General features: G+C 36.9%; 3 protein-coding genes across 9 annotated transcripts; all 3 read right to left on the bottom strand.

Annotated features, from left to right (window-relative positions):
* Nucleotides 1-1,491: 1,491 nt before the first annotated feature.
* On the bottom strand, nucleotides 1,492-122,793 carry LOC106069601 (cytosolic phospholipase A2-like). 6 transcript variants are annotated; one of them, XM_056042281.1, is made up of 19 exons: nucleotides 122,775-122,793; nucleotides 66,833-66,882; nucleotides 55,267-55,291; nucleotides 55,033-55,114; nucleotides 44,890-45,036; nucleotides 41,226-41,341; nucleotides 40,721-40,758; nucleotides 37,538-37,670; nucleotides 36,610-36,746; nucleotides 30,179-30,398; nucleotides 29,587-29,701; nucleotides 29,321-29,458; nucleotides 16,721-16,822; nucleotides 15,416-15,520; nucleotides 13,415-13,512; nucleotides 13,100-13,217; nucleotides 4,398-4,579; nucleotides 4,076-4,262; nucleotides 1,493-2,814 (listed from the first exon to the last, which is right to left on the bottom strand). In XM_056042281.1, exons 2-19 carry the CDS (start codon nucleotides 66,847-66,849, stop codon nucleotides 1,835-1,837), a joined length of 2,940 nt encoding a protein of 979 aa, XP_055898256.1. In that variant the 5' UTR covers nucleotides 66,850-66,882; nucleotides 122,775-122,793; the 3' UTR covers nucleotides 1,493-1,834. The 6 variants fall into 6 exon arrangements, with proteins under 6 accessions (XP_055898253.1, XP_055898256.1, XP_055898254.1 ...); XM_056042279.1 differs by lacking the exon at nucleotides 122,775-122,793 and adding an exon at nucleotides 78,165-78,535; XM_056042280.1 differs by lacking the exon at nucleotides 122,775-122,793 and adding an exon at nucleotides 78,047-78,117.
* Nucleotides 122,794-125,342: 2,549 nt separating this feature from the next.
* Nucleotides 125,343-196,255, bottom strand: LOC106060782 (uncharacterized). Of its 2 annotated transcripts, XM_056041585.1 has the most exons (13): nucleotides 196,170-196,255; nucleotides 194,526-194,793; nucleotides 183,436-183,525; nucleotides 174,298-174,488; nucleotides 174,010-174,133; nucleotides 169,690-169,813; nucleotides 160,876-160,955; nucleotides 158,048-158,200; nucleotides 136,517-136,546; nucleotides 136,103-136,339; nucleotides 131,388-131,519; nucleotides 130,934-130,978; nucleotides 125,343-125,681 (listed from the first exon to the last, which is right to left on the bottom strand). In XM_056041585.1, exons 2-13 carry the CDS (start codon nucleotides 194,581-194,583, stop codon nucleotides 125,533-125,535), a joined length of 1,413 nt encoding a protein of 470 aa, XP_055897560.1. In that variant the 5' UTR covers nucleotides 194,584-194,793; nucleotides 196,170-196,255; the 3' UTR covers nucleotides 125,343-125,532. The 2 variants fall into 2 exon arrangements, with proteins under 2 accessions (XP_055897560.1, XP_055897561.1); XM_056041586.1 differs by lacking the exon at nucleotides 136,517-136,546.
* Nucleotides 196,256-206,107: 9,852 nt separating this feature from the next.
* LOC106072301 (nuclear receptor subfamily 2 group E member 1-like) lies at nucleotides 206,108-262,109 on the bottom strand. Its single transcript, XM_056041584.1, has 10 exons — nucleotides 261,777-262,109; nucleotides 257,040-257,273; nucleotides 234,221-234,320; nucleotides 233,772-233,866; nucleotides 232,642-232,920; nucleotides 225,612-225,820; nucleotides 224,461-224,665; nucleotides 218,342-218,518; nucleotides 217,674-217,809; nucleotides 206,108-206,826 (listed from the first exon to the last, which is right to left on the bottom strand). Exons 1-10 carry the CDS (start codon nucleotides 261,805-261,807, stop codon nucleotides 206,730-206,732), a joined length of 1,563 nt encoding a protein of 520 aa, XP_055897559.1. The 5' UTR covers nucleotides 261,808-262,109; the 3' UTR covers nucleotides 206,108-206,729.
* Between the last annotated feature and the right edge of the window lie 1,788 nt (nucleotides 262,110-263,897).

Here is a 263,897-nt window from a genome sequence, read left to right as displayed (position 1 = left end):
AAATTATGTCTAACGTCTTTTAAAAATACTAATCAGATAACGATGTTTAATAAAAATTACTATACCGAGTTGTTATTTCATTTGAAGAATTTATTCCATATGACGTCAAAGGAAAAATTTCACTACGTCACACGGCCTAGTTAAACTAAAAAATGCCACCAATACGAACAGCTTGTCGAGGGTTCATAGACATTGGTGCACCGAGTGAGTTCTTTTAGCATTTCATTTAAAGAATTAACTCCGTATGACGTCAAAGGAAAAAAATCACTACGTCACACTGCCTAGTGTGACTAAAAATGTCTTTATCAATACGAGCATGCTCTCGAGGGTTCATAGACATTGGTGCACCGAGTTATTTTAGCATTTCATTGTGTGTGTATGTGTCCCAGAACTCTTGGACTTTACTAGTAAATAAAGACATTGACCTTCAAAACTTCGGAGATAAGGCATTTCGTGTGAGATGTAAGCCCATGTGGATTGTATGGCTTAAAATGTATGCGGACTTTCATGCGACTAGGGCAGGAAAAAGGTTAAGCCAGGCTCACATCTAACTTTACATTCACATTCACCTATCCTTTGATCTGCTGGATCGTTGGGGCACTACACAAGATCTGTCAACCTTCTTTCTCCATTCTTCTCTGTCATTTGTCTTTGATAGAATTTCATTCTGATGTTCTTTCCGAAAATATTGAAACCTGACTTTTTACCTGCCTGGGTGGACCACTTCGGGGGCCGATTTTGAGTTTGTGCTTCCACACAAACTTTCTTTGTAACCTTGTTTTTCTACCAGCTTTTGTTCAATTAACGAAATTGCCAAATGAGTTTGTCGTAAATATGTTATCAGTCGATCGAAAGTAATTCTTGATCAACTGAAGTGGTACAATTTGTACACATACGTTATTTCTCCCACACCCAATCTAATTAATGATTTTTGTTGGTATCTCGAAAAAGGGAAAGAGCTGGTGGTAGGCCTTATAAGTTGAATTAGTCCCTTGTATACTTAGTAGAGAGAAAAGTTTGAAACTTACAATAGAGAACAAGAAAACCTTCTATTTTCATAAGCACTTCCCTGGCACAGTGGTTAGTGTATTTGCTTGAGGAGTTTTTAGCCGACTTTAGACCTTGAGTTTGAATGCAGGTCGTTCAATTTATATCTATGCATTTAAAAAGCTGGTAACTCAGATACCCCCCCCCCCTCTTTCTTTCTCCCCGAACACCTTTCCCAACTGGTCCAGACACGTGATAGGATCATAGCGAATGGAGAAAGCTGAAAGCATGAAAGGGCGCTAAACAAAACAAATTTAAAAATATTCGCACAGATTAATTATTGTTAGTCTAGATCTATTACAAATTTAATTACATAACAGATCCAACTACTTAAAATAAGTTTTGCTTTTTTTTTTTTAAAGTATTTTACATTTTTTTCTTTTTTTTTTTAAATATAATTCAGAACAGTGTAAAAGTCATTTTATAAGAAATCAACAAAGATGTTATTTGTTGTGCTTACATAATAAATTTAATCAATTCATTTTCAGTTGTGTGTTATAAGCAAAATATTTGATACCAATACAGATTAAATAAATCGTGCTAAAAACTTTACTCTATCTTAAATATATATATGTGTGTGTGATGTGTGTATATACATATATTTTGTGAAAATTCATTTAAAAAACAACAAATGAGACTTCAAATGACAAACAAGTTCACACACTTTTTTTAACATTAACTCTCTCAAAGAAAATAATTGTTAAATATTTTGTACAAATCTTAAAATTTAGATTAATTCTATAAAAAGCTTGCTAAAAAGTTTTCTGTAAGTTAATAAATAAATAAACTACAAGTGGGTGACGCGTTCTGCTAAGTCTATCCAGTCAACTAATGGCTGATTTGTTATATTAGCAGCTGAATTACATATCTCTGTTTGATTCGATTTGTTAGGGTCGTTATCACATTCATTTTTTAATTCCTCTTTTTCAGTACAGGCTGAGTCTGCATTCTCTAAAGTTTTCATGTTACTAACACTTGAAGTAGTATTGTAGCTAACTGTCTTTCTCAATGATTTTGGTGATAATTTTTGTGGTAATACTGATTCTGATAACAAAACCTCATTATCACCCAGCTGAGTGTTGTCATTTGATTGTATTATACTTTTGACATTTTGTTTGAATGTTTTTGGCTTCATTGGGCTTTTGACAGCTTTTGACCTTGTTAAAGTAACTCTGCCAAGACCAGAGCCAGTTGTGTAATCCTTAGTAGGAGAACTATCGGGGTCATCATTTTCCTCGTCCACTCTGGTCATATCTGATGTTAGTCGCATTCTTCTACTTGGTTCTTTGTTCCCATTACTAGTCACATCTTCGGGTAATATTAATGGTAAGCTAAAGGGACGTTGTTTGTATTCATTTGAGTCTCTTATTTCTGTTATAAAGTCTGCATCGTTTTTATCTAAATTTTCATCTTTTTTAATGACTTTGTCTAAGTCATCATTTTCACTAAGACCCGAGACTTGCTCAACCATGGCAATGTACTCAGCAAGTTTGTCAGCTTTTATTTTGCTGTTTAAACTTAATCTGGCTATATCTTTTTTTTTGCATGGTCGCCTAATACTGAATCTGCGTCTTCTTTTGATACAGGTAGCTATGTTGTCGAGTATAAGATCCTGACATAACAATGTGTTGTACTCCATCAACTGAGACAAACGATCAAACTCCAAGTGAGTGTATGTAAATTTAAATGTAGAATAAGGTCTAGCTGGGTCGTCAAATATACTAAAGTTTGCAAAGTCCAACTCTTCCTGTGTTGTTCTTTCAATCCCTGGAATAAAAATCACAAGAACTGTATTCGGTGTAAGTCATCATAACAATGAGATGTTCAAACAAAAAGACGGGGAAGTAAGTAGTCCGTTTGAGTCAAGAAACATTGTGAATATCTCTTAAGTGATCTGATTTTAGATCCAGCTTTTCATTCCCAAGCATTCGAATTACACAATGAACTTTACACAATAGCTCAATTAACTGACGTCAAAACCAACAAATACATCTAACAGAATGTTTAGAATGCTGATTACTTGCTTGTCACAGAGGAATAGGGCATACTTAGAACAAATGGACATAATTATAAAACAAACAATGAAGGAAAGAAAGTCATCACACACTAGAATGTAAGCGGATGAAAGAAATGTCAATTTTCTAGATTGCTCTAATACAAATCGTGTTATGTCACACCCTGACCTGGAGTTCATTACTATTTAAGATGTCTTGAACTCTTGGAACTTTATAGTTCATTTGTTTCGATAAGAAATCATTTAACTACTAGTACTTGAATGATGTTAAAAACACGATTTTATAATTTCTTCATTGTGATATATGTCAAATCCCCTTATCGAATGTAACAATAGAAGTGATTTCAATTTTATTCCTGGATTTGTTTGTGTTTTATTTATTTTGAAATTAAGCTATTATACAAGGATATGGAACAGCAGAATTTCAATCAAAACAAATAATCAAATGTGACCAATTGACATAGTTAATTACCAAAGTACATGCTACACCCATTTGGCATCTATCTGATACCTGCAGTCCAAATTGCATGCTACAACCCATCTATCTGATAGCTGCAGTACAAAGTATATGCTACACCCATCTATCTGATAGCAGCAGTCCAAAGTATATGCTACACCCATCTATCTGATAGCTGCAGTACAAAGTATATGCTACACCCATCTATCTGATAGATGCAGTACAAAGTATATGCTACACCCATCTATCTGATAGCAGCAGTCCAAAGTACACGCTACACCCATCTATCTGATAGCTGCAGTCCAAAGTACATGCTACACCGATCTATCTAATAGCTGCAGTCCAAAGTAGAATAAACTAGTGAGGAACTGCTCCTTTCTTTTTCCATATCCATTTTCTTGTGGATTTTTTCACATATAGGTATTAATGACAGTTGCTTTTAGACAAAGGCAAAGGAAGAAGATAATGAAGATTTCTGCAGAGGCAGACATTATTTAACAGTCAATGATCTCAAAATCTAATTAAGTTGCGAAATAACAGGTGATGAAAATAAATACCTGGTCTTAGTTCTCTTTTGAAATTGATGTTAACCAAACAAAAATGAAGAACTATTGGGCAGTTTGGATCCCAAGGATGTTTAAAAACATAGCACTCTTTTAATCCTTCTTTCTCCAGAACACTGGTATCAATAGGAGGAAATGGGACTTTATTCAACTCTGCCCATTTAGCAGCTAAAAGAAGTTCCTTTTGGATATAAGATTAAAGAAAGGAAAAAGGTTAATGACCTAAAAAAAATACAACATTCATATAATTATTATCTTGGTTTAGAACTAGATAGAACAATACCAATAATACACACAATCAAAAACAGAACATTACTTTAAATGGAGGTGTGTCATCACTAGCTCTAGCACTGAAATCAAAAGACAGAATGATATCTACTTCTCTTTGTGGGCGTAGTAGCACAGGATAAGGTGAGTTGAAAGTTAAGCCACTGTCAACAACATACAGTTTTTTAACATGTGTAGGATGTAGGTCAAAGATTCCTCCAAAAGTATCACCTGTTAGCATAAAATACAAAACCATATTACTACACTATAACGATAGGTAAGATGGGGACAGAGACAGGCAATTATGTGTTAAAAGAAGAAGAAGACGACTAGAAAAGGAAAAGATTAGATGATCTTAGGTAGTAGGAAATTAGATAAGGTGGTCTTATGTAATAAAGAAGTTTTTGAATTATTTTTTTTGGGTACATCGGCAGACTTTAAGCCATGTCGTGCCCGTAATCCCTAAAAGGTTACTCTCCCTTTATACCACAAGAGTTAAATTTTATTTAGTTAAGTTATTTAAAAACATGGTCTATTCACAGTTAAAATAGTAAAGGTAGTAAAAATTTACTAATTTAGTAAAAATCTTTTGTAAATATTATATGTTCACAATTTCACATATCAAATCTTCGTAGACAACCCCACCTCCCGGACAAAGCCCAGTACCTTCCCAGGGTCGACATTATCGAACCATGTTTTTAAATTGTGCGCTCTAAAAATTTTCCCCTGGTATTTGAGGCAATCAATGAGGATATGTTCCATCGGAGGCGAGAATCACAGTACTCACAAAGCGGGTCTTCTTCTCTTCAGCACAAAGGAGTGCGTGATGTAGGTGTGCTTCCACGCCTTGTCAGACCTTTAGATGTAAGCCGCCACCTGACATCCGCCACAATCTGTCTGAGTTTGTTGTGGGTCTCAGCCTCCCACCGATCCTGCCACTCTCAATAGGTGGCAGAGGCAATACTTTGTCTCAGGTCCGAGCAGGGAATTTGAGTTCCTGACACCGCTTGATTTAGGGCTCCCTTTGCTTCTCTGTCTGCCGTTTTGTTTCCCTCTATGCCCACATGGGAGGGGAACCAGATGAAGGGGACATCCCTATAGCCGGCTGTTATTTGGTCCAAAAGCTTTAGGCTCTTATGTAACAATGGAATTTCAGTCTTAATCCGCCCCAAAGCTTGCAATGCAGATTTGGAGTCGAAGCATGTGATACATTTTCTTCTTTCTGATGCTTTGACGGCTATAAGTGCAAGCAATATTGCATGTAATTCGGCCGTAAAGATAGAGCATCCATCGGGGAGTCTACGGGAGATTGTTTTGAAAAGCTCAAAGACAAAGTAAAGCTTGCTTATTCAGCAAAGTCACTCAAGTCTTACACTAATCCCTTCATTAAGACTTTAGGAGCAGTGGTGCTACCTTTGAAGAATAATACTCAAGAAGTGAAAGCAAGGTTTGAGGTTGTAGACATTAACCAAGAGAACATTTTGAGAGGTGACACAACAGAATGCTTAGGACTACTACAATGAACTGATACGCAGACATGTGAATTTACAGATGATTCAGTGCATATGATATCTGTAAGTGATTCGAAATACAGTGAAATTCAAGACTGTACAAGCAAGGAACTTTCAATGCTTCTGGAAGTAATTACGACTGGTTAGCCAGACACAAGAAGCGAGACTCCAATTGAAGTCAGGCCATATTGGGATTGAAGTGACCAGTTATCAACTTCGGATGGAATTATATACAAAGGTCTGAGAATAGTCATGCCACCAAGCTTACGTACATATATGCTAAATCTGATACATAAGTCTCACTTAGGAATAGTGAAGTGTAAGCAAAGAGCCAGAGAAGTCATGTTTTGGCCAGGCATGAATGCAGATATTGAAGTGACAGTTAGGGATTGTAGCAGGTGTGCTGAACATCGGAATCAAAATGTGCCAGAATCGCTAATGCCTACCAAGACACAAGACCTTCCCATGGTTGGGTGTGATCTGTTTAACTTTGAGGGAAAAAAGTATGTGCTTGTAGTTGACTACTTCACAAAGTTTATTGATGTGAAAGTACTGTCACAGGAAACTACATCAGGTATAGTCAAAGCTATGAAGAGTATATTTGCATGCCATGGAAAACCTAGAAGATTGAGGTCAGATAGTGGGCCTCAATTCGCTTCAAGAGAATTCCTGAATTTCTGTAAATCATACGGAATAGAGCATGAAATCTAGCAGTTTTACAGAAGCCATAGGAAATCCCACTTCAAGACATCATTGTTACGTTTCTCTCTCTCTCTCCTAATCAGGCGTTCTGTAACCAACTGCTAAACACACAACACATCGATCATCTGACAACAAGAACAATAATCTGGTACTTTAATAATGGTCAAATAGATAACAGCCAATACTAGACAAGTGGCAACACAATCAACTACTAAAAATGCTACATTGTACATCAATGTACTAAACTCTACTGTCTCGTACGTTTTACTAGAGGACTCCGCCAGGACCGACTTCATGGCCGACTAACAGTTCCGGTCTCCTCTCTGTCCTGTCTTGAACTGCCTTTTTCTTACAACTGTCTCTAGTCCGTGAAGGATTTCGATCACATGACCATAACACGTGTCATATTTGTGTGTACTAGCAGTACTGTCCCATGTCCATTGACAGCCGTTGACCTGAGTGATTTGCCTAAGTTCACGTGTGTCAGCTGAACCTACAGTGAACCCGATCGCGTCGCCAATAGGGTTATAACAATATCTAGAGATTTCAAACTACATACTTCTTCTTCTAAAACCTCTAGACCACATGAACCTTACGTAACACGCTCAGGCAGAATAGTTAACAAACCCAAAAGACTTGATTTGTGATTAACTGAATTGACTTTTAGTTGGCTAGTTTGTTAGTTATTCTGATAAATAGATTTTTGAATTAAATAAGAGAGATGTAACCATAGACTTATATATTATATCTAGACTGGACACAGGAAAGAAATTCTTATCCGCGATTGATCGATACACAGACCTATACATATATAGATTTTTATGTACGTAAACTCTTTTTCTTCAGGCTTTAAGGGAAGTCGCCCCAATCAATCTTTTCTGTCTTAGAAAAGTAATGATCTTTAGTTTTCAAAGTTTAGAAATAATGCAAAATCATTTCTCGGATATTCACGCAAATATATGAAACAAAGCCATTTCCTGTTTGTTTCCATTGAGATAATGTTTAAAAAATCCTAGATGGAAATAATTCATGTTGATTTAAATCATCTTATGTACATTTAAATAGATTGATTACCTAGATCTTTCTAGATTATGTATCTAGAAATTGCAAAATAATAATTATGAGATGAGAGTACTCTTATTTTTGATGTTCAATTACTAGATCTAGATATAAAATTAACTCTTTGACTGCTGTGTTTTGTTTTCAAAAAAATGCTACTTTTTTAAAAAAAATAAGAAAATGTTCCAAACATGGCTAAAACAAAAATTTATTGTTTAAGTACCAATGATGCTATAGTAACAAATTTGGTATCAAAGTAAAGGTAAATGAATGGAGAATGTGAAAATGTAAACATCTTTCTATTTAAATATAAGATACAAATTATAATCTAAATAATATGACACTCAGAAAAAAAAATGGATGCCAACTTTAGAACTTTTGAGACCTAAATTTAGATTTTGTTCTTTGTATTACTGTTGAAACAGCATATTTAGACTATTTACAGCATTTTCAAAAAGAAATGTGATAAAACAGTCAATAAAAGATGATGAATCATTGATTATATTATTATTTTTACCTTGTTTTTTAGTCAGAAAAAAAGTGAAAATTATTGCGCTTTTCATTTCTACCAATAACAATAGATACCAGTACTAAATCTATCAACCAAATGCACTCAAATATTATGTACATTTGAATCAATGGGATATAGATCTAGATTTGTCTTCTTTTTATTTGCATAGAACATCTTTCATTCTAATACTAGACCAGTGCAAGACATAGGCTAGCGAGAGATCAAAGCCTAAATCTCTAACTAGATGAAGGACAATAAAAATCCTAATTCATTTTACCTAAGATTTAGACATCAAATAGATCATTATTACTGTTCCTTTGTGATATTTTCAAAAAGAAATGTGATAAAATAGTCAATAAAAGATGATGAATCATTGATTATATTATTATTTTTACCTGGTTTTTTAGTCAGAAAAAAAAGTGAAAATTATTGCGCTTTTCATTACTACCAATAACAATAGATACCAGCACTAAATCTATCAACCAAATGCACTCAAATATTATGTACATTTGAATCAATGGGATATAGATCTAGATTTGTCTTCTTTTTATTTGCATAGAACATCTTTCATTCTAATACTAGACCAGTGCAAGACATAGGCTAGCGAGAGATCAAAGCCTAAATCTCTAACTAGATGAAGGACAATAAAAATCCTAATTCATTTTACCTAAGATTTAGACATCGAATAGATCATTATTACTGTTCCTTTGTGATAAATTATGGATTTAGAATAGTTTAATATTTTACTTTTATTTAGTAGTAAACCTTTTGGAGTGCAACTTGAACCAGTATAGTGATGGTGATGATTTTTACCAAAAAACAATACTAAAAAAAATTGCTAGAAAATATACCAAGAAAAGGCCCAGCATGGTGGATGAATATTGGATTTAGATCTGCCATTTCTGTTGTTTTCATTTATCTAAGGGTTAGATCTATAGGAATCTACAAAGGTGTAAAGATAAAAGCATAGATCTAGTCAACCTTGATCTACATTCAAGACCTAGCCCTAGTCTAAGGCTAAGGCCTAAGCCTAAGCATATAAGGCAATACTAGATCTAGATCTAAATCTAAATGCTAATAATGTCCAAGTCTGCTTCATCCTATGCTAAATCTTGATCAAGATCTTCATTATTACAATTCATAGAAGTATAAATAAAACAATAATAAAGCTTCTTCAGTAGTAAACATTGTGGGTGTGTCTTGGACAAGCATAGCCATGATGTTGTAGATTTTTACAGATAAACAATACTAAAAAAAAAAAAGAAAATGGGGAAAAAATGCCCACAGTACAGTGGATGATTATTTGATGTAGATCTACCATTTCCTTTCTTTTTATTTACCAGAAGCTTAGATCTAAAGATATATCTAGATCTAGAGTCCAAGTCTAGAGATAAAAGCTTAGATCTAGTCAATCTCGATCTACAGACTACACCTAGCCTACTGACAATAATAGATTTAGATCTAAATACTAATAATATAGATATAATCATATAAATACGCTAAATTTAGACCTACCTGAATCTAATCTAGATCAAATTCTTCATTATTACTATTTATTTGTGATAATTTTTAGAATAATTATAAAGTTTCTTCAGTAGTCAACATTGTGGGTGTGTCTTGGACTAGCGTAGTCATGGCGACGTTTTTTTACATTGTAAAAAAAGTAATAAATAAATGTCTAAATAAAGCCAAAAGCTTCTAATTTCTATGTAAACAAAGGATGAAGAACTCTTTTATAAATTAAAAATAGTTCCACTGTTGTTAGTTAAAATTTTTAATTTAAAAATGCAACGAAACAAAGGTAGGGTAAGAACGTCTATGGGATAGACGTTCCGTGCGTTTAGGGCAGACAGACCGTCTATGGGATAGACGCTCCGCACTCATTGAGTTAAATTATAGGTATATGTTACATAGGTTAGGGTTGAAAAAAAACCTTTACTTCTTTTAACTACTTTACAAAACAACGCCTTGATCCAACTTTCTAAAAAAATTTCACGACATTTTTTGTAGTGCTAAAAAATCTCCATGTCCAGTCTAGAGTAGTATATATAAGTCTATGGATGTAACATATTGGTATTATATGTACATTTGCACACTAGCGCGTCAGTGCAACACCGCTTGTGTTTATGTAATAAATGGAGTTCCTAATATGTCTTCCTTCTTAAACACTAGTTTGTTATTTGTGTATCACGAATATTCTACAAATATATATTTTATACATTTTTAAGATAAGATAATTTTATTGTTCCAAACAAATATACATGAAATATATAGAGGCCTATTAGATTATATCCATGCTAATGTATGTTTGACATAGTTGCTATATGTGTATATTGCCCACAACGAGCCACATTACAACGACTCCTCCTCCTTAGCCTTTATAGTTCTAACAAATGGTTTTAGCTCCCAAATTCTGTTTCTCTTTTTGATTCTTTCAGTCTTCAATCAAACGGCCTAAAACCCCCTATTACGTATCCCCGCCCATTATATTTGTAAATGAAATGCCCCTCCCACAACAACAAACTTTTTGGCTCTTGTATCTTTCAACGGAACGGCTGCCTATTAATGCACTTAACCCCACTATCAGATACTTGTTATAATCTAGGGTTGAAATAATTAGTATATGTGTATATTGCCCGGAACACTTTGAAATCCATCAGTAATACTGCACGCATTACAACTAAACTCCACCCCTAACACAATTTTCTAGCCCTATAATTTTATAGTCTCCTATTTTTTGTCTCTTTCATCCTTCAATCGAACGGCCCCCAAGCCCAATTATAGAGTATGCACAGAAACGTGTCAAGTCCATCAGTTGCACCCTTCTCGTCTGCCAGCATTATAACGCCCCACCCTCCTCACTTTTTTAATGAAACGTCTTCCCCAACATTTGTATTCCCATGAAACGTCTTCCCCAACATTTGTATTCCCATGAAACGTCTTCCGTCAACATTTGTATTCCCATAAAATGTCTTCCCCAACATTTGTATTCCCATGAAACGTCTTCCCCCAACATTTGTATTCCCATAAAATGTCTTCCCCAACATTTGTATTCCCATGAAACGTCTTCCCCCAACATTTGTATTCCCATGAAACGTCTTCCCCCAACATTTGTATTCCCATGAAACGTCTTCCCTGGAATTCCAAACACGCAGAACAAAAACACGTTTCTGGTTAGATGGACCTAAATCTAGATTAAAAAATATTTTTATTATTCAGTGCAACAGCCAGCATTACAATGACAACGTATATTTTTGGTACCCTCCAATAGATTGTTCATCTTTAACCATGAACTTTGGGGGCGCTCACAATTTATTATTTTTTTTTTTTCATTCCGAGATTTGCCATTTAGTTTACTCTTTATAGATCGCAAGGTCGGGAACTTTACTTTGACTAAATGTAAAAAAAAATATGAATTTGGTTTTATTAATTGCAATGGTTTGATGTCTTGTGAATGTCCAAAAATAAGAGTGAAACAAAGAATATATCATTCCCTGTTCTCTCTGTTAGTTTTATTTACAGCGCGTCTAAAAGGAATCTGAAATGAACAAACATTTTTTTTAAAAGTTGACTTCTTTAAAAATACAGAAAGTCCTATAAAAATACTACTTCAATTTTTAATTTAAGTATAGAATGTGGCCTGAAATACCGAAGAAATACAAAGATTTGAATCTTGCAGGGAAGTGTCGTAACTCCAAGTGGTAAACAAAAACCTGTGTATGAAATGTCATGCGACTACCTTAGTAATTTAGTTTAGGATATGCTGATACTAGGGTTAGTCAGTCTCTGGTATTTTACACATTTGATAGACATTTCTACTAATTGAATTTCACAAAAAATCCCATTAATTTCTTAAAACAAAAACAACTAATGAATCCATGAAAGCTGAAGCACGAAGTGACGAGAGATCTTGTAATCTGTTATTCTGTAATAAAGTACATTCGCAACAGCTTAGTTTCAGATCATTTTTTTTTTGTTTTGTACATGCTAGAGTTTCACTACTATCGTCTTATTCTGTGACTTACATTTGTACATGCTAGAGTTTCACTACTATCGTCTTATTCTGTGACTTACATTTGTACATGCTAGAGTTTCACTATTATCGTCTTATTCTGTGACTTACATTTGTACATGCTAGAGTTTCACTACTATCGTCTTATTCTGTGACTTACATTTGTTTTTGTACATGCTAGAATTTCACTACTATCGTCTTATTCTGTGACTTACATTTGTACATGCTAGAGTTTCACTACTATCGTCTTATTCTGTGACTTACATTTGAACATGCTAGAGTTTCACTACTATCGTCTTATTCTGTGACTTACATTTGTACATGCTAGAGTTTCACTACTATCGTCTTATTCTGTGACTTACATTTGTACATGCTAGAGTTTCACTACTATCGTCTTATTCTGTGACTTACATTTGTACATGCTAGAGTTTCACTACTATTGTCTTAGTCTGTGACTTACATTTGTACATGCTAGAGTTTCACTACTATTGTCTTAGTCTGTGACTTACATTTGTACATGCTAGAGTTTCACTACTATTGTCTTAGTCTGTGACTTACATTTGTACATGCTAGAGTTTCACTACTATTGTCTTAGTCTGTGACTTACATTTGTACATGCTAAAGTTTCACTACTATTGTCTTAGTCTGTGACTTACATTTGTACATGCTAAAGTTTCACTACTATTGTCTTAGTCTGTGACTTACATTTGTACATGCTAAAGTTTCACTACTATTGTCTTAGTCTGTGACTTACATTTGTACATGCTAAAGTTTCACTACTATTGTCTTAGTCTGTGACTTACATTTGTACATGCTAAAGTTTCACTACTATTGTCTTAGTCTGTGACTTACATTTGTACATGCTAAAGTTTCACTATTGTAGTAGTCTGTGACTTACATTTGTACATGCTAAAGTTTCACTACTATTGTCTTAGTCTGTGCTCATGTAGACTTACATTTGTTATTCTCATTTTCTTCTTCTTGAGTCTTTGTGAAAGGTGAAAACGGGAAAACGTTATTTAATGAAAGACCACGCATGAAATTGAAAATTTGAGCTGCTCTAAGTTCTATGCTCTGAAATTATAGACATTTGAATTATTAATACAATCATTAAACTATAATACAATCATTAAAATATTATAATATGATTAAATATGGCTACAATAATTACAGCTAAACACTGTTTTTGTTTAGTACACATATTCTTTTTTTTTTACTTATGATTATGACCTTTTCAAGTCTATGTCTAGTGCCCTAAGCTAGTTAAAGACCTGAAACCATCGAGTCTCCATCATTCTAGACAGCATTGAATCCCAAAAAGTTTTCTGTTTCAGTTTGGTACTTTTGGATCGTTTTCTCTGAAGTCCACCTGTAGGCAGAACAACAAAAAAAAAAAGAACTTTTTGTTCATAGTTTGTGCTGTAAAGAATTATTTACATTATACCATATGATAACCTCTTTTGTAGTGTACACACTTTTTTACAATGTAAACATTGATTTTGTATTTTAAAACATGTTAGTTTATAGATCTATATACAGTTGATTGTCGATTATCCGGATTAATTGGGAATGGGGTCTTTCTGGATAATCGATCATCTGGATAACCAAATGAGGAATATTATCAACGGTCCATTTCGCCACCAACACAAAAGAAAATGAATTGCAAACGTAAACCTACAGTTCAAGTGCTCGATACAAGGGAACAAAGAGTTCTACAGAGACGCCTTCCATTCTTGTCAGAAATAATCACGGCACATCAACAACACCATTTAGATACCGTACTGTAAAGCAAAATCAGGTAGTCAGGATATTTGACGTTCCGTAAAACTGACGTCCGGATAAACGATGTTCTACTGTAATTAATTAAATTATTTGTAACTGTTCTTTGACAAAAAAAACAATTTACATACTTAATGAGAATAACTTTAGTTTTTTATGGTAGTCATTTCCAGAGGACTACTGTGAAGCAAATATAAGCAAACTGCCTGGCAGAGGAGATACCAGCAAACTGCCTGGCAGAGGAGATGCCAGCAAACTGCCTGGCAGAGGAGATGCCAGCAAACTGCCTGGCAGAGGAGATACCAGCAAACTGTCTGGCAGAGGAGATACCAGCAAACTCCCTGCCAGAGGAGATACCATCAAACTTCCTGGCAGAGGAGATACCAGCAAACTGCCTGGCAGAGGAGATACCAGCAAACTGCCTAACAGAGGAGATACCAGCAAACTGCCTGGCAGAGGAGATACCAGCAAACTGCCTGGCAGAGGAGATACCAGCAAACTGCCTGGCAGAGGAGATGCCAGCCAACTGCCTGGCGGAGGAGATACCAGCAAACTGCCTGACAGAGGAGATACCAGCAAACTGCCTAACAGAGGAAATACCAGCAAACTGCGTGACAGAGGAGATACCAGCAAACTGCCTGACAGAGGAGATACCAGCAAACTGCCTGACAGAGAAGATACCAGCAAACTGCCTGACAGAGGAGATACCAGCAAACTGCGTAACAGAGGAGATACCAGCAAACTGCCTGACAGAGGAGATACCAGCAAACTGCCTGACAGAGGAGATACCAGCAAACTGCCTGACAGAGGAGATACCAGCAAATTGCGTAACAGAGGAGATACCAGCAAACTGCCTGACAGAGGAGATACCAGCAAACTGCCTGACAGAGGAGATACCAGTAAACTGCCTGACAGAGGAGATACCAGCAAACTGCATGACAGAGGAGATACCAGCAAACTGCCTGACAGAGGAGATACCAGCAAACTGCCTGACAGAGGAGATACCAGCAAACTGCCTGACTGAGGAGATACCAGCAAACTGCATGACAGAGGAGATACCAGCAAACTGCATGACAGAGGAGATACCAGCAAACTGCCTGACAGAGAAGATACCAGCAAACTGCCTGACAGAGGAGATACCAGCAAACTGCCTGACAGAGGAGATACCAGCAAACTGCCTGACAGAGGAGATGCCAGCAAACTGCGTGTCTGGCTTCCTGTGGGACTACAGATACTTCTCAAGAAGTCCATTGAAAAGATCTTCTGACACGGCGTCTTGGAACAACGGCCCTGAGACTACAACAGTGATTACCACCATGACTTCTATATGTGTCAGGTGACTGGCGAGCCTGGCGTCAGCCTCAACAGTCATGAAGTCATCTTTGACTCCAACTAATCAACCTCCACCTGAACTTGCAAACCTCTAATGTCTCGTTGTAAACTTTCTTTTCCGGACAAAAAGCGCTAAGGAGGGGCAATAACTCTGCTCCTACCTGTAGTTTTTTCTCCATGTGTTCCTTTCTCATAAACATTTTCATCTTCACTTGACTCACTTTCCTGAATGTCACAACTTTCCAAATCTTTTTTCAATTCTTCCACTGTGAAAAAATCATTGAAGCAAAAATAAATATAAGCAACTTAACACCTTACAAACATTTGTTATATGTCATACAAGATGATTCTACAAGAATTCACCAAAATTATCACACATTTATTCGTTTTGAAAGCATTGTAATGGACTGAATGGCCATCTGATACAGGGGTTATCCTTGTTGAACTAGGTGTCAATTGATACAGGGGTTATCCTTGTTGAACTAGGTGTCAATCGATACAGGGGTTATCCTTGTTGAACTAGGTGTCAATTAATACAGGGTTTATTCTTGTTGAACTAGGTGTCAATTGATACAGGGGTTATCCTTGTTGAACTAGGTATCAATTGATACAGGGTTTATTCTTGTTGAACTAGGTGTCAATTGATACAGGGGTTATCCTTGTTGAACTAGGTGTCAATTGATACAGGGGTTATCCTTGTTGAACTAGGTGTCAATCGATACAGGGGTTATCTTTGTTGAACTAGGTGTCAATTGATACAGGGGTTATCCTTGTTGAACTAGGTGTCAATTGATACAGGGGTTATCCTTGTTGAACTAGGTGTCAATCGATACAGGGGTTATCCTTGTTGAACTAGGTGTCAATTGATACAGGGGTTATCCTTGTTGAACTAGGTGTCAATTGATGCAGGGGTTATTCTTGTTGAACTAGGTGTCAATTGATACAGGGGTTATCCTTGTTGAACTAGTTGTCAATCGATACAGGGGTTATCCTTGTTGAACTAGGTGTCAATTGATACAGGGGTTATCCTTGTTGAACTAGGTTCCAATTGATACAGGGTTTATCCTTGTTGAACTAGGTGTCAATTGATACAGGGGTTATCCTTGTTGAACTAGGTTCCAATTGATACAGGGGTTATCCTTGTTGAACTAGGTGTCAATTTCAACTCGTCCATTTTTATTTGTCTTTGTAACAAATTCACTTGTTTATTTACCCTCAAAATGGCGACTCTTCAGCAGAAGGTGTTTGTGTGCTTGAGTTTGCAAGAACAAATGCCATTTTCACAGTGTGCGACCTTTTCCTATGGGGGAATGTTAAAGATCAAGTGTTTGTTCCACCATTGACAGTAAATATGACTGATGTACAACACTTGTGTCTAGCTAGACAGCAATTTTTGTTTTAGCTTTGGAATAAAGTTTTGGTGCATTCTTTTTAAATAGTTAACATGCAGAGACAAATGGCTAGACCTAATTCTTCTCTTTCTCTCCGCATCAGTTCCACTGGATCAACATGTTTGTCATCTTGGAGAAGTCTTTTGAACTGAATACAAAAAGCACTTCCCCAAATACCTGAAAGAAAAATTTAGGAATACAAATTTTAAACATGAATTAATCTGTTTCTTTACTGATGTGATAAATAGTTTAATTAGTTATATGATTTTAATTTATGGTCATTATGAGATGTTTAACAAAGGTTCTAATCATAATAATCATAATAGCAATGCTCCAAGATTCACCCTAGGCCAAAGGTGACAAAAGTTTGATTTTTCTCGTATGGGAAATCCTACTGGAAAGATCTACATTTCATCTAATTATCAATTGCTTACATCGTTTAGTAACAGTGTTTTTTGTGTGTGTGATGAATCTGGTTAAAACCTTCGCTATAAGCTGTTTGTTTGATAAGAGTGCTCAGGCATTTCAAAAATAATTTAAATTCCATTATCTGTACCTTGACATTTTATGTTTAGGTTATCATGATTATCACATTCTTCTTTGCTCAGATTTGCATACCAAAAGTGGATACAAACTACGTAACATAATTTTTTGTTACAAAGTACAGCATGAATTGTCTTAGGATTAATTTTGTGGGCTCAGTAAGCCTCCTATTGTTGTATAAGTTAAGGTTTCCATGTAATGCAGAGAATATCCAAATAAATCCAACATATTGGTTAGCTAGTATAAACATAATGGTGGTGTCATAGGTGCTGGAGATAATTTCTATATTCAATTATAATTACACTTTAAAATGAGTGTCTATTCTACTTTAAAATACCGCTATGACATTTTATCCATTTAATCAATATTTATTACACACACACACACATTCCTAGTTCCATATGCTAGGACAAATTTGTACAAAAGCATGACTAAATGCATGACGCGTAGGACGTAATCATTTTCTTTTTTGAAGTAACGTCTGTATCATATAAGATAAGATACATACATATATATAAACATGTAAAATTAGTAACTTTATAGAAAATTAGCCTGACATTACCCGCTGCCTGCGGGTCTTAGTTTGTGTCTACTAATCTAGTGGATTGGATTTAGATGTATGTTAAACTTAGCTAATGATCCTATCGAGTTTTTCTCTTTCGCTACGAAAATAAAATAGGGTTTGTTGCTGAACATAAAAATTATATATGTGTCAGACGCGAATAGCCCAATTTTCAGTAAAAGAAATTACAAAAGTCATTTCTCTATAGAAGAAGTTACGAAGGCTATATAATATACAATACACAGACCTATATATACTACAATAAATATAGGTTTTTGATTGCTAGTTACGATTTATTTAGGTAGGTGCTGTTTTACTATTAAATACCAAGTATTAGAGTTTAGAAAAACCCAGGTTTGTTTCTTGTGCAACGCTATTAGCTAACACCTCATATCATCTCTCCATTAGTATATTTAGATCTATAATCTAATTCTAGTCTAGATCTATATATAAAAATCGAATAGATCTAGTAATAGTATAGATTCTATCTTGAGACTAGATTGCCGAGTCTAGCCTATGCTATGCCTATAGTCAGTTTTTATTAGAAAAAAGTCTAGATATTTATAACGACTAAAGTTTTTTTAATTTATTAGATATAGACATAAGACATAGATCTAATAATACGTATTAACTATACTCTATACTTAATCTACTAAACTAGAGATCTATCTATAAATCTATCTATAATCTAGTCAATCTAGATCTATACAATATTCATTATAATACTTCTACTTATAAAGACTTATTTAATAAGTTAGTACTTAGACTTAGATCTATTATAGTTTATTAATAGATTTACTTTTCAATGCCTAGACCTAATAATAAAATTGCGAATGATGTCTATAATGACTGATTGTTGTTTTATTTTTTATACTAATAGGCCTACTAAATCTAGGTCTAGACTCTACTTAAATTTTGTCTAAAATAATGACTGTCTAAGACTCTAGATGATTTAGAAGTTCACATAGAGGTGTTTTTAATAATACGGCATGTCGGCTGAAAGTATTTAAAGTGCTTTTTTTTTGTAAAAATAAAAAAAGAGGCTCCGGTACTCAGTGAAAGATTGCCTAACTTTCAACTAATAATAAATTAACAATTAACGTTGAATTACAAGAAAAGTAATCATTTTTCCCGACATTGAAAAAAGGTGCCGGTACCCCGTACCGGTGCGTACCGTCACAAAAATATATGTATATCTCAATCTTCTTTCATTTAATTTTTTTGCGGGATTATTGCTACTTAATATATTGATACCGGATCGATTTAAATAGGGCCTAAGTATACAAGCAGGATTTCGAGCATTGGATAAATTTATTTTTAAAGTACAAAGTTTTATGGAAGAGGCAATATATTAGTTGTTTGAAGTTTGTAACTTCTTAAATTCAGGCTAAAAATATCGAAGCCTACATTTTTACACTCATTTTTAAACAATTAGAAGAGATGGACTGACTCATAGTGTAGCTTGTGTACATATGCAAAAACACAAACTCTCTTTGTAATCTTATCAGTTAGACTTTCAAAACTATTTTTAAAAAAACTTAGTGATTATTTTTACTGTATAATTCTATTATTATTCCTTTTTAGAATTAGGATATAAACAAAAATTTGCCATATGACTTTATCTAACAGAAAAAAAAATTAACTTACGTCTATTTATGCGGTTATTTATAGTTACCTAGTAATAGAAAATATATTGAACTAACACGTACATTCATCATAATGCAGCCATGCGATTTTTCGTTTATAAACATAGCATTATTTAGGACCAATATTTTACAAAGGCTGCTTGGAGAAATCAGGTAAACCCATTGCGGAGGGTACGAGACAGAAGTGGGCGAAGACATGTGCTAACCTGGATCTTGCGGACGGACGACAGGCATGGAAACTTCTCAATAACCTAACAAGGGCGAAAGAACCAAAAGCAGCTGCGCCCCTGCAAACGGCTCAAGGCTTGGTGGTCACTGACTCTAAACGGTCGGACGCTCTAAACCATGCCTTTGCGGCTATCTCTAGGACGGGTGAGAGGAGCGAAGTGTCGAAAGCTCTAGACAGCATCAGGAAGGCGAAAGCGAAACGCAGATATGTCTATGGTGAGGATGAGACGAGCACATTCATCAACTCTTTTACCTACGGAGAGCTAGACATTGCACTTCGGAAGTGCAAGTTGCGAAAGGCACCGGGGCCAGATGGGGTCAGCAACGAAATGCTGAAACATCTCGGTCCCATAGGCAGAAGGAAACTGTTGGATTTGATCAATCGTACTTGGACTAAGGGGGATTTCCCCAAGGCTTGGCGAGTGGCAACGATTGTTCCCCTGCTCAAAAAGGGGAAAATCCCAGATCGTGCAGAAAGCTACCGACCCGTCTCGTTGACGTCCAACGTCGGGAAGGCGGCCGAACGCATGGTCAACAGAAGGCTCACATGGTTTCTAGAAACGAAGGGTCTCATTGCTCCTGAACAGGGCGGGTTCAGGAGGCAACGAAATGCGATCGATCAAGTGACGTTATTCATGCAGAAAGTGGCGGATGGCTTCCAGTGGGGCAACACAAATCGACCTGGTCAGTCGACGCTAGCGGTATTTATCGATCTCAAGCAGGCCTACGACAGAGTATGGAGGCCCGGCTTGTTGTTGAAACTGATGAACTTAGGTGTCGGTTCATATATGCTTAGGTGGATCCAAAATTTCCTCACGGAAAGAACGGTACAGACTCGTGTTGGTAAGCACTTGTCGAGGAAACTTCCACTTGAGCAGGGGGTGCCGCAGGGATCGGCACTCAGCTGTACGCTGTTTTTGGTCTTTATCAACGACTTGCCGGCTCTTTTGAAATGTCAGAAGCTGTTGTTTGCAGATGATATCGTGTTGTGGGAGTCAGGGAGAGACCGTCAACAACTCATTGACACTCTCCAGCAGGCATTAACAACTATATCCTGCTACGCCAGAATGTGGAACCTTGAGGTAAACCACTCGAAGTCGGTTTACTCATGGTTTACGCTGGGCCGTGATATATTGAAGGAACCTGTCGAGCTTAGAATGGATGGCAAGATTCTGGAATGGGATAAAAAGCCCAAGTACCTTGGAGTAATTCTCGATCAGAAACTGACTATGTGCGATCATATTCAGCAGGTAAAAGAAACAGCTTCCGAGAAGCTGAATATCGTAAAGAAACTAGCTGGAACGAAGTGGGGAGCGAGAGCTGACGTGCTGAGAGGACTGTACATGGGTGCAGTACGCTCTCACATGGACTACAGTCTTCCTGTTCAGGTCTGGGCCTCGCAAACGACCTTAGCAAGCCTAGACTCTGTTCAGAACCAAGCCTTAAGACTAATCTGTGGAACCTTTAGGACGACGCCAATTGCCGCTGGCGAGATTATGGCAAACATCCCACCGTTGAAATTGCGCAGAGAACGAGCCGTCATACTAGCTCACGAGAGATATATGCGGCTGGAAGATGGATGCCCACTCAGAAGTCTGGTCGACAACTGGGAGGGTAGGAGACGCCTCAAAAACCGGCCTTGTTTCATGCATGTGGCACGCGGGCTGGTCAGAGAGGCGATTCTGCCGGTGGAGCGGGCTGCTCTTTCCCCGTCCGGTTCTATCTTTCCGATGGAGGCTCTCGGCATGCCGACGATACGGAAGAGCCTACTTGACCCAGTGGTGACGAAGCAGAGTCCAACCACACGGCTACTACAAGCAGCCAGAGAGACTATCGCATCATATCCAGCCGGAGTAACCACCATCTACACAGACGGTTCTGTGCGGACGCTCGAGGGAACTGTGAAAGCTGGGTACGGAGCGGTAGTTCGACTCTCTGGCAATCCCGAAAGTGACGAGCTCAGTGGTCCCTGTCAGCAGAAAAGCAGCCTCGAGGCTGAACTCGAAGCAATGTTCCAAGCACTGGACTGGGTGGCTACGATGGTACGTAACGGGACTGCGTCAGCGCACGACATAGTTCTTTTCACGGACTCGGTGGCCGCACTGGAGGCCATAGAACGGCTGGATGAAGGTGCTAGAAGGGTATGGGACGTCCTAACGGTCGGAGGGCGTCTCCTACGATTCGGCGTGAACGTTACTTTGCAATGGGTGCCCGCCCATTGTGGGGTGGTCAGCCACGATTTGGCTGACCAGCTCGCGAAAACCGCGGTCGCAACGGCGCTCGAAAATGATGAACCGTACTCATATGAAAGTGTACGATCCCTAGTCAACCAGCGCATGTTGACACTTTGGCACGACGGCTGGGATTCTTCGGACAAGGGGCGTGAGCTTTATCGGGCAATGAGGAGACCAGACAGAAGGGATGCATGGTGGCAACTTAATCGTGCGGAACAGGCAGTCCTAGCCCAGTTCCGGGTCGGCCATTGTCCAATTGGTGCTTACCTCGGACGATGGAAGGAGAACTACGACACACGGTGTCGCCATTGCATGGAGGACGATGAAACAATAGAACACATTCTTTACGAATGCAGAGTTCTGCACGAAGGACGATTGGGACAAGCTATAGATAGAGAAAATACTGGTTCATGTACGACACAGAGGTTGTCCTTGTACGGGGACAAGACAACCTTAAGACTCACTGCTCGCTTCCTCTCACGTGCTCTAAGGGAGTAATTCTCAGCATGTTTTTCGTTGTCAATGGGGTTTCTGACTCGGTAAACCCATTAGGAGAAAAACGACCCCTTTACTCAAGAAAAATTTAAGAAACTAGAACAGACACAAAATAAACAGTGACATTCATAACAAAATAATATTCAAAATTGATTAGAGTAACACCTTTTTAAGTAATCATTTAAAGTTTTAAATCACTACAATTTTTTTCAACAATTATTTTGTGTATGAAATTGTGTATCGGAAAATGCCGTGTACATGAAATAAGCTAGTCCTAAAAAAACAACACAGATCTTGGGTAAAATACTCATCAAATAAAGTACTTTGTAAATGTGTAGTTTCACGCGCTAGTTTCAGGTCTTTTCTTTTTATAGCCTCTATAGGGTTATATCCCAACTACCCGTATTTTTGTGCAGAATTTTTTTCTCTATCAGGTACACTTAAAATTATAGCATAATAAGGTCAGTTTAATTTAAAGAGAGAATTGACAAATACAAAGATATATAAGGAAAAAAGCCACTTCCGGCCCAATACTTTTTAATCAAAGAAACGAAATGGACTAGTCCAACAAACCCTATTAGTTTTGCGAAAATGGGTTTACCCGAACCCGATACATTAAAAACAAAAGGAGCGATAGATGAATAGGATATCTGTGGCATTTTACGTCTCGAGAGACGATCTTTGCCCTTTGCAACTTCTTGTGTGACTAAAGAGGCCAATCCTTCATACACAGCTGCGATCGCAGGTTGGTATATAATCACCAGGCGCTGTTGCATTTTCACCCTTCTTTCTGCTTCTGTTGTGTATGTGACAAGTCAAAAACTCGCTGTCAGAGTCACTCAAATTTATCACAGCATTAATTATTATTTTTCATTATTTATTTATTTTATTTTAATTATTTCCCCATCCTACCCCTAAATTCTTCACCCGCACCATCTTTTCCCCTCCAGGCTAGACTTAGTTGACCACCTTGGAGATAGCTAAGGCGCGTCCTTTCATTTATCTGCCCTTGATCGGGGAAAGGTAAACAGACAATCTCTTTTGTCTTACCCGCCGGATGTCTGAAGGACGGTCGCGGTTGACACCACCTTGGTTGGAATGCAAACCAATCTTTCTCCCCCCCCCCTTCTCCCACGTTTCTTTTTGATCTAGGAGATCAATAGAGTCAACACGCCTCGTGACGGTCCAAGGTGCGACTCTTGTCGGACTTCAACCACGTGTAAGATAATTCTAAGCCTAGGACATTTCCTGTTTCCGCCCGCATTTTCCAGGCCTATATAAAGTAGATCCAAATCAAATCAGACTACTTCATACTTCTCCTAAAGGAATACCTGGTGGTAAGCCGAACTTAATCACAAGTTCCATCTTAGTTACTTTGTACATATTTCTCACTGAAGACTATTATGTGTATTTTATTATTCCATTTATATTTAATTAGTGCATTGTGTATTTCTCACTGGCGTAAGTAGAAAACATAAACATGTCCTATGTATTTATTTGTTTATTGCATTACTCTATTAATGCTACGTTGCTCAATTGATCGTTGATGCAACCATGTATATATTTGTACATCTATTTTATTTCCTTTGTCTCGACTGATCGCCTTGATGATTTTACTATCGCACTAATACTGCGCTTAGAAAGGAGATGTGAGTTATCTCCCCTATATTGAATTATCTCCCCTGTAGTCATTTCACTCTAACGAGAGTTGCGCCGCTTGAACGGATACCCTCTCCATTCAAGCGCGCTCCATTGTTCTCGACCGACGGTCGTATGTAAATAAACCGTCTAGGTCGCTGACCACCGCCCATTTCACCCCCCCCTCTATCTCTATCCACCTGTGTTGTTTATTTGAGATTATTTTTCCCCTTCTATGTACATTTTTATATTGCTACTATCAGCCGTCTATTTTCCAAGTCCCATTTGTCATCATCTCCCCTTTGTGTTCTAAAGCAATTTCACCTATCTGACGAATGCACCTCAGTCGAGGGCATCGATAAGATGTATGAGAGACATTTCCTAACTTGTCTTTATTTATCCGCAGCCTCCCTCAGGTGTCTGCCTATTTATCTATTGGATTAACCCAACTATTTGCTATCGAAAATCACCAATTGCCTATTTATGTGCTGAGTGTTATTCAGCACTGCACTTTCCTATTGAGATCTGCCTATTTGCCTATTTGCTGTTCAGTGTCTACTCGACACTACTCAACTATACTACTTGGCGCTATCGGCCTTGCCCGCCTATTCGACAGCCCACCAGTCAACTTGTTAGGTGCGACGTCCCTATAGACCCAGATCTGTGTGAGACGTCATAGCTACGCCAAACCCTCTGCAACTCACTGGACAAATCCTGTCAACTACGCTGCCCACGGCAGATTAGCTCTGCCCGCAGTACACTTGTGCCCACGGTAGCCGGCCACCCGCCCTACTGTGCCCACTACAGATATTAGAACTTGGGATTGAGACTTAACAAGAACTATATCACCGGCGCCCCTCTATCCGCTAGAGCGCCACCTCCAGCTGCAGAACCTCAAGCCAGGACACAGCCAGCTGCGACATCAACAGGACAACCAGCTAAGTCAGAGGACAAAGTGACACACTCTCTTATTAAGTGCAAGAGTGATGATTAAACATAGTTTTCACTCCCCCTTTTTATTATTATCTGTAAATATTTATGTAAATAAATATTCTTCATTTTAACTTTGTATCTTTCTTTCATTGCTTGTCTCGTTGCGTGCTTGCTCCCGATTCTTATGCTGATAGGTTGGTGTGTGATACCTTTAAAAATAATCATCCCCTAGACATTAAACGCGCCAAACACACGTCACATTTCCCAACCTGTCACAGTGTATGACATCTGCAATCCGTGACCCTTCCTTTATGCTCTCTCTCCATGTGGATCTATCCAGTGCCACCTCTTCCCAGCTGCCAGTGTCGATTTTGAAGAGCTTCATGTCACGTTTGCATACATCCGTATAACGTAAAAGTGGGCGACCAGCGGCTCTCATGCCTTCTATTAGATCGCCATACAGGATGTCCTGTGGAAGTGGACCTACTGGCATTCTACGAACGTGGCCAAGCCAGCCAAGGCGTCTGCTGCTAATAACAGAGCGGATGTCCTGGCACCCTGCTCTTTGTAGCATTCCTCATTGGTTATCTTATCTTGCCACCTTATTTTAAAGATCCGCCTTAGGCATCGGAGGTGGAAGACATTCAGCTTTTTTTCCTGCCATGAGTAGGTTGACCATGTTTCACTTCCGTACAGCAAGGTGCTCAACACACAGGTCCGGTAGACTAGGGCTTTAGTACTGTTAGTCAGCAATATGTTGTCCCAGACTCTTTTCTACAACCGTGATAAGTTGGCCATTGCATTGGCTATCCTGTTGTTAATGTCTTTATCCAGTAGAGTATTGTTGGATATGATGGAGCCAAGGTAACAAAAGTGATCAACAATTTCTGGTAAGCAGCAGATAGTTTGTCAACCAGGTACTGTAGCTGAATATCAGAATCAGCCACAATAGCTGCATCATCAGCATATAGGAGTTCCCTGATGAGTAGCTTCCTAACCTTGGTTTTTGCCCGCAGCCTTGATACATTAAATAGTTTTCCAGAGCATCTTGTATGGAGAAACACACCTTCGTTTATTTCGTTGTACGCATAATGCAGTAGACAGGAGAAGAATATGCCAAACAGAGTAGGTGCGAGCACACATCCCTGCTTGACACCACTGCGAACCTCAAAAGGTGCTGATTGGGCTCCATTGAATTTGACAGTACATTTAGTTTCCTCGTGAAAGCACTCAATGAACTTCAGTAGTTTGGGAGGGCAACCTATTTTCCTCAGGAGTTTGAAAAGACCATGTCAAAAGCTTTAGTCAGATCAACTAAAACGATGTAAAGGGGTCTGTCTCTCTCTCTCTCTGAATTTCTCCTGCAGTAGTCGTAGAGAAGATATCATGTCTATAGTGGATCTACCACTCCTGAATCCACACTGAGACTCTGGGTAGACTCTAGAAGCTATCACTTGCAGCCTGGATAGTGCCACTCTAACAAAGATTTTGCCCACTATACTGAGGAGAGAGATACCCCTATAATTGTTGCAGTCACTCCGATCCCCTTTGTTCTTGTATATTGTGACTTTAGTTGCGTCACGCATGTCCTGTGGGACATGACCTGTTTCCCAACAGCGGCAGAGGAGAATATAGAGTTCAGGGAGCAGGAGTGATTCGTTGACTTTAACTACTTCCACTGGGATACCATCACTCCCTGGAGATTTATTTTTCATGCAATTAATTGCTTTTTTTTGAGGTCACTAAGGCTCGGAAGCTCATCTAGGCATTCCAGTGTTGGAAGATCTGGTAGAGAAGCCAGAGCGAAATCGTCTACTGTATTCTGTGTGGCATAGACATCGAGGTAGTGTTTTGTCCATCGTTCTAGCTGCTTGGTTTGATCTGTAATTTTTTCTCCAGATTAGGATAGAAGGGGGCAGGCTTAGACACTGTTGGACCCAGGGCCGCTTTAATGCCATCAAGCAGAGCTTTGCTATTTCCTAAGTAGAGACTGTCTTGGATTCTGTTGCAGGTATCCCTCCAAAAGTTGTTAGCACATTGTCTAGCCATTTGTTTCGCCTGTTTATTAGTACTTTTGAAGGGCTCCAAAGATTTTGCTGCCAAGAGACTTTGTGGCGATCCTTGCCAGAGAAGAATGTATTTGTTACACACAGCTTATGAGAGCTACAGAACTCGAGTAGCCTTTGGCCATTGTCGTTGATTTTGCCAACACCATGAGGTCCCAAGCATTTTGGCCATGCATCATTTCCATCACCAACACGGGCATTAAAGTCTCCATTTATATAGAGGTGCTCGGACTTTGGAATACTTTTAATTACGTCCTCTAGAGCTTGAAAGAATCTGTCTTTGTCCTCTTCTGGTGCAGCAAGAGTTGGCGAGTAAGCACAGATTATATTAACTTTGCCTTGTGGTGATGCAAATTTCATGTGTGCTACTCTTTCATTGCCAATGGGAAATATTGCAATGCAGGGGACGAGACTGTTTCTTATTGCGAAGCCGACGCCATGTATTCTAGGGTTTTGTTTAGGGTTTTCTTGCCAGTAGAATGTATAGTTGCTTTCTGTAAGAGATCCACTGTCTGCCAGTCTGGTTTCTTGCAGACAGGCCACATCAATGTTTAGTCTGCTGAGTTATCTGTCGATGATAGTTGTTTGACGCACCAAGCACCAAGGTGCGGCAAGCTGTGGCGGGATAGCACTTTATTGTCCGAGGGCTGCTCGGGTAAAGGCAGGCAGTAGCTATCCAGTGAGGCTAAAAAGCCCCTCCTACCGTCAAGAGTGGTCCCTGGCGTTCCAGCTTACGCCAATCAGCTAGGAACTTATCACCGGTAACTACCACTCTCCGTGTTTTTTCAAAGACATTACTGTCAGAGATGGAGTGACCTCTCCATTGCTGGGGGAAAGCCTGGGCGGTAAATTTGCGAGTGCTGGGCTGCCCACACGTCAGCACACGCCTCTCTTCCATACTGACCGGGTCCAAAGGGATGGCGAGCCATCACAATTTTGGGACAGGTGGCTGCAGGAGTACATAGTACCCCCACCTATGGAGCTCCAGGACCGGATTTTCTGTTAGGGTTTACTCCCTTAGCCTTAGACCTTACAGGGACACACACACAAGGCAGTGCGGCTATTGACCTATAGCTAGCGGTTTGGTTTGTGGGCAACAGCGCGTGTCCGCACGCCGACGGGCCATGCCTGCCTCACATCTTGGGGCCAAACCTCCTCCGAGACCCTTGCAGTTTAGCCTGAGGCTTCGCAGCCTCAGTTTCCATCTGCCGCCACGAGGAGGTACTACATAGGACTTGCTGTGGAGAGGCTATGTACTGGCAAGAGAGACTTACAAAATTGCTCCCCTTTCACAGATGCTAGCCAGCGATGGCAACAAGTTAAGCTACCACACTAGACGCTTCACACAGCCATTGGACAATAGGATATAAAGTACAATTAAAACGGGTTTACCCGATTTGTTCAATGAATGGTATTATAAGTAAGTCAGGACGTTCTGAAGTCGAAGATATATGGAACGAATTTATGTAAAAATGTTTTTGAAACACAAATTTGAAGATTAATTTTATTAAATAATGAAATCAATAGACTATATTTTGTATTTTTCATGTTTCAAAGTTAAAAACTTTATGTGCGAAGCGTAGTTCTTAAAATTAGATCTAGATCTTATTCCTCTCGATCTTTTCTCATGTCAACACTGTAAACATATAATACTATAGCTTTAATAGAGTCGGTCAACTTTCTTTTTTTTTAAGGGTCTTAAGTTTGTTTTAGGGCTACAATACATACACTACGGTCTAAGATAGTACCCAAGGAACATTTCTGCCAAGTTTTATCAAGATTGGTCCTAACATACATACACACGCCTTACTTTCTACTTTATAGTATATATGAACATAATTTCTTTAATAGACTTTAAAGACTTAGATTTCACTGCATTGGTTTCACCATTAATCAGCCTTTCCTTTTAACATAAGTTTGATTGTCATTATCATCATGATGAGATTTAAAGATTACGACACATTTCAACAGTTTTGGGGATATTTTCTTTGCCACTAGTTCACCTTCTTCATTTGGCAAATCACTTTTTTTGCGTGTGACCTTAAACTTTAGATGAACTAAGGAGGGTCAAATGTTTCTACATTTCTAGAGTTCGCTTTGTGAGTTTGAGACATTGGTTTTGATTTTGCTTTAGTAAAGACACCTTTATCAAATTTGGTAGTTTTTTTCTTTGATATGGTTCTTATAAACCAATGAGTCATTGAATAGTTTTGTGGTTTAGGAAAGTAAAAAAGAAACAAATAATTAGTGCAAAGTATTTGAATATTTATTCGAATTTTCATCATTTAATTTTTTGAATCAATGAGTTCTGTCAAACCAATCAAACTTACCTTGTAAAAAATGTAATGGCGGCTCTGGAAACTCTTTCACAATACAGCCCATGAAGAACTTACAAGAAAACTGTTCAGTTTTCAGGAATGTACCATATTTCGGTAGACCAATTTCATAAGGGGAAAACTCCATCCATTCTGAAGCAGAGCAATATGCAATATTTCAGCTTTTAATATTTGGAATAATATGGTTAACAATAGATTTTTTTAAATCACACATTGTAATTTTTTTTTAAGTTAAAGAAACAAATGATACCATTACTAACCATGAAACACCATAGCAGAAACAGAATTTTTGACGTGTAGGCAGGTGTAGAGTGGTAGAGGACTTAGTCCATCACTAACTGCTTGGCGTTGGTCACTCAACTTACTGTCTAACCTCTGCAACACCATTGGTTGGGAAGTTTAGACATGTCAGGCACACGGGGCACATTTATTCTATGTGACATGATGAGAACATAACATTCTATGTGACATGATGAGAACATAACATTCTATGTGACATGATATAAGAACATAACATTCTATGTGACATGATAAGAACATAACTTTCTATGTGACATGATGAGAACATAACTTTCTATGTGACATGATGAGAACATAACTTTCTATGTGACATGATGAGAACATAACTTTCTATGTGACATGATGAGAACATAACTTTCTATGTGACATGATGAGAACATAACTTTTTATGTGACATGATGAGAACATAACTTTCTATGAAAAAGGAATTATTAAATTATTGACTAAAACATTAGTATTTTAAAAGATGAATCTAATTCTTCTTCAAATATAAATGTCTTAAAAAAACAACTATTTTGTAGTTCAATCTAAACTATAAACTCTAAAACTCACATCTTTTAATAGTGTATTTCCAACCAAATGGCCAAATAAATCAGTAAATGATACAGGTTCACCTCTGCTTCTTTTTTTCCAAACCTCTTTCACAAATGTAATGCCTTTAGATTTAAAAAGCCATAAAAAACTGTGATCTATATTATTTCGGAGTTCAATTCTCTGTTCACTTGGTGAAAGACCTGGCCATTTAGAGTGGGAATAAAGCTGAGATAGATACCTGTAATAGTTTATTGCACAATGTTAATGGTATTCATACTGGTAGAAAAAACAAAAACATTCATATTGCATACATGTTGTTGGTAAGAAATAAATTCCTTGATGTAAGTTAAATAGCAAAGTCTAAAACTAAAATCTACCAACAAACAAGTTTTTCAATTTTAATATTCGTTTTGCTTCAATTCAAACATGCTCAAGATGATGAGTTAAATTCTAATAAATAATTAATAAAATAAAAGATAAAAAAAGGAGTCTCACATCTTTAAAATGTATAACTAGTTAAAACTCCACAAGAGGTCATAATGACCTCTGACTTTCCCATGCAAGGATAAAGGAGAAGGGCAGGGCGTAAGGCTAGCAATCTCCACCCTGGAAACTAAATAGCTACAGAAAGCAAACGAAAGATAACTGAAAACTTTTTCATGAGAGCATAAGGCTCTCCTTCCCAAAGAATTATGAAGAAAAGTGTGAAAAAAGCTGCTCAACAAAATATCCTTCTAGCTACAAGGAAACCAATACATAGGGACATGGAATGTGAGGACCATGTATGAAAGTGGAATATCAATGCAGGTGGCAGTTGAAAGGAGAAAGAACATCATCTCAGCTTGAGAACTTTTATTGTACTCTAGCCAAGAGGAGAATGTTGCTTCACACTTCAATGAGCAGGGCTTATGTTATCAACCAAGCACAAAAGGATGGGAAGCCCATGGACCCAGGAGAATTACAGCAACCTTTAGAATCAGTTTAGAACTAACAAGCAGAAAATACATCTGAATCTAATTCAATGCGATGTCCCCACAAATGATGGTGATGAGGAGGATAAAGATCAGTTCTACAGTAGGTCGCAAAGGATCCTTGGTACATAGCCAGACAAGGATGTTACTGTCCTAATGGGAGACTTCAATAGAAACATAGGAGGTGGTAACTCCGGACACAAGGAGATCATGGGCAGCCAAGCTCTTGGAGAAATAAAACAAAAACAGAGAAAGATTCCTTAATGCTCTAAACAACTAGTTTATAGGAGGCAGTTTAGTTTACCACAAAGGATCCATACAAACATTTGGAGATCACCAGACAATAGGACTCAAAAACCAGAGCCACCATATTTGTATCAGCAAAATGATTAGATGTTAGGGTAAGAAGGGGGTGGGGGTAGACCATCATGTAGTGGTAGCTTAAAGTCAAGTCAATGAAAAGGAAATATTGTGTCTGACTTTTCATTGGTGCCAAGTAAGAAAGGCTGGATGTAAGAGATAAAGTACTTCAGGAAATCAGTGAACACTTTAGACAATGATAAAGTACTTCAGGAAATCAGTGAACACTTTAGACAATGATAAAGTACTTCAGGAAATCAGTGAACACTTTAGACAATGATAAAGTACTTCAGGAAATCAGTGAACACTTAAGACAATGATAAAGTACTTCAGGAAATCAGTGAACACTTAAGTCAATGATAAAGTACTTCAGGAAATCAGTGAACACTTAAGACAATGATAAAGTACTTCAGGAAATCAGTGAACACTTTAGACAATGATAAAGTACTCCAGGAAATATGTGAACACTTAAGTCAATGATAAAGTACTTCAGGAAATCAGTGAACACTTAAGACAATGATAAAGTACTTCAGGAAATCAGTGAACACTTTAGACAATGATAAAATACTCCAGGAAATATGTGAACACTTAAGTCAATGATAAAGTACTTCAGGAATGAGTTTGAGTTTTTGGCACATCGGCACACTTTAGGCCAGTGGCGTAGCTAGAGTATATGATGCCTGGTGCGGTACCTCATTTTGATGCCCCCCCCCCAAAAAAAAAAAAAAAAAAAACTAATTAATAACATTGCAAAACCTGTTCAAAATATTATGTATTCATAAATCAAATATTTGTTGTCCATATGTTTCCTACTCTCAGGCGAACTTCAAGTTCCGTCCAAGTAAGCGATGATTGAATGTGAGCTCTGCTGGTCTCGTGTTTTTCTATTTTCGGGGATAACCTCCACAACTCATTGAATCCATCTTTGGATTTAAATGAAGATGATGAAATCTTAACAAACGTGGCCCCTTTACATTTAAGGAGGGAGAAGGCGGTACTTACGGCCTACGAGCGCTACAAAAGGGGCGACTATAGGCTACCCACCACAATCTTAGTGCAACAGTGGAGAGAGAGGAACCGCATAAAAATGCGATCGTTCCTCCACATTGCGGCCAATTTGTCAAAATCATCTGGGCTCTCCACTGATAGAATTCCTATTAGAGGAGATTGCCAGCCCCACAAATAAACATGTCCCTTATAGGGCAAGAGGGAGCCACCAAGAGGCGATTAACACCTGCCATACTCCAAAACTTGGCATCAGCTACACTAAAGTCCTACCCATCAGATGCCATTTTCTGCTACACGGATGGGTCGGTAATGAGGGACCCCGATAGATCTGGGTATGGGGCCCTTAAAGACTACACAGACTGGACAGAACCAGAGATGCCGATTTTTCCGTCTGAGCTTAAAAGGGTTTTGAGGCGCCAGCTAGACTAGTCAGTCTTGAGCACTGTTCATCATTTTGTTTACGTTACAGTATTACAATTAACTAGTTAGTTTAAAAAAAAAAAACAACTCGTAGAAAACAAAGGTTAGCTTATTTTAAAAAAATTGACATTACAATAGAATTATTTTAAAAATTAAACTATTAAGAATCATAAAGAAATGAATAAACTAAGACAATTGTTTAGAGCTAGTGTTAAGTAATATATTTGTAAACTCAATATCTAGATTAAACAAATTGACTAAACAATGAAGTAAAAAAAGGTTGGCCTATCTTCTTCTTTATATTACAGAGCATCGATCAGTGTAGTAACAACATGTACCGTGTGTCCGAAATAAATGTAGTAAATTAGATTCAAACTGTTCTATAGCTTACATTGTATTGAAGAAATAGTCAAGGAGATGAAACAAAATAGCAACATGACTAGTTTATAAATCGTTAGTTCATATTTAAAATACAGTAGTTTATGTTTGTTCGTGTCCATACAATTAGTCGTTTTTACTGAAACGCTCAGGGAAATAGGAAATTAATACACGCTGGGAGAATTTTGGTGCCCCTCTCCACTTGGTGCCCTGTGCGGCCCGCACCACCCGCACATTGGTAGCTACGCCACTGCTTTAGGCCATGTCGTGCACGTAATCCCACAAGAGCTAAATTTTATATAGTTAAGCCATTAAAACCAAGGTCTATTCACAGTTAAAATAGTAAAGGTTGTAAAAATTTACTAATTTAATAAAAATCTTTTGTAAATATTATATATTCACGATTTCACAAATCAAACCTTCGCAGACAACCCCATCTCCCAGACAAAGCCCAGTACCTTCCCAGGGTCGACACTGTCGAACAGTGTTTTTAAGTTGTGCGCTCTAAAAAAATTCCCCTTAGTATCCTGGTATCTGAGGCAATCAATGAGGATATGTTCCACGGTGAGACGAGAGTCACTCTCTCTTCAGCACAAAGGAGTGTGTGATGTAGGTATGGCCAATCCTAAGTCTGGACATGGTCGTGCTTTCACGCCTTGTCAGACCTTTAGATGTAGGCCGCCACCTGACATCCGCCACAACCTGTCTAAGTTTGTTGTGGGTCTCAGCCTCCCACCGATCCTGACACTCTCGATAGGTGGCAAAGGCAATACTTTGTCTCAGGTCCGAGCAGGGAATTTGAGTTCCTGACACCGCTTGATTTAGGGCTCTCTTTGCTTCTCTGCCGTTTCGTTTGTACTTCAGGAAATCAGTGAAGACTAAGACAATGATAAAGTACTTCAGGAAATCAGTGAAAACTAAGACAATGATAAAGTACTTCAGGAAATCAGTGAAAACTAAGACAATGATAAAGTACTTCAGGAAATCAGTGAAAACTTAAGACAATGATAAAGTACTTCAGGAAATCAGTGAAGACTAAGACAATGTTGAAATAGATGGGAAAAGTCAAAGAAATACATGCCAGGAGAACTTAGGAAAAGTAAAATATGCACACAAAGAATGGATCAGAGACAATCTCAAGGATTAATGTCAGGAAAAAAAAGAAATCCATACTCAACAAGCCAAAACTAGAGCGACTAAAGCAATGGCAGAAGAATACTATGCAGAGGCCCACAGAGCAGTAAAATCCAGTATAAAGAAGGACAAAAAGGGATTACATAGAGGAACTTGCAAAGCAAGCAGAACAAGCAGCATACTATGGCAACTTGAAAATGTAATCTTTCCAAGCGAGAACATTCAAGAAGCCAGAAAAACCTGTAAAATACAAGCAGGGCAAAACTACTAATAGCTTTGTAAAAAAGATGAAAAGATCATTGGAATATTTCCATGAATTGAATAGACCAAATCACCCTGACACAGAGCCAGCTATTTGTGTTCTTCCAACAAACTATGATAAGCCTACTAGAGAAGAAATTAAGAGGGCTATCAGAAAAGTGAAAAAAAATGGAAGGGCAGCAGAACCTGATAACATTCCAGCAGAAGCCTTGAAAGCAGACAAAGAATGTTCAGCAGAACTGCTCTAACAGCTTTTTGGTAGGATATTGGAGGAGGAGGACATACTGGCAGATGGAAAGAAGGATACTTAATAAAGCTCCTCAAAAATGATGATTTCAGCAACGTAATAATTACAGAGGAATCACACTTCTTTCAGTCACAGGAAAAATCTTCAATCATGTTCTCTTAGAGAGAATTAAGAATCTAGAATAAGCTGAGAGATGAAGAGGCCGGTTTAAGAAAAAACAGATCTTACGCAGAACAAATAACTACCCTACGAATCATAGAAAAATAGCTGGAATGGAGTTCCCCATTGCTTGTTAGTTTTGTGAACTACAAGAGAGCCTTTGACAGCATGAATAGTACTTCTTCGACATTGTGGCATTCAGAAAAATGATTGGATTATGACAACATCCACCAACAGACACAGGCATAGGATACAATGGACGTTATGGAACAGCTCTAGGATTTTGACTTTGTAGTTGACATCGCACTTCTTTCTCACAACTAACAACAAATGCAGGAAAGACTTAGTGGCATACTCATCAATAAAATCTGGGTTGGTTATCAACAAGGATAGGACACAGATAATGAAGATAAACTTAGCCAACATAGAACCCATTTCTTTGGATGGCTGTCCCTTGGAGAAAGTAGAATCCTTCTCTTACTTGAGTAGCATCATAGATGAAAGAGGTGAAACAAATGCTGATATCAAGGCAAGAGTTGGAATAGCAAGGCTCGCCTACATACAGCTCAAGAAAATCTGGACGATAAGAGAAATTTCCCGGACAACAAAGATTAATTTAATCTCTAATTCAAATGTTAGGGCCATTTTTACTTTATGGAGCCAAGACCATAAGAACAACTAAAGCAGCCATTAAGAAAGTGCTAAATTTTATTTTATTAACAGCTGTTTGCATAGGATCCTTCACATTCATTGTCCCGACACCATTGTCAGTAATAATATCTTGCCAAGAACCAACCAAATTCCTGTAAAAGTAGAAATCAGAAAGAGAAGATGGGGCTGGATTGAGCACACTTTGAGCTAATCACAAACTAGCCTCAAAAGGCAGGCATTGAAGTGGAATCCACAAAGCAAGAGAAAAAGAAGGTATCCTAGGAGCACCTGACAGACACACTAAAGTTTGGTTACAACTGAAACAAGGATGGCTTAAGACAGGGGACTATGGAGATCTAGTGTAGGCGGCCAATACTTCAATAAGGCTGATGTGCTGTAAGTAAGTAAACAATAACTAGTTAAACAAATCTATATGTTTGTTGTGGGATGTGTGACTGAACCTACTTGATTGAATTTGAATCCCATCACAAGGCAGAGTTGTGCTTGCTGAGGCAGAGGAAACCTCCCCCAGATATCCCACCCCACAGGTCTACCAAAGAGATTGGACCAGAGTGCACTGAGTATGCTGGACCAGAGTGCTCTGAATATGCTGGACCAGAGTGCACTGAGTATGCTGGACCAGAGTACGCTGAGTATGCTGGATCAGAGTGCAATGAGTATGTTAGACCAGACTGCACTGAGCTTGCTTATAGCATGTAAGATGCCCTATACAAAAACAATTTTAAAAAAATGAAGAACAGCATTTGTTAAATTCCATATTTCCTAATTGACTTCAAGTACCAGTACACCTTACCAAGCAGATCCAGAACTAATTGACTTCAATTACCAGTACACCTTACCAAGCAGATCCAGAAAGTCCACCAATATATGTGGTCATATCTAAAATGCCTAACTCAGACAATGCTGACATGACACCACTATAAGCAACCATGGCACGAAATCCTCCACCTGAGCCAATAATACCTATAACTGGAACCTGTCAAGATAAACATAAAATAAAATAGAGAGTAGCACGAAGTCAGTCATTCAAAGACCTTGTAAAAAGGTCTAGACCTTTAATAAATACAGAATAAACTTTATTAGCACAAAGGAAATGCCTTTGACAATTGTGTCAATTGAACTCATCAAATAAAGTTGTATTAAATGCACAGTTACATACGATCAATGTATAGTAATTGAACAATAACAAACATTCAAAGGGCTGCGTACACAAGTTCTTTTTTATTTAATACTATTTTGACCAAGGAGACACTATTTGTGTACATATTGTCAAGTGCTTGGCTTACACACTGAGGAGTCTTGAGTTTGATTCCTGGTGAAGACATTAGTTGGGACATTAGTAAAAGTGTTTGGTCACTGTGCTGGCTATGTGACACCCTTGTTAACCATGGGCCACAAAGCAGTTTACCTTTACATTGCCTGCTTTATAGATCGAAAGGTTTACTTTTTCTTTCCTGGTTTTCTTTTTGCAATGGTAAAAGAATAAAATGTAAAAACATTGTTTACTTTCTTCTAACTAGACCAAAATAAAAAATTATAAGTTGAAATATTTAAGCGGGTAAAACTGTCTACATGCAACAGCAAAAGTAATTTATAAACATAAACCTCTGAAAAGATGCCATTATTTAAAAAAAATATTTTTGTTAGTTTCTTCTTCACTAATAATAATTGTTACATATAATAATAAATATAATTTTCTAATTTTAATTTCCAGTGAATTTTTATGGAGATAAAAATGTAATTTATATATATTACACACATAAATACCTCTTTATAATTTTTTGGAGCTCCAAATCCAAAATGAGTTTTCATGGCTTTGTGTATTTGTCTTTTTCTTTTATCAATAAACTGTTTCTCTTCCTGACATAATGTTAGGCTGTACCGAAGATCTGCATGTTCACTTAAACAAATGAAAAGTTGTATTGAGTTAATTGGGAACAAAAAAAAAAGCACGAGCTAAGTATAATTATTGTGAGACTGCATTAATATTGACTAAATATTTCTACTCAAAGTAATCCACCTTTTTAAAAAAAATCCTTTTACATTAGAGGTATTTCCTCTTTAAGTTAAACTACAGTACAATACACCATACATCTATTATACATTTTTAAGCCTTTTTTTTTAAAGATAGATTCACCTTCACCTATCCCTTAAACCGTTGGGGTACCTCTCTGTCTTTTGCCTTAGATAGAATTTATTGGAATGAAAGGCCTGTCCATCCTTTGATATTGTCTTCCCATCACTTTCTCTGTTTGCCTCTTTCTCTTTTTCATGCGAGCTCTGAGAAGCTTGTCATAAGGCCATAGAGTTAACGTTTGCATTGTTTGGCCAGTAGTTAGCAAGCCATCATGGGCTCCACTGCTGTTTTAACCATGTCTCTTCATTTGTGTTGAGGTCTTGAATGGGATACCTAGGATCTTTCTGTTGCTAGTATCCTCAAGATCTGCAGTCAGCTTACAGAGTCGCAAGCATATAAGAATGTGTCTAAGGAGCACATCAGTCTGATTTGAGTATCGGAAGCTAGGCCTGTCTTTCCAGATTGTTTTGAGTTTTGTAAGTGTAGCAATTTGCCAAAACAAAAGCTCTTTTTGTGACGGTATGCACCGGTACGGCGTACCGGCACCTTGTTCAATGTGGGGAAAAATTATTACTTTTCTTGTATTTTAACATTTATTATGCAATCCATCACTAAGTACCGGCACTTTTTTTTTTTTTTTTTTTTTTTTTTTTTTTACAAAAAAGCACTGTTTAAAACTATTGACACTTGTTAGCTTTTTGCCTCCAATACTGATGTCCCTTTTAGAGCCATGTTGGCTATTGATCATAATTGTTTTTCTGCATTGATTCGCATTCCATATGCTACAGAAGTCTTGTCTATGTGCATCACCAAGTCAACTAGTTCTTCTGTCCCTGCTAGGCCATCTATGTCGTCTGCAAAACGCAAGTTAATAATTCTTCTTCCTCCAATGCCTTCGTAGCCGTTGAGAGCATCTTCCATTATAGGAAGATATTGAAAAGTGAAAGAAGGCAGCCTTGTCTCACTCCCAATGGGGTTTTAAACCAGTCTCCAATGTTGTTGTTGAAGTACACTGCACTAGTGACCTGCTTATAGAGGTTTTAGATTACTTTTATTATGTTTTGATTTAGATGTCTAAAACCCACTTGTTCTTCTGATATAGTTTGTCAGCTATTGCTTTTAGCTAGTTAATATAATTTTTAACAGAAATTTGCTGGATAGCTTTCAAGGCTGATGGTACAGTAGTTTTGGCAGAGATCCCTTTTTTGGAAGAGTGAGGATGAGTGATTGGATCCAGGACTTGAGCCATTCTCCTGATTGCCAGATATTGTTGCAAATCTTTAAAGTGTGTTTATCATAGAAGTTCACCAGGAATGTTTTCCACTGCGGCAGATTTTACCTTTTCAAGGCTTTCAATGCTGATGCTAAATCTGAGTGAAGAATATGATATTCATGGGTGTTGGATACTTAAAGTAATTCGGGATCTCTCTCCTGAAATTTCAAAGTTGTGCAACTCTAACAGTGCTCAGTTCATCGTCTTATAACATCTTTGTCCTCAATCAGACATCTATTGTTTTGTTTTGTGGTAGTTCTTTGCTTTGAGATGGTGAGGTCCTTGACCAGTGAATATACTTTTGTTTTACTATCCACTTGTTCAGTTCTGTCATCTCCGTTTTAATTCAAACGTTGACTCTTTTGTATTGTGGGCATATTTGGGTTGGACAAGTTTCTTAAGTTCCCATTACTTGTCACAGAGTTGGAGTATATCCTCTGTTACCCAAGGTTTTTTTTTGTTGGGGGGGGGCAGAGCTTCCCTAATACCCCTAGGGCTGTACCTGTGATTACTGTGTGTAGCTTATTGACTTGTGTGTCGATATCCTGATCATTGTAGTCCAAGATATTGAGGGCTGCAAAGCATCCTCCTATTTGTGCCTAGAATATGACAATGATTTGGGATCTTTCAATCCAGGTCAAATTTTATCCTTGTTTTGCTACCCTTTTTTTAGATCCAATTTGAAGGTCATCACAACAATGTCATGGTCGCTTCTAATGTCAGCGCCCAGGAAAATTTCTTGTTTTGGCCGTATGGATGCTTGCCTTAAAATGCTGCTGCACCATGATATAGTCGATCTGGTTCCCCATTGAAACTATGCCATGTGGTTATTCATGATTTTTTGTGACAACCTAATGTGTTAGCCAGTAAGAGGTTGTTGTACTCCATTCATAAAGTGCAGTGAAGAGTCATCTGCCGAAATTGAAAAAGACTAAATGTGGCTCAACAAAGATGGCTAAGACGGATTTTAGGAGTCAGTTATAGAGATCGGTCTCAACCAAAGAAATCCTATGCTGAACTGGGAGTCGACCCCTTAGTAAGGTTGTGACAGAGCGTCACATGAGGTTTGCGGGACTTGTTCTCCGACAAAATGAATTACGCTTAATAAGAGTTGCGATTACATGAAGGCCATTTCGAGGAAAGCGCAAACAGGGACATCCTAGTACAACCTGGCGCCACACTTTCATGGAGGTCCTCAGAGAAGGTAGGAAGAGGCTTCAGACATTGCCAGTGACAGATTTTTGTGGAAGGAGCTTGCCGCCCAATGAGCCGAACGGCGCGGGAGGATCTAAGTCAGTAAGAATAGTACATAAAGTTTTTTTTTTTTTATTTTTAATAGCAGGATAATGCACTGTAGATACCTCAGGAAGAACCTATTCGAGGGTACAATAAACGTCTTCCAAAAGAATGATGGGTCAGAATGTAATAAAGATTAATTATGTACACACACACACACATATTTTTTGCGGGGGGGGGGTTGGAAATATTCCTGGCCGCCCATGATATATATATATACTAATAATATATATATACATGCCACAGATATATTAAATATATATAAGTACGTTAATCAAAAACAAAATATATCTATACAACTTACTTGATTTCCCCCCATATTTCTATGTCTACTTCTGATGTCTGAAAAAGACCATTTTCAAACTGATTACCTTGGACCACTAGTTTATGAGTATTTCTAATAAGTAGGACTTATTAGCTGATCTATAACTTTTGAGATTAGTCGATATAAGAATTAAATATATAGTATATATAGCTCGCAGGTAAAAAGAAAATGGGGGTTCCAGAGAGCAAAAAGAGTGAGAGACATAGACAGAAATGGAATAAGAGAGCGAGCCATAAAGTTCACTGTAACAGATCCTTCATTACAATCCACAAAACGAAAAGAAGGAAAGAAGGGGGAGTACTGGACCTAGGTATTTCTATATACAGATTGTGAGCGGATTCACAAAGTCCAACTTCCTTAAGGAAGAATATGAGTTTATGGTTTTGTTGGTAATGCTTTCCTTTTTCTTACTTAGTTTTTTTGTATCATTATTTTGGTTTGGTGGGTGGTGGCCCTAATAGATTACATAAACTGTTTAGTTAACCTCATTAAAGTTGATTGTCTTTTTAAGTCTTGAATTAATTGGCAGTGGCTTTAGTGGCAGAGACATTGTGGCCAGATGCTCATCAACTGTATAATTAGCATCCATTAGTGACATTTCTGAAATATAAATGAGTTGGTTTAAATTACATTTTTTAAAAATAATTATAATCATATATATATATATATATATATATATATATATATATATATATATATATATATATATATATATATATATATATATATCGAGAGGGAGAGAGAGAGAGAGAGAGATATACGATGGGTGTAGCCTGGATTGACAGTAGCTACCATTCCTTTAGCAGATGTGAGCTCCCCCAGCAGGGTCCAGGGTGGATCCCTGGTACTAAGCAGAATTTTTAAATATGCATTTTATGAGGTGTGCCCAGTGCAGTATCCTGCTTTAAAAAATCTAACCTAATCTGCTACTCACTACACTTTAAACTGTTCAAAGCCCACCGACTGGTAGAAATTTGGGTAGGGAAAGAGATAGAATCTTAAAATACCTCATTGCTACATTCAAGAGGTAACTATAGTTTTGCTTTGTTGTTTTTTTATATGGAAGTTTGAACCTCAGCCCTATCCATAATTGGGTAACAGTATTTTGCTTTAGATTTTCTATATGAATGGAGTCCAGTGACTTGGGATGGGTTGAACCTGAAATCCCCCTCTCTGTCATAATGGAACTAGGTATTAGTAGTTTAAATTGGCTTTAGTTTTTTTTTTTGGAAAAGAGGAAGAAGGAGGTTACGTTTAAAAAAAAAACCTGGGTGATATCATGACAATGGTAGTTTCGGTCAAATTTTAAAATAGTAAATGGGGATTTAACCTCAAATAGGCAACTGGTTATGTTATGGCATATGGCATTAGGTGACTGTATTTTTGGTTTAGTATTTTATTGGAGAAAGAGAATAACCTCAAAATCCCCATTGGCTACGCTCAAAGAGTCTAGTGATTGTAGTTTTGCATTAGTTTTATTGGAATATTTTAACCTCTAAGCCCACTGGCTACACTCCAGGAATTAAATGACTAGTTTTTATATAGTACTTTTATGGATGGAGGAGGGGGCTAACTTCAAAATCCCCATTGGATACGCTCAAAGAATTGGGTGAATATAAGTTTGCTTAATTTTTATTTTTTGAAAGTGGGTTTTAACTTTTAACATATAAAAAACAACATACACACACACAAAATAATAATAATTGGTTACACTATTGGAGTTTGGTGACTGGAGTTTTTTCTTTTTTTCATTGGACATGGGTTTTAACCTATCAATCCTTTTGGCTACGTTCATGGAATTGATTTTGGTGACAGTAGTTGTTCTCTTTTTTTTTTATTGAAAGGGTGTTTTAACCTAAAAATAACCTTGGCTACAGACATGGAATTATGTACGTTTTGAGTTTATTTTGTTAATTAAAGAGAGGTTGTAACCTCAAATGACCCTTGGCCACACTCGAGGAATTCGATAACTAGCTATGATTTTTTTATTGAAGGGGGTTTTAAGTTTAAAACTTAAAATATAAAACTTAAGTTTAAAACTTTAAATCCCTTATTAGCTACTCTGATAAACTGTAGTTTAGTGAAGCTTTAGTTTTAAAAAACGAAAGAAAAATTATTTCACCAAAATCCCCCCCCCCTCCTAAACAACGCAGTGAGGATTTCATTTCGAGTGGGCAGGAGTAGATTATGGGAAGAAATACCACTGAATGATTCATTCATTCATCTACCAAATAGTCTAACCTTTTTGATGTTTATAAAAGATATATATATATATATATATATATATATATATATATATATATATATATATATATATATATATATATATATATATATATATATATATATATATATATATATATATATATATATATATATATATTCACAATCTTATCCAGAACATTCGCAAAAAATTATGGATGGAGTATGTGTGAAGGAGTATGTGTAAAGGAATATGTGTGAAGGAATATGTGTGAAGGAGTAGGCCTATGTGTGAAGAAGTATGTGTGAAGGAGTAGGCCTATGTGAGAAGGAGTAGGCCTATGTGAGAAGAAGTATGTGTGAAGGAGTAGGCCTATGTGTGAAGGAGTAGGCCTATGTGAGAAGGAGTATGTGTGAAGGAGTAGGTCTATGTGTGAATGAGTAGGTCTATATGTGAAGGAGTATGTGTGAAGGAGTAGGTCTATATGTGAAGGAGTATGTGTGAATGAGTAGACCTATATGTGAAGGAGTAGGCCTATGTGTGAAGGAGTAAGTGTGAAGGAGTAGGCCTATGTGTGAAGGAGTATGTGTGAAGGAGTAGGGTATGTGTGAAGGAGTAGGCCTATGTATGGAGGAGTAGGCCTATGTGGGAAGGAGTAGGTCTATGTGTGAAGGAGTAGGTCTATGGGTGAAGGAGTAGGTCTATGTGTGAAGGAGTATGTGTGAAGGAGTAGGCCTATGTGTGAAGGAGTAGGCCTATGTGTGAAGGAGTATGTATGGAGGAGTAGGCCTATGTGGGAAGGAGTAGGTCTATGTGTGAAGGAGTAGGTCTATGGGTGAAGGAGTAGGTCTATGTGTGAAGGAGTATGTGTGAAGGAGTAGGCCTATATGTGAAGGAGTAAGTGTGAAGGAGTAGGCCTATGTGTGAAGGAGTATGTGTGAAGGAGTAGGCCTATGTGTGAAGGAGTAGGCCTATGTGTGAAGGAATATGTATGGAGGAGTAGGCCTATGTGGGAAGGAGTAGGTCTATGTGTGAAGGAGTAGGTCTATGGGTGAAGGAGTAGGTCTATGTGTGAAGGAGTATGTGTGAAGGAGTAGGCCTATGTGTGAATGAGTATGTGTGAATGGGTAGGCTTATGTGTGAAGAAGTAGACCTATGTGTGAAGGAGTATGTGTGGAGGAGTAGGCCTATGTGTCAAGGAGTATGTGTCAAGGAGTAGGCCTATGTGTGAAAGAGCAGGTCTATGTGTGAAGGAGTATGTGTGAAGAGGTAGGCCTATGTGTGAAGGAGTATGTGTGAAGAAGTAAGCCTATGTGTGAAGGAGTATGTGTGAAGAAGTAAGCCTATGTGTGAAGGATTATGTGTGAAGGAGTATGTGTAAAGGTGAGGAAGAGAGAATGCGTGATGTTCCATTGGAAGTGTGATATTCTGAGCCAAATAAAAACTATGGAACCTATTTACTATTTGAACGCAGAGAAACTTCAAGGATACTAGATACTTAGTAGTCCTTACTACATTCCCTTTCATACCAAGCATTTGTAAGAAATGTGATGAAGTTTTTAATGCATGAAGTCCAACTAGAGTAGCGCCAGGGTCCAGCTCTATGACAGACCATATGTCTAATACCCATTAGACTTAATATCAGGGGCGTAGCTAAGATTTTCCATCTTTTTGTGGGACCCAGGGGACCCTGCATTTTGCGTAATATTTTCAAGTGAAGGCCCGGGGGGATTTTCAAATTCTCCCCCCTCCTCCCCCACCCTAGCTACGCCACTGGTGTAAGTGAAATCAGGGAAGCTAAAAATCCTGAGTAAAAAATCCCAAGCAAACACGAGGATTCAACCCTTGGTTTTAAAAAGACAATGTGTGATCTTAGAACATATTTGTAACCTGACATATCAGCAACATTGATGAAACCATTTATAGTTCAATAAACTTTCCTTACCAAGTGTATGTTCTTGTTCAGGGTCTAGCCAAAATGTAAACGTTTCTTGCCACTCTGGATTTATGTCATTATCTTTAACTGATGTCTTTTTCCAAGAATATGGTGAGTTGGCTAATGTTAGAATCACGTATGGGTCTGGTGTATCAACTAAATTAACAGATTATTAAATCATTTTTAGAAACTTAACACTAACGAGAAAAAGTTCAAGCAAAGACAAAACAATGAATGTGTTTTAAATTTAAAACACTTGATCACACCATTAATATCAAACTACATTCTGTACTATAAACATAGTTCTAGATTTGCTACTCTAACAGCTCTAGATCTAGAACTGCTTATTGGACACATCCAAGTATCACAAATAATGTTTTAGCCTAAGACGAGCTCAATTTGAAGATGACTACATCTCAGCACAAACCTCCCACAGGACGGTGGGGGATTTTGACGGTGCTTATTGGATACATCCAAGTATCACAAATAATGTTTTAGCCTCAGACGAGCTCAATTTGAAGATGACTACATCTCAGCACAAACCTCCCACAGGACGGTGGGGGATTTTGACGGGAAGAGTTTGAACCCAGGACCATCTAGAATATTCTAGAAGACAGTTCAGATTGCATACCACACCACCATTGTAATAGACACACTAACAACTACTATAATCTTCATACATCACAATATTAGTTTCACATTCTTATAGCCTTCACTCCAGCATCCTGTTGTTGTTTTTTTACCCATTTTCACCCAGTCCTGACCTATTTGCTTAGCTTTTCACTCATCCATGTACAAAAAAGGTCAACTGGTCATTTCATACACAGTCAAACACAATACACTACAAGTTACTCAAAACAAAAACACTATCACAACCATATAATAATAATAATAATAATAAGGCTTGTCTTCGAGTCCGAAGATTAGTGAGAAGTGCAGCATTTCCCGTGGCTGCGCAGCCCCAGCTGTAACCTACATATTTTGCTACATCCAGGGCAAGCATAACCATTGTCCCCAGGTGGTCGATTTAGATTTTCTTTTCGCCATCCAAATTAATGTATTAAATGGATATTGAAATACATTAGACAATGATTAAAACATTTATTTACTTTTTACGTATATTACTTTTTTTTATAAACATTTTAATACCATGTATACTTAAGTTATATAACAATATATATATATATGTCTCTCTGTGTGTGTGTATGTGTTTCAGTTTTTCATGTGTCTTTGGAGCCCTATTGTGGAGAGACAATCCTGTTCGCTTTAGTAGTAGAGGAGCCGGCCATTTATCGTATGGCACGTTTTTCTTCCAAAGCTGAGGCCAATGTTTTTTCACTGTCCATAGCTTTCTTGTCCACCGTCTCTCTTCCATTATTGCGGTCTAGGGCTATATCTTCCCAATGGTCAGTATCAATATTCACTGTTTTGAGGTCCCGTTATATTACATCCACTTAAAGGAGGTGTGGGGGCGACCAGTTTTTCTTGAGCCAGACGTGACTTGCCCGTACAGAATGACTTTTGGGATGCGATTGTCCTCCATCCAGTGAACATAACCAACCCAGCGCAGGCGGGATTGTCTTTGGACTGTAAAGATGCTGGGAAGACCCGTTCGCGCAAGGATCTCAGTATTGCACACTCTCTCTTGCCATGTGATTTCAAGATACTTTGGAGGCAGCGTAAGTGACATGAGTTTAGTTTTCTCTCTTGTTTTGCGTAGGTAGTCCACGACTCGCTGCGCACAGCATCTTATCCAGAACGCATGCCTTGTAGACCTCCATTTTGGTCGCTGTAGTGAGCTTCTGGTTTTTCCAAACTCTTGGTCTGAGTATAGCGAAGGTTGATGCGGCCTTCCCTATACGTTTTTCGATTTCCACTTCTAGAGACAGATCACCTTGAATTGTAGCAGAATTCATTTACGGCATCCAGATTGTTATCGTTAATGAGATAGAGGGTGGTGCTGTAGCAGGTGTTCTCATAACATTTTTTTTCTTTGTGCTAATCGGTTAAGTCATACTCTTAGCATGCATGAGAGAAATGGTACATTAGTGACTGAAGCTCCTCTTGTGAGTGTGCCACTACTGCTGCCTCGTCCACGAATAGCATATCTCTTATGAGAGTGGTTCTGATTCTAGTGGTGACCCTCAGTTATTTAGAAGTTTGCCATCAAATCTGGCATGGAGATAGATGCCTTTGGAGGCGTGGGGAATTAACAGTGAAAAGTGTGTTCCGAAGAGAGTTGGGGCCAGGACACATCTTTATTTAACTCCACTGTTTATACTGAAATTTTCGGAGAAGGAGCCGTTGAACTGCACCGTACCCATCATATTTTGCTGAAAGGCGCCAATTACATTTAGCAGCTTGGGTGGACAGCCTATTATCTGTACAATTTTAACCCACGAAGCGTCGTCGGCCGATTATATCGGCCGACATTTCGTTTCTGTGGCGTCCCGGCCGATATAATCGGCCGACTTTAGACTGCTGATTTTCTATTCCAATCCACGTTTTAAAGTGACCATTTTTAAACTTCAGATCTATTAGACATTCTTCTTCCTGTCAGATCCAAAAATAGCCCATTTCCCCATCTGTTTTTGTGTTTACATTCTGATTATTCACCGGCGAATTTTTCTTGCAATGTCCGATGCTAGCCCGGGTCCATAAGATGTTACAAAACATAAAGTTTCAAATACTTTTAGTTGTTCTTTTTTAATATTACAATTAGATTTAGATCTAGGAATAATGAGAATATTTTATATATTAGATCTAGATCTATTCATGAAGAGGCCGATGATTTATGTCCGTACTGTCCGTAGTCATCTAAAGTCTAGAGTCTATATCTAGACTCTAGACTAGAGACCGGACTGGATCTGCACCTAGACCTAGTCAAAATTTAGTGAAATTTAAGACATTTTAAGATAGATTGAAGCATATTAATGATAATATTGACTTCTTTATGCATTAAGTATTCTATTTCTTCAATCTTTAAATGCTTTTAACTAAACTGAACAAAAAAAAAACGATTTTTATCTATTTTTTTTTCCTTCACTGTTAGTTGTATTAAAAGGGTAACCAAGTCACTAAAAAAAATTTTTTTTTTCAAATTTAATGGTCCATTTTTAACAAAATTATATCTATTTATAAAGGAAAATAAATGGGCTATCCAATTACATCAAAACGTTTGTTATAGCTCTAAAAATGTTTCTCACAGAGGTCAGCAAACAAGCTTTTTTGTTGATAAAAAAAATCAATCATACTAATTAGGTCAGGGTCAAGGTCAACTGATCAAATTCAGGTGTTCAATATATGATCTATAGTGTTCGCTGTCCAATTACCTTTCAGAATATATATAAAACATGGATATCAACCTTCACTTTATGGCATTTTAAGACCATTTTCTAACATGCATTAAAAATGCTAAAACTCCCCGAACGCCAGGGAAAGTTTCTTAAGACGCTTCGTGGGTTAAAGAGGCCATCTCAGCTAACTTGATCAAAGGTCTTTGTCAGGTCAATGAACGCAATGTACAAAGGCATCATTTGTTCTCTCCGCTTTTCCTTAAGTTGACGGATGGAGAAAATCATGTCAATTGTGGATCTGCCTGAGTGAAAGCCGCATTGTGATTCTGGATAGACCCGATCAGCGAGTTTTTGTAGCCTGGGAAGTATCACTCGAGCAAAGACTTTGCCTACAATGCATAAGATGGAGATTTCCCTGTAATTGTTGCAGTCGCTTCTGTCACCTTAGTTCTTGTACAGGGTGATGATTTTAGCATCCTGCAGATCCTTTGCACAGCAACTTCTTGTTAACATTTGCAGTGCAGTTCACGTAGAGGTTGGCTTAGTGTTGTTTTGCACTGTTTCAGAATATCTGAGGGGATACCATCGCATCTAGGGGCTTGGCCGGCAGCCATGTTGTCATATCTTACATTAGATTGAGGTCTTCCAACCTGCTTGGTATGGTGGATTTTTTTAATGGAGAAGATTGATCCGAAAGGAGCTAAAGAGGCGAGACATCGTAGCGTCAGGAAACAAAGAAGCCCTTGTTAGCCGTCAGAGAGAGGCCTTGAAAGAAGACCCGGACACTCACGAGTTCGAAGTGAAAACTGATCTCAGCGGAATATTGAGTGAAATGAAAAAAGAGCTTCTATGGTCAATGCAAACAAATGCGACTAGCCTGAAAATTGATATGGAGGAATTCAGAAGTAAGCTAAGGGATGAAATCGCTGCTGTGAAGTCGGAGCTTACAGTGCAGATGGAGCAAAAGATTCAAGTCCTTAGCGACGAGGTCCAGACAGTCAGAGTCAAGCTGGGCAAGGTTAAAGGCACAAAAGTAAATTCAGGGTCAAGCGAGGCAACTGGAAAAGTCAAGCCACCAATCTTCTATGGTACAGTTTCGTGGACAGTTTATAAAAGACAATTTGAGGCGGCTGCAAAAGTGAACAACTGGAGAACAAACGAAGAAAAAGCCACTGGATTAATGCTTGCGTTACGAGGAAAGGCCACTGAATTGCTCTAGATAGTAAGCGACCAGCAAGATTATGAGACACTTGTTAGAACTATGGAATTGCGATTTGGAGACGAACACATGAAGGAGGTTTATAGGGTGCAATTTAAGACTCGGCAGCAAAAACAAGGAGAGACACTACAAGAGTTAAAGGCAGACATCGAATGACTGGCACGCTTGGCTTATCCGACCCTGACCCAAGAGATCTTAGACGTTCTCGTAACGGACGCGTTTATCGATGCTGTTTATGACCGAGTTGAAGAAGGCCACAGTCTCTTTGGTCTTACCCGCCGGATGTCTGACGGTCGCAGTTGACACCACCTTGGGTGGAATGCAAGTAACTCTTTCTCCCCCCCTCTTCCACGTCTCTCTTTGATCAAAGAGATTACTCGGGTCAAGGTGCGACTCTCATCTCGAGTCAAATTCACCCACGTGAGAGATTATCTTTAGCTTTGGACATTTCCTGTTTCCGCTCGTTTCTTCCAGATCTTTATAAGGTAGGATAAGGCGGGACATACGCTCTCTCATTTCTCATTCTCGTTGAACAGTCGAATCTGGACTATTTCATACATTCTTACTCTTAGAGGAATACCTGGTGGTAAGCCGAACTTAATCACAGTTCCACTTGATTACTTTGTGCATATTTCTCACAGGATATTATCATGTGTATTTTAATATTTCATTTATATTTAATTAGTGCATTGTGTATTTCTCACTGTCGTAAGTAGAAAACATAAACATGGCATATGTATATAATTATGTATTGCATTAATCTATTAATGCTACGTTGCTCAATTGATCGTTGATGCAACCATGTATATATTTGTACGTCTTATTTTATTTCCTTTATCTCGGCTGACCGCCTTGATAATTTTACTATCGCACTAATACTGCGCTTAGAAAAGAGATATGAATTATCTCCCCTTTAGTCATTCTGCTTTGACGAGAGTTGCGTCCCTTGAATGGACGCTCTCCCCATTCAAGCTCGCTCCATTGTTTATGGCCGACGGCAATGTGTAAGCAATAGCGTCATGGTCGCTGACCATCGTCCGCCCCCCCCCCTTTCTCTTTCCACTTGTGTTGTTTATTTGAGATTATTATTTCCCCTTTTATTTACATTTTTATATTGCTACTATCTGCCATCTATTTTCCAAATCCCATTTGTAATCATCTCCTCATTGTACTCAAAAGCAATTTTACCAATCTGACGAATGCACCTCAGTCGAGGGCATCGATAAGATGCATGAGAGACATGTCCTAATTTGTCTTTATTTATCCGCAGCCTCCCTCAGGTGTCTGCCTATTTACCTACCTGAATATTTGCTGTTCAGTGTCTACTCGGCACTACTCAACTACTTGTTTGGATCACCTTCGTACTTAGTGCTATTCAGCACTGCACTACTGCCTACTTGCTATTGAGTATCATCTACTGCCTACTTGGATCTACTCAACTATTTACTTGGCGCTATCGGCTTTACCCACCTGTCAACTTATTAGGTGCGACGTCCCAAGGACCCAGAGTCTGTGCGAGACGTCATAGCTACGCCAAACCCTCTGCAATTCACTGGACTGCCAGCAGAGCTGCCCACGGTAAATCAGCTCTGCCCACAGTACACGTGTGCCCACGGTAGCCGGCCACCCGCCCTACTGTGCCCACTACAGATATCAGAACTTTGGATTGAGACTCCACAAGAACTGTATCACCCGCGTCCCTATATCCGCTCAAGCCAGGACACAGCCAGCTGCGACCCAAGCAGGACAACCAGCTAAGTTCAGAAGACAAAGTTACATACTCTCTTATTAAGTGCAAGAGTGATGATTAAATATAGTATTGATTAGAGATAGATGCAAACCCTCCACTTTTTTTATTCTTCTATGTAAATATTTATGTAAATAAATATTCTTCAATTTTTAACTTTGTATCTCTCTTTCATTGCTTGTCTCGTTGCGTGCCTGCTCCCGATTTATATGCTGATAGGTTGGTGTGTGATAGCTTCAAAAATAATCCTCCCCTTGACGTTAAACAAGCCAAACACACGTCACTTTCGCTAACCTGTCACAAGTGCGATAAAGCTAAACAACTGTTGCTAGAGTTTAAAGATATTATGCCAGACAGTGAAAATGAACGTGGCCGGACTAATATGGTAACCCATAGGATAGATACAGGTAATACTAGACCAATCCGTCAAAAACCACGGCGACTACCATTAGCAAAACAACAAGAGGCAGCTCACATGTTGGAAAAAATGAAGGAACAAGAATTATAGAGCCGTCTAACGGCCAATGGTGCTCGCCTGTTGTTCTAGTTCAAAAAAAAAAAAGATGTATCTCTGCGTTTTTGCGTTGACTACAGGGTTTTAAATAACGTCACACAAAAAGACAGCTATCCACTGACGCGTATCGATGACACATTGGACACTCTTTCTGGGGCTCATATATTTTCAACCCTAGATCTCAAAAGCGGCTACTAGCAAGTAGGTCTACACCCTGATAGCTTTCTCCACTGGAAACAGACTATGGCAATTTACGGTTATGCCTTTCGGGCTCTGCAATGCACCGGCAACTTTTGAGAGACTGATGGAATAAGTTTTGAGGGGCTTAAATTGGAATGCTTGCCTTGCTTACCTAGATGACATTATAGTCTGTGGAAAGACATTTGATGAACACATACATAACTTGAGGGAAGTGATGTAGCGTATTCGAAGTGCGGGAATGAAACTAAATCCGAAGAAGTGCTCATTCTTTAAGAGGAAAGTTAAATATCTGGGACATATTGTATCCAAAGCACAGATCCAAAAAAAACGGAAGTCGTCAAGCACTGGCCTACACCTACTAATCTTCATGAGCTTAGAAGCGTCTTGGGTCTTTGCAGCTACTACTTAACTTACTTAGACTTAGGTCCTCCCGCGCCGTTCGGCGCATTGGGCGGCAAGCTGTCTCCATAAAGATCTGTCATTTGTAATGTCTGAAGCCTCCTCCCATCTGGTGTCCTCTGTTCTGAGGTCCTCCATGAATTTGTGGCGCCAAGTAATAAGAGGACGTCCCTGTTTGCGCCTTCCTCGTATTGGTTTCCATGTTATCGCAACTATCGCTACTACAGACGCTTTGTACCCAGTTTTTCCACTATCGCTAGAGCCCTTCACCAATTGATTGAGAGAAAGACGCAATTTCAATGGAAGAATTGCCAAGAAGCTTTTGAAAGATTGAAAGAGGCTCTCGTCTCATCACCCGTTTTGTCTTATCCTCTACCAGGTATTGTGTTTCAACTTGACACGGATGCTAGCAATACAGGGATCGGTGCTGTCTTATCACAGGAAGTGGACGGTAGCGAGAGAGTGGTAGCCTACTTTAGCCGAAGTTTGTCAAAAGCTGAGCGAAATTATTGAGTGACTAGGCGTGAGCTGCTAGCTGTGGTGGACTCCATTAAACATTGTCACAAGTATCTCTATGGACAAAGATTTAAGTTGAGAACAGACCATGCGGCCCTCCAATGGCTACTTTCCTTCAAGATTACAAGTAGCTAGATGGTTAGAAAGGCTACAGACGTGTGATTTCGAAACACAACACAGGAAGGGACAAGCCCATTCGAGTGCCGACACTTTATCACGACGACCTTGTAAGCAGGAGTGTAAGCATTGCACAAAAGTAGAAGGGAAAACAAGAGCCCTGGATTGTAGGCGGCTGGAGCTTAGTGTATCAGCATCTTGGTCTGAGGAGACGATAAGCAGAGAACAAAAGGATGACAAAGATATATCCCCAATTTTGCAATGGAAGGAAGTTGGACAACGCCCTTATTGGCATCAAATTTCTAGTACAGGAGAGATTACCAAGGCTTACTGGGCACAATGGGAGTGTCTGGTGATAGACAACGGCGTCCTAAAACAGATATGGGAATCCACCGATGGGACCTCGACACGAGTACAACTAGTTTTACCAAAGATTAGAATCCCAGAAGTGCTACATGAAATTCACAACGACTCCACATGTGGTCACTTAGGCGTTACGAAAAAAAAAACGTTAGAAAAAGTCAAAGGTTTTATTGGTGTCGGTACAAGGAAGACGTAGAAGATTGGTGCCGAAAATGTGACCGGTGTGCGGCAACTAAAGGCCCTCAACGTCGAACTAGAGGACCCGTACAACAGTACAACGTAGGTGTACCATTTGAGAGAATCGCACTGGACGTAGCTGGACCTTTTCCTGAGACTAACAAAGGGAACAAATACATTCTAGTGATTATGGACTATTTTAGTAAATGGCCTGAAGCTTTCGCGATGCCCAACCAGGAAACCACAACAACAGTCGATATTTTGGTAGGACATTGGATTAGTCGGTTTGGTGTCCCAATGGAACTACGTTCGGATCAAGGACGCAACTTTGAATCTAATCTGTTTCAGGAAATTTGTAAAATCTTGAATATCGAGAAGACGCGAACCACACCACTACACCCTCAATCGGATGGGATGGTAGAACGCTTCAACCGTACGTTGGTACAACACCTGGCTAAAATGTCAACAGAACAGCAAAATGATTGGGATGACTACATTCCCCTATTCCTCCTGTCTTATAGAGGAGTTGTTTGGTCGAGAACTTAGGATGCCAGGAGCGATTTTTTTTTTTTGGTGTGTGAAGAACTGGAGTTATGATCGTTGTTTTTTTTCAACGTAGGATTGTTTTTCTTCAATCGGTTTTTGGGATTAGGGATCTGTATATTTTAATACAACTGTGAAATTATTTCTATTACTTGGGGTATTGACTGTTCATAGTGGATTGCAATCAGAAGGATATCGGCGATCTGACGATCGTGAGTTAAGTTAATTTTCTTTAGTCTACTCCAAAGACATAACAGTATTATTAATAATTAGCTTTATAGTAGGTCACAAATAACTTATATCAGTGTTAAAAATGAAAGTGACAATGCCATTATGCCTTTTGTTCGTTGTGCTTAATAAGCGAAATATTTTTTGAAATCCTTTTTAAGACACAATCCTTATCTAAGGGAAAGAACATTGCACTATATTTCTCAATAATGTATATGTTATTTCCCTTATTCGATATCCAACAAAATTAACAATAATTAATTGAATAATTGGTTAATCTTTTTCATTGATTCATGTTTTGTTAGGTACAATAAATAATTGCTTTAAGTTTCAATTTGATCCGAGAATGGATGTGGAAGAAATAACATTTTCATTCATATTAGGGGACTAAATCATACATATTTAGTAATACTGACGGATTACTTACCCATGTTGGTATCAAGGAAAATAATTAATAACCAGTAATTAATTGAATAATTATTTTAAGACTAAGACTGCTTTATTGATCCTTATGGAAATTTGTTGTGATTACAAGGACTCTTTTCTCCTATAAAGACAACACATCTTCCTATCTGGTCTAGGCCAATGAAGAATTGTGCAAAGTTTCGACTTGATCCGAGACTGAGTGTTGGACGTGTACAAACAGTTTATCAGACAGAGTTTATATAAGCTATGTAAAAACCTGCCTCGAGATCAGCAATGCTTACTAAAACGTGAATACGAGTTTTCGAACTAATTTCTTTTTTTTTTTATAAATAAAGCATTAACGATTTTTCATTCCACATACTAGTGCAAGGTGAAGGACACATTGGCTTCATGACTAAGTACATACCGAGATCTTTCGCCCATCCTTTGGTGATTCGTCTTCCTCGGACTACCTTGACGTAGAGGATTGCACAGTGTTTGTGAAATACCTTCAGGAGACAATAGTTACAATACTCTAGTTTACTTACAACTCTCTATTTATAGCTAATTAATTTTATAACCTTTTTATAGTAAAATAATAAATATGCATGATAATAAAACCGACTGCATGATAATCAAACAGACTAACTTTTAATCCTACCTCAAAAACTTGAAATGGGTCAAATCTGAAAAACAAATACAATGTATGTTTAATAGATCAATATCACAGACCTATGATCAATATAGTATACAGAAAGAGAAGAAAACATAAATAGCTAAAATGTTCCTTCAGACTTGAAGACTATTACATCCTAGATCTGGGAACTTCTAAAACATGTCAAACAAAAAGAAGTTTTCAAATATTAGTGGATCTTTTTTGATCAGGCAAAAGACTTCACAGCAGAACGATAGTTGGACACACAAGAAAAGTTTGACCGCTCCAGCTAGAAAAGACGGTTAACTTCGAGTTGGCAGTGAAATGTCTACTCTAGTCTAATTGTACTTGATCACTATTCAAATAAAATAATTTAAAACAAATGACCGCCTTGGCGCCTCATGGGGGCGCTACCTCCAATAGAAACGTTATTGTATTTATAACTAAGATTTTAAATTGAATGAACCAAAGACAAATGTACAAGTGCTAGAAACGGATGTTACACGCTTTCCGGGTGGCCAAATGAACTCAACCAGCTTTTACTCTGTGGCCAAATAAACTCAACCAGCTTTTACTCTGTGGCCAAATGAACTCAACCAGCTTTTACTCTGTGGCCAAATAAACTCAACCAGCTTTTACTCTGTGGCCAAATGAACTCAACCAGCTTTTACTCTGTGGCCAAATAAACTCAACCAGCTCTTACTCTGTGGCCAAATAAACTCAACCAGCTCTTACTCTGTGGCCAAATAAACTCAACCAGCTCTTACTCTGTGGCCAAATAAACTCAACCAGTTCTTACTCTGTGGCCGAATAAACTCAACCAGCTCTTACTCTGTGGCCAAATAAACTCAACCAGCTCTTACTCTGTGGCCAAATAAACTCAACCAGCTCTTACTCTGTGGCTGAATAAACTCAACCAGCTTTTACTCTGTGTCCAGATGAACCCAACCAGCTTTTACTCTGTGGCCAAATGAACTCAACCAGCTTTTACTCTGTGGCCAAATAAACTAAACCATCTCTTACTCTCTGGCCAAATGATATCAACCAGCTCTTACTCTGTGGCCAAATGAACTCAACCAGCTTTTATTCTGTGGCCAAATGAACTCAACCAGCTTTTACTCTCGAAATAATTACCTTTGTAAACCTTCAATTTGTTATCATTGATTGCAAATAGTTTTTGAATACAATTACGTTTTGGTACAAGTGCAGTTCGTCTTTGTGGTCTTTCAGATATATCATTATCAATTTAAAAGTGTTGCTGCTATGGTGGAGAAACTTACTTTTTCGTTTTGAGTTTCAACAGCTTGAGCAGGGTTCCCGCAAGCTGCGGTAGGCTGGCTTGGGTAGTTTAGAGCAGGGTTTTCTAGCCATGTCTTTATAATTATTAGGTGAGTAGTCCACTCCTAAATAGGGCCGCTCAGCCGGATTTCGACTCCACTGCTGTTCTGTGTCAGAGGGTAATAGGTCTTAGCCGCCTGTGTTCAGGTTTGCAGATACAGTTCCCAGTGTGCCCACAACTACTGATTTGAAGGGGGATGGATGACTATGTGACTTGTGCCGAGATTTTGATCCAAGTAAAAACGTACTACGTTGGCCTGTCTAACCCATTCCGGTTTCTGGTAGCAAGATTGTGTGTCTGGGGACGTGCACTAGATGACCTTGTCTTGACCTCTCCAGAGATGGTGTGCCATTAGGTTAGTTTAGTCTTGTGGTGAGGATATTTCGCACAGGCCAGAGCTAATGCAGACTTCCCATGCAAGGTTGAACAAAACCACAGTATTCACTGAGTGTCGTTGAGTGGTCAGATACCCTCCACCTGGTTTTGCCGGTCAGTTACATGTTACAGCTACAGGAAGACACAGGTAAGAGTTGGGAGTCGAGTGGGGGGGGGGGACCATGAGTTAGCCAAGCTCTCCTCTACAAAGTGTAGGACTACGTGTCCACTAGAGGCGCTATCCCTCCAAGACACCCCATATTCCCAAAAGTAATGTTTAAATAGTAGACTTATATATTATATCTAGACTAGAAACCGGAAACAAATTCTTATCCTCTATTGATCGATTCACAGACCTATATATAAAGATTTTTATGTACGGAACTCTTTTTCCATCTCTAAGGGAAGTCGCCCAAATAAATTGTTTTTTTTTTGTGTTTGAAAAGTAATGATCTTTAGTTTTCAAAGTTTAGAAATAATGGAAAATCATTGTTCGGATTTTCTTTAGAATGGGCTATTAATCACATAACTATACATTCAGGCTAATATATAAAACAAAGCCATTTCCTGTTAGTTTCCATCGAGGTCATGTTTCAAAAATCCTAGATCGACATAATTCATTGTCTGTTGATTTTAATCATCTTATGTACATTTAAATAGATTGATTACCTAGATCTTTCTAGATTATGTATCTAAAAATTGCAAAATAATAATAATTATATCAGATGAGAGTACTCTTATTTTTGATGTTCAATTACTAGATCTAGATCTAAAAATTAAATTATATGTTTCATAGGTTAGGATTGAAAAAAAGCTGTACTTCTTAAAACTACTTTACAAAACAACGCCTTGTTTCACCTTTTAAAATATTTTTTTTTACATTTTTTTGTAGTTTTAAAAGATCTCCATGTCCAGTCTAGATACAATATATATATAAGTCTATGGTGACAATTCATGGATACTCTGCCATATTTTTCACATTACATTAAATGTTTCATTGTTTTCCATGACCCGATTTTTTTCGGTGGTCCATTTTCTGTAGCCCATTTTTTTATTCGTTGGCATCTTTTTCTTGAAATGAAACATAAATGAAAACAACACAAAAACTCAGAGGAGGTCCAAAAGGGTTGTTTTGTAAGCTATAGATATAGGCAGCCAGGTTTCTAGATTTTCAGCAAGAAACTCTGAAGGTATAAACTCTAAAGTGCCGATAACCGCAACCCAACCTGCGTCCTTACCAAACGTTCACTAACATCATAATTGCTGGTCATCACTCATACCCAATGCATAAGCCCAAAAGATACTGTACTTCATCTTGGCCATTTCATCAGTAAACAGTAGTATAGAACTGCTTTCTATTAGTACGTTGCCTATTTATTATCTAGATCTAAATTCTAATGTGCACACAGTATATCTTGGTTATTAGATTGCTAGGTTATCAGTACATGTATGTAGCACTCTTCCACATTCTGCATGGTTAGTTAATTCCTTCGTCTTGGACTATGTGATGTTAGGGTTACTTCCTGTTTTCTTTAGTCTCGACAAGTTATGCTTTACTCACATATGTTAGCCTACATGTTAGCCTAGTCCCACGTGTTAGCTTAGTCCCACGTGTTAGTCTAGATCCACATGTTAGTCTAGTCCCACGTGTTAGCCTAGATCCACATGTTAGTCTAGTCCCACATGTTAGTCTAGTCCCACATGTTAGCCAAGTCCCACATGTTAGTCTAGATCCACATATTAGCCTAGATCCACATGTTAGTCTAGTCCCACGTGTTAGCCTAGATCCACATATTAGCCTAGATCCACATGTTAGTCTACTTCCACGTGTTAGCCTAGATCCACGTGTTAGCCTAGATCCACATGTTAGCCTAGATCCACATGTTAGTCTAGTCCCACATGTTAGCCTAGTCCCACGTGTTAGCCTAGATCCACATGTTAGTCTACTTCCACGTGTTAGCCTAGTCCCACGTGTTAGCCTAGATCCACATATTAGCCTAGATCCACATGTTAGTCTACTTCCACGTGTTAGCCTAGATCCACATGTTAGCCTAGATCCACATATTAGCCTAGATCCACATGTTAGTCTACTTCCACGTGTTAGCCTAGATCCACATGTTAGCCTAGATCCACATATTAGCCTAGATCCACATGTTAGTCTACTTCCACGTGTTAGCCTAGATCCACGTGTTAGCCTAGATCCACGTGTTAGCCTAGATCCACATGTTAGTCTAGTCCCACGTGTTAGCCTAGATCCACGTGTTAGCCTAGATCCACATATTAGCCTAGATCCACATGTTAGTCTACTTCCACGTGTTAGCCAAGATCCACGTGTTAGCCTAGATCCACACGTTAGCCTAGATCCACATGTTAGTCTAGTCCCACATGTTAGCCTTGTCCCACGTGTTAGCCTAGATCCACATGTTAGTCTACTTCCACGTGTTAGCCTAGTCCCACGTGTTAGCCTAGATCCACATGTTAGTCTAGTCCCACGTGTTAGCCTAGTCCCACGTGTTAGCCTAGATCCACATGTTAGTCTAGTCCCACGTGTTAGCCTAGATCCACATATTAGCCTAGATCCACATGTTAGTCTACTTCCACGTGTTAGCCTCGATCCACGTGTTAGCCTAGTCCCACATGTTAGCCTAGTTCCACGTGTTAGCCTAGTCCCACATGTTAGCCTAGTCCCACATGTTAGCCTAGTTCCACGTGTTAGCCTAGTCCCACATGTTAGCCTAGTCCCACATGTTAGCCTAGTTCCACGTGTTAGCCTAGTCCCACATGTTAGCCTAGTCCCACATGTTAGCCTAGATCCACATGTTAGTCTACTTCCACGTGTTAGCCTAGTCCCACGTGTTAGCCTAGATCCACATGTTAGTCTAGTCCCACGTGTTAGCCTAATCGCTTAGCCGAATGAATAAGAAAAAAGTAGAAATTTGTCAAGTGGCAAAGACATAGCTTCTAGCTGGTAAGGATTTTGATAGTTTTTATGTTTGTTACTATGACCTTAATATAATAAAATTAAGTTTAGTAAATATGCATAGTGTGGGAGAATAACCACCATTCTGAAGTGAAAAGAAAAGTCAATCTTGTTGCTAATAAGGCATGTCTTCGAGTCCAAAGATTAGCGAAGAGTGCAGCAGCGACCTACAAAGTTTGCCTCATCCAGCGCAGACATACCTATTGTCCGCCAGTAGTTGATTTAGATTTTCTTTTGCCGCCTACGGAGACAGACATATCTATATTAACATCTAAGGTGTCTTAGACATTTGACCAAAGGGAACAACTTTTTTCACAGGCCAGGAATGAGAGATTGGACGTTCACCAACTCTGCTTTCAAAGGTCCCCCATAAACAAGATTTCCAGGTTATCCCTGCCGTAGCGAGTTCGGATGCCGATCTTACTGGGAAGTCCTTCATATACCTACAATATACAGACACTAACCACAAAAACAAAAAGGCCGCCAACTCTGCATAAGACCCAGTGAGAAATGACATGGAGAATGGGACTATGAGAATGAGGCCCTCTATGATTCTCTGTTCACCAATGCATTAGCTACACCGGATTCGCCTATCAATTTATTTACGTATATAATACCGTACAATGTTAACGGTTGCCGTATTCAGACATGCAAGATCCCGTTCATGGACTGTGATTGCTTTGAATATTTTGTATAGATGGAAGAAATTGGTAGCTCATTACTTCGTACTAGAATATCAAACGTGCATTTTTATCTGCATTGCATAGCGAACAGCGAGTAGGCCTACATTGGTGAAACTATCGACGGCCGCCTCTGAGTTTGTGTAAAAACACAAGTTCTCTTTAAAATTGTGTTTAAAATAACAGGATGTGACCAAGCATTTTATAAGAATTCAGTACAATAGTTTTGTTTGTATTAATCTAAACATTATGAAGGCCAGATGACAATTGGATGTAATTGAAGAGCAATGTGTGTGTCTCTACTCAAGTTTAGTTATACGTCTGTGTCAATCACAACTAGATCTAATTAAAAGTAATGAATCATAAATACACTACGTTAGTACAAGAATATTGTAGAATGGCTGAAACCAAATCACCGATTAGGACATGAAAATAAAATAGTCAAGCTCATAAGGGCTGGCACGTTAAACTTGAAGTAAGTGAAAAACATTTTGTGTTCAGTCCAGCAAAGCAGAATATTTTTTCTTTGAAGGAGATTATGACTCTAGAGCAGTGGTGCCCAACCTTATACGACCTGCGGGCCATTTTAATTTCCGACACTCGTGTCGCGGGCCACATTAACGAACTATAAAAAAAGAAATAGAGACTAAACCATTTTAAATAGTTTTATCACAATCCCATGTATGCTGTAGATCTACTTACACCCATAGGTCAATATGTAACAATGGTTTCAGGCGTCTTGTAACTGAAAGTTTTTCCACTAAATTAAGTTCTTGTAAACATTGTGATCATACCCAGCAATGGTTTTCGCATATGTGCAAGGTTTATGAGGACAACAAGGCGTAGAAATTTATTGTCTGTATTGCTCGAAATTTCTCATGCAGAGAATTCTGGCTTTGTAAGTCAATCAATTCCAGTTGGTGTCACTCCTCAGCGGCAATAGAAATGATTTCGAAATCTGCTGCCCTGTCATTTAGTTTTGAATTTGGATTTTCACTAACATCTTTCACTCATTTTGCAATTTTCATGGCAGAAAAGCTGAAAGCTACAACTGTTGTTTTTTTCTGGACGATTGTATTCCATCTCTGCCAGCAATCACTTTTTTAGGCTTCATTTCTCTTCTTAAAATGTGAGCAACTCTGTAGCCTCTATTACAGACGTCTCATTTCTTGACTTCTTGGTCAATAGTTTCGCCAATCGCAAAACTCTACTCAACTTTTGATGTAAATTTCCAATCTTTTCTTTGCGGCTCAAGACAACAATCCCTCAATATTTTTGTAATGGTTTGTTTTAGAATGCATTTTATGTTATGTTACTTAAAAACATTACTGTACAGATCAAACATATTGATTTATTATGTTCCACCAAAAAAAAAAGATCTGAACACTTGTCCTGAAAGTTTCAACATCCAATTTTCGTTTCTTCGACCATACCATTTCAATAACGAACTAATGTTACATGGAACGGCACCAATCATGTTGGTGTCAGAGGAACACGAATTAAAATGATGCAGAAAAGATGCGCTGTGTTATACACATGAGATGTCAAGGACACGCGGCTAGCTCAAGACAGCCGTGGAACTACCCAAGATTCTAAAACAACTGTTAATTCTTGTCGCCGAAAAAACAACTTGTGTTCTTATAGAAAAAAATAATTAACGTGACTACTACAAGAAGAAAAATTAGAATGAAATCCATCAAAGAAAAAGTGAATCCAAACATAGAAAATAAATTTTTCAACCTTTTTTAATTTTTTTCTATTTTCTATTTTTGTGCCGATGTTTTGGCGGGCCGGTCTGAACCACGTCGCGGGCCGGATCTGGCCCGCGGGCCGTAGTTTGGGCATCACTGCTCTAGAGCAACAGAAAAAGTGTGATACAAAAGTCTTTCATGAGTCTCCAACACAGGCTGCTAATGATGGGACTACATGCTCAAAGGTGAGGGGGAAAGTTGTTTTATTTTTACATCAGTTAGTCAGGTGACCTCCTGGATGAATAACCAAGCCAAAGTTAGTCAGGTGACCTCCTGGATGGATAACCAAGCCAAAGTTAGTTAGGTGACCTCCTGGATGGATAACCAATTCAAGGGAGGGGAAAGTTGTTTTATTTTTACATCAGTTAGTCAGGTGACCTCCTGGATGGATAACCAATTCAAGGGAGGGGGAAAGTTGTTTTATTTTTACATCAGTTAGTCAGGTGACCTCCTGGATGGATAACCAAGCCAAAGTTAGTCAGGTGACCTCCTGGATGGATAACCAAGCCAAAGTTAGTCAGGTGACTCCTGGATGGATAACCAAGCCAAAGTTAGTCAGGTGACCTCCTGGATGGATAACCAAGCCAAAGTTAGTCAGGTGACCTCCTGGATGAATAACCAAGCCAAAGTTAGTCAGGTGACCTCCTGGATAGATAACCAAGCCAAAGTTAGTCAGGTGACCTCCTGGATGGATAACCAAGCCAAAGTTAGTCAGGTGACCTCCTGGATGGATAACCAAGCCAAAGTTAATGACACGAAAAGAACTACTTTGAAAGTCAGAAGGTTGAGTTGATCCCAGAGCCTGGGGCTACATTAAACCTTATCACCCTTCTTTTTTTTATTTGTACACACTATACATTTTATGTTTACTTTGAAACCTTGACATAGTTTAGTTCATTTGACTAGTGTATTCCAATCAAGAGACATAGATTTAGTGTTCAGTTCATTTGACTAGTGTATTCCAATCAAGAGACATAGATTTAGTGTTTAGTTCATTTGACTAGTGTATTCCAATCAAGAGAGATAGATTTAGTGTTCAGTTCATTTGACTAGTGTATTCCAATCAAGAGACATAGATTTAGTGTTTAGTTCATTTGACTAGTGTATTCCAATCAAGAGAGATAGATTAATGTTTAGTTCATTTGACTAGTGTATTCCAATCAAGAGACATAGATTTAGTGTTCAGTTCATTTGACTAGTGTATTCCAATCAAGAGACATAGATTTAGTGTTCAGTTCATTTGACTAGTGTATTCCAATCAAGAGAGATAGATTTAGTGTTTAGTTCATTTGACTAGTGTATTCCAATCAAGAGACATAGATTTAGTGTTTAGTTCATTTGACTAGTGTATTCCAATCAAGAGAGATAGATTTAGTGTTTAGTTCATTTGACTAGTGTATTCCAATCAAGAGACATAGATTTAGTGTTTAGTTCATTTGACTAGTGTATTCCAATCAAGAGACATAGATTTAGTGTTTAGTTCATTTGACTAGTGTATTCCAATCAAGAGAGATTAGATTTAGTGTTTAGTTCATTTGACTAGTGTATTCCAATCAAGAGACATAGATTTAGTGTTTAGTTCATTTGACTAGTGTATTCCAATCAAGAGAGATAGATTTAGTGTTCAGTTCATTTGACTAGTGTATTCCAATCAAGAGAGATAGATTTAGTGTTTAGTTCATTTGACTAGTGTATTCCAATCAAGAGAGATAGATTTAGTGTTTAGTTCATTTGACTAGTGTATTCCAATCAAGAGACATAGATTTAGTGTTCAGTTCATTTGACTAGTGTATTCCAATCAAGAGAGATAGATTTAGTGTTCAGTTCATTTGACTAGTGTATTCCAATCAAGAGAGATAGATTTAGTGTTTAGTTCATTTGACTAGTGTATTCCAATCAAGAGAGATAGATTTAGTGTTCAGTTCATTTGACTAGTGTATTCCAATCAAGAGAGATAGATTTAGTGTTCAGTTCATTTGACTAGTGTATTCCAATCAAGAGAGATAGATTTAGTGTTTAGTTCATTTGACTAGTGTATTCCAATCAAGAGAGATAGATTTAGTGTTTAGTTCATTTGACTAGTGTATTCCAATCAAGAGAGATAGATTTAGTGTTCAGTTCATTTGACTAGTGTATTCCAATCAAGAGAGATAGATTTAGTGTTTAGTTCATTTGACTAGTGTATTCCAATCAAGAGAGATAGATTTAGTGTTTAGTTCATTTGACTAGTGTATTCCAATCAAGAGACATAGATTTAGTGTTCAGTTCATTTGACTAGTGTATTCCAATCAAGAGACATAGATTTAGTGTTTATTTCATTTGACTAGTGTATTCCAATCAAGAGAGATAGATTTAGTGTTTAGTTCATTTGACTAGTGTATTCCAATCAAGAGAGATAGATTTAGTGTTCAGTTCATTTGACTAGTGTATTCCAATCAAGAGAGATAGATTTAGTGTTCAGTTCATTTGACTAGTGTATTCCAATCAAGAGAGATAGATTTAGTGTTTAGTTCATTTGACTAGTGTATTCCAATCAAGAGAGATAGATTTAGTGTTTAGTTCATTTGACTAGTGTATTCCAATCAAGAGAGATAGATTTAGTGTTCAGTTCATTTGACTAGTGTATTCCAATCAAGAGAGATAGATTTAGTGTTTAGTTCATTTGACTAGTGTATTCCAATCAAGAGAGATAGATTTAGTGTTTAGTTCATTTGACTAGTGTATTCCAATCAAGAGACATAGATTTAGTGTTCAGTTCATTTGACTAGTGTATTCCAATCAAGAGACATAGATTTAGTGTTTATTTCATTTGACTAGTGTATTCCAATCAAGAGAGATAGATTTAATGTTCAGTTCATTTGATTAGTGTATTCCAATCAAGAGACATAGATTTAGTGTTTAGTTCATTTGACTAGTGTATTCCAATCAAGAGACATAGATTTAGTGTTTAGTTCATTTGACTAGTGTATTCCAATCAAGAGACATAGATTTAGTGTTTAGTTCATTTGACTAGTGTATTCCAATCAAGAGACATAGATTTAGTGTTTAGTTCATTTGACTAGTGTATTCCAATCAAGAGAGATAGATTTAATGTTCAGTTCATTTGATTAGTGTATTCCAATCAAGAGACATAGATTTAGTGTTTAGTTCATTTGACTAGTGTATTCCAATCAAGAGACATAGATTAATGTTTAGTTCATTTGACTAGTGTATTCCAATCAAGAGACATAGATTTAGTGTTTAGTTCATTTGACTAGTGTATTCCAATCAAGAGACATAGATTAATGTTTAGTTCATTTGACTAGTGTATTCCAATCAAGAGACATAGATTTAGTGTTTAGTTCATTTGACTAGTGTATTCCAATCAAGAGACATAGATTAATGTTTAGTTCATTTGACTAGTGTATTCCAATCAAGAGACATAGATTAATGTTTAGTTCATTTGACTAGTGTATTCCAATCAAGAGACATAGATTAATGTTTAGTTCATTTGACTAGTGTATTCCAATCAAGAGACATAGATTAATGTTTAGTTCATTTGACTAGTGTATTCCAATCAAGAGAGATTAGATTTAGTGTTCAGTTCATTTGACTAGTGTATTCCAATCAAGAGAGATTAGATTTAGTGTTTAGTTCATTTGACTAGTGTATTCCAATCAAGAGAGATTAGATTTAGTGTTTAGTTCATTTGACTAGTGTATTCCAATCAAGAGAGATTAGATTTAGTGTTCAGTTCATTTGACTAGTGTATTCCAATCAAGAGACATAGATTAATGTTTAGTTCATTTGACTAGTGTATTCCAATCAAGAGACATAGATTTAGTGTTTAGTTCATTTGACTAGTGTATTCCAATCAAGAGACATAGATTAATGTTTAGTTCATTTGACTAGTGTATTCCAATCAAGAGACATAGATTTAGTGTTTAGTTCATTTGACTAGTGTATTCCAATCAAGAGACATAGATTAATGTTTAGTTCATTTGACTAGTGTATTCCAATCAAGAGACATAGATTTAGTGTTTAGTTCATTTGACTAGTGTATTCCAATCAAGAGACATAGATTTAGTGTTTAGTTCATTTGACTAGTGTATTCCAATCAAGAGACATAGATTTAGTGTTCAGTTCATTTGACTAGTGTATTCCAATCAAGAGACATAGATTTAGTGTTTAGTTCATTTGACTAGTGTATTCCAATCAAGAGACATAGATTTAGTGTTTAGTTCATTTGACTAGTGTATTCCAATCAAGAGACATAGATTTAGTGTTCAGTTCATTTGACTAGTGTATTCCAATCAAGAGACATAGATTTAGTGTTGATTTCTCTAAAGTTACACAAAGACATTTCTTTGTTTTCAAGAGTATGTTTCTCGTTTTTAGTTTCTCGATTCCTTTAGAAAGTGTTGTATTACAAGGACATGTTCATATCTTTAGCATTGTCTCAACTTACGCTATGTCTGTTGCCATGGTTTCATTTGAAGACTTGTGTGAGTCCGTTTCCTAGAGACGAATGATTAAAATAGTTAGAAAAACATCGATTTAAAAATGTGTAGACTCTATATTTAACTATAATGAGATTTTACTTAAAACCAAACAGATATTTGTTTACAACAAGTCACGACGCTACATAAATTCTTTCTTGGCTTTCTTAAAACAAGTTGGTTTATGTCTAACCTGAAACAAAAAAGATCTCTCAAATGACAAAATGTTTTAAAAGATAAAAACATTTATTAAAAAACTATTACTATTATTTTCCATTGCGCAAAACCTCTAGGGTGACAAGCCATAACACGACAAATATAATATAAACTATAAACTATGAACTGTCGTGTAACTCCACTAAATGTGAACATTGCAATGAACAAGATAGTCAAGTGAAATGAGAATGTCATCTGGCAGAAATAGATCAAAACAAGAGCAGCACTAACAATTGGAAGACACATTGCTCTCAATAGTGCTATGAGAGAAAGCGAGAGAGAGAGAAATAGAAGAGATAGTATGACTAGAAAGAGAAAGAGAGAAAAAGGGAGAGAAAAAGAGAGAAAGCGAAGAGATAAAGAGAGATAAAAAAGAGAGTTCACCACCATAGTTTGCTTAAAAAATAAAAATATTTCGGCATTAATGGTCCACTGCATCAGTGGATTAAAGATTTTCTGATAGGGAGAGAACAAAGTGTAATAATAAATGGCTCTAAATCAACACCGATAACAGTAAACTCAGGTGTACCTCAAGGAACAGTCTTGGGTCCACTACTATTTTTAATTTACATAAATGATTTACCAAATTGCATTAGTTCAGGAACAAAAGTCAGATTATTTGCAGACGATTGCATAATATATAGAACAATAAAAACAACACAAGACACAGATATTTTACAAAGAGAATTAGATGAATTACAGAAATGGGAATCAAATTGGAGCATGTCTTTCCACCCAGAAAAATGTCAGTTGTTAAGAGTAACAAAAAAACTAAAACAAATTAATTCCACTTATCTTATTCATGGCAAACCAGTAACACAGACTAAAAACGCAAAATACCTAGGTGTTATAATAAATGAAAAACTATCATGGAATCCACATATTGATGAAACTACAAAAAAATCAAACAAAGCATTAGGATTTATTAAAAGAAATTTCTATAAATCAAATAAGAACATAAAACTAAAATGTTATTTAACCTTGGTTAGGCCAATAATAGAATATGCATCCTCCGTTTGGGACCCCTCAACTCAAGAAAACATTAAGAAACTGGAACAGACACAAAATAGAGCAGTGAGATTCATAACAAACGAATATTCACATTTGACTAGAGTAACACCTTTAGTAAAATCACTAAATTTAGAAAGCCTTCAGGACAGAAGGCTCAAAAGTAAAGTAGCAATCATACATAAAACACTGAACCATAATCTTCAATTACAAAAACAAAATTTAATTAAATACTCTGAAAGACACAAAGATAAAGGCACATTCCTCGTCCCATATGCTAGGACAAATTTGTACAAATACTCCTTCTTCCCTAGTGCTATTAGAGCATGGAATGGGTTGCCTGAGCTAGCCAGGAAAACCAGTGACTTGGCAGAATTTAAGTCATTGGTTAATATGCATGACTAAATGCATGACGCGTAGGACGTAATCATCTTCTTTTTTGAAGTAACGTCTGTATTATATAAGATAAGATAAGAGTGACAGAAAGAGAAAGAGCAGATAGAGAAAGAGAGAAAAATGGAAAAGAGAGAGAAAGCGAAGAGAGAAAGAGAGTAAAAAGAGGAAGAGAAAAAGATAGATAAAAAAGAGAGAGAGTGATAGAAAGAGAAGGTAGAGAAAGAGAGAAAATGGAAAAAGAGAGAGAGAGAATGAAAGAGAAAGAGTAAGAAATACCTATAGAGTGAAAGAAAAGGGAGAACACCCTAGCATTATACACCAGCTCCCACGCATCCCAGGGTAGCCTATGTAATATACACCAGCTCCCCTGCACATTTGTTCCCAGGGTAGCCTATTGTTGTGACACGGTTACTGTGTGTGGTCAACCGTGACACACGGTCAAGTGTTGGGTATCGAGAGTTAGGGGATTTGTTGAAGTGACGCATGTGTAAACAAGAAGAGAGGATGTCAGCTAGTGAAGTTGGGTATCTGGATATAACGTTGCCGTGTATATATGTTATGTTGAAATGTTTCACAATTAAAAGGCACTTAAAACGTAAAGGGACTTGTTTCTTTACAACTGGCGACCAAGACGAGATACGACTAGACACAAGTAAATGGAAATGTCGATATACAAAATATAGAGAGAAACAGGCAAGGAAAATGGCCTGCAAGGCGAAGAACTGGAAAAGTTCATAACATTAAAAATAACACAGGAAGAAGAAAGGGAAGAAAGGAGATTTAATAGGGAAGAAGTCAATAAGAAAGAAGAAGATAGTAGAAGGAAGGAACTCTTACAACTAGAAGAATCCAAAAAGAAAGAAGAAGATATTAGAAAGAAAGAAGAAGATAGTAGAAGGAATGAAGTTTTACAACTAGAACTAAAACTTAAAGAAAAGAAAGACAAAGAACAGCAAAATGAAAAGGAGGAACATTTTGACAAATACAAACAATTAGACAGAATGTCTCCATTCGACGAGAGCCAGAATGAGTGTATTGACTCATATCTACTGAGATTTGAGGATATAGCAACAGCATGCAACCTTCCACAGACAGAACGTGCAAGAAGCCTCGTGGGGCGCTTAAAAGGTAGAGCCATCAACATCTGTCTTCAAATGAGAGATGAAGAAAGAAAAGAGTACGTGGCCGTGAAGGAGGCGTTGCTGAGACAGTTTGGCTCCACAAGTTACGAATACAGAAGGAGATTGAAAGAGTCGACACCTCTGGTGAACGACGATCCACAAATATTCGTCACCAACATGTCGATTTACTTCGATCGATGGGTAGACCTGTCAAAAGTGGATCACAAATATGAAACCCTCAGAGAACACATCATCATGGACGCTGTGATGGAAGCTTACAATAATAATGTGAAAACATACGTCTCGGAGCGAGAGCCAAAGACCATCAGCAGACTGATAGCACAACTAAGGCAGTATAAGACCCAAGGGAAATGTTAGCAAGAGAGAACCCAACAGCTTTTATGGTGAACAACGCTGCAAGAATGCGGACTCCAAGCCCTCTATATAGAAGAGAGAACGCTGACAAGAGCCCACCATATACAGGAAGAAGAGAGAAAGAGGAAGAAATGAGCCCGACCTATAAGTCTCGAAGAGACAAAGATGAAGAAATGAGTCCAACATAAACCTACAAGAAAAGAGAATATCAACGTAATCAGCAAAGAGTTCGTTTCCAATGTCAAATTTGTGGTAGAACAAACCACACAACAGAGACTTGCTTCTACAACCGACGCAATAAAGATTAGAACGATAGACCAAGAGATCGAGCATTTGCAGCCAAACATGCTAATAAACTGCAGGTATACCCAGGCTTCGTGGGAGAACAGATGACCAACGTACTGTACGATACAGGTGCAACCGCAATTTTAGTCGCAAAAGAATACGTCAACCCACAAGAGTACACCGGAAGATCAGTCCATTACAAGACAATATAAGCAAGATACTCAACTTAACAATACCTACAACAAAGGGACAAGTCCGAAGCATCTTAGGGTTTATGTAATTACTATAGACGGTTCCTGGCAAATTTCACAAGTATTACACAACCTCTAATTGAACTGACAAAAAAAGGCATGCCAAACAAGATCACATGGAGCTCCAGACTACAGGAATGCCTGCAAAGCATTAAAAATGTCTTCTCAGACGACATAGTACTCCAGCTTCCAGACATCAGAAACCCTTTCTACTTGGCAACAGATGCATCCTCCACAGCAGTGGGAGGCACTTTTTGCAGAAATGTGACGCAACGCTACGACCAGTATACTACATTAGCAGAAAGCTGAACGCAGCAGAACAGAAATACTCCACGATAGAGCGTGAAGCTCTAGCTATTGTGTTCTGTATAACGAAAGTATCCCGTTACTTGCTTGGGAAATCATTCATCTTACTAACAGATCACGCCCCACTAGCTTATATCAATACAAATAAGCTAGCGAAGCAAAGGATGACTAGATGGGCTTTAAAACTTCAAGACTTCAGCTTTACAGTTCAAGCTATTCCGGGACAAATCAACGTGATAGCTGACGTGTTGACAAGATGTGTCTAGGGACCGCTGGACTTAGGTTCATTCATTAATCAGCTTATGAGAAAATTAACAAATACCTTGTAGGATAACATTAAATTCTGTCTTGTCAAGATTGAATGAACAGTACGCTCCAGAATTATTTTTTTAAAATTTTCATTCAGTGATGTTAAATTTGTACTACAATTGAGTTTTTCTATGTTTGTAGCATTGATTGTAGTCATAGATGATAGATGTCCATTTAGGAACTGGTATGAAAGAAACACAAAGTAAATAATCCCTTAATTTGGAAGATGTTTTGATGTAACATAAAGTATTAACTAATTGTGTATTTTTCACCTGACAATGTTGGCATTCAAAAGACTAACGTTGCATAGAAAAAACTAAATGCGGGATTTTTTTTTATATGAGTTGTAAAATATAACAGGAAATCTTTCGGCGATAGTTCAATTGGAAATGTCCCTTGCAATAACATATTATCGAAGATTTATTTGTCGTCATAGGCATTATCAGTTCTCTCATAATTGGTCATTGGTTTTTTTTTTTTCTTGTCGATGTAAAACATTATTAATGTACACCCAAAGTATTGGGTTCATGAAATTTTGATACGATCAAAAATTTTCTCTGCCCTGAGAGGACTGTTGTGACAAGGTTACTGTGTGTGGTCAACCGTGACACACGGTCAAGTGTTGGGTATCGAGAGTTAGGGGGACTTGCGGGAAGTGACGCGTGTGTAAACAAGAGAGGAAGTCAGCTAATGAAGTTGGGTATCTGTATATAACGTTGCCGTGTATATATGTTATGTTGAAATGTTACACAATTGAAAGGCACTGTAAACGTAAAAGGACTTGTTTCTTCACACCTATATAATATACACCATCTCCCCCACATCTCTGTGCAGTCTATATAATATACAACAGCTCCACCGCATCCTTGTGTAGCCTATATAATATACACCAGCTCCCCCGCACATTTGTTCCCTAGCCTATATAATATACACCAGCTCCCCCGCACATTTGTTCCCTAGCCTATATATTGTCTGATTTGGCCGATACCTTCCTTCCCCCTTTTATTTTCTCTAACAATAAAACGGCCGGAACCTTTTTTAAAATTGCATCCTGCGCACCGTAATGCTTTCCCTTACAGTATTCTGGCACTAACTCCAGCCCCCCCCCTTTTTTTTTCCCAATGAAATGACCTGCTTTTTAAAGCTTCCCTAACATAATTTTTGTCAATAACTTCTAATACCTGTTACGTTGAATTAAAATGAGCCGCTTTAAAACACCAGCGCAGACATTGTCTGCCGGTAGTCGATTTAGATTTATTTTTGCCGTCAAATGGACACAGACATATCTATATTAACATCTAAGCTTCTTAGACATTTGACCAAAGGGAAAGACTTTTTCCACAGTCCAGGAATGAGAGATTGGACGTTCAAACCAAATTTAGTAAATAGTTTATTATATAAAAAAACAACAAATTTTGACACAAAGGTTCAACACAGAATACTACTTAAGATCACTAGGAGATGAAAAGATTGTTTCGATTCTGAAACAAAAAAAAAAAACGATTGAGAAGTAAGCTAAGTGTGTTTGGAAATTGAGATAATACTCAGTGTTATATACAGCCTCTACACACTGTTATATACAGCCTCTGAGTAGATAATACACACTGTTATATACAGCCTCTGAGTAGATAATACACACTGTTATATACATCCTCTGAGTAGATAATACACACTGTTATATACAGCCTCTGAGTAGATAATACACACTGTTATATACAGTCTCTGAGTAGATAATACTCACTGTTATATACAGCCTTTGAGTAAATAATACTCACTGTTATATATAGTCTCTGAGTAGATAATAATCACTGTTATATACAGTCTCTGAGTAGATAATACACACTGTAATATACAGTCTCTGAGTAGATAATACACACTGTAATATACAGTCTCTGAGTAGATAATACACAGTTATCTACAGTCTCTCTGTAGATATTACACGCTGTATTATCTTTTTGTAGATAATACGCAGTTTTATATACCGTCTTTCAGTAGATAATAAAAAATGTTATATTGTCTTTCTGTAAATAATACATACTTGTATATACCAAGTCTTACTGTAGTAACTAAATTAACATTTTCATGCCAGCGTCAAACTTTGTTCTTGTAAAGATTTATTATCAAAATGTTACTGATACAGTTGCAAAATAATCATTTTTATTTTATTTAAAATTAATCCTTTTTCTAATTGATCATACATCCATGAATATCTCTGGAAACCACTTTCTAAACTTGAAAATCCTTTTACAGTTTTAACAAACTTAAGGTCAAAGTATCCATTACGGTTCAGGTATTTCTATGATTGATTTGATTTGATTTTGATTTTAGGCACATCGGCACAATTTAGGCCATGTCGTGCCTGCAGTCCCTTAAGGACTACTCTCTCTCTCTCTCTCTCTACATAACAAGGGCTAAATTCTATACAGTTAAATCATTAAAATCAAGGTCTATTCACAGTTAAAATAGTAAAGGTACTGAAAATTTAATAATTTGGTAAAAATCTAATGTAAATAGTACATGTTCACAAATTCATATTTCTATGACCATTGTCAGATAGGACCAGATGAAAAAAAAAAGTTCAATGACCAGATGTACAATAAATGTTCAATGACCAGATGTACAATAAATGTTCAATGACCAGATGTACAATAAATGTTCAATGACCAGATGTACAATAAATGTTCAATGACCAGATGTACAATAAATGTTCAATGACCAGATGTACAATAAATGTTCAATGACCAGATGTACAATAAATGTTCAATGACCAGATGTACAATAAATGTTCAATGACCAGATGTACAATAAATGTTCAATGACCAGATGTACAATAAATGTTCAATGACCAGATGAAAAAAAAAAGTTCAATGACCAGATGTACAATAAATGTTCAATGACCAGATGTACAATAAATGTTCAATGACCAGATGTACAATAAATGTTCAATGACCAGATGTACAATAAATGTTCAATGACCAGATGTACAATAAATGTTCAATGACCAGATGTACAATAAATGTTCAATGACCAGATGTACAATAAATGTTCAATGACCAGATGAAAAAAAAAAGTTCAATGACCAGATGTACAATAAATGTTCAATGACCAGATGTACAATAAATGTTCAATGACCAAATGTACAATAAATGTTCAATGACCAGATGTACAATAAATGTTCAATGACCAGATGTACAATAAATGTTCAATGACCAGATGTACATCAGATGCTCAATGACCAGATGTACATCAGATGTTCAATGACCAGATGTACAATAAATGTTCAATGACCAGATGTACAATAAATGTTCAATGACCAGATGTACATCAGATGTTCAATGCGTTGCACATTTCGTTGACATTGAATTGTTTTGAATCGAGAACTAGCCAGTAAATAGGGGGGGGGGGTAACGTCTTTCAGATCTGCAAATAGAGGTGGAGCCAGTAAAGACGCAGGGAGGGTCCGGTAGAGGATCACACATTCACATTTTCATGTGACACTGGCACACGGCAAACTTTTATGTCGTGGTAAGTAGGTCAAGTGAAAGTCTACACAGGGCCACGGATACTACACAAGTGCTAGGAATATGGGTAGATTTACTGTGGGGTTCACTCTTACATCTAGTCAAATATTCTAAGGCTTTTGAACATAGACTAAAAAAATGAAATGATGAACTTATTGGACTCGACGTACACATTGTACGAGCGTCATTTCCTCCTGTCTAGCTTTCCCCAACCAACTTTCCCTTTTCAATTGAACTGTTGCAATGTGTTGCTTTGATGGATTCCCTCCCCCCCCTTTTCGCGAACTGGGTACACAAGTAGGCCTACCAAAACGAAGATAAAATCACTGAATATACAGGCCAGTAAGCGCTTCAACCAAGTTCGGCATTTGCCGTAAAATATGTGTTACATATGCTGTAATACATTCAGATAGTGAAGAGGTGGTCAATAGTAAGCGAAGACCTCGGGCGAGTGTCATGTGTGGGACCGATAGGATGTGTAAGTGTAGTCTAATCCTAGCCATTCACTCGCTAGTCAGTGTAGATAGGAAACTGAATGACAAAATCAGAATGGTTATTGAAATATCTTGTTACGGTCACTGGATGCTGGGAAAGTGTTCAAGTTTAAAAGTCACGTTTTGGGAGAAGTTTTCCAGAAGAAATCCACCACATCCATGGTCGTAGCCAGGCTTTTTTTTTAACACCTTACTTCAGTCTATAATGGATCGATACGTTACACTATGTGTGATGAGCCTTCGGGAACAAAAGAGTTTCCCAATCGAGGGGCCTCGGCTTCAGTGTCAAACTGTACTCCTAGGTGGCTATTCAACGACAGAGCTGAATGGGAGGTTCTTGCCTTGTGTGCCATTATTAAGTCATTGTTCATTCCGACTTTAGATTTTAGATATAATAGAAAATGAATACAGCGTTTTCTGCAATGATGTTCTAAATAAATTAATATTTATAGAGCCAACATTTTACATTCCTTGCACTGTCCTAGCTTCTTGTGTCACGTCGCTAGAGCCAACAATACTCCTTGCACTGTCCTAGCTTCTTGTGTCACGTCGCTAGAGCCAACAATACTCCTGGCACTGTCCTAGCTTCTTGTGTCACGTCGCTAGAGCCAACAATACTCCTTGCACTGTCCTAGCTTCTTGTGTCACGTCGCTAGAGCCAACAATACTCCTGGCACTGTCCTAGCTTCTTGTGTCACGTCGCTAGAGCCAACAATACTCCTGGCACTGTCCTAGCTTCTTGTGTCACGTCGCTAGAGCCAACAATACTCCTGGCACTGTCCTAGCTTCTTGTGTCACATCGCTAGAGCCAACAATACTCCTGGCACTGTCCTAGCTTCTTGTGTCACGTCGCTAGAGCCAACAATACTCCTGGCACTGTCCTAGCTTCTTGTGTCACGTCGCTAGAGCCAACAATACTCCTGGCACTGTCCTAGCTTCTTGTGTCACGTCGCTAGAGCCAACAATACTCCTGGCACTGTCCTAGCTTCTTGTGTCACGTCGCTAGAGCCAACAATACTCCTGGCACAGTCCTAGCTTCTTGTGTCACGTCGCTAGAGCCAACAATACTCCTTGCACTGTCCTAGCTTCTTGTGTCACGTCGCTAGAGCCAACAATACTCCTTGCACTGTCCTAGCTTCTTGTGTCACGTCGCTAGAGCCAACAATACTCCTGGCACTGTCCTAGCTTCTTGTGTCACGTCGCTAGAGCCAACAATACTCCTGGCACTGTCCTAGCTTCTTGTGTCACGTCGCTAGAGCCAACAATACTCCTGGCACTGTCCTAGCTTCTTGTGTCACGTCGCTAGAGCCAACAATACTCCTGGCACAGTCCTAGCTTCTTGTGTCACGTCGCTAGAGCCAACAATACTCCTTGCACTGTCCTAGCTTCTTGTGTCACGTCGCTAGAGCCAACAATACTCCTTGCACTGTCCTAGCTTCTTGTGTCACGTCGCTAGAGCCAACAATACTCCTTGCAATATCATAGCTTCTTGTGTCACGTCGCTAGAGCCAACAATACTCCTGGCACTGTCCTACCTTCCAGTGATCTAACATGCGTTTAGTCAATATCTAGACAAATCTATCTAGCCTGGGTAGTTGTCTCCCCTCTGGGGAGCCCTCAGCTTCAGTCTAACCAACTAATTATACAACTTTTGATGAAAGCTGGACTATACCACGATTACTAGCTCATGAAATCCAGATTTTAAAAAAGTTTGAATACAATTCGTTACAGAACGCAAATCTCAATACAAGGACAAATGTGGAGCAAGGACATGGACACAATCAAGGTCCTGATGCTTATCACATGTACATTCCAATGGGAAGATAAATGTATATATGGCTGTCAATTATACTGATAGGATTTAAAAAGTATAATCCTGCCAAACTTAAAGCACTCTCAAAGTCAAGTTGTTTTTTGAAACAAAACTTGCATAGAAAAAGTCAAAAGGTTATGTTACTGAAAATAAATAGTTTCGCTAATAGACACAATGTACATCACACAATATACAGCATACAGTATACATCACACAATGTACATCACACAATATACAGCATACAGTATACATCATACAATGTACATCACACAATATACAGCATACAGTATACATCACACAATGTACATCACACAATATACAGCATACAGTATACATCACACAATGTACATCACACAATATACAGCATACAGTATACATCACACAATGTACATCACACAATATACAGCATACTGTATACATCACATAATGTACATCACACAATATACAGCATACAGTATACATCACACAATGTACATCACACAATATACAGCATACAGTATACATCACACAATGTACATCACACAATATACAGCATACAGTATACATCATACAATGTACATCACACAATATACAGCATACAGTATACATCACACAATGTACATCACACAATATACAGCATACAGTATACATCACACAATGTACATCACACAATATACAGCATACAGTATACATCACACAATGTACATCACACAGCATACAGTATACATCACACAATGTACATCACACAATATACAGCATACAGTATACATCACACAATGTACATCACACAATATACAGCATACAGTATACATCATACAATGTACTTCACACAATATACAGCATACAGTATACATCATACAATGTACATCACACAATATACAGCATACAGTATACATCATACAATGTACATCACACAATATACAGCATACAGTATACATCATACAATGTACATCACACAATATACAGCATACAGTATACATCACACAATGTACATCACACAATATACAGCATACTGTATACATCATACAATGTACATCACACAATGTATATCACACAATATATATCACACAATGTACATCACACAATGTACATTACACAATATACATTACCCTTAAAGAACCCAAGATTACTATACAATGAACAAAAACCTAACGTCACTGCTTGACAACACACACAACACTTTAAAATTAGAACTGAAAGACATACTATGTACATTGCAATACTTACTTTTTAAGAGGTAAACTCTGTTACACTTAAGCTTAGCCTCGAGTAAACATTAAATATAGCGTACTTTACAAGATCGGATGAATTCCAACAAAAGTGAAACTTAGATTTCAAGATTTGGACGTGTCAAATTGTATTCAGGAAAACAAATAGAAATCTTTCAGTCATCTTAATGCTTGAAGTCAATTATTTGACATGCAGACGTTTCTCTACCAACACAGCAGTACACAAGCACGTAAAGTTAATGTCTCACTTGCCACACGGTCCACGAGATGCGCTTCATAGGTTTCAATAAGGCGATGTTTGATTCACTCTTTGGCTCTCTCTTTCTCAGCTTAAACATATGCACCTCTCTCTCTCTCTCTTTCTCTCTCTCTCTTGATGGCACACTGTTCATTCTCCATGTTTTATGGACAGAGTCCCACTTAACCGTAATAAAACCACTCTACTTCATGTCTGTCGCGAAGCAGTCAAATGTCATCAAATGTTGTCTTACCTTTAACTCATGGTCCTGTCATCAAATGAGCATTTTAAATTACGAATTTATTCATCCGATAGACACAAATGTAGACAACAGAACTGTTACACACTTTTATATTGAAAGATATTTTGTTTTTAATAGTAGGGACACATTGACCAGAGTTTGAGAACATGAAAGTCTAGGAAAACGTTTTTTGTGGCATTCTAGATATAAAGAGACACTGTGGTATTATCTTGTAGTTGTTCTATGACAATTGGGTGTTCATAAATCAAGCTGTAATACAGTGTTTCTCAAACTTTGATTTATGACAGTCGCCTCCTGCTACACCAAATAAATTTCTGCACAAACCAGCCTTGTTGCCCATCAGACAATACATGTATCTATTAAACCAGCCTTGTTGCCCATCAGACAATACATGTATCTATTAAACCAGCCTTGTTGCCCACCAGACAATGAATGTATCTATTAAACCAGCCAGTAGCCTACCAGACAATGAATGTATCTATTAAACCAGCCTTGCAGCCCACCAGACAATGAATGTATCTATTAAACCAGCCTTGCAGCCCACCAGACAATGAATGTATCTATTAAACCAGCCAGTAGCCTACCAGACAATAAAAGTATCTATTAAACCAGCCTTGCAGCCCACCAGACAATGAATGTATCTATTAAACCAGCCAGTAGCCTACCAGACAATGAATGTATCTATTAAACCAGCCTTGCAGCCCACCAGACAATGAATGTATCTATTAAACCAGCCAGTAGCCTACCAGACAATGAATGTATCTATTAAACCAGCCAGTAGCCTACCAGACAATGAATGTATCTATTAAACCAGCCTTGTAGCCCACCAGACAATGAATGTATCTATTAAACCAGCCAGTAGCCTACCAGACAATGAATGTATCTATTAAACCAGCCAGTAGCCCACCAGACAATGAATGTATCTATTAAATCAGCCAGTAACCTACCAGACAATGAATGTATCTATTAAACCAGCCTTGCAGCCCACCAGACAATGAATGTATCTATTAAACCAGCCAGTAACCTACCAGACAATGAATGTATCTATTAAATCAGCCAGTAGCCTACCAGACAATGAATGTATCTATTAAATCAGCCAGTAACCTACCAGACAATGAATGTATCTATTAAACCAGCCAGTAGCATACCAGACAATGAATGTATCTATTAAACCAGCCAGTAGCCCACCAGACAATGAATGTATCTATTAAACCAGCCTTGCAGCCCACCAGACAATGAATGTATCTATTAAATCAGCCAGTAACCTACCAGACAATGAATGTATCTATTAAACCAGCCTTGCAGCCCACCAGACAATGAATGTATCTATTAAACCAGCCAGTAGCCTACCAGACAATGAATGTATCTATTAAATCAGCCAGTAGCCTACCAGACAATGAATGTATCTATTAAACCAGCCAGTAGCCCACCAGACAATGAATGTATCTATTAAATCAGCCAGTAGCCTACCAGACAATGAATGTATCTATTAAATTAGCCAGTAGCCTACCAGACAATGAATGTATCTATTAAACCAGCCAGTACCCACTAGACAATGAATGTATCTATTGAACCAGCCAGTAGCCTACCAGACAATGAATGTATCTATTAAACCAGCCAGTAGCCTACCAGACAATGAATGTATCTATTAAACCAGCCTTGTAGCCCACCAGACAATGAATGTATCTATTAAACCAGCCAGTAGCCTACCAGACAATGAATGTATCTATTAAACCAGCCAGTAGCCTACCAGACAATGAATGTATCTATTAAACCAGCCTTGTAGCCCACCAGACAATGAATGTATCTATTAAACCAGCCAGTAGCCTACCAGACAATGAATGTATCTATTAAATCAGCCAGTAGCCTACCAGACAATGAATGTATCTATTAAACCAGCCAGTAGCCTACCAGACAATGAATGTATCTATTAAACCAGCCAGTAGCCTACCAGACAATGAATGTATCTATTAAACCAGCCAGTAGCCCACCAGACAATGAATGTATCTATTAAACCAGCCAGTAGCCTACCAGACAATGAATGTATCTATTAAACCAGCCAGTAGCCTACCAGACAATGAATGTATCTATTAAACCAGCCAGTAGCCTACCAGACAATGAATGTATCTATTAAACCAGCCAGTAGCCCACCAGACAATGAATGTATCTATTAAACCAGCCAGTAGCCTACCAGACAATGAATGTATCTATTAAACTAGCCAGTAGCCTACCAGACAATGAATGTATCTATTAAACCAGCCTTGCAGCCCACCAGACAATGAATGTATCTATTAAATTAGCCAGTAACCTACCAGACAATGAATGTATCTATTAAACCAGCCTTGTTGCCCACCAGACAATGAATGTATCTATTAAACCAGCCAGTAGCCTACCAGACAATGAATGTATCTATTAAACCAGCCTTGCAGCCCACCAGACAATGAATGTATCTATTAAACCAGCCAGTAGCCTACCAGACAATGAATGTATCTATTAAACCAGCCAGTAGCCTACCAGACAATGAATGTATCTATTAAACCAGCCTTGTTGCCCACCAGACAATGAATGTATCTATTAAACCAGCCTTGTTGCCCACCAGACAATGAATGTATCTATTAAACCAGCCAGTAGCCTACCAGACAATGAATGTATCTATTGAACCAGCCTTGCAGCCCACCAGACAATGAATGTATCTATTAAATCAGCCAGTAGCCTACCAGACAATGAATGTATCTATTAAACCAGCCAGTAGCCTACCAGACAATGAATGTATCTATTAAACCAGCCAGTAGCCTACCAGACAATGAATGTATCTATTAAACCAGCCAGTAGCCTACCAGACAATGTATGTATCTATTAAACCAGCCTTGCAGCCCACCAGACAATGAATGTATCTATTAAACCAGCCAGTAGCCTACCAGACAATGAATGTATCTATTAAACCAGCCAGTAGCCTACCAGACAATGAATGTATCTATCAAACCAGCCTTGTTGCCCACCAGACAATGAATGTATCTATTAAATCAGCCAGTAGCCTACCAGACAATGAATGTATCTATTAAACCAGCCAGTAGCCTACCAGACAATGAATGTATCTATTAAACCAGCCAGTAGCCTACCAGACAATGAATGTATCTATTAAACCAGCCTTGTTGCCCACCAGACAAAGAATGTATCTATTAAATCAGCCAGTAGCCTACCATACAATGAATGTATCTATTAAACCAGCCAGTAGCCTACCATACAATGAATGTATTTATTAAACCAGCCTTGTTGCCTACCAGACAATGAATGTATCTATTAAACCAGCCAGTAGCCTACCATACAATGAATGTATTTATTAAACCAGCCAGTAGCCTACCATACAATGAATGTATCTATTAAACCAGCCAGTAGCCTACCATACAATGAATGTATTTATTAAACCAGCCTTGTTGCCTACCAGACAATGAATGTATCTATTAAACCAGCCAGTAGCCTACCAGACAATGAATGTATCTATTAAACCAGCCTTGCAGCCCACCAGACAATGAATGTATCTATTAAACCAGCCAGTAGCCTACCAGACAATGAATGTATCTATTAAACCAGCCTTGCAGCCCACCAGACAATGAATGTATCTATTAAACCAGCCAGTAGCCTACCAGACAATGAATGTATCTATTAAACCAGCCAGTAGCCTACCAGACAATGAATGTATCTATTAAACCAGCCTTGTAGCCCACCAGACAATGAATGTATCTATTAAACCAGCCAGTAGCCTACCAGACAATGAATGTATCTATTAAACCAGCCAGTAGCCTACCAGACAATGAATGTATCTATTAAACCAGCCAGTAGCCTACCAGACAATGAATGTATCTATTAAACCAGCCAGTAGCCTACCAGACAATGAATGTATCTATTAAACCAGCCTTGTAGCCCACCAGACAATGAATGTATCTATTAAACCAGCCAGTAGCCTACCAGACAATGAATGTATCTATTAAACCAGCCAGTAGCCTACCAGACAATGAATGTATCTATTAAACCAGCCAGTAGCCCACCAGACAATGAATGTATCTATTAAACCAGCCAGTAGCCTACCAGACAATGAATGTATCTATTAAACCAGCCAGTAGCCTACCAGACAATGAATGTATTTATTAAACCAGCCTTGCAGCCCACCAGACAATGAATGTATCTATTAAATCAGCCAGTAGCCTACCAGACAATGAATGTATCTATTAAACCAGCCAGTAGCCCACCAGACAATGAATGTATCTATTAAATCAGCCAGTAGCCTACCAGACAATGAATGTATCTATTAAATCAGCCAGTAGCCTACCAGACAATGAATGTATCTATTAAATCAGCCAGTAGCCTACCAGACAATGAATGTATCTATTAAATCAGCCAGTAGCCTACCAGACAATGAATGTATCTATTAAATCAGCCAGTAACCTACCAGACTATGAATGTATCTATTAAACCAGCCTTGTTGCCCACCAGACAATGAATGTATCTATTAAATCAGCCAGTAACCTACCAGACAATGAATGTATCTATTAAACCAGCCAGTAGCCTACCAGACAATGAATGTATCTATTAAATCAGCCAGTAGCCTACCAGACAATGAATGTATCTATTAAACCAGCCAGTAGGCCACCAGACAATGAATGTATCTATTAAATCAGCCAGTAGCCTACCAGACAATGAATGTATCTATTAAATCAGCCAGTAGCCTACCAGACAATGAATGTATCTATTAAATCAGCCAGTAGCCTACCAGACAATGAATGTATCTATTAAATCAGCCAGTAACCTACCAGACTATGAATGTATCTATTAAACCAGCCTTGTTGCCCACCAGACAATGAATGTATCTATTAAATCAGCCAGTAACCTACCAGACAATGAATGTATCTATTAAACCAGCCTTGTTGCCCACCAGACAATGAATGTATCTATTAAACCAGCCAGTAGCCTACCAGACAATGAATGTATCTATTAAACCAGCCAGTAGCCTACCAGACAATGAATGTATCTATTAAACCAGCCAGTAGCCTACCAGACAATGAATGTATCTATTAAACCAGCCAGTAGCCCACCAGACAATGAATGTATCTATTAAACCAGCCAGTAACCTACCAGACAATGAATGTATCTATTAAATCAGCCAGTAGCCTACCAGACAATGAATGTATCTATTAAATCAGCCAGTAACCTACCAGACAATGAATGTATCTATTAAACCAGCCAGTAGCCTACCAGACAATGAATGTATCTATTAAACCAGCCAGTAGCCCACCAGACAATGAATGTATCTATTAAATCAGCCAGTAGCCTACCAGACAATGAATGTATCTATTAAATCAGCCAGTAGCCTACCAGACAATGAATGTATCTATTAAATCAGCCAGTAACCTACCAGACTATGAATGTATCTATTAAACCAGCCTTGTTGCCCACCAGACAATGAATGTATCTATTAAATCAGCCAGTAACCTACCAGACAATGAATGTATCTATTAAACCAGCCAGTAGCCTACCAGACAATGAATGTATCTATTAAATCAGCCAGTAGCCTACCAGACAATAAATGTATCTATTAAACCAGCCAGTAGCCTACCAGACAATGAATGTATCTATTAAATCAGCCAGTAGCCTACCAGACAATGAATGTATCTATTAAATCAGCCAGTAGCCTACCAGACAATGAATGTATCTATTAAATCAGCCAGTAACCTACCAGACTATGAATGTATCTATTAAACCAGCCTTGTTGCCCACCAGACAATGAATGTATCTATTAAATCAGCCAGTAACCTACCAGACAATGAATGTATCTATTAAACCAGCCTTGCAGCCCACCAGACAATGAATGTATCTATTAAACCAGCCAGTAACCTACCAGACAATGAATGTATCTATTAAATCAGCCAGTAGCCTACCAGACAATGAATGTATCTATTAAATCAGCCAGTAACCTACCAGACAATGAATGTATCTATTAAACCAGCCAGTAGCATACCAGACAATGAATGTATCTATTAAACCAGCCAGTAGCCCACCAGACAATGAATGTATCTATTAAACCAGCCTTGCAGCCCACCAGACAATGAATGTATCTATTAAATCAGCCAGTAACCTACCAGACAATGAATGTATCTATTAAACCAGCCAGTAGCCCACCATACAATGAATGTATCTATTAACAATTGAAAGTTCATGATTTCAACCTGGAATTTCTAAAGTTTTCATTGCAAAAAACAACAAACAAAACAACTGAAATATGTAATTTTAGTTATAACTTCCTTAGAAGAGGTTTGAGATGAAAAATAAATAGAATTAAAGAGAGTTTGTTTCTTTGTTTTTACAAAGCTTATATCAACTCAGTCTGGTCCAAAGTTTTTACACGTCATTTCTCTCACAACCAATTGTACTTGATAAGATGTGGTGGTATAAGTTTATCTCTTTATACTTTGTGTAGAGAATTAGATAACAATAACAATTGACAACTATAAAACATTCAATGTTCATTTGTACCTCGCTGGACAATGGATAGTCCTCACCAGGCTTTAGCTAGTGTTCCAATTAAAGTCGCATTATGAGATGCATTTAAAAAGCGACCACGGTAACATTAACTATGTGAGCCAGATACCCCATTATTTTCCCCCACACCCTTTCCCATATGGTCCAGACAAATGAGAGGGATGGAAAAAAAAAACGTAAGCATGAAATCACGCTAAACAAAAACAATTGATAAAAATATTTCTAATCGCATAGATCCTATCTTATCTTATATAATACAGACGTTACTTCAAAAAAGAAGATGATTACGTCCTACGCGTCATGCATTCAGTCATGCATATTAACCAATGACTTAAATTCTGCCAAGTCACTGGTTTTCCTGGCTAGCTCAAGCAACCCATTCCATGCTCTAATAACACTAGGGAAGAAGGAGCATTTGTTCGAATTTGTCCTAGCATATGTGATGAGGAATATGCCTTTATCTTTGTGTTTTTCAGAGTATTTTATTAAATTTTGTTTTTGTATTTGAAGATTATGGTTCAAAGTTTTATGTATAATTGCTACTTGACTTTAGAAGATGCATATTCTATTATTGGCCTAACCAAGGTTAAATAACATTTAAGTTTTATGTTCTTATTTGATTTATTACTGTCACTCTAGATCAGGGGTGGGCAAATTACGACCCGCGGGCCACATGCGGCCCGCCGGAGTGTTTTATGTGGCCTGCGGACAAAAGCCATGTGTGCCCACAGATTATACATATAAAAATGCAAAGGTATTAAAAACAAATAATTTTAAATATCTATAGAAACTATTGAAACTTCTGATTCTTTCTTATCACTCATGATAAAGAGGCAAGAAACATTGTCTCCATAGGTCATTCTAAAAAGTTTAAAGTAAATGAAGATTATTATTAATTACAATATTTCGAAACATTCAGTCAAAGACACAACTCAGGCTAGTCAATGCTATGAATAACTGTATTGAAAGTGTTGGTTGGCTTGGAGCAAGATGGCGAGTGTAACAACTTATTGAGCCGGTGATTTGTAAACTAAAGAACAATAACCAAACCATAAACTTTAAACGAGAAAGTTTGTGCAAAGCTGCATTGAGTACCAAACATATTATTGACTCGATTATCTCAGGGATCAAACTTATCAGAGCTAGGGGTCTTAACCACAGGCAGTTCCAAAAAGTACTTGAAGATTTGGAAACAAAACATTTCGATGTTCGGTACCACAGTAGTATTCAATGGTTTAGAAAGGACAATGTACTGTGAACAGTGAGAAGACTATGGAATCTCAAGGAAGAAATTATTATATTCCTTGAACGATATTGGCTGTGAATTTGTTACTAATATTTCTATTGAAGAGTCAAAGACAGACTTCAAGTTTGCTATAAACACAATCAATATGAGTTATTTGACATGCACACAATCACTATGAGTTGTTTTCACATGAACACAATTACTATGACTTGTTTGCACATGAACAGAATCACTATGAGTTGTTTGCCATGAACACAATCACTATGAGTTGTTTGCCATGAACACAATTACTATGAGTTGTTTTCACATGAACACAATCACTATGACTTGTTTGCCATGAACACAATCACTATGACTTGTTTGCCATGAACACAATCACTATGAGTGGTTTGCACTTGAACACAATAACTATGAGTTGTTCGCCATTAACACAATCACTATGAGTTGTTTGCCATGAAAACAATCACTATGACTTGTTTGCCATGAACACAATCACTATGACTTGTTTGCACTTGATACCAATCACTATGAGTTGTTTGCACTTGAACACAATCACTATGACTTGTTTGCACTTGAACACAATCACTATGACTTGTTTGCACTTGAACACAATCACTATGACTTGTTTGCACTTGAACACAATCACTATGAGTTGTTTGCACTTGAACACAATCACTATGAGTTGTTTGCACTTGAACACAATAACTATGAGTTGTTTGCACTTGAACACAATAACTATAAGTTGTTTGCCATGAACACAATCACTATGACTTGTTTGCCATGAACACAATCACTATGAGTGGTTTGCACTTGAACACAATCACTATGAGTTGTTTGCCATGAACACAATCACTATGAGTGGTTTGCACTTGAACACAATCACTATGAGTTGTTTGCCATGAACACAATCACTATGAGTGGTTTGCACTTGAACACAATCACTATGACTTGTTTGCCATGAACACAATCACTATGAGTGGTTTGCACTTGAACACAATCACTATGATTTGTTTGCACTTGAACACAATCACTATGAGTTGTTTGCCATGAACACAATCACTATGACTTGTTTGTCATGAACACAATCACTATGACTTGTTTGCCATGAACACAATCACTATGACTTGTTTGACATAAACACAATCACTATGAGTTGTTTGCACTTGAACACAATCACTATGACTTGTTTGCACTTGAACACAATCACTATGACTTGTTTGCACTTGAACACAATCACTATGAGTGGTTTGCACTTGAACACAATCACTATGAGTTGTTTGCACTTGAACACAATCACTATGAGTTGTTTGCACTTGAACACAATAACTATAAGTTGTTTGCCATGAACACAATCACTATGACTTGTTTGCCATGAACACAATCACTATGAGTGGTTTGCACTTGAACACAATCACTATGAGTTGTTTGCCATGAACACAATCACTATGAGTGGTTTGCACTTGAACACAATCACTATGAGTTGTTTGCCATGAACACAATCACTATGAGTGGTTTGCACTTGAACACAATCACTATGACTTGTTTGCCATGAACACAATCACTATGAGTGGTTTGCACTTGAACACAATCACTATGATTTGTTTGCACTTGAACACAATCACTATGAGTTGTTTGCCATGAACACAATCACTATGACTTGTTTGTCATGAACACAATCACTATGACTTGTTTGCCATGAACACAATCACTATGACTTGTTTGACATAAACACAATCACTATGAGTTGTTTGCACTTGAACACAATCACTATGACTTGTTTGCACTTGAACACAATCACTATGACTTGTTTGCACTTGAACACAATCACTATGAGTTGTTTGCACTTGAACACAATCACTATGAGTTGTTTGCACTTGAACACAATCACTATGAGTTGTTTGCACTTGAACACAATCACTATGAGTTGTTTGCACTTGAACACAATAACTATGAGTTGTTTGCCATGAACACAATCACTATGACTTGTTTGCCATGAACACAATCACTATGAGTGGTTTGCACTTGAACACAATCACTATGAGTTGTTTGCCATGAACACAATCACTATGAGTGGTTTGCACTTGAACACAATCACTATGAGTTGTTTGCCATGAACACAATCACTATGAGTGGTTTGCACTTGAACACAATCACTATGACTTGTTTGCCATGAACACAATCACTATGAGTGGTTTGCACTTGAACACAATCACTATGATTTGTTTGCACTTGAACACAATCACTATGAGTTGTTTGCCATGAACACAATCACTATGACTTGTTTGTCATGAACACAATCACTATGACTTGTTTGCCATGAACACAATCACTATGACTTGTTTGACATAAACACAATCACTATGAGTTGTTTGCACTTGAACACAATCACTATGAGTTGTTTGCACTTGAACACAATCACTATGACTTGTTTGCACTTGAACACAATCACTATGACTTGTTTGCACTTGAACACAATCACTATGAGTTGTTTGCACTTGAACACAATCACTATGAGTTGTTTGCACTTGAACACAATCACTATGAGTTGTTTGCACTTGAACACAATCACTATGAGTTGTTTGCACTTGAACACAATAACTATGAGTTGTTTGCCATGAACACAATCACTATGACTTGTTTGCCATGAACACAATCACTATGAGTGGTTTGCACTTGAACACAATCACTATGAGTTGTTTGCCATGAACACAATCACTATGAGTGGTTTGCACTTGAACACAATCACTATGAGTTGTTTGACATGAACACAATCACTATGAGTGGTTTGCACTTGAACACAATCACTATGACTTGTTTGCCATAAACACAATCACTATGAGTGGTTTGCACTTGAACACAATCACTATGATTTGTTTGCACTTGAACACAATCACTATGAGTTGTTTGCCATGAACACAATCACTATGACTTGTTTGTCATGAACACAATCACTATGAGTGGTTTGCACTTGAACACAATCACTATGACTTGTTTGTCATGAACACAATCACTATGAGTGGTTTGCACTTGAACACAATCACTATGAGATGTTTGCCATGAACACAATCACTATGAGTGGTTTGCACTTGAACACAATCACTATGAGTTGTTTGCCATGAACACAATCACTATGACTTGTTTGTCATGAACACAATCACTATGACTTGTTTGCCATCAACACAATCACTATGACTTGTTTGACATAAACACAATCACTATGAGTTGTTTGCACTTGAACACAATCACTATGACTTGTTTGCACTTGAACACAATCACTATGACTTGTTTGCACTTGAACACAATCACTATGAGTTGTTTGCACTTGAACACAATCACTATGAGTTTTTTGCACTTGAACACAATCACTATGAGTTGTTTGCACTTGAACACAATAACTATGAGTTGTTTGCCATGAACACAATCACTATGACTTGTTTGCCATGAACACAATCACTATGAGTGGTTTGCACTTGAACACAATCACTATGAGTTGTTTGCCATGAACACAATCACTATGAGTGGTTTGCACTTGAACACAATCACTATGACTTGTTTGACATAAACACAATCACTATGAGTGGTTTGCACTTGAACACAATCACTATGACTTGTTTGCCATGAACACAATCACTATGAGTGGTTTGCACTTGAACACAATCACTATGAGTTGTTTGCCATGAACACAATCACTATGACTTGTTTGTCATGAACACTATCACTATGACTTGTTTGCCATGAACACAATCACTATGACTTGTTTGATATAAACACAATCACTATGAGTTGTTTGCACTTGAACACAATCACTATGACTTGTTTGCACTTGAACACAATCACTATGATTTGTTTGCACTTGAACACAATCACTATGAGTGGTTTGCACTTGAACACAATCACTATGAGTTGTTTGCCATGAACACAATCACTATGAGTGGTTTGCACTTGAACACAATCACTATGAGTTGTTTGCCATGAACACAATCACTATGAGTGGTTTGCACTTGAACACAATCACTATGACTTGTTTGCCATGAACACAATCACTATGAGTGGTTTGCACTTGAACACAATCACTATGATTTGTTTGCACTTGAACACAATCCATATGAGTTGTTTGCCATGAACACAATCACTATGACTTGTTTGTCATGAACACAATCACCATGACTTGTTTGCCATGAACACAATCACTATGACTTGTTTGACATAACACAATCACTATGAGTTGTTTGCACTTGAACACAATCACTATGAGTTGTTCGCCTTTAACACAATCACTATGACTTGTTTGACATAAACACAATCACTATGACTTGTTTGCCATGAAAACAATCACTATGACTTGTTTGACATAAACACAATCACTATGACTTGTTTGCACTTGAACACAATCACTATGAGTTGTTTGCACTTGAACACAATCACTATGAGTTTTTTGCACTTGAACACAATCACTTTGAGTTGTTTGCACTTGAACACAATCACTATGAGTTGTTTGCACTTGAACACAATCACTATGATTTGTTTGCACTTGAACACAATCACTATGAGTTGTTCGCCTTTAACACAATCACTATGATTTGTTTGCACTTGAACACAATCACTATGAGTTGTTTGCACTTGAACACAATCACTATGAGTTGTTTGCACTTGAACACAATCACTATGAGTTGTTTGCACTTGAACACAATCACTATGAGTTGTTCGCCTTTAACACAATCACTATGATTTGTTTGCACTTGAACACAATCACTATGACTTGTTTGACATGAACACAATCACTATGACTTGTTTGACATGAACACAATCACTATGACTTGTTTGCCATGAACACAATCACTATGACTTGTTTGACATGAACACAATCACTATGAGTTGTTTGCACTTGAACACAATCACTATGACTTGTTTGCCATGAAAACAATCACTATGACTTGTTTGACATAAACACAATCACTTAGACTTGTTTGCACTTGAACACAATCACTATGACTTGTTTGCACTTGAACACAATCACTATGACTTGTTTGCACTTGAACACAATCACTATGAGTTGTTTGCACTTGAACACAATCACTATGAGTTTTTTGCACTTGAACACAATCACTATGAGTTGTTTGCACTTGAACACAATAACTATGAGTTGTTTGCCATGAACACAATCACTATGACTTGTTTGCCATGAACACAATCACTATGAGTGGTTTGCACTTGAACACAATCACTATGAGTTGTTTGCCATGAACACAATCACTATGAGTGGTTTGCACTTGAACACAATCACTATGACTTGTTTGACATAAACACAATCACTATGAGTGGTTTGCACTTGAACACAATCACTATGACTTGTTTGTCATGAACACAATCACTATGAGTGGTTTGCACTTGAACACAATCACTATGACTTGTTTGCACTTGAACACAATCACTATGATTTGTTTGCACTTGAACACAATCACTATGAGTTGTTTGCACTTGAACACAATCACTATGAGTTTTTTGCACTTGAACACAATCACTATGAGTTGTTTGCACTTGAACACAATCACTATGAGTTGTTTGCACTTGAACACAATCACTATGATTTGTTTGCACTTGAACACAATCACTATGAGTTGTTCGCCTTTAACACAATCACTATGATTTGTTTGCACTTGAACACAATCACTATGAGTTGTTTGCACTTGAACACAATCACTATGAGTTGTTTGCACTTGAACACAATCACTATGAGTTGTTTGCACTTGAACACAATCACTATGAGTTGTTCGCCTTTAACACAATCACTATGATTTGTTTGCACTTGAACACAATCACTATGACTTGTTTGACATGAACACAATCACTATGACTTGTTTGACATGAACACAATCACTATGACTTGTTTGCCATGAACACAATCACTATGACTTGTTTGACATGAACACAATCACTATGAGTTGTTTGCACTTGAACACAATCACTATGACTTGTTTGCCATGAAAACAATCACTATGACTTGTTTGACATAAACACAATCACTATGACTTGTTTGCACTTGAACACAATCACTATGACTTGTTTGCACTTGAACACAATCACTATGAGTTGTTTGCACTTGAACACAATCACTATGAGTTGTTTGCACTTGAACACAATTACTATGACTTGTTTACACAGGAACTATATGTGCACGTGAAATCGTATCAACCAAAACTTTCCAATTTCTCCAGGCCAGCAAATGGAAACATGTTTTGTCATTTTCCTTTGCTGAAAGGTAAAACTACTTCTAGTGAAATGGTTTGAAAGTACAAAATTTATCTAGATTCCATGATTGTGGACTTTGAAAGCCAATTTTAAGATGTTAAGAACAATATTCTCAACTCACCATTTAGTGCAGGGGCGGATACAGCTCCAGAGTACATACCCCAAAGCAAATAATGACATGAAACTGATGAAAGAGAAGTTCCAGTCAGTTCTTCCACGGAAGTTTTATGGGTACCAGAAGCTCAAAAATCTTTAAAGCTTTTCACACTTAAAATATTTGGGTCCACATACATCTGTGAACAAGCATTTTTTTGTTTAAAAATAAACAAGTGTAAGAAAAGTCGATGCTGACTGACTGAAATATGACAGTACTATTTGTTATTCTTGTGACTGCTGACTACCCATAGGCTTCATTGGAGAAAGTTCAAAACATTTACAAGATCTTACTTTTAAACTGAATTCTACAGCTAGAGCAGTTGGCTTACCAATGATTACTAAAAAAAAAGCAAAGTACTGTGGAATCGGCACAGTTCCAGAACATTATGTCCCAGTGTAAACAGTTAGATAACTTCGCCTTAAGTACAAGTGTCTTTGTAGATGTTGTGATCTAAATAGACAAAAACAAAATTTTGAAAAAAATATTCGTAAACTTAGTTCAGACTTCGCTAACTCAATTGGGAGTGTAGAAAATAAAAACCACATATATGATACAGTATAAATAAGAATTAAAAGAGTTGTTAATGCGGCCTTCGGTAGAAAAAGGTTGAACACCCTTGCTCTAGATCAACATAGTAGTTCAATCAAGTGTTGCAAGTCAAGTCCATTCAACTATCACGTACAGCATGACTCCAGGCCTCTTGGCCACACTGCAGTATCAGGTACAGCAATACTCCAGGCCTCTTGGCCACCCTTCAGTATCAGGTACAGCAATATCCAGGACTCTTGGCCATCCTGCAATATCAGGTACAGCAGGACTCTGGGCTTCTTGGCCAGCCTACAGTATCAGGTACAACATGACTCCAGGCCTCTTGGCCACCCTGCAGTATCAGATACAGCAATACTCCAGGATTCTTGGCCACCCTGCAGTATCAGGTACAGCATAACTTTGGGATTCTTGGCCACCCTGCAGTATTAGGTACAGCTTGATTCCAGGCCTTTTGGCCACCCTGCAATATCAGGTACAGCATGATTCCGGGCCTCTTGGCCACTCTGCAGTATTAGGTACAGCATGATTCCAGCCCTCTTGGCCAGCCTACAGTATCAGGTACAGCATGATTCCGGGCTTCTTGGCCACACTGCAGTATCAGGTACAGCATGATTCCGGGCTTCTTGGCCACCCTGCAGTATCAGGTACAGCATGACTCCAGGACTCTTGGCCACACTGCAGTATCAGGTATAGCAATACTCCAGGACTCTTGGCCACTCTGCAATATCAGACACAGCATGACTCCAGGACTCTTGGCCACCCTGCAGTATCAGGTACAGCATCACTCTGGGATTCTTGGCCACCCTGCAGTATCAGGTACAGCATGACTCCAGGACTCTTGGCCACCCTGCAGTATCAGGTACAGCAATACTCCAGGCCTCTTGGCCACCCTTCAGTATCAGGTACAGCAATATCCAGGACTCTTGGCCATCCTGCAATATCAGGTACAGCAGGACTCTGGGCTTCTTGGCCAGCCTACAGTATCAGGTACAACATGACTCCAGGCCTCTTGGCCACCCTGCAGTATCAGATACAGCAATACTCCAGGACTCTTGGCCACCCTGCAGTATCATGTACAGCATAACTCCGGGATTCTTGGCCACCCTGCAGTATCAGGTACAGCATAACTCCGGGATTCTTGGCCACCCTGCAGTATTAGGTACAGCTTGATTCCAGGCCTTTTGGCCACCCTGCAATATCAGGTACAGCATGATTCCGGGCCTCTTGGCCACTCTGCAGTATTAGGTACAGCATGATTCCAGCCCTCTTGGCCAGCCTACAGTATCAGGTACAGCATGATTCCGGGCTTCTTGGCCACCCTGCAGTATCAGGTACAGCATGACTCCAGGACTCTTGGCCACACTGCAGTATCAGGTATAGCAATACTCCAGGACTCTTGGCCACTCTGCAATATCAGACACAGCATGACTCCAGGACTCTTGGCCACCCTGCAGTATCAGGTACAGCATGACTCCAGGACTCTTGGCCACCCTGCAGTATCAGGTACAGCATAACTCCGGGATTCTTGGCCATCCTACAGTATCAGGTACAGCATCACTCCGGGATTCTTGGCCAGCCTACAGTATCAGGTACAGCATCACTCCGGGATTCTTGGCCAGTCTACAGTATCAGGTACAGCATAACACCGGGATTCTTGGCCAGCCTACAGTATCAGGTACAGCATCACTCCGGGATTCTTGGCCAGCCTACAGTATCAGGTACAGCATCACTCCGGGATTCTTGGCCAGCCTACAGTATCAGGTACAGCATCACTCCGGGATTCTTGGCAAGCCTACAGTATCAGGTACAGCATCACTCCGGGATTCTTGACCACGCTGCAGTATCAGGTACAGCATCACTCCGGGATTCTTGGCCAGCCTACAGTATCAGGTACAGCATAACTCCGGGATTCTTGGCCAGCCTACAGTATCAGGTACATCATCACTCTGGGATTCTTGGCCACCCTGTAGTATGAGGTACAGAATAACTCCGGGATTCTTGGCCAGCCTACAGTATCAGGTACAGCATCACTCTGGGATTCTTGGCCACCCTGTAGTATGAGGTACAGCATGACTCCGGGATTCTTGGCCACCCTGCAGTATCAGGTACAGCATGACTCCGGGATTCTTGGCCAGCCTACAGTATCAGGTACAGCATGACTCCAGGCCTTTTGGCCACCCTGCAGTATCAGGTACAGCATAACTCCGGGATTCTTGGCCAGCCTACAATATCAGGTACAGCTTGACTCAAGGACTCTTGGCCATTCTGCAGTATCAGGTACAGCATGACTCCAGGACTCTTGGCCAGCCTGTAGTATCAGGTACAGCATGACTCCAGGACTCTTGGCCAGCCTACAGTATCAGGTACAGCATAACTCCGGGCTTCTTGGCCAGCCTGCAGTATCAGGTACAGCATGACTCCAGGACTCTTGGCCAGCCTACAATATCAGGTACAGCATGACTCTTGGCAACCTTGTAGTATAATTTACTACTACAATATATCCCTAGTAACATATTCACATGCGCTTATATCTTTATGTATAAACACAAACTTCCTAGATTGTCTTGTTTCTTGTAATATGGGGCTTTGATTTAAATGTTTTTACTTGGCAGTGTTAAGTATTCAATTATTTATTTCATTTTCATGTTAAGATGTTGCAAAAAACTTGATCAAACTTCCTTAATTAACTTGAAGACGTTTAGATACATGGAACAACAGACTTGAGTCTCCTATCACATTAGCACAGCAGTCTGCATCGTTTTACTATCGAGAGCCGCATTGACAAAACTTCGGAACTCGGAGGCCATGTAGATATATACTTACATTTATACATTGTTATAGTAATAGCGCAGCATGGTGTGAATGACAAATGGTGTGAATGACAAATGGTGTGAATGACAAATGGTGTGAATGACAAATGGTGTGAATGACAAGTGGTGTGAATGACAAATGGTGTGAATGACAAATGGTGTGAATGACAAATGGTGTGAATGACAAGTGGTGTGAATGACAAGTGGTGTGAATGACAAATGGTGTGAATGACAAATGGTGTGAATGACAAATGGTGTGAATGACAAGTGGTGTGAATGACAAATGGTGTGAATGTGGGTATTGAATGGAAGGGAGGTTAAAAAAAGAGAAAGCCTGGAAATATCTATGTTGGTATGAAGTATCTATGTTGGTATGAAGTATCTATGTTGGTATGAAGTATCTACGTTGGTATGAAGTATCTATGTTGGTATGAAGTATCTATGTTGGTATGAAGTATCTATGTTGGTATGAAGTATCTATGTTGGTATGAAGACCAATGGTTCATAAAAAGATTTGTCTACATTTACCAATGTCTAGGCGTAGGAGCACTGGCGGATCCAGAACTTTGGAGTGGGGAGGGGCAATTTTTTTCCAAACCCTAACCCTAACGCCCAGTAAACCCTAACCCTATACATAAACGTGCTTACGCATATATATATATATATATATATATATATATATATATATATATATATATATATATATATATATATTCGATATATGAGAATAAAATAAGACTGTTTCTCAATCTTCGGCGAAAAAAAAACAGAAAAAAAAAACAGTCATGCTGAAGCCTTTCTCTTGCAAGCTTGGGGGTTTGGGAGAGCGCTTTAAGTTTTCTCAGTGGAGTTCGGGGCGAAGCCCCGCCGCCAAAAGCGTTTTCTTGCATTTTTCACGGCTGAAACGCATTTTCTTGACATCTATAGGTCATTAATTATTAGTGGGGTTCGGGGCAAAGCCCCTACGCCAAAAGAGTTTACTTGCATTTTTCACTGCATAAACGCATTTTCCTGACATCTACAGCTCATTATTTATTAGTGGGGTTCGGGGCGCCAAAAGCAATTTCTTGCATTTTTCACGGCTGAAACGCATTTTCTTGACATCTATAGGTCATTAATTATTAGTGGGGTTCGGGGCGAAGCCCCAACGCCAAAAGAGTTTTCTTGCATTTTTCACTGCATAAACGGATTTTCCTGACATCTACAGCTCATTATTTATCAGACGCCAAAAGCAATTTCTTGCATTTTTCACGTCTGAAACGCATTCTCCTGATATCTCAGCTCATTATTTATCAGTGGGGTTCGGGGCGAAGCCCCCACGCCTAAAGCAATTTCTTGCATTTTTCACGGCTGAAACGAATTCTACTGACATCTACAGCTCATTATTTATCAGTTCGCCCCGAACGCCAAAAGCGTTTTCTTGCATTTTTCACTGCATAAACGCATTTCCCTGACATCTACAGCTCATTATTTATCAGTGGGGTTCGGGGCGAAGCCCTGACGCCAAAAGCAATTTCTTGGATTTTTTACGGCTGAAACGCATTCTCCTGATATCTACAGCTCATTATTTATCAGTGGGGTTCGGGGCGAAGCCCCGACGCCTAAAGCAATTTCTTGCATTTTTCACTGCAGAAACGCATTCTCCTGACATCTACAGCTTATTATTCATCAGTGAGGTACGGGGCGAAGCCTCGACGCTAAAAGCGTTTTCTGGCATTCTTTACTGCAGTAACGCATTCTCCTGACTTACAGCTCATTATTCATTCTATTATAAAGGACCTTTTGAAAAATGTGGAAAAATATTCTAATATGAATTTATAGTCCCTTAATACATTGCCACTAAAACCGATTTGTTCCTTGAAAAGATAAGATACCCCACATCTTTAGATTAAGGCTTTGAGGATCGACGCCGAAAAAAAAATATTCGATAAATAATATTCAATAAAATTCAAGCATAAATTGTGAGTTATAGTCCTAAATTTATTTAACTAGAAAAATATGAGATAGAGTAAAGGTTGGAAAAAGTCGACTAGGAAAAGATTATCTGGCTCAATCGTGACTGTTATATTGAAAAATTTCGCTCCTTTTTATAATTTCTGCTAATGATTGCATTTTGCATTAAAGAATAGGGGTTGGGCGACTCGATATAAGAATTTACTTTATATAAATTATATTAGTGACAGATTTTTTTAAATTTTGTAATTTCTTACTATAATACAAAAAGAAAAAGTATTGGTTTGTCCGATGGGGGGGGGGGAAGGTATCGCATGTATCGCACTTCCACCTGTTTATATTATATTGATATTCGACTAATTTTGTTCACATACTATGATTTTTCAATAAAAGTAGGACCGCCAGCCCCACTCAAAGGGTTTAGATGGGAAGGGCAGTAGAGGTATTCGCTCCTCCCCTTCCAATCGGCTAACAGGTGAACGACATAATATAAAGACCGGTTAAAATAGCAATAACAAGTTTTAATCATATAGATATTTAATTGATTCTGTTAGCAAGCTGTGATATCTACAAGTAAATAGGACCGCCCCCCCCCCCTCGAAAGTTTATGGTGGGGGGGGGCGGATTGATGCCATCGCCCCCGCCCGACCCTACCAAATCGGCCAACATACTAGAAAGGGGGGGGCAAAATAATCTAAAATTAGGTTGAAATATAAATAATTAGTATATATTATTAACATAAGTAATAAATTCGTATACAAATTGTGTGAATTCTATACTAAAATTCGTCCGCCCCCCCCCCTCAGGGGGGGTTTCGGCCGAGTGGGGGGGCGATCGCCCCTACCGCCCCCCCCCTGGATCCGCCAGTGCGTAGGAGTCTCCCGACTGTGAACTTATTGTCAATAATAAGGAATCATGTCACTGGTTATTGAATTACATGCTTATTGTTCGAAACGCTAGATAGTCAAAATTTTCAACACTAGCCTTCAACATTCAAACTTTATGAAAACTTGTACTATTATTAGGGCTGCTTTGGGTAACAATATTGGGTTTTGACTACGAAAGAGAAACATCGCCCACCATTTGGCTCACAGTGATTGAAAATCTAGGACAGTGTTGGCAGGAAACGGTTTCAAGAGAAACACCAACACCGCTGTAGATAAGTAGAGAGTCCTGAGCATCACGGAACTAAAGGATTGGACACAGTGAACAATGATCTACATCACTGGGGAACTGGCCTATGTCGGCTTAATACTTATAGACACTTACCAGATATGCAACGGAAGTAAGGACTAAACGATATACACTAACAAATGGAATATAGACAAACAATGTGTGACACATATCAGCGGCGGAGAATATACACTTGCAATAAAAGCTATATTAGAAGGAAAAAGACTGTTCCGGGTTGTGTATAAAAATGTGTATCCCAATGACAGTAAATGTTTTATCTCATTATATTACATTTAGATAGATACATTGTTGGTTTCAGGCATTATCTATGTAGGACTTCAATATATTTAATTGATATAGTCAGATAACTCCATAAAGAAAGTTTACACATGGCGTATAAAGCTGAGATAGTGGCTTGGAAAGAAGAAGGGAGATGGATCAGAACTGAGAAAAGATGTACAAGAAAGATTGATAGAAAGTGAGAAGTTAGTCATGGAAAAAGAGAGAGAGAAAGAGAAGTTAGTCATGGAAAAAGAAAGAAATGAAGAGAAGTTAGTCATGGAAAAAGAAAGAGAGAGAGAGAGAAAATAGTCATGGATAAAAATAGAGAAAGAGAAGTTAGTCATGGAAAAAGAGAGAAAGAGAAGTTAGTCATGGGAAAAGAAGGAGAGAAAGAGAAGTTAGTTATGGAAAAAGAAGGAAAGAGAAGTTAGTCATGGAAAAGAGAGAAAGAGAAGTTAGTCATGGAAAAAGAAGGAGAGAAAGAGAAGTTAGTCATAGAAAAAGAGAGAAAGAGAAGTTAGACATGGAAAAAGAAGGAGAGAAAAAGAAGTTAGCTTTGGAGATATAAAAGTTGTTAATAAGAAAAGAAGATACATTTTAATATCGATAATAATAATAATAAGTCCTTTGCAGCAGAGGTCCCGTCACAGAATTGCATGAGGAGTAATTATCACATAGTAAAGGAAAAACCAGTAGCGTCACTAGGGTGGGTGTTACCCGGTGCAGTCATCCTAGGGCCTAGGGTGTCGTCCCCCCCCCCCTTAAAAAATCCTTTTTTTCGTTTGTTTGTTGCGCTGTAATACATCTACTTTATAATTACCGCGTGCTTTGACTGTTCAACAATAATAAAATGAGTGTCTATTCAATTTTAAAATTCAGTTCTTTATTACAATGTATCTATAGTTCACTGGGTTTAGGTAGTGATGTGAAACTCTGCACGCATTCGTAATCTTTGGAATTGAAGACAATAGTTCAATTTTGCAACAATGCAACGATCTCATTTTCAATAAAATTCCCCGTTTGTTCATTTGTCTCAAAAAGTTCTGAATTTTAATTCTATTTTTTTTTTCACATGACGCCATACGTAAGCAGAAGGTAAGAAACGGTTCAAGGCTTTGTTCAATGATTTAGAGATATTTTAAAGGTCTTAGGTGCATATAAATCATGCACTGTCAACTTTTATTTTCTTCGAGAATAACTTTTGTTGCCTTTAGTCCCTTCTCCATTGTCATATTTCTGTTGAATGTCGTCTTTTGAAAAATCCTCATTTACGCCACTATTTTGAAACTGACATCTACAATACTTCGTTGGTTGTTGAACTTAAGAATTTTTCGGTTGGAATGCTCCAAGATTATCTGTTACATCAATGTTGAAAAACGATCAATACACATAGGAATGAACCTCTTTTTCTCTTCTTCAATAGTGAGTCCGACTTCTTGGGATCTTTCGCCTGACATTTTCGTCTTGTTTTTTAATCATTTTTTTTTCTTCTGAATGACTGTGCTTTTTTTTTTAAATAACATTTTGCTCTAACGAGCTCTGCTTTTGTTAAAGAAAAGGTTTAATAAGTCACCACTTCGACAATAGTCTAAAGATAGGCCTATACTCTTGTAAATATTTGGCATTCTAGTTCATCTCCACCCCCACCCCCCAAAAAAAATTAATTTAAAAAAATGAAGTAAACAGATAGGGTAAAATAAAAGATTCAAAGCTGCGCCTCTAGTTGCAATAATTTCAGAACGAAAAAGTATTTCAATCGTATCGAAAAATGGCAGGTAAAAAGCTAATTTCTGAAAAAGAATATTGACCACATACATTAAGTTTTATACACATCTCTTCAATAACTAATAGCTAATGTCAGGTGCGTAGTCAAACAAATAGAAAGGTCATTCTGACTCTCATATCATTTACGTCGTTTGCTACAACATTTTTACAAATGTAACATGATAGATGTAGTTGTAGCTATGGGTTTTGGGCTACATACCATTTCAATCATGTCAAGACAATTCTTTATTCAATAAACATGCGTTGTTAATATGGTCAAAACATGTTTATAGAAACAGTCCGTGCAAAATATCTATCCATTGTTTTTCTTTTTTACATCAATTATAGCAACGACTTCCTTGTCCATAGAATATGTAGTCCTTTGTTTCTCAAATTTTCCAAACCAGATGAATTCTTCCTATGTCTTTTCATATTCCAATAACGAACTTTATTTCAATACAATTAGTTGAAATTAGTCGACAACAAAAGAATACAGTTTTTAATGTTATTAAGTGACTAAATCGTCTCCATTAGGAAGCATCAGAACCATTTTTAGCACAAGCAAAGAAGAAAATTCCCCTAAAATATTCAAGTATATCATTCGACTGACACATTGTAACGGTTCCTTCTTCTAGAGCTTCTTTTACAGAACAATGAAATTACATCATCATCATCAGAAATCTCAATGGCCACTTATTTACTTTCGATTCTACAAAATTTACATTAATTAAATGTGAGATTTTAATAATATTTCATAATTGAAGAATGTCTTCATGTGTTAAACAGTGACTATTGGTTGGCAGTTTGATATTACGGTGCAAGCTACAAATTCAATAGAATCGATGTAAACATTTTTAAAAATCAAAGCAGTGTTCCTATACATACATGCAGCTGGTATACATCTGAAAATAAGGTTTCACGTTTTACTTGATGTATTAAGTATGTTATAGCATTTTGAAAAAAATTCATAAAAAAATTTAAATATGTTTGGTCGAAATAAAAAAAAAAGTATATTGATCTATTTATTAATTGTGAACAGGGCAGCCGCGAGGGTTGCGGCCGCCTGAGTGCGAAATTAAAAATGCCGCCCCTCTTTTATTTCTAGAAAAAAAATTCCGTTAATACTGAGCTGGACACAAACGTATTGTAATAACTTAAGTGAGGCAACTCAACGAGACAAAGACGTTTATTTACACGGAGACATGACAAACACAAAGGACATCTGACTTGAGTACAGCATCTCCATATTGGCTCTCTCCTTGGGCGGAAATCGTTTTACTCCTAATGTCAACATCCGACTTGTTTAGTCACAGATAGTGTGCACCTTCTTTCTGCACTATCTTGGATGGCGGTGCGCATGGCAAAGTCATAACATTGCCCCCGTCTTAGTACTTTTCGTCCCGAAAAGAAACAGTGCAGCTGAGGTTTGACAGTTCAGGTGGAGGTCGATCAGTGGGAGCCACAGGCGGCAGGGAGCGTGTTCCCCACGAAGCCATCCGCATTGTTTTCCTCCAGTGCCGCTTTTTCTTTCTCCAGTTGACCAGGCTGTTGTTGCTACGATGACGTGGCCGTTTGACACACAAAGAGATATTGTCGAGCACTGTTTTCTTCAGCACAGCCGTTGATTGGACACGCTGTCTCAGCAGACCTTCCCGACAGACGCCTCTCAAGGGAGCTGCAGGTTCACATGCAGCCACGTTGTAAACAAAGTCCAATGCACCGCAGTCATCCTCAGACAACAGTCTCACGTCCAGAATACAGGTCTCTTCAGTTTCAAGTGGAAAATGTCTTCCTCTTGACGGCTCAGATTTAGAGTAGTCCGATTGACATTCGTCTATGCCAATGTCGATGATGATGGTAGAAGTACATATGCCCTGTTGGTGGTTTTCTTGGCATCTAAATTCTATGTGTGATGCGCCGCACGTACAATTCATGGTAAACTTCTGGATGCAGTTGACGAGCTTCGAATTTCCTTCGTAGGCACCGGAAGATAGGCAGAGGTCTTAAAGTCCACAGCAACAGGCTTGAACGCAGACCCAACGTTGTCTTGATCTGTCCGGCTCATTGAGGTACTGGTAACAGGTACAACAGGAACAAACGCTTCAGGCACATAACAGACTTCAGTTAAGGTACTGGTAACAGGTACAACAGGAACAAACGCTTCAGGCACGTAACAGTCCCCAGTTTCTTCATTTGTCTCTTTCCGTTCGACTCGGTACATCCCGTTAAGATCATCACAGCAATCGCCATCACGTTTCTCGTCTTGAAAGTCACAGCCACAAGACTTGCCCACAACACAGACGGCGCTCAAATCCCCAGCGTCTCCGTCACCACTGTTTGTGCAGCCACAGTCTTGACCACGCAACTTCTTAACCAACGAGTCTACAGGCAACTGCTCTTTTAACAACGAGTCTACTCTTTCTTTCACTTGAGACACCATTTTATCTACCTTGTTCCCCATACTGTTAATTTGTTCACAAAATGCATCAATACCTTCATTTATCTTGCCAATAAGCTCATAAATCTCCGGTTCAATTTCAAATAGGTAGGTCTCCGGATCTTCGTCTTCATTGATCAGGGCTTGCCGAAGACGAGCTGTAAGCACCTCCTTGCTACCACCAAGCTTCAGGCATCTGTAACGAAGTTCCAGCCTTAGCTCTTTAACTAAGAGCTTGTCTAGTTGTTTCAAAGATGCCATTGTGCTAGAATCCCACCTCCTCTCGTTGAGTCGCCTATGATCCCACTTCTGACACCAATTGTAATAACTTAAGTGAGGCAACTCAACGAGACAAAGGCGTTTATTTACACGGAGACATGACAAACACAAAGGGCATCTGCCTTGAGTACAGCATCTCCATATTGGCGGAAATCGTTTTTCTCCTAATGTCAACATCCGACTTGTTTAGTCACAGATAGTGTGCACATTCTTTCTGCACTATCTTGGATGGCGGTGCGCATGGCAAAGTCATAACAGTATCCTTTGATTGAAATCTTTTGTTGACCATTGCATTTTCATATTCGCATCGTTGTTGTAGCCCTCAAGTATAACTAGGAATCTTACACTGAGAACAATTTCGGACTTACATGCATTTAGAAATAAGACATCTTGGGTCTTTGTGATAAACATTAAAAACTGATCTCGTTCTGACTACTCACTTATGCTCCTGTATTTGTAACGATTATAATTGATGTGCTGCGGAGGTATATTACAACGAATTGTGTAATTGATCATGATCTGTATACAATTTCTCGATCACTTTGACTTCTCAACGACCTCAGTGTTCTATGGTCTGGACGTGGAGATGTTCACTAATCTGTTTTTATAAGTTCAAGCATAATCCCAAGAAAAAAGCTGGAAATACAAAAGCCATTGACAATGGAACTTTTTCAATGTTCTGTACACTTTCATAATAATTATTACAATTGTATTTTAGGGAGATGTGCATTGTATCCACAATCATTCGATATACATGGATACAGAGTTGTCAACAAATTTATCCAACAAATGAAGCTATTCAGCTCTGAATATTTTTCTTGAGTTTAATACAAAGTAAATAATCCAAAATACAAGTCACTTAAACAATGACTTGATATAAAACATAGTAAGGCAGTGTTTCTCACATTCCAGGGTGGCGACTCCCTAGATAACAACATTTTCGTTCGAGAACCCATTAGAAGCTGTAGCCCAGAGGAGCGATGACGGCTTTCACAATGAGGTCATGACTCAATAGAACTGTTATTATTCACGATTGAACTTGAGATAAGATCTAGATCTAATAGTCATGAAATAGAAACTGATATTTAAAACAAAATCTAGCTCACAACCAAGTCTTTCTCTTTCATGTCTTCAGATCGTCTCACATTGGCACTAGGTACGTTAACTTCATCAGTGTCACTGCAGAACCAACCAATCCATCGCTTAGCTTCTTCTCACCGCACCTAGGAAACACACTCTATATCCCCCCCTTTTTGTCAGGACGTTGCGCCCTCCATATGAAAGAAATTAGCGCCGCCCCCCCTTAGTGAAAAGGTTTTTAAAATTGACTTTTTGTAAATAGGGCTGGCTATTCAACTCAAAACAAATATTACAAACAACCCGCGAAAATTCAAAGCCAGAAATGAGCAGGCGCTTATGGAAAAATCCGTGAGAATCCCTCGCACGCTACTCTATTTTATTTGTTCTAGTTTCCAAAATAATTTCTTATGTACAAATGTCGTTTAAATTTTCAAAGGATAATGGAATAATTAGAACCTATTTAAAATATTTAAGTAATTTGTTCTATTTAACTAAATTATAAAAAAAAAGTAACTTTGGGATAATGATTTGGCCGCCCCCTAAAGTCGGCTCCTGCACGCACTGCACACATTGCACAATAGGTAGCGGCGGCCCTGATTGTGAATAACATTTTCCAATTTTTAGCCACTGCCATTTATGCTTTTTAATTGTCAGTTATTTAAAAAGTGCATTTTTTTTCTTGGGTGTCACCCCCCCCCCCTTTACGGGTGTCACCCGGTGCTGACCGCACCCCCTAGTGACGCCACTGGATAACTTGTTCCAGAATTAAAGTTTCGTATTTATTGTTTCAGTATTCTTCTTTGAATTAATACTTGTATAAAAAAGATATATATATATATATATATATATAAGATATCTTCACACTATATATATATGTGTGTGTGTGTGTCTGTGTGTGCTTCGCCTGTTCAATAAAGAAATCTTTCTCAGCATAGCTTAGAGTTTTACTCAAAGCATATAGTGATTAAGCAAGATTTTTATTTCCTATAGCCATTAGTGCCGTACCCAACAGATTTGGAGAATGTCAGCTCATATTTGTTGCCAGACTCAATTGGTTTAAAGATTTTTCATTTTCTAATTGAAATACACCCAATAGATTGAACTAAAAGATTTTAATTTATTCAATGAAAGTCTACAGGAGCGCCTGCTTTAAACCCACAAGGGTTATCTCCCTTTCGTCTCCTCGACTTCATCAATATTCCTTGACAATATTGTAAATGGTGCCAAAGTATACATCCTACAATTGTTTCATACACAGTAACACTATAACACTAGTTATAATGACATCGTAGACAACACTTCAATGCTCTATCAACCAGATCATTAATTGAGCTTTCTGCCAATCCATCAGCTCTATATCTTCAGTCAGAATTCAAACTTCTTCAGTTTACAGTCATATTGCTTCCTGAACCTAACTGCTGCCTTCTTTGCCCTACCTACCTGCTGCCTTCTTTGTCCTACCTACCTGCTGCCTTCTTTGCCCTACCTAACAGCTGCCTTCTTTGCCCTACCTAACAGCTGCCTTCTTTGCCCTACCTAACAGCTGCCTTCTTTGCCCTACCTAACAGCTGCCTTCTTTGCCCTACCTAACTGCTGCCTTCTTTGCCCTACCTACCTGCTGCCTTCTTTGCCCTACCTAACAGCTGCCTTCTTTGCCCTACCTAACAGCTGCCTTCTTTGCCCTACCTAACAGCTGCCTTCTTTGCCCTACCTAACAGCTGCCTTCTTTGCCCTACCTACCTGCTGCCTTCTTTGCCCTACCTACCTGCTGCCTTCTTTGCCCTACCTAACAGTTGCCTTCTTTGCCCTACCTAACAGCTGCCTTCTTTGCCCTACCTAACTGCTGCCTTCTTTGCCCTACCTAACTGCTGCCTTCTTTGCCCTACCTACCTGCTGCCTTCTTTGCCCTACCTAACAGCTGCCTTCTTTGCCCTACCTAACAGCTGCCTTCTTTGCCCTACCTACCTGCTGCCTTCTTTGCCCTACCTAACTGCTGCCTTCTTTGCCCTACCTACCTGCTGCCTTCTTTGCCCTACCTAACTGCTGCCTTCTTTGCCCTACCTAACTGCTGCCTTCTTTGCCCTACCTACCTGCTGCCTTCTTTGCCCTACCTAACAGCTGCCTTATTTGCCCTACCTAACAGCTGCCTTCTTTGCCCTACCTAACAGCTGCCTTCTTTGCCCTACCTAACTGCTGCCTTCTTTGCCCTACCTAACTGCTGCCTTCTTTGCCCTACCTACCTGCTGCCTTCTTTGCCCTACCTAACTGCTGCCTTCTTTGCCCTACCTAACTGCTGCCTTCTTTGCCCTACCTAACTGCTGCCTTCTTTGCCCTACCTAACAGCTGCCTTCTTTGCCCTACCTAACTGCTGCCTTCTTTGCCCTACCTAACAGCTGCCTTCTTTGCCCTACCTAACTGCTGCCTTCTTTGCCCTACCTAACTGCTGCCTTCTTTGCCCTACCTAACTGCTGCCTTCTTTGCCCTACCTAACTGCTGCCTTCTTTGCCCTACCTAACTGCTGCCTTCTTTGCCCTACCTAACAGCTGCCTTCTTTGCCCTACCTAACTGCTAATGACAACAAGAATTTAGAATGTCATTTCTTTCTGGCTGTCTATTCTTAATCTATTCACTACGATCACGAGACCAATAGTTTCTTCGTTCTTTTAGAATCCAAATAAATTCTCTGCTTGCACGATTTCTTAATTCACTCGATTTGTTTTTGCCAAATTTATCAAAAAACTAAAACATCTTATTGGTTCATTTCATTTCTTAATGTTGGACCCCTTACTGCTCCAGATATACAACCTTCTCACTTGAAGTTTTCCAAAAAAACATATCTTGAGTCAATTTCTAGTCTAAAAAACTGGGAAAATGACGCGTTGTAAATGAAAAAAGTGCATGTTTTTAATTCACAGACAAGTCGTCTCTACCTGGCTTAAAGTGTTGTTGTTTTTTGTACAGCCCCTAAGGGTGCATATATTTATAATAGACACTTTGACTGTTGTACCATTAACTTTGAAGTCTATATTTAATATTTGTAGTTTCAAAGTAAAATGTGTTTTTCTTTCCATTTTACATTCACAGTTTGAATCCTGTACGTCAGTAGCCTGCAATAGTGAAATAGCAAGAATACACCATTGAATAGAAAAGGCAGTTGGTTACACGTAAGTTGTTATTGTATTAGTTCGGAGATAGAAGCTTCAAAGTACTCTGATAGAAATATCCATTGTGTTGCAATGTTGCTAGCACTGGCGGATTCAGGGGGGGGGGCGGTAGGGGCGATCGCCCCCCCCCACTCGGCCGACCCCCCCTCAATTTGTATACGAATTTATTACTTATGTTAATAATATATACTAATTATTTATATTTCAACCTATTTTTAGATTATTTCGCCCCCCCCTCTAGTATGTTGGCCGATTTGGTGTGGTCGGAAGGGGTGATGATATCAATCCCGCCCCCAATACACTTTCGAGTGGGGGGGGGGCGGTCCAATTTATTTCTAGAAATCACAGCTTGCTAACAGAATCAATTAAATATCTATATGATTAAAACTTGTTATTAATATTTTAACCGATCTTTATATTATGTCGTTCCCTGTTTGTCGATTGGGGGGGGGGGGCGAATACCTTTACTGCCCTTCCCACCTAAACCCTTTGAGTGGGGGGGGCGGTTCTACTTTTATGGAGAAATCATAGTTTGTGAACAAAATTAATTCAATTAATATATACATTTTATATTATGTCAATCGCTTTCTGGTATATTGCCGATTCGGTGGGGTGAGGGGGAGGGATATTGCATGTACTGCCCTCCCCACTCTAGCCCTCTGAGTGGGGGGGGGCGGTCCTATTTTTATGGAGAATCATAGTTTGTCAACAAAATTTATTGAACTCTATTGATGAATAATGAGCTGTAGATGTCAGGAGAATGCGTTTCTGCAGTGAAGAATGCAAGAACGCTTTTGCGTCGGGGTATTGCCTCGAGCCCCACTAGGAAACCCTATAGCGCTGCCCCAGTTGTTTTGTTTTTCGCCGGAGGTTGAGAAATGCTGCTTTTTTTATTTTCCTAAAATGTGTGTATGTGTGCTGTACGCACGTTTATGCATAGGGTTAGGGTTTACTGGGCGTTAGGGTTTGGAAAAAAATCGCCCCCCCACTCCAAAGTTCTGGATCCGCCAGTGGTTGCTAGTGTCACGAGGACAGTGATATTTTTCTTTCTCTCTACTCCGTCAAGTTTTTGTTTTCTCTCTATTTTAAAACTTTGATTTTTTTTCTTTTTTTAATTTCTTTGATAATGTCATAAAGACTGGTGACCATTAGCGTAGCTAGGAATTCGCCATCATTTGGGGGCGGGGAAGGCTTGACCTCTTTGGGGGGCCCTGCATTTTGCGTAATATTTTATTTATTTAATGTAAAAAAAAAACATTTTCAAACACTCAATTGGGAGCCCCCTCAAGTGGGGGCCCGGAATGATTTTCAAATTCTCCCCCCCCCCACATCCCTCCACCCTATTTACGCCACTGCCGGTGACGTTTATTGGTCATTCTTTGTTCAGTTTACCTTCTTATCTTATCTTATATAATACAGACGTTACTTAAAAAAAAGAAGATGATTACGTCCTACGCGTCATGCATTTAATCATGCATATTAACTAATGACTTAAATTCTGCCAAGTCACTGGTTTTCCTGGCTAGCTCAGGCAACCCATTCTATGCTCTAATAGCACTAGCGAAGAAGGAGCATTTGTACGAATTTGTCCTAGCATATGGGACGAGGAGTGTGCCTTTATCTTTGTGTCTTTCATAGTATTTTATTAAATTTTGTTTTTGTATTTGAAGATTATGGTTCAGTGTTTTATGTATAATTGCTACTTTACTTTTGAGTCTTCTGTCCTGAAGACTTTCTAAATTTAGTGATTTTACTAAAGGTGTTACTCTAGTCAAATGTGAATATTCGTTTGTTATGAATCTCACTGCTACAGTTTCTTAATGTTTTCTTGAGTTGAGGGGTCCCAAACGGAGGATGCATATTCTATTATTGGCCTAACCAAGGTTAAATAGCATTTTAGTTTTATTTTCTTTTTTGATTTATAGAAATTTCTTTTAATAAACCCTAATGCTTTGTTGGATTTTTTTTTATAGTTTCATCAATATGTGGATTCCATAATAGTTTTTCATTTATTACACCTAGGTATTTTGCGTTTTTAGTCTGTGTTACTGGTTTGTCATGAATAAGATATGTGGAATTAATTTGTTTTAGTTTTTTTGTTACTCTTAACAACTGACATTTTTCTGGGTGGAAAGACATGCTCCAATTAGATTCCCATTTCTCTTTGTAAAATATCTGTGTCTTGTGTTGTTTTTATTCTTCTATATATTATGCAATCGTCTGCAAATAATCTGACTTTTGTTCCTGAAGTAATGCAATTTGGTAAATCATTTATGTAAATTAAAAATAGTAGTTGACCCAAGACTGTTCCTTGAGGTACACCTGAGTTTACTGTTATCGGTGTTGATTTAGAGACATTTATTATTACAGTTTGTTCTCTCCCTATCAGAAAATCTTTAATCCACTGATGCAGTGGACTATTAATGCCGAAGTATTTTAATTTTTTAAGCAAACTATGGTGGTGAACTTTGTCAAAAGCCTTGGAAAAATCTAGTAAGATAGCATATATTTGTTCACTATTATCTAAACCTTTTGAAAAATCATCAATTAGTCCTATTAGTTGTGTTTCACATGATCTATATTTCCTAAAGCCATGTTGGTATGGGGTGAGGACATTGTCTAAGTGGTTTATGATGTTGCTACATATTATGTGTTCTAGGATTTTACATGTGATGCTGGTAAGTGATACTGGTCTGTAGTTTCCTGGGTCTGATTTTTCTCCTTTTTTAAATAAGGGGCTGACATTAGCTTCTTTCCAGTCCTTTGGTACTCTGCCCTAGTTAAGCGATGCCTGAAAGAGTATTTTGAACACTGGGGCTAGCTCATTGCTTAGTTCTTTGAATAATCTAGCTGGAATACCATCAGGTCCAGATGCTTTATTTGGTTTGGCGTTGGCTAATAGTTTTTGAATTCCATTTTCTTGTACTACTATAACTTTTATGTTGTCTACTTGGTTCAAATTAAGTAATAAGTCTTTGTCTCCTGGAGCTGAGAATGCTGATGCAAAGTATTTGTTTAGGATGTTTGCTTTAGTTTGCTACCATCTGAATTTGGTTGAAACGTTCTGTGTGTTTGGTCCGTAAACAAGTATTTTACTTCTTAAGTAGAGGAGTTGTTCCCTTAGACTTACTTGTTTTGGGGAGTGAGAGTTTATTCTTTTCTTATATCTGTTTTATTATCTTATATATGCACAGAAAACATGCAAAGAAACTGAACCATTTCTACAAGACATGTCTAAGAAAAATACTGAATGTCAAATGGCAAGACAAAATACCAGATACTGAAGTCCTTCAAATAGCGGGTCTGCAAAGCATCCACACAATCCTGATGCAGTCCCATCTGCGATGGGCAGGACACGTCTTCAGAATGGAAGACCGCCGCATTCCTAAACGACTCTTATATGGCCAACTAAGCGAAGGAAAGCGCTCGCAAGGTGGTCAAAGAAAGCGCTTCAGGGACACCCTCAAAGCTTCTTTGAAGGCATTCAGCATAGACCAGGCCACCTGGAGACAGAGGCACATGACAGAGCACTGTGAAAAAAGAGAACAACGCTGGCAGAAGAAAAACGCCAGAGAAGAAAAGCAAGGCCAATGAGAATAGCTCCAGCTGGAATAACCTGCCCAGTGTGTAGCCGAACATTCCGGGCTCAGCCCCCTGGACGACAAAGTGGTCATCATCCCTAACCCTAACCACGATTGACGAACTATATATATTATCTCTGAGGTTTCGTTTATTAATTCTAGTCTTAAAGTGCTTATTTTGTATAAAGTGCCATAGTTGGTGTTGTATTACTGGAGTAATATTCCATTGCCCGTGTTGGTGTTGCATTATCCGTTCAGAAGTTTCTGTGTCAGTATTTGAGTGTGTGTGATTGTCAGTCATTCATTACAAAGACCGCATCACGAATGAAGACATTAGAAACAGGATTAATGCAGCTATTGGACCCCACGATAACCTGCTAACCACAGTCTAAAAATGAAAACATAAACTCTATGGCCAAAGTACAAGGTCCTCAGGGCTCACAAAGACTTTCCTTCAGGGGAATAGAACCAGGAAGAAGGTGAAGAGGGTGACAGAGAAAGCGATGAGAAGACAACATCAAGAATGGACAGGCCTGTCAGTGAATACAATTATATCAAAAACAAAGGACAGAGAGGAATGGAGAAAGAATGGAGAAAGGCGGTAGACAGAGGTAGGTAAAGGTGAAACGTTAAATGTGAACCTGACCTAACTGATGTTATTAAATGATTATCTAATTGATCTAATTTGTTTTGTAAAGGGCCAGTCTCTCATTCAAAGCCTCAACAAATATAACTTTTCCTTTAAAAAACAAAATTCCCTTTAGTTCAGTGGCTATCAGGCCTCACAATGACCTGCTAACAACTGTCTGTTACGTGCTGCATTTAATTATTAAAATTAATAAAATGGATATCGTTAGATCTAGGGGGTTCTAACGACACCATAGAATCTTAGATCATGTGTAGTGCCCCCGCGGTTCAACAGGTTCAACAGGCATAGGGATAGGTGGATGTGAAAGTAAAAGGTGTGGTGTGTCAGTCTCTCGTACCCTCTATGACTTTTCTTCGGCTTCTCAATTCAAACTATATTATACTAGTCGACCGGCGGCGTAGCATACGTTGCTATTTTGCAGGGCCGGCCTAAGGCCACTGCAACCTATGCAACCGCAGTGGGCCCCTCACTTCCATAGAAGCCGTGCTAATGTTGAGTGTATAAATTATTAGATTAAGCCATTTTATAACTTAAAACAGATTTCCCGCAGCCTCCTGATTTACCCGGAGCTGCTCATGGAAATCTCCTGAAATTACAAAATATACGAAATGTTCCTGGAATTTTCCCCGGAAATTATTAAAATCTTTTGAAAACATACAAATCTCCTGAAATATGTAGACACAAATTGTCATTTTGGGGTTTAATGTGGAAAACGCCAATCCTACGCGCGATAAAAAATAACGACATTATGCAATACCCGTGATCTATGTAGGAAACAGAATTCTTATGATATACTGTATGACTTGGCTACACGCAAGGCTCGTAAAGTAATTAAGTACGTAGTAAAGAATGCATAAAATGCAACGACGAATTTATTTTCTAATACAAACTCTTAATTTTCACTTATTATCGGTATCCGTACCCAAACGTGCCCCGCAAAATCCGTTTGCATAGGGCCCCACAATGGTCAAATCCGGTCTGCTATTTTGTGACGGGTGAATACAGAGTAGATTACTTGTTCTCCCCTCCTCTTTTTTTTTTTACCGCTAAAGCTGCGTGGGGTCACTCTAGTCCGACTTGCAAACAATAAAAGAGTAATCTTTCCGTGACTTCTTTGTTCCAATGGTTAAGTCCTGCCTACTATTTAGTAACGGTGAATACTACTTATTCTCCACCCCTGATCCTTTTTTTTTTCGCTCCAAAGTAACGTGGGGTAACTCTAGTCCAACTTGCAGAAATAAAAGAGCGATCTTTCCTTTACTTCTTGATAATAATAATAATAATAATAATAATAGTAATAATAATCTTTATTGTCCGTATGGAAATTTGTCTTACAATTTGTGCATTACACCAAACAAAAACATTATAACTATAAGAAACCAAAGTGTACATTCACACCTGAGATGAACTCCAATTGGTGACAAGGCAGGGAGACCTAGGTCTCCCGTAGTGCCCTGGTACGGAACTCTGCTGTTTGGCGTAGTGCCTCGTAGCTTCCATACAAATTTAGTAATCCACTAGATACGTCCTCCCGCAGCTCGCGGAGCTGCGGACACTCTTGCAAGACGTGCGCCACCGTCTCTTCTGATTCCCCGCAGTGTCGGCAATGGGCATCAAAATTTGGCCGGAACCGGGCGAAGTACGCACCTATGGGGCAGTGTCCCGTACGCCACTGCGCTATTATTGTTTGTTCCGACCTTTTTAGCCTCCACTACGGGTCCTCTCGATTTGGGCGGCGCATGTGCTGCCAGACTCCCCTGGCAGTGTTGGAGTCATCCCAGGATTTCAACCACTTTTCATGTACCCACTCGTACATTCACACCAGACTCACTCATAATTTACATGTGAACAAGTTTATACCAGATTGTTCTTATTTAATGATTTGATTGCCAGGGGAACAAAAGAGTGTTTGTGTCTGTTTGTCTTTGCTATCGGTGTCTTGTATCTCTTTTGTGATGGTAAAATCACAAAATCCTGACAGAAAGGGTGATTCTTTATTTCGAGTATCTTGTTAGCTTTTTTATAGATGTTTGTCTCAAACAACTGCCCAAATGGGGTTTGTTTTTGCCAATGATTTTACCAGAAGCATTTAGGATTCTATAAAGTTTATTCTTATTTTTAATGCTCAGATTGCCATACCAGGCAGTGATATTGAAACTTAAAATATTGCAGATATGAGCGTGATAAAACATAGCCAAGGACTTTTCGCTAACATTAAACGAGGACAGTTTTCTTAGTAATCGTAATCTTTGCTGCCCTTTTTTGTCAGGAATGGTTGAGCCATACAGAGAATTATATATATATATATATATATATATATATATATATATATATATATATATATATATATATATATATATATATATATATATATATATATATAAAGTCGACCCACGGCGTAGCATACGCCGCTGTTTCCTCAATGTGTTCTAATTCTTTGAAATATTCATTTACGTTTGAGCTCTCTGAGAGCAGGGCAAGAAGAGCCGCATCATCAGCGAATTTTGTGAAGGAGCAACAAGAACTATCGGATTGAAAATCATCACCAACTTGTTCTGTACATCCACAAACTTGTCCTGTACATCCACTATAATTTGTCCTGTACAATCAACAACCTTTTGATATGTAGCTTCCTAGTCCGAAGGTAGTATTTTTTTTTTTTGAGCTTTGATTGAGATATTGAACTGGCAATGAAGAAGGTGGTGGTCTGTATAACAGTCAGCGCTAGACATAGCTCAGATGGGCATTACTTCACCAACATCGCATTGCTTGACTAGTCTATAGTCAACTAGATGCCAACGTTGAGAGCGCGGGTGTCATGAAACTTTTGTTGTTGTTGTTTTTGGAAAACGGTACTGGTAACCACGGGTTGGAATTTCGAAAAGAGTTTCAGCAATAATCTATCGTTACAATTACCAATACCATGTGCTGTAGTCACTGCCCACTCGGGCGTTGAATTCACCCAAGACAACAAGTTTGTCCGTTGTGTTCACCTTTCCCAAGACTTGCTTCAAGTCACCATAAAATTGGTCCTTTCACGCTCGGGTCCGATAGCAGGAACGTAGATGCTAATCACTGTAAGGAGCCTAGATCCATCCAGTGGAAGTCTAAGGGACATCAATTGACCAGAGTGACCAATACGTATGTTCTAAAGATTGCTGGGGATAGTTTACTTTATAATTGGGCCTACTCCAGATTATCTGTTTTCCTCGAGGCTTCTCCCAGACCAGTAGAGAGTGTAACCAGCTCCCCTCTCTCTCAGTGATCCTTGACTTGCCAGACGTACTTTACTAAGGGAAGCAACGTCCAAGCCCAGCCGTGACAGTTGTTTCATTGCCACTAGAACAGAGATCCGTTGCGGGCAATCGTTCACGACATTGTCCTGCATTGTGTGGACATTCGAACATGCTATTTGAAGAGATAGCCGCTTTTTTACTCGGGGATAATTCGACATTTCGTAGTATATACGAAACAGAACTATCAGTTAGATTTTATTGTGTTCTCTAAAGAAACAGAACTAACATTTGTATTTTATTGTGTTCTCTAAAGAAACAGAACTATCAGTTGTATTTTATTGTGTTCTCTAAAGAAACAGAACTATCAGTTGTATTTTATTGTGTTCTGTAAAGAAACAGAACTAACAGTTGTATTTTATTGTGTTCTCTAAAGAAACAGAACTAACAGTTGTATTTTATTGTTTTCTCTAAAGAAAACAGAACTATCAGTTTTATTTTATTGTGTTCTGTAAAGAAACAGAACTAATAGTTGTATTTTATTGTGTTCTCTAAAGAAACAGAACTATCAGTTGTATTTTATTGTGTTCTCTAAAGAAACAGAACTATCAGTTGTATTTTATTGTGTTCTCTAAAAAAACAGAACTATCAGTTGTATTTTATTGTGTTCTGTAAAGAAACAGAACTAATAGTTGTATTTTATTGTGTTCTCTAAAGAAACAGAACTATCAGTTGTATTTTATTGTGTTCTCTAAAGAAACAGAACTATCAGTTAGATTTTATTGTGTTGTCTAAAGAAACAGAACTAACATTTGTATTTTATTGTGTTCTCTAAAGAAACAGAACTATCAGTTGTATTTTAATGTGTTCTCTAAAGAAACAGAACTAACAGTTGTATTTTATTGTGTTCTCTAAAGAAACAGAACTATCAATTGTATTTTATTGTGTTCTCTAAAGAAACAGAACTATCAGTTGTATTTTATTGTGTTCTCTAAAGAAACAGAACTATCAGTTAGATTTTATTGTGTTGTCTAAAGAAACAGAACTAACAGTTGTATTTTATTGTGTTCTCTAAAGAAACAGAACTAACATTTGTATTTTATTGTGTTCTCTAAAGAAACAGAACTAACAGTTGTATTTTATTGTGTTCTGTAAAGAAACAGAACTAACATTTGTATTTTATTGTGTTCTCTAAAGAAACAGAACTAACAGTTGTATTTTATTGTGTTCTCTAAAGAAACAGAACTATCAGTTGTATTTTATTGTGTTCTCTAAAGAAACAGTACCTTCATAGCCCTCGAGGGCATCTTCCATTATCCTTTCAAGGAAGATATTGAAGAGTGTTGGTGACAGTAGGCAGCCTTGTCTTACTCCAACTGTGGTTTTGAACCAGTCCCCAATATTATTGTTGAAGTACACCGCACTGGTGGCCTCCTTGTAGAGGTTCTGGATAACTTTGATTATGTTTTTATTAATGTTGTACTTTTCCATTGTCGCCCAGAGTGCTCCGTGCCATACTCGATCGAAAGCTTTCTTGAAATCAATAAAGACATGGAAAAGATTCTCTTGGTGTTGGAGATATTTCTCACAGAGTATTCTGAGGTTTAGGATTTGCTCTGTTGTGCTGCGACCTTGTCTAAAACCTGCTTGTTCTTCTGATATGATGTTGTCTGCTATCGGTTTTAGCCGGTTTAATATGATTTTTAACAAAACTTTGCTGGGGTGACTTATGAGGCTGATGGTGCGATAGTTTTGACAGAGTTGTAAGTTGCCTTTCTTTGGAAGGGTTATTATGAGTGATTGGGTCCAGGGTTTGGGCCAATCTCCTGATTGCCAGATCTTGTTGCAAATCATATAGAGTGCGTTTATCATAGTTTCTCCTCCCGCCTGAAGAAGTTCGCCAGGAATGTTGTCAACTCCGGCCGATTTTCCCTTTTTCAGGGCTTTTACTGCTGCTGCTACTTCCGAGCGAAGAATCGGATAGTCGTCAATGTTGGAAACTGTCGGGACATTTAGTATCTCTGGATCTCCTGAGATCTACGGGGCTCGCAAAGACCTTTCTTCAGGGAACAGTGCCAGGAAAAAAAAAGAAGAGGCAGACAGAAAAAGCGATGGGAGGACAACATTAAAGAATGGACAGGCCTGCCATTGAGAGAGGTTCTGATCAAGGCAAAAAAAAGGGAGGAATGGAGAAAGACGGTCGACAAATCTTGCCTGGTGCCCCAACGGTCCAACAGACTAAGGGATAGGTAAAGGTAAAAAGTAAAAGAAACAGAACTAACAGTTGTATTTTATTGTGTTCTCTAAAGAAACAGAACTAACATTTGTATTTTATTGTGTTCTCTAAAGAAACAGAACTAACAGTTGTATTTTATTGTGTTCTGTAAAGAAACAGAACTAACATTTGTATTTTATTGTGTTCTCTAAAGAAACAGAACTAACAGTTGTATTTTATTGTGTTCTCTAAAGAAACAGAACTAACAGTTGTATTTTATTGTGTTCTCTAAAGAAACAGAACTAACATTTGTATTTTATTGTAATCTCTAAAGAAACAGAACTATCAGTTGTATTTTATTGTGTTCTCTAAAGAAACAGAACTAACAGTTGTATTTTATTGTGTTCTCTAAAGAAACAGAACTAACAGTTGTATTTTATTGTGTTCTCTAAATAAACAGAACTAACAGTTGTATTTTATTGTGTTCTGTAAAGAAACAGAACTATCAGTTGTATTTTATTGTGTTCTGTAAAGAAACAGAACTAATAGTTGTATTTTATTGTGTTCTCTAAAGAAACAGAACTATCAGTTGTATTTTATTGTGTTCTCTAAAGAAACAGAACTATCAGTTGTATTTTATTGTGTTCTCTAAAAAAACAGAACTATCAGTTGTATTTTATTGTGTTCTGTAAAGAAACAGAACTAATAGTTGTATTTTATTGTGTTCTCTAAAGAAACAGAACTATCAGTTGTATTTTATTGTGTTCTCTAAAGAAACAGAACTATCAGTTAGATTTTATTGTGTTGTCTAAAGAAACAGAACTAACAGTTGTATTTTATTGTGTTCTCTAAAGAAACAGAACTAACAGTTGTATTTTATTGTGTTCTCTAAAAAAACAGAACTAACATTTGTATTTTATTGTAATCTCTAAAGAAACAGAACTATCAGTTGTATTTTATTGTGTTCTCTAAAGAAACAGAACTAACAGTTGTATTTTATTGTGTTCTCTAAAGAAACAGAACTAACAGTTGTATTTTATTGTGTTCTCTAAATAAACAGAACTAACAGTTGTATTTTATTGTGTTCTGTAAAGAAACAGAACTATCAGTTGTATTTTATTGTGTTCTGTAAAGAAACAGAACTATCAGTTGTATTTTATTGTGTTCTCTAAAGAAACAGAACTATCAGTTGTATTTTATTGTGTTCTGTAAAGAAACAGAACTATCAGTTGTATTTTATTGTGTTCTGTAAAGAAACAGAACTGTCAGTTGTATTTAATTGTGTTCTGTAAAGAAACAGAACTATCAGTTGTATTTTATTGTGTTCATTTTTAACCATTTTGAATGTAGCGAAATGACAATAGATCTAGATCTATCTTTTTACAATACCTGTATTCAAGTCATAATTTCATGGAGTGCGGAACATGAATGCTGATATCAAAAACAGCTCTAACAATTTTTTTCTAGAAATTTAAAAGAATGACTAGCTCGTTGGCCACATGGGAAAAACTCTAGTAATACCGTTATAATTTTAAAAAAAAATGTAAGTTTGGCTTGAGAACTAGACTTAAAACTAGAACCAACATCAATTTTGAAAGGACTATCGCGTTAGGAAACTTCCGAATTCAAGACATTATTGATTCAAGAGTTTAATTAATTAATAATTTAATAACTAGGTTCATGTTCAGGAGAAGTTTGCGCATCATCTTCCAAGTCTAGATTTAAAGGAGTATCAATGGAATAATTAAATAAAAAAAAAACATGGAGAAGTCAGACGTAGAAGTCTAGATCTAGATGTTTATAATATGAAAGTACCAATAAATCATGGCACTCGTTTGCATTGCCCGCTGGCCGCCGAATGGGTAACATCTTTCGTTCAAGCAGCTGTTGGTATCAAAAGCACAGGCTCACACAAAATACGGTTTGAATCAAATTTTTATATATTTTTTTATTTTAAGTTCTATAATGGAGGTATTGTGTTTTTTTTTCTTGTTTATACTATTTGGATTATTTTAAAATTTGAATTAGTCAGCGTCTAAAGTGAAGCGGAAGTGACCTAAGGCAAGTTTAAAAAGTTCACCTACGAGAAAAGAACTAATATACAGGAAGTCCTATTTCGTGATAGCTCATGCTTTATGTCTAGATTGAGGCCTTTGGGGAAATACCGCAAATAAAATACAACGGTTTGATCAAAAGCTTGCGGTTTTTCACGAATAGCGGTGGCCAGGTTGTTAGCGCCTAGGAGATATGAAATGTCTTGTCAGTCAGTTCGACAGTTCAAGAGATGTAATGATCAGTGAGTCAGTCACACGACAGTTTAAGAGATGTAATGATCAGTGAGTCAGTCAGTACGATAGTTTAAGAGATGTAATGATAGTGAGTCAGTCAGTACGACAGTTTAAGAGATCTAAGGATCAGTGAGTCAGTCACACGACAGTTTAAGAGATGTAATGATCAGTGAGTCAGTCACACGACAGTTTAAGAGATGTAATGATCAGTGAGTCAGTCAGTACGATAGTTTAAGAGATGTAATGATCAGTGAGTCAGTCAGTACGATAGTTTAAGAGATGTAATGATAGTGAGTCAGTCAGTACGACAGTTTAAGAGATGTAATGATCAGTGAGTCAGTCAGTACGATAGTTTAAGAGATGTAATGATAGTGAGTCAGTCACACGACAGTTTAAGAGATGTAATGATAGTGAGTCAGTCAGTACGACAGTTTAAGAGATCTAAGGATCAGTGAGTCAGTCAGTACGACAGTTTAAGAGATCTAAGGATCAGTGAGTCAGTCAGTACGACAGTTTAAGAGATGTAATGATCAGTGAGTCAGTCAGTACGACAGTTTAAGAGATGTAATGATCAGTGAGTCAGTCAGTACGACAGTTTAAGAGATGTAATGATCAGTGAGTCAGTCAGTACGACAGTTTAAGAGATGTAATGATCAGTGAGTCAGTCAGTACGACAGTTTAAGAGATCTAAGGATCAGTGAGACAGTCAGTACGACAGTTTAAGAGATCTAAGGATCAGTGAGTCAGTCAGTACGACAGTTTAAGAGATCTAAGGATCAGTTATTCAGTCAGTACGATAGTTTAAGAGATGTAATGATCAGTGAGTCAGTCACACGACAGTTTAAGAGATGTAATGATCAGTGAGTCAGTCAGTACGACAGTTTAAGAGATGTAATGATCAGTGAGTCAGTCAGTACGACAGTTTAAGAGATGTAATGATCAGTGAGTCAGTCAGTACGATAGTTTAAGAGATGTAATGATCAGTGAGTCAGTCAGTACGACAGTTTAAGAGATCTAAGGATCAGTGAGTCAGTCAGTACGACAGTTTAAGAGATCTAAGGATCAGTGAGTCAGTCAGTACGACAGTTTAAGAGATGTAATGATCAGTGAGTCAGTCAGTACGACAGTTTAAGAGATCTAAGGATCAGTGAGTCAGTCAGTACGACAGTTTAAGAGATGTAATGATCAGTGAGTCAGTCAGTACGACAGTTTAAGAGATGTAATGATCAGTGAGTCAGTCAGTACGACAGTTTAAGAGATGTAATGATCAGTGAGTCAGTCAGTACGACAGTTTAAGAGATCTAAGGATCAGTGAGACAGTCAGTACGACAGTTTAAGAGATCTAAGGATCAGTGAGTCAGTCAGTACGACAGTTTAAGAGATCTAAGGATCAGTTATTCAGTCAGTACGATAGTTTAAGAGATGTAATGATCAGTGAGTCAGTCACACGACAGTTTAAGAGATGTAATGATCAGTGAGTCAGTCACACGACAGTTTAAGAGATGTAATGATCAGTGAGTCAGTCAGTACGACAGTTTAAGAGATCTAAGGATCAGTGAGACAGTCAGTACGACAGTTTAAGAGATCTAAGGATCAGTGAGTCAGTCATAATAACGCTTCTTTAGAACACTAACGCGATGTTTTTAAGTCTCTTAGAAAAAAATGCGCGATTTTACTTTGTTACTGGGTGCACGTTTTACACTATAACTTACACTATAACATGCGAGATTTCGCATCACTTGATGATTCTTACTAAAGCCATAATAATAAGGCTTGTCTTCGAGTTCGAAGATTAGTGAGGAATGCAGTATTTCCCGTGGCTGCGCAGCCCCAGCTGTGACCTACAGATGTCTCGCTCGGAGGCCGCATACAACCAGGTGCTCTCTTCTATGGCAGCCAAGGAAAAAATGACACCTAAGCTGGTCTTTGAAGCGTTTCCGTGAGGCGCCTCTGTTACGTCGACCACCTTTTAGCTCACCAAAAAAAGACTGCCTCTGGCATACGTTCGTCTCCCATACGGGATACGTGCCCTACCCAGTGCAACTGCCGGACCATAAGAAGTCCCTCTATACTGTCCATACCGGCGTTGGCAAGGACATCGCTTTTTATAGTGCGGTCCTGCCACCGTATGTCCATGATGAAGCGCAAGCATCTTTGGTGAAAGCACTCAAGAAGTCTTAGTTGTTTTCTGTATAGTGTCCATGTCTCAGAGCCATAATGAATATATTAATTGCAAAATTAAATGTCAGAAAGTAACCATATTAGAAGTTACACTGCAAAGACTTTCTTCCAAGCCTATAATAGCCCAAAAGTTTTACGCGAAAGAAGCAATGTAAAACGTTAAGACGTGATCTGTGGTTTTCTATAGGCCTACTGTTGGGGGGACTTTCTATTCTAATCGCCATGTACAATTACATTGACAACTGACAGAACACTTAATCAACTCTTCTAAAATAAAGATATACTTAGCCCAAAGATCTCCAGAGCAGGGCACACTTCTCCGAGTACCCCATGACACACGACCACTAACAGAAAAATATACTATTCACAACACAGGTGGTCAAGCTGGTAACTCAGCAGCAAGTGGCAACTAAGCAGTTTGCAAGGCCTTTTATACACTACGTAAGGGGAATCACCCCTGTCTTTACAAGTAATCAAAAAAAGTTATTTCCCCATTATGTCACACTATCTATCTATCTTATCTATCTATTTATCTATCTATCTATCTATCTATCTATCTATCTATCTATCTATCTATCTATCTTATCTATCTATCTTATCTATCTATCTTATCTATCTATCTATCTTATCTTTCTATCTATCCATCTATCTTATCTATCTATCTTATCTTATCTATCTTATCTTATTTTATCTATCTTATCTATCTTATCTTATCTATCTATCTATCTTATCTATCTATCTTATCTATCTATCTATCTATCATTCTATCTTATCTATCTATCTATCTATCTATCTATCTTATCTATCTATCTATCTATCTATCATTCTATCTTATCTATCTTATCTATCTTATCTATCTATCTATCTATCTTATCTATCTATCTATCTTTTCTATCTATCTTATCTATCTATCTTATCTATCTATCTATCTATATTATCTATCTATCTATCTATCTATCTATCTAACTATCTTATCTATCTATCTTTTCTATCTTATCTATCTATCTTATATATCTATCTACCTTTCTATCTATCTATTTATCTATCTATCTATCTATCTATCTATCTATCTATCTATCTATTTGTCTATCTGTCTGTCTATCTATCTATCTATCTATCTATCTATCTATTTATTGTGACACAGATGGGGGTAGTGCTGTGTGCCTTTTTAGTCAACGCAAGTTTGACCGTTAAAATGTTTTATACATAAAAGAAATAAATTTAAATTTGGCTAAAATTGGAGTAAAAAAAACAAAAGATGTTATTTCATTTTTACAATTCCTCTATTCAGGTAGCAAATTCATGGGCTCAAAAACATTCTGAGTGAACGCGGTTCTCGAAAACGATTTTCCTAGAAATTTGTCAGATGATGTATAGCTTGGGAAAACATTACTCGCTATTGGCATACAGTAAAGGATTCGACTCAGTTTCGCATGACTGGCTATTAAAAATCCTAGAAATTCATAGAATCAACCTATGAATAAAAAAATATTGAAAGTCTGTATCGGATAATTGGAAGATAAACCTACACCATAATGGTGATAAATTACGTTCTGTCTACATAAGAATGGGTATATACCAGGGTAACTTGGGTATATATACCAGGGTAACTTGGGTATATATACCAGGGTAACTTGGGTATATACCAGGGTAACTTGGGTATATACCAGGGTAACTTGGGTATATACCAGGGTAACTTGGGTATATACCAGGGTAACTTGGGTATATATCAGGGTAACTTGGGTATATATACCAGGGTAACTTGGGTATATACCAGGGTAACTTGGGTATATATACCAGGGTAACTTGGGTGTATATACCAGGGTAACTTGGGTATATACCAGGGTAACTTGGGTATATACCAGGGTAACTTGGGTATATACCAGGGTAACTTGGGTATATACCAGGGTAACTTGGGTATATATACCTGGGTAACTCTTATCTTCGCTCTGGTTTTGCCTAGCAATTAACCTGCTAAATTACTCCATGGCACTATAAATGGTTTTAGGGTTGACACTAAATGTCCAAAATGTGTATCTCACCTATTATACACATGGATGATTTAAAGCTATATGCAGAAACCGAGCCAAAATTGCACACCGTATTAAAACAGTAAAACGCTTCAGTGACGATATCTGTATGTCTTTTGACCTGGATAAGTGTGGTATTATAAGCATTAAAAAGGGCAAGGCAGCCAACACTAACACATCATTTGAAGGCATCAGTAATTGAACTCTACTACTCTTTATAAATATCGAAGTCAAATACTAAGTTGAATACGTAATGAATGGAGTCGTCAAGCTGAGTGTTGTCTTTATATGAGAAACGAGTCCTTGTAATCACAACAAATTTCCGTAAGGATCAATAAAGCAGTCTTAGTCTTAGTCTTACGTCCTGCCTCTTTCTAAAGCTAAAAGTCGTGTATGTGTGTGTGTTTACTTGCGTTACACCTCAAAGCCTAGTCTTGTTTTTACTAGTCACGTCGTAGTCACGTCGTAGTCGCTAAGCCAAAACTTGACCTATTTGGTGAAACAAACATCTTTTCGCGCCTGATTTCCTATCGTGTCCTAACTATTTATTTATATAATTATAATTCAGATTCCATGTTCCGTTTATTGGGCTCTTACATTTGATTACATTAACACACACAAATATTGAACAACACAGGACCAGTCGTGTACTAGCAAAAGAAGTTTTCCTAAAAATTCAGAAAAAGATGCAATATGTCAATTATATGATGTCAAGAACACACCATCTTAGAGAGCGAAAAAATGTCCAAGTCTAGAACAGGCTTTTCTAACAATTGAAAACTATTATAAAATATATCACACAATGAAACAAACTTTGAAAAGTTGTTTTTTTCCAATTCTTTATTATAATAAAGCTCAACAACAATGTATCTCTTACATTAATGATTTGGGGAACTGGTCAAACATAGACGTGCTTGTTGTGAGACACATTTGTATTGGTAAATAGCTTTGGATACGTCTGGAGAGTATAGCACCGAGGAATGGAATTAAACCTAGAACTCAATGAACTGGTTCAGGCGCTTTTCTTTTTCCCATTCTTCTTGGATTTGGGCGAATCATTTTTTTTACGTTTTGGTTTTTCTTCGCCATTATTCTTCTGTTTCACCTTTTTTTGTTGACATTTCAACGGTACTTGCTGGCCAGCTTTTTTTTTCATGTTAGCTGAGGACAACAGTTGTTACAAACAGTAAGTAAAGTAGACTACAGAAACAGAGGTTGTTACATACAGTAAATTATGTAGAGTACAGAAACAAATGTTGTTACATACAGTAAGTTATGTAGAGTACAGAAACAGATGTTGTTACATACAGTAAGTTATGTAGACTACAGAAACAGATGTTGTTACATACAGTAAGTTATGTAGAGTACAGAAACAAATGTTGTTACATACAGTAAGTTATGTAGAGTACAGAAACAAATGTTGTTACATACAGTAAGTTATGTAGAGTACAGAAACAGATGTTGTTACATACAGTAAGTTATGTAGAGTACAGAAACAAAAGTTGTTACATACAGTAAGTTATGTAGAGTACAGAAACAGAGGTTGTTACATACAGTAAGTTATGTAGAATAGAGAAACAGATGTTGTTACATACAGTAAGTTATGTAGAGTACAGAAACAAATGTTGTTACATACAGTAAGTTATGTAGAGTACAGAAACAAATGTTGTTACATACAGTAAGTTATGTAGAGTACAGAAACAGATGTTGTTACATACAGTAAGTTATGTAGAGTACAGAAACAAAAGTTGTTACATACAGTAAGTTATGTAGAGTACAGAAACAGAGGTTGTTACATACAGTAAGTTATGTAGAATACAGAAACAGATGTTGTTACATACAGTAAGTTATGTAGAGTACAGAAACAGATGTTGTTACATACAGTAAGTTATGTAGACTACAGAAACAGATGTTGTTACATACAGTAAGTTATGTAGAGTACAGAAACAGATGTTGTTACATACAGTAAGTTATGTAGAGTACAGAAACAGATGTTGTTACATACAGTAAGTGAAGTAGACTACAGAAAGAGAGGTTGTTACATACAGTAATTATGTAGACTACAGAAACAGATGTTGTTACATACAGTAAGTGAAGTAGACTACAGAAACAGATGTTGTTACATACAGTAAGTGAAGTAGACTACAGAAACAGATGTTGTTACATACAGTAAGTAAAGTAGGTTACAGAAAGAGATGTTGTTACATACAGTAAGTGAAGTACACTACAGAAAGAGATGTTGTTACATACAGTAAGTGAAGAAGACTACAGATACAAATGTTGTTACATACAGTAAGTGAAGTGCACTACAGAAACAGATGTTGTTACATACAGTAAGTAAAGTAGGTTACAGAAAGAGATGTTGTTACATACAGTAAGTGAAGTACACTACAGAAACAGATGTTATTACATACAGTAAGTCAAGAAGACTACAGATACAAATGTTGTTACACACAGTAAGTGAAGTAGACTACAGTTGTTACAGATGTTGTTACATACAGTAAGTTATGTAGAGTACAGAAACAAATGTTGTTACATACAGTAAGTTATGTAGAGTACAGAAACAGAGGTTGTTACATACAGTAAGTTATGTAGAGTACAGAAACAGATGTTGTTACATACAGTAAGTTATGTAGAGTACAGAAACAGATGTTGTTACATACAGTAAGTTATGTAGACTACAGAAACAGATGTTGTTACATACAGTAAGTTATGTAGAGTACAGAAACAGATGTTGTTACATACAGTAAGTTATGTAGAGTACAGAAACAGATGTTGTTACATACAGTAAGTGAAGTAGACTACAGAAAGAGGGGTTGTTACATACAGTAAGTTATGTAGACTACAGAAACAGATGTTGTTACATACAGTAAGTGAAGTAGACTACAGAAACAGATGTTGTTACATACAGTAAGTGAAGTAGACTACAGAAACAGATGTTGTTACATACAGTAAGTAAAGTAGGTTACAGAAAGAGATGTTGTTACATACAGTAAGTGAAGTACACTACAGAAAGAGATGTTGTTACATACAGTAAGTGAAGAAGACTACAGATACAAATGTTGTTACATACAGTAAGTGAAGTGCACTACAGAAACAGATGTTGTTACATACAGTAAGTAAAGTAGGTTACAGAAAGAGATGTTGTTACATACAGTAAGTGAAGTACACTACAGAAACAGATGTTATTACATACAGTAAGTCAAGAAGACTACAGATACAAATGTTGTTACACACAGTAAGTGAAGTAGACTACAGTTGTTACAGATGTTGTTACATACAGTAAGTTATGTAGAGTACAGAAACAAATGTTGTTACATACAGTAAGTTATGTAGAGTACAGAAACAGAGGTTGTTACATACAGTAAGTTATGTAGAGTACAGAAACAGATGTTGTTACATACAGTAAGTTATGTAGAGTACAGAAACAGATGTTGTTACATACAGTAAGTTATGTAGACTACAGAAACAGATGTTGTTACATACAGTAAGTTATGTAGAGTACAGAAACAGATGTTGTTACATACAGTAAGTTATGTAGAGTACAGAAACAGATGTTGTTACATACAGTAAGTGAAGTAGACTACAGAAAGAGGGGTTGTTACATACAGTAAGTTATGTAGACTACAGAAACAGATGTTGTTACATACAGTAAGTGAAGTAGACTACAGAAACAGATGTTGTTACATACAGTAAGTGAAGTAGACTACAGAAACAGATGTTGTTACATACAGTAAGTAAAGTAGGTTACAGAAAGAGATGTTGTTACATACAGTAAGTGAAGTACACTACAGAAAGAGATGTTGTTACATACAGTAAGTGAAGAAGACTACAGATACAAATGTTGTTACATACAGTAAGTGAAGTACACTACAGAAACAGATGTTGTTACATACAGTAAGTAAAGTAGGTTACAGAAAGAGATGTTGTTACATACAGTAAGTGAAGTACACTACAGAAACAGATGTTATTACATACAGTAAGTGAAGAAGACTACAGATACAAATGTTGTTACACACAGTAAGTGAAGTAGACTACAGATACAAATGTTGTTACACACAGTAAGAGAAGTAGATTACAGAAACAAATGTTGTTACATACAGTAAGAGAAGTAGATTAAAGAAACAAATGTTGTTACATACAGTAAGTGAAGAAGACTACATATACAAATGTTGTTACATACAGTAAGTGAAGAAGACTACAGATACAAATGTTGTTACATACAGTTAGTGAAGAAGACTACAGATACAAATGTTGTTACATACAGTAAGTGAAGTAGGTTACAGAAAGAGATGTTGTTACATACAGTAAATGAAGTAGATTACAGAAACAAATGTTGTTACATACAGTAAGTGAAGTAGGCTACAGAAAGAGATGTTGTTACATACAGTAAGTGAAGTAGACTACAAAAAGAGAGGTTGTTACATACAGTAAGTGAAGTAGACTACAAAAACAAATGTTGTTACATACAGTAAGTGAAGTAGACCACCCAATGCAAACGATAAACATTTAATTGAGTTTGTTTCTTATCAAAATTTACTGTATTCTCATTTTCTCATATGCGAATTGATGTCGATTAAAAATGTAATAAGTCAGCAAATATTTAGGCAGCTTTGTATAATTAACATAGTCCTATTATATTGTATATAATCACTGTCCATAGAAATTGAAAACCGTCTCGCAAAGACCAATGGCGCTTTTGGTCGCCTCAGAAAGTATTGCGGAATAGGTCTCTTCACCCAGTAACAAAAATCAATGATTATAAAGCAGTGGTTCTCACCACACTCTTGAATGGCTCTGAGGCCTGGTTGCTCTATCGAGGACATATAAGGCTTCTCGAAGGCTTCCATCAAATGTGCATTGGCCTCATGATGGTCATACGCTGGCAAGACTACTTTACAAATAACTATGTTTTGCTGGAGGTCGGTGTGGACAGCATAGAAGCACTGATTACCTTTCGACAGCTGCGCTGGGTCGGACACTTATCCTGCATGGGAGACGACCGCATGCCAAATGCGATCTCCTTAAGGAGGACGACGTAACAGATGTGCCCCCGTTAGCGCTAGAAAGATCAACTCAGGCGACTTTTCTCCCCTCACTAGCACTTTGTCATCCAGGGGACTGAGGGCTTTGCACTGGGGTTTTATGTCTCCTCATGTGAGCCTGGAATTTTCGGCTGAACACTGGGTAAGTTATTCCAGCTAGAGCTAGTGTCATTGGCCTTGCTTTTCTTCTCTGGCGTTTTTCTTCTGCCAGCGTGGTTCTCTTTTCCTCAGCAACCTGTGCGCCAGTTTTCACAGCGCGATGCCATGATGCTCTGTCAAGTGCCTCTGGCTCCCAGGTGGCTGGGTCTATGCTGAACGCCTTCAGAGAAGCTTTGAGGGTGTCCCTGAAGCGTTTTCTTTGACCGCCTTGCGAGCGCTTTCCTTCGCTTAGTTGGCCATACAAGAGTAGTTTAGGGGTGCGGCGGTCTTCCATTCTGCAGCGGGTCTGCAAAGCATCCACACAATCCATATGCAGTCCCATCTGCGATGGGCAGGACACGTTTGCAGAATAGATATAGGAAAATAGCTGACAGCATATATCCTCTTAAAGAGACTGTGAGAGTACTATCACATATGCTGCGGAACAAATATCTAAGACTCAAAGAAAAGCCCTTATTGAAGACAAAGAGAAAATTTCAATAGACCGCCGGTGGACAACGGCTTTGTTTGCACGAGATACGGGAAAATATGCAGGTTGCAACTGGGTCTGAGTAGTCATGTGAATCACTGCACTCAACCTTAATCTTCGGAATCGGAGACATTGCCATCATTTTTTTACAGTGTTATATTTTAATTTGATAGTAATGATTAGACTAGATTAGAGAAGGAAAACTCTGAATCCAAACCTCCGCGCCTTGCGGCTATACTCAAACATGGGAAAGGCTTCGAGAGACAACCCTGATGACAAATCAGGAGCTGGTGACCCTTAGGCAGATTGTGGCACACCGTGCTACAGCCTGGCACAGCCTGCGGCGCTACTGATCCCAAACTGTATTGGATATTTCGTTCCTTTGGTCACATCAGGTGCGCGGTGAGGGGGAAACTGCTGTGTGGGCGACATCGTTCCGACCATAAACAATGCCCAGGCTTTCATCTCACTTCTAGACCGCATCAGATGGAGAGAGACAGTGACCAAGAAAGCTATGGACACTGAAAGAACATGGGTCTCAGCTCAGGAAGAAAAACGTAAAATCCGAAAAATGGCCAGCTCCACTACCACTGAAGCAAAAGCCATCTTAACCTGCGCTATTTGTGGACGGGAGTGTTTTTCCAAAATAGGGCTCCACAGTCACATGAGGAAGTGTGCTCTGAGATGAACTATAGTCGTTCTACGACTGAAGGAGGCAAATATCTAATGGTTAGACTTACCGTTCAGCAAGAAGTCAAATGATGATCTCTTTATTATGTCTGACCCTATAATGTTAGGATACATGTTTTAAAAAAGATAATGACTATGAAACTACTTCTTTCATTTACTTTTAATTAATTGATGTTATAAATATCAACAATAATTTGAAAGGTTAGGAGTCTTTATTTCTCTCTTTCATTCCTCTCTCTTCTTTCATTCCTCTCTCTCTCTCTATTCTTTAATTTCATTCTCTTATTCTTCCCTTATGAATATCTATTTCTCTTCTTTCATTCCTTTATTTTTATGTTTTGATATGTCTCTCTTTTTTCATTCTTCTTTCTCCTTACATTCATGTCCTTCTCTTCCCCTCTCTTCTTTCATTTCTCTCTTTATTCTTTCATTCTTCTCTATCTCTTCTCTTTTTTCCCTAGCTTTCTTTTGTTCCTTTCACTGTTCACTTTGTCTTGGACTTACATTCATAGAAGAGAAGAAATCCAGAGTCGGTTGGATAATATCCAGCAACAGCATGAAGAAGAGTGAAATTAATGGTTAAACGTTGGCACCCTTCAATCACACGGGTCTCTGTTTCTTTCAGTGTAAATGTTTCTGCAAGATGAATTGTGGACAAATAGAACTGATTTGTTGATAAATAGAACTAACTGAATCAGGGCCGGTCCTAACAATTGCGGGGCCCTATACGAAACGGATTGGGCGATTCCCAGTCTGGGTAGGGATAAGGATAATAAATGAAAATTAAGCTTTTGTATTAGAAAAAAAATTCGTCTTTGCATTTTATTCATTCTTTACTAAGTACAATATCACGATCAAGTCGGATCAAGTTAATAAAGGAGATCAAGTTAACTTGACGAGCTTTGTAGCGAGGTCCTACAGTAGATCAAGTTAACTTGACGAGCTTTGTAGCGAGGTCCTACAGTAGATCAAGTTAACTTGACGAGCTTTGTAGCGAAGTCATACAGTAGATCAAGTTAACTTGAAAAGCTTTGCGTGTAGCGAAGTCATACAGTAGATCAAGTTAACTTGACGAGCTTTGCGTGTAGCGAAGTCATACAGTAGATCAAGTTAACTTGACGAGCTTTGCGTGTAGCGAAGTCATACAGTAGATCAAGTTAACTTGACGAGCTTTGCGTGTAGCGAAGTCATACAGTAGATCAAGTTAACTTGACGAGCTTTGCGTGTAGCGAAGTCATACAGTAGATCAAGTTAACTTGACGAGCTTTGCGTGTAGCGAAGTCATACAGTAGATCAAGTTAACTTGACGAGCTTTGCGTGTAGCGAAGTCATACAGTAGATCAAGTTAACTTGACGAGCTTTGCGTGTAGCGAAGTCATACAGTAGATCAGATCAAGGCACATTCCTCTGCTAGGACAAATTTGTACAAATGCTTCTTCTTCCCTAGCGCTATTAGAGCATGGAATGGGTTGCCTGAGCCAGGCAGGAAAACCAGTGGCTTGTGTGAGCAGGTCAGGCAGGCGCGAGTGGGAAAGAGGACCTATTCTCTTCTGCTCAACATTAAAATTTACCAACAGTAGGCAGATGTTTGCGCTACTGGGTGGGCTCAATCTGTGCACCTCGGTCTACGATCAAGGGGCTAGAGTCACCTAAGTAACCAGACAACTAACTATACTAACTTAACTAAATGAAAACAAGATAACAAACTTTAGTTTACGATAAATAAAACAAAAAGAAACTTTATTTACATACAAAATAAATCAATAATAAAATATAATAAATACACTAACTTGACTAACCACTACAACTGAACTCAGCAACTAACTAAAACCCTCTAAATCTACGCTACTACAAACACCAACAAACTAACCAAACAACTATCTAACACAAACTGATCAAACCAACTAATAAACTACAGTATACTATACTAGACCTAGATCTACACAAACACACTACGATAAACTAGTCTAGATCTACAATATCCTACTACTACAGCCAATCCATAACTAAAACTAAAACAAGAACATAATATATAACATATAACTAAGTTTACTAGCTAAGCCACTAAGGCTACACTACAAAAACAAAATAACACTAGCTTAAGCCTCCCTAGAATTAGATCTAGAATAGATCTACAGGAACAATAACAAAACTATTAATAGCAGAAACAAAGTAACACTAGCTTCCCTAGAATTAGATCTAGAATAGACCTACAGAAACAATAACAAAACTATCAATAGCAGAAACAAAATAACACTAGATTCCCTAGAATTAGAATAGATCTACAACAGCAGTTATAAACAGCAGCTATTAGCAGTAATATTCAACAGCAGCAGCTAAAAGCAGTAATATTCAGCAGCTAAAAGCAGCTAAAAGCAGTAACAATAGCCTGCATTACATAAATGCAAAACTATATTAGATCTATATTCTATTAGGACTGATGGACGCCGCCATCTTCCGTACAGCATGTTGCCAACTATTATGACAAATAGTCCAAGTAGAAAATAAAACAACTACCTTACACATAGTATAGATCTAGTAAAAAATATAAAATTATTCTACACTTACAGGCCGTCCCAGGTACAGGCATGAAAATATAATTAGACGACAGACCACAAATATCTTCAGCTGTCACACAGACAGATATGGTACTGACCACTGGTCAACTGTACACTGAACTGTTTTAAAACAGCGTGGCATCACTTTTTATACACAAAAAGCGGAAGTACAAATAATAAGTTTGGCACTAGCCTATAAAAATAAAATATATAAAAATATAGCTCTGGGAGCGCAAGCTCACACTTGGCAGAATTTAAGTCATTGGTTAATATGCATGACTAAATGCATGACTAGGACGTAATCATCTTCTTTTTTGAAGTAACGTCTGTATTAGATAAGATAAGATCATCAAAATTCTGTTCCCTACATAGATTACGCACAAAAGCAAATAGCAAGTATTGCTAAATTGTTCAATATATCTTCGTGAATTGCTGACCTCAAGCTATTGAATGAGATTCGGGAGATATTTTTGATTTTAGATTTCCACGGGGTTTAATTTGATACTATACACCTAGAATTAAGACGGACTTATGAAACTGCGGGGCCCACAACGGCCGCATAAGCTGCAGTGGCCTAAGACCGGCCATGAACTCCTGAACTTAATCGTTGACAAATAAACCAACTGATATGTTGACAAATAGACCTAACTGATATGTTGACAAATAGACCTAACTGATATGTTCATAAATAAACCTAACTGATATGTTGACAAATAGACCTAACTGAATTGTTCACAAACAGACCTAACTGAATTGTTGACAAATAGATCTAACTGAATTGTTGACAAATAGACCTAACTTAATTGTTGACAAATAGAACCAGGGGCGGACTGGATGTCCAAATCGGCCCAGGCATTTCTATACATTGTATATCCTATTTTGGGCCTCTAATTATAGGCCTATCATTTCTCATAATTATTATTATAATTATTATGTATCGATAACTGTATGCATGCTCTATTTCTTGAAAGGTAAATATAAGACTTATGTAGCTTTTTTATCGCTATGTTTGTAGGCCCTAAAAAATGAAGCCTACTAATAGCACTGTCTACGGATGTAGGCTATTATATTATTTTTGAAAATGTGTTAGATTAATTTAGTATTACTTATTAATTTAATGCGTGCCATAGTGGCATTCATGAGGCCCTTTAGGTGGCCCTATCGGCCCATTTGAGAATCGGCACATCGGGCATTTGCCCAAATGCCCATATAGTCAGTCCGCCCCTGAATAGAACTAACTGCTATATAAATTTTATCTAGACCATTCAAATAAATTGGTGGATAAAATATAGATCATTCAATCTACTAGATGAAACAGACTATGAAATTTAACTTTATATACGAATATACTTAGCCGCTGGAAGAAAGTAGATAAACATTTTTTTTACAAAGCTAGCTAGGTTTAGCTAGCACTTAATAAAATGTAGACACTTCAATTTTTGAAACTAGAAACTACAGATAAAATGTAAATTTGAAAAATTTGGTAGCTATATAATTGTAGAAGATAAGGCGAAGTATTAAAACAATACAAATTATTTTGACTTTCATTGCCTTATTTCTCAACAAAAAATTGAAAGATTGAAACGATGTAATCAAAAAATTTCTACAAAAACATTTTAGTATGACTTATATAGTGTTATCCAGTAGGCAGTATGACTGATATAGTGTTATCCAGTAGGCAGTATGACTTATATAGTGTTATCCAGTAGGCAGTATGACTTATATAGTGTTATCCAGTAGGCAGTATGACTGATATAGTGTTATCCAGTAGGCAGTATGACTTATATAGTGTTATCCAGTAGGAAGTATGACTTATATAGTGTTATCCAGTAGGCATAGCAAAATAAGTCAATAACTTAGAAGCTCGGTGTCCATTAAGAGTCGGCCTTGTGTCCCATAATGACCCTTGACCATAGGAAAGAAATTGACCTCGAGACCAGGAATGAGAGATTGGCTCTTTACCAATCCCTCTGTCCGGAAGTTACCCATCAACTAATCATATAATCACAATCATTGTTGTGAAACATGGCTCTTTGTGCCAACGCCTGGATTCCCATTTCAGCGAGGCTGGGAGCCGAGCACACTTGGGTTTCCTACGTGTTCCTATACTGTATCGCCACCAACCGTGAGAGAGCAATATGACACTCGTGAGGTGGTTGTGACGGGTTAACGGATCCTTTTTTTTCATCCACTCTATGTGCTGAGAAAGCCAATGGAAGTCAGTTTTCAGTTTAACAGACGGGGATGTCGAGGTGAGGCCTGGAATATACCCCCCCCCCCCGACATAACAAAACTACACAACAAATTATGATGTTACTAGTTACAACCAACATATCAAATTTAAAATTAAATTAAAGACAATATGTAAAGTCCATTTTTAAAACACCGTAAAGACAATGTTAAAGCATTGTAAATGCAATGTGGAACTATAGTAACACAATGTCAAGAAAATGTAGAGACAAGACAATGTAGAGACAAGACAATGTAGAGACAAGACAATGTAGAGACAAGACAATGTAGAGACAAGACAATGTAGAGACAAGACAATGATAACAAAATGACGAATAAAGAGAATGTAAGAATTGTATTTAGTGTTGATTGACGCTAGGAAGTGGTTTAAACAAACGACACAACTACAAGAAAAGATAAAAAAAAAATTACTTTCTCCGTGTATGAAGTTTAAAGTATCACCGTCCACTATTCGAAGTTTGTCCATCTTTAGGGTTAAAAACTTGTCAGACTTTGGAGGCCTAATGTGATACAAGTAGTAGGTCCAGAGATGTTTGTCTAGTGCACCAACAGGTCGAGGATAGTTCCAAGGGAAGTAAGAATGGCTTCTAATGATGCCCTTTGGATTTCTGGATTCATTCTCCGGAATCATGTAATAAGTTTCGGAAGCTTTAGAAAGGAACAAAAACAATATCTATGAATAGAAACAGTATTCTCAAAGAACAGTATGCACTACGAGAGTAAATAGTGGCACATTGATGATCATGTTATGTTTAATTGCATCCTAGGAATATAACATTGAATCCAAGCATGCATCCATTGTGACAACTGAGTCTAGAGTTTTACCTTCATTGTTGGGTTGATTGGAAGGACACCCTGTGAATATAAAAAAATATCTCTCTCAAATACCAAATGGTCAATCTCATTCTTATCTCAGTTCAATTAGAAATCATTTACTTTCTCATTTAGTGACTATATATCTAAACCTGGTCTTAGTGCTCTAGAATAACAAAACCATTATATCTAGACTGGAAATCGGCAACAAATTTTTATCCGCGTTTGATCGATTCACAGACCTATATATAGAGACTTTTATGTACGTAACTCTTTTTCAGGCTGTAAGGGAAGCGCACCAAATCTAGGAAAATCTTTCTGTCCTAAAAAAATAATGATTTTTAATTTTCAAAATTTAGAAATAATGCAAAATCATTTCTTGGATTTTCTGTAGAATGGGCTGTTAATCACAGAACTATATATTCACGCAAATATATGAAACAAAGCCATTTCCTGTAAGTTTCCATTGAGATAATGTTTAAAAAATCCTAGATCCAAATAATTGATGTCTATTGATTTTAATCATCTTATGTACATTTAAATAGATTGATTATCTATAGATCCTTCTAGATTACGTATCTAACAAGATTACAAAGAGAGTTTGTGTTCAAGCACAAACTCAGAGGCGGCCCCCGTGGGAGACGGATCTCTGTCGGATCCGCATATTCACAAGGAATATCCAAGACGTGATTTTGTTTTGATTGTTAAAAGTAAAAATGTTTCAAAGATTCATTTGACGTTGTAAAAAAATTTTTTTAGTCTAAATCATGGCTGTCGGGTAGTGCGGTTTGCGCGCTGAACTGTCGTTTGGTCGATGGTCCCAGGTTCAAACCCTACCCGCTCCCATCCCCCGTCGTCCTGAGGGAGGTTTGGACTACAACTCTGAAGGAACATCCGAAACATGTAAAAAAACAAACATTCTAAACTAGACCAAGAAATTCTAGATCTAGATTCTACAATGATTTTAATTAGAACTTAAATCTAAATCTAGTTTAAAAAAACTAGCTCTAGTGTAAAAAAAAATCTAGATCTAGTGTAAAAAATCTAGTTCTAGTGTTTAAAAAAAATCTAGATCTAGTATAAAAAATCTAGATTAGATCTAAATCTAGCTATTGTATTTTTAAAATGCGAGTCACATTATGAGGTTTAATAAACAATATCAGGTGACCGAGCCTCGCTCGGATGAATAATTTGTTAAGGAAGTACATATACCCGAAGTCATTTTGGGAATATTTTTGTAATTACGAAAATGAACGATCGGGTAAAGACTATCAATCCGAAGAGTTGATTTTTCGTTCTGTCAGTTCTCAATGTAATCGTATATGGCGATTAGAATAGAAAGTCCCCCCAACAGTAGGCCTATAGAAAACCACAGATCACGTCTTAACGTTTTACATTGCTTCTTTCGCGTAAAACTTTTGGGCTATTATAGGCTTGGAAGAAAGTCTTTGCAGTGTAACTTCTAAAATGGTTACTTTCTGACATTTAATATTGCAAGTAATATAATTCATTATGGCTCTGAGACATGGACATTCCTGCATTCCTCACTGATCTTCGGTCTCGAAGACAAGCTTTATTATTATGGCTTTAGTAAGAATCATCAAGTGATGCAAAATCTCTACGTTATAGTGTAAAACGTGCACCTAGTAACAACGTGAAATCGCGCATTTTTTCCTAAGAGACTTATAAACATCGCGTTAATATTCTAAAGAAGCGTTATTGTGAGGCATCTCTGTTACTCCGACAACTTTTCAGCTTACTAAAAAAAAAAAAGATTGCCAAAAATATATTCGTCCCCCATACGGAATAAGTGCCCTGCAAAGCGTGACTGTCGGATTATAAGAAGTTCATACCATTTTGCAAGAATATCGCTGTTTGTATTGCAGTCTTTGGTGAAGTCGTTCAAGAAGTCTTAGTTGCTTTCCATAAAGTACTCATGTCTCAGATCCACATAGAGGGGTTGAGAGAATCACTGGTTGACACTGATTTTTGTAGCCAGGCGGAGCGATTTAATTCGCCACACTCTTGCTTGGAGGCGTCCAAAAGCACGACTATCCCTGATCACATACCAGCCTCCCTTTAAAGCAATGCGTCATTTGATACTATGCTTCCCATATATGTGAAGTTGTCTACCACGTTAAGGGATGTCTATGCGCGGTGATCTTTGGGCTGAGTAGGTTTTATTGGGTGACTTCTGGAACATGACTTCTGTTTTACTGAGGTTTATAGGGTAACCAAAAAAAGCAGCAGCGTGATGAAAATTCGTTGACCTCGAGCTGGATATCATCAGGCAAATCCTTAGGCCTATGCTGCCGCAGTGGAACCCGAAAGTTTAAAAGCCCCGCGCTAATTCTAGGTGTAAATTATTAAATTAAACCATTATAACTTATAATAGGGTTCCCGTGGTCTCCTTGTTTTCAATGAGCTCCTGGAAATCTCCTGAAACTCATAAAAATGTCCTTATAAAGACAAAAATTGTCACTTTGGGGTGTCAATCAATATGGTAAACGCCAGTCCTACGCGTGATATAAAAAAAACGGCATCGTCAGCTTTCATTTAATAAAAATGTAATGCAAATACGAATTTATTTTCTAATACAAAATCTTTATTTTCACTTATTATCCTTATCCCTACCCTTACTGGTCCGTGCGCAATCCATTTCACATAGGGCCTCGCAAATGTTAGGGCCGGCCCTGGTTGTGCAAGTAAGGCAAAGATAAGCTGTGTTATGACCATTTCCTATGTTTTGGTATGGGTCAGAAGACTTCGAAGCTTAAACACATTGCAATAATTCACCAGCAAAATAATAACAAAGTAAAAGCTACCTACGGGAGTACGCAATTAAGTGTAAACAATTTATAAAGCCTTTAAAACACAATAACTAATCATACAGAAAGATATTTAATTTCATTATTTTTCTTCCATAAATTCCTAATGGATCAATGTACAATAAGATGTTGCGCAAATGTTTAATTACGCCAATTGAATCATTAAAACTTTTTCTTGTTTGCGAAGAAATGTCTTAGTGTACTGCTGTGAGCCTAGTGAAGTAAACGGTGTCAAGTTTTATTTTTCCCATTGACGTCATATAGAAAATTTCATTCATAAAACATTCTAGCCAAAATAAATTTTTCGATAATGAGCCATTTTCAAACCAATATAACGGTCGACTTCGAGTTTTCCCAATGTGACCAATGAGTTGAGAATTTTTTTCTCACTACTATGCACATACCGTGAAATTTTAAAGAAAATCGTTAGAGCCGTTTTCGAAATAAAATATATATATATATATATATATATATATATATATATATATATATATATATATATATATATATATATAAATATATATACATACATACATACATACATACATACATACAAGAATTGCTCGCTTAAGAGTATAGGATTACTATATCGAGTTGTTTTAGCATTTCATTTAAAGAATTTAATATCAGGTAACCGAGCCTCGCTCGGATGAATAATTTGTTAAGGAAGGATATTTACCCGAAGTTATTTTGGGAATATTGTTGTAATTACGAAAATGAACGATCGGGTAAAGACTGTCAATCCGAAGAGTTGCTTTTTAGTTCTTTCAGTTCTCAATGTAATTGTACATGGCGATTAGAATAGAAAGTCCCTCCAATAGTAGGCCTATAGAAAACCACAGCTCACGTCTTAACGTTTTACATTGCTTCTTTCGCGTAAAACTATTGGGCTATTATAGGCTTGTAAGAAGGTCTTTGCAGTATAACTTCTAAAATGGTTACTTCATGACATTTAATACTGCAATTAGTATATTTATTATGGCTCTGAGACATGGACACTTTACAGAAAAAACTAAGACTTCTTGAGTGCTTTCACCAAAGATGCTTGCGCTCCATCATGGACATACGGTGGCAGGACAGCACTACATACAGCGATGTCCTTGCCAACGCCGGTATGGACAGTATAGTGGGACTTCTTATGGTCCGACAGTTGCACTGGGTAGGGCACGTATCCCGTATGGGAGACGAACGAATGCCAAAGGCAGTCTTTTTTTGTGAGCTAAAAGGTGGTCGACGTAACAGAGGCGCTCCACGGAAATTCTTCAAAGACCAGCCTAGTCGTCAACTTTCCCTGGCTGACATAGAAGAGAGCACCTGGTTGCATGCGACCTCAGAACGAGACAGCTGGAGGTCTCTCACGAAGGCCGCGAGATACACATTTGAGACCAAAAGAAAATCTGCTGCCGAGAACAAACGCAGACGGCGAAAAGAAAATATAAATCGGCCACCTGCGGACAATGGTTATGCTTGCCCTGGATGTGGCAAAATATGTAGGTCACAGTTGGGGCTGCACAGCAAAGGGAAATACTGCATTCCTCACTTATCTTCGGACTCGAATTTTATACCATTTTGCAAGAATATCGCTGTTTGTATTGTGGTCTTTGGTGAAGTCGTTCAATAAGTCTTAGTTGCTTTCTATAAAGTACTCATGTCTCAGATCCACATAGAGGGGTTGAGAGAATACTGGTTGACACTGATTTTTGTAGACAGGCGGAGCGATTTATTTAGCCACACTCTCGCTTGGAGACATCCAAAAGCACGACTATCCATGATCACATATCAACCTCTCTTTAAAGCAATGCGTCAATTGATAAAATGCTTCCCAGATAATGTGAAGTTATCTACCACTTTAAGGGATGTCTATGCGCAGTGATCTTTGGGCTGAGTAGGTTTTATTGGGTGACTTTTGGAACATGACTTCTGTTTTACCGAAGTTTATAGGTTAACAAATAAAAAAAAGGCAGCAGCGTGATGAAAATTCGTTGACCGCGAGCTGGATATCATCAGGGCCAGCCCTAGGTCTATGCTGTCACAGTGTTGGACTCCGAAGGTTCAAAAGCCCCGCGCTAATTCTAGGTGTAAATTATTAAATTAAACCATTATAACTTATAATAGGGTTCCCGTGGTCTGCTTGTTTTCAAGGAACTCCTGGAAATCTCCTGAAACTCATAAAAATGTCCTTAAAAAGACAAAATTGTCACTTTGGGGTGTCAATCAATATGGTAAACGCCAGTCCTACGCGTGATATAAAAAAACGGTATCGTCAGCTTTCATTTAATAAAAATGTAATGCAAATACGAATTTATTTTCTAATACAAAATCTTTATTTTCACTTATTATCTTTATCTCCACCCTTACTGGTCCGCGCGCAATCCTCACATTTCACATAGGGCCCCGCAAATGTTAGGGCCGGCTCTGATTGTGCATGTAGGGCATAGATAAGCTGTGTTATGACCATTTCCTATGTTTTGGTATTGGACAGCAGAGTTCGAAGCTTAAACACATTGCAATAATTTACCAGCAAAATAATAACAAAGTAAAAGCTACCTACGGGTGTAAGCAATTAAAGTGTAAACAATTTATAAAGCCTTTAAAACACAATAACTAATCTTACATTAAGATATTTAATTTCATTATTTTTCTTCCATAAATTCCTAATGGATCAATGTACAATAAGATGTTGCGCAAATGTTTAATTACGCCAATTGAATCATTAAAACTTTTTCTTGTTTGCGAAGAAATGTCTTAGTGTACTGCTGTGAGCCTAGTGACGTAAGCGGTGTCAAGTTTTATTTTCCCATTGACGTCATACAGAAAATTTCATTCATAAAACATTCTAGCCAAAATAAATTTTTCGATAATGAGCCATTTTCAAACCGATATAACGGTCGACCTCGAGTTTTCCCGATGTGGCCAATGAGTTGAGAATTTTCTTCTCACTATTATGCACATACCGTGAACTTTTAAAGAAAATCGTTAGAGCCGTTTTCGAAATAAAATTTATATATATATATATAAATATATATATACATACATACAAGAATTGCTCGCTTAAGAGTATAGGATTCCATATGACGTCAGAGGAAAAAAATCCAATACGTCACACGGCCTAGTTAGACTAAAAAATAATATCAGGTGACCGAGCCTCGCTCGGATGAATAATTTGTTAAGGAAGGATATATACCCGAAGTCATTTTGAGAATATTTTTGTACCAGGTGGCCGAACCTCGCTCTGTTAAATAATTTCGGAAGGTTATATACCCGAAGTCATTTTGGGAATATTCTTGTAATTACGAAAATGAACGATCGGATAAAGACTACTAATCTGAAGAGTTGTTTTCTAATTGTAGGCCTAATTGTACATGTCGATTAAATTTAAAGTCTTTTAAGTCCTCCTACAGTCTAGACAAACTACAGCTCACGTCCGTCTTATAGTTTTACAATCCATCTTTTGTGTAAAACTATTGTAGGCTTACTATTATTGGCTTGGAAGAAAGTCTTTGCAATGTAACTTCTCTACGTTATAGGGTAAAACATGCACTTAGTGACAAAGTAAAATGGCGCATTTTTTCTTAGACTTAAATCATGGCATTAGTTTTCTAAAGAAACGTTTCCGTGGGGCACTTCTGTTACGCCAAACAATATGCTCGTTACCCATACGGGATACATGCCCTGCCCAGCCTGACTGTCGGATTATAGGAAGTTCATACCGGCTTTTGCCATCCATCCATCCTAGTGGTGCTATGGCCTGCTTTTACACATCCATCCATTCAGATCTCTCCTGGCCCTAACTCCAAGCTTTTTACCGAAGTTTATAGTTAAATCAAAAGAGGCTGCAGTGTACGCAAACTCGTTGACCGCTAGATGGATATCATGTTTAGTGTGAGCAAGTAAGGCGTAGAGAAGTTGTGTTATGACCATTTCCTTTGTTTTGGTACAGGAGAGGTAGACACTGAAGCATGAACACAGGGTAATAATTCACCAGCAAAATAATAATAATAATAAGGCTTGTCTTAGAGTCCGAAAATTAATGAGGATTGCAGCTGTGACCTACATATCTTGCCACATCCAGGGCAAGCATAACCATTGTCCGCGGTGCTCGATTAAGATTTTCTGCGTCTGTCCTCGGCAGCAAATTTTCTTTTGGTCTCAAATGTGTATCCGCGGCCTTTGTATAGAGGGAATTCTTTAAGTCCGACAGTTACGCTGGACAGAACAGTATCCTGTATGGGAGACGAATCTCAGACGAACGCATGCCAAAGGCAGTCTTTTTTGGTGAGCTAAAAGGTGGTCGACGTAACACCGAAACCCTTAAAAGACCAGCTTATGGCGCAAACTTGACTTAGCTGACATAGAAGAGAGCACATGGTTGCATGCAACCTCAACGAGACAGCTGGAGGTCACCAGCAAAATAAACAACAAAGTAAAAGGTATCTACACCTCTCTACACAATTAAAGTGTAAACAACTTATTAAGCACTTAAAACACAATAACTAATCATACATCGGCACATTTAATTTCATTACTTTTCTTTCATAGTTCTATAATAAATCAATCTACAGTAAGATGGTGCGCAAATGTTTAATTAGGTCTATTGATCCTTTAAAACTCGTTATTGTTTGCAAAGAAATATTTTAGTGTACTGCGGTAAGCCTAGTGACGTAAGCAGCATTTTTCCCGTTTACGTCATGGAAAATTTTCATTCCTAAAACATTCTAGCCAAAATTAATTTTTCGATAATGAGGCATTTTCAAACCGATATAACGGTCGACCTCGAGTTTTCCCGATGTGGCCAATGAGTTGAGAATTTTTTTCTCACTAATATGCACATACCTTAAAATTTTAAAGAAAATCGTTAGAGCCGTTTTTGAAATAAAATTTATATATATATATATATATATATATATATATATATATATATATATATATATAAATATATATACATACATACAAGAATTGCTCGCTTAAGAGTATAGGATTATCAATACAAGCAGCTTGTTGAGGGCTCATAGACATTGGTGCACCGAGTGAGATCTTTTAGAATTTCATTTAAAGAATTAACTCCATATGACGTCAAAGGAAAAAAATTCCATTACGTCACACGTCCTAGTTAGACTAAAAAATGTCTTCTATACGAGCAGCTTCTCGAGGGTTCATAGACATTGGTACACCGAGTGAGTTCTTTTAGCATTTCATTTGATGGTTAGTTAGACTAAATATGTATATAACATATATATATATATAGGGATTAAAGACGCTTTTTTTGTCTGTCAGTCTGTCTGTCTATCATGTTAATAGCGAGAAAAAAAAAAAAAGACTAAAAGTTATTGAAAATCTGATTAAAATTTAATTTCCCTTCCGAAACATTGCATTAGTTTTAAGTTTCTATAATAGATTGTTCCGGATGTTTATGTATTTATAGTGAGATACCGTAAATTAAATTTGTGGGATGGTCTGTTATAAAAATTAGATGTACCATAGCCTTATGGAGAGATTTTCAAACCATACTTTGGTGTTAGGAAGTTGTTTTCCTTAAAAATCGGAACATAATATTAACGATTATAAGATTTTCTAACGTTTTAGCTAGAAAGTTAAATGTAGTGTAAGAGAGAAGTGCGATTTTACATAAATAGAGTTAAAATATTTTTCATAAAAAATCCGGAACAACCAATTTTCGTAAAAGAGAAATTTATTTCTTTATTTATTAGAAGAGGAATTTCAAACGTTTCGAAACAAAATCCGGAACATTCTTTACCGATTAAACAACTTTTATTATGTTTCGGCAAAAAAATTAACTGTAAAATAAAATAAAAAGTGATTTTAAATAATCGTTTCTTGTAAATTACTTCTTATTTTAAAATCCTGAAAAACCTATTGTCGATATTTTTGAAAAAAATAAAATTATTTGACATACATTTGTTTTAAGTTAAAAATTCGGAACAATTGATATTCATAAATGAACTATAGTGACGTAGTGTCAAAGAATAAAAGTGTAATATTAGTCAATTATGCGATTTAAAACAATCATTTGACATAATTTTTTTTATCAAAACAATATCCGGAACAACTTTATAGTTAATGAAATATAAATCAGTATAGATATTTTTATTTAGCATTTATATGCTATTTACATTAAAAAACCGGAACGATATATTAAAGATCATGTGTTTCTTGCAACGTTTAAGCATGGAAATAAAATCTAATATAAGTTAGAAGAGCAAACAAATATTCATTGGCATTGATTTTTTTTCACAAAACATCCGGAACATACTATTATAGATACTTAAAACTATTGCAATATTTCTGAATTAAAAAGTAAAGGTTAAATCAGATTTACAATAGCCTCTAGTTTTATCTGTTAATCTAATCGTGCCGGACAGACCGACCAACAGAAAAAACGCACAAAAATAATCTGATTTTTTTAAAAAGTTTAAGGAATTGGTTTGGCACCTGGTCATGTTGCGACGTTACGCTACTGCACGAAAATCGCTGCATAAAAGTCCATTTAAAAAAATGTGCGTGATATTTACATACAAAGTGCATTATTAGCCTTTATAAACAAACAAAAATGTTTTCTTTTAATTTTAGCAACAAGTTGACCAGAAAAAACATCTTTAACTATTATTCATATTTGTTGTAAACATTTCCTGTACATTTTAAAAATATATTTGACTTAGTGATACTGAAAATAAACAAAAATTGTCCATCTTTGTTAGCATATTGTAACATTGCCTCCCTTACATTTACGTAATTGTTTTAGAATTGGTGTCTTTTTATGAAAAAATCGCTTGCATAATTAATTTTATAAATTAAACGGTTTGCTTTTAGAAAACCAAAAGTAGCCGTTGCACATAAACTATTGAAGTCGCATTTAATGATGAAATAATATTTTTCATATCTCTTCTAGTTTTCGAGATCTGAGTGTGACAGACGGACAGACGGACATTTTGCACAAACCTAATAGCGGCTTTTTCCCCTTACGGGGGCCGCTAAAAATTGCAAAGTTTTGGGTTAAAAAAACCTTTGTTTCTTATAACTACTTTACAAAATAACGCCTTGTTTCAGATTTTTAAAAGTTTTTCACGACATTTTGTGTAGTGTTAGAGACTTCCATTTAACAATTGTTGCTTGTTCTTTTTATATTTTATTGTTTTGTAAGGTACATGTCCAGTGTACATAGCAGGATAGACCAAGGTAGGAAGTTAGGAATCAACAGAGATTAAGACTTAATTAAGAACATAGATTTGTGTGTTTTAGCCAATAGTATCTTATCATGTTTCGACAGCTTGTCGTACCGCTGGGTTCTTGGTGCTAAGACAAAATTAAAAAGCAAGCTGCTCACCTGCACCTGTCAATTCAATTAAAACATTAATGCGATTTGCAAGCTGGAACATACGGACAATGTGTCCTGGCTTTAATTCTGACCCTGAACTCGTCACCGACATGCGTCAAACTGCTATCATCGACAGAGAACTCAGCAGACTAAACATTGATGTGGCCTACCTGCAAGAAACCAGACTGGCAGACAGTGGATCTCTTACAGAAAGCAATCATACATTCTACTGGCAAGAAAAACCAGAACAAAGCCTCAGAATACATGTCGTATCACAATAAGAAACAGTTTCGTCCCCTGTATTGCGATGTTCCCCATAGGCAATGAAAGTACCACACATGAAATTGGCATCACCGGAAGGCAAAGTTAATATAATCAGTGCTTACTCACCAAGCCTTGCTGCACCGGAAGAGATCTGGAGAACGTAATTAAAAACATCCCAAAGTCCGAGCACCTCTACATCAATGGAGACTTTAATGCCCGAGTTGGTGCTGAAAATGATGCGCAAAAAATGCTTGGGACCTAATAGTGTTGGCAAAATCAACGACAATGGCCAAAGGCTACTCAAACTCTGTAGCTCTCATGAATTTTGTGTAACAAATACATACTTCTCTGGCAAGGAACGCCACAAAGTCTCTTGGCAGCACCCACGTTCAAAAAGGTGGCACCAGCTTGACCTCTGCATCACTCGAAGGAATGATCTGAAAAGTGTCATCCACACCCGCTCATACTAGTGCTAAGCAAAATCAAACTACTTCTTAAGAAGGCTTATACTTCCAGTCAACCGAGGACTAGGCGAATTAATATCAACCATGTAGGTTACCTAGAGATGTCTGTACTCTTTGGTGAGCTCCTGAACAGTTCAATCCCCTTGATAAGTGATGAAGACGACATATCTATCAGATGGGAGAAATTAAGAGATGCAATCTACAGTTCAGCAATTACTGCCTTAGGTCCTCAAAAGCACAAAATTGTAGACACAGATGGAACCTTGTATCGAGAAAAAGCGATCTGAACATCTCGCTCACAAGGCAAAGCATAGTCCAAATAATAAGGAGGTGAAACAAATGGCTAGACAATGTGCTAACAACTTTTGGAGGGATACCTGCAACAGAATCCAAGACAGTCTCCACTCAGGAAATAGCAAAGCTATGTTTGATGACATAAAAGCGGACCTGGGTCCAACAGTTTTTACGCCTGCCCCCCTTCTATCAAAATCTGGAGAAAAATTACAGATCAAACCAAGCAGCTAGAACGATGGACAGAACACTACCTCGAAGTCTATGCCACACAGAATACAGTAGACGATGTCGCCCTGGCTTCACTACTAGATCTTCCAGTATTGAAATGCCTAGATGAGCTTCCGAGCCTTAGTGATCTCAAAAAAGCAATAAACTGCATGAAAAATAGAAAATCTCCAGGGAGGGATGGCATTCCAGCGGAACACTCCTGCTCCCTAAACTCTATAATCTCCTCTGCCGCTGCTGGGAAGCAGGTCATGTCCCACAGGACATGCGTGACGCAAACATAGTCCCAATATATATATATATATATATATATATATATATATATATATATATATATATATATATATATATATATATATAATATATATATATATATATAATATATATATATATATATATACGTTCGTAGAATTTCAGTATGTCGACTTCCACAAGACATTCTGTATGGCGATCTAACAGAAGGCAGGAGAGCCGCTGGTCGATCACCTTTACGGTATACGAATGTATGTGATAGATTGTTCCGGATGTTTTCATGAAAAACAATTCAATGCAAACAAATGCTTGTTTGCTCTTCTACCTTATATTATCCATGCTTAAACGTTGCAAAAAACTCATAATCAATAATATTGTTACGAATCTCACTATCCAGGCTCTCTGCAAACTGCACCATACACCACCAACTTAAAGAACTTGACAACTCAGGGCTCCAAAGTAACGTAACACTTTAATAGTTGAATAAATAACAGCCAATACTGTACAATTGGCAACACGTACACTGTACAAATATCTCTCCGATAACACCGTTCCGCCGTATCAAACTCTTGCACTGGCCTCTCCGTCTCGTTCCGGGCTTGCACTGGGTTCAACAGTTCAGGACTGACTTCACACACTAGGCTCGTTGTGTCGGACTCGATCGCAGACCAAGATCAAGACGCCAGCCGTCTCAACTGTACTTGACAGTACTCCGCACTGAGCCGTCGTAATGCTCCGTACAGAACCACACCGCTGAACTGTGCTGTAGTCGACCGGACTGTAGTGAACCGGGCTCTGAACCCCTGCCGTGAACCTTGCTGTAATGAGCCCCTTTTCTCGACCGTCTTGACTGCGATACCTCCGCTCTTATATAGGGTCCCTACTGGCCTTCTCGAACCGGACAGAACGCCGCTCGACGTTTCCAGGTGGTCAGATGACTACAACTCTCGTGACGCTCTTGAGCTCTGTTCACGACGTCGATCCTTCCCGGACCGCCGTCGATCCTTCCAGAACCGCCGTGTTGACACTCGTCTCGGCTGACCGGCGTAACTCGTCACGGTTGACCGCTCGTCTAGCGCTGGCCTGGGGCGATTTGCGTCGGCTGACTACACTCACACCACTACCCCCATCTGTGCCACCACCAGGTTTATAACAATATGTTGTTCCAGTTTGTTTTTAATAAATGGCATATAAATGCTAAATAAAAAAATCTCTATATTGAATATTTTTCACGAACTATAAAGTTGTCCCAGATATTATGTTAAAAAAATTAATTACATCAAATGATTGTTTGAAATCGCACAATTGACTTATATTACACTTATATTTGTGAACAAAACTTCACTAAAGTTTAATTATCGATATCCAATTGTTCCGTATTTTCAACATAAAATAAATTTATTTTAAAAGACTTTTTTTTTCAAAAATATCGACAATAGGTTGTTTAAGATTTTAAAATAAGAAAGTTATTTACTAAAAAAAATTATTGAAAATCACTTTTTAGAATTATTTTACATTTAATTTTCTTGCTGAAACATATCTAAAGATTTTTTTTATCGGTAAAGAATGTTCCGGATTAAGTTTTGAAAAAGAAATCGACCTGCATTACTTTTCTTACAAATCGTCGCCAAAATTTTTCCGAATTTTATATGAAAAATCTACTAAGGCCAAATACCTGTTTGAAATCCGTCTTCTGATAAATAAAACAAATAATTTTCTTTGTAACAAATCATGGCATTTCATTTGCAAAAATCGGTTGATATGGATTTTTATGAAAAACATTTAAACTCTATTTAGGTAAAATCGCAATTCTGTCTTACGCTTCATTTAATTTTCTAGCTAAAACGTTACAAAATCTAATTATCGTTAATATTATATTGCGGATTTTGAAGAAAAACAACTTCCTAACACCAAAGTATGGTTTGAAAATCTCTCCACAAGACTATGGTACAAGACCATCCCAAAATTTAATTAACGGTATTAGATTTATCTGGGATTCTCATTTTTTCTCTTACTATATACAAACATCCGGAACAATCTATTATAGATCCTTAAAACTATTGCGATGTTTCGGAAGGAAAATTAAAGGCTAATCAAATTTTCAATAGTAGATGGGTAGATTTGGTCTGCTGCAGATATGTCTGCAACATACATGCCATGGATAGGTTTGGTCTGCTGCAGATATGTCTGCCACATACATGCCATGGATAGATTTGGTCTGCTGCAGATATGTCTGCCACATACATGCCATGGATAGATTTGGTCTGCTGCAGATATGTCTGCCACATACATGCCATGGATAGGTTTGGTCTGCTGCAGATATGTCTGCCACATACATGCCATGGATAAATTTGGTCTGCTGCAGATATGTCTGCTACATACATGCCATGGATAGATTTGGTCTGATGCAGATATGTCTGCCACATACATGCCTGGGTAGATTTGGTCTGCTGCAGATATGTCTGCCACATACATGCCTGGGTAGATTTGGTCTGCTGCAGATATGTCTGCAACATACATGCCATGGATAGATTTGGTCTGCTGCAGATATGTCTGCCACATACATGCCTGGGTAGATTTGGTCTGCTGCAGATATGTCTGCCACATACATGCCATGGATGGGTTTGGTCTGCTGCAGATATGTCTGCCACATACATGCCATGGATAGATTTGGTCTGCTGCAGATATGTCTGCTACATACATGCCATGGATAGATTTGGTCTGATGCAGATAGATATGTCTGCCACATACATGCCATGGATAGATTTGGTCTGATGCAGATATGTCTGCCACATACATGCCTGGGTAGATTTGGTCTGCTGCAGATATGTCTGCCACATACATGCCTGGGTAGATTTGGTCTGCTGCAGATATGTCTGCAACATACATGCCATGGATAGGTTTGTTCTGCTGCAGATATGTCTGCCACATACATGCCTGGGTAGATTTGGTCTGCTGCAGATATGTCTGCCACATACATGCCATGGATAGGTTTGGTCTGATGCAGATATGTCTGCCACATACATGCCTGGTTAGATTTGGTCTGATGCAGATATGTCTGCCACATACATGCCTGGGTAGATTTGGTCTGATGCAGATATGTCTGCCACATACATGCCATGGATAGGTTTGGTCTGCTGCAGATATGTCTGCCACATACATGCCTGGGTAGATTTGGTCTGATGCAGATATGTCTGCCACATACATGCCATGGATAGGTTTAGTCTGCTGCAGATATGTCTGCCACATACATGCCATGGATAGATTTGGTCTGCTGCAGATATGTCTGCCACATACATGCCATGGATAGATTTGATCTGCTGTAGATAGGCCTGCTTCTTAGCTTTTGTTTTTTAGATCTGCGTTTTTTCATGCTGGCTGCTCTAATTGCCTCGTTTCTTGAGACTCCGACACGCACGCAATGAGGAGAGATCGAGAGCTATCTCACACGCTTTGAGGCATCTCTCTAAGGAGTTTTTGTAACGCTTGTATTGACCCCCAAGAGAGCGTTTTACTGCACACAGCTCAACTTAAAAAGGGGGATGCGGAGTCAATTTTCAGCATTCAGACAACATGTCAGGCCCTAGGACCTTTTAGTGTGGCTGTAAGAAGTCAAGGTCTGATATGTTGTCAAACTAATTCTATAACGCTTAAGTCTTTCCTTCACTTTATGACGCTTAAGTCTTTCCTTCATTCTGTAGCACTTTAGTCTTTCCTTCACTTTATGACGCTTTAGTCTTTCCTTCACTCTGTAGCATTTTAGTCTTTCCTTCACTTTATAACGCTTTAGTCTTTCCTTCACTCTGTAGCACTTTAGTCTTTCCTTCACTTTATAACGCTTTAGTCTTTCCTTCACTCTGTAGCCCTTTAGTCTTTCCTTCACTCTGTAGCACTTTAGTCTTTCCTTCACTCTGTAGCACTTTGGTCTTTCCTTCACTCTGTAGCACTTTAGTCTTTCCTTCACTCTGTAGCACTTTAGTCTTTCCTTCAATCTATAGCACTCTAGTCGTTCCTTGACTCAATAGTACTTTAGTTTTTCCTTCACTCTGTAGCACTTTAGTCTTTCCTTCACTTTGTAGCACTTTAGTCTTTCCTTCACTCTGTAGCACTTTAGTCTTTCCTTCACTCTATAGCACTCTAGTCTTTCCTTCACTCTGTAGCACTTTAGTCTTTCATTCACTTTATAACGCTTTAGTCTTTCCTTCAGTCTGTAGCACTTTAGTCTTTCCTTCACTCTGTAGCACTTTAGTCTTTCCTTCACTCTGTAGCACTTTGGTCTTTCCTTCACTCTATAGCACTCTAGTCTTTCCTTCACTCTGTAGCACTTTAGTCTTTCATTCACTTTATGACGCTTTAGTCTTTCCTTCACTCTGTAGCCCTTTAGTCTTTCCTTCACTCTGTAGCACTTTAGTCTTTCCTTCACTTTATAACGCTTTAGTCTTTCCTTCACTTTATAACGCTTTAGTCTTTCCTTCACTCTGTAGCACTTTAGTCTTTCCTTCACTCTGTAGCACTTTGGTCTTTCCTTCACTCTGTAGCCCTTTAGTCTTTCCTTCACTCTGTAGCACTTTAGTCTTTCCTTCACTCTGTAGCACTTTGGTCTTTCCTTCACTCTGTAGCACTTTAGTCTTTCCTTCACTCTGTAGCACTTTAGTCTTTCCTTCAATCTATAGCACTCTAGTCGTTCCTTGACTCAATAGTACTTTAGTTTTCCCTTCACTCTGTAGCACTTTAGTCTTTCCTTCACTCTGTAGCACTTTAGTCTTTCATTCACTTTATAACGCTTTAGTCTTTCCTTCACTCTGTAGCACTTTAGTCTTTCCTTCACTTTATAACGCTTTAGTCTTTCCTTCACTCTGTAGCACTTTAGTCTTTCCTTCACTCTGTAGCACTTTAGTCTTTCCTTCACTCTGTAGCACTTTGGTCTTTCCTTCACTCTGTAGCACTTTAGTCTTTCCTTCACACTGTAGCACTTTAGTCTTTCCTTCACTCTATAGCACTCTAGTCGTTCCTTGACTCAATAGTACTTTAGTTTTTCCTTCACTCTGTAGCACTTTAGTCTTTCCTTCACTCTGTAGCACTTTAGTCTTTCCTTCACTTTGTAGCACTTTAGTCTTTCCTTCATTCTGTAGCACTTTAGTCTTTCCTTCACTCTATAGCACTCTAGTCTTTCCTTCACTTTGTAGCACTTTAGTCTTTCCTTCACTCTGTAGCACTTTAGTCTTTCCTTTACTCTGTAGCACTTTAGTCTTTCCTTCACTCTGTAGCACTTTAGTCTTTCCTTTACTCTGTAGCACTTTAGTCTTTCCTTCACTTTGTAGCACTTTAGTCTTTCCTTCACTCTGTAGCACTTTAGTCTTTCCTTCACTTTGCAGCACTTTAGTCTTTCCTTGGCTCTAGAGTACTGTAATAACTTAAGTGAGGAAACTCAACGAGGCACATATATCTTTATTTACACGACATCACAAGTTCATAAAACATCATCTTTCTTAGGCACAGTCTTTTTACTTCGGCTCTCAACTTGGGCGGAAACCGTTGTCTCTTCTCATGTTGACATCCTTTTAGGTCTAGTCTATCACAGTGCGCACATTCTAGCTTAAATGGCGCGCATGGCGGAGTTATAACATTGCCCCCTTCTTAGAGCTTTTCGTCCCGAAAAGAAACAGTGCAGTGAAGCTTTGACAGTTCAGGTGGAGGTCGATCGGTGGGAACCACAGACGTTAGGGTGCCTGTTGCCCACAAAGCCCTCTGCACAGTTTCCCGTGGTCGTCGCTTCCTCTTCTTCCAGTTGGCCAGTCTACGCTTGAGACGATATCGTGGTCGCTGCTTCGACCTCATGACGATAGTCGCTGATGCCAGCCAGCTGACTCAGGGAGAGTTAGTGGAGGTTAGGGTTGCCAGCCACGTAACACAAATGGATGTTGTGGTGATCACCGTAGATTCCAGGGTTATTGTTCTAAGACGCTGAGTCAGCGGACCTTTTCCATGGACGTCTCGTGACACAGTTGTAGGCCCACAGCTAGCCATGGTTTCAAGCACATAATCTTTCTCAGCTTCATCTGTAAGGTATGCCCATGAAGCATCCTTCTAATGTTCATGCACCACTACATCAGGTTTCGCTGGGATTAATTCACCACCGTTCAAGTCACTTTCTCTGATGTGGGCAAAAGTACACATTTCTGTCAAGTTCAGGTCTTGTAGCTGGGTTTCTTGGCATGGGCAGTGTCCCCTCAGGACGCCGCATATACAGTTCATGTCAATCGCCTGGATGCAGTTGCCAAGTATGGAGTTCTCTCTTATGCCGCTGCTAAAGTCAAATTCGTTGTTTCTGCCTCGGCCATTTTTGGGGCCCGTATTCGTAATTTCACCCGACGACATCCTAGGCAAGGAATCAGAAACGGTCTTGAGGCTTTCATGGTTTGAGTTCTCATCAAAGGTACTGACAGATAAACAGAGGTCTTTAAGGTCCACAGCAGCCAGCTTGGACGCAGACCCAACGTTGTCTTGATCTGTCCGGCTCGTTGCAGATATACCAGGAACAAAAGTTTCAGGCTCATAACAGACTTCTCTAGTTTCTTCATTTGTTTCTTTTCTTTCAATTCTGTATATCCCATTGAGATCGTCGGAGCAATCGTTGTCACGTTTCTCGCCATGAAAGTCATCCCCGCCAGACTTGTTCACAACACAGTCACAGACAACACAGTCACAGACAGCGCTCCAATCCCCAACGCCTCCATCACCACTGTTTGTGCAGCCACAGTCCTGACCAGACAACTGCTCATTCCCTAACGAGTTTATTCCTCCTTTTGCTTGCGACACAATTTTATCACTTTGGTCTATTTGGCCTTCTACTTGCAATACACTTTCATCAACTTTGTTCAACTTTATGTTCCTGTTCATGTTCAGTTGTTCATCAAATGCATCCAAAAAGTCCTGGATCTTGCCAATGAACTCAACAATCCCAAGTTCAATTTCAAATGTGTAGGTCTCCGGATCTTCTTCTTCATTGATCAGAGCTTGCCTCAGACGAGCCGTGAGCGTTTCCCTGCTACCGAGGGATTTTAAAACTCGGTGCCGAAGCTCTTGTCTTAGCTCTTTAATTGAGAGTCCATGTAATACCTTCAAATATGTCATTGTAATCAAAGCCTACCTCCTCTCGTTGAGTTGCCTATGATCCCACTTCTGACACCAATTGTAATAACTTAAGGAAGGCAAACTCAACGAGGCACATATATCTTTATTTACACGACATCACAAGTTCATAAAACATCATCTTTCTTAGGCACAGTCTTTTCACTTCGGCTCTCACCTTGGGCGGAAATCGTTCTCTCTTCTCATGTTGACATCCTTCCAGGTCTAGTCTATCACAGTGAGCACCTTCTAGCTTAAATGGCGGTGCGCATGACATAGTTATAACAGTACTTTAGTCTTTCCTTCACTCTGTAGCACTTTAGTCTTTTCTTCACTCTGTAGCACTTTAGTCTTTCCTTCACTTTGTAGCACTTTAGTCTTTCCTTCACTCTGTAGCACTTTAGTCTTTCCTTCACTTTGTAGCACTTTAGTCTTTCCTTCACTCTGTATCACTTAAGTTTTTCATTTACTCTATAGCACTCTAGTCTTTCCTTGACTCAATAGTACTTTAGTTTTTCCTTCACTCTGTAGCACTTTAGTCTTTCCTTCACTTTATAACGCTTTAGTCTTTCCTTCCCTCTGTAGTACTTTAGTCTTTCCTCCACTTTGTAGCACTTTAGTCTTTCCTTGACTCTAGAGTACTTTAGTCTTTCCTTCACTCTGTAGCACTTTAGTCTTTTTTTCACTTTGTAGCACTTTAGTCTTTCCTTCACTCTGTAGCACTTTAGTCTTTCCTTCACTCTGTAGTACTTTAGTCTTTCTTTCACTCTGTAGCACTTTAGTCTTTCCTCCACTCTGTAGCACTTTAGTCTTTCCTTCACTCTGTAGTACTTTAGTCTTTCCTTCACTTTGTAGCACTTTAGTCTTTCCTCCACTCTGTAGCATTTTAGTCTTTCCTTCACTCTGTAGCACTTTAGTCTTTCCTTCACTCTGTAGCACTTTAGTCTTTCCTTCACTCTGTAGCACTTAAGTCTTTAACTGGATCTAAAACAATGACTGCCCAACAATTAGGTGAACTAAATCAGTATTCCCTTTTTTTTTATTTGAAGACTTCTCCCGTAAACAATACCTTAAGTTTTTTTCAATGTTGGCTAATCCCCTAAGACAAGAGTTTTCCAATCCTCATGACAAAATTATATGTGAAAAATTTAGTGAACTTTCCCACTCTCTCTTTAAAATCTAAAGTACCAGCAAATGATAATTCACAACTAAAAGCCACCTTAACTGCTGAGGACATTATAACCTCCTTTAAGAGCAAGGACAAAAGTACTGCTAGTCCAAAAAATTAACCCCAACTCTCCCAAGTCTTGTAAGCGGGGAGAAATTTGGGCAAGTCCTTAAGCTCAAGATTACAGAAAAAGATGAGCAAGAAAAGATGAAACTATGTAGGAAGGTAGACAAAAATGAGACAAAAAGAAAAAAGTGAAAGATGCACTGCAAAGAAAAGTCTTGAGAGAAAAGAAGAAGGTAGAGAGACAACAGAAGAAAGATGAAGATGCAAGAAAGAAAAAGGAGAAAAATGTTTTGCCAAGAAGAAAGACAAATGAAGACAGGAATGATGACTCTGAAGGAGGCTGAACAGAAAAAATGTGACAACGAAGGTGGTGATAACGTTTCTGACAGCCTTGTTGAGGAGGGAATAAAGATTGTCCTGGTGGGAACAGATTAGAAATATTCAACTTTCTGTGTTCCGCCTGTTGCCCCGATCAATATCGTTAGTTCACATTAAACTTTAACAAAAATGTTATCATACATATTTATAGAACTCTTTACATTTCTATACTAAATGCTTTCATTATCTCATGCTATTGTTATTGTTATTGTTATAGCATCCATATTATTGTTATTGGCATATTATTGTTAAGAGTTAAAAATGGTCACTTGAATTTTATTTTCTGTTACAATTGTAAATCATACCAATTGTGAATAATCAACTTAAACATGATGAAATTGTAAATAAATAAATTTGAATACAGCTGTATATAAATCTTTAAAAGCCTGTAAAAGTCTTTGTTTTTTTTTTTATAATTATTTTTTTTTACTTATTGTTGAAAGTAAATAATCTAAATAATATTAATAACATGGTTATGCTCAGAAAGCACACAAAAAAAAGAAAAGAAAACTAATTTGAAATTGTATATTAATAAAAATAGTGAAAAATAATACACACAACATAAAATAAACAGTGCAAATTAAAGTACAACTCTCAATAAAACATGCAAACATAAATTCAACAGTACAAATTAATCATTGAACTCTATTCAGTCACACAATAAATATAAACCGATTGTAGTACGACTTAACTACTTTGAAATTTAAAACAAAATGTCACTGTCTTATTTGAAATGAATGGGGCATCTATACATTTAGATAATATTAATATAGAATTTAAATCTGAGTTTCTTAAAGCCAAAATAAATTATGGTGTTCAAAATTAAATAAACTCTGAAAAATCTATCCGTATTAAATAATGGCACATGACCTCTTTGACCTTAACTATAATAACAACTATAGGCTAGGGGCACCAAACTAAGTAGACAACCTTTTCTTCTAACACTAAAGAACATTTTGGTACTTCATGTTTGTTGTTAGGAAGAACAATTGTCAAATAATGCGCTGTCAAAGTCAAACTTTGAAATTTTGGCTTATAGGTGTCCGAATAGCATAAACTACTAGTGATATATAGTATTGGAGTGATATAACAACTAGTGCTAGATAGTATTAGAGTGAAATAATGTGTCATGATACTTACATTCAAAGAAGAAAATACTTTTTGATATTAATCCGGCATTGTCTAAATTAAGGTTAACATTAATAAAGGATCCATTCAACTTTGGGATTGATGTCGTGTTTTTATTTATAGATTCACACTTAATACCATCGCCTTCAATGAGCCATCTGTTACCTGGACATTGCAAACATAGAACTTATAATATTAAATGTGAAATAAAGTGTGACTTAAAAGATACATTTATTTGTCTCATTCATTTTAATGAGCATTCCAATCAACATTTTCATCTTGTTTTCGGTATCAATATTGCTACACACTTAATTTCTCTTTGCAAAACATTTTTTTAAAAAACTGGAGCAGAGTTTTTCATAAAAGATAATCTTGGTCTCGTTATAAACCCTACGTGAAGCTCTACATAACTAGATAATTCTGTTGTATTATATTTTTAAAAAATTGTTAAATTACCCAACTAGATGTATACTTCAATATCTAGATGGTTATTTAGATCATTTAATGTCGTTTTCAGTTTATAGTTCTAGCCCACTTTGCTACATATCTATGGTAATGTCTTCGAGTTCGAAGATTAAGAAGGCAGTAAAGAAGTTCTGTCGAGGTTTGCGAGCACAGAAAGAAATGAATGAGTTGTTTTTTTATTTATAGCTCTTTGAATTGAACTAGTCTCAGGCTTATTGCAAGAGCCCACTGTCCAGGTCGTTGTGTCATGGCTCTAAACGTATCATGTAAAAATAATAATAATAATAATCTTTATTATCCGTAAGGAAATTTGTCTTACAATTTGTGCATTACACCAAACAAAAAACATTATAACTATAAGAAACCAAAGTGTACATTCACACCAGACTCACTCATAATGTACATGTGACAAAGTTTATACCAGATTGTTCTTATTTAATGATTTGATTGCCAGGGGAACAAAAGAGTGTTTGTGTCTGTTTGTCTTTGCTATCGGTGTCTTGTATCTCTTTTGTGATGGTAAAATCACAAAATCCTGACAGAAAGGGTGATTCTTTATTTCGAGGATCTTGATAGCTTTTTTATAAATGTTTGTCTCAAACAACTGCCCTAATGAGGTTTGTTTTTTGCCAATGATTTTGCCAGCAGCATTGAGGATTCTATTAAGTTTATTTTATTTTTAATGCTCAGATTGCCATACCAGGCAGTGATATTGAAACTTAAAATATTGCAGATGTGAACGTGATAAAACATAGCCAAGGCCTTTTCGCTAACATTAAACGAGGACAGTTTTCTTAGTAGTCGTAATCTTTGCTGCCCTTTTTTGCTGATATAATCAGTATTTGCAGTAAAATTTAGTTTATAGTCTAGGATAGTACCAAGGTATTTAAAGGTTTGCACAATTTCAATAGTCTCTCCAGCTACAGAAACAATATCATTTTCCTTCTTGTCCCTGCGAAAATCAATTATCATTTCTTTGTTTTTTTTTACATTTAATAATAAAAAATTATCTTTACAGTATTCCTCAATGTGTTCTAATTCTTTGAAATACTCATTTACGTTTGAGCTCTCTGAGAGCAGGGCAAGAAGAGCCGCATCATCAGCGAATTTTGTGAAGGAGCAACAAGAACTATCGGATTGAAAATCATCACCAACTTGTTCTGTACATCCACAAACTTGTCCTGTACATCCACTATAATTTGTCCTGTACAATCAACAACCTTTTGATATGTAGCTTCCTAGTCCGAAGGTAGTATTTTTTTTTTTGAGCTTTGATTGAGATATTGAACTGGCAATGAAGAAGGTGGTGGTCTGTATAACAGTCAGCGCTAGACATAGCTCAGATGGGCATTACTTCACCAACATCGCATTGCTTGACTAGTCTATAGTCAACTAGATGCCAACGTTGAGAGCGCGGGTGTCATGAAACTTTTGTTGTTGTTGTTTTTGGAAAACGGTACTGGTAACCACGGGTTGGAATTTCGAAAAGAGTTTCAGCAATAATCTATCGTTACAATTACCAATACCATGTGCTGTAGTCACTGCCCACTTGGGCGTTGAATTCACCCAAGACAACAAGTTTGTCCGTTGTGTTCACCTTTCCCAAGACTCGCTTCAAGTCACCATAGAATTGGTCCTTTCACGTTCGGGTCCGATAGCAGGGACGTAGATGCTAATCACTGTAAGGAGCCTAGATCCATCCAGTGGAAGTCTAAGGGACATCAATTGACCAGAGTGACCAATACGTATGTTCTGCAGATTGTTGGGGATAGTTTACTTTATAATTGGGCCTACTCCAGATTATCTGTTTTCCTCGAGGCTTCTCCCAGACCAGTAGAGAGTGTAACCAGCTCCCCTCTCTCTCAGTGATCCTTGACCTGCCAGACGTACTTTACTAAGGGAAGCAACGTCCAAGCCCAGCCTAGACAGTTGTTTCATTGCCACTAGAACAGAGATCCGTTGCGGGCAATCGTTCACGACATTGTCCTGCATTGTGTGGACATTCGAACATGCTATTTGAAGAGATAGCCGCTTTTTTACTCGGGGATAATTCGACATTTTGTAGTATATACGAATAATATTAACATCGTTTTAAATAAACTTGTCATTACTTGTCAACAACATGCAACCATGATCTTAAGCTAGAAAGTTTTCAATCTACAAATAAACGTAAAGAAATAGTTTCCTTACGTGACATCCTTATGTTTTGTTGTAGTCTGTGACACTTATGAACTCGGAGGCCGGAAGTTTTAAATTTCAATCCGGAATAAAACTTCATGAATAAAGTAAATCACTGTTTACGTCATCAATTCTCCTTGAATAGTTTACAAAGAGTAAATACAGTAAAAAATTCAATTGAAATGGAAAACTTTTACCTTGTTGAAAGATATTGTTCCTTAAGCTTATGTGTACTTCTGTACAACTCGCATTCTTTGGTTTGATTTGAATTCGGAACCTATGATATCAATTAAAGAAAAATTTAAACAAGATTACAAAAAGAGTTTAAGTTGTTACCCAAACTCAGAGGTGGCCCAGTCCAAGTAGGATCCCTGTCAGATCCCGCATATTCACAAGGCAGTGCTTTAACTAAATAACAAACTAATAGCCTATTATTGATAAATAGATATATTATACATTACGGCATGACAATATGTACAATATGTCAGACAAGCGATTTTAGATAATCTTTTGGTATTGATTTGTAATTGAAAAAAAAAGAAAAGAACAAGGCATCGAGCTTGTACTTCGGCAACGTCTGCTCGATGTCCCAGCACATTTTTCATTTAAATGAAACTAGAATGAGAATGTAGATCTAACTAAATTAAACTTATGATTTAGCACTCTTAAGATCTATATCTACTAGATCTAGATCTAAAATATAAATTTGGAATAATGTAGATGTGACAGGTTGGGGAAAGGTGACGTGTGTTGGGCGCGTTTAATGTCTAGGGGATGATTATTTTTAAAGCTATCACACACCAACCCATCAGCATATAAATCGAGAGCAGGCACCCAACGAGACAAGCAATGAAAGATAGATACAAAGTTAAAAATGAAGAATATTTATTTACATAACTCTGACAGCAAGCTTCTGACTTGTCACAGTAGATGTCATTAAAATAAGATATATGTAACAAAAACTCCTAGATAATCTATTTTAGACTGAATGCAATATTACATTTAAAAATAGTAGATTAGTTTTAGTACAGGACACGCACTAACCATGAGATATATCAATTGTATGAAGACACACCAATAGTGAACGAAATAAAAAAGAACAGACTACGTTGGGCAGGTCACCTTGAAAGAATGTCAGACAACAGAGGGGCGAAAATCGTATACAGGCAAAAACCAAAAGGCAAGCGACCCAAAGGCAGACCCCGAATGCGATGGATAGATGACGTGGAAGCAGATCTGAAGCAGCTTGGGGTTAGGGCGTGGAGACGAAAGGCCCAGAAGAGATCTGAATGGAAGGATGTGTTAAAGCAGGCCAGAACCCTCCATGGGCTGTAGCGCCACTGGGATGGATGGATAGTTTTAGTACTTTATAACATTGCAATATTGATCTAGACATTTGGAAATATAAATCTACACTTTAATTCTAGAAATTGAAATTATAGATCTTGATCTAGTCTAAATCATGGTTGTCTGGTCGTGTGGTTTGCGCGCTGTACTGTCGTTTGAATTTATCGATGGTTCCAGGTTCAAGCCCTTCCCGCTCTTATTCCCCGTCGTCCTGCGGGAGGTTTGGACTTCAACTTGACGTTTAATGTTAGCGAAAAAAAGCTAACAAGATCCTCAAAACAAAGAATCACCCTTTGTGTCAGGAGCTTGTGATTTTATCATCACAAAAGAGATACAAAGAGATAGCAAAGACAAACAGACACAAACACTTAGTTGTTCCCCTGGCAATCAAATCATTAAATAATAACAATCTGGTATAAACTTTGTCCCATGTAAATTATGAGTGAGTCTGGTGTGAATGTACACTTTGGTTTCTTATAGTTATAATGTTTTTGTTTGGTGTAATGCACAAATTGTAAAACAAATTTCCATACGGACAATAAAGATTATTATTATTAACTCTGAAGGAACATCCGAAACATGTAAAACAACAAACATTCTAAACTAGACCAAGAAATTCTAGATCTAGAATCTACAATAATTTTAATTAGAATATAAATCTAAATCTAGTTTAAAAATCTAGCTCTTGTGTAAAAAACATCTAGATCTAGTGTAAAAAATCTAGCTCTGTGTAAAAAAAATCTAGATCTAAATCTAGCTATTATGTCTTTTTAAAATACGAGTCACATTACGATGTTTAATAAACATTACTATACCGAGTTGTTTTAGCATTTCATTTGAAGAATTAACTCCATATGAAGTCAAAGGAAAAAAAAAACACTATGTCACACGGCCTATTTAGACTAAAAATGTCATTAATACGAGCAGCTTGTTGAGGGTTCATAGACATTGGTGCACCGAGTGATTTCTTCTTGCATTTCATTTAAAGAATTAACTCCATATGACGTCAAAGGAAAAAAACACACTATGTCACAAAGCCTAGTTAGAATATAAAAAAATGCCTTCATCAATAAGTGAAATTTAAAGAATCCAATCATATGACGTCAAAGGAAAAAAAATCAATTACGTCACAATAGGCTAGTAGCAAAAGAGTTTCTTTATTAACAAGAGATATTTAACGAGGGTTCATAGACATTGTTGCTCAGTTTGTTTTTGCTTTTGTCTGTCAGTCTGTCTGTTCGTCATGTTAAAATAAAAACAACTAAAAGCTATTGAAAATGTGATTAACCTTTCATTTTCGTTTTGAAACATCGCAATAGTTTTAAGTATGAACGCAATAGATTTAAGTATATATAATAGATTGTTCCGGATGTTTGTATAAATAATAAGAGAAAAAGAGATACAGATAAATGTAATACCGTTAATTAAATTTTTGGGATGGTCTCGTATAAAAATTAGATGTACCACAGCCTTGTGGAGAGATTTTCATATAGTACTTTGGTGTTTGGTAGTTGTTTTCCTTAAAAATCGGAACATAATATTAACGATTATTAGATTTTGTAACGTTTTAGCTAGAAAATTTAATGTACTGTAAGAGAGAAGTGAGATTTTACATAAAAATAGAGTTAAACTATTTTTCATGAAAATCCGGAACTATATTTTTTCGTAAATGAGAAGATTATTTGTTTTATTAATTAGAAGAGGGATTTCAAACAGTAATTTAGCGTTAGTAGATTATTTCATAAAATTAGAAAATTTTTGGCGACGAGAAAAGAAAAGTAAGAAAATGTAAGCAATGTAGGTCGATTTCTTTTCAAAACAAAATCCGGAACATTCTTTATCGATTAAAAAAACTTTTGTTATGTTCCAGCAAGAAATGTAAAATAAGTCTTAAAAGTGATTTTCAATAATCGTTTCTAGTAAATTACTTTCTTTTTAAAAAAAAACCTGAATAACCTATTGTCGATATTTTTGAAATTTGTTTAAAGTTGAAAATACGGAACAATTTGATATCGATAATCAAACTATACGGACGTATTGTCAAAGAATATAGGTGTAATATTAGTCAATTATGCGATTTCAAATAATCATTTGTCTAAATTCATTTTTTTATAAAACAATATCCGGAACATTTTTACAGTTAATGAAATATAACTGTCAGTATAGAGATTTTGATTTAGCGTTTCTATGCTATTTACATTAAAAAGCGGAACAACATATTATTGATAATGTGTTTTTGCAAACGTTTAAGCATGGAAATTAAATGTAATATAGATTAGAACAGCAAACTAACATTCGTTGGCATTGATTAGTTTTGCACAAAAACATCCGAAACAATCAATTATAGAGACTTAAAACTATTGAAATGTTATGGGAGGAACATTAAAGGGTAAATCAGATTTTCAATAGCTTTTAGAATTTAAAAAAAAAATGTAAAAGTGACGGACAGACAAAACGCACAAAAATAAGCGGCTTTTATTTGGATGGGGCACTAAGCAAAATATAAATAAAATCTGATTATTTAAAATTTTTTAAGGAATTAATTTAGCAACATGACACGTTTTAGAAATATATTTGACGTAGTGATACTGATAATACACAATAAATTTTCCTTCTTTGTTAACAAATTAGAACATTGCCTCCCTTACATTTACGTAATTGTTTTAGAATTGGTGTATTTTTATGAAAAAAATCGCATGCATAATTAATTTTATGAATTAAACGGTTTGCTTTTAGAAAACCAAAAGTAGCCGTTGCACCTAAACTTTTCAAGCCGCATATAATGGTGAATAATATTATTCATATCATTTCTAGTTTTCGAGATCTGATTGTGACAGACGAACAGACGGTCATTTTGCACAAACCTAATAGCGGCTTTTCCCCTTACGGGGGCCGCTAAAAATAATAACATTTCCGTCGGAGCAGATCTCGACCTAGATGCCCTCATGCAGTTGCCGCCTTCTTTAGTTTAGCATTTCTCAAAATAAAATTGTGAATGCGTTTGAGCAAGTTCATAATTCTTCTTAATATAAATACTATAACCCTAATCTTCGGACTCGAGAGAAATGAGCTGATAAGTCATCAACTGCTGGAGGGTGAAAATGGTCAAAATAGGCACATTGCCAACTTGACCCTTTTGACCTTCTTGTAGTTGTTCTTCCATAACCGATTAGGAAGCAGGACGATGTGTCTTGTTCGTTTTAGTACGCTAGTTGTACTGGGGCAGCCTTTTGGGACATTTTAGTGGACACTAGTTTTGCCTCATTTGAAACCAAAAGATCTAAAAGAAAATCTAAATCGACCACCTGTGGACAATGGTTATGCTTGTCCTGGATGTGGCAAAATATGTAGGTCGCAGCTGGGGCTTCGCAGCCACGGGAAATACTGCATTCCTTACTAATCTTTGGACTCGAAGATAAGGCTTATTTTTTTTTTGCCTCATAATATATGTTCTTGTTATTGTCTTGATAAAGAATTGTATATATATATATATATATATATCGTTTGTGGGTATGTTTAAACGCATGTTTTATGTAAGGCGCAGTAGTGATTTTTGTCCATTAGATTTGGGATTTGAGTCATAATGTAGGACATGATTCACTATCGAGTCATTCTTCAAAGTACAGTGGAGGGAGCACAAAGGGCCGTCCAAAGACACGCTAGCTGGATAACTATGGACCGGCCTCTCTCTTGATAGCCTGCTTAGAACAGCTGCTGACTGGGAAAGAGAAGGGATATGGCTAGTCGAACTGTGACAGCACTCCTACTACTATTGGGATTTACATTTGTTGTGTAATTTGTGTTATATCAAAAACATTTTAATGCGTATGTATTTTTTAATTTTGTCCTCCCAAAAAAAAAAACTGGAAACAATGGTAGAAAAAAAATCGATGATATTGTTCCCCCCCCCCCCCCAAAATGATTTCTTTAATTTATAATTTTCAAATGTCCTATTGAGCGTTTCGCACAAATCACCACTAATTTATGAGAGTGGGTGAAGCATGTCAATAATTGTATAGTTTGTATGTCTTACGTGTCTTGGACATTCCCTCAGCATTGAAGATTACGTCATCCTAGCCCAAAACTTGCACAGGATGGCGGGCAGGGCCAACTATAGTTCACACTAAGCGTTTATGAAATAGCCAAATTTATTGAAATGTTTTTTCATGAAAAGAGGTATAATGTATACCAGCATAGTATAGTGAAAAAAAAACACAACACTATTTATTATAAAAAGTTTTGTGTTTTATAAATCAACCCATGGTTGATGTAACTCAAGTAGCTTCAAAACCACAGACTTGATTTCAGAAACCACCTTTAGTCATTTGGTCAAGGAGGAATTTGGTCAAACTTTTTCTTGCTAAAGATGTATGCCACGGAGCAATCAGCAGTATGTCCTTTATTGTCCATAGATGGACGTTATTGTGTCTTCAAGTGTCCTTAGACAAGTCAATGAGACCAAACAAGTCTGAAGACCATCAGAGTCAGGTGGGACTGTTGCTGTTGCAGTCTCAACATCATGAAGTTTGGGAAAGTCTACAAATTCTACTTTAACTATTTCTGCGGAAATTCTTCTCAAGACTCTTCAGTAACCAAAATGTATTCAGGGGCGCCCTTAAAAGCAGACTACAAGGCTTGGTTTAAATATGCAGACTTGTGATATATTTCGGAATTTTTGTTCACGCCCAATCGGAGTGCGACATGCTTACAAGAGAGGCTGGACGATATCTTTTTGTTTGAAGGGGAAAAATATCTTTTGCATTTTATTGTTCTAATCAATCGATAATTGAATAGTGATCATGTAAAATCAACATTCTTTTTTATTAATGTTTAAAAAAAATGAAATATTTAAATTGAAAGGCGATGTTAATGTTCTTTATAGGACCAGCTATAAGAGTGACTTCAAACTTTATAGGACCTGCTATAAGAGTGACTTAAAACTTTATAGGACCTGCTATAAGAGTGACTTAAAACTTTATAGGACCTGCTATAAGAGTGACTTCAAACTTTATAGGACCTGCTATAAGAGTGACTTCAAACTTTATAGGACCTGCTATAAGAGTGACTTCAAACTTTATAGGACCTGCTATAAGAGTGACTTCAAACTTTATAGGACCTGCTATAAGAGTGACTTCAAACTTTATAGGACCTGCTATAAGAGTGACTTCAAACTTTATAGGACCTGCTATAAGAGTGACTTCAAACTTTATGGGACCTGCTATAAGAGTGACTTCAAACTTTATAGGACCTGCTATAAGATTGACTTCAAACTTTATAGGACCTGCTATAAGAGTGACTTCAAACTTTATGGGACCTGCTATAAGATTGACTGAAAACTTTATAGGACCTGCTATAAGAGTGACTTCAAACTTTATGGGACCTGCTATAAGATTGACTGAAAACTTTATAGGACCCACAGACACGATTTAAACCGTCTTGCTCACGTTGACACGGTGGAATGCTTCAGAGCGTCAAACACATCGTTCTGTTGGTCTTATGTTTCCGACTGGACTATGTCTTAAGACAAAGGTTGCGATAACTTTGTTTCAATGGAGGAACAATGACTGTTTGAAATAAAACGACTTGAGAACAAAACAGTGGGATGTGTTATCAGGGCTTTGAAAGGTATTTTGGCTAGACATGGCATACCAGAAGAAGTAGTGAGCGACAATATGCCATTCAAAAGCTATAGATAGACCCAGTTTGCTACTGAATGGGGTTTCAAGATAATCACATCAAGCCTCTATAGTCAAAGTGAGCTGTATGTTGGTAACGTTAAGCAGATATTCAACAAAGCATACGAAAGTGGGAAAGATCCATATCTCGCTATGCTTGAAATACATTTAGAAATACTCCAATAATTGGTCTGACTCATTCACATTCACAACCACTGATGAACAGAAGACTCAGGGACATTACTCCATCTGATCCTAAACAGTTGAAACCATCGGTACCTGAGAAGGCAGAGACATAACTAATGGCAGGACAGATGAGAAGCAAGGTGAAATACGATGCTCATGCAATATTACCTAATGATCTTGCTGTCAGAGAGAAAGTGAGAGTTTGTATAGGAGAAACATGTCAGAAAGCAGTCTTGAAAAAAACATTTATCACTCAGATCTTACATCAGAAAGACAAACGATCGAAAAACTTACAGACAAAATCAACGGTTTTTAAACAAGAATTTCGACTAGGACATCTATGGGGAGGTACAATGATGTAAATGAAGACATCTCTTGGTACTATGATACAAATGAAGACATCTCTGGGGAGGTACAATGATGTAAATGAAGACATCTCTTGGTACTATGATACAAATGAAGACATCTCTGGGGAGGTACAATGATGTAAATGAAGACATCTCTTGGTACTATGATACAAATGAAGACATCTCTGGGGAGGTACAATGATGTAAATGAAGACATCTCTTGGTACTATGATACAAATGAAGACATCTATGGGGAGGTACAATGATGTAAATGAAGACATCTCTTGGTACTATGATACAAATGAAGACATCTCTGGGGAGGTACAATGATGTAAATGAAGACATCTCTTGGTACTATGATACAAATGAAGACATCTCTGGGGAGGTACAATGATGTAAATGAATACATCTCTTGGTACTATGATACAAATGAAGACATCTTTGGGGAGGTACAATGATGTAAATGAAGACATCTCTTGGTACTATGATACAAATGAAGACATCTATGGGGAGGTACAATGATGTAAATGAAGACATCTCTTGGTACTATGATACAAATGAAGACATCTCTGGGGAGGTACAATGATGTAAATGAAGACATCTCTTGGTACTATGATACAAATGAAGACATCTCTGGGGAGGTACAATGATGTAAATGAAGACATCTCTTGGTACTATGATACAAATGAAGACATCTCTGGGGAGGTACAATGATGTAAATGAAGACATCTCTTGGTACTATGATACAAATGAAGACATCTATGGGGAGGTACAATGATGTAAATGAAGACATCTCTTGGTACTATGATACAAATGAAGACATCTCTGGGGAGGTACAATGATGTAAATGAAGACATCTCTTGGTACTATGATACAAATGAAGACATCTCTGGGGAGGTACAATGATGTAAATGAAGACATCTCTTGGTACTATGATACAAATGAAGACATCTATGGGGAGGTACAATGATGTAAATGAAGACATCTCTTGGTACTACGATACAAATGAAGACATCTCTGGGTATTATGATACTAATGAAGACATCTTTGGGTACTGTGATACAGATGAAGACACTGAACGAAACAAACAGTTGTAGTTATTAGTTATACGTCTAGAGAGCTTGTTGTGTCTAGAGAACATGTTGTGTCTAGAGAGCTTGTTGTGTCTAGAGAAATTGTTGTGTCTAGAGAACTTGTTGTGTCTAGAGAACTTGTTGTGTCTAGAGAACATGTTGTGTCTAGAGAACTTGTTGTGTCTAGAGAACTTGTGCCAGTCAAGACAACCAGAAAAGGTCGAGTAAATTGTGTGTTTTTTCAATTTCAAACGTTTTGGCCCTTAGGTGTTGTCCATAAATGTAACAAAACATAATTGTAAATGGTCTATCCACTGTACTATGCCTTTGTGTTCATGTTTTATTTCCATAGTGCACATGATCATTCCATTATGCGAACATACCTACGTATCTGAGACAGCAAATGGTCTGAATGAAAAGCTTTCTCTTCTGTCAAGATTGCTTGAATGTAGCCTTTATTTGACTGAATTGTTTGGACTTTGGGAATGACGTCATTCATTAGAGTTCCTATTTTTAGATAAAGTATTATAATGACTTAAGTCTTTTAATCGAAAAAGAATAGAGTGTAAATGTATGTTGACGCTAAAAAACAAATTACACAAATAAAGACTAAATCTGTTGCACAGTGCACAAGGTCCAGCCAGTCTGAATAAGGCCAGAGAGAACATTGTGTGTTTACAAGTAGACAATGAGATGAACCTAGCAATGGCAATGTTGAACTCAAGGACTAGATCTAGTAATAAATACAACGAACGCCTTGCTGTTCTATCTTAAATTAAAAATAGTTTTCAATATTATAACGTTTCTCACTATCAAGGCTCTCTGCAAACTGCACCACACGACACTACCAACTTTAAGAACTTGACAACTCAGGATTCCAAAATAACGTAACACTTTAATGTTCAATAAATCACAGCCAATACTGTACAATTAGCAACAATGTAACACAGACTACAAATATTTCTTCGTGAACAACCGTACCAACGTATCAACTCTTGCGCTGGGCTCTCCGTCTCGGTCTTGCACTGGGTTCAACTGTTCAGGACTGACTTCACACACTGGGTTCAACAGTTCAGGACTGACTTCACACACTGGGTTCAACTGTTCAGGACTGACTTCACACACTGGGTTCAACAGTTCAGGACTGACTTCACACACTGGGTTCAACAGTTCAGGACTGACTTCACACACTGGGTTCAACAGTTCAAGACTGACTTCACACACTGGGTTCAACAGTTCAGGACTGACTTCACACACTGGGCTCCTTGTGTCGGACTCGATCACAGATCAATATCAAGACGCCGTCTCTTACTGGCGAGGTTTCTTGATGTACTTGACAGTACTCTGCACCGAACCGTCGTAAAGCGCCGTACAGAACCATACCGCTGAACCAAGTCGTCTGTAGTGAACCGGACTGTAGTGAACCCGCACTATAGTGAGCCCGGACTGTACTGACTCGTCGTACTGAACTAACTTGACTGTGACACCTCCGCTATATGATATAGGGTTCCTAATGGCCTTATAGAACAGGGCGGAACGTCTCTCGAACATTCTGGTTGATCATATGACTACATCCTTCGTGACGCTCTTGAGCTCTGTTCACCACACAGATCCTTCCCGAACCGTCGTGGCTGACCGTCGCAACGCGTTTTGGTTGACCGCTCGTCTAGCGTTGGCCTGTGGCGATTTGCGTCGGCTCTCTACACATACAACTACCCTCATCATTGTTACCACCAGGTTTATTACAATATGTACATCAGGGGTTTTCAACCTGTGATTGCGACCCCTTTGGGGGTCGAATGACGATTTTATAGGGGTCGCCTAAGACCATCGAAAAAGTAAACATTTTTCTTTAAAAAAATTGACATTGTACTAAATTTTCATGCGTAGTAATTATTTCTAACACTGATTGTCGTTCGAGTATAAGTATTTTAACTGTCGCAGCATCAATATTTTAATAGTTTAGATGACTGTCCATAAAAAGCCGTAGCGTTTTGCTATTGTATAATATTTATATATAATTCCTAAGGGAAGGTTTTTTAAATTATTAATAAACAATCATATTATTTGAGGTCATATTTTCATTATGAAACAAATCTATGAAAATGGAACTTCAATAATGACGCTGTTATACACTACTGTCTTATGTCAATAGCTAGGACACGTTATACACTACTGTCTTATGTCAATAGCTAGGACACATTATACAGTACTGTCTGATGTCAATAGCTAGGACACGTTATACACTACTGTCTTATGTCAATAGCTAGGACACGTTATACACTACTGTCTTATGTCAATAGCTAGGACACGTTATACACTACTGTCTGATGTCAATAGCTAGGACACGTTATACACTACTGTCTTATGTCAATAGCTAGGACACGTTATACAGTACTGTCTTATGTCAATAGCTAGGACACGTTATACAGTACTGTCTGATGTCAATAGCTAGGACACGTTATACACTACTGTCTTATGTCAATAGCTAGGACACGTTATACAGTACTGTCTGATGTCAATAGCTAGGACACGTTATACACTACTGTCTGATGTCATAGCTAGGACACGTTATACACTACTGTCTTATGTCAATAGCTAGGACACGTTATACACTACTGTCTTATGTCAATAGCTAGGACATGTTATACACTACTGTCTTATGTCAATAGCTAGGACACGTTATACACTACTGTCTTATGTCAATAGCTAGGACACGTTATACACTACTGTCTGATGTCATAGCTAGGACACGAATGGAAAAACTACAAGTGCACATTTGGTAACAAAGTTCTAGAATCAGAAACAGAGAACAAACTGAAACGTCATTTGGATACAAACTTTGCCGACAAGGACATACAGTAGTTTAGATATAAAGCTTTGCCGACAAGGACATACAGTAGTTTAGATATAAAACTTTGGCGACAAGGACATACAGTAGTTTAGATATAAAACTTTGCCGACAAGGACATACAGTAGTTTAGATATAAAACTTTGCCGACAAGGACATACTGTAGTTTAGATATAAAGCTTTGGCGACAAGGACATACAGTAGTTTAGATATAAAGCTTTGTCAAGCAATGCAGTATTGAAATGATGGCGTTTTTAAAAACGAGTTTCCTTTTTTTTTTGCCAGAGTGCAGAACCTGATGCATTGGACAACCAGTGTCATGACGAAAAATACTTAATCTTTCTTTTGACAAAATATTTGTAGTGTCTGCAAAGATGCTGCTGTAAGTATGCTTGAATGTTGGTCTAGAGTTTAACTTTCGGTACAGAATCCGCCATTCATGTTAGTCGTTTCCATAAAAATTATAAGAAGTTATTAAAAAAAACAAATGATGTTCATGCTTTCTATTTTCAGAAATCGAGGGTTTCAAACAGTCGACAGTTTTCAAAGCGGTGTATTGAGTTTGATGCGCACAGAAATGTTCTGCTATTTCCCACTGAAGTCACGTGACTGAAGCAGTTGTAAAACAACAGGATCGTTTGTTATCTTCGTTTGTAGTTAGAAAACAAAACAATTGGAAGCGATGAAAGGGACTGGCAGAGAGATGACACTTTGGCTTGACAACTTTCATGAGTTCAATGCCAACATCTCTATGGATTCTCCTACTGGATAAATACAAGATTTGATGCAGGTGACGTTCGTGCTGATCTGGTGAAGACTGACCTATAGAAGTCCTGATCTTGTAAAGACTGACCTATAGAAGTTCTGATCTGGTGAAGACTGACCTATAGACGTTCTGATCTGGTGAAGACTGACCTATAGAAGTTCTGATCTGGTGAAGACTGACCTATAGAAGTTCTGATCTGGTGAAGACTGACCTATAAAAGTCCTGATCTTGTAAAGACTGACCTATAGAAGTCCTGATCTGGTAAAGACTGACCTATAGAAGTCCTGATCTGGTGAAGACTGACCTATAGAAGTCCTGATCTTATAAAGACTGACCTATAGAAGTCCTGATCTGGTGAAGACTGACCTATAGAAGTCCTGATCTTGTAAAGACTGACCTATAGAAGTCCTGATCTGGTGAAGACTGACCTATAGAAGTCCTGATCTGGTGAAACAGAAATAACCTTATCATTCCATTGTTTTGTTTTTTACAAACTGTTGCAACAATTGTGTAGCAATGTAGGATCTTTACCAAACTCTGTCATGCTTGTTACATAAGTCCAAAACATGAATACGCAAATAGAAAACTAAATAAACAAATAGTCATTAATGTGTCATTTAGCTGTAAGTAGAACTATAGTGATTCGTTATTAAACATAAAACTGTGGCAATTTTTAAAGTATATTAATTATTATTACATTTTTATAATTTTAGCAAAAACAAGGTTGATTTTACTTATTGGAGTCGCCGCATAGTGGACGATTGCACAAGGGGGAAGTAGAACTAAAAAGGTTGAGAACCACTGATGTACTTATATTAAATATTGTTAGTTTTTTTTTAAATTGAACAATTGCTAATACATAATACACAAGAACAGAAAGAAATGCATACGTATTTGTAACATTATACTTGAGAAAGAATAATATAAATTTTAACTCATTTTATTTTTTTCTCTTTCCAGAGAGAGAGAGAGAGACACATAAATAAATTTTATATATATGTATATATATATATATATATAGAGAGAGAGAGAGAGAGATTACATTAACACAGACATACGTTCAAAACTGATTGGAAGTTATGTTACCATAGTTCTCAACGCAGGAATATTTCAGTTCTATGACATTTGTCTCTTTACCAAAACAATATGGCGGCATCTCTTTCTCAGGAAACACAATAATTGATGGGATATAGGTCACAGTACAATTGTTCTGGAAACAAAAAGGAATAAAAAAAGCAGAAAGTTTAGAGAGTACACGTACACTAGGACTACAAAGACTTGGGAGAAGCCAGTTGAAACATTTAATTGTAAGCTATGTCTTTTCTTCTACTCGACTCTCTCTCTCGGACTCTAAACATTGAGCAGTGTCCTTACCTTCCACCAACAATCCATGCTGCTTGTCTTCAGTTCTTGAGTCAAACCTTGACATGAATTCTTGCTATATTCAGAGTGAGCCATCACGTCTACATTGGAAATAGAACAGAGTCCACAGTCCAGTTCTAAGGTACCAGCAACAGATGCACTCACATTGTAGAGGCGGGTCTTTCTCTTTGGGTCGTAAGTTGCTGTGGATTACATCAAGTAGAATGTAATATGTAGGAATGTGTTCAACCATTTCACCAATCTAAATAAAACTTGACATCAACATTTCTTAAATAATGGTAGAGATGGTTCAAGTTGCCCTCCACAACCGGAATGCCCTGATTAAAAATAAAAAGCCAAACTATAGACACAAGATACTACAAGATCAAAGTTATTGACTCGGCTTGGTCTAGAGAAAAACGATTACTCCATTCATAAATATCGCGTGCATCTTATGCCACACAGCGCAGTGAAACAAATCAAACTTGCGTCTAAAGTAAAAACAAAATTGTAAAGACTCATATTGAACATGATTAGCAGTAATTAATATTTAACATAATTATTAATTATTTGTAAACATGAGGAACTCAATACTGTGAAGAGACAGAAGCTGAGCTGGTTTGGTCATGTTGTGAAACTAGACTCACTATCAAAAGTCATTCTTCAAGGTACATTGGATGTAGCACGAAGAAGGTCATCCAAAGAAAAACTGGCTGGAGAACAGAATAAAGAATGAACGGGCTGTCACGAGTCAAAAGCTTGCTGACAGAGTCACTCAATTTTATCACAGCATTAATTATTATTTATTTATTTATTTCAATTATTTATTATTATTTACTCATTTTATCTCAATTATTCCCCCTTTCTATGCCCAATTTCATCCCGAACCCCACCTTTTTCCTCTCCTCGCTAGACCGAGTCCACCACCTTGGCGACAACTAGGCCACGGCTTTTCGCTTATCTCCCCTTGACCGGGGTAAAGATAAACAATCAATGTGGCCTTAGGCGCCGGATGTCCGACTTTCAGTCGGAACCACCTGGGATGGAATACACTTCATTATTTCTTCCACGCACCCACCCACGTCTCATTTTGATTAAGGAGATTATCTGTGTCACCACGCCTCTTGACCCTTCCAAGGTGCAACTTTCGTCGGACTTTACCCACGTGAGAGATAATCTTTTTCGCCGATCTCTTCCGGACCTTTATAAAGTAAAATAAGGCGGGACAGATACACTCTAATTCTCATTCTCGCCGACATCGAGTCTGGACTAATAATTTCTTCTCACTTCTAGAGTAATACCTGGTGCCTCCTTCAGGTGTCTGCTTATTTATCTGCTATTGGATGCTATTTATTTGGATCTACTATCCAGTGTCATCTGCCCACTTGACACTACTCAATTGCCTATTGGCCTACCTGTCTATTTGGCTCTACTACTTGGCGCTATTGGCTCTACTTGCTTGCCTATTTGACAGTACACTTTTCAACCTATTAAGGCACGACGTTCCTATAGACCACGTGTCTGTGCGAGACGTCATAGCTTCGCCAAATCTCCGCAACTCACTGGATTTATCTTGCTAACGACGCTACCCACGGCAGCTCAGCTCTGCCCGCAGCACCCTTGTGCCCACGGTAGCCGGCCACCCGCCCTACTGTGCCCACTACAGATATCAGAACTTTGAATTGAGACTCCACAAGAACTGAATCATCGACGACCCTCTATCCCCTAGAGCGCCACCTCCAGCTGCAAGACATCTAGCCAGAATCACTGCCGCTGCTACACCAGCAGGACAACCAGCTAAGTGCAGAGGATGAAAGTGACATACTCCCTAATTAAGTGCTTAGTATGATGATACAATATTGCTAACGAGATAGATGCAAACCCAAACCCCCTCCCCTATTTTATTCTGCTTTGTATATTTATGTAAATAAATATTCTTTAATTTTTCAACATTTGTATCTTTCTCCATTGTTTGTCTCGTTGCGTGTCTGCTCCCGATTTATCTCTGATGGACCAGAGTGTGGCAATTCAAAAATAATCATCCCCTAGACATCAAACAAGCCACTCATACACGCCATACACGAGGACCGTCACACCGGCCTCTCTTGATATCCTGCTCAGAACAGCTGCTGATCGGGACAAATGGAGGGATTTGGTTACTCAAACTGTCACTCGATGAAAGGGACAGATGAGATGAATTAGTATTAATTATTATTATTGACATTTAATACAATTCATCTTCAAATGTGTGTTTTCAAACATTTTAATGTCATAGATTGCATTTACAAGTCATTTACAGCTAAGATAAAACACTCTTTGAAAAAATAAGACACAAAAGGAAACTCAAAGTACGGATCTGCCTGAAAATACAAACTATGTAAGCCATTCTCTTGTTTTCATTGGAAAAAAAAGTGTTATCGCAAGGGAATGACTGCAGACAAAAAGAAAAGAAAGTAATATCACAAGGGAATGACTGCAGACAAAAAGAAAGTAGGATCGCAAGGAAATGACTGCAGACAAAAAGAAAAGAAAGTAATATCACAAGGGAATGACTGCAGACAAAAAAGAAAGTAATATCACAAGGGAATGACTGCAGACAAAAAGAAAGTAATATCACAAGGGAATGACTGCAGACAAAAAGAAAGTAATATCACAAGGGAATGACTGCAGACAAAAAAGAAAGTAATATCACAAAGAAATGACTGCAGACAAAAAAGAAACTAATATCACAAGGGAATGACTGCAGACAAAAAGAAACTAATATCACAAGGGAATGACTGCAGACAAAAAGAAAAGAAAGTAATATCACAAGGGAATGACTGCAGACAAAAAGAAAGTAATTTCGCAAGGAAATGACTGCAGACAAAAAAGAAACTAATATCGCAAGGAAATGACTGCAGACCAAAAGAAAGTAATTTCGCAAGGAAATGACTGCAGACAAAAAAGAAACTAATATCGCAAGGAAATGACTGCAGACAAAAAAATTATATCACAAAGAAATGATTGCAGACAAAAAAGAAAGTAATATCACAAGGAAATGACTGCAGAAAAAAAAATTATATCACAAAGAAATGACTGCAGACAAAAAAGAAAGTAGGATCGCAAGGAAATGACTGCAGACAAAAAGAAAGTAATATCACAAGGAAATGACTGCAGACCAAAAGAAAGTAATTTCGCAAGGAAATGACTGCAGACAAAAAAGAAACTAATATCGCAAGGAAATGACTGCAGAAAAAAAAATTATATCACAAAGAAATGATTGCAGACAAAAAAGAAAGTAATATCACAAGGAAATGACTGCAGACAAAAAACAAAGTAATATCACAAGGAAATGACTGCAGACAAAAAAGAAACTAATATCGCAAGGAAATGACTGCAGACAAAAAAGAAAGTAATTTCGCAAGGAAATGACTGCAGAAAAAAAAGAAACTAATACCGCAAGGAAATGACTGCAGAAAAAAAAATTATATCACAAAGAAATGATTGCAGACAAAAAAGAAAGTAATATCACAAGGAAATGACTGCAGACAAAAAAGAAAGTAATATCACAAGGAAATGACTGCAGACAAAAAAGAAAGTAATATCACAAGGAAATGACTGCAGACAAAAAAGAAAGTAATATCACAAGGAAATGACTGCAGACAAAAAAGAAAGTAATATGACAAGGAAATGACTGCAGACAAAAAAGAAAGTAATATCACAAGGAAATGACTGCAGACAAAAAAGAAAGTAATATCACAAGGAAATGACTGCAGACAAAAAAGAAAGTAATATCACAAAGAAATGACTGCAGACAAAAAGAAAGTAATATCACAAGGAAATGACTGCAGACATAAAAGAAAGTAATATCGCAAGGAAATGACTGCAGACAAAAAAGAAAGTAATATCGCAAGGAAATGACTGCAGACAAAAAAGAAAGTAATATGGCAAGGAAATGACTGCAGACAAAAAAGAAAGTAAGATCGCAAGGAAATGACTGCAGACAAAAAAGAAACTAATATCGCAAGGAAATGACTGCAGACAAAAAAGAAACTAATATCGCAAGGAAATGACTGCAAAAAAAAAAAGAAAGTAAGATCGCAAGGAAATGACTGCAGACAAAAAAGAAACTAATATCACAAGGAAATGACTGCAGATAAAAAGAAAGTAATATCACAAGGAAATGACTGTAGACAAAAAAGAAACTAATATCGCAAGGAAATGACTGCAGACAAAAAAGAAACTAATATCACAAGGAAATGACTGCAGACAAAAAGAAACTAATATCACAAGGGAATGACTGCAGACAAAAAGAAAGTAATATCACAAGGGAATGACTGCAGACAAAAAGAAACTAATATCACAAGGGAATGACTGCAGACAAAAAGAAACTAATATCACAAGGAAATGACTGCAGACAAAAAGAAACTAATATCACAAGGGAATGACTGCAGACAAAAAGAAACTAATATCACAAGGAAATGACTGCAGACAAAAAGAAACTAATATCACAAGGGAATGACTGCAGACAAAAAGAAACTAATATCACAAGGGAATGACTGCAGACAAAAAGAAACTAATATCACAAGGGAATGACTGCAGACAAAAAGAAACTAATATCACAAGGGAATGACTGCAGACAAAAAGAAACTAATATCACAAGGGAATGACTGCAGACAAAAAGAAACTAATATCACAAGGGAATGACTGCAGACAAAAAGAAACTAATATCACAAGGGAATGACTGCAGACAAAAAGAAAGTAATATCACAAGGAAATGACTGCAGATAAAAAGAAAGTAATATCACAAGGGAATGACTGCAGACAAAAAGAAAGTAATATCACAAGGGAATGACTGCAGACAAAAAGAAAGTAATATCACAAGGGAATGACTGCAGACAAAAAGAAAGTAATATCACAAGGAAATGACTGCAGACAAAAAGAAAGTAATATCACAAGGGAATGACTGCAGACAAAAAGAAACTAATATCACAAGGGAATGACTGCAGACAAAAAGAAACTAATATCACAAGGAAATGACTGCAGATAAAAAGAAAGTAATATCACAAGGGAATGACTGCAGACAAAAAGAAACTAATATCACAAGGGAATGACTGCAGACAAAAAGAAAGTAATATCACAAGGAAATGACTGCAGATAAAAAGAAAGTAATATCACAAGGGAATGACTGCAGACAAAAAGAAAGTAATATCACAAGGAAATGACTGCAGACAAAAAAGAAAGTAATATCACAAGGGAATGACTGCAGACAAAAAGAAAGTAATATCACAAGGAAATGACTGCAGACAAAAAGAAACTAATATCACAAGGGAATGACTGCAGACAAAAAGAAAGTAATATCACAAGGAAATGACTGCAGATAAAAAGAAAGTAATATCACAAGGGAATGACTGCAGACAAAAAGAAAATAATATCACAAGGAAATGACTGCAGACAAAAAAGAAAGTAATATCACAAGGAAATGACTGCAGACAAAAAAGAAAGTAATATCACAAGGAAATGACTGCAGACAAAAAAGAAAGTAATATCACAAAGAAATGACTGCAGACAAAAAGAAAGTAATATCACAAGGAAATGACTGCAGACATAAAAGAAAGTAATATCGCAAGGAAATGACTGCAGACAAAAAAGAAAGTAATATCGCAAGGAAATGACTGCAGACAAAAAAGAAAGTAATATGGCAAGGAAATGACTGCAGACAAAAAAGAAAGTAAGATCGCAAGGAAATGACTGCAGACAAAAAAGAAACTAATATCGCAAGGAAATGACTGCAGACAAAAAAGAAACTAATATCGCAAGGAAATGACTGCAAAAAAAAAAAGAAAGTAAGATCGCAAGGAAATGACTGCAGACAAAAAAGAAACTAATATCACAAGGAAATGACTGCAGATAAAAAGAAAGTAATATCACAAGGAAATGACTGTAGACAAAAAAGAAACTAATATCGCAAGGAAATGACTGCAGACAAAAAAGAAACTAATATCACAAGGAAATGACTGCAGACAAAAAAGAAAGTAAGATCGCAAGGGAATGACTGCAGACAAAAAAAAAGTAATATCGCAAGGAAATGACTGCAGACAAAAAAGAAAGTAATATGGCAAGGAAATGACTGCAGACAAAAAGAAAGTAATATCAAAAGGAAATGACTGCAGACAAAAAGAAAGTAATATCACAAGGAAATGACTGCAGACAAAAAGAAACTAATATCACAAGGGAATGACTGCAGACAAAAAGAAACTAATATCACAAGGGAATGACTGCAGACAAAAAGAAAGTAATATCACAAGGGAATGACTGCAGACAAAAAGAAACTAATATCACAAGGGAATGACTGCAGACAAAAAGAAACTAATATCACAAGGAAATGACTGCAGACAAAAAGAAACTAATATCACAAGGGAATGACTGCAGACAAAAAGAAACTAATATCACAAGGAAATGACTGCAGACAAAAAGAAACTAATATCACAAGGGAATGACTGCAGACAAAAAGAAACTAATATCACAAGGGAATGACTGCAGACAAAAAGAAACTAATATCACAAGGGAATGACTGCAGACAAAAAGAAACTAATATCACAAGGGAATGACTGCAGACAAAAAGAAACTAATATCACAAGGGAATGACTGCAGACAAAAAGAAACTAATATCACAAGGGAATGACTGCAGACAAAAAGAAACTAATATCACAAGGGAATGACTGCAGACAAAAAGAAAGTAATATCACAAGGAAATGACTGCAGATAAAAAGAAAGTAATATCACAAGGGAATGACTGCAGACAAAAAGAAAGTAATATCACAAGGGAATGACTGCAGACAAAAAGAAAGTAATATCACAAGGGAATGACTGCAGACAAAAAGAAAGTAATATCACAAGGAAATGACTGCAGACAAAAAGAAAGTAATATCACAAGGGAATGACTGCAGACAAAAAGAAACTAATATCACAAGGGAATGACTGCAGACAAAAAGAAACTAATATCACAAGGGAATGACTGCAGACAAAAAGAAAGTAATATCACAAGGAAATGACTGCAGATAAAAAGAAAGTAATATCACAAGGGAATGACTGCAGACAAAAAGAAAATAATATCACAAGGGAATGACTGCAGACAAAAAGAAAGTAATATCACAAGGGAATGACTGCAGACAAAAAGAAACTAATATCACAAGGGAATGACTGCAGACAAAAAGAAAAGAAAGTAATATCACAAGGGAATGACTGCAGACAAAAAGAAACTAATATCACAAGGGAATGACTGCAGACAAAAAGAAACTAATATCACAAGGGAATGACTGCAGACAAAAAGAAAAGAAAGTAATATCACAAGGGAATGACTGCAGACAAAAAGAAAGTAATATCACAAGGAAATGACTGCAGACAAAAAGAAAAGAAAGTAATATCACAAGGGAATGACTGCAGACAAAAAGAAAGTAATATCACAAGGGAATGACTGCAGACAAAAAGAAACTAATATCACAAGGGAATGACTGCAGACAAAAAGAAACTAATATCACAAGGAAATGACTGCAGACAAAAAGAAAAGAAAGTAATATCACAAGGGAATGACTGCAGACAAAAAGAAAGTAATATCACAAGGGAATGACTGCAGACAAAAAGAAAGTAATATCACAAGGGAATGACTGCAGACAAAAAGAAAGTAATATCACAAGGGAATGACTGCAGACAAAAAGAAAGTAATATCACAAGGGAATGACTGCAGACAAAAAGAAAGTAATATCACAAGGGAATGACTGCAGACAAAAAGAAACTAATATCACAAGGGAATGACTGCAGACAAAAAGAAACTAATATCACAAGGGAATGACTGCAGACAAAAAGAAACTAATATCACAAGGAAATGACTGCAGACAAAAAGAAAAGAAAGTAATATCACAAGGGAATGACTGCAGACAAAAAGAAAGTAATATCACAAGGGAATGACTGCAGACAAAAAGAAAGTAATATCACAAGGGAATGACTGCAGACAAAAAGAAAGTAATATCACAAGGGAATGACTGCAGACAAAAAGAAAGTAATATCACAAGGGAATGACTGCAGACAAAAAGAAACTAATATCACAAGGGAATGACTGCAGACAAAAAGAAAGTAATATCACAAGGAAATGACTGCAGACAAAAAGAAACTAATATCACAAGGGAATGACTGCAGACAAAAAGAAACTAATATCACAAGGGAATGACTGCAGACAAAAAGAAAGTAATATCACAAGGGAATGACTGCAGACAAAAAGAAACTAATATCACAAGGGAATGACTGCAGACAAAAAGAAACTAATATCACAAGGGAATGACTGCAGACAAAAAGAAACTAATATCACAAGGGAATGACTGCAGACAAAAAGAAACTAATATCACAAGGGAATGACTGCAGACAAAAAGAAACTAATATCACAAGGGAATGACTGCAGACAAAAAGAAACTAATATCACAAGGGAATGACTGCAGACAAAAAGAAACTAATATCACAAGGGAATGACTGCAGACAAAAAGAAACTAATATCGCAAGGGAATGACTGCAGACAAAAAGAAACTAATATCACAAGGGAATGACTGCAGACAAAAAGAAACTAATATCACAAGGGAATGACTGCAGATAAAAAGAAAGTAAGATCGCAAGGGAATGACTGCAGACAAAAAGAAACTAATATCACAAGGGAATGACTGCAGACAAAAAGAAAGTAATATCACAAGGAAATGACTGCAGACAAAAAGAAAGTAATATCACAAGGGAATGACTGCAGACGTTAATTTATTATTCCCTCAAAAGAAACAGAACAAACTATCCTAGAGGCTTACTAGATCTCATCCATCATGTTTCTTAACAAATCAGTTCATCGAGTGAGGAATCAAAATCTTGTCGTTCCGAATGACGCCAATGAAAAAACAAACTTTTGTCCCAGGCTTCAATCTGATGTACATTCATTGTTCAAGGTTCTTTTCAAATTCTTAAATCAAACATTCTTCATGCTAGACATGACAGGTGAGACTAGAAGTCAAGAGATTCACGAGTCCACCATAGATATATATATATAGCTGAAGACCACGGAGGCCCATGTGTATGCTACATGCCATTACTTTGTAACTACGACTTATGGACTAGGAAGACATGACTATCTTTTATTACGTTTATTCTCCGGGATACGTTTTAATTTCACTTCTTTGGCGTCATCTTCTTCAATAGCATTGTGTTCTATCCATGTACACGACAGTGACTCTGTAAAGATAGAATCAATATCTATATGGATCTCTATAGTAATATGTATGTAGATAATTAAATAATATAGATAATTAATAAACATCTATCTCAATAACTATAACAATATAACAAGAAAAAAATACTTTAAAAAACCGGAGTGTTTTATGCGGCCCGCTGACATCCACAGTATATACCTATAAGAATGCAACTATTAAAATAATTCTATATAAATTATTGAAATGTCTCATTATATAGGGTTTCAAGTAAGCGAAGATTATGCTTATACATTAATACTCTCAATTTAAGACACATCTCTGAGTGTTGAGTAGGCTTGGAACAAGATGGCAAGTGTAACAACTGGCGAAGCTCGATCTTTCACTGTGAAAAAAAAAAATCCCAACTATAAACTCCATGTTACCACTGCTAATATCACAGAGCAAACAGGGATAGTATTGCCAAGGCCCAGGGGTGACAACCACGGGTAGTTCCGATTTAGGAACAAAATAATCCAATGTATACGTTAGCCTAGCATGGGCAAGGCAAATGAGAAGAATATAAAATCCCATCTAAGAAATTGTTATGTTCAATGAAGGACATTGACCGTGACTTTGTTATCCATATTTCTAATGAAAAGTGGAAGAAAGATTTTATTTTTTTAAATCTCCATTGCAATTGGTTGTTAGCATACGAAATGCAAATGCATGCTAGATCCTTTCAAACAAGGCTTTTCCATTTCTAAAGCAAGCAAAAGAAAAAGAAAATAGTTTTTTGTCATTTTCCTTTGCTGAAAGGCGATACTATTTCTAGTGAAATGATTAAAAGTACAACACTTAGTTAGATTCCTTAATTGTGCAATTTATAAAAGCAAATTTTAAGACGCCAAGAATCAGTTTTCAATACCATCAGCTCACAATTTAGCGCAGAAGCTGATCCAGCTCCAGAGGACATACATCCAAGCCAAGAGAAGTTCCAGTCAGTACTTCTACGTCTTATGGCTGCCAGAAGCTGTATGTCCACACACTTAAAGAAACCCGGCTGCTGTTCATACTATCTGGGTACACATACATCTGTTCTTCCTCTTCTTCGTTCTCATTTTACATGTTGGAGGGTTCAGATCAGTAATTCTGTATCTGAGATGAAACGCGCAGTGGCTTCCAGATCAGGCAAATCTCCGAATGGTCTTTGGAGGGCTTTGGGGCCAGAGTCTTGTTCGGGTCTCTTGATTTAGCATGCACCATTGAAGGACATGGTCAGCATTCACTGGTAATTCTCAACAAAGGCAAGTTTCGCTCGTCCCGACATTTAACCTCCGGAACATATATTCTATCATTCAGTGAAAAAGCGTTTTTTTTTATTTGTGGAAACTAAACAAGTATAATCACTGGTCAATGTTGACTTACTGTACTTTAACAGCAGCCACAAGGGTAGCAACTAGTAAGATAGTTTCACAGTTCCGGAACATTTTTATGCACGAGTGTAAAAAGTAAAATATTGCATGTTAAGTACATCTGTATGATTGTGGGGATAGTGTGATATAAAAAGACCAAAAATCGTAAAATTGGTTTTAAACGTTGCAAACTCTTGTTGTAATTGTTCAACGTGGAGTGTGAAAAAAAAGAAAGACACGTGACTATAATACAATGTAAATATGAACTAAAAGACATTCTACACAGTTAGCGAGCGTATCTTTATAAGTTATATAGGCATATATATGCGGCCCGCCATTCCCAAATGTTTGTTAATGCGGCCCTCGATACAAAAAGGTTGCCCACCCCTGATCTAGACTAACGATAAAAATGCATTTTATAAAAAAAAGGGGGGAACGACTTAAATTTGAACTCATGGCTCAAGCCTACTCAGGCCAGCACGGTAACCACTCTGCTAGTGGACAGCTTATGAACATGGAAGATTGTATAGTTATCTATTGTTCCTAAATTCTCCTCCTATTTTTCAGGTTTGTGTTCACTAAGACTCAGTCGACAAACTAATTCAGTCCACCACTTCAGTCAATTACATTTTGTTTCAATTGTTCCAGATACCAAACACAATAGTTATTACCAATAGTTAGTTACAAAATAAGTAAAAAAAAAAAAAAGAATTGCACAAACTTTCATCTGGATCGGAGATTGGGTGTAGGAGAAATAACGTGTACAAACTTTTGACCAGACAGACAGAGTGACTTCAGCTTTGTAAATACCTATATTGATAGCTAGCTAGACAGAGATAAAGTTAGATAAAGATCCAGCTCCCGTAAGCGTCATTTTGCTTTCATTAGAATACAACTACTTCAAGCAAACCCATTGGTCTGTATTAGATTGGGCAAAATATGATGGTCACAACTAGGCCTACGTTATAATGTAGAACACATACATATATACATATTTACATGGGCGTAGCCAGGATTTATTTTCGGGGAGGATTTTTTTTCTCCACCTGCTCCTCCCCCCACCCAAACGGAAAAAAAAATATATATGTTTGTATGGATGGAGGTGTGTGTGTGTACATAATTAATCTCTATTACATTCTGACCCTTCATTCTTTTGGAAGACGTTTATTGTGCCCTAGAATAGGTTCTTCCTGGAGCTAGTAAAATAATTGTAGACTCCTCGCCCTTGGCAGGAAGGGGTCTGGGGGAGCGCTGAGAGCTTCCCCAGCGCGGGGCGGAGCCCCCCCCCCCCGCCAAGCACTATTTCTGGTATTGAAAGCCAACTAAATGCATATTCTGAGGTACCTACAGTGCATTATTTTGCTACTAAAAAGTTTTATTTCAAAAACCTAATGTGCTATTCTTACTGACTTAAACCCTCCCGCGCCGTTCGGCGCATTTGCTGGCAAGCTGCTTCCACAAAACTCTTTCACTGGTAATGTCTGAAGCCTCTTCCCACCTGCTCTGAGTACCTCCATGAAAGTGTAGTGCCAAGTTGTTCTAGGATGTCATCGCAACTCTTCTTATGTGTAATTCATTTTGTCGGAGAACATGTCCCGCAAACCTCATGCGACGCTCTGTCACAATCTTACTAAGGTGTCGACTCCCAGTTCGGCATAGGATTACCTTGATTAAGACCCGATCTCTATAACTGACTTCTAAAATCTGTCTTAGCCATCTTTGTAGAGCCACATTTAGTGTTTTTCAATTTTGGCAGATGACTATTCATTGTGTCAGGGGTTCTAATTTATATATACTGCTGCTTTTGTTCTTGTTGTGTTTCTTGACTTGGTTCCTGTGGCTCACTAGGGGTTTCTTGAATATTAATAATAATTTAATACTTGATAAAGCACACAATTATATCACTCTTATGAAATAGTAATACACAAAACACCAGTCCATCAACTTATAAATATATAAATTCATAAATACCAGTCCAGGAAGTAAACGTCCAACCTTCCTGGACCGAGAGCAAGACCTTACTGACTTAACACATTCTCTCGCACATTCAACGAAGACTTAATCACTCAGTTCACAACTCGTGCAACACTTCGCATTCATAACAAGGGGATATAACAATCATACCAAAATATCAAACATTCATTCTCGCCATACCTCTCCCTGATAATTGCACTTTATTAATGGAGCCCAGTCACTGGCAGACATGTATAACTTATCTTGACTACGACCTTGAAATTAGGTGACTATTTTGCTTTAGATGTTATATCGAAAAGGAAAGTTTTATCGTCAAAATCATCTGTTGGGGGGGGGGGGGGTTAAACTTAAATATATCTGGAGTTGTTTTTTTTTTTTATTCAAAACCACATTTAGCTACGGTCATAGAATTTGGTGACTGTAGTTTGCCTTAGAAATAATATTGAAGAAAGAGGCTTTCAACCTTAAATCGCTCTGTAGGGGGATTTTAAACTCAAAATTATCTTGAGGGGTTTTAAACCTTTAAAAAAAAGCCATCTGGAGGAGAGGGGTTGAAACTCAAAACCCCCCATTGGCTTGGCTACGCTCAAAGAATTGTAGTGTGTATTTGCTTTTCTTTTATATTTAAGAGGTATTTTTTAGCATCAAACCCCTCTGAAGGGAAATTTAAACTTAAAACACCCAATAGGCTTGGCTACGCTCATAGCATTTTGATTGCGAAACTATTTTTTGTTATTTTAAAGATATATTATTTAGCTTCAAAAAACCCTTTGGCTATGCTCATATGAGTGCGTAATTTGCTTTTTTTATATTGAAGAGGTATTTTTAGCTTCAAACCCAGCTGAAGAGGGTTCAAACTCAAAACCCCTCATACAATTTTGAGTGTGTAATTTAAATGCCCAGGTAGGGAGTTTTAAACTCAAAACCCCCTGGTATGGGTTTTCAAACTCAAAACCCCCTGGTAGGGGGTTTTAAATTCAAAACCCCTTGGTAGGGGGTTTTAAACTCAAAACACCCTTGGCTGTGCTAGGGCAAGTGATGGTTTAGTATTCAAATTTCACCTAAAATAAAGAAAATTAAAGCAAACGATCAGTCACTAAACTCCGACCCCCCCTCCGGGGGGGGGGTTCATTTCGGTGAGGGATTGAACCCCAACCCCCCCCCCGGCAACTCCCACGCATATCTATCTATCTATCTATCTATCTATCTATCTATCTATCTATCTATCTATCTATCTGTCTGTCTGTCTGTCTGTCTGTCTGTCTATCTATCTATCTATCTATCTATCTATCTATCTATCTATATATATATATATATATATATATATATATATATATATATATATATATATATATATATATATATATATATATATATATATATAGTATACATACTTACATACATACATTTATGTACATACACATATCATTCACTTGTACTTTAATGTTTTAAAACAAAACACAAAAAAACAACAACAAAAATAACTGAGAAACGTATACATCAGGTATTCCAGTGCACGCACCGTTGATATTATTTCAAGACTTTGACAACTGATGCCAGTTTGTATTTGCCACGCTTGTCTCTTGTGTGTATCAGTTGTGTGTATCAGTTGTGTGTAGGAATGAGAGAGAGAGATGGATAATACGAGGGAGAGAAGGTCACGTGAATAATGAGCACTAAATACAATTGGTGAATGCACCGGAAACAAAAATATTTAAAATAGAAGTAGAAAATACAGCTATGCACCATTTTTCATTGTGGATAAAAGCACATGAATCAATCAAAATATGTACCAATTATGTAATCAATTAGTCGTAATTAATCCAGAATCGGCTTTTCAGTCACATTAGAATCTGTCCGGACTCAATAAGAAACCAAAATTAATGATTCATGGGCGCATCCATTGACTTTCGAGACATAAGGAGCGATATATAATAATAATAATAATAATAATAATCTTTATTGTCCGTATGGAAATTTGTCTTACAATTTGTGCATTACACCAAACAAAAAACATTATAACTATAAGAAACCAAAGTGTACATTCACACCAGACTCACTCATAATTTACATGTGACAAAGTTTATACCAGATTGTTCTTATTTAATGATTTGATTGCCAGGGGAACAACTAAGTGTTTGTGTCTGTTTGTCTTTGCTATCGGTGTCTTGTATCTCTTTTGTGATGGTAAAATCACAAAATCCTGACACAAAGGGTTATTCTTTATTTTGAGGATCTTGTTAGCTTTTTTATAAATGTTTGTCTCAAACAACTGCCCTAATGGGGTTTGTTTTTTGCCAATGATTTTGCCAGCAGCATTGAGGATTCTATTAAGTTTATTCCTATTTTTAATGCTCAGATTGCCATACCAGGCAGTGATATTGAAACTGAAAATATTGCAGATGTGAGCGTGATAAAACATAGCCAAGGCCTTTTCGCTAACATTAAACGAGGACAGTTTTCTTAGTAGTCGTAATCTTTGCTGCCCTTTTTTGCTGATATAATCAGTATTTGCAGTAAAATTTAGTTTATTGTCTAGGATAGTACCAAGGTATTTAAAGGTTTGCACAATTTCAATAGTCTCTCCAGCTACAGAAACCTATCATTTTCCTTCTTGTCCCTACGAAAATCGATTATCATTTCTTTTCTTTTTTTTTTACATTTAATAATAAAATATGTATATATCATGGGAGTAGCCAGGAGGGGGGGGGGTTGGGGTTCAACCCCCCCCCCCCCACCGAAATGAAATCCCCACTCCCTGCGGAATTTCAATTTAGTGACTGGTTTTTAGCGGCCCATGAAAGGGGAAAAGACGCTATTAGTTTTGTGCGAAATGTCTGTCCGTCTCTCCGTCCGTCCCATTTAGATCTCGTAAACTAGAAAAGATATTGAAAATCCGACATCACAATATTTTAGACCATTCAAAGTTCTGATGCAACGGCTACTTTTTTTTTCAGAAAGCGAAAAAATATTTTTTTTTTAATCATTTATGCAAGCAGTTTTTTAAAGAGAAAAAGCTAATTAGTATGCATTATAAGTTAAACCTAAGTTAAAACGAATAGTAAATGTTACTTTCGTGAACAATTTTTTTTATTGCGGAGTAATCTTAAAGAAGTGATTGAGCCTTTGCAAAACAATTACATTAAGAGATTGAGCCTTTGCAAAACAATTACATCTATTATAAGATTTCAGTTGGGCCAGGATTAGGCCAGGAGAGGCGCAGTAGCTGAGCGGTAAAGCGCTTGGCTTTCGAACCGGGGGTCCCGGGTTCGAATCCTGGGATTTTCAACTTCGGAATCCTTAGGCGCCACCCAGCTACAATGGGTAGCCAAAGGGGTTTTGAGTTTAAACCCTCCGCAATCGGGGTTTGAAGCTGAAAAATACATCTTCAATGCAAGAAAAAAGCAAATTACGCACTCAAAATGCTATGAGCGTTGCCAAAAGTAGTTTTGAGTTTAAACACTCCTTCAGAGTGGTTTGATGCTAAAAAATATATCTTCAATATAAAAAGATTGCAAAGAGAGTTTGTGTTACCACACAATCTCAGAGACGGCCCCCGTGGGAGACGGATCCTTGTCGGATCCGCATATTCGCTGGTTGACGGAGGATGGCATCGAGCAGGGTATGAAACCGAGACCGTAGAGATAATCAGTCCTGCGCGCTAACCGCTCTTAATCTAATGACAAACTGGTTACAAACTAATAGCCTACTATTGATAATATACCTACACATTACGGAATGACAACTACCGGATATGTACAATATGTCAGAAGAGCGATTTTAGATAATTTTTGGTATTGAGCATTGTCATTTAAATGGAACTAGAATGAGGATGTAGATCTACCTAAATTAAACTATTAATTTAGCACTCTCAATATCTATATCTACTAGATCTAGATCTAAAATATATATTTGGGATAATGTAGATGTAATTTAGATAAGATTTATATTAAAAAAAACACTAGATAATCAATTAATAGACTAATTGCAATATGAAATATTAAAATAGTAGATTAGTTTTAGTATTTTATAACATTGCAATATTGACAATCTAGACTTTAGAAATACAAATCTACACTTTAAGCCTAGAAATTAAAATTATCGATCTTGATCTAGTCTAAATCATGGCTGTCTGGTAGTGCGGTTTGCGCACTGGACTCTCGTTTGGATTCATCGATGGTCCCAGGTTCAAACCCTGCCCGCTCCCATCTCTCGTCGTCCTACGGGAGGTTTGGACTACAACTCTGAAGGAACATCCGAAACATGTAAAACAACAAACATTCTAAACTAGACCAAGAAATTCTAGATCTAGATTCTATAATGATTTTAATTAGAACTAAATCTAGATCTAGTTTTAAAAATCTAGCTCTAGTGTAAAAAAAAAATCTAGATCTAGTGTAAAAAATCTAGATTAGATCTAAATCTAGCTATTATGTCTTTTTAAAATGCAAGTCACATTACGAGGTTTAATAAACATTACTATACCGAGTTGTTTTAGTATTTAAAGAATTTATTCCATATGACGTCAAAGGAAAAAAATCCACTACGTCACACGGCCTAGTTAGACTAAAAAATATCATCTATACGGGCAGCTTGTTGAGCCTTGTTGAGGGTTCATAAACTTGAAAGGATCATTAGCTAAGTTTAACATACATCTAAATCCAATCCACTAGATTAGTAAACACAAACTTAGACCCGCAGGCCGCGGGTAATGCCAGGCTAGTATATATATAAAAATATTAAAAATGCTTTTTTTTGTTTTGTCTGTCAGTCTGTCTGTCCGTCATATTAATAGCAAGGAAAAAAAAAGACTAAAAGCTATTGAAAATCTGATTAAAATCTAATTTCCCTTCCGAAACATCGCATTAGTTTTAAGTTTCTATAATAGATTGTTCCGGATGTTTATATATTTATAGTGAGAGAAAATAAGAATTCCAGATTAATCAAATGCCGTAAATTAAATTTGTGGGATGGTCTGTTATATGGAGATTTTTTCAAACCATACTTTGGTGTTGGGAAGTTGTTTTCCTTAAAAATTGGAGCATAATATTAGCGATAATTAGATTTTCTAACGTTTTAGCTAGAAAGTTAAATGTAGTGTAAGAGAAAAGTGCGATTTTACATAAATGGAGTTAAACTATTTTTCATAAAAAATCCGGAACAACCAAATTTCGTAAATGAGAAAATTATGTGTTTTATTTATTAGAAGAGGGATTTCAAACATTTATTAGTGTTATTAGATTTTTCATATAAAATTCGGATAATTTTTGGCGGCGATTTGTAGGAAAATTAAGGTAATGTAGGTCGATTTCTTTTTCGAAACAAAATCCGGAACATTCTTTACCGATTAAACAGCTTTTATTATGTTTCGGCAAGAAAATTAACTGTAAAATAAGTCTAAAAAGTGATTTCAATAATCGTTTCTAGTAAATTACTTTCTTATTTTAAAATCCTGAATAACCTATTTTCGATATTTTTGAAAATAAAATTATTTGACATAAATTTGTTTTAAGTTAAAAATTCGGAACAATTGATATTGATAAATAAACTATATTGACGTAGTGTCAAAGAATATAAGTGTAATATTAGTCAATTAAGCGATTTCAAACAATCATTTGACATAATTTATTTTTTATAAAACAATATCCGGAACAACTTTATTGCTAATGAAATATAAATCAATATAGATATTTTTATTTAGCATTTATATGCTATTTCCATTAAAAAACCAGAGCAATATATTAAAGATTATGTGTTTCTTGCAATGTTTAAGCATGGAAATAAAATCTAAAAGCTAGAAGAGCCTCTAGTGTTATTTGTTAATCTAATCGTGATGGACAGACCGACCAACAGACAAAACGCACAAAAATAATCTTCTTTTTTTCGGATGGGGGCACTAAACAAAAAATAAATAAAATCTGATTTTTTTAAAAAGTTTAAGGAATTGGTTTAGCACTGCATCATGTTGCGATGTTACGCTACTGCACGAAAGTCGCTGCATAAAAAGTCCATTATTATCCTTTATAAACAAACAGAAATGTTTTCTTTTAACTTTAACAGCTAGTTTACTAGAAAAAAACATCACCTAAAATAAACAAAATCAAAGCTAAAATTCAGTCACCAAATTCCGATCCCCCCATTTCGGGGTGGGGGTTGAACCCAAACCCACCCTCTGGCTACGCCCATGGCTGTTTAATACTTGTATACTTATTGATGTCAAGTACAACTTCTTTTCCTTTTTGCGCACCGTCTTCGAAAGGCCTTTAAGCCCTAATTATAATTTTATAAAATATAGTAGATGTATACATTCGCTTAACCAGGATTATTTCCTTGGAGGGTGGGGTAAAAAAGTTTTTAATTTCCTTTTTTTTAAATCTAACATTCCTTAGGGCAAAATAATCGCTCTATAAGTCGTATACTAGAGGTATTGTCTTTTTCGTGTTATGACTTCTACTGTACAGACGTTGGCGTATTAAAGAAAACTTTATGCACGAGTTCCTAACGAGAGAGAAAGAGAGAGAGAGAGAGAGAGAGAGAGAGAGAGTATACATAGTAGCGCACATGAACATGGATGCGGAGAACAGTTTAATAAAGCACTGTGTATACTCTGTGGCTTACAGTGTTCTTGGTCAGCCAAATCACGAAGACTGGTTCGATGAAAACAATGTGCTGAGCTGATAAAACACGAATATTATTGCTAGAAGGCTGCCATTCAGCTTGCCTCTAAAACAAACAACTCTACACTTCTACAGACGTGAGTCGTGGTTCACATGAACAAACATGCAGTTGGCAGTTCAGAGCTGATAGCTAAACTAACTGAGATCTACCCAAACAAAAAAATGTGGAAATAAAATAAACACAAAGAGCTTCAAGATGCTTCAACTTCAGGAGTCAAGAAACGGGAGTAACTGCAGCAAACCCAACATACCAATGTCATGTAAGTTGCCGGCTTTTTAAAGCGAGGATTGGACTTTATAGCCATCTTCAAATTCATAGGAAATGAGAACTGTGTTCATCTCCTACGAAGGAGAGTATATACAAATCTATCTAATAAGAGACAGCTGGAGGTCACTTACAAAGGCCGAGGGATACACATGAGACCAAAAGAAAAATCCGCTGCTTAGGACAGACGTAGACAGTGAAAAGAATTCTAAATCGACAACCGGCGGACAAGTGTTATGTCTGAGATAAATGTGGCAAAATATGTAGGTCGCCGCTAGGGCTGCGTACCCGCAGGGAGTACTGCATGACTCATAAATCTTTAGGCGCGAAGACAAGCCTTTTTATTATCTATATTGTAGCGCACAGTCCTTGTTGCCTTGCTGTTCTGAAGTCCCTTGCTTACACATAGTCTCTCGTCCGTGAAGGCTTTTTTGATCACATGACCATAACACGGGCCTTATTTGCGTGTTCTAGCAGTACTGTTCATTGACAGCCGTTGACCTGTGTGATTTTCACGTGTCACAGTGTCACGTGTGCCAGTAGGGTGCACACTCATTAACCCTGCCAGTCCGCCACTGAAGTTACAACAATCTATCTATCTATCTATCTATCTATCTATCTATCTATCTATCTATCTATCTATCTATCTATCCATCTTTGTAATGTTCTAAACATCAACGCTAGTACAATGGATTCATGTTTCAGTGTTTCTTACCTGATACAATCAATGGTACAAACATTAGAATCAGACATAGGGGGAAGAACCACGCCATCGGGATAGCAGTAAATAAGCTCCAATGTTGACGTCCGCTGTGTGATTCTAACGAGGAGTCAAGTGGGGCTAGAGCTGAGAGGTCCTTGAGTTAGCAGACTATGTGAGTTAGCAGTCTCTTCAGATCACTCACACAACATTTCACGAGACTCACCAATGAATTCGTGTCAACAGCTAGTGGTGGGTGTCCAATGAGAACCTGTTCTAAGGTCTATGGAAATAGTGGAGAGGAAACAAAACGGAATGAAACGTGGTACTTAGTGACAAAGGGCAGTAACTTTAGTAACAAAAAGTGTTAGAAGAAAACTGTAAACTAGCCTTCATTGTAGGCCTAAAATACGGGGCATGCTACCCTGCCTCATAGTGGCGCCCGGGCATGCTACCCTGCCTCATAGTGGCGCCCGGGCATGATACCCTGCCTCATAGTGGCGCCCGGGTGGAAACGATCGTAGGAGGAAACGATGGGTTAAGGGTAGGAAAACTAGACTGTAGTGGGGGTGCCTAAGGGGGTGCGAGAGCATCCTCATTGCACTGTGCGGAGTTCTAAAAAAAGCTCCCACAATCTTGTCACAATCCAGGCGCCGTTCCTCAAGGGGCCGTTACATAAATGGCGTGTCCTGCACGGTTAACCTGGTATAGAAAAGGAAAATAGCTGGGGTCCCGGTGTACGCACCTCTGGCCGCGAGTCTGACCCCTCGCCAGACAGAACATTATACTCTGTTCTCATTCAGGCCGGTGAGAGGGAACTGGCCTAGAGTTCCAAGAGCCGAAGTCTCAACTCTACCTGACAGTTTCAAGAAGAAGTAGTCTTCTAATGTGAACCCAGTTACTTTAGTTCTCTTTGAATTGTTCACAATACAGAATGTCGGAGCCAAATAATGACTTATACATAAAGACTTTTCTTCCAATTAACAGAATATTTAATTTTAAGCGCTTGCCTTATCAAAACCTTGACCTTTGTTACAACAATTCAATAATAGTAATGGTCGATAGTGTTATAAATAAATGTGCACAAACACATAGAAATTATCCTCAGGAACTCTCAGTGTAATAGAGAACCAAATCATCTCCAAAAGTTGAAGATCTGGGATCAAAACCAATACAGGCGAATAAAGCTATAACGCTTCATAACTACACATTTACAGTACTTTCTTTGGTGAGTATTTCTCCCAAAATCTGTGTATGTTTTCAGAACACCTATATATTAATTTGTATGTACCCGAATTTTACCATACACAATAATTTTACACAAACAAATATTTGTAACTAGATTTAGTAACATTTAAAACAAACAAAAAAAAAGTTATATTCTCCTTTCTGAAGTTGAAGATTTTGTGTCAAAGTGACTTTTTCATGTTTACCCCCCCCCCCCCCCCGCACCCCCCCCCCCATCCCATCTTAAAAAAATGCTTGTGACTCCCAAAGTATAGATTCCAGTTTGCTGATATAGACCTAGACTTTACAAAAAGAACAGTAAAGGATATAGTATTGATGGATCTAGTTACAGATATAACTGATTATATGTTTTGAAAAATATTATAAGTATTATATTCATATGTATATTGTGACAAATTAATTCAAGTCTACCAGCTCATGAGTTCTACATAAGACGGTGCCCAACATGTTCCTGGTCGTTTATACATTTAGTGAAGTCCTTACTGAATACATGCGGGAATTCCCACTGACGTGGGTTAAAAAACAAAAAACTTATTTTATGTTGATTATTTTTTTAAAATTATAAATGTCAAACCAGAGTTTTCCTTGTGGTTTCGATTGGCAAGTATTTTTTCCAAAAGATAAAAATAATTTGTCGAAGCCGCTTTCGAGACCATGTTCAGCCAAATTGGTCCAGATTCCACCCATAAAGATGCACGCTAACACGAGAACTTGTAAAAAAAAAAAGACATTAACCTGATCATTGCTAACATAGAGCTAGAGAGGAAAACAAGTTATTACACTAGAAACACATATTAAATACTTTAAAAAAATAAGTTTATATATAATGTTATTGTATCAATTAGTTAGGATCAGTCATGTGATCAAATTTGTAATAGATCTAGAGTAATCTAGACTATACATATAGGTCTGTGATTTTAAATTATATAACTTTTATAATTTCATTTTGGAACATTCAGTGAAAATGCGAGTAAAATAAACAATTTTTCATTGCAGCAACATAGGCCATTTAAATTAAAATGGAATATAATAATAATAAATAATGCTTGGGAATCGGGTCGAGATTATTATTATAGCGATTATTAGCTAATTTTTATGATTGTATAGATAATTTTAGTTGATTTTTAGACCAAATAAGACATTTTAAATAATAGCTAGAATAGAATGGTTAAAGAGTATGTATTCAAATGCGATGCATTTGATATCACTCAGAGACTTATTCTCTTAATAAGAGCTTAAAACTTATTTTCTCTGTGTCCGTCTGTGGCATTTTATGTATTGAAGTATAATCGTTTGAATTTGCATCTTCTCGTATGACTAAAGTGGCCAATCCTTGATACACAACTGTGGTCACTACAGCAATTGCACGCTCACCCTTCTTTCTACTTTTTGTAATAATTCTATCTGTAATTCAAGACCTTCTATGTTTGTTATCCATGTCGATCTATCCAGTACTTCTATGTTTGTTATCCATGTCGATCTATCCAGTACTTGTATGTTTGTTATCCATGTCGATCTATCCAGTACTTCTATGTTTGTTATCCATGTCGATCTATCCAGTACTTCTATGTTTGTTATCCATGTCGATCTATCCAGTACTTGTATGTTTGTTATCCATGTCGATCTATCCAGTACTTCTATGTTTGTTATCCATGTCGATCTATCCAGTACTTCTATGTTTGTTATCCATGTCGATCTATCCAGTACTTCTATGTTTGTTATCCATGTCGATCTATCCAGTACTTCTATGTTTGTTATCCATGTCGATCTATCCAGTACTTCTATGTTTGTTATCCATGTCGATCTATCCAGTACTTCTATGTTTGTTATCCATGTCAATCTATCCAGTACTTCTATGTTTGTTATCCATGTCGATCTATCCAGTACTTCTTTTTCCCAAGTGTCGATCTTGAAGAGCATCAAGTCGCTTTTGTGGACAACCAGAAGCTCTCCTGTCTTCTATTAAATCACCATACAGAATGTCTTCTATTAAATCACCATACAGAATGTCTTCTATTAAATCACCATACAGAATGTCTTCTATTAAATCACCATACAGAATGTCTTCTATTAAATCACCATACAGAATGTCCTCTATTAAATCATCATACAGAATGTCTTCTATTAAATCATCATACAGAATGTCTTCTGGAAGTTGATCTTGTGGCACTATGTGAATGTTTTCAAATCGACTGCATCCCGCGCGGATGTTATGGCACCCGCAGCACTTCATCATTGCTTATTTTATCTTGCTACCATATTTTTTAAATCCGCTTTAAGCATCAAGGTGGAAGATATTCAGTTTTTTTTTCCTGCAAAGTGTAGGTTGATTATGTTTCAGTACCGTATTGCAGAGTGCTCATCACACTGGTCTGGTAGACTAGGGCTTTAGTATTGATAGTCAGATAGTCAGCTAGGTATTTTCCCACACTCCTTTCTGCAACCGTGACATGGTTTTCATTGCCTTGGGTATCCTGTGGTTGCCTACTTGATGTCTGTACCCAGTAGGGGTGCACCGGATAGTACTTTTTGACATCCGGCCGGAGCCGGATATAACCGGATAGTATAATTAGATATTCGGCCGGAGCCGGAGCCGGATACCTACATGACTCAAACAGCTCGTTTTACTGAAGTTTTTGCAAATCTTCTATATAACATACCTATATTCATATTATTTTGTTATTTACATTCTTACTTTAAACTCTATCACTGATTGATAAATTAAAATGAACAGCATTTTTTTTACAGATATGCTTATCATAAACTAATCTTTGTAACATGAGATGGTGTGTGCGTATGTATTGTAAAGTAGAATGTGGGATAACTCATGCAGAATATATAAACATATATGTAACTAATGTAAATCTTTCAAAGGTAAAGTTCACTCTTGGTTTTATAGCGTAAATCTTTCTTAAGTACAATCTAAGTTGTATAGTGGGTAGATGTTTGTGTTCATGTATTTGACACTTTCAACTTGTCATTAGGCTCGTGTTTTAAAGGCCACAAACCGCTTCTGGTTTGTATCTAATACAGATAATGGCTTAGTAAATATCTTAAGTACAGCAAATTTGCAGCCGTATGCTGGCCATTAAATTTTGTACAATGCAAAACATAGCTGCTTCGGTCAAATGACTCATTCAACCAATGGGCAGTTAAACCAAAATATGATTCGGTGGTATTATCAGCTGTCCAAGTGTCCGTTGAGAAAGCGATGCTTTTAGCATCAGATAGCATTTCACGAAGCTTTGAGGAAATATTGTCGTAGATATCTGGAATAACACGTTCTGTAAAATATTTGCGACTAGGCACAGTGTATCTTTTCTCCAGTACTTTTAAAAGTCCAATAAATCCAGGCTTCTCAACTACTTGGTAAGGTTCCATGTCAGTTGCAATCATCTTTGCTATGGCCAAGTGAATGCGTTTAGCATTATAACTATTAATATCCCACAATTTAGCTTTGTCTAAGACCTCTTTAATCCCTGGTTGCTGCTTGTGTGTGAGGCTTGACGAATCACTGGAGCTCGTAGACGTACTGGCACAGGCAGTGATATTACTTGATGCTGATTTCAATGCAGTCATTTCGTTGAATAAGTCTGGGTGTTTCGAGCGTAGATGACTAATCATAGTGGTGGTTGAGAAGTCTTTAGGTTTGCCTGGTTTACCACGTGACATTACTATTTTACAAGCATTGCAAACTGCTTTAGAGCTGTCCATTGTTTTGACATTAAAGTAACGCCATATAAGTGATGACTTTTTATCAGCCATTATTATTGTTGTCCAATTTACTAAAGGCCCTTACAAGCCACTTTAATACCCGTGGCTTGTGTAACAAAATTCTGGTAGGGATGTGTCCTGTAGTTCAGCGCCCTAATTGACATTTCTCTCCAAGTAAACAAACTTAGTGTCATCATCTAGTGACCTCTAGACAGTGTCAATATGTCTTAACAATTTGGTTTGTGGTCCAGACCCTTGATTGACAACCTATCTCATAATAAACAAACTCATACCAGATTAACCTTATAGAGATTTGGCTTGTAGTCCCGCCCCTAATAAAAATTCTACTCCAAGTAAACAAACTCAGTTCCCTCATAAGATGTGACCTCTAGAAAGTGTCAACACGTTGACATCTGGCTTAATGTGGTCAGCTGCCTATCCGTGAACTCAATTTTATGGACTAAACAAACAAAAGGAGGTGGGGGTGCTCATCTCTACCTCTGGAGATATACTCGCACATCTAGACAGATTATCAGCGTGATGTAGTTAAGGAATATTACGTGTTTACAAGACCACTCAAAGGTCAAGACAAGCTTTTAAAATGTGCCAGACATCGCTGCTACGTATGTAATACGAATTTATAATAGGGGTGCACCGGATAGTACTTTTTGATATCCGGCCGGAGCCGGATATAACCGGATAGTACAATTAGATATTCGGCCGGAGCCGGAGCCGGATACCTACATGACTCAAACAGCTCGTTTTACTGAAGTTTTTGCAAATCTTCTATATAACATACCTATATTCATATTATTTTGTTATTTACTTTCTTACTTTAAACTCTATCACTGATTGATAAATTAAAATGAACAGCATTTTTTTTTACAGATATGCTTATCATAAACTAATCTTTGTAACATGAGATGGTGTGTGCGTATGTATTGTAAAGTAGAATGTGGGATAACTCATGCAGAATATATAAACATATATGTAACTAATGTAAATCTTTCAAAGGTAAAGTTCACTCTTGGTTTTATAGCGTAAATCTTTCTTAAGTACAATCTATGTTGTAGCCTATAGTGGGTAGATGTTTGTGTTCATGTATTTGACACCATCAACTTGTCATTAGGCTCGTGTTTTAAAGGCCACAAACCGCTTCTGGTTTGTATCTAATACAGACAATGGCTTAGTAAATATCTTAAGTACAGCAAATTTGCAGCCGTATGCTGGCCATTAAATTTTGTACAATGCAAAACATAGTTGCTTCGGTCAAATGACTCATTCAACCAATGGGCAGTTAAACCAAAATATGATTCGGTGGTATTATCAGCTGTCCAAGTGTCCGTTGAGAAAGCGATGCTTTTAGCATCAGATAGCATTTCACGAAGCTTTGAGGAAATATTGTCGTAGATATGTATTATAATGTAAAGTCTAGTCCCCCCCCCCCAATAACAAACCTAGTTCCCTCGTGTGACCTCTAGAGAGTGCTTACGTCCATCGTATCTGACTTGGGGTCACCTGTCAATCAATGAACTCAATGTGATGGGCTAAACAAATAAAAGGGGAAGGGAGTTGTTCATCTAGAAATATACCTGGTTACATTAGAGGTGTGGCTCGTGTAGTCCAGCCCCCCCCCCCCCTAATAAAAATTAACTACTAAGTAAACAAACTCAGTTCCCTCGACAGGTGTGACCACTAGAGAGTGTCAATACGCTGACATTAAACCTACGTCCATCGTATTTAACTTGTGGTTACCCACCCATAAAAACTCAATGTGATGGACTAAACAAATAAAAGGGGGTGGGAGTTATTCATCTCTACCTCTGGAGATATACCCGCACAGCTAGACAGACGTCTGGTCAGCATGACGTAGTCAAGGAATGTAGCATTTTAACATGTTAACTAACTTACTCAAAGGTCAAGACAAATTGAAAAAAGTGCCAGCCATTGCTGCTCTGTATGTAAAGCGCATTTATGATGTAAAGTTTCATCTCTATTTATATTAAGTTATTAACACGCCTTGTCTTTATAATAAACGATGTTTGGTGCATATTCATAATGGCTCTATTTTTAAGCACATTATTTTGTTTTCATATAAACATTAATACATTCTATAACAGACAGTAATGGAACTGGGTCCACTTTATGCATATTAAATTATGTACTTTTTACTATCCGGTTTAGTACCCAGTAGAACCTCGTTAGAGATGATGGAGCCAAGATAACACAAATGTTCTGCAATCCCAGTGGTTGGCCGGTAATGGTCACGTGAGCTACAGTGCTTGTGTTCTGAACTAGTCTTTTGGTCTTGCTTTGACTTATATTTAACCTAAACTTCTGGCATTTAGCAGAAAGTTTGTTAACCAGGGACAGAAGCTGGGTAAGCAGATTCAGCAACCATTACTGCATCATGAGCGTAGGAGTTCCCTGATTAGTAGCTTTCAAACTTTGGTTTTTGTCGTCAATCTGGATCCATTGAAGAGTTTTCAAGACATTTTGTCTAAAGAAATACACCTACGTTGATATCGCTGTAAGCCTAGTGTTGTACGTAGAAACAAATATGCAAAACAGAGTGTAGGTGTTTGCTTCTGACCTTCAAAAGTTGCAGATTAAATGTCACTGTACATTTTGTTTCCTCTGTATTTCTCTGTGTACTGTATTTCTCTGTGTCTGTATTTCTCTGTGCCTGTATTTCTCTGTGTCTGTATTTCTCTGTGTCTGTATTTCTCTGTGCCTGTATTTCTCTGTGTACTGTATTTCTCTGTGTCTGTATTTCTCTGTGTACTGTATTTCTCTGTGTCTGTATTTCTCTGTGTCTGTATTTCTCTGTGCCTGTATTTCTCTGTGTACTGTATTTCTCTGTGTCTGTATTTCTCTGTTTCTGTATTTCTCTGTTTCTGTGTTTCTCTGTGTCTGTATTTCTCTGTGTCTGTATTTCTCTGTTTCTGTATTTCTCTGTGTCTGTATTTCTCTGTATCTGTATTTCTCTGTGTCTGTGTTTCTCTGTGTCTGTATTTCTCTGTGTCTGTGTTTCTCTGTGTCTGTATTTCTCTGTGTCTGTATTTCTCTGTGTCTGTATTTCTCTGTGTCTGTATTTCTCTGTGTCTGTGTTTCTCTGTTTCTGTATTTCTCTGTGTCTGTGTTTCTCTGTTTCTGTATTTCTCTGTGTCTGTGTTTCTCTGTTTCTGTATTTCTCTGTGTCTGTATTTCTCTGTGTCTGTATTTCTCTGTGTCTGTATTTCTATGTGTCTGTGTTTCTCTGTTTCTGTATTTCTCTGTGTCTGTAGTTCTCTGTGTCTGTATTTCTCTGTGTACTGTATTTCTTTGTGTCTGTGTTTTTCTGTTTCTGTATTTCTCTGTGTCTGTGTTTCTCTGTTTCTGTATTTCTCTGTGTCTGTATTTCTCTGTGTACTGTATTTCTTTGTGTCTGTGTTTTTCTGTGTCTGTATTTCTCTATGTCTGTATTTCTCTGTGCCTGTGTTTCTCTATGTCTGTATTTCTCTGTGTCTGTATTTCTCTTTGTTTTTGTTTCTCTGTGTCTTTGTTTCTCTGTGTCTGTATTTCTCTGTGTCTGTATTTCTCTGTGTCTTTGTTTCTCTGTGTCTGTATTTCTCTGTGTTTTTGTTTCTCTGTGTCTGTATTTCTCTGTGTCTGTATTTCTCTGTGTTTTTGTTTCTCTGTGTCTTTGTTTCTTTGTGTCTGTATTTCTCTGTGCCTGTGTTTCTCTATGTCTGTATTTCTCTGTGTCTGTATTTCTCTGTGTTTTTGTTTCTCTGTGTCTTTGTTTCTCTGTGTCTGTATTTCTCTGTGTCTTTGTTTCTCTGTGTCTGTATTTCTCTGTGTCTGTATTTCTCTGTGTCTTTGTTTCTCTGTGTCTGTATTTCTCTGTGTCTGTATTTCTCTGTGTCTTTGTTTCTCTGTGTCTTTGTTTCTCTGTGTCTGTATTTCTCTGTGTCTTTGTTTCTCTGTGTCTGTATTTCTCTGTGTCTGTATTTCTCTGTGTCTGTATTTCTCTGTGTCTTTGTTTCTCTGTGTCTGTATTTCTCTGTGTCTGTATTTCTCTGTGTCTTTGTTTCTCTGTGTACTGTATTTCTCTGTGTCTGTATTTCTCTGTGCCTGTATTTCTTTGTGTCTTTGTTTCTCTGTGTCTGTATTTCTCTGTGCTTATGTTTCTCTATGTCTGTATTTCTCTGTGTCTTTGTTTCTCTATGTCTGTATTTCTCTATGTCTGTATTTCTCTATGTCTGTATTTCTCTGTATCTGTATTTCTCTGTGTCTGTATTTCTCTGTGCTTATGTTTCTCTATGTCTGTATTTCTCTGTGTCTTTGTTTCTCTATGTCTGTATTTCTCTATGTCTGTATTTCTCTATGTCTGTATTTCTCTGTATCTGTATTTCTCTGTGTCTGTATTTCTCTGTGCTTATGTTTCTCTATGTCTGTATTTCTCTGTGTCTTTGTTTCTCTATGTCTGTATTTCTCTATGTCTGTATTTCTCTATGTCTGTATTTCTCTGTATCTGTATTTCTCTGTGTCTGTATTTCTCTGTGCTTATGTTTCTCTATGTCTTTGCTTTCTTTTGCTTTTACATTTATTTAAATCTTACAAAATTGAAATTGGAGTTTTAGGACTAGGTCGAATTTATAGCTGGGAATAGTTTTGGCATTTACCGGAAATACACAGTTAGGAGTTATCACACACTTATTCGGCTTTAAATTGTATGTTTTCGTGACTGGCCAAGTGGTTGACTTCATTCCCATGATTCTAAGCAAGTGTTCACAACAGAATGATTTTAAATTGTATAGACACCGTCAACAAGAACTCATTGTAAGATCTTTTAGTAAACCAGTAAAGATGTGTACATTGTGACAAAGCTTATATCAACTCTTTCTGTCTGTCTGTGTGTCTGTCAGGAAATAAAGTTTCTACACGTTGTTATTTCTCCCACACCCAATCTCAGATCAAGATGAAATTTTGCACAAACAAGAATCAATGAAGATAAAATTTACCAATTACTTAATTAACTATTGTAATTAATTATTTTGTTTAGTATCTTGAAAAGGAAAAGAAATACTTGACTCATGTGGTGGTATAAGTAGAATTAGTCCTCTTTATACTTTGAAGAGAGAGAAGTTTGAAAATAACAACAGATATCTATAAAACCTTTGATTTTCATCAGCTCCCCCTGGCACAGTGGTTAGTGCATTGGTTTGAGGAGGCTGAGGAGACTTTAACTTGGAGTTCGAATTCAAGTAGAACATTTTTTTTTTAAATAAATGCATTTTAAAAAGATATTTCGGTAACGTTGACAAGAGACCCCATTCTTTCTCCTTCCACCACACATTACCACCTGGTCTAGACAAGTGATAGGATCATTGCGTATGGAGAAAGCTAAAAGCATGAAACAATAACAATTAATAAAAATATTTGTAATCGCACAGATTTATCATTGTTATTGTTCAGAAACACTTTGCACTCTGTCTTCTAAGTCCAGACCTATAGGTTTCATTACTCTAAGTAGATTTACACATACGCTTAAATCAGGAGTTAGGGAAGGGAGAATTGGGGCGCGGTAAAAAAGGTAAAACTTGTAACTAACAATAACTGGCTTAGACATAATATAGTGATCATTTGGAAAATTGTTGGAACTAGACTGCTGGGACCACATACACAGTTGGAACTAGACTGCTGGGAGACCACATACACAGTTGGAACTAGACAACTGGGAGACCACATACACTGTTGGAACTAAACTGCTGGGACCACATACACTGTTGGAACTAAACTGCTGGGACCACATACACTGTTGGAACTAAACTGCTGGGACCACATACACTGTTGGAACTAAACTGCTGGGACCACATACACTGTTGAAACTAGACTGCTTAGATCACATTCACTATTGGAACTAGACTGCTGGGACTACATACACTGTTGGAACTAAACTGCTGGGACCACATACACTGTTGGAACTAAACTGCTGGGACCACATACACAGTTGGAACTAAACTGCTGGGACCACATACACTGTTGAAACTAGACTGCTTAGATCACATACACTGTTGAAACTAGACTGCTTAGATCACATACACTATTTTAACTAGACTGCTGGGACTATATACACTGTTGGAACTAGACTGCTGGGACTACATACACTGTTGGAACTAGACTGCTAGGACCACATACACTGAAGCATATCACTACCATATTTTAAAGTTTTTTAAGCAAAAAATATCTCAGCTAATACCGACAAATTTTAGAAGAGAACAACCACTCGCTCCTCTCTAACAAAGTCAAGTCGTCTGGAGGTGGAAGACTTCTGTCCCTTAAGACGAGCTCGAATTGAAGGTACAAAAACTCGGTCGTTCTTGACCGGTTCCCAATGCCTCAGACCTATTCGTTGACCAGAAAACCTGTGACTCAATGTTGCGTTCTATTTGTGTTCAGTGTTGCTGCTGTTTTTGTAATCCCAACAAATGTCCACTAAGGATCACTAAAACAGTCTCAGTCTTGGTCTCAGCCATAATGACTGACGAGGATAGTTAGAAAAAGATATAAAGTTTTTTAAAAAGTATTTTTAAGTTAATGCTAGATAAAAATATTTTCATTACATAGCAGAAAATATTATATCGCACATAATTGTGTAGGAAAAAAACAAACAAACAGTTAATTGTTTGTCATAAACGAATGCAGTAAAAGTTAGTCGAGATGATTCCTCCTGTCTGTTCTTGCATGCTGCCAGTGACGAAATGATCTTCTCAAAATGGAATTTAAAAAAAAATATCTCTCCACGTTAGTGTACCATTTCCTAATGGTATGTGTTTGGGACCCTTTGTGTGCATTGACTTTTATATCTGGTGCTGTGCGCTACGAAAGCTTTTAGTGAGATGATGCAGAAACAAACACAGATGCTATGGATTCAAACTACACAAATCCTTGACTTGTTATGGTCGATTAGATCTCTATCATACCCTTACTGGTACTGCCAATTATAAGAATGTAAACAGAGATCATAAACATTGTGATATTAGTCATTGAACTGGTAAAGCACAAACGATCAATTCTGTAATGTCAGTATATGTTTTATTTTTTTATTGCTACAAAATATCTTTCAATTTCTTTCCTTGCTTTCTCTTTCTTTTCTCTTTTCCTTTCTCTTTCTTTTCTCTTTTCTTTTCTCTTTTCTTTTGTCTTCAAGACATTGGATTATCTTTATTGTCAATCAAAGTAGTGAAACTCTAGTTTGAACACAAGTTTCAACTAATGAAGGCCAAGAATTCTCTCCACTGCCCTATCCTGTGGAGTGCCGTGTCTGAAGAAAGCAGCTCGAACTATATCCGTGGACATGTCTCTCAGGCTAGGAAAAAAAGACAAGAAATAGATTTTTAAAATATATCGGTGATATTTCCTCAAACTAAAACTAGACTCTTTATTTATGTCTAATTACAATAAATGATTGACTGGTTGTCAGATAGTTGAATATAAATAATAAGACAAGTGAGTAAAATGACGTAAGTAGAAATACGAAATCATATTCACAAAGATGCAGAGCCCTTAAAGTCTTCCTAAATATAGATATACATGTGTTCCTTCAATTGTCTAACTTGAGTTTACATTTCAACACGAGACAGTAGTGTCTTAAGACGTTAACTTCCTCGAGTCTGTGCATTCACAATTTAGATAATGAATGGATGACTAGAGATATAAGTGTTGAATATAAGTGTTAGAAACAAGGAATATGAACAGGACGATGAATATGGTAAGCGACGGAGGTGACAGCACAGACACTTGTCATAACTGTTTCAATAGTGGTTACTGATAAATCCTAATGAAATATAATTTATGAAAAGGGGAATGTTTTAAAATCCTGAGCTTGGCCTTTGAGTAAATCACTTAGTGCTTAGTCATTAGACAGTTATACATGTAACTTATAAAGGAAGTTTATGAACGCTGAATTGTTGAAGGAATGAGAAATATTTCATGTATAAGGCTGTTGGTAAAGTTTGTTGAATTGGGACCTTTTAATCCTTGATAAATGAAGAACTTTCAGGTTGCTCTCTTTTAAAGTATTATGCTTTACTCTTTTAATCCTATACTCTTAAGCGAGCAATTCTTGTATGTATGTATATATATTTATATATATATACTAGACATATGTTACCCGCGACCCGCGGGTCTTTATTTGCGCATTACTGTCGATATAGTCACTGAGAGTGTTTTGTAAACAATTAAACGAAATAATAATGTAATAAGTAAAGCGAATGTGTCAATGTTAAAATAGCTAATAGGCTTAAATCCATTTTTTTTAAAATTAAAACATTTGCTTTTGAATAATCTAGTGGATTGGATTTATATGTATGTTAAACGTAGCTAATGATCCTTTCACGTTATTTCTCTTTCGCTACGAAAATAAAATTAGTTTTGCGAAAATGGTTTACCCGAAGTCGATACATTCTTATCTATTAAAAACGAAAAGAGCGATAGCTTTGTTAAATAAATGGGATTATAAAGTGAACAATTAAACGAAATAATTTTTAGTACGCGATTCATGAATGAATATAGATCTAGGCCTATCTCAACTCGGCTTCGCAGCTTTCGTAAACGAATGTAACTTTAGAAAACCAATTTTGAATGTTTATTTGATCAAAATATGAAATGAATGGACTTTAATTAATATATTTATGTGTTAAAGTATTAAACTATCTGTGCGAAGAGAAGTTTTATCATCTTAGAGTTGGATTAGAGTTTTAGATCTAGGGATGGGATTATAAAGTAAACAATTAAACGAAATAATTTTTAGTACGCGATTCATGAATGAATATAGATCTAGGCCTATCTCAACTCGGCTTCGCAGCTTTCGTAAACGAATGTAGCTTTACTTAGAAAACCAAATTTGAATGTTTATTTGATCAAAATATGAAATGAATGGACTTTAATTAATATGTTTATGTGTTAAAGTATAAAACTATCTGTGCGAAGAGAAGTTTTATCATCTTAGAGTTGAATTAGAGTTTTAGATCTAAGGATGGTATTATAAAGTAAACAATTAAACGAATTAATTTTTAGTACGCGATTCATTACGGTATTGTCTAATGAAAGAATGTTCGTCAGGAAATCTGTAATCACAGATATAAGGAGCTAATTAATGTAAAAAATGCTTTTGAAACACAAAATTGAAGATTAATTTTATTATATAATGAAATCAATGGATCTTCTTTTGTATTTTTATGTGTCAAAGTAAAAGACTATCTGCGCAAAGTGTATTTCTTAAAATTAGATCTAGGTCTAAATCGTTTCTATCTTTTCTTATGTCAACATTGTAGACATGGCCTAGATCCATAAAATACTATAGCTGTAATAGAGTCGGACAACTTTATTTTTTTTGAGGGTCTTACATTTGTTTTAGGGCTACAATACATTCACTAAGGTCTAAGTTGGTACCCAAGGAACATTCCTGCCTAGTTTTATCAAGATTGGTCAAGCGGTTTTGATGTCTATAAGTAACATACATACATACATACATACATACCCCTCACATTCTACTTTATAATATATATATATATATATATATATATATATATATATATATATATATATATATATATATATATATATATATATATATATATATAAATTTTATTTCGAAAACGGCTCTAACGATTTTCTTTAAAATTTCACGGTATGTGCATAATAAGGAGAAAAAAATTCTCAACTCATTGGCCACATTGGGAAAACTCGAAATCGACCGTTATATCGGTTTGAAAATGCCTCATTATCGAAAAATTAAGTTTGGCTAGAATGTTTTATGAATGAAAATTTTCCATGACGTAAACGGGAAAAACGCTGCTTACGTCACTAGGCTTACCTCAGTACACTAAAATATTTCTTTGCAAACAAGAACAAGTTTTAAAGAATCAATAGACCTTATTAAACATTTGCGCACCATGTTACTGTAGATTGATTTATTATAGAACTATGAAATAAAAGTAATGAAATAAATGTGCCGATGTATGATTAGTTATTGTGTTTTAAGTGCTTAATAAGTTGTTTACACTTTAATTGTGTAGAGCGGTGTAGATACCTTTTACTTTGTTGTTTATTTTGCTGCTGACCTCCAGCTGTCTCGTTCTGAGGTTGCATGCAACCATGTGCTCTCTTCTATGTCAGCTAAGTCAAGTTGCGCCATAAGCTGGTGTTTTAAGCGTCTCGGTGTTACGTCGCCCACTTTTTAGCTCACCAAAAAAGACTGCCTTTGGCATGCGTTCGTCTGAGATTCGTCTCCCATACAGGATACTGCTCTGTCCAGCGTAACTTTCGGACTTAAAGAATTCCCTCTATACAAAGGCCGCGGATACACATTTGAGACCAAAAGAAAATTTGCTGCCGTGGACAGACGCAGACGCTAAAAGAAAATCTTAATCGAGCACCGCGGACAATGGTTATGCTTGCCTTGGATGTGGCAAGATATGTAGGTCACAGCTGCAATCCTCATTAATTTTCGGACTCTAAGACAAGCCTTATTATTATTATTATTTTGCTGGTGAATTATTACCATGTGTTCATGCTTCGGTGTCTACTGTCCTGTACCAAAACAAAGGAAATGGTCATAACACAGCTTCTCTACGCCTTACTAGCTCACACTAAACATGATATCCATCTAGCGGTCAACGAGTTTGCTTACGCTGCAGCCTCTTTTGATTTAACTATAAACCTCGGTATAAAGCTTGGAGTTAGTGCGTGTTGACGGAAAGCCCAGGAGAGATCTGAATGGAGGGATGTGTAAAAGCAGGTCATAGCACCACTGGGATGGATGGATGGCAAAAGCCGGTATGAACTTCTTATAGTCCGACAGTCAGGCTGTGCAGGGCACGTATCCCGTATGGGTAACGAGCATATTATTCGGCGTAACAGAGATGCCCTACGGAAACGTTTCTTTAAAAAACTAATGCAATGATTTAAGTCTAATAAGAAAAAAATGAGCCATTTTACTTTTTCACTAAGTGCATGTTTTACCCTATAACGTAGAGAAGTTACACTGCAAAGACTTCTTCCAAGCCAATAATAGTAAGCCTACAATAGTTTTACGCAAAAGATGGATTGCAAAACTTTAAGACGGACTTGAGCTGTAGTTTGTCTAGACTGTAGGAGGACTTAAAAGACTTTAAATTTAATCGACATGTTCAATTAGGCCTACAATTAGAACTAACAGAACACTAAAATAACTCTTCAGATTAGTAGTCTTTATCCGATCGTTCATTTTCGTAATTACAAGAATATTCCCAAAATGACTTCGGGTATATAACCTTCCGAAATTATTTAACCGAGCGAGGTTCGGCCACCTGGTACAAAAATATTCTCAAAATGACTTCGGGTATATATCCTTCCTTAACAAATTATTCATCCGAGCGAGGCTCGGTCACCTGATATTTATATCAAATCGTTTCAAAATCATGTAACAAAGTATTCTAGTCAAAGTATTCTAGTCAAAGTCAAAGTATTCTAATCAGAGTATTCTAGTCAAAGTCAAAGTATTCTAATCAGAGTATTCTAGTCAAAGTATTCTAGTCAAAGTCAAAGTATTCTAATCAGAGTATTCTAGTCAAAGTATTCTAGTCAAAATATCTAGGCGTTATCATTATCAACAAAATTTCATTGGAAGACCACCTTGGAACTCTGACAAAGAAAACAGCCCAGCGACTCTTTTTTCTATACAAACTCAACAGTTTTAAATTAAACAAGAAGATCCTTGAGACATTTTACGGCGCGACTGTACAAAATCTGCTTACATACGGAATAAGTTGTTGGCAAGGCAACGCCTCATCTAAACTGTTGCGACGTCTAGAAAACATTAAAAAAAGCATAAAAAATTACACTCACAACATTACCACATTTAAAGGAACTTTTTGAACAAACGTGTTTAAAAAAATCGAAAAAATCTTGGAAGACAACGGCCACCCGCTCCATCAGAACTACGCCAGGTCGTCGCGAAGTGGGCGACTGCTGTCAATCAAAACAAGAACGGAGCGGTACAAAAACTCGTTCGTACCTCACTCGGTCAGACTCTATCACCGCCACTCATTGATCAGGGAACATGAAATGCACCAAGATACCTATGTGTAGTCGCTGAATGAACTCTTTATATTTTCTGTTGTATTTATGTGTATTTTTCTGTTGTGTTGTCTTTATATGAGAAACGAGTCCTTGTAATCACAACAAATTTCCGTAAGGATCAATAAAGCAGTCTTAGTCTTAGTTTTAGTCTTACTCAAAATCAAACTATTCTATCAAAGTATTCTAGTCAAATTATTCTACTCAAAGTTAAAGTATTCTAGTCAAAGTATTCTAGTCAAAGTATTCTAGTCAAAGTATTCTAGTCAAAGTATTTTAGTCAAAGTATTCTAGTCAAAGCCAAAGTATTCTAGTCAAAGTATTTTAGTCAAAGTATTCTAGTCAAAGTCAAAGTATTCTAATCAGAGTATTCTAGTCAAAGTATTCTAGTCAAAGTATTCTAGTCAAAGTATTCTAGTCAAAGTATTTTAGTCAAAGTATTCTAGTCAAAGCCAAAGTATTCTAGTCAAAGTCAAAGTATTCTATTCAAGACAAAGTATTGTTACGAATCTCGCTATCCAGGCTCTCTGCAAACTGCACCACACGACACCACCGACTGAAAGAACTTGACAACTCAGGGCTCCAAATAACGTAATAGTTTAATGTCAATAAAATAACAGCCAATACTGTACAATTGGCAGCACGTAACACAAGACTGTACAAATATCTCTCCGTTAATCGCCGTATCAACTCTTGCACTGGTCTCTCTGTCTCTTCTCGGACTTGTACTGAGCCGTCGTAACGAACCGTAGCTCGAGAAGTTGTCTCTCCTCCGTCTTTGATACCTTCTTTATATAGGGTCCCTGCTGGCCTTCTAGAACCGGGCAGAACGTCGCTCGACCATTCTGGGTGGTCATATGACTACATCCCTCGTGACGCTCCTGAGCTCTGTTCACGACGACGATTCTACTCGAACCTTCATGTTGATACTCGTCTGGGCTGACCGTCGTAACTCGTCACGGTTGACCGCTCGTCTAGCGCTGGCCTGGGGCGATTTGCGTCGGCTGACTACACACACACCACTACCCCCATCTGTGCCACCACCAGGTTTATAACACTATTCTAATCAGAGTATTCTAATCAAAGTATTCTAGTCAAAGTCAAAGTATTCTAATCAGAGTATTCTAGTCAAAGTATTCTAGTCAAAGTATTCTAGTCAAAGTATTCTAGTCAAAGTATTCTAGTCAAAGTATTCTAGTCAAAGTCAAAGTATTCTAATCAGAGTATTCTAATCAGAGTATTCTAGTCAAAGTATTCTAGTCAAAGTATTCTAGTCAAAGTATTCTAGTCAAAGCCAAAGTATTCTAGTCAAAGTATTCTAGTCAAAGTATTCTAGTCAAAGTATTCTAGTCAAAGTCAAAGTATTCTAGTCAAAGTCAAAGTATTCTAGTCAAAGTCAAAGTATTCTAGTCAAAGTATTCTAGTCAAAGTATTCTAGTCAAAGTATTCTAGTCAAAGTATTCTAGTCAAAGTCAAAGTATTCTAATCAGAGTATTCTAATCAGAGTATTCTAGTCAAAGTATTCTAGTCAAAGTATTCTAGTCAAAGTATTCTAGTCAAAGCCAAAGTATTCTAGTCAAAGTATTCTAGTCAAAGTATTCTAGTCAAAGTATTCTAGTCAAAGTCAAAGTATTCTAGTCAAAGTCAAAGTATTCTAGTCAAAGTCAAAGTATTCTAGTCAAAGTATTCTAGTCAAAGTATTCTAGTCAAAGTATTCTAGTCAAAGTATTCTAGTCAAAGTCAAAGTATTCTAGTCAAAGTATTCTAGTCAAAGTATTCTAGTCAAAGTCAAAGTATTCTAGTCAAAGTTAAAGTATTCTAGTCAAAGTATTCTAGTCAAAGTATTTTAGTCAACGTATTCTAGTCAAGGTATTCTAGTCAAAGTACTCTAGTCAAAGTATTCTAGTCAAAGTATTCTAGTCAAAGCCAAAGTATTCTACCCAAATTATTCTAGTCAAAGTATTCTAGTCAAAGCCAAAGTATTCTACCCAAAGTATTCTAGTCAAAGCCAAAGTATTCTACCCAAAGTATTCTAGTCAAACTAATTTAGATTGCAATTGTACAATTGGTTGTAAAAATTGTGATTTCTTATAGCCTCGAAGTCTATCTAGATATAGAAATACAATACATGGAATGTCGTCTATCTAGATATAGAAATACAATACATGAAATGTCGTCTATCTAGATATAGAAATACAATACATGGAATGTCGTCTATCTAGATATAGAAATACAATACATGGAATGTCGTCTATCTAGATATAGAAATACAATACATGGAATGTCGTCTATCTAGATATAGAAATACAATACATGGAATGTCGTCTATCTAGATATAGAAATACAATACATGGAATGTCGTCTATCTAGATATAGAAATACAATACATGAAATGTCGTCTATCTAGATATAGAAATACAATACATGGAATGTCGTCTATCTAGATATAGAAATACAATACATGGAATGTCGTCTATCTAGATATAGAAATACAATACATGGAATGTCGTCTATCTAGATATAGAAATACAATACATGAAATGTCGTCTATCTAGATATAGAAATACAATACATGGAATGTCGTCTATCTAGATATAGAAATACAATACATGAAATGTCGTCTATCTAGATATAGAAATACAATACATGAAATGTCGTCTATCTAGATATAGAAATACAATACATGGAATGTCGTCTATCTAGATATAGAAATACAATACATGAAATGTCGTCTATCTAGATATAGAAATACAATACATGGAATGTCGTCTATCTAGATATAGAAATACAATACATGGAATGTCGTCTATCTAGATATAGAAATACAATACATGGAATGTCGTCTATCTAGATATAGAAATACAATACATGGAATGTCGTCTATCTAGATATAGAAATACAATACATGAAATGTCGTCTATCTAGATATAGAAATACAATACATGGAATGTCGTCTATCTAGATATAGAAATACAATACATGGAATGTCGTCTATCTAGATATAGAAATACAATACATGAAATGTCGTCTATCTAGATATAGAAATACAATACATGGAATGTCGTCTATCTAGATATAGAAATACAATACATGGAATGTCGTCTATCTAGATATAGAAATACAATACATGGAATGTCGTCTATCTAGATATAGAAATACAATACATGAAATGTCGTCTATCTAGATATAGAAATACAATACATGGAATGTCGTCTATCTAGATATAGAAATACAATACATGGAATGTCGTCTATCTAGATATAGAAATACAATACATGGAATGTCGTCTATCTAGATATAGAAATACAATACATGGAATGTCGTCTATCTAGATATAGAAATACAATACATGGAATGTCGTCTATCTAGATATAGAAATACAATACATGGAATGTCGTCTATCTAGATATAGAAATACAATACATGGAATGTCGTCTATCTAGATATAGAAATACAATACATGGAATGTCGTCTATCTAGATATAGAAATACAATACATGAAATGTCGTCTATCTAGATATAGAAATACAATACATGAAATGTCGTCTATCTAGATATAGAAATACAATACATGAAATGTCGTCTATCTAGATATAGAAATACAATACATGGAATGTCGTCTATCTAGATATAGAAATACAATACATGGAATGTCGTCTATCTAGATATAGAAATACAATACATGGAATGTCGTCTATCTAGATATAGAAATACAATACATGGAATGTCGTCTATCTAGATATAGAAATACAATACATGGAATGTCGTCTATCTAGATATAGAAATACAATACATGGAATGTCGTCTATCTAGATATAGAAATTCAATACATGGAATGTCGTCTATCTAGATATAGAAATACAATACATGGAATGTCGTCTATCTAGATATAGAAATACAATACATGGAATGTCGTCTATCTAGATATAGAAATACAATACATGGAATGTCGTCTATCTAGATATAGAAATACAATACATGGAATGTCGTCTATCTAGATATAGAAATACAATACATGGAATGTCGTCTATCTAGATATAGAAATACAATACATGGAATGTCGTCTATCTAGATATAGAAATACAATACATGGAATGTCGTCTATCTAGATATAGAAATACAATACATGGAATGTCGTCTATCTAGATATAGAAATACAATACATGAAATGTCGTCTATCTAGATATAGAAATACAATACATGGAATGTCGTCTATCTAGATATAGAAATACAATACATGAAATGTCGTCTATCTAGATATAGAAATACAATACATGGAATGTCGTCTATCTAGATATAGAAATACAATACATGGAATGTCGTCTATCTAGATATAGAAATACAATACATGAAATGTCGTCTATCTAGATATAGAAATACAATACATGAAATGTCGTCTATCTAGATATAGAAATACAATACATGGAATGTCGTCTATCTAGATATAGAAATACAATACATGAAATGTCGTCTATCTAGATATAGAAATACAATACATGAAATTTCGTCTATCTAGATATAGAAATACAATACATGAAATTTCGTCTATCTAGATATAGAAATACAATACATGGAATGTCGTCTATCTGAACACTCGTTTGCAGCTTGCGCTCAGTTTTTGATGTCTTATCAAAGCTTTAAATTTTATGAGGACAGTTAATAATAGATGTACATTATATGGCAATCAATTTGTGGGCCGGATGGTATGGTTTTGACACCCAAACCGCCCCTGTAATAGGCTATACTCAAATCTGAACTTTGTACTTTAATCTACATCAAAATTATTTATGTATAACTGGGCTATGTAATATAAAAATATACTCATGATTTGTGCATCAAAAGGTCACTCGTTTATTGAAACTCATCTCCAAGTAAGCCTACTTATTACCCGCCCCGATTACCCTGTAGAGGTGTGGATTGAAGTCCAGCCCCCAAGTAAGGATTTTTTAAAACAAACTCAGTTCCCTCAGAAGGCGTGACCTCTTAACTGTGTCATCATGTTGACATTACTAAATGTGATCCCCTATCTGTCAATAAACTCAATGTGAAGGTCTCAACAAATAAAGGGGGTGGGTGTAAGTTGCTCAACTCTACCTCTGGAGATATGCCCGCACAGCTGGTCAGCGTGACGTACTTAATGACTATAACGGTAACTAACCCACTCAAAGGTCAGGTCAAACAAAAGTTTTAAAATGTGCCAGCCATTGCTGCTGTGTATGTAATGGGCATTTATAATGTAACGTTTTATTTCTATTTGTCTTTGTTAAACAATATGCTTGGTGCATCTTCATAGATTTAAAACACTTTAACAAATATATAAACCTTAATACATTCTGTAAGATACACATACCACGTCCACTTTATACATAGTAATAGAAATGTAGGTACTATGGTGTACTTTTTAGTATCCATCCTCCAGTGATATTCGGCCGAAGACGAATAGTTAAAAGTGTCCTATATTCGACCGGAGCGGACGCTACTTTCCGGTGCACTCCTAATATATATGTAACGATATATAACTCCTTTTTATATAATTGTTGTTTCCAGAGCCTAATGGAAAACTAATGTACATAAACATATACTGCCTTTAGTTTCCAAGAACTAAAGTTTGAAGGAAGGAAAAAGAGAGAGACAATAGCGGGGACAGGTCATGTGTTGATGGAGCACTAGGTATAGTTAGCACTAGGTATAGGTAGCACTAGGTATAGTTAGCACTAGGTATAGGTAGCACTAGGTATAGGTAGCACTAGGTATAGTTAGCACTAGGTATAGTTAGCACTAGGTATAGGTAGCACTAGGTATAGGTAGCACTAGGTACATGTAGCACTAGGTATATGTAGCACTAGGTATAGGTAGCACTAGATACAGGTAGCACTAGCTATAGTTAGCACTATGTATAGGTAGCACTAGGTACAGGTAGCACTAGGTACAGGTAGCACTAGGTACAGGTAGCACTAGGTACAGGTAGCACTAGGTATAGAACAGGAGAATCTTTCCTCGACTGCAGCTGAGAGATGTGCCCAATTGTTTCTCTTACTTTATTATTTCAGTTGAGGATCTATCTCCACAGCAACAAAACTAAAAACCAATACTGACCGTGGTAACAGTAGTAGTAATCTATTTGTCCTCAAAACATCTGTAGGGTAGACCCTAGTACAATGGGACATCAGTGTTAGGTGAGCCTTCTCGTGAAGTCTTTGTACTTCTGCTGTAGACTTCAGTCCTCGTGCATCTAGACAATAGACAAGATGAATAGACATGCCAAATAAAAACATATCATTAAATGATTCATACATCCCCTTCATGTGTCTAATATAGTCTAGGTATACAAAGTCTGTCTGGATTATCTCCAGTTTATTCTATACTGAATATCTTAAGACTATACACTATATGTGTTCACTCTATCCCAAGACTATATACTATATGTGTTCACTATATCCCAAGACTATACACTATATGTGTTCACTATATCCCAAGACTATATACTATATGTGTTCACTATATCCCAAGACTATATACTATATGTGTTCACTATATCCCAAGACTATACACTATATGTGTTCAGTATATCCCAAGACTATACACTATATGTGTTCACTATATCCCAAGACTATATACTATATGTGTTCACTCTATCCCAAGACTATATACTATATGTGTTCACTATATCCCAAGACTATACACTATATGTGTTCACTCTATCCCAAGACTATACACTATATGTGTTCACTCTATCCCAAGACTATATACTCGACTGTACTTACAATAACGAAATAAGACAATTGACCGCAGGCAAGACCATTCCGTCATGTCAACTGTAAGTAGTCTAAAACTCTGAAGGATGTCTTTAACCTCTTGTAACTGACTGTAACAAATGACCAAAAGTTGATTTTGTTTGGGATGGTCATCTGACGTTAGGTCCATGTGGGCTAGGAAGTAGCCTGAAGATTGTCCAACAACAAAAAAGGTGAACTAAATGTTTGACTGAATATAAAAGATATGACAATTGAAATATTGGCCTAAGTGAAGATTCAGTTGGTATAGAGATGTTACTTGAAAGAATAGACCACTGTGAATACAGCAAACTAGACTATTCACTTTCTCTCTTAATCTCTTAAACTAAACAATGTAAAGATCAAAGTAATTCAGACTACATTCAAAGTTTAGACCACATTCAAAATTTTGACTATTCAAAGTTTAGACCACATTCAAAGTTTAGACCACATTCAAAGTTTAGACCACATTCAAAGTTTAGACCACATTCAAAGTTTATACCACATTCAAAGTTTAGACTGCATTCAAAATTTAGACCATATTCAAAGTTTAGACTGCATTCAAAATTTAGACTATATTCAAAGTTTAGACTACATTCAAAGTTTTGACTACATTCAAAGTTTAGACTATATTCAAAGTTTAGACTACATTAAAAGTTTAGACTATATTCAAAGTTTAGACTATATTCAAAGTTTAGACTATATTCAAAGTTTAGACTACATTCAAAGTTTAGACTACATTCAAAGTTTAGACTACATTCAAAGTTTAGACTATATTCAAAGTTTAGACTATATTCAAAGTTTAGACTATATTCAAAATTTAGACTTCATTCAAATTTTAGACTACATTCAAAGTTTAGACTACATTCAAAGTTTAGACTATATTCAAAGTTTAGACTACATTCAAAATTTAGACTATATTCAAAGTTTAGACTACATTCAAAGTTTAGACTATATTCAAAGTTTAGACTACGTTGAAAGTTTAGACTATATTCAAAGTTTAGACTATATTCAAAGTTTAGACTATATTCAAAGTTTAGACTACATTCAAAATTTAGACTACATTCAAAGTTTAGACTACGTTGAAAGTTTAGACTACATTCAAAGTTTAGACTATATTGAAAGTTTAGGCTATATTCAAAGTTTAGACTACGTTGAAAGTTTAGACTACATTCAAAGTTTAGACTATATTCAAAGTTTAGACTACGTTGAAAGTTTAGACTATATTCAAAGTTTAGGCTATATTCAAAGTTTAGACTATATTCAAAGTTTAGACTACATTAAAAGTTTAGACTACATTCAAAGTTTAGACTACGTTGAAAGTTTAGACTATATTCAAAGTTTAGACTATATTCAAAGTTTAGACTATATTCAAAGTTTAGACTACATTAAAAGTTTAGACTACATTAAAAGTTTAGACTATATTCAAAGTTTAGACTATATTCAAAGTTTAGACTATATTCAAAGTTTAGACTTCATTCAAATTTTAGACTATATTCAAAGTTTAGACTATATTCAAAGTTTAGACTACATTCAAAGTTTAGACTATATTCAAAGTTTAGACTATATTCAAAGTTTAGACTACATTCAAAGTTTAGACTATATTCAAAGTTTAGACTACATTCAAAGTTTAGACTACATTCAAAGTTTAGAATATATTCAAAGTTTAGACTACATTAAAAGTTTAGACTATATTCAAAGTTTAGACTATATTCAAAGTTTAGACTATATTCAAAGCTTAGACTTCATTCAAATTTTAGACTATATTCAAAGTTTAGACTATATTCAAAGTTTAGACTATATTCAAAGTTTAGACTACATTCAAAGTTTAGACTATATTCAAAGTTTAGACTATATTCAAAGTTTAGACTACATTCAAAGTTTAGACTATATTCAAAGTTTAGACTACATTAAAAGTTTAGACTACATTAAAAGTTTAGACTATATTCAAAGTTTAGACTATATTCAAAGTTTAGACTTCATTCAAATTTTAGACTATATTCAAAGTTTAGACTATATTCAAAGTTTAGACTACATTCAAAGTTTAGACTATATTCAAAGTTTAGACTATATTCAAAGTTTAGACTATATTCAAAGTTTAGACTACATTCAAAGTTTAGACTATATTCAAAGTTTAGACTACATTCAAAGTTTAGACTACATTCAAAGTTTAGACTATATTCAAAGTTTAAACTATATTCAAAGTTTAGACTACATTCAAAGTTTAGACTATATTCAAAGTTTAGACTACATTCAAAGTTTAGACTATATTCAAAGTTTAGACTACATTCAAAGTTTACACTACATTCAAAGTTTAGACTATATTCAAAGTTTAGACTATATTCAAAGTTTAGACTACATTCAAAGTTTAGACTATATTCAAAGTTTAGGCTATATTCAAAGTTTAGACTATATTCAAAGTTTAGACTATATTCAAAGTTTAGACTACATTCAAAGTTTAGACTACATTCAAAGTTAAGACTACATTCAAAGTTTAGACTATATTCAAAGTTTAGACTACATTCAAAGTCTAGACTATATTCAAAGTTTAGACTATATTCAAAGTTTAGACAACATTCAAAGTTTAGACTACATTCAAAGTTGAAAGTCTTGAATTCCAAAGGTGAAAAATGAATGCAGTCTATCATTTCTACAGAAGAAAGGCAGCATGTTCTCCTCCTGGTTCAAAGCTAGATGGAGTCTGATGATTACATTATTTAATTATTTAATGCTATACTAGCACAAAAGAACTGTGTAGAAAGGAGTTGTCAAGGTACCACTAGTAGGAGTGACTTGAAACAGAAACTACCACTTCCTAGTATCAAAGTGAAGGCCTCTCTCTGCTGCCACTAGTAGGAGTGACTTGAAACAGAAACTACCATACCTAGTATCAAAGTGAAGGCCTCTCTCTGCTGCCACTAGTAGGAGTGACTTGAAACAGAAACTACTACTTACTAGTATCAAAGTGAAGGCCTCTCTCTGCTGCCACTAGTAGGAGTGACTTGAAACAGAAACTACTACTTAGTAGTATCAAAGTGAAGGCCTCTCTCTGCTGCCACTAGTAGGAGTGACTTGAAACATAAACTACTACTTACTAGTATCAAAGTGAAGGCCTCTCTCTGCTGCCACTAGTAGGAGTGACTTGAAACAGAAACTACTACTTACTAGTATCAAAGTGAAGGCCTCTCTCTGCTGCCACTAGTAGGAGTGACTTGAAACAGAAACTACTACTTACTAGTATCAAAGTGAAGGCCTCTCTCTGCTGCCACTAGTAGGAGTGACTTGAAACAGAAACTACTACTTACTAGTATCAAAGTGAAGGCCTCTCTCTGCTGCCACTAGTAGGAGTGACTTGAAACAGAAACTACTACTTACTAGTATCAAAGTGAAGGCCTCTCTCTGCTGCCACTAGTAGGAATGACTTGAAACAGAAACTACTACTTACTAGTATCAAAGTGAAGGCCTCTCTCTGCTGCCACTAGTAGGAGTGACTTGAAACAGAAACTACTACTTAGTAGTATCAAAGTGAAAGGCCTCTCTCTGCTGCCACTAGTAGGAGTGACTTGAAACAGAAACTACTACTTAGTAGTATCAAAGTGAAGGCCTCTCTCTGCTGCCACTAGTAGGAGTGACTTGAAACAGAAACTACTACTTACTAGTATCAAAGTGAAGGCCTCTCTCTGCTGCCACTAGTAGGAGTGACTTGAAACAGAAACTACTACTTACTAGTATCAAAGTGAAGGCCTCTCTCTGCTGCCACTAGTAGGAGTGACTTGAAACAGAAACTACTACTTACTAGTATCAAAGTGAAGGCCTCTCTCTGCTGCCACTAGTAGGAGTGACTTGAAACAGAAACTACTACTTACTAGTATCAAAGTGAAGGCCTCTCTCTGCTGCCACTAGTAGGAATGACTTGAAACAGAAACTACTACTTACTAGTATCAAAGTGAAGGCCTCTCTCTGCTGCCACTAGTAGGAGTGACTTGAAACAGAAACTACTACTTAGTAGTATCAAAGTGAAAGGCCTCTCTCTGCTGCCACTAGTAGGAGTGACTTGAAACAGAAACTACTACTTAGTAGTATCAAAGTGAAGGCCTCTCTCTGCTGCCACTAGTAGGAGTGACTTGAAACAGAAACTACTACTTACTAGTATCAAAGTGAAGGCCTCTCTCTGCTGCCACTAGTAGGAGTGACTTGAAACAGAAACTACTACTTACTAGTATCAAAGTGAAGGCCTCTCTCTGCTGCCACTAGTAGGAGTGACTTGAAACAGAAACTACTACTTACTAGTATCAAAGTGAAGGCCTCTCTCTGCTGCCACTAGTAGGAGTGACTTGAAACAGAAACTACTACTTACTAGTATCAAAGTGAAGGCCTCTCTCTGCTGCCACTAGTAGGAATGACTTGAAACAGAAACTACTACTTACTAGTATCAAAGTGAAGGCCTCTCTCTGCTGCCACTAGTAGGAGTGACTTGAAACAGAAACTACTACTTACTAGTATCAAAGTGAAGGCCTCTCTCTGCTGCCACTAGTAGGAGTGACTTGAAACAGAAACTACTACTTACTAGTATCAAAGTGAAGGCCTCTCTCTGCTGCCACTAGTAGGAATGACTTGAAACAGAAACTACTACTTACTAGTATCAAAGTGAAGGCCTCTCTCTGCTGCCACTAGTAGGAGTGACTTGAAACAGAAACTACTACTTAGTAGTATCAAAGTGAAAGGCCTCTCTCTGCTGCCACTAGTAGGAGTGACTTGAAACAGAAACTACTACTTAGTAGTATCAAAGTGAAGGCCTCTCTCTGCTGCCACTAGTAGGAGTGACTTGAAACAGAAACTACTACTTACTAGTATCAAAGTGAAGGCCTCTCTCTGCTGCCACTAGTAGGAGTGACTTGAAACAGAAACTACTACTTACTAGTATCAAAGTGAAGGCCTCTCTCTGCTGCCACTAGTAGGAGTGACTTGAAACAGAAACTACTACTTACTAGTATCAAAGTGAAGGCCTCTCTCTGCTGCCACTAGTAGGAGTGACTTGAAACAGAAACTACTACTTACTAGTATCAAAGTGAAGGCCTCTCTCTGCTGCCACTAGTAGGAATGACTTGAAACAGAAACTACTACTTACTAGTATCAAAGTGAAGGCCTCTCTCTGCTGCCACTAGTAGGAGTGACTTGAAACAGAAACTACTACTTAGTAGTATCAAAGTGAAAGGCCTCTCTCTGCTGCCACTAGTAGGAGTGACTTGAAACAGAAACTACTACTTAGTAGTATCAAAGTGAAGGCCTCTCTCTGCTGCCACTAGTAGGAGTGACTTGAAACAGAAACTACTACTTACTAGTATCAAAGTGAAGGCCTCTCTCTGCTGCCACTAGTAGGAGTGACTTGAAACAGAAACTACTACTTACTAGTATCAAAGTGAAGGCCTCTCTCTGCTGCCACTAGTAGGAGTGACTTGAAACAGAAACTACTACTTACTAGTATCAAAGTGAAGGCCTCTCTCTGCTGCCACTAGTAGGAGTGACTTGAAACAGAAACTACTACTTACTAGTATCAAAGTGAAGGCCTCTCTCTGCTGCCACTAGTAGGAGTGACTTGAAACAGAAACTACTACTTACTAGTATCAAAGTGAAGGCCTCTCTCTGCTGCCACTAGTAGGAGTGACTTGAAACAGAAACTACTACTTACTAGTATCAAAGTGAAGGCCTCTCTCTGCTGCCACTAGTAGGAATGACTTGAAACAGAAACTACTACTTACTAGTATCAAAGTGAAGGCCTCTCTCTGCTGCCACTAGTAGGAGTGACTTGAAACAGAAACTACTACTTAGTAGTATCAAAGTGAAAGGCCTCTCTCTGCTGCCACTAGTAGGAGTGACTTGAAACAGAAACTACTACTTAGTAGTATCAAAGTGAAGGCCTCTCTCTGCTGCCACTAGTAGGAGTGACTTGAAACAGAAACTACTACTTACTAGTATCAAAGTGAAGGCCTCTATCTGCTGCCACTAGTAGGAATGACTTGAAACAGAAACTGCTACTTACTAGTATCAAAGTGAAGGCCTCTATCTGCTGCCACTAGTAGGAGTGACTTGAAACAGAAACTGCTACTTACTAGTATCAAAGTGAAGGCCTCTCTCTGCTGCCAACAAAACAAAGAGTTCAGCCCATGTAGCTTCCAGCAAAATCTTTTTGTCCGAGTCGTTTAACGCAGTGAACGCGGGTAACAGACGAGCCCAGGTGACACATGCTAGTAAAATTTCTTCTGATATGGACGTCATTCTATTGAAGCTACTACATTGTGCCAGTGGGAAAAATGACTGAGGAAAATCAAAGGGAAGTAACTGTAATAATAATTAACAATGTTAGATATACTAGTAGCAATCTGACTAGTCTCCCGTTCATCTATATTAAACCTAAATGATGTGTAGAACATATTGTTAGTTATTCTATGTGCATGTTTATTTGTTTAATTTATAAAACAATAATGAAAGACTAAATATAGTTGTTCAATGTGTTTGCTTTTGGGGTTAGGGCGAGACATGGCGTGAGAAGCCAATAACAAGAAAAAGTTACAAAGCACTTTTTTACAAAAAATGCCTCAATTAGAGGTCACTGGTTTGGATCAATCCTGTAGGTCATAAGGTCATAGAGATCTAGCATCTAGGCTAGCAATAATACATATCAGCCATTAGACATATTTTTACCAATTGTTTTTGTTTAGCTTAATTTCATGCTTTTAGCTTTTTATCAACCGACATTCGTGCATTATCGTGACCTTGCTAGTAGATGTCATAGTTTCATAGAGATACATCTAGGTGACCTTGGTAGTAGATGTCATAGTTTCATAGAGATACATCTTTGTGACCTTGGTAGTAGATGTCATAGTTTCATAGAGATACATCTTTGTGACCTTGGTAGTAGATGTCATAGTTTCATAGAGATACATCTTTGTGACCTTGGTAGTAGATGTCATAGTTTCATAGAGATACATCTAGGTGACCTTGGTAGTAGATGTCATAGTTTCATAGAGATACATCTTTGTGACCTTGGTAGTAGATGTCATAGTTTCATAGAGATACATCTTTGTGACCTTGGTAGTAGATGTCATAGTTTCATAGAGATACATCTTTGTGACCTTGGTAGTAGATGTCATAGTTTCATAGAGATACATCTTTGTGACCTTGGTAGTAGATGTCATAGTTTCATAGAGATACATCTTTGTGACCTTGGTAGTAGATGTATCAAGGTCTTCTTGGCACTTACCTGCACATAGGGGCTAGCAAACATTGGATGTAACGGTGGAGGTGGCAATGGCGCCTGGCTGCTGAGTGGTGGTAAGACATGATAAGAGAATGGTACAGGTAGAGGGTGAAGTGGGTTGATGGGTGTCGGCACTACAACGTTGCCTGATGTAGAGGTCAGAAACACCTTAGAACTGGACAATGATGGTGAGGTTGTAGAGGATGGGAAATCTGAAGAAAAGAAAAAGTCGTATTTGATTGAGCGTACTTCTATCTAGGCACTAAGATCTATTTGATTGAGCGTACTTCTATCTAGGCACTAAGATCTATTTGATTGAGCGTACTTCTATCTAGGCACTAAGATCTATTTGATTGAGCGTACTTCTATCTAGGCACTAAGATCTATTTGATTGAGCGTACTTCTATCTAGGCACTAAGATCTATTTGATTGAGCGTACTTCTATCTAGGCACTAAGATCTATTTGATTGAGCGTACTTCTATCTAGGCACTAAGATCTATTTGATTGAGCGTACTTCTATCTAGGCACTAAGATCTATTTGATTGAGCGTACTTCTATCTAGGCACTAAGATCTATTTGATTGAGCGTACTTCTATCTAGGCACTAAGATCTATTTGATTGAGCGTACTTCTATCTAGGCACTAAGATCTATTTGATTGAGCGTACTTCTATCTAGGCACTAAGATCTATTTGATTGAGCGTACTTCTATCTAGGCACTAAGATCTATTTGATTGAGCGTACTTCTATCTAGGCACTAAGATCTATTTGATTGAGCGTACTTCTATCTAGGCACTAAGATCTATTTGATTGAGCGTACTTCTATCTAGGCACTAAGATCTATTTGATTGAGCGTACTTCTATCTAGGCACTAAGATCTATTTGATTGAGCGTACTTCTATCTAGGCACTAAGATCTATTTGATACGTCTGGATTGAGCGTACTTCTATCTAGGCACTAAGATCTATTTGATTGAGCGTACTTCTATCTAGGCACTAAGATCTATTTGATACGTCTGGATTGAGCGTACTTCTATCTAGGCACTAAGATCTATTTGATACGTCTGGATTGAGCGTACTTCTATCTAGGCACTAAGATCTATTTGATTGAGCGTACTTCTATCTAGGCACTAAGATCTATTTGATACGTCTGGATTGAGCGTACTTCTATCTAGGCACTAAGATCTATTTGATTGAGCGTACTTCTATCTAGGCACTAAGATCTATTTGATACGTCTGGATTGAGCGTACTTCTATCTAGGCACTAAGATCTATTTGATACGTCTGGATTGAGCGTACTTCTATCTAGGCACTAAGATCTATTTGATACGTCTGGATTGAGCGTACTTCTATCTAGGCACTAAGATCTATTTGATACGTCTGGATTGAGCGTACTTCTATCTAGGCACTAAGATCTATTTGATTGAGCGTACTTCTATCTAGGCACTAAGATCTATTTGATACGTCTGGATTGAGCGTACTTCTATCTAGGCACTAAGATCTATTTGATACGTCTGGATTGAGCGTACTTCTATCTAGGCACTAAGATCTATTTGATACGTCTGGATTGAGCGTACTTCTATCTAGGCACTAAGATCTATTTGATACGTCTGGATTGAGCGTACTTCTATCTAGGCACTAAGATCTATTTGATTGAGCGTACTTCTATCTAGGCACTAAGATCTATTTGATACGTCTGGATTGAGCGTACTTCTATCTAGGCACTAAGATCTATTTGATACGTCTGGATTGAGCGTACTTCTATCTAGGCACTAAGATCTATTTGATACGTCTGGATTGAGCGTACTTCTATCTAGGCACTAAGATCTATTTGATACGTCTGGATTGAGCGTACTTCTATCTAGGCACTAAGATCTATTTGATACGTCTGGATTGAGCGTACTTCTATCTAGGCACTAAGATCTATTTGATTGAGCGTACTTCTATCTAGGCACTAAGATCTATTTGATACGTCTGGATTGAGCGTACTTCTATCTAGGCACTAAGATCTATTTGATACGTCTGGATTGAGCGTACTTCTATCTAGGCACTAAGATCTATTTGATACGTCTGGATTGAGCGTACTTCTATCTAGGCACTAAGATCTATTTGATACGTCTGGATTGAGCGTACTTCTATCTAGGCACTAAGATCTATTTGATTGAGCGTACTTCTATCTAGGCACTAAGATCTATTTGATACGTCTGGATTGAGCGTACTTCTATCTAGGCACTAAGATCTATTTGATACGTCTGGATTGAGCGTACTTCTATCTAGGCACTAAGATCTATTTGATACGTCTGGATTGAGCGTACTTCTATCTAGGCACTAAGATCTATTTGATACGTCTGGATTGAGCGTACTTCTATCTAGGCACTAAGATCTATTTGATTGAGCGTACTTCTATCTAGGCACTAAGATCTATTTGATACGTCTGGATTGAGCGTACTTCTATCTAGGCACTAAGATCTATTTGATACGTCTGGATTGAGCGTACTTCTATCTAGGCACTAAGATCTATTTGATACGTCTGGATTGAGCGTACTTCTATCTAGGCACTAAGATCTATTTGATACGTCTGGATTGAGCGTACTTCTATCTAGGCACTAAGATCTATTTGATACGTCTGGATTGAGCGTACTTCTATCTAGGCACTAAGATCTATTTGATTGAGCGTACTTCTATCTAGGCACTAAGATCTATTTGATACGTCTGGATTGAGCGTACTTCTATCTAGGCACTAAGATCTATTTGATACGTCTGGATTGAGCGTACTTCTATCTAGGCACTAAGATCTATTTGATACGTCTGGATTGAGCGTACTTCTATCTAGGCAATTAGATCTATTTGATACGTCTGGATTGAGCGTACTTCTATCTAGGCACTAAGATCTATTTGATTGAGCGTACTTCTATCTAGGCACTAAGATCTATTTGATACGTCTGGATTGAGCGTACTTCTATCTAGGCACTAAGATCTATTTGATACGTCTGGATTGAGCGTACTTCTATCTAGGCACTAAGATCTATTTGATACGTCTGGATTGAGCGTACTTCTATCTAGGCACTAAGATCTATTTGATACGTCTGGATTGAGCGTACTTCTATCTAGGCACTAAGATCTATTTGATACGTCTGGATTGAGCGTACTTCTATCTAGGCACTAAGATCTATTTGATACGTCTGGATTGAGCGTACTTCTATCTAGGCACTAAGATCTATTTGATACGTCTGGATTGAGCGTACTTCTATCTAGGCACTAAGATCTATTTGATACGTCTGGTTTGAGCGTACTTCTTTCTAGGCACTAAGATCTATTTGATACGTCTGGATTGAGCGTACTTCTATCTAGGCACTAAGATCTATTTGATACGTCTGGATTGAGCGTACTTCTTTCTAGGTACTAAGATCTATTTGATACGTCTGGATTGAGCGTACTTCTATCTAGGCACTAAGATCTATTTGATACGTCTGGATTGAGCGTACTTCTATCTAGGCACTAAGATCTATTTGATACGTCTGGATTGAGCGTACTTCTATCTAGGCACTAAGATCTATTTGATACGTCTGGATTGAGCGTACTTCTATCTAGGCACTAAGATCTATTTGATACGTCTGGATTGAGCGTACTTCTATCTAGGCACTAAGATCTATTTGATACGTCTGGATTGAGCGTACTTCTATCTAGGCACTAAGATCTATTTGATACGTCTGGATTGAGCGTACTTCTATCTAGGCACTAAGATCTATTTGATACGTCTGGATTGAGCGTACTTCTATCTAGGCACTAAGATCTATTTGATACGTCTGGATTGAGCGTACTTCTATCTAGGCACTAAGATCTTTATCTTATCTGATACGTCTGGATTGAGCGTTCTTCTCTCTGGACACTAAGATATATATCTTATCTGTTCTGATACGTCTTGACTGATAAATTGTAACCTAATGGTATCAACTTGAGTAAAAATCCTTTCTATTGAAGTGCATGGCACGTAAAGAAACGAAATATTCTGACTATTTTGTTAGACTAGAAAGCTTAAAACTACTGGTCCGGTTACTTTTAGTTTGAGCACAAAATTTGCTCAACTCTGATGGTAGAAATAAAGTATATACGTAATCAGTTCCTTCTTTCTTCCGAACATAGGTTCTTTCTTTCTTGCCAGACAGGGGGTCTGGGGGAGGTCAGCATTATTATCGGTATTTGAAACCAAAACAAAAATTTAGTCATTGTAGATTTTTCTTTTTATTGGAATTGGGCTTCAACCTCAAAACCTTCATGACTTAAATTATGAAATGTAAAGACTGTTGTTTTCCTTTAGGTTTTTATTGACCTGGGAGGGGGGAGGTTAAACTACTCCCTCCATGTCTACACTCATGGAATTTGGTGATTGTAGTTTGTTTTAAATCTTTTTAAAGTTTTAGCGTCCAAACCCCATGAAGGTGGGTTTTCAAACGTTCTGTAGGAGGGGGTTTAAACTCAGATTCCCCTTGGCTACGCTCATAGAATGAGGTGACTGTAATTTGCTTTAGTTTTTTATTGAAGAGGTGTTGGTTTTGTTTACCTCACCCCCACCCCTCGGCATTAAATCTCCTATCTTAATCTTATTACATTTTTTTTTTAAAAGTCAACCATTATGGCCTCCTTCAGTAGAGAAGCAACTATGGCACATCTCATAGAAATGAGATCAAAGCAGTGCTGGGTTTACCTAAAGGCAACATAAACTGTAGGAACCCCGCTTGCCTGGAGCTTCCAAAAATGGTGACAGGGATATTTTCAGTCATTTTGAAGAAAGAGGACAAATTACCTTACAAGCCCCATAGTTCAAACAGCTTATGTTCTTATCATGTCTACATGCCAGAGTGGAGCACAATGGGATGCAAGCTGCCTACAGATAAACGACTCGTCTCAGTTATATTCCGAAGCATCATTCCCATGTCCGCTGGGGAGCAGAGATTAGGCAACAAGTGGTGGGCGCAGCAAAGTCAGGAAAACCTTTCTTGACAGAAGAAACGTCAGCCAGAATACTTCCACTTAGATACATTTACAAGGAGTAGCTAGGAGTGGGATCAACTAGACTAAGATATCAGGAGTTAATGGCCGACCATGTCTATAGATATCAAGAGACGATCTTTTCCCTTTCCAACTTGAGATGGAGTTACCTCTCCATTACTGGGGGAAAGCCTGGGAGTTACTTTGCAAATGCTGGGGTGCCCACAGTCAACACTCGCCTCTCTTCCCTACTGAGCAGATCCAAAAAGATGGTGAACCATCGCAATTTGGGGGGTCAGGTAGATGGAGAGCTTGCCAGATAGAAGTGATCTTATCACTTTCCCCCTGCCCACGGAGCTCCGAAACCGGATTTTTTGTTAGGGTTCCTAAAACGATGCAAGAGCTGGAACGTGAAGAAGACTCTCAGCACTGTGCACAATAAGCGTTCATCACCAGCTTGTCTAGAGCGACGAGCAGCAAGTCTTCAGTAATGATAATGATAGCTTCGGTAGCCACACTAATCGTTGGCAGTTTTGTTTATCGGGCCGCACGGATAAACTTAACAACGTGTACAGTAAATAATTGTTTTAGCGGCTTGTTTAGTTTTTTTCTTCATTTATAGAAACAAACATTCACAGTGCTCTTAGTATCACATAGGGCAAACAGAATAGGGGAGGGGGCGCATTTTTTTTTCTTTTATAATCTGCGTAACTAGAAATAATGAGAAAGTTAAAGCTACGACTATGAGCCATAGGTCTCAATTTGCAACCCCCCACCTTGCAAAAAATCCTGCGGGCGCCCTTGCGCACATAATGCTAGCTCAGACTGAAATAGTTTTTAGGAGTTATTGAAATTATTATCCAAGTACGACCCGCTCCTGAGAGTACTAGTGCTCCGAAACAAGCTTCGTTCCAGACCGATTTCATACATGTCCCCACAAATAGAAAGCGAACTTATTGCACTATTGGGTGATTACAAGCAAAATATTTCTCTTTGTTTTTGACAGTAAATCTGACATCTCAAAACTGGATCAATTTTGCCAAATGTTAAGACTACGTTGTCATGGACAATAACGGGGTAGAGATTCTTTCATTGACATCTCAGATATCGGCTCGAAGAGTCAGTTTTAAACATTGTCTCTATGGGAATATTTGTGGTAAGTGCTGTATATATGCGAGCGAAGTTTTTTCAGACTTAAGTTGATCAAGAATTAATTGCAATTAACAATGAACAATTTGCGCCTCACTAATTTGGCCACTGATTTAAAAAAAAATTAGCACTACTTTAACATTGTATACATATTTGTTTGTGAACAAAACAACAACACCGTCTATTTACTGTTTTATTTCGTGGTGTGTTTTTTGTAGTGGGGGGGGGAGGCAGGATACTGAGCAACATATACCCACGGCTTTCACCAAACATTGTTATAAGTCTGTACTAAGTGAAGCAGTCTTGCATACAAGTAAACATTAAAGTCTGGCTTATTAAAACAATGTTAGTTTAAAGATACGTTCATTGTGGTATGTTGCTAGTCGGATAGTTGACTTATGTACACTTTAAAAAGTGGGTTTTATTTTAGTTAAAAACTTAATTCTTTCTCATTTATTTCTCTATTTTTACCCATGTCACTGCGGTATAGTCTAGGTCCTGATCTAGATATAGATCTAATAGATCCAGATTACTAGACTATAGAGTTAGAATCTTGATAAGATTTCTAGACTCAGAGCTCTACAGTTCTTAAAATGAAATAATGAAATGTGGTTACAAAAGTATTGATACATCCTAAGGGTTATCTATCCTAACTTGGATTTTTGAAATGGGGTTAAATTGAGACTGACATTTATACATTTTATACTTCAGCTAGTCCTTTCTATGAGAACTCTAGGAATTCCTTTCAACCTGTTTAGTCTGTCAAGCTGCTTTACTAGATTCTCTAATTGTAAACAAAAGTATATCTAGCTCTATTGTCCACTATTTAATGTGTGCCCATTCCATCTTCATAACAAGACAGTTCCATAGAAAATGGCCAACAAAGACTCTGCTTACCATCTTGAGATGGTCTAGTTGTCTCAAGTTGACCAGTGGGTGTGTCTCTCTTTCTTTTACTACATAGTTCCTGGGGTGGAGTGTGTCTCTGAGTGTCTTGAAGACAAGTGTTTGGGCCTCCATATATCTCACTGCTCTTACTTGTAGACACAAGAGTAGGATCAGCAGAGTATGTTGGCACCAGTGATTGTTGTATAATTGGAAGTAGCAAGTTTCTCTCAGTTTGAGATCCGTGGGGTACAAAGTTTCTCTCAGTTTGAGATCCGTGAGGTACAAGTCCTTGAATGAAAGAAGGAAATAAGAAAACATTTCAACAGCAATTACGTTTGTCTAGCTTTCAAGCTCAGTGTGCTCTGGTCTGGAGGGTCAGTGTGCTCTGGTCTGGAGGGTCAGTGCTAGGATTGGGGGGGGGGGTGTCTGAGTTTTTTTAATTCATGCCACCTTGACGGTAAGCAATCAGCCATACTTTCATCAACTTATGTCAATCAAAATGTAATGAATGATTTTTTAAAATGACTTTTATTGTACCCACCCAAAGTATTGCCTATATATCTATCAAACTGTATCACATCTTCTCCATATATACAAGACATTATTCTGATACACTTAGTTATAGGATTGTAAACATTTCTTTTACACTTTTTTTTAGGATTGTAAACATCTCTTTTCACCTTTTTATAGGATTGTAAATATCTCTCTTAGACTTATTTAAAGCATTGTAAACATCTCTTTTCACCTTTTTATAGGATTGTAAATATCTCTCTTAGACTTATTTAAAGCATTGTAAACATCTCTTTTCACCTTTTTATAGGATTGTAAATATCTCTCTTAGACTTATTTAAAGCATTGTAAACATCTCTTTTACGCTTATTTATAGGATTGTAAATATCTCTCTTAGACTTATTTAAAGCATTGTAAACATCTCTTTTACACTTATTTATAGGATTGTAAATATCTCTCTTAGACTTATTTAAAGCATTGTAAACATCTCTTTTACACTTATTTATAGGATTGTGAACATTGCTGGTAGGTATCCTAAACGTAATACTGATGCACACAAATGTATGCCAAATGTTGATGTAAAAGGACAGAGCTTACAATCTAGTCTCTTTTTGTGGACCAGAACTTACTAGTGCTAATCACTTGTTGTGTAAGTAAAGAATTGCTCATGTCTTGTCTTGTAGTCATCAGGTGTGGGTAGATTGATGTGTAGTTGTAATCAAAACTAAAAATAAAGAACATGGAAAATATTTTATTTTGTTTTGTCAAATGGTTCTCATCAAAACCTGACATTTCCAATTTTTAGACATATTGTCGGAAATGCATATCTATAATATAAAGCATAAAGTAAGTAGTAGGCCTATGTATGCATGTATCTATGTCCGAATAAAAATCAAAACCGTTAGATCAATCTTGACTATTTAGGACACACATTCCACATTCAGTGAGTTTATTATTGGGTGAAATGTTCTTATTTTAGAATGAAAATTGATTTCTCACCAAAAAAAAAAAATATAATAAAAGAAGAAATGGTGAAAAAAAAACAAAAAACTAACAACTAAAAAGAAAAAAAATATACCTCGATGACGTTGTCAAATCCAGGTAAGAAAATCGTTTGTCTGGACTTGAACACTCCCTGGGTAGTCTGTTACTTCTCGGGGCTCTCTCGTGTTGCACGCCTAAACAAATCAATGTATTAGTTGGATAGAAATGGTCCCTATGGCTATCTTGACACAACATGTGTTTGAAGTCAGCAGCCATGTTTTGTTGAAATATAATTGGCATTTGGCCGATGTATCTTTAAAATTGAAATGACGTCATTCATCTGTAAATCTCAATGTAATTGAGAACAAAAATAAAATATCGATACAAAAACATCGATATAGATCTAGGATATAATCCCAGCGGACACGTTAGCAGTCTCTGTCGTGTATTTTACCCCAGATTTCGGTATTTTTACAAAGCTTATACATGTTACCTCCAAAATGCGAAAGCCGGCATTCTATAGAATGCAAGAAATATCCAGGCTTTGCCTAGGCATTGTAGAGAATGATAATATTAACTAGATCTATACTACTAAAAATAGTAGAAATATAATATGGATAGATAGATTCGATCTGAAATCTAGAATCTACTAATTGACAATGTCATTCAATGTCTTTGATTCCAAAGAATAATGATGAGGGCACTATTTGTTTGTTTGAATCACAAATCACGTGACTATGGCCTATGCACACCACGTTGCGACATGACTGCTCTGTGACTTTGTCTGCTGTGCTTTACGAGATGCGGACAAAAAATATGTAAATCTAGATTACAAATTTCTAGAACAATATTCTAGATCTAGATCTATTTACTTAACTTAGCAACAAAAATATATTAAAATATCTAAAATATTTAGATCTATAATAATAATAAGGCGTGTCTTCGAGTCCGAAGATTAATGAGGAATGCAGAATTTGCCGTGGGAAAGCAGCCCAAGCTGTGACCTACATATTTTGCCACATCCAGGGCAAGCATAACAATTGTCCGCCGGTGGTCGATTAAGATTTTCTTTTCGCCGTCTGCGTCTGTCCTCTGCAGCGGATTTTCTTTTGGTCTCAAATGTGTATCCCGCGGCCTTTGTGAGGGACCTCCAGCAGTCTCTTCTACGTCAGCAAAGGCATGTTGGCGCCTAAGCTGGTCTTTAAAGCATTTCTGTGGAGCACCTCTGTTACGTCGACCATCTTTTAGCTTACCAAAAAAAAAAAGACTGCCTTTGGCATACGTTCGTCCAGTGGCTTAGCATCCATGGTGCGAAGGGTTTCAATGAACCAGGGCCCACGTCCATTAGGGGTCCACAGCCTATGGAATAACAAAGCGCAAAGGGGTTCATTGCACTTGGTCCCATGGCTCTTAACTAGTTGGAGCCCATGTGATAACTTACGGATGACACTTAAGTCCTGATGGTCACGAATTAAAATTTCGACACAGCTGCTAATTATTAAATTTTCTCAAAGCTCAATCTGTTTCTTTTTTTTTCTGTATTTAAATTGTGTTTAAATATTTGAAAGTGATGTCCAAACAGAGTCCTATAACCTGACTTTCTACAGTGGCGATTCTAAAACTTTTGTATCCAAGCCAATGACGTAGATACTTTGAAATTGTGTACAACACTCAATTAGGACGACAGCATCCTCAGAAATCTTTATCACATTGTTTTGTTGTCTTTGTGTTGTAAACAATATTGATGTAATCATTAGAACATAAAAAGAAGATGAAATGTAAAAACACAGAATAAAAAGAAACTAATCACCATAGTATGTTTCAGATGTATCCTTAATGATGAATATGTTTGTTCTGTTACAATGAATGGCGAAACCATATAGGGGAGCAGGTTTATAACAGAGATCTAGAATAGAGAGATGGCCACATTAATCATGGAATAGTGTCATTGTCTGAGCAGACGTCTGCAAAATTGGCTGAACAAATGTTCCACGTAATGAATATGCTAGGTCAAATCTGTACAAAAGCTCCTTCTTCCCTAGTGTTATTAGAGCATGGAATGGGTTGCCTGAGCTAGCCAGGATAACCAGTGACTTGGCAGAATTTAAGTCATTGGTTAATATGCATGACTGAATGCATGACGCGTAGGACGTAATCATCTTCTTTTTTGAAGTATTAGATAAGAAGATAAGAATAATCCCCATTTATTCTTAAATAAACTTAGAGGCAAAAGCAATGATGGTGCTTCCAATATAAGTATGTAGAAGGGCCTACAAAGGTCTTCGGGTATTGTTTTATCAAAAGCCGCTCTCGCATTATGTTCACTGTGATAACCACGACTTAAACTTGGCCTTAAATGATTCCGTCAGCTGTGTCCAAGACGTGGCAGATTTCTAGGACTTGTTATGTGTTTTTTGCTCACAGCATTTCAAGATGGACGCGTCTAGAATTCAATAAGAAGAGTATAGTTTATAGTACACTCATATACTTTTGCCCACTAGGTGGTCATCAAGGAATGATGCTCTAACAACAAGATTCATATATTTTGATGTCCTAAAGCTGTTAACACAAATTACATTGTGTTTCTCAAAGGAAAATGAACGCCTGAAAGCTGCAACAATTAGAGGAGAATTAGAATTATTCGCTAACATTGTTCTGTTTATTGTCGAGTACACAATTGTCAGCGCAGTCAGCGTTGTGTTGTATATGTTGGAACGTGAGTAGCAAGATCTACATAAAGCAGAAAGTACTGGAATGTCTGCCCAGCGTAATTGTCAGACCATAACAAGTTCCTCTATACTGTCCATACCGGCGTTCGTAAGGACATCGCTGTTTGTAGTACGGTTATGCCACCGTATGTCCATGATGGAGCTCACGCATCTTTGGTGAAAGCGCTCATGTAGTCTTAGTTTCTTTCTGTTTAATACCCATGTCTCAGATCCTTGTATAGAAGAGCTGGTAAACTTTGACTTTTGTAGACAGTCGGAGCGATTTATTCTGTCAAACTCTCGCCTGAAGGCGTCCAAAAGCACTACTGGCCCTGACAAGACTGTTATCAGCTTTCCATGAAAGCGAGGCGTCATTTCATAATATACTTCCTAGGTATGTGAAGTGGTCTACCACGTTAAAGGCCTGTCCATTTACGATGACCTTTGTCACTGAGTAGGTTTTATTGGGGTCACTTCTGGAACATGACTTCTGTTTTCCCGAGGTTTATAGATAAACCGAAAGATGCGGCAGCGTTTGCAAATTCTTTGATCGCGTTCTGGAGGTCATGTTCATTGTGAGCTAGCAGAGTGCAAACATAGAGAAGCTCCTTTATGACCATCTCTTTTGTTTTTCTTTGGGATAGTAGACGTTGTCGTCCGAACGAAACCGGAAGTAGATGCCTTCGTGCGATATTTGCCACATTTGACGCAGCATTACACCAAACAAGATAGCGAATAGAGTAGGAGCAAGTACACAACCCTGCTTCACGCCATTTTATATTGGGAAGTGATCAGACAGGTCACCATTGTGTCTGAACTGGCCTTTTTGTCCCACATGAAACTGCGTGAGAATGGATAGGAACGTAGGTGGGCATCCGAGTTGGCCAAAATCCTCCATAAACCATTGCGACTGACCGTGTCGAAAGCCTTGGTTAGGTCCACAAAGGTAGTGTATAGGTTTAGGTTCTACTCTTTGCATTTTTCTTGTAATTATCGTAGAATAAATATCATGTCAGATGTACCTCTATCGGTTCTGAATCTACATTGGCTCTCAGAAACACTTGTTCACTAAAGAGTTGGTTAATCGGTAGAGCAAGACTCGTGCAAAGATGTTTCCTGCTACTGACAGAAGTGTCATGCCTCGATAGTTAAAGCAGTTAGATTTGTCACTCTTTTTGTTTGGGATATGATTACGGAAGGGACCACACACTACTCCTAGCATAGAGCGAACTAGACTGTTAGCCTCTAGGTTAGGGCGACACCACTCATTTTAAACATTTCAGCCGGAAGTCCATCAGAGCCAGGTGCTTTGTGTTTTTTGAGTTTCTGGATTGCTGTTTCAACTTCCTGAAATGTCGGTGAGACGTCGAGCTCTTCTGTCTCAATGAAATGCTAACCACTGTCAACAAGTGCAAACTAAAACTTTATGGCCATAGGACAAGATTCTCAGGGCTCACAAAGACGTTCCTTCAGGGAACAGTACCGGCGGGAGAAAGGCAGACTAAGGAAGCGATGGTAAGACAACATGAAATGCGTAGGCCGTAATTATCTTCTTTTTTGAAGTAACGTCTGTAACATTTAAGACTTAATTTTTATTATTATTTGTATCCCTACTCAAACTTGGCCTCGCCAAATCAGTTTCGCATAGAAACCCACAACGATTGAGTCCGGCCCTGCTATTTAGTTAAGGGTGATTACTTGTTCTCCCCTCCCCTCTTTTTTTTCGGCGCTTAAGTAACGTGGGGTAACTCTAATCTGACTCGTAGAAATAAAGAGTGATCTTTCCATGACTTTTAGGTCACGATGGTTACGTCCGGCCCTGCTATTTAATGATGGGTGAATACTATCCCCCCTCTCTTTTTTTTTCGCCGCTAAAGTTACGTGGGGGTAACTCTAGTCCAACATGCAGAAAAAAAATAGTGATCTTTCCTTTACTTCTTGTCCAAACTGTTGAGCCATGAAGAGAATTATATATATAGATAGTCAACACACGGCGTAAGATACGCCGCTATTTTGCAGGATCGGCATTAGGCCACTGCAACCTATGCAACCGCAATGGGGGCCGCACTTTCATAGGGCCCGCGCTAGTCTGAGGTGTAAATTATTAATTTTATAAATTATAACATGATTCCCGCAGGTAATTCTTGCTATTGAGCGTGATCTATGTAGGAAATAATTTTTTTATGATCTACTGTATGACTTCGCTACACGCAAGGCTCGTAATGTAATTCTGTACGTAGTAAAGAATGAATAAAATGCAAAGACTCTTAAATTTCACTTAACCCTGCTATTTAGTGACGGGTTAATACAGAGTAGATTAGTTGTTCTTCCCCCCCCCCTTTTTTTTGTCCCCGCTAAAATTGAGTGGAGTAGAAATAACTTCATGACTTCTTGATCATAACGGTTAAGTCCGGCCCTGTTATTTTGTGACGGGTGAATACTACTTGCTCTCCTCCCTCTTTATTTTCATAACTCTAGTCCGTCTTGTAGAAATAAAAGAGTGATCTTTCCTTTACTCATTGCGTGTTCAAACTGTTGAGCCATGGAGAGAATTATATATATAGATATAGATAAGAAAAGATAAATGAATGAACATTGAAAAAGATTCTACCCAAGAAATGGAGAAAGATGGTCGACAGATCATGTGTACAAAATGTGATTCTTTCTCAATTATTTCTCTATATTTAATTTTCTGAATTAAAGTTTAAGTGGTATAGATCAAATCTTTCAACCACAGACCTATACATTACATATAGATAGAAATGCAGACTAGGTCTTGAACTCATTAGGGCGTCGAATCGTGACATAACCCATTGATTGCACAACACACACAAAATGTTGTACTATTTAAACTGCTTAAATCTAACGCCAGAGCAAATATAATGTACTAGCATTTATCACCGGCTACGCCCGTTTGTTTGTTTCTGACTATATATTGTTTATTTTGGCATGAAACCTTTTTTTTTTTCGAATTTTCTAATCATATCAAGCAAGCATATCAAACACGGCGTTCGGGGGCCGCATGCGGCCCGCGACCACATTGCATGTAGCCCGCTTGGCCACCTCAAAAATTATCAAAATAATATTAAACTATTACGCTGGAAAATAAAAGATGACAAGCTACTTGAATTGAAAAATAGTATTTGTTAAACTGAACAACGAGAGTGAGTCTGCATTGAAAGCCAGCTACATTTTTTTCAAACTTAATTGCAAGCCAAAGCAAATCATTAAGTGAAAGGGATTTTATGAAGGAGTGTGTCGTTAAATGTGTAAGCATTGAAAGAAATAACTTTAACTAGGAACACTGTGGCAGATAGAACAATGGACATGTCAGTCAGCTTGCGTGAACAGTTAAATAACAAAATAGATTCTCATTGGCTCTCTATGAGTCAACTGATGTAACGGGTGTAGCACAGTTGGCTATACTCATAAGGGCCTGTGACAGGAATTTTGAGATACATGAGGAGGTACTTGAGCTCTGTTCTATACATAACACCACAACAAGCGAGGATGGTTTTGAGAAATAACAGGTGATATTGCAGTACAATTTACCTTTGGTAAAGCTAGCTAGTCTAACAACGGATGGCGCACTTACCATTATGAAATGGTTTTGATGTAAAGCTACTTGCAAAAATAAGAGAGACTAATGCTAATTTTAAATTTGCTTATCTTTAGTACTTTATCACCAAGAAACATTACGCACAAAGCAATTACAATTCCAACATGTCATAAGCCTGGTTTCAGTCACTATCAATTTTATTCGTGCCCGTGGCTTAAATCATCGCCAATGTTTAATGTTTCTCTGAACCTGTTGAACATTTCCATACTGACGAATGGGTTCAGGATTTGGCATTTGCAATTGATCTCACTGGTCACCTGCAAGACTTGAATTTGAAACTTCAAAGTAAAGATAAAATTGTCACAACTGCTTGTGATCATGTGAAGTGCTTGCAAACAAAATTACAACTGTGGATAAATCAAATATGAAGAGAAAATCTTGTTCACTTGTCAGAGACTAAAAAAATTAAATACGGCTACAACATTTGGTAAATATGTCTTACACCTGGAATCGTTAGTAGATGCTTCCACTGGCCGCTTTCATGACTTCGTTTCATACGAGCAAGAATTTTCGTTGTTTTTATCTCCATTCTCATTTGCTTATGAAAATGCTGCTGGTAATGTGCAACTAGAGCTGATAGAATAGCAGTTAGATTCTTTGTTGAGAGCGAAGTATATAGCACTGGCTGCGCCAAACTTTAGTTATTTACCTAAACGGTACTTTGAATGGCGGAAATTTGCAGCCAGAATTCTAGCTATTTTTGCAAGCACTGATCTCTGTGAGCAATTCTTTTCCATAATGAAAGCTACAAATTACCTCACCGTTCGAGATTATCTGATCAAAATTTGTCGTCAGTGATGATAGTGTCAGTGACAAACAAACTTCCAGCCGATATTAATAAACTTGTATCCCAGAATGATGTCAAGCATCAGGACAAAGAAAAAAATGCGCAATCATAGTAATTTTTAATTATGAAATTGTACTGCAAATTTAGCTAACTAAATGGGGTTCGAACATATGCCAAAGGCAAACTTTTTTTTTAGTGAGCTGAAAGGTGACCGGCGTAACAGAGATGCCCCATAATAACGCTTCTTTAGAATACTAACGCGATGTTTTTAAGTCTCTTAAGAAAAAATGTTCTATTTTACATTGTTACCCTATAACGTAGAGATTTTGCATCACTTGATGCTTCGTACTAAAGCCATAAACTAATTACTATATTAAATGTCAGAACGTAACCATTTTAGAAGTTACACTACAAAGACTTTCTTCCAAGTCAATAATAGCTCAATAGTTTTACGCAAAATATGCAATGTAAAACGTTACGACATGAGCTGTGGTTTTCTTTACTGTTGGGGTGATTAGACTTCCTATTCTAATCGCCATGTACAATTACATTGAGAACTAACAGAATGAAAAAGCAACTCTTCAGATTGATAGTCTTTACCCGATAGTTCATTTTTGTAATTACAAAAATATTCCCAAAATGACTTCGGGTATATAACCTTCCTTAACAAAAATTATTCATCTGAGTGAGGCTCGGTCACCTGGTACTTCCTAATAAATCTCTCAAGAGTGTCTGACGCATTTGAAACATTTATATTTCTTTGTATGTATGTCAATGTATGAATCAATGTTTTAGTTATCATCAGCTTTGTTTCTCCTGCCTTTCCGTGCTGAGACATCAGTTTTGTTTCTCCTGACTTTCTGTGCTGAGACATCAGCTTTGTTTCTCCTGACTTTCTGTGCTCAGACATCAGTTTTGTTGCTCCTGACTTTCTGTGCTCAGACATCAGCTTTGTTTCTCATGACTTTCTGTGCTCAGACATCAGCTTTGTTTCTCCTGACTTTCTGTGCTCAGACATCAGCTTTGTTTCTCATGACTTTCTGTGCTCAGACATCAGCTTTGTTTGTCATGACTTTCTGTGCTCAGACATCAGCTTTGTTTCCCCTGACTTTCTGTGCTCAGACATCAGTTTTGTTGCCCCTGACTTTCTGTGCTCAGACATCAGTTTTGTTGCTCCTGACTTTCTGTGCTCAGACATCAGTTTTGTTTCTCATGACTTTCTGTGCTCAGACATCAATTTGTTTCTCATGACTTTCTGTGCTCAGACATCAGTTTTGTTGCTCCTGACTTTCTGTGCTCAGACATCAGTTTTGTTGCTCCTGACTTTCTGTGCTCAGACATCAGTTTTGTTGCTCCTGACTTTCTGTGCTCAGACATCAATTTGTTTCTCATGACTTTCTGTGCTCAGACATCAGTTTTGTTGCTCCTGACTTTCTGTGCTCAGACATCAGTTTTGTTGCTCCTGACTTTCTGTGATCAGACATCAGTTTTGTTGCTCCTGACTTTCTGTGCTCAGACATCAGTTTTGTTGCTCCTGACTTTCTGTGCTCAGACATCAGTTTTGTTGCTCCTGACTTTCTGTGCTCAGACATCAGTTTTGTTGCTCCTGACTTTCTGTGCTCAGACATCAGTTTTGTTGCTCCTGACTTTCTGTGCTCAGACATCAGTTTTGTTGCTCCTGACTTTCTGTGCTCAGACATCAGTTTTGTTGCTCCTGACTTTCTGTGCTCAGACATCAATTTGTTTCTCATGACTTTCTGTGCTCAGACATCAGTTTTGTTGCTCCTGACTTTCTGTGCTCAGACATCAGTTTTGTTTCTCATGACTTTCTGTGCTCAGACATCAATTTGTTTCTCATGACTTTCTGTGCTCAGACATCAGTTTTGTTGCTCCTGACTTTCTGTGCTCAGACATCAGTTTTGTTGCTCCTGACTTTCTGTGCTCAGACATCAGTTTTGTTTCTCATGACTTTCTGTGCTCAGACATCAGTTTTGTTTCTCCTGACTTTCTGTGCTCAGACATCAATTTGTTTCTCATGACTTTCTGTGCTCAGATATCAGCTTTGTTTCTCCTGACTTTCTGTGCTGAGACATCAGTTTTGTTTCTCATGACTTTCTGTGCTGAGACATCAGCTTTGTTGCTCCTGACTTTCTGTGCTGAGACATCAGTTTTGTTTCTCATGACTTTCTGTGCTCAGACATCAGCTTTGTTTCCCCTGACTTTCTGTGCTCAGACATCAGTTTTGTTCCTCATGACTTTCTGTGCTCAGACATCAGCTTTGTTTCTCCTGACTTTTTGTGCTCAGACATCAGCTTTGTTTCTCCTGACTTTCTGTGCTCAGACATCAGCTTTGTTTCTCATGACTTTCTGTGCTGAGACATCAGCTTTGTTTCTCATTATTTTCTGTGCTCAGACATCAGTTTTGTTTCTCCTGACTTTCTGTGCTCAGACATCAGCTTTGTTTCTCCTGACTTTCTGTGCTCAGACATCAGCTTTGTTTCTCATGACTTTCTGTGCTCAGACATCAGCTTTGTTTCTCATGACTTTCTGTGCTCAGACATCAGCTTTGTTTCTCATGACTTTCTGTGCTCAGACATCAGCTTTGTTTCTCATGACTTTCTGTGCTCAGACATCAGCTTTGTTTCTCATGACTTTCTGTGCTCAGACATCAGCTTTGTTTTTCATGACTTTCTGTGCTCAGACATCAGCTTTGTTTCTCATGACTTTCTGTGCTCAGACATCAGCTTTGTTTCTTATGACTTTCTGTGCTCAGACATCAGCTTTGTTCCTCATGACTTTCTGTGCTCAGACATCAGCTTTGTTTCTCATGACTTTCTGTGCTCAGACATCAGCTTTGTTTCTCATGACTTTCTGTGCTCAGACATCAGCTTTGTTTCTTATGACTTTCTGTGCTCAGACATCAGCTTTGTTTCTCATGACTTTCTGTGCTCAGACATCAGCTTTGTTTGTCATGACTTTCTATGCTCAGACATCAGTTTTGTTGCTCCTGACTTTCTGTGCTCAGACATCAGCTTTGTTTCTCATGACTTTCTGTGCTCAGACATCAGCTTTGTTTCTCATGACTTTCTGTGCTCAGACATCAGCTTTGTTTGTCATGACTTTCTGTGCTCAGACATCAGCTTTGTTGCTCCTGACTTTCTGTGCTCAGACATCAGTTTTGTTGCTCCTGACTTTCTGTGCTGAGACATCAGCTTTGTTTCTCATGACTTTCTGTGCTCAGACATCAGCTTTGCCATGGTCACATTTTTCTAATAGTTTTTATAAACCTACTGTTGTTAAATAAAGGTCTTTAGAAGTTATTCAAAGCTTATGACTTATGACTCGTGCTTATAAAAAAAACCTCTGACTTCTGAGGTCGGTTCATTTGATGTACAAATGTACTATGTTTTTAGAGTCACTTTCACAACAAGTGTTTGAAATCTGTTGAGAATGATTCTTTGTCTGGTAAAAGTTTTGAAAGTTAAACTAAATTGAATGCTAGACTTAAATATATTTTCTTCACATTTTAGCCATACCCATATGGTGTGTATTACATTTAGAATTTCATTAAAATTTTAAAACAAAGAAAGAATAGTATTAAAATTGGTTTTTCTTACAAGGGAACTTTTGTTTATCAAGATCCTTTAATATATGAATTACGAGTCAAGTATGTAAACACAGTCTCTGATTCTACACACACTGACTTATACACAGTCTATCATTCGACAGACACTGACTTACTCACAGTCTATCATTCGACAGACACTGACTTATGCACAGTCTATCATTCTATACACACTGACTTACACATAGTCTATCCTTCTACACACACTGATTTATACTTAGTTTACCATTCTACACACACTAACTTACACACAGTCTATCATTCTACACACACTGACTGTCCTGTGTACAAGGTGTACAACCCCAACCTGATGTATGATCTTTGGTGAGTGTATTTGTAATCTTTATCAGAGAGAGGCGCAAACAAATCGGTCCACTTTGTCTCCAGGCATCAGCTGTTCTCAGCTCGTTTGTTGAGCACAATTTCACTCAGTGGCGATGATAAAGTCAAATACACACATAGGACCAACCCATCAATCATGATCCAACTCTTTCTTCTTGCCTCTAGGAGCTGACTATCAGCGAACACGTTTTTTGTTCAACTGGCCATGGATAAAATTTTAGAAGATAAGCATTGAGTCCAATGGTATTGTAGCACAAACATAGGCTACGTGCTACGCAGATATCAGCGTCTGTAGGTGACATAGTAGGCTACATTCTAAAACAGCTACAACATATAGAATTCAGTCTAAATACGTGTGTTCTAGTTTACTCTCTATAGACTCTATTTCATACACAATCTCTGCTCTAAACGTCGGACAGTTGTCTATCAAACGTTTCTATCAGACCTAGTTCTATCTAAAACGTCTCTATCAGACCTAGTTCTATCTAAAACGTCTCTATCAGACCTAGTTCTATCTAAAACGTCTATAACAGACCTAGTTCTATCTAAAACGTCTATAACAGACCTAGTTCTATCTAAAACGTCTATATCAGACCTAGTTCTATCTAAAACGTCTCTATCAGACCTAGTTCTATCTAAAACGTCTATAACAGACCTAGTTCTATCTAAAACGTCTATAACAGACCTAGTTCTATCTAAAACGTCTATAACAGACCTAGTTCTATCTAAAACGTCTATAACAGACCTAGTTCTATCTAAAACGTCTATAACAGACCTAGTTCTATCTAAAACGTCTATAACAGACCTAGTTCTATCTAAAACGTCTATAACAGACCTAGTTCTATCTAAAACGTCTATAACAGACCTAGTTCTATCTAAAACGTCTATAACAGACCTAGTTCTATCTAAAATGTCTATAACAGACCTAGTTCTATCTAAAACGTCTATAACAGACCTAGTTCTATCTAAAACGTCTATAACAGACCTAGTTCTATCTAAAACGTCTATAACAGACCTAGTTCTATCTAAAACGTCTATAACAGACCTAGTTCTATCTAAAACGTCTATAACAGACCTAGTTCTATCTAAAACGTCTATAACAGACCTAGTTCTATCTAAAATGTCTATAACAGACCTAGTTCTATCTAAAACGTCTATAACAGACCTAGTTCTATCTAAAACGTCTATAACAGACCTAGTTCTATCTAAAATGTCTATATCAGACCTAGTTCTATCTAAAACGTCTATATCAGACCTAGTTCTATCTAAAACGTCTATAACAGACCTAGTTCTATCTAAAACGTCTATAACAGACCTAGATCTATCTAAAACGTAATGTGGAAGATAGTTTACTATAACATGTTAGGGTGTGGACTTGAATGTTTCTATTCAGTTTCTATTCAGTTTATATTCGGTTTATATTCAGTTTATATTCGGTTTATATTCAGTTTATATTCAGTTTATATTCGGTTTATATTCAGTTTATATTCGGTTTATATTCGGTTAATATTCAGTTTATATTCAGTTTATATTCGGTTTATATTCGGTTTATATTCGGTTTATATTCAGTTTATATTCGGTTTATATTCGGTTAATATTCAGTTTATATTCAGTTTATATTCGGTTTATATTCGGTTTATATTCGGTTTATATTCAGTTTATATTCAGTTTATATTCAGTTTATATTCGGTTTATATTCAGTTTATATTCAGTTTATATTCAGTTTATATTCGGTTTATATTCGGTTTATATTCAGTTTATATTCAGTTTATATTCGGTTTATATTCAGTTTATATTCGGTTTATATTCAGTTTATATTCAGTTTATATTCAGTTTATACTCAGTTTCTATTCAGTTTCTATTCAGTTTCTATTCGGTTTCTATTCAGTTTATATTCAGTTTATATTCAGTTTATATTCAGTTTCTATTCAGTTTCTATTCAGTTTATATTCATTTTATATTCAGTTTCTATTCAGTTTATATTCAATTTTTATTTAGTTTCTATTCAGTTTATATTCAATTTTTATTTAGTTTCTATTCAGTTTCTATTCAGTTTCTATTCAGTTTATATTAAACATAGTCCACTCTATAACATTGGTAGTAAACATATACTAATCTAACTTTTGACAATACAATGCCAGTAGAAAGAAAGACGTGTAGTTTGACAGCCAGGAAGAAACCAGGAGCCAATAGTCAAGAACTAACTCCATCATTTGTAGTATAACAAGAAAAACATTGGAAATGTTTTTTTTTTTTTTTAAAGACAATACTTCGTTTATACAACTTATAGAGCAATATTTTTTTTACCTCTTAGTAACCAATGAAGGTTAGATTAAAAAAAACAAAACAATGGGACATTTTTACACTGACCCATTCCCCCCTTTCCCCCCGAGAAAGAATCCTGGTGAAGTGAATGTATAAATCTACTAGACATTATAATATTAAGTGATAGGTGTTTAGATCTAGACTCGGAACACGATGTGCACAATGTCCCTGAACACGAATTGATTCAACTCTTTCAGGAATGTCGACAGACCCGAAGACGTACAAGTTCAAGAGAAATAGTTTCTCATTCTGGAGCCAAAGTTACATTTCTTTCTTTTTTTTGTATTGATTTCAAAGAGTAGAACCAGTGTGGCCATCGAGCTAGTCATTCTTTTCCCAAGGATATACAGCAAATGTCAAATTTCTAGTAAAATCGTTAAAACCGTTTTCAAGATTCGTTCCAGGTTCCACTAACCCACCCACCCAGAAGTTTACACAATGTTACGAGCAATGTTTTATTAGAATGTGAGAAACCAGACATAATTGCAGGCACAGAAACTTGGCTACATCCTGAAATTTATAATGCAGAAATTTTCAATAGTAATTATGAAATTTTTAGAAAAGATAGGGCTGATAATCATGGAGGAGTTCTTTTAGCAATAAAAAACACTCTTATAGCAGAAGAAATTACCTTACCTAACCCAAAAAATATAGAATCAACATTTTGTAAAATTAATACCACCTCAACATCCCTAATAATAGGCAGCATTTACAGACCACCAAATTCTAGTTTAGAATACATGCAGGAACTATGTAATCAGATTACTACACTTAAAGAGACAAATAAAAATGCAGTTTTTTGGATTATGTGTGATTTCAACCTACCTGATATAAATTGGAAAACACTAACCATAGATAAACACCAAAACCTTAAGGACATAAATGAGCTTTTCATAGAAACTTTACACAACCTAAGTTTAGATCAAATCATTAAAAAGCCAACTAGATTAAACAACACATTAGATCTCTTCTTAACCAACAGACCTGGATTAGTAGTTGATTATGATATTATCCCTGGTCTATCAGACCATGAGATCATAAAAATACACAGTCAGATAAAAGCAGTAGCCAATACAAAACCCAAAAGAAAAATATTACTCTGGAATAAATGTAACCTAACACAACTACACCAAGCTGCATTAAACTTTCAACAAACATTCTTATTAGAAAAAGACATTAACCAACCAGTCGATGACCTCTGGAATTTCATTAAAAACCATCTTAAAAGCATTATAGAAAATCATATACCAACTAAATACACATCAAACAAAATAAATAAATGTTGGTTTAATAATAGACTAAAGAAGCTTTGTAAACAGAAGGAAAACCTATATAGAAAATTTAAAGAAACTAATGCAGAAAGAGTTTACAAAAAGTATATAAAAATTAAACACTTAACCCAAAAAGTAAGCAGACAGCTGCAGAGTGAATACATAAACAATGTAATATCTAAAGATAACAACAAAAACCTATGGTCATACATTAAGTCTAAGAAAATGGAAACAACAGGCGTAGCGCCATTAAAAGATGAACATAACATAATACATAATGATAATGAAACTAAAGCAAACATCCTAAACAAATACTTTGCATCAGCATTCTCAGCCCCAGGAGACAAAGACATATTACTGAATTTGAACCAAGTAGACAACATAGAAGATATAGTAGTACAAGAAAATGGAATTCAAAAACTATTAGCCAACACCAAACCAAATAAAGCTTCTGGACCTGATGGTATTCCAGCTAGATTACTCAAAGAACTAAGTAATGAGCTAGCCCCAGTGTTCAAAATACTCTTTCAGGCTTCTCTTAACCAGGGCAGAGTACCAAAGGACTGGAAAGAAGCTAATGTCACCCCCCTATTTAAAAAAGGAGAAAAATCTGAACCAGGAAACTACAGACCAGTATCACTTACCAGCATCACATGTAAAATCCTAGAACACATAATATGTAGCAACATCATAAACCACTTAGACAAACATAATGTCCTCACACCATACCAACATGGCTTTAGGAAATATAGATCATGTGAAACACAACTAATAGGACTAATTGATGATTTCTCAAAAGGTTTAGATAATAGTGAACAAATAGATGCTATCTTACTAGATTTTTCTAAGGCTTTTGACAAAGTTCACCACCATAGTTTGCTTAAAAAATTAAAATATTTTGGCATTGTTGGTCCATTGCATCAGTGGATTAAAGACTTTCTGATAGGGAGAGAACAAACTGTAATAATAAATGGCTCTAAATCAACACCGATAACAGTAAACTCAGGTGTACCTCAAGGAACAGTCTTGGGTCCACTACTATTTTTAATTTACATAAATGATTTACCAAATTGCATTACTTCAGGAACAAAAGTCAGATTATTTGCAGACGATTGCATAATATATAGAACAATAAAAACAACACAAGACACAGATATTTTACAAAGAGAATTAGATGAATTACAGAAATGGGAATCAAATTGGAGCATGTCTTTCCACCCAGAAAAATGTCAGTTGTTAAGAGTAACAAAAAAACTAAAACAAATTAATTCCACTTATCTTATTCATGGCAAACCAGTAACACAGACTAAAAACGCAAAATACCTAGGTGTTATAATAAATGAAAAACTGTCATGGAATCCACATATTGATGAAACTACAACAAAATCAAACAAAGCATTAGGATTTATTAAAAGAAATTTCTATAAATCAAATAAGAACATAAAACTAAAATGTTATTTAACCTTGGTTAGGCCAATAATAGAATATGCATCCTCTGTTTGGGACCCCTCAACTCAAGAAAACATTAAGAAACTAGAACAGACACAAAATAGAGCAGTGCGATTCATAACAAACGAATATTCACATTTGACTAGAGTAACACCTTTAGTAAAATCACTAAATTTAGAAAGCCTTCAGGACAGAAGGCTCAAAAGTAAAGTAGCAATCATACATAAAACACTGAACCATAATCTTCAAATACAAAAACAAAATTTAATAAAATACTCTGAAAGACACAAAGATAAAGGCACATTCCTCGTCCCATATGCTAGGACAAATTTGTACAAATACTCCTTCTTTCCTAGTGCTATTAGAGCATGGAATGGGTTGCCTGAGCTAGCCAGGAAAACCAGTGACTTGGCAGAATTTAAGTCATTGGTTAATATGCATGACTAAATGCATGACGCGTAGGACGTAATCATCTTCTTTTTTGAAGTAACGTCTGTATTATATAAGAAGAAGAAGCGCAATAGAGGCATTGTAAAAAAGCACGCATCAACCAAGCAATGAGTGTTAAGTAATTTACCCAACAATTTCTATTCTAATTGACTTGTGTTTCATGCAAGTCCACATTAACTGCCGGTCAGGCTGTGGGTTTGGTTTCTAATTGACGCCATTGGATTTCTTAGGGCGTTTTTGTTTCTAATAGTGATCAAATATTTTTTTCTTCCAAAATATATATTATATATACACACACACATGAAATTACCAGACTCTAAGATAGAACCACTACATTGAGTTGATTCTATAATACAACCACTACATTGAGTTGATTCTATAATACAACCACTACATTGAGTTGATTCTATAATACAACCACTACATTGAGTTGATTCTATAATACAACCACTACATTGAGTTGATTCTATAATACAACCACTACATTGAGTTGATTCTATAATACAACCACTACATTGAGTTGATTCTATAATACAACCACTACATTGAGTTGATTCTATAATACAACCACTACATTGAGTTGATTCTATAATACAACCACTACATTGAGTTGATTCTATAATACAACCACTACATTGAGTTGATTCTATAATACAACCACTACATTGAGTTGATTCTATAATACAACCACTACATTGAGTTGATTCTATAATACAACCTCTACATTGAGTTGATTCTATAATACAACCACTACATTGAGTTGATTCTATGATACAACCACTACATTGAGTTGATTCTATGATACAACCTCTACATTGAGTTGATTCTATAATACAACCACTACATTGAGTTGATTCTATAATACAACCTCTACATTGAGTTGATTCTATAATACAACCACTACATTGAATTGATTCTATAATACAACCACTACATTGAGTTGATTCTATAATACAACCTCTACATTGAGTTGATTCTATAATACAACCACTACATTGAGTTGATTCTATAATACAACCACTACATTGAGTTGATTCTATAATACAACCTCTACATTGAGTTGATTCTATAATACAACCACTACATTGAGTTGATTCTATAATACAACCACTACATTGAGTTGATTCTATGATACAACCTCTACATTGAGTTGATTCTATAATACAACCACTACATTGAGTTGATTCTATAATACAACCTCTACATTGAGTTGATTCTATAATACAACCACTACATTGAGTTGATTCTATAATACAACCACTACATTGAGTTGATTCTATAATACAACCACTACATTGAGTTGATTCTATAATACAACCACTACATTGAGTTGATTCTATAATACAACCACTACATTGAGTTGATTCTATAATACAACCACTACATTGAGTTGATTCTATAATACAACCTCTACATTGAGTTGATTCTATGATACAAACACTACCTTGAGCTGACTACCTTATCTCTGCTGGTCAAGTCACGTGAGTTTCACACCATATCATTGTCAGAGCGAACAAGGGAGATAAGAGATTCTAAATCTCGGAAGCTCTTCAAGCCAAACGGATAAATTTCGTTCGTCATAATTTGTAAACATGGCGGGAAAATGACTGATACTGACTCCTTCCAGAGAAGAGTTTGTTTCCGCTATTATCTCCCCACTTGATTGATTTCAAGGGCTAGACAAACAGGCGGATACTAGAAAGAATCTGATTGAGTCAGTTTGCCTTTCTTCCCCCTTCACTTCTTATAACTTGTAAAACTATTTTACCTTATATGAAGAGTATTTTATCTCTTTCAATTCACAGTATAAGTTTTGTTCCCGCTTTATATTTAACGGTTTCGTGTCTGTCAATCTAAAGAAGAATTCAATGAAAGCTAATATGTCTATGCATACACTCTACATCCGGCGCACTGATCGGTCTGCACGCGCCCACACCACATTTTGATTGGACCCACTTGAGCTTTGTTTAGTTTCCGAGTAATCTGCTCTTGGCTTTTCAAACAGAGCTTGGGAGTCCAGCAGGTGGCGCTCTGGTTTTGTTCGTAACCTGAGTAGTGTAGTTGGCATGAATGACTTTGTCATGCTCTCGTGAGAAGTACACTAACGGGTTCACCCTCCCCTTTTTTCCCCCTCTAAATCAACTGGTGAACTCTGTGAGTTATCAGATGGTTAATGAGAACATTTGCTATGTGACTTTTGGCTGTCAAAGATTTTTAAAAAATCGTTTGAAAGAAGTTTTCGAAATGGTTGTTCTAATTAGTCGAGACATTCAACATTTGTAGGCCAGGCTTCAGAAGAACAAGAAAAGAAGCTAGTTCATTATATAATAATAATAATAATAATAATAATAAGTGTGGAAAAGCGAGTGAGTCAATTGAACACGTAATGGCAAGATGTTCAGCATTATAAGAATTTGCCTACCTAGGTCGCCCTAACCAAGTTGTAAAATTAATACACCAACACTTGGCTTTGACACATAATTCGATTAATAAGAATGTGATGTGTATGTTTGAAGAGATGTGTATGTTTGAAGTGATGTTTGTTTAGTCATCAGTTGTAAAGACATTTTTTGGAGGCTTTATCAAAAACTTTTGTTCAGTTGAGCTTCTCCTCTATAACTGAAGTCATTAATTTGGGAACTACTTTACTAAACATAAACTGGTGAATTACTTGTAGGAATTGTGTTCCAATTGTGTTTCTATGTCCTAGCTCGTTCTCTTTGAATAATCTGTTTGTACAAGAAATCTGGTGGAATGGGACAACGGGTTCATAGATTCAACAAGCGACAAGTTTGTTTCTTGCTTTTCCTGGATCAAGTTGAAGTGAATATGAAATGGTAAGAACTGGAACATTCTAGACCGAAATGTGGAACAAACAGGAACTGAGCCTTTATCATGGGAGGTATAACTAACGTTTTCAATTATTTCCATCAAGTTGTCACAAAGTGAGTGCTTTGGATCACCTTGAACTTCGCCCAACACACAATTCCACATGATGGGAACTAAACTAATTTTTTTTAGTTAAACTAAAACTAAGTTTGAACTAAAAAAAAGTAATTAAACTTTTAGTTAATGACAAATTGAAAAAAATAGTTAAACTAAACTAAGTAACTTTAGTTAAACTTTTACTAACTATTTTGACCTTTTTAAAGGACGAAACAGCCAAACATGAAAAATATAAAGCACAACCAATCTCTTTAACAAAATGTAATAAACATTTATTTGTGCACATGAAAAAAGATTTAAATGTCGTTATGGGATAGATGTAGATCTTAATAGAATCACTAGAATTAGAATGATACTATTATAGAAAGAAATTAGAAGTAATTGTCCAAGTTCTAATATAAGTTACCTTTAGAAGTAATGATAAAACAGCATGTTGACTCTCTAACTAACTCTAGATTCTAGAATATTGTGGATCTAATATCTTCTATATAATCTGGATCTAGAATTAGATCTAGTTACTAGACCTAGATCAAATAATTAATATTTTAATCTAAAAATAATCTAAGAAATACTAGTTACTACTACTACTAGAATCTAGATAGAGTCTAGTCTAGTAGCTATCTTAGTAACTCTAGATCTAGAGATTTAAGATTATTATAATTATGATTATAACTAGGTAAGGGTTTTTAGATCTATAATCTATATACTCTAGTAGATTATACTAGATCTAGATCGTAGATATAAGTATAATTATAATAGAAGTAGATGTAGAATTGTAGATCTAGTCTAGATTTAGTTAATTTAGTATTAGATCTAGTATAGTGACGACTATTATTAGTATTATAGTCACTATAGATCTATCATCTATGCATCTTAGGTCTTAGTATAATAAGTAATCTAGATATATCTAGATCTAATCTAGACTCTAATTCTAGAAACGTAGAATCTCTAAACTAATAGATCTAGTCTAATAAAGTAAAGTAATATTTAATATAGATTTCAATTAATAGATCTATATTATTGACTTATAATTTTAAATTTACATCTAGATCTAAGACTAAGACTACTAAGAGTTAGACTCTACTTAAGACTAAGAGACTAAAATAATTAAATATAGACTATTATGACTATAGATCTAATAGTAGTAATAAACTAATATTAATAGACTAGACGTCACTAAACTCTAACTCTAGATCTAGTAAAAAGTTTTAAAATAAAAAGAGTCGACATTTCTTTTAGATCTATAGTCAGTATAGTAAAGCAAAATTCTTTGCCTGCAGCTATACAGGAACACACTGGTGTTTAATAAAAAGCAGCAAAATGTAGATCTATAGAAGCAAGGAATTATCAGTATTTATCAAGCAGCGAAACTTGCTAGAAATATAATGAACACGTTTATTTTTCTCGCCTTTCAAATACCTTGAATTGGCAGGAATAGCGACCATTATAGGGTAAAGGTCAAAAGGTTTTCTAATTACATGTGCACCCTCTAGTTTATTCTCCTCTCCATTATTCATTATATATGTTCTCCAAATTACATAGATCTAAATACTTATTGGTATGTATGTTAAAAAAGTTTGTAAAATTTGTAATTAAACTTTTTAGTTTGTAACTAAAAAAAATTAATTAAACTAGGATTTTAACTAAACTTTTTTTTAAAAATTAAACTTTGGCCTTAACTATTTTTTTTTAGTTAAACTAAAAGTTAGCAACTTTTTAGTTAACTTTTGCCCATCACTATAAACTAGATCCAAAATATAGAATATATCTAGATCTAGACAAGATCTAGATTTCTAGACTAGATCTAGATATAGTCTAGATCTAGATCTACATCTTGATCTGGATCTAGACTTGATATAGATAGAAATAGAATCTATAGAACTAAAATCTAGGACTAAAATTCAGACTAAAGCTAGAATTGTGATGTAGGCTAGAACTAGATTTCTAGACTAGTTCTATATCTAGATCTAATTTAGATCTGGATCTAGATTCTTGATCTGGATATGACTCTTGATCTGGATCTAGACTTTTGGTCTAGATTTAGATCTCGATTTAGAATCAGACTAGGTCTAGATTTAGACTTCGTGTAGATTTAGACTAAATAGACTCTAGATCAAGATCCAGAACTAAATCTATAGTCTAATCTAGACTAGAATCTAGACTAGATCTAGAAATTTAGTAATAGAATGTAGATGTATTAGGCTAGTTCTAGGTCAATATTATGATCAGGATTGTTATTTAAACTTACAATTGAAACGAAGTTCGTATTTAATTATTTTTTTTGAAAACAACATTTGAATCAGTATTCTATTCCATGAGATAGTTAATAAATGGGAAATCTATTTTATAATGATCCATTGATACTTTTTCAATTGTGATCTTAGATGCAATTTTGTTCTTACCAATGCGCGAATCTATGAATGAAGCTTGATTTATATACGAAGAAGCCTGTAAACTTTTTAATAAGACTTACTTCCCCTGAAGTTTTTATTTAAAAGTGTTGTAATTTTTAAAATCTGCTTGCATCTATAATTTTTTAAATTAGATGGTTCGCTTTCGGAAAAGAAAAAAGTAGCCGTTGCATCAGAACTTTAAATGATCTAAAATATCATGATGTCCGATTGTCATTTTCTCTTCTAGTTTCTGGGATCTAAACGAGACGGACGGACAGACAGGCCTCACAAAACTAATATCGTTTTTCCCCTTTCGGGGGCCGCTAAAAAAACGTATATTATAGCAGCTCGCTATATTTTATTTAAATTATGCTATTTTTTTTTCGCATTGACCGACACTTTATTCTTAAAATTTTACACACGACACTGTACTAGCAACACGTTACTAGCAACACTTTACTAGCGACATTTTACTCTCGACATTGTACTTGCGACACTTTACTCTTGTCTCTGAAATTGTTCTGACAGACTTCTCTTGACTATTGACATCTTACATTCAACATTTTTTGTTCAACTAAAAATGTTCAGTTTGATAGAGGCACTTCTCAACTGATCATCACTCAACTCTTCAGTCTTGTATAAAATCTTGAGATTTGTTCCTATGTTGTATGTTTACGTTCAAGGGTTAAAAAAGGTCAATTCTTTGAATGAAATGTCACATGTCATATATGACTACATTTGTTATGCTCATACAAAGAAGTTTGTGTTCGTACAAAGAAGGCTGTGTTCGTACAAAAAGGTTGACCGATAGTTAACTTTTGTTTCACCATTTAAAAAACAAACAATTGAAGAAACTAAATTCCTACTCCTGAAAAAACAAATACTGGCAAAAGTTTTGATCTAACATTTCTGGTGAACACTTGAAAATAAATGGATTGATTCTAGAGTGTTAAGACTGGCGAACATTGAGAGAGAACTCAACACACAGTTGTACTTACAGTTTCTGTTCATGTTGACTGACAGACATTTTTGAAAGCGACATGCCTGACATTGATTTCTTCGGACAGGGTCCACTACACAGGTGCCATTCTCTTTACAAATATACTCCAAGTTACGACGTATGCTTCTCTTAAAGAAACCTCGGCATCCATCACAACTTTTCACACCATAGTGTCTACCTGAGGCACGGTCACCACACACAAGGCATACGTCATGATGTTTCTCTTCGTTACCTAGGAAACAACAGGTAAGTAGAGATTACCTTAGTTAAAATGTAAGGAAAATAAATTTGCATATAAAAAAAAGTATTTAGTCTCGGCAGTGGATTTTCTTTTGTTCTCAAGTGTGTATCCCGCGACCTTTGTGCGTGATCTCCAGCTGTCTGGTTCTGGGCCCGTACGTTCTAACAAACACACATTGCACGTGGTGAGGATAGAAGAGAAGTTCACTAAAACCAGTAGAAGTTCACTAAAACCAGTAGAAGTTCACTTAAACCAGTAGAAATTCACTAAAACCATTAGAAGTTCACTAAAGCCAGTAGAAGTTCACTAAAGCCAGTAGACGTTCACTAAAACCAGTAGAAGTTCACTTAAACCAGTAGAAGTTCACTTAAACCAGTAGAAGTTCACTAAAACCAGTTCTATCCGTTGTACCGTTCCCCAGCGGGGACATACGGGCGGTGATGGTCCTTCCACGATATCCTTCGTTCTATTCTATGTATTATTGATATCAGGAGAGTTTCCCCGGCCTTCGCATAAGAAGAGGAACTCAAGAAGCCGTGTCTCATGAAAGACGGGTGTAAATAAATGATCCCCCGGGGGCAGGTAGGTCGGTGAAGAGACAACTTCCCATCCTGGCCACGGGGTAAATTCCTTTCTTGGGTCAAAGGTTAATTAAAGGGATTAATATTTGGACACTTCGACGATGTCTTTAATGCGATCGGGGGGGGGGGAACCTTTGTATTCCCACCAGAACTAGATTGTATTCTTACCAGAACTAGATAGTATTTCCCATGCGCATGAAGGAATGAATTTTTTTTAATTCAAATAGACAGCATTCGTATGAAATCAATTTTTCCCTATAGAAATCAACTTTCTGGTTTAGTAATTTAACGTACATCTGAACATATCTGTTGAAACAAACTTAGACATGTCTTCCTAGCTCTCATCAGTGAAGTCAGCAGACTTAGAATCTTAATCACATGATATGTAGACCTCTCACCATTGGATAAGATTTCAATATTACAAAGAGATACACAGTCCAATAGGCACTTTTTTTTTTTTTTTTTTACATTTTTTTATTATCAGAACTTTATTTTTTCAAAAGTTAAGCTGCAACTGTTTTTTCTAAATACAAATTGATTAAGGAATTTCACTAATCATTGAGCCGTCGTGACAATCGTCAGCCATTTACTAGAATCTATTTTTAAATTTCACTCATTTGTATTGTTGTTTAGTATATTGCAATATTAGCAGATGGTAGAACTATTTCATTCCTGTTTTATATTTATTGTTCCAAGCTTCAGTTGAAAGAAAGTTGTTCAGGTTTGAGATGAACTCCTCACATTCTTGTGACATTATTTCCTTTGTCCTATTGCTATCAATACATTTCTCTGACATGAACTCATTTCTCTGAATTCAAATATTACGACATCTTTTAGTCGGCTCCATTCACATGTTATTTCTAAATGCTGAGAAATATAAATTGCAACATTTCATCTAAGTAACAAAATGATATTTACATTTTAATATTTCTTTTTTTTTTTGTTTAACTTGCTATTGACTACTTTTTAATTTGCATATTTTTTTAAGAATATCAAGACTCGAACTGCACCCTCCCGTACAGTCTCTAGATTTACTAAAACGTTGACTTATATTTCTAAGTACAACACTTGTGTTCAGTCACCATTGACTTTTGTTCCCAAGAAAATTGTGAGTCAATAGTTCATTACAATGTTAGTGTTATACATTGTTTCCTTTCAATAAATGCAAACTAGAACATTGGTTAAAATACAATCTAATCTAATTTTGTAATACAACTGAGGGCACTATGCTAGAAAGCTTATTTTTAATTATTTCGCTGAGTATTTAAGCTCTACGCTGTCATTTTAAATGTCACGGGTTCGAGCCCGAAAAGAGTGATGGCGTATGTGAAATGACTTCGTCGAGTTCTGAAAGACTTCTGTCTGACACACGACACACTTCAAGTTTTGGTCTCACGAAATATTCTCAAATTGTTGCGCCTGACAGGACACATTCTCAAATTGTTGCGCCTGACAGGACACATTCTCAAATAGTTGTGCCTGACAGGACACATTCTAAAATAGTTGTGCCTGACAGGACACATTCTAAAATTGTTGGACCTGACTGGACACATTCTCAAATTGTTACGCCTGACGGGAAGCATTCTCAAATTGTTACGCCTGACAGACACATTCTGAAATTGTTGGCCTAGAAACATTTTTTTTGGAATACGACATGAAATATCGAATATTATTATTTTATATGAGAAACATTATTTAAATACATCTTTAGCGGCCCCTGAAGAAAAATGTCGCTATTGATTTTGTGCAGTGTGTGTGTTCAGCCTAGATCTCAATGACTAAAAGCGCTATTAAACATTAAAACTGTGTTAGGAAATAGCGGCTAATTGGAAATGAAATCTAACTTTTAAATATGCAGACTTTCATTTTATATTCGCACAAAACTTAAAAAAAATATTTAATAGATAGTTAGTTTAATTAAATAGTTATATGTAATGATTGTTATTAAATAGTTCTATGCAATTAGTGTTATTAAATAATTGTATGTAATTAATGTTATTAAATAATTTAATGTAATTAGTGTTATTAAATAGTTATTTGCAAACCACAATGCCTACATCTATATGATAATGTACACTCTTTAAGTAACTTTGAGACTTTTCTTTGGTACCTATGGCCATCATTCAGAGAGGTTACTTTCGTTTCTATAATAACAATAAAAAAAATAATGCTTTTGACATTTTCCTTTAAATGGCATTTTGTTTTCTGACCACCCCCCCCCCCACATACTAGTACAGTAGTTATGTTTTATTTTAGACATTTTATTTATTGACAATTCTACTAGAGACATAGTGCAGTAGTTATGTTTTATTTTAGACATTTTATTTATTGACAATTCTACTTGAGACATAGTGCAGTAGTTATGTTTTATTTTAGACATTTTATTTATTGACAATTCTACTTGAGACATAGTGCAGTAGTTATGTTTTATTTTAGACATTTTATTTATTGACAATTCTACTTGAGACATAGTGCAGTAGTTATGTTTTGTTTTAGACATTTTATTTATTGACAATTCTACTTGAGACATAGTGCAGTAGTTATGTTTTATTTTAGACATTTTATTTATTGAAAATTCTACTTGAGACATAGTGCAGTAGTTATGTTTTGTTTTAGACATTTTATTTATTGACAATTCTACTTGAGACATAGTGCAGTAGTTATGTTTTATTTTAGACATTTTATTTATTGACAATTCTACTTGAGACATAGTGCAGTAGTTATGTTTTATTTTAGACATTTTATTTATTGACAATTCTACTTGAGACATAGTGCAGTAGTTATGTTTTATTTTAGACATTTTATTTATTGACAATTCTACTAGAGACATAGTGCAGTAGTTATGTTTTATTTTAGACATTTTATTTATTGACAATTCTACTTGAGACATAGTACAGTAGTTATGTTTTATTTTAGACATTTTATTTATTGACAATTCTACTTGAGACATAGTGCAGTAGTTATGTTTTATTTTAGACATTTTATTTATTGACAATTCTACTTGAGACATAGTGCAGTAGTTATGTAAGTTTTGTTTTAGACATTTTATTTATTTACAATTCTACTTGAGACATAGTGCAGTAGTTATGTTTTATTTTAGACATTTTATTTATTGACAATTCTACTTGAGACATAGTGCAGTAGTTATGTTTTGTTTTAGACATTTTATTTATTGACAATTCTACTTGAGACATAGTGCAGTACAGACATACTTTATCTAAACATGAAAAGTGTTATTGAAATCAATTGTTACCATTTCCTTTGTCCTGTTTAAGCCTATCCAAACATTTTGAGAATCTTGTTTAAACATTATAATAGTGCATAAGTGCATTAACCATTCATAATAGAAACTAGGCAAACGGGCATATTTCCCCCCCCCAGATGTATGGCGGCAGGCTATTTACTTTTTTTTCAAACACAAGATCCCACTTCCATTTGTTGCCTCAATTTGACGTCCGAAAGACCAAACAGTTATGTCCACCTTACGTCCGAAAGACCAAACAGTTATGTCCACCAATTTGCTTTTACAAATAGTGCGTTTTAGGTTAAATGGAGGCCTACTTATTAGTGTACATGTCTGTGTGTCTTATTAGCTCTATCTATCGTTGATACGGAGTGTAGGAGACTTACAGAAGTGAATTAAAGTTGAACTCACTAGATTTTATTTTGTAGAAACTACACCAAATGTAGCTTATATTCCTAATGTGTTGGGTTTATTCTATGTAATGTTATCTTCTCTACTTAAAGGGCTGACTATTGTAGGATAAAGGTTTTACTATACAAATATTAAATACTATGTAAATATTATTTTTAAAAAATCCCTCTCAAGACTAGTTAAGTTATACTAACTTGAATACTCCATGTATTGATGCCTGGTGCCGTGTCTGTTGTATTAGTTGTAACAGCAACTTACCTTCCGATTTGTCACCAACTCTTGCACTCATTATCAAAAGAAATCTTCAAATTGGAAAATTTGTTAACTACACACATACACTGCTGAGACACATGTACTTTGAGACACATGTACTATTGAGAGATATGTACTGTTGAGAGACATGTACTATTGAGAGGTATGTACTACGTACTTGATCATGTTCATTTTTCTACGTTGACATATCCCCCAGCCTACTTGTCTATAAATATTTGAGTTTTGAATATTTCGTTATAATTTGATCTAATCCTGTATTAATTAATTAATTATTTATTTTTGTATAAAACATTAAACTATTTCTAAATTGCCACCAAAATGTTAACACGCTTCTTGTCACTTTGTCAACTTTTCCATTTAAATAGATTCTTCGCCCATCGATTACCTTTAATTTATGTTAATTTAACCAGATCGTGTTTCTGGACCAATCAAACGTTTTCTTGTATTAATCGCGCTTCCACTTTTCTCAAACACTTTCTAAGCGTCCACTTCTGACCTGACACGTGATGCCTCCTAATTTAAGACAAAGCTCACGGTTGGCTTCCAGGCGACCAATAGCATCACGCCTACTGATTAGGGACTACACGTGCTATGATCAAACTCTTCGGAACGTTCTGGTGTGAGAGACAGGCTCTGAGCAATTGGTTGATTCGTATTGATGAGTCTGTGGGCTGAAACTTTTTTTGGGGGAAAAACAAAATGTCATATTGATGTTTGTAGATCATAGATTGTTTCTTTATTAGAAATATGTTGTTTTTTTTTAACAAAAATAAATATAGTTTGCGATTCATTTTATATTGATTCGTAGGCTACTTGACATTAATTTTCTACATTTTCAAAGTTTTAGTTGTTTTAAGCTGAAATAATAACCTATGACCTTTAACATTTCCTGTTGTCTTGCAGAAAGTTTAGTTTCGAGGATTCTATAACTCAACTATTTATCACAGTATAAGCTTGTTTGAACATTGAGAAGCAAGGACAGAATAGTTACCAATAGAACCGTGACTAATTTATATGCTGACCCTACTGCACTGGATAATTTGCGAACATGGTTGATGTGTTAAAAGAAAACTAATAAAATATAAAAAAGTACTATACAAAAAGGGCTTATATAAGGGACATAACTTCACATGTACAGTCATATATTTAAATATTTAAATTATATTTCGTTATATATATATATATATATATATATATATATATATACATATATATATATATATACATATATATATATATATATATATATATATATATATATATATATATATATATATATATATATATATATATATATATACTAGCCTGACATTACCCGCGGCCTGCGGGTCTAAGTTTGTGTTTACTAATCTAGTGGATTGGATTTAGATGTATGTTAAACTTAGCTAATGATCCTTTCAAGTTTTCAATCTTTCGCTACGAAAATAAAATTAGTTTTGCGAAAATGGGTTTACCCGAAGTCGATAAATTCATATCTATTAAAAACGAAAAGAGCGATAGCTTTGTTAAATGAATGGGATTATAAAGTGAACAATTAAACGAAATAATTTATAGTACACGATACATGAATGAATATAGATCTAGGCCTATCTCAACTCGGCTTCGCAGCTTTCGTAAACGAATGTAGTCTCTTAAAAATGCTTTAGAAAATCAAATTTGAATGTTTATTTGATCAAAATATAAAATGAATGGACTATAATTAGTATGTTCATGTGTTAAAGTATAAAACTATCTGTGCGAAGAGAAGTTGTATCATCTTAGAGTTGAATTAGAGTTTTAGATTTAGGGATGGGATTATAAAGTAAACAATTAAACGAATTAATTTTTAGTAAGCGATTCATTACGGTATTGTCTAATGAAAGAATGTTCGTCAGGAAATCTGTAGTCACAGATATAAGGAACTAATTAATGCAAAAAATGCTTTTGAAACACAAAATTGAAGGTTAATTTTATTATATAATGAAATCAATGGATCTTCTTTTGTATTTTCATGTGTCAAAGTAAAAAACTATCTGCGCAAAGTGTATTTCTTAAAATTAGATCTAGGTCTACATTCATACATACATACATACATACATACATACATACATACATACACCTTACATT

The sequence above is a fragment of the Biomphalaria glabrata genome, chromosome 9 (assembly GCF_947242115.1).
Source record: "Biomphalaria glabrata chromosome 9, xgBioGlab47.1, whole genome shotgun sequence".
In the NCBI taxonomy this organism is placed as follows: domain Eukaryota; kingdom Metazoa; phylum Mollusca; class Gastropoda; family Planorbidae; genus Biomphalaria; species Biomphalaria glabrata.
The sequence above is the reverse complement of the archived record's forward strand: the minus strand, read 5'-3'. Positions and strand labels throughout refer to the sequence as shown.

Excerpts from the sequence above, each read along its gene's own strand:
- LOC106069601 (XM_056042277.1), bottom strand. Across the intron at positions 40,759-41,225 it reads AGACAATCAACTTTAATGAG|ACATCAGAAGTAGACATAGA; the intron begins GTTAACTAAACA and ends GGTCTTTTTCAG. Across the intron at positions 2,815-4,075 it reads CAAAAGAGAACTAAGACCAG|GGATTGAAAGAACAACACAG; the intron begins GTATTTATTTTC and ends TTTTTATTCCAG.
- LOC106060782 (XM_056041585.1), bottom strand. The coding sequence starts at position 194,583 with ATGGCGTGGTTCTTCCCCCTATGTCTGATTCTAATGTTTGTACCATTG. Across the intron at positions 174,489-183,435 it reads ACGTATCCCGGAGAATAAAC|CAACTTACGACCCAAAGAGA; the intron begins GTAATAAAAGAT and ends TGTAATCCACAG. Across the intron at positions 169,814-174,009 it reads TTCCTGCGTTGAGAACTATG|GAACTCTAATGAATGACGTC; the intron begins GTAACATAACTT and ends ATCTAAAAATAG.
- LOC106072301 (XM_056041584.1), bottom strand. The coding sequence starts at position 261,807 with ATGAGTGCAAGAGTTGGTGACAAATCGGAAG. Across the intron at positions 234,321-257,039 it reads AGTCAACATGAACAGAAACT|GCGTGCAACACGAGAGAGCC; the intron begins GTAAGTACAACT and ends TGATTTGTTTAG. Across the intron at positions 218,519-224,460 it reads AGGCCTTCACTTTGATACTA|GCTACTTCCTAGCCCACATG; the intron begins GTAAGTAGCAGT and ends GACAATCTTCAG.